Below are 258849 nucleotides of genomic sequence, written 5' to 3'. Positions count from 1 at the left end.
CCCCAAATATACACACCCTCACTGCACCCTCTCCCCAATCCAGCACAGAATGCACCCCCCAAATATACACACCTCATTGCACCCCTCAATCTCCCAAATGTACACAATACAATGCACCTTCTTCCCAATCCAGGAGAGTGTACCCCCAAATATACACAGCAATATGCCCCCCAACATACACATCACAATGCACCATTCCCCTCCCCAATCCAGCACAGTGCATCCCCAAATATACACAACACCACAATAGACCATCTTTCCTCCCCAGTCCAGCCCCTAAATATACACAGCAATGCACCCCACCCCCTGCAATCTTGCACAGAATGCACCTCCCAAATATACACAACAGAATATAGACCTCCTCCCCTTCCTAATCCAGCACAGAAGGGACCCCCATCCTCAAACCCAGCAGTCCTGAACAATGCATTTTATCTCTTCCCCTCTCACTTCATAACAGTAGAAATCCCATGAAGGAAAGAATGCACCATGGAGCCCTGCTTTAGTTGGGGGCCTTTGGACACTACTACAATATAAATAACAATATGAAAAATGCATATATCATCTAGGGCATCATGCCCCATATCTAGAACAGCATAGAAATACCACCTAGAAAAGAACTGCTAGAACATACATTCAACTTAGCAAGTGTCAAAATGGGCCAGGTCGGTGATCCACTACTCTTTTTGATACTCTCTTTTTTTTTTGGTACCATCTTATTCTCCAGAATTTCTGCTTTCATTTAAATAAAAAAGGTCTATCTTTAGCCATTTATAGTTGCAAACTAAAGTAAAGTAAGTGACCCTGTCTCCCTGAATTTGTAGTCTGAAGTAATGGCTTCAGTGCCTACAAATTGCCACTGTTCATTCATTCCCATGGGGCATCGGTTTAGATCTTAATTACAATAATTTAAATGTCAGTGTTAACTCTTTAGAGAGACAAGGTGGGTGAAGTAATAGCTGTTATTAGACCAACTTCTGCTGGTGTGAGAGACACGCTTTTGAGCTTACACAGAGCTCTTCTTCAGGTCTGGGAAAGGTACAGTGTGTCACAGCAAAATATAAGATGGAACAAATTTCCCAGATCTAAACAAGAGCTCTATCTGTGTAAGCTCAAAAGCTTGTCTCTCACCAACAGAAGTTGGTCCAATAACAGATATTGCCTCACCCACTTTGTGTCTCTAATATTCTTGGATCCACACAGCTACAACAACAGTGCATACAATAGTAATAGTATTAACTCTTTCACAGCTGATCAAAGCATGTAAGAAAGGAGAGGGAGGGTCATTTTCAGAACTGCCCTGTCTGCACTGAGTAACCCAAGCGGTTGGCACCAGGGACAGTACCACTACTTATTTTTAACCCTTCTCCAAGGGGACAGGTGGCAAGCATTGTTCCTCACAGCCCCTTGTTCCTGAAGGACAGCAAGGGCTCCCACTTTCCCCAGCACCCCAGAGGAAGCAGCAGTGCTGGCAAGGGGCCACCCAGTGGAGCTGGAAAGCCCCTTCTTCCCCCTGGATTGATGGCAGAGGTTCCATTGCCTCTACTGTGGGGTTTGGGAGACATGAGGGGACACCTAGCTCCAAGGTTAGCTACTAGTTTGACTCAGCCACATTGATATCACTACAGTATTGCCAACCCCAAATGTTCAAAAGTCATGAGTCAGGCCCCATAAAAATCATGAAATTGGCTCAGAAATCATTAGATTTTCAAAATTAGTACATTGAGGGGTTTTTCTTTACCTTTGGATTTTTGAGCCCTTAGGGTATGTCTACACTGCAATTACACACCCACAGCTAGCCCATGCCAGCTGACTCGGGCTAAGGGGCTTGAGCTAAGGAGCTGTTTATTGTGGTGTAGATGCTCCCTCTTGGGCTGCAGCCCAGGCTCTGGGACTCTCCCACCTCACAGGGTTCTTGAGCCCAGGCCTCAACCTGAGCCCAAACATCTACACTGCAATTAAACAGCCCCACAGCCCAAGCCCCGCGTGCACAAGGCAGCTGGATGTCTAATTGCCATGTAGGCATACACACAGGGTACATGTAGGTCACATTTTCAAGCTTTTCTTCACAGCCAAGAGGGCTAGAAACTTCCCATATTTTTACCTGCTTCTTCTATCACAACTTTTCAGAAATCTGGCCTTTCCTCTCCAAATGGCTTAAATGTTTGTCCACACCTTGGCCTCCAGTCTTGGTTACTGCAACCTCCTCCTCTCAAGCCTCCTTGATATCAATATCTCTTCTTTCCAATCCAGCCAAAATACAAGTTAAAAGGATTTTCCTCACCATTTTATGAGACTGCACTACTTGCCTCTTTGAATCTCTCCCCACTGCCTGTTACATCAAATTTAACCTCTTCATTCTCATCTGAAGAATCTGTACAACTTTGCCCCAGCCTACACCTCAGATCTGATTATCTGTTATGTTTCCCCTTGTTTCCTTCTCTCTCCCAATGATTTCAGCTCTGTCATCCTTTCATTTCCTTCCCATCTCCATGTTTTCTTCTCTGCCATTTTATATGTAGGGAACAACTTCCTAGTCCCTGTGCATCAGCCTCTACATTTGCATTCATATGCCTAATGTCTTGGTTACAGGGCTAACTGCACCTTTGACCCCTTCTCTGGTCTTCCTGAAGTATCCCAGTATTGCTGGCACATTATGGCATATTCTAGCGACACCATCAGAGGACCTAACCACATCAGCCACACCATCAGGGATTCATTCACCTGCACATCTACTAAATGTGATATATGCCATCATGTGCCAGCAGAGCCCCTCTGCCATGTACATTGGCCAAACCGGACAGTCTCTACATAAAAGAATAAATGGACACAAATCGGACATCAGGAATGGTAACATACAAAAGCCATTCAATCTTTCTGGACATTCTATAACAGAGGGTAAAAAAGGATTTTAAAACAACAAGAGGTCTATATGCACACGTATGTTGCCTGGGGAAGTTCTATGGCCTGTGTTATACAACAGGTCAGACTAGATGATCATAATGGTCCCATCTGGCCTTAGAACCTATGAATCTATGAAACCTAAGGCCTTCCACCCCAGGGGGGAGCCTAGGAAGGCCTAGCTTCCTCGGACACCCCAATGGGTTTCTGTGAGTGTCAATCTGTCCCTTCTCTTTCCCCCCACCCCTACAAATCCTTTGTCTATTTTGCCAGGCTTTTTGGTTCTCTTTATAAGCTGGGATCCCCTCCCTTGACAAGCTAGTCCAGTGAGCTCAGCATCAGAGGTAGGACATCAAAGTGAATGGCTCTTGCATTGTCTCTTCAGTGTTGGCAGGGCTATCTCAAGCCATTGCACTCTTCCTTGCAATCAGCCTCTTCTTGAATTAACCCTTTCTTTCATAGATTAAATTCCCTTACAACAATCATCTGAACATATAGTCGTCATACATTTTAATAGAGCAGACCCATGTCCTTCCCACCTCATAAAGCCTTGCTTCTTCTGCAAAGCCCACCTTTGCTAACGGACGTCAGCCATCTCCATCAGTTAAAAAAATGATGGTCAGAGACCAAGATAAAACTAAATAATAATAATAAAATAATTGTAATAATAATAATAATGAAAAAATAAATAAATTGCCACCTTCCTTTTAGTTTCCCAATGCGCTCAATCTTATTTGTGCCTCTTGAACTATAAATGCCTTTGGTCAAGAACTGTCTTTTTATTTATATTTTGTACAGGCCAAATACATCAACCATGCGTAAAAACAATAAACAATAATATTAATACACACAAAAACTAAGTTAAAAGACCATTATTAAGATTGCAAAGTCAATCACTCAAAAGTTAGGACATGCCAAAATTAAAGCTGACTGTACAATCTTAATTCAGCTCTCTGTGAAATTTTCAAAAAAAAGACAGTCTGAGGCATGGATAATTTCAGCCCAAATTGTTAAAGTTTGGCAAAGTTATAAGCAACTGAAAATAGAGTCTTATAATGCGCAGTGTCAGGCAATCTTAATAATAGTGTCTCTACCACCTGTAATAATTACTCACCCAATGAGATTTTGCAGGTGAAGTAGATTGGCAAAGTGTATCAAATGTCCTAAGAAAGACAGCAGAGGGAAGAATTTTGAGGCCAACAGTGCACAAGTACAGCGCTGAATCTGTTTTTATGCCCTCTGCCAGCCGTCCGGGCAATAAGCCTCCAGCCAGTATCCACTCCAGCCAGTATCCGCACACTAACTCCGTTTTCACGACCAGCATTAACTGCTAATTCTTCTGATTCACAGCCCAAGGACGAACAAGTGAGAAATATTGGGAAAGTAAACCAAAAAGAGGAGTCTTTTAAAAAAAGAGAAAGAGAAAACAATGTGCTGCACTCTTGAATAAGTGTGGGTGGAACGCAATTAGAACTTATTTGGTGCTCTGATAACACAATCACTAGCCTTAAAGCCATTGGGGGTGGGGGTAGGGTGACCAGATGTCCCGTTTTAAAGGGACAGTCCCGTTTTTTGGGACGTTTTCTTATATAGGCGCCTATTACCCCGCACCCTCTGTCCCATTTTTTTACAGTTGCTATCGGGTAACCCTAGGTGGGGGGAAGTTAGCTATTAGGATATTTTTAACTGGAATTTTGTACATTAGTTTTATAATGTTTTATCTTCAGTGGTTCATGAACACCATTTGGATGTGTTCATCCTGGTATAAGCACAGTTGTATGGTGTAATAGTACACCGTAGAACTGTGCTTATACCTGCAGATTCTGGGACTTCTGAAGCACCTATTTCATAATGCCCAGCATTGTTGCTGGAAGTGGGGTCTTTTGGGTAATTTTTAACTGCAAAGTATTGCATTTTGAGCGATGGAATTAGGAACCAGGATAGCTAACCGTCTGTGTCTTGCTACACTGTGGAGAAATTGTTGATTGCACTGGCTGTGCTAGAGATGATCTAAAGATGTTGGCTGAGTTTTTCAAAGCTGCCTAAAGAATTGCCATTAAAACTGCTGGGAATTTTGTGTCCAAATCCTTTAGGTGGCTTTGTTATAACCAGCTGAGCCAACGAATGCTGAAAAACACCTGACCGGATGTTTTGTGTGGATACTAGGAATGCATATGTGTTGCAAGCTGTGTTCTAAGCAATGCTTTGTTGCAACATGTCTTCACCTAGAGCAAACATATCCAGAGATCTGTAAGTGCAGTGGCAAAGACATATGTAATAAATTTATCTTAAAGGAACTCCTTGAACTTGAAATCTAGTCATTTAAAAAAAAAGTTAAAAGTCATTTCAGGAACACTTGGTTCTGAGCCCTCCCCTGCCTCTGGCCAATTTTTGTGGTTTTAAATTTCAACATACCCATTTTTAAAAGAACATTTCTGTATCTCATGGTGTTATGTGAAAAATCCACACAAACAAAAAAGGAAAAATAACTGAATAACTACATAGAGGATTGAGTGAAAAGTCCATAATGCACAAAATAAACTGGAAAAATAAAGAAAATAATTTCTCTAATGACTTTCATTTATAGTGAAATAGATTCAAACAGTAGTAGGGAAACATTTCAGATAAAAGTCTGATTAAGTTGGCAGAGTCGTTTAAATATGTTTTTGTGGTTTAATGATTACATTTTTTATTCTATTTGGCCAATACTTTACTTTCTACTCAATAGCTTTTACCTAAATACGTTTCTTTGTAGGTCTTGGGATTTCACATGGGAGGGACCATTCAAGTAACATCTTACCAAAGGTTTGACTCAAAGATACTAGTTGGGAATCAACTAGTGGTGGCTTAAATGACATTAATGAGAGCCTTGGAGGGAGAGGGAAATGGGAAGTTGGCAGCAGTTGTTGAGCATCATCATCTCTTCCATCTGTTATTGTAAGGGCTGGCAAAGGGAATTGGCTAAATGGTTAGATATGACTGGAACAAGGATAATTACATTGGTTTTGAGCAGAATACAAGATATGTTTCTCAAATGTAAACCTAATGGTATCTGTATATTGAACAGAGCATGAGGGAATCCCCAAATGTTCATGGTGACTTTTCACACTTGGGGTGAAATCCTGGCCCCACTGAAGTGTGGCTGGGGTTTCACGCCTAGATTTCAAGTGACTAAGTGTTAGGACCCACTGAGAGTGACACCAGCCCTATGGGGGTAACCTGGGTGCACTGATCCACTGTCAGAAATTCCACTCCGGGCAGGCAGGGGCAGCGCCAGCCTCTTCATGGTGGGTGGCTGAGGTGAGCTAGACAGAAAATTGGGGGGGCTGCAGCCCCCTCAGCAGGAGGCCCTGCCCCTCTGAATGGCCTTGCCCCCTGCTCCTCAGGTAAGTTCCAGCCCCATCTCCTTCCCTCCCACCCCCCAAGGCTCCACCCCATGGCCCGGGCTGTGGCTGACTGCTCCTCAGCTCCTCCCCACCCTTTGACTGCTCATAGCTGGTACAGCCACCAGGGTGGGGGGACCCGCCTCCAGGGCTGGCAGAGCCCTTGGGGAGCAGCGACCGTGGGTGGAGGGGATCAGAAGTCCGGGCAGGAGCAGGTCAGTCCAGGCTGCTGTGGGGAGCCCCTGGACCCTGCACCTGGGGGGCTGCTCTTGGACCTGCCAGCCCCCCACCTGGGCTTACTCCTGTGCTGCTGCTGACAGCAGCGCTGCCACCTTCAGAGCTGGGCACCCAGCCAGCAGCCACCACTCTCTCTGCTCTGCCTTCACAGCTGGGTGGCTGCTACCAGGTGGCTGGGGGCGGGGGGTAAGGCAATTTTTGGGGTGGCTATAGCCCCTGCAAGCCCCCTCCAGTGCCGCCCCTGAGGGTAGGAGACTGAACTGGAGCTAAGTGGCTGCTCTACTGGAGGAGTCTAGCTGGGTACACGACTACCTAACACAATTTGAAACCACATCTATAGTCAGTGCTGTGTGTTGTTGCAGAACATGCCAACTAGCCTGACTGAAAAATAAAGCATCACTTTTTTCCTAGACTGGCCAAGGCCTTAGAGGGAAGTGGAACCCACTACTCTGACAGGAAGGGGATGTAGCTGGAGTGGCTAAGGGACTGCTGATACTGTGTAGCCCCTAATCAGCTACTACCAGTGGGGCAGCCTGTAAAGCCCCCTGTAAAGCCCCTGAATGATGGGTGGCAAACAGGGGATAGTCTTATTCATACATGAACTGCCTTTTTCACTCCGATTTTTGGAAGAAAACAGCCATTCCTCAAGTTTTTGTGGGAACCAAAGCCCCATTGCTCAAATGTTTATGCATGGTCTGGTTTCTGTGAGCCTCATTTTCAACCCTATAAAGACTAATGTAGAAAAGGTGAGATGTTCAATAAATGTCTCTGTTTTGTATTTGGGGAAAAAAACCAAATGAGGTAGTCTCACCATATGGGCATCAGAGCACTCTTTCCATTCCACTAGTATCTCTGGAGGATGTTAAACAGAAGTTACTAAAGTTACATATTTTAAAATCAGCAGGTCCCGATAACTTGCATCTAAAAGTTTTTAAAGAGCTGGCTGAGGAACTCCCTGTTCATTTTCAATAAGTCTTGGAGCACCGGGGAAGTTCTAGAAGAAAGATAATGTTGTACCAGTTTTTAAAAAGGGTAAGTGGGATGACTCGGGTAATTATTGGCCTGTTAGCCTAACATCGATCCCAGGCAAGATAATGGAGCAGATGACACAGGACTTGATTAATAAAGAACGAAAGGAGGGTAAAGTAATTAATGCAAATCAAAATGGGTTTATGGAAAATAGATCCTGTCACACTAACTTGATATATTTTTTTGATGAGATTACAAGCTTGGTTGATGAAGGAAATAGTGGTGATATAATATACTTAAACTTCTGTAAGGCATTTGAGTTGGTACGGTACAACATTTTGATTAAAAAACTAGAACAATATAAAATTAACATGGCAAAAATTAAATGGATGAAAACTGGCTAACTGATAGGTCTCAAAATGTAATTATAAATGGGGAATGGTCATCAAGCGGGTCTGTTTCCAGTGGAGTCCCACAGAGATCAGTTCTTGGTCCTACACGTTTAACATCTTTATCAATGACTTGGAAGAAAACATAAAACCACTAATAAAGGCTGCAGATGACACAAAGATTGGGAGAGTGGTAAATAATGAAGAGGACAGGTGGCTGATTCAAAGCCATCTGCATCTCTTGTTAAACTGGACGCAAGCAAACAATATGTGTTTTAATATGATCAAATGTACATTTATACATCTGGGAACAAAAAAACATTGGTCATACTTACAGGATGTGGGACTCTATCCTGGGAAGCAGTGACTCTGAAAAACATTGAGGGTCATGGTGGCTAACCAGCTGAACGTGAGCTCCCAGCATGATGATGTGGCCAGAAGAGCTAACGTGATCCTGGGATGCATAAACGGGAATCTGGAGTAGGAACAAAGTGATCATTTTACCTTGTATTTGGCACTGGTGTGACTGCTGTGGGAATACTGTTTCCAGTTCTGGTTCCCACAATTCAAGAAGAATGGTAATAAATTGGAGAGAGTTCAAAGAAGTGCCACGGGAATGATTAAAGGATTTGAAATCTTGCCTTATAGTGATAAATTAAATAGAATGAGCTCTTTGAGTCTAACAAAGAGAAGGTTATGCAGTGACTTGATCACAGTCTGTAAGTACCTACATGAGGAACAAATATTTAATAATGGGTTCTTCAGTCTAGCAGAGAAAGGTATAATGCAATCCAATGGCTGGAAGTTGAATCTAGACAAATTCAAACTGGAAATAAGGCATACATTTATAATGGTGAGAGTAATTAATTATTGAAACAACTTACCAAGGGTCATGATGGATTCTCCATACTGTTTGTCTCAAAGATCTGCTCCAGAAATTATTTTGGGAAAGTTCTATTGCCTGCATTATACAGAAGGTCAAACAAAATGATTACACTGGTTCCTTCTGGCCTTAAAATCAATGAATCTATGAAACCCAAAGTTAATTAATAAAAATAAAGTTTCCCCTCTTCCTCATCATTGCTTTAAACCGACAATTATCTATCGAGGTGCTTATATGACCCTCACCTGACTGGTATCAGAGCACTTTAAGTAATTTTTCCTCACAACGCCGGTAAGGAAGAATTATTATATTGATTATATAGCTGGGGAAATTGAAGCATCAAGCGATTAAGTCACTTGCTCAAGGTCACATAGGAAGTCGGTGGCAGAACCAGCAACTGAACCCAGATAGCCTCAATCCAGTGTTTAACCACAACACCTCTGCAGTTTCCTGTCTCAATTCCCAATCTTCATATCCTCCTTCCAGGCTGTGTTAAGACAGATGTTAAATAGCATTAATCTAAACTTGTTTCTCTTTACTTCTGCTTCTGCCTCCTGACTTTCACATTAGTATCAACCAACAAGTTCAGTGCCAAGTATCTCACGGCATTCCCTAAATTCAGGGGTTTCTCCAAATGACAGATAACTGCACTGGAGCAGCAGAACAGGAGAAGTAAAAAATCAAAAATCAAACTAGGATTTCTAAACCAGGCATTGATACATCACTTGCGATGAATCCTAATTTAACTCAAACTCTTGGCAAACATTTGGAAGCAAAGCTCTCTTTGTTAAAGATAGGCATTGTTTATCTTTGTTTAGAAACTGAAATAAATAAATAAATAAAATATCCAGTCACTTCAGCTGAAGGTTGAGAAAGCTCACATTCCAGTTATCTAGTATTTTAGAAAGGCAGAGAAGACTATATGCTTGAATATTTTGAAGAAAAAATACAAATGAAGGGGGGGGGGAATCAAAGAGCAAAAAAGTGCATGAACTCCCCCACCCTCTCCTTTTGCAGATCACTTTTAAGGGAACCCAAATAAGAAACAAAAACCAGAAGAAAGAGAGAGAGAGAGAGAGCGCGCGCTCTGGACTGAGTGACAATAATGTTATACTGAAACTATTTGCATAATGTTTACCAGAAGTTAAAAATAGACAAAAGCAATTGTCTTGAGCATAACTCTAGGGTTAGGACATGCAAACTGACAGAAGCAGCTGGTCTACCAGCATACTGCATAAGGTCATCTACCTGCTGTAGCAATGTATTGCACGAAAGATTTAATCAACAATTAGATATTTAGATAAATTTGTGTACCTCTAATCATAAGCCATGTGCAACAGAGCTATCACTAGAGATTAAAACAACAAAGAGTCTGGTGGCACTTTAAAGACTAACAGATTTATTTGGGCATAAGCTTTCGTGGGTAAAAACCTCACTTCTTCGGATGCATAGAGTGAAAGTTACAGATGCAGGCATTATATACTGACACATGGAGAGCAGGGAGTTACTTCGCAAGTGGAGAACCAGTGTTGACAGGGTCAATTCAATCAGGGTGGATATAGTCCACTCCCAATAATAGATGAGGAGGTGTCAATTCCAGGAGAGGAAAAGCTGCTTCTGTAATGAGCCAGCCACTCCCAGTCCCTATTCAAGCCCAGATTAATGGTGTTAAATTTGCAAATGAATTTTAGTTCTGCTGTTCCTCTTTGAAGTCTGTTTCTGAAGTTTTTTTGTTCAATGATAGTGACTTTTAAATCTGTAATAGAATGACCAGGGAGATTGAAGTGTTCACTTACTGGCTTATGTATGTTACCATTCCTGATGTCCGATTTGTGTCCATTTATTCTTTTGCGGAGGGACTGTCCGGTTTGGCCAATGTACATGGCAGAGGGGCATTGCTGGCACATGATGGCATATATAACATTAGTGGATGTGCAGGTGAATGAGCCCTTGATGGTGTGGCTGATGTGGTTGGGTCCTCTGATGGTGTCACCAGAGTAGATATGGGGACAGAGTAGGCAACGAGGTTTGCTACAGGGATTGGTTCCTGGGTTGGTGTTTCTGTGGTGTGGTGTGTAGTTGCTGGTGAGTATTTGCTTCAGGTTGGGGGGTTGTCTGTAAGCGAGGACTGGCCTGCCTCTCAAGGTCTGTGAGAGTGAAGGATCATTTTCCAGGATAGCTTGTAGATCGTGGATAATGCGCTGGAGAGGTTTTAGCTGGGGGCTGTATGTGATGGCCAGTGGTGTTCTGTTATTGTCCTTGTTGGGCCTGTCCTGTAGTAGGTGATTTCTGGGTACCCGTCTTGCTCTGTCAATCTGTTTCCTCACTTCCCAACAAGGACAATAACAAAAAAAAACTTCAGAAACAGACTTCAAAGAGAAACAGCAGAACTAAAATTCAGCCATTGGATCATGTTACACCTTTGCTAGATTAAACAGCCGGTTATCAAATATTTGTTCCCTATGTAGGTACTTAATAACATACGAATGGACATACTGGGTCAGACTAATGGTACATCTAGCCCAGTATTCCAACAGTGGCCAGTGCCAGATGCTTCAGAGGGAATTAACAGAACAGGGCAATTTACTGAGTGATCCATTCCCTGTCAATCAATCCCAACTTCTGGCAATCAGCGATTTAGGGACACCCAGAGTATGGGGTGGCGTACCTTACAATAGTGGCTAATAGCTATTGATAGCTCTATCCTCCATGAATTTATCTAATTCTTTTTTTAACCCAGTTATACTTTTGGCCTTTACAACAGCCCCTGCCAACAAGTTCCACAGGTTGAATATGCATTGTGGGAAGAAGTACTTCCTTATGTTTGTTTTAAACCAACTGCCTATTAATTTCATTGTGTGACCTCTTGTTCTTGTGTTATATAATAAACTAACTTGGAAAGGTCATATAGATCGGGGGTCGGCAACCTTCAGCACATGGCCCATCAGGGTAATCCACTGGCAGGCCATGAGACATTTTGTTTACGTTGACCATCCGCAGGCATGGCACGGCCCCCCGCAGCTCCCAGTGGCTGCGGTTCACCGTGCCTGGCCAATGGGAGCTGCGGGAAGCGGTGGCCAGCATGTCCCTGCGGCCCTCACCACTTCCCTCAGCTCCCATTGGCCAGGAACGGCAAACTGCGGCAACTGGGAGCTGCGGGCGGCCGTGCCTGCGGACGGTCAATGTAAACAAAATGTCTCGCGGCCTGCCAGCGGATTACCCTGATGGGCTGTGGGCCGAAGGTTGTCGACCCCGATATAGATAATACCAAGACTAAATGTAAAGATAGGATGAATCTGCCTAAAAGTATTACTGGGAACAATTGGAGTGCAGATACAAACATGTTAATGGTGCATAGGGCATTAATAAAACCAGTTATATATTATAGATGCCAAGCCTTTAAATTAGCTTCTAAATCAATATTAAAAAAAGTAGAGCCGATCCAAGCCTAAGCTCTGTGAATCTCATGTGGAGTAAATATTATGACTGTTATGTGTGCTGCAGGTAGCAACTGGAGAAATGCCTATAAATTTAAGGATGAAATTGTTAAACTTAACCTTTTGGGCAAAGGTTAATGGAAATAATTAAGATAAGTGCACACAGGTGCACCTCTGAGTCTGAACCCTAGGTCCTCACTGACCAAGGACAACCACTGTGGGGTATTATGAGGGAGCAGAGAGAGGCACAGTAAAGGAACTTTTGGTTGCAGAACATAAGGCAGAAAACACTGCCCCACACTCTGGGGTGGATGTCCTGCTCATGGTTTTATGTTTATGAATCCTGCTTATGGCATTTTCCCTAATTAACGTTTGGTGACTTCTCTCCTTTCATTAAAAGTTTCTTTCCTTCACTCAAACTCTGTGTTTGCGAGAGGGGAAGTATTGCTTCTTAGAGGCGGCCAGAGGTGCTGTGTAATTTTCCCAGGTTACTGGGTAGGGGCTCAAACCGGTTCTTTGTTGTATTGTTGAAAAGGAACCCCTAGATATTGAACCTGGTTGCTGCCAATTCCACCTGGCAGAAAGGTTACATTTAATAGTGATGATAGCAGAAGTGAAATAACTATATTTAGAGTGCTAACAGGTTACCATGACCTGAATGGTAATTTATATATACTAAACAAACAAAAGATGGGTTGTGTGACACATTCAAAGTCCAAGAAACAGTTGAGCATCTGCTGAGGCAATGCAGGGAGCATTACACAGAAAGAAAGATTCTTTATGAAGAAGTGAGACGCTCAAGATGAAAGAATACAATCTGAAAGGATTGGTGAGAGTGCCAGAAAAGTGGGGTAGCATTAAGTAAGCATTACTGCACTTTCTTAAGGACACACGACGGGGTGAGAGGATACTGATTTTTGCTTATGCAAAAACTGTGGTAGGGTAGTCATCGCCTCAAAGAGGCTGCTGCACCATAAAACGACAGGGGGAAAAAGAAAGAAAAGAAGTATCCTGAGGGGGAAGTCTGTAGTCACTTCCTGGGAGATGGGAGGTGTGTTTGGGGCGATGGAGTCTGGCAAGAAGACAAAGAAAGAGATAGTCTATGGTTACTCCCTGGGAGGAGAGAGTTTGGGTTGTTAAACCCAGAGAAGGACGCCAGAGAATAGAGCAGGGGAATAGGAAGGAGTCCAGGGAAATAGCAGCAGGGTCTGGGAGCAAGCAGACCACAGTTGCTAGACAAAGTCCCTGGACTGGAACCCAGAGTAGTGGGTAGGCCTGGGTTCCCCTACCAGTTGCTTGGGATGTGGCATAGGACATGGCCTTGGAGCAGAAGACTGTCTGGAACTGCATGTGGACAGCTGACCCCGTGGGACTTTGATACCCCAGAGAGGGAGGACTGTACAGTGACCTGGCTGGAGGGCTGAATCACAAAGAAGGAGTTCCTGGAGGGCGAGGAGAGACGTGCTGTGAGCAACCACCAGAAGGGGAGCATCAGACCTGATTGGAGCTAGTCCCAAGACATGGTCACAAGGAGGCGCCGCAGTGGTGAGTGGACCCTGTTATACATCCCTTTCAGAAAGCAAAGGTTGAGATCGCTTTGGAAACCTTCCAATAAACTTCACCCTTGCTAGAGGGAGGGAGTCATAGAAACTGCAAGAAAGTGAGCAGTAGAGTGAAGATGGCTTTTGGGACATGGCAGCATCAGAGAAGAAAGGGAAGCTGGTCGTCGAAGAGAGTGAGAGGTGCAGGCATTAGGGCTGCAGAATGGGCTGGGTGAGAAGGCTAAGGAAGCAGCTAAGAGGATCCCAGGAGACATATCAGAGAAGACCATGGGAGTAGTTGGGAAGGCACTGGGGAGCATCCCAGTCCTCCAGGGAATAGTCAGTGTCAGAGCGGTCTCTGAATTTAAAACCAGAGCCCAAGCCACAGAGTTCTGGTCTAACTTGAAGGTAAGGGCCTGTGCGGGCACAGCTCTGAGGGTTAATAAAGATAGATCCCAAAGGACCACTGTGCCTTCCCCTGTTCCTTAAATGTTCCTGTTTATATATACTATTCCACCCAGCAACATCCCAGAGAGGGAAATGCCATAGAAGTGCTGAGAGAGATAAATGGAGCAGCTGACAATAAATAAGAGGAAAAAGGAATTCAAACAATGTACACTCCACCCTCATTGTCATGTCATTTTTTGGAGCTCTGCTGAAAGGGAGCCCTTATTTATCATTTGGGGACATCAAATAACATAGTGAATGTTTCTGAATCCCAAGTCTGGCCTCAGACCACTAAACCCTCCTCCCTCTCCCCCCGCCCCTTTGTGAGAAATATGTATGCCATTTCCTTAGGAGGAGAGTAGGGATGGACAGTGATGGATTAATCCTTTCTGTTGCCCTAGGACAAGAATGCTGTCCCTTCATCCCACCCCTCCTAAAATTAGAAAGTAAAAATATTGCCCCTCTTTTCCCTTCGCTATGGCCTCTGTCGGGTGGAAGCATTGAATTTAACAAACCGGCAAAATGGCAAGCGTAGAACAAATGAATTGAACACAGTATCCAAGTGATCAGAATACAGCCAGTGTGTCATTGTGAAATATATGTCCAAGTCTCATAAAAATTCAAAAGAGAAAAAATGTTTTTAAAAGTGACCTGTATACCCCTGCTCTAGTTTATTTTGACCACTGGATTCTAGCAAAATAAACCTGTGCCACCATTTTTTTTTCTTTTGTCCCCCCAGACATGCATGTTTCTTCTAACACCTGGAAAAGAGAGTGATTTAATTCAAAACTTTTCTGAAACCTAGTAATATCCAATGGCAATGGTCTCATTGCTCTTTACAGAGCATGGTGTATGCGCCAATGAGTTCTTTGATGGCTGCTGAGTCCGATGTGTGAGTGACAGTCCCATCCACAGGTAGGGCACACCCACAAACTAGCAGTGCTCCGTGTGACATCCTGGCACCCAATATTCACCACTGTTGTACAAAGTATGTTGTGTTGAGGCATCATTCTAGAAGTCTTGATCTGCTAGACATTAATATTTCGTTGAAATACAACATATTGTTGTATGTGAAGTTATGAAGTTTGGCTATGTATGTGTTACCGAAACATGTTGTGAGGTTGAAAACACCCACAAGCAGCCTTTCCGGTACAACAGTAAAAAGGCCAAACAATGTTAATGGCTTATTGAGGAAATGCACACAAGCACAAGGATTACCCCAGGAACTGTGTACAATAGAAACCTCTCAGAGATAGCACTACACAATGGGAACTGTTTGACCCAGGTCATGGCAAAAGAGCTTTCCAGCAGGTGGGAAGAAGATATAAAAGGGGGACAATGACATCATGAGGATACCTCACTCTCCCTGCAACAACACACCTGGAAACACCTGAGGGGCAAGGACTGAACTCTGGGAAGTGATGGTCCCAGGCTAGAAGGATCTTTAGCCTGTGTATGAAAACCTGGGAAAGCCAAGGCAGCTTGTGCCTTAAGAGTCTGCCAGCCTGTTTATCACTTAGGGTGAGAATTTGCTAGTTTATATCCTACCTCTCTAGTGTGTTAAGCTCAGTTTGCGGTTTTTGTTTATTTTCTAAGGTAATCTGCTTTGATCTGTTTGCTATCACTTAAAATCTATCTTTTGTAGTTAAATAACCTTGTTTTTGTTTTCTCTAAAACTAGTTTGTGGAATTCATAACTGAGGAGCAAAAAGCTGTGTATATCTTCCTCCACATTGAGGGAGGGGGCGGATTTCATGAGCTTACGCTGTATAGTTCTCTGTGCAGCGCAAGACGATACAATTTGGGGTTTACACTCCAGACAGGGTGTGCACTTGGGTGCTGGGCAAATCTCTAGCTGAAGCGTTCCCATGCAGTGCTGATTTCAATGTCTGTGTCTTTCTGCAGCTGGATGTGTCCCTACCTGCGTGTGTGCGCTACAGGAGGCTTGAGGGCCTGGCTCAGCGAGACAGTGTAAGGGAGCCCAGGCTGATGGAACAGGTGGGCTCACTGGTACCCCAGTACATCAGGTGGCACCCTGGGGTGGGGGGTTGTAATCCGTCATACTCTGAATCCGAGCAACAGATTCTTTCCTCCTCTGATGCTGGTCATAACAAAGCTTGATCCAGTCCACCTTACAATGCCTCGCTCCATCTACAAGCTGACTCCTCCAACAAGAGCAGTATTCTGCACTCCTTTCCCAATCATCCACAGAGTTTCCAAAGGACACTAAATCATCTTTGCACACATCCTGAAACCTGCACAGCGCTCTGCCTCTCTTTCTAGACCCTTCACGAGCTTCAGAGTACAGCACACTCTTTGGGATCCTGTAGTCCGGCATTCGATTGACATGTCCAAGCCACCTTTTCTTCCCATGAAAGTTCCCATGAATGACATACCAGCACTATTTAACACTTCCACATTTGTCACCCTGTCTTGCCATATTATTCGAAGAATTTTATGCAAGCATCGGATATGAAAACTGTTTAGTCTTGTGGTATGTTTGGCATAAGTCGTCCATGTTTCTGAGCCATATAGAAGAGTGGATAAGACACGTTTCATAAATATGGATTTTCACTTTAGTTGACAATTTGTTATTGTTCCAGGCTCTGTCTTGCAAAAGACCAAAGTTCCTGTTGCTTTACCGATTCTACTAGTAAGTTCAGCATCAGGAGCTACATTGCTGGTAACAGTAGAGCCAAGGTAGCAAAATTAGTCAACAACATGTAGACGAATACCATCTAAGGTGATATCTGGAACTGGTTTTGAAGAGTCTTGGTGCATGATAGAAGATTTCTTCAAGTGTATTGCTTGCCCAAATATTTTGCATGAATCAGAGAACTTGGTAATAAGATGTTGTAGGGCATCAATGCTATGAGCCACAAGGGCTGCATCATCTGCAAACAATAGGTCCCTTATGATGATCTCCTTCACCTTCGTCTGAGCTCTGAACCTTCCAATGTTAAACAAACCTCCAGCATGTCTAGTGCTAAAATAGACACCATCTCGAACATCATGGAACACATATTGAAGCAGGAATGAGAAGTAAATATTAATCAATGTAGGAGCCAGTACACCACCCTGCTTCACTCCATTGTTGATATTAAATGAGTCAGACTCTTGGTTTTCATACATTACAGTTGTCTTTATGCTAGCGTGTAAGCATTTCACAAGCCTTTTCAGAACAATGTAAAGCCCTGATGACTAACTGTGTCAAAGGCTTTTGTTAAGTCTATAAAAGCCATGTACAGTGGAATATGCTTCTCTCTGCATTTTTCCTGCAGTTGTCTTACAGATAAGACCATGTCTATGGTGACCTTCGAGCAGAAGCCACATTGGCTCTTGGGATATATTCTCGTCTCAGCTAAAGTTTGAAGTCTAGCTAAAGATTTTTCCCACTATGTGAAGAAGAAATATACCTCTGTGGTTATTACAATCACTTCTGTCTTTGTTTTAGTAAAGTAGGATGAAACAAGCATCCTTAAAATCTTGCAGAACAGTTTCTTCCTTCCAACAGAGTAGCAACACTTCATGCAATCTTTGCACCAAGTCTTTGAACATTTGTAGATTTCAGCAGGTAAACAGTCAGTCCTAAAGCTTTGTTGTTGGGAATCTTTTTGATGCTTTGTTCAAGTTCCTCCAGGGTAGGTTTGGCATCCAGCAAAGTCATAACTTCAAACCCAGGCAATCGTTGGTCTACTACAGACTCCCTTGAATATCTCATTCTATAGTGCTCAATCCACCTCTCCAGTTGCTTCCCTTTATCAGTTATAATATTGCCATCCAGAGCTTTCAGTGGAGCTGTTTCGTTCTTTATCGGCCCAATGGCTGTTCTGATGCCCTCACACAACCATCTACTGTTACATGCGTCAGCTGCCTGTTGGATGTTGTCACAGAGACACAGCCAAAATTCTTGAGCACACCTCCTGAAATCTATTTGAATGAACAATATTTCAAAAACAAACAACTATAGACTTTGATTTCTCTATCAGAGAGCATGTGCATCTCATTGCTCAAAGAAGGATTAGAAAACTCTAAAAGCATCCGAAGAAGTGAGGTTTTTACCCACGAAAGCTTATGCCCAAATAAATCTGTTAGTCTTTAAGGTGCCACCAGACTCCTTGTTGTTTTTGTAGATACAGACTAACACGGCTACCCCCTGATTCTAAAAGTATTGATTCATCAAGGTAAGAACCTACAGATGGGATGGACCACTGTTAGAATAGGCCACTTAGCTACAGTTAGCCCATATCTCCAAATGTTCAAAGATGGTTGTCTCTAAAAAGCAACACCTGAATATAAAGTACTTCTATCTTGTTTTGCCAGTTTGCCTGGCTCATTACACTTTAATTGTCCTTAAATGTTGACAATATAAATAGAAATCAATTCATTAGTGCAACCAGCTGTTAAATTGTTTCTTTCAAGGCAGAATTTATTATTCAGCTTCTCAGCCCAAAATGAATTTCTCTTGAAAAGTTTCCCCCACCCATACAACATATATCTATATACAGATTTAATTTTTAAGTGAATACTAGTGCGTATGAAAAACACAGTAGTGAGACTTCTGAAGGCTGAAGTTACTGTTGGCTGAAGCAGAGAAGTAACAATGTAATCTTCCATGTGCTGTCCTAACAATAGGTCTCAACCTCAGTCTGAGCATATGGTATTTCATTCTCCAAACAAATTCAGTTCTTGGCCTTTCAGGTTCCACTGCCAAAGCGGTTGTGATGCCAGAAGTTATCGGGTGGGTGTTTTTGAATGTGGACTTGTTTTCTAGGACTTGATCTGAAGCCACCAATTCATTTCACATAGTCCACCTAACAGCCACAACTATGGTAACTAGCTTCTTGGGTTGTCTTTAGAGTGACCAGATAGCAAGTGTAAAAAATCAGGATGGGGTAATAGGTGCCTATATAAGAAAAAGCCCCAAAATCAGGACTTTCCCTATAAAATCGGGACACTGTCGTCAGGGCCAGCTCTGGCTTTTTTGCCTCCCAAAGCAAAAAACGCCCGGCTGGCTGGAGTAGCAAGGGGGTGGGGAGGAGGAAAACAAACCTTCCCCCGGCCGGAGCGGCGAAGGGGGTGGGGGAGAACAAACCAGCCGGCCGGAGCAGCAAAGGGGGGGGGGCGGAAACAAACCTGCCCCCAGCCAGCGGGGTGGGGGAGACAACAAACCGGCCGGAGCGGCAAAAGGGGGAGTCAAGGGGGGCCCGGGAAACAAACCTGCCCCCGGCCGGAGTGGCGAAGGGGAAGTGGGGAGAACAAACCGGCTGGCTGGAGCAGCAAAGGGGGGGGGGGGGGACAAACCGGGCGGCCGGGGGGGCAGGGGGGGGGGACAAACCTGCCCCCGGCCGGAGCGGTAGGCGGAGGGGACGACAAACTGGCCCACCTGCCGGAGCAGCGAAGGAAAGAAAAAATAAAAACAAACAAAAAATACCTGCGGGGCGGTGGGAGCGTCGGTGCAGGAGGACTCCCAGCTCTGCAGACCCCGGGCAGCGGAGTGCGCACCCCGGTTAGCGGGGGGGGGTGGGGGAGAGAAGGGGGGCGGCCTGGGCTTCCTTAAGCAGGGCGCTTGCCATGCAGCCCCTCCCGCTGCGCCGCCTGCCGGGAGGGCTCCGCGCCACTCCGTTCGGCAGGCAGGGAAGGATGCGGGCTGCCCTACCGGGCTTGATGCAGGGTGCTCCCCTCCTCCGCCCCCTACAGGGCAGCGGGAGCAGTAAACCAAACAGAAAAAACCTGCAGGGGCGGCCAAAGCGGTGAAGAACAAAACAAAACAAAAACAAATAAAAAAAAAAGGATTAGATGGAATGCCGCCCTTTGAAATCTGCCGCCCCGAGAACAAGTTTGCTCGGCTGGTGCCTGGAGCCGGCCCTGACTGTCGTTATATTCAAACCAGTGACCTAGGAGTGAAAAACCCTGAAATCCAGTATCAATTCCTTGTGTCATCCAAGAAACTAACATTATATTTTCATATGGATGTGAACATCATACAAATATTGTGGGGGTTTTGTGTGTATGGTGCCTAGCATAATGGGGTCCAGATCTTTGGTTGGTGTTCCAGGTGCTGCCACAATACAAATAAATAATAAAATAAAATAATAATAATGAGACAAGGTGGGTGAAGAAACATCTTCTATTGGACCAACTTCTGTCATTGAGAGACAAGCTTTCGAGCTACACAGAGCTCTTCTTCAGGTCACCAACTTGCCTCTCTAATGTCTTGGGACTGCCATGGCTACAACCACACTGAATACAATAATAATAATAACAACAATCATTTAATACTTGTCTGCCCCTGCTACTTTCCCCACAGTGACTCCTTCTCTTATCTCCTGATTTAGTGACAATGGAACATGGATGCCAGTACAAACGTCTTAAAGTTTAATAAGAATAAAAATGAAACACTATTTATTTACTGTCCTGCTCAAATGCAGCTGTCTTCATCTTTTTCAGTTTCTCTGTATAGTACTGACATTACTTTTGTTTATCCTAACTAAAGCCTGAGCATATTTTACCCCATATGCTGTATTAAATCTTAAACAAACAACACTGACAGATTTCCCCTCTCTTTTTGGCTATCTCAGAACTTGCTTGGGCATGTTTCATGCTACATACAAAGACACTGATTCATCCCAATTTGTCCTTCACTGCTTACTACCAATTTTTGATGTACACTTTACCTAAAGGTGCATTGCGTAGTGTCAGAATTGTGTCCTGTATCACTGGGGCTGAGTCCTGGTACCAGGGTTGCCATTAAAACTTTACATCTGAAGTGATTCTGGTTACAGAAGCTCTTATCTGAAACATAAGAAGATACCAGTGTTACTGCAGACTGCTGCAGCAGTAAAGGTTGAGTTTTAAATGTTCCTGCTGCTCCACTACCCCTAAGTCTACCACTGTCTTTTATATCAACATTGTACCCAGTAGTTTGGACAACTTGTTGTCACTCATGGAGCCCAATGCATGCTCAGGAACATCTGAGAATATGTCTAGCTCATAGTGTACTGGAATTAGTGCTCTGCTCAGAATTCCTACCTGAAAGGAGACTGAAAGCGTAAGTCTCTGCCCCTTCCATTTTGATGTGTGGTAAATGCTCTAGGATTGATATGATGTCAGTTGCATGGTCTCTTGTAGGTTGGCTGACAGGAAATGCATTCCCAACTCCCATTTTACAGCTGCCCAGTGAGGACCTGGTTACTGTTTGAGAAATATGGCTAAAATGAGTTTGAGCTTTGTTTGAGCTGGGTTATTCAGTAAGGTAGCTGCTACAGTGTAGATGGGACTTCAACACTAGAGTTCAAACCATGTTAGTCAAAGCCATATTGAAAAATGGTTCTTGCTTGAAAGGCACTAGCACTGTTTCGAACCCTAGGATAAGATTGTGTCTACACAAAGAAATTTTATCAAATTGATTTGTATTGGTTCTACATGCCTAGTGTTTGTTGCATTTGTTTGTTGCATATTATCTCACAGTAGATTGAAAGCTATTTTAGGGCACAGATTGTCTCCTTCTGTATGTTGGTACAGCACCTAGTGCAATGAGAGCCCAAACCAGCTGAGACCTCTGGGTGTTAACAGAATACAAATAATAAGTAAAATACTAATAGAAGTATATGGAAACAATTATATGTCCATGGAAATGGCTGGTGGGGATAGGCTGGCCAGGAGATACTGTCCACAGCCATCTCATCCCTTCCTTCAACAGGAGGGCATCAGATTTATTTTAAGCAGGCCGGAATTAAATCAGTGACTCTCAACCACTTTCATGCAGTGAACTTATACTACAACAGAAACAAATTCCTTCCCCATCCACTTCTCTCCCCCAACGGACATCAACCCATAAAAAAAGGGAGGCTGTAAGAAATCATGGATTAGGTCACCTCCCCTTTCCACAGAATCCAAGTTGCAGCCATTACATTGAGGGAGGGTATGTTCTCCCTGCGAACAGAACTTCCATTCACCGTGGAGCCAGCACAACTTACAGTAGCAATAGCTAGTGAGACATTCAGGTGTGTGTCAGGGGGAGAATGAGTGTACAGGTCTGTAAAGGCCCGGACTCCCCCCTGCAGCGCCTCCTGCTGGTTACTCCGGGGAATCAGCTCAATCCAGCCTCCGGAGCACCCTCTGCAGGCCAGTGATCCGCCTGTCCTCTTCTGGCACCCGTGTCCCTCCCAGGACCCGGTGCCCCCAGTACATCAATAAAAGTGTTGTCATAGAGACTGAAGGGCTCAGAGCATTGATATATCTCGAGTGGTAGCTCAGAGCCCCCACCTAGATCAGCAGTGGCTGTAAAGAGTAACCCTCTGGTGACTGTTTGGTGGCAGCTGTGAAATGAGTTTGGAGAACTCAGTTCTCAGGGAAGCAGCCACTTCCCAAAAGCCACTACCCCAAAGCTATTGTTACTAATTGGCTACTGTGTCATCAGAAAGGATGTGGATGGCTGTGTAGGCTAACCTGCCCCAGCTCCTGGGAGAAGGGGGGACCTCTCCAGTTCAATGTTGAGTCACCCTGATGGGGCAGGGTTGCTCCTGCCAATTGTACACAGGCAATGGTTTATATGGATGCTAAGGATACACAGCTATACTTTGGTGCTTCCGCAACAGGCTCCAGGTTACTTTCTCTCTGATTTAATTTTAGTGACTGTCGTGGGATGCCAATTCAAACACCATAGGGCCAAAAACATCCTTGGTGTAAAAGGGTGCAACTCTGCCGAGGACAGTTGCTTATCGGAGGGCTGAATTTGGTCCCTCATCTTGTTTGATCTGTTTGGCTGTCACTGAGCTCACGGCTCTCTAAACCATGGGTGTGTTTGATCCCAGGTTCTTATCTGCTTTTTGTTTAGCTGTCTTTGGCCTGTTTCCTGGTCAAGGTTCATATGTGCTCAAATAGCTGGGCAATTCATCCTTCCCACATGAGTTATTGCAAGGAAACTTACACAGGCCATTTGTTTTGACACCCATTTTAGTTTGTTCAAAATCCTAGCAAGTCCTGCTCTCTCACATTACACAGAATCCTGTGGATCACTGCATGGTGGGATCAGCATCCAAACTCTGTGCACAGGTAAAAACACACAGCGTTCTCCCCACTTCCCAGTTTTTCCCACAACATTAAACAATCTCAGACGATGATAGTGAGCACACTCAGGGCAGTCTCCCCAACATCCCTCCTTAGAAATGGGCTTTTCTTGGCTGAACAAAGAGGTCTCTCAACTTGTTCCAAGAACCACGATGGAAAATTGCCTTTCTTGTTCTTTTGGGTCAGGTGTACAACACCCAGACCACTTTAAGCCTTGTGTCCCTCTCTCCATTTTTCACATCCTGTTGGGCGATGCTTGGCTACCTACTACCTCATTGGTGTTCTGATCCTGTTGTCTGCCCCTGCCACCCCACTAATGATTCCTTTCCCCTTCTCCTCCTGTCCATGTGTGACTGGGGTCCCAGTGGGGGGCAGCTGTGGTCACTCAATTAGGGTGAACTACAAAGAATGGGGCAATCCCCAAAAAGCTGGTGGATATTCCAATACTTAGATTTACCAAGCCAGCATAAATCAGCTTCTTAAATACCTTACTGGTTACTCAGAAGTCCAAATGACACAGTTCCCTTAAAGTGATCCAGCCTCAGGCCTCCATCCAGGTACCTAAGCCAAATATGATGATTTCTGAAAATCTTATTTCATCATATAAAAGAAAAGGTTCTATCAATCCCAAAGGATCACACACACAATCTCCCAGGTTATTGAATATTCCAGCTCTTACCCAAATACACGCTACAGCCAATTCTTATTAACTAAACTAAAATGTATTAAAAAACAAAAAAGAGCGAGAGTATGGTTAAAAGATCAATATATGTACAGATATGAGTTCAATTCTTAAGATTCAGATTCATAGCAGAGATCGTGAGCTTTGTAGTTGCAAAGAGTTCTTTCAGAAATAGTCCAGAGATTATAGTCCAGTGTTTATATTGCAGTTAGAACTGGGATCTCAGTCCTTGTGATTTACGCTTCTCGTGCATGAAACCTTAAGCAGATCTGAGATGAAAAGAATCAGGACTCAAGGATCTTTTATACAATTTCATGTCCTCTTTGACAAGTTGGAATTCCTCTGGGAACTAAAGGTAATTAGGATGACTTTGAAGGAGCTCCATCACCCATACTTAGCTATACGAATTAACATAAGGCAATTGACTTGTTCCTCCACCATTCACAGATTATTTGCTATACATTTCAAAGAAAGATGAATACAGAGCTATCCCATGTTTACAATTCATTTAAATGCTAGGATGTTCTTTTGATCTCTGAATTATCAGAATACAGCATAGACAGGGACTGTTGATTACATTGTTTACCGTTACCCATATACATGTAAATATGCAAAACCACAAACATTATCGCCCCACATGTCTTTAAGGGTTGAATTTGAGCCATTTATTTTGCAGGATGTTTAACCCTTTCTAGCCATGTGTCACACTGTGAATGTCCCAGCCTCCCTCCTGCATTCCGTATTCTCCCCACAAAGTCCTAGTTGTCTTGCTCTTCTCTGCTCCACTTCCCCTAGCCTTCAAGCTTCCCATCATTCTCTCTCTTTTCTGCTCTCCTAGTTCTATGGGGGTAGAGAAATTAACATCACTTTGTTCTTCCACTTCTCCCCCCAGCCCTAGGAATGTTTCCCCCTCTCGGCTTTCTTGTAGCAGAAATTTAAAGCTAAGAAGGAGCCACACCAAAAATAATCATCTTCCACTGCAGCTGAAAAGGACAATGGCAAGCATGAAGGGAGCTGAAAAACCCCAAGGAGGTACTATGCCAGGGAAGTCCCTTTGGAGAATGCGAGAGCAAAGAGGCTATGCTGAGGACAGCGGGGACAGGACAGAAAGTCTAAGAAAAACTCTGTCCTCAGAACCTCATGGAAAACGTCAACTACAACATGTGTCCTCCCACTCCATGCAGATCTCCCTTCCGTTGAGATGAGAACACATGTGTAAGATCTACAACTGTAGGGAGAGCACATTGTTGATGCTAAGATCTACCATGTGGCTCTAAAGCAGAATTTTGCTTAGTGTTTATTAAAAAGGCCTTGAGTCCATCTGAGCTTGTGTTTCTTAAGTCACCCTTGCAGTGCACAAGACAGTGGTGATTATAAGGTGATTTGGTCCCTTCCACACAGACAATACCACAAACTGTTCATTGACCGGGTGAATTTTGGCCCTTAAAATTCTATGAGCATTAACTAATCTTCAATTTCTTGTTTTAGTGACAACCAAACCTGCCTGTTAACACTGATACGTTACAGTTTAAAAATAATAAACTTTGTGACTATTTACCGCTTCTGGTGCTTGGCTGCATTAATCTTGGAGTCCCTTTGGATAGCATTGAGCCTACTCCTGCCCATACAACCTGCCCCCTGGGCACATTTACTTCATTGTTACATCTCCAATAAACAACGCTGTCAGATTTTTCTTAGGACTGCTTGTGGGGCAAAATCCAGATGTGCTCAAAAACATGTTGATTTATCCCAATTCAAACTTCACATCTACTACATCATATGATTGCAGTGCAAGCTTGCTGTGGCCATATTACTCCCCCTACCCCCACTAACAGAGGTTTCACCCAGCTTGTTCAAAACACTGGGGTTCAGATTGTAATGCTAGGGGTGGGGGGCATCACACTGCCGCATTGAAGCTGTTGGGCGTGATAGGCACCTTCCATTCTGGCTAAAATGAGGGAATAATTAAATGCTCCTTTGGTTAGGGAAAGCTAACACAATGGAAAACCACCACCAGAGCACAAGCAAGCCTGGGTAATGGCATTTCCCAGGCGTCTGATCAAATCCCCTGCACCTATGTTTTTTATTTGATTGCAGGTGTGTGAGAGTGAGCAGAAACACCACAGAAGCACACTCAGGAGGCAGCAAGGAAGCCTGACACACACCCAGAGAAGCACGTGTAATGTGACTCTGAGAAAAGGCCACGAGAGAGGGAGAGAGCTTTTGGGAAGAGTGCTGACTGGAAAGAGACGTGGAACTGTGAGCAAAGAAACTGTCTCCTGTTTAAGCCCTACTGTGTTCAGGTGAACAAGACTTTATGTACATTCTTTGTAAATAAACAGGATTGCATCAAAGACATACATAACTCCATGATCATTTTTCTCCTCTTAAAAGACATAACCCACAAGACCCCAAATTTGGTTAACAACATGGGTCAAAAGGGGTAACAATCTCTTTATACGAACCAAAAGATCCACTTCAGCTTGGTTCTCAGAAACCTCAGTGAAGAGATGGCAAAATTCTTATTGCCTGAAAGCACTGGGCCTGGATCATTTGTAGAGGGGATCAGTACATACCATAAAACCGTAAGTGGTGCTTTTTGCACTACTTTCCTGTACAGCACTATTTTTATATGCACTAACTCATGATAGAGATTCTGACAGATTTCCCAGCTTCTGATTTCACACCAGCACTCTGGCAACTGTTGGTTACAGGAAAACGTGATACGAGGACAATATTACAAAAGAACAAATTTAAAAAACAACAACAATGCAGTTTAATATGATGGGTTACCTCCACCTCACTTCCTCTCCCTGGGTACAGGACTTGACATACGTAAGCACGGTTTCTCCCTTTGTTACATGTAGTTCCCTCCACTCTAATTTCTCATGGCTCTATCTTTTTTGGGTGCTTGTGGTTCCTACCCGCACCCAATTTTAAAGTGAGAAATGTAATCATCAAACCACCCAACACATTGCCAAATGAGATGGGCAGTAACCAAGCAGGGTATTTCTTTGGTCAGAAGAGCCTCTGTAAACCATGTGGGCCAGATTTTGATACTCTTACTCATAAGTTCCTTACTTTACTAGTGTCCCATTATCAATGAGCTCACTTGTGGAGTAAGGTGCTTCTGAATGTGAGTGACATTATCAGAAGCAGGCTCTCCGAGCTCTGGACTAGGCTATAGCTAGCAAGAAGAGTCACTTTGAAGGATAAGAACTGTGACAGACAGCTCTGGATCACAGTTTGAGACTCCCTGCCGCAGGCCACACGATGTCTTTCTCCTGATGCCAATGAGAATAAGATGTAGGCACCACTGAGTGAAGTCTATGGCTTGTGTTATGCAGTTGGTCAGCCCCCATAATCAGAATGGCCCCTTCTGGCCTTCACATCCATGAAGACTGCATAGAGCAAAAGCGGTATGTGGCCTCTGAGTCACAAGATGAGCTACTATTTGACAGCCCAAAACAGCTTACAAAATAGTCCAGAAGAAACAATAAAATACAATGAACTGGGCGGAGCTCCCCTAGGGATCACCAGTGATCACGGTCAGGACTCAACATGGTTAGTGATACGCCACCAGGGCCGGCTCCAGGCACCATCATTCCAAGCAGGTGCTTGGGGCGGCAATCTGCAAGGGACGGCAGTCCGTGTGTTTTTGCCGCCCCAAGCAGAGCGCCGAATTGCCGCCGCGGACGGCGGGGGCAGTTCGTGTGCCGTTAGGGCGGCATACGCGTTTCCGCGGCGGCGGAAATTTGGCGGCAGCTTCTATGTTCAGCTGCCCGTGGCGGCAATTCGGCGGCTTCTGTCTTCCGGCTGAAGACAGAAGCTGCTGCCGAATTGCCGCCACCATGGAAACGCGCGTGCCGCCCTAACGGCACACGGACTGCCCCCGCCGTCCGGGGCGGCAATTCGGCGCTCTGCTTGGGGCGGCAAAAACAGTATAGCCGGCCCTGTATGCCACACAGCTAGTTTGCACTGTTCGCTTTTTCATACCCTTTGCTTTTTCCTCCACCTTGAAGTGGTTAACATTTTCTCCAGGATCCTCCCCTTCTCCTTGCAACCAGGGGGCATAGTAAATGCTGTGGGGAAACATGTTCTGGAAACATGGCTTCCCCTTAGTGCAGCACTGTCATCTCCATTACGTCGCACAATTGCGAGGTGCTGGGCGTCAGGATGGGATTGTTCATGACATCATCCATTCACTGACCACACAAACCTGACACCATCAAATGTGGGGGTTTTTTGCATGGTGCCTCCAGCTCTCACATCACCTCTGAAAATAAAGCACAGAAATTAATCAAGGTGGGAAGAGGTGGGGTGGGGCCGTGGGGGAAGGGGTGGAGTAGGGATGGGGCAGGGCCTGGGGCTGAGCAGAGGTTGAGCACCCCTGGGGAAAATTAGAAGCGGGCTTGAGGTCCACAAAAAATTTTAAATCAAAATGGGGGTCCTTGGGCTGCTAAAGTTTGAGAACCGCTGTTGTAATCCATTATTCTAAACAGCCTCTAGTGCAATATTTATTACCTTGGCTTCAAGTTACGTCCCAAAACCAATGAGCAGCATATTCAAGAATGATCCTACTATTTTCATAACATAGTTACAGGAAACATGGAGTGAATTACTCTGCAGGCTGAAATAGGAAAACTATACTGGCTGGCAGGTCTGTTGGATAGCTCAGGCACTCCAAGCTAAGCTTTCCAGATGCAGAGACACGAGAGAGTTACAAATAAAAGGGTCACAGGTCAAATGTGACATGTGACTCCTGTAAATGCTACCAAAGCAAATGTACTGAGTCTATAGCTTGAAAGTAGGGGAAAGGTCAAAGCAAAGAGCTGAACGGCCATGCTGTCTCAATAGCAGCCCAGTAGAAATGAACCTGAGAACAGGGAAGGCTGTGTCTTAACAAAAGGGGAGGTGGTTTTGAAGGATAACTGGCAGGCTTTGGAAGTGAAGTCAGCAGGCTCCGTGTTCTCAGCCCTGCAAATACGTGCTGTACGTTCTGTGAGGTGTTGTCTTGAAAAACGGGTCAAACATACAGCCCAGCGTCTGGATACTTAATGTAAACATAAAACGGGATACATTCTGCCTCTGCTGGGGCGGGAGTAATTTATCTCCTGCAGCACTGGGACTCGAGTGACATGAACAAAACAGGAACTTAATGTTTCCACCACCACTACTTAAAAAGGGGGTTTGGTTTCAAAAGGCCTGTTTGTTCTATCAGATTGCAGGGGTATTATTTCTGATGCAATGTAACTACTATACGCCTACCTGATGTCACCCAGGGATGGGTGCCAGAGCAGAGATTTCCTGCTGTTTAGAAACTGGAACTGCAGGCTTTTGTGGCTGATACACTAGGCCAGGGGTGGCCAACCTGTGGCTCCGGAGCCACAGGCGGCTCTTCAGAAGTTAATATGCAGCTCCTTGTACAGGCACCGACTCCGGGGCTGGAGCTACAGGCACCAACTTTCTAATGTGCCGAGGAGGGAGTGCTCACTGCTCAACCCCTAGCTCTGCTACAGGCCCTGCCCCCACTCCATCCCTTCCTGCCCCCTCCCCATAGCCTGCGGTGCCCTCGCTTTCCCCCCCCCTCATCCCCAGAGCCTCCTGCACGCCACGAAACAGATGATGGGGAGGGAAGGGAAGGCGCTGATTGGCACTGCTGGTGGATGGGAGGCGCTGGGAGTGGGGGGGGCTGCTGACGTATTACTGTGGCTCTTTGGCAATGTACATTGGTAAATTCTGGCTCCTTCTCAGGCTCAGGTTGGCCACCCCTGCACTAGGCGGTCTCTCTCCCCTACAAAAATGGTGAGTCTTGGCCCCCACCATTATATGCCTCCCATTCAGTGAATGATCTAATTCGCAGCAGAGCACAAACTGATCCCAGGCTGAGGTTTGGAATAGCTCATATGCCACTGATAGGAACTGAATGGTGGGCACTGGCTGGTACATCTTAGGCCAGTAAACTATTACAAATTGGGCCAGATCATCAGCTGATTTCAGTGGAGCAATGCTGAGGAACAACCCCATTGACTTCAGCATCACTTGCCAATTTACACCAGCTTGAGATCTGGCCCATTTATTTCAGAGGAGCTCTGCCGATTTGTGCCGGTTTGGGATCTGGCAAGTAGATTCAGCAGAGAGGCAGCACGTATTAGTGGATTGTGCATGGGACTAGGTACCACACACCCCTGCCCTTGTCACTGACTCACCGCTGGCCTAGAACAAGTCACTTGAGCCAAAATTTTCAAGCACAGGGGCCTAAAGATAGTCAACTAAATCCATGTTTATGCACCTGATTTTCTGAAGCATTGAGCACCCAAAGTCAACAGCAGCTGTGGGTGCTCAGCATGTCAAAATCAGGCAATTTATCTAGGTGCCTAAAACATGGATTTAGGACCCCACATTTGAAAAGTTTAGCCTTCCTCCCATGCAGGAAATACATCTTACTTCCCTCTCACATACGGCTGTTGCGAAGGCTTGCTTAGGTGATGCTTTTACAGGGCTTTGAAGATATAGAAGTAAACTCTCTTCTCAGGGTATGTCTACACTACAGGATTAATCCGAATTTAGATAATTCGAATTTGGGAAACAGGTTGTATAAATTCGATTGTGCGCGGCCACACTAAGCACCTTAATTCGGTTTTTAACCACATTAATTCGGTCGTGTGCGGCCACACTACCCCATTAACTTAAACACAGTAATTCGGTGGTGTGCGGCCACACTAACCCTAATTCGAATTAACAAAATCTATTTAGGCTCTACTCCGTTCGTCGAGGTGGAGTACAGAAATAGATTTAAAGGGCCCTTTAATTCGAATTAACTGGCTCTGTAGTGTGGACGGGTGAAGGGTTAATTCGGATTAACGCTGCTAAATCCGAATTAATCCCGTAGTGTAGACCAGGCCTCTGTTACACCCCTTCAGTGCCATGGAAGTGAACAGAGTTGCACTGGTGTAGTCAGGCTGTACAGTGCTATATAAATGCTAAGAGATTCTCATGGCTATCCCCAAAGGCTGGGAACCACGGTGCTAGAAGAGAAAAGGGAAAAGAGGACTATGTTATAATGCTGCTTTCTGTGATAGGCCCACTCCCCAGACTAACCAGTAACCGGAGTGAGGCATTCTCAGGGAAGGCTGAGTTTGGTCTGGGACGTGGTTTATGTTAAATTAAGTTGGTTTGATTTTACAGGTGCTACAATAAAACCTCTTGGGAGCACGTTGAAGCTTCCTGCAGCTTTTGGCAGTTTTTTTGTTTGTTGGGGAGGGGAGTGGAAATTGTGAGGGTTTGGGGTTTTTTTTGACAGCCTCAAGCACCCACCTTACAAAGTGCCTGGCATAGGCAGAGCCCCATTGGTGCCAGTGGGGCTCAATGCACCACACAAAGAGACTCCTATGTATGTACATTGCAGGTTGGGATCTAGGGCAAGTACAAAACCTCAGCAGAGTCAATAGTATAGAATTCCTCTAAAAGCCCAATTTTCTGCCATTTTGGCTTTCTTGTGGTCTGTGTTCTTCATAGCAAAATGTGACTGTTCTATTCTCATTACAAAAATAAAACTCTCAAGCCCAGCAATATGGCCAATATCCTCCTTACTATATGTTGCATGAGATGCTTTCTAATTACTTTGGTATGCAGCCAGGAGAAAAGTGCAATAGCTTGAAAGAGTTCCCAGGAGTGAAAGAAGCTGTTTTCCACCAGTTGGCTTACCCTAGTCACATACCGTTACTTAGGCTGCTTCTCACTCCCCGGTTGTTTTCTTTCCCCTCATTTGTTTGGTTTGGTTTTAATCAAATCTGTAAGTAAAACCAGTTGATATCATATAAAAAACTCACTTTCTTTCCTGGCACTTTGTGTTTCTGCCTAATACATAGACATTTGGAAGGGGAAAAAAGAAGGAACAACAGAGATCGGCCCAAATTAAAACCCTGGATCCAAACTCTCTGGGACTTTGGATCCAGACTTTGTGGCTTGGACCCATTTCTAGTTAATATCCAGGGTGATAGGAGCTGGGAATTCTTCAGAGTTCATGGGGAGCTGGCTCAGCCCTGAAAGCAGGGGAGGAAATGTGTCATATTCTCCAACAGTCAATCCTCTGGCTGAGTAAAGCCATGTTGATGGGCTCTAAAGGGAGACTTAGGCAGTCCTCCTAGGCTGCCTAGAAACTGGGAAGTGTGTTTGGATGCATCTTTATAGCTTAGCCAGGCCACCAGTTTAGTATCCGGGCATTAAAACATAACATCAATAACTCTATAATTTCAGTGCTCTGATTTAAACCTACAAATTCAGGTAAATTCAGAGCTAAACTAAGACCACCGCCCTTCCTGCAACTCCTTTCACTGTCTCTTTTTCTGCATCATGTTCAAGCTCACCATTCTCATCTTCCCGGAACCGCCACCACCCCTGTTTCGTCCTTCAGCCCATTTCCTCCAGCTCTTACTCCTTATGCTCAGACTCTCTCCTGACTGCTCTGTTTGTCTCTCTCTTTGACTCCCAGCCTTTCGTCTTCTTTAGTACCCCGCACTATGTTTGGAACAACCTCCCGACCACCCCCACCTCCTATGCAATACTGCCTTGAAACTACATTTGGCCGAGCTGCTCTCTCTCTCTCTCGTGCACACTGGGTCTTGGGTTTGGTTTTTCTGCACCAATGTAGCTGCACTGGTGCAAGGCTCTTGCGTAGTGCTGATGAGCTGCACTGGTATAAAAAGTGCCTTATGCCAGAGTAATGCATCTACTAAAAGTCTGCACCGAGTCAGCTGCACCCATGTAGCTGAAAAAGCCCCAATGTAGACAAGGGGTAATATTTCAAAAGCACCTAACCTTAATTCTGCCATTGCCTAATTTTTGAGTGCTTGATGTTGCAACCTTAATAGGTCACTTGTAACATAACTGTTTGTGTATCGAGCTATGGCCACACAACATTCTGCAGTTGTAGTGTACTGTACTGTACTTCCTCTGCCCCCTAGAACTTCTTATCTAGAGGCACAACCAGGTCCAATACAAACACAGAGATTGGTGTGCTCATTGTAGGCGGAAGCCATCATGAAACAGTTGAGCTAGCTGTGTTCAGACTGAGACTCGGGAATCTCAGGTTCCATTCCAGGCTCTAGAGGGACATGTGCTCTACGGCTCAGATTCTTCTGCCTCTTCCACCCAAGCTTGACCTCTTCTGCCCCATCCCATCCAACCTGTCCCCATTCCAGTCCTGTGTCTCCCCAATCCCTGGTTCCTCATCCCAGTTGCATTCTCCTTGCTTACTTGTCCCAATCTCCACTCCTCAAGCTTTGCAGCCCAGTCCCACTATCCTGGCCCAGCCACTCCCACTTCCCCGTACCATGAGTCCTTGTCCCCAGTCTTCTTACCCAGCCACTCCCAACTGCTCCTTCCCAGCTCCACATCTGATTGCTCTCTCCTCTGGTCACTAAGAAGTGACCACATCCTGAGAAACAACAGTTTTGCCCATCTCCTCTGAGTGGGGTGCAGTTTTCGAAGCAGTGGAAAGTTACCAAACACAGAACAAAGGAAGCAGCCAGATGACCAAGAGGGGTTTAACTAAGGAAGCACAGGAACAGAGGACTGTAGCTAGAGGGCATGGCGTCCCTCCCTGATGGACTGAGAGGGGGACCGCGACCGCCCCCTGGTGGGCAGAACCAGGATATCCGCAACCCCCGTGCAGAGGGGCGGGACAGGAACCGGAACTATAAAAGGCTGGCCTTGCAGCTCAGTTGGAGTAGAGCTGTCTCTACTCCAACTGAGTAGTGTCATCTCCCCCTTGTTGCTGGAGTCCGGACCTGACAAAGGCCGCTATACTGCCAGAAACCCGGAGGGACTGCCGGAGCTGCCAGACACCGGGGACACCGAGGAGCTGTTGGGGCTGCCACTCACTGTTTATCCCAGCGAGACCGATGACAAGCCAGGTACCCCTGGACTGGGAGGATAGGAAGGAGCCCAGGGAAGCTGAATAGGGTTCAGCTGTGTTACTCACTGCAAGCTGGTAGCGTGTTGCAGCCAGATTTCCCTGCTGACCCAGTGGCAGGTCTGCCACTGTTAGGGCCCTGGGCTGGGACACAGTGGAGCGGTGGGCCTGTGAACCCTACCTCCTCCTGCCACCCCACCATCAGGAGTGGCAGCCTCCCCACCTTTAGGCCAGGAGGCCTGCATTGCTTTGATGCCCGCCTGAGCTAGGACACCAGATGGTTTAGCTGGCTCTCTCACCAGAGACTGCCTACTGCTCTGCCTGCCTGCAAGCCAGAGCCATTAACTGATTATGCTCCTGCCCTGATTGAGGGAGTGGTACCTAGACTTGTTGCTGCCCCGCCTGACTGTGGGCCAGAAGCATTAAGTGTGCTGTCTTGCTCTGGCTGAGAGCTGGGGGGCTCTCAGACCCAATTGTTGCCTGACCTGGCCTGCAGGCTTGGACCTATTGATCATTCACTGTCAGCTAATTCCCCCCCTGAAGAGAGTCACGCTAGGAGCATTGCAGTGAGAGGGTGTGGCCTTCCTCTCTGACGGACAGGGAGGGGACCATGACTGTCTTACAAGGACGGCGAGCAGAGCTTGAGCTAGTGCTTGTATGTCTAGCCGTGTTGGGAAGCACACCCCCAGCTGCAGCAGAGACACCCTGGGAGAGGGTGTGTTTAAGGAGGGGGAGTCTAAAGGGTCCATCTAAGCAACTGGATAGTGGGCTCCAGGTGGGGTGCGCAACAACGTGTCTGCCCCCCAAGAGTGTGCCTAGGAACCCCCAAGACTGGGGCAGTGGCCGGCTGCTGTTCAGACTCTGACGACTTACAGCATCCAGGGACCAAGGCTTGGGTCCCCCCTCACAGCAGTCTGCTAAGCAACCTGCAGGAGACACCCAACCACATCTCTGACATGGGTCAGTGGAAGAGCTTGGCTCACAGATGAGCACAGGGTCACGATAAGGCACCGGCTGCACTGTAACTCCCATGAGGCACTGCAACTCCCATGAGGCACTGCAGCCGTTCAGGTGAATGCAGATGAGTGTCAAACTGAGCCAAAATAAAGTGTCCCAATGGTTCAGCAATGTCTCCACTTGGAACGTTCCACGGCACAAAACATTCACTGCTTGAACTTTTTGCCCTGATTCAGGATGAAAACAAACGTTGAAATTCCAGTTTTCAAGCCTCTCTTGTAATAAACAATTGCATTTGGCTTTGGTACATTGCCTTATCGTAAACGTATTTCAATAGTGCCAAGATTTCACCAGGCCCAGAATACCCTTTGTGGCATGCACCCTACACCTTTCATACATGTAATTAAACTGGTTCTCATTTGGCGCCCTCTCTGCCTCTTTCTCGTGAGGTTTTTTATATGGGATACTAATGCTGCATTGTATCGATCACGTCACGGTCATCCACGGATACGAGCAGTACGCATGCAAGGTTTGGGGCTCTACCAAGATCAAAAGTCCATGAGAACAGGCCCAAACTTCTGCTTTTGGAAGCCGTTCCACCCACTCCCTGCTGTGGCCTCACCTACCATGCCCTGCTGAACTTGCTCTCCCCTGACCCATTCCCTCACCATTAGGCCTCTATCTTCCTTCCTCTGGGTCTTCTTGGGGACTAGCTCCTGCAATGTCTCCCCTCCCCTCCCCCAGCACCAGGGAGCAGAGACCCTTGCAAGGGTTTCTGGGATTCATTGTGCAGAAGGCAGCAGCAGAGGCTGAAGAAGGGGAATGGCGCAGCTCACTCATGGGGCCGAGTGCTTGTGGGACTCTTGCCAGCTCTTTCCCCCCCCCACACACACACCACCTAAAGTCTCCTTAGGGAAGGAGAAGCCTTACCTGGCAACCCTAAGAAGATGGTTGTGGGAGAAATGGCCAATGAAAATCCTAGGACTAAGGGGAGATGTTGGAGATCTTAATGCATACCCTGAAGAGATTTAGGGCCAAGTGAGTGGTGGGGCCAGGCCCTAACAGTCCTGACCATTATTTATATTGCAGGACCATGCTGGGCCTGAAGTACCAGGTCCATTAGCTCCTCACAGTCTCTGTGCCAGTCTCTGGAACACTTGCTCCTGCCTGTTCTGAAAAGCTTTATCTATGCAGCCAGTTCTCCAGGCACCAGCATCTCTTCCATCCGTCATCCCCCTCCTCCTTCTCATTTGCATTTGTAAATATAGGTTGCACATTTCTCCTAACAACCTGAATAAATATAGTGTGCATGGGCTGGGCTCAGCACAACTAGACACGTACGTCCAAGTCAGGGACTCCTTAAAGCTGCACTGCTCTGCAGATAAGAGGTTTGCCTGCTTGACCCCTCTCTGACATGCCCGTGGATTAACATGCATGTGCAAGAGACACCCTCTCGGCCAACACTGAGGATGGAATCAGAGACCTCTACAGCTAAAGGCACAACTTGCTTGAGGTTAAGCTAAAGAGCTGGGCTCTACAGCTAGGAGTTGTAATTGACTCATCATCTCCTCTGTGCATCAGGCACAACGAGTCACACATGGATGTAAGCATGATCCAGTATGCCCTTGGGAACGTGGCATTTATATAGAATCATAGAAGAGTTGGGTTGGAAGAGACCTCAGGAGGTCATCTATTCCAATCCCCTGCTCAAAGCAGGACCAACCAACCCCAACTCAATCATCCCATACAGCTCATCTGTGCCTTCCCTTGCATGAACACTCCCATATCTTCTGGGAGTGCCTAGGGCCAGCCTTTGAAAAAGCTGGCCAGAACTGAGTGACATTGCAAGAGGGGTGAGGGATAAACAACCCTTTGCCTCGGAAAGGAGCTGAGAGAAAAAAAACAGCAAACACAGAGACCATTATTGTGTCTTATTTATCCATCACTGGGCGCTCTGCAGTGCCGAAGAGACGCATTCCCTGCCCTGAAGAGTTTGGAGTCTGGGTTTAGACAGAACCTCGTAAGTGACAACTGATGAAGGAAGAGCAAGGGCTGCAGTTAAGATCATAGGATTGTTTGTTTACCAATGTGTGTCTCTTGCTGGCAAAGACGGGGTTGAGGGAGTGGCCCTTGCAGTGAGCACTGGAGTTGATCCAGGGCAGGAAATCGAATCGGTAGGTTTGAGAGAAAGCAAGAGGCAAGTGCGCTCATCAGCATACAGGTCAAAGTCCCCAAGCATGAGGGGGGGTGGGGAGGAGAGCCAGCAGTGAAGGAGGAAGGAGGGGGAGCAGGGAGGAGCTGGGCAGTGGCAGACAACAGCAAGGCTAGGAGACAGGAGCGGTGACAGCAGGTAGCTCCAAGGAGATAATTAAATACACACAAGAGACTCATCATAACTGGTTATTAGATCACTTGAGTTTTTCCTTTCACCAGATCTAAGAGTCTGATCTCTGCAGTCAAAGCAGCAGAATGAATAAAGGGAACAAAGAGCCTGCATGAGAAGAGGGTGACTGGGGATAAAGCAAGGGAAGAAAACCACATTGCAGCTATGTCACACAGCCTCTCACTCCAACTTGTGGCCAAACAACACTGAATCATCAGCTTTCAACCCTAACAACGGGCAACCAGCCAGTCCATTCATGCCATCCCTACAACCCACAGGAGAACACGCACCTTCTGCATGATCAGGCAGGGTGGCAGCCAACAGCTAACTGGGCCACCTGACCCTCCCCGCAAAGCACAACAAGTACAGCCTAATGCCGGGAAAACAGAAACAGCTCAAGCCAAGAGCCAGCTCTGAATTTGCACAAAGCTCAGAAGTGTTTGGCTGAAATCACAATACATGAAATGCATTCGGCTCTTTAAATCACTCTGAACAAGGAGCCATGCTAGAGGGTGTTTCATCCCTTGGAGCTCCCCTGGGAGAAAGCGTATTGACTCAGGCCCCTCTTTGCACATTGCCTCTAAGCAGCTGGCTGTTGACAAAGCTGAACAGCAGGAACACAGATGGAGATGTCCCACAGGGGAAAATAAACCAAGCACCTGATAAATCTGGTGATAGGAGGGCTAAGGTAAAAGGCAAGAGCTTTTCAGCATTTGTTCTCATGGCTGTTTTAATGATTTACTTTTGGTCTTGGGACACTGACCTTACCTTGGTCATGGCAGGGGCTTTTGGAACAGCATGTCTAAATCAGTCCTCCTTCCCCATGGCTGATATGTACATTTCTTGTGACTTGTACGGAATGTGAACAACAGTGGAAGTGGGGTCAAATAGTTTGAGCAGGGGGCTGGGAATCAGGGCACCCAGGTTCTACGCCCAGCTCGGTCAGTTGCTCGCTGTCACGTCTATCCAATGATCCAGTCCTTTGTAAAGAGCTTTGAGACAGTGGCGTAGTTAGGAGCGGAAATTTGGGTGGGCCCCGGCTTTCGGGTGGACGGGCAATGACAGACTCTGCTAGCTCAGCTTCTCCCTCGCCGCAACGCCCTCTGCCTAGCCCTGGTGCCGCTGGACACAGGGCTTCACCTACCAAGCTGGGCACACACATGGGGCAGTGCAGAAAAGGGCAAGGCAGAGCTGCCGGAGCATAGCTTTCTGAAGGGCGGGTGCATAGCTCCCTCCTGGATTTCAGCTGCCCAAGTGATGCTAAGCTGCAGTCTACCCAGGCCCACCCGTGGCTATACCCCTGCTTTGAGAACTTTGGAGTTAAGACATCACCAAACCTGTTAGCACAAAGAATTATTACAGTGTCTTTGAAGGTAAGTTAAGCCATGGAGAGCCTAGACCCACCTGCCCCCAGGAGTGATCTACTGGACTTTATTTATTACTGTTTGCAAGGTCCATGCAATTTTTTTTTTTAAATAAAGAGTAAAATTAAAGGTGGCATATTGCTGGGAGAATCCCAACAATATCCTTGTCTGGGGCCGGCCTTTCAAGCCAGAGCCCAAGGTAGTACTCCTAGCTCTGTGGTGACAAACAGGTGAACCACCCAATTCTTGGGCACAAACTCTCCCCCATCTCCTCCCTCCCCCCACCCCAAGAGGTGACCACAATCCAAGGGCTCAAGTAACTATCCTGGGTAGCTGTGGCTGGAGATATGTATGGGCTTCATCAGTCTCTCTTCTGAGCACTCCCTTTGCCTCCATCCATTCCAGACTTGCACCTTCTTTCCCACCACCCCACCTACTTGAAACAACCTCCCAGGGAATGTACACGCAGTCCCACTACTCTCCTCGCTCAGATGCCTGAACACCTACCTTTTCCATGGAGTGGTCGAGCTGGAGGGACTGGGACCACCCTGCACTTCTTAGTGTAGCACTCGGCTTTGCATGGAGTTCTCTTGCCTTTATACATTTGGGGGTAGAATTACTACTGGCACAAGTGGATGCAACTCTGTTGAAACGACTGGAGTCAGATCCCTCGGCCAACTTGGCTTATTGTGCCAGACTGGTAGCTCCTGGGGCAGCTAACTGTTGGGCACACGGTGTTGCACCCCCCCACCCCCACCTGTGCTGACAGTGCTACAGAGTCAGTCATAGACCATGCATTACACCTGCTATTCAAAGCCAGCTCTGGCTTCCAGGTGCAAATCAAGCTGCATGAGCCCCATGTGATTTGGGTCCTGGATTCCTTTCAGATTGCCTTTCCCTTCTGTAACATCATGGCTGTTGAGATCAGCTAGGTGTGAACTCCAATTCAATCTCAGTGCAGGACCCTCTACTCTATAGTTGTTGTTTTTTTCCCCCTTCTTCAACATGTTGGTCAAACAGAAGGCTAAGTTCATTGACCTACAGGGCAGAGCACAGCTCATCTGTTGATTCAGGCGATTGCCCGAAAAGATTGAGGATAGAGGAGGAGTATTGGAGTTCAGTAGAGTGGACATTGGGCACCGGATTGTTTTCTTTGGTATATTTGTGCACACACCCGGAGACTGTGTGATGGGCATATTTTATATATTGCAAAATAAATCAAGCTTAATCTGCTGAGCATGCCATCAATTCACAAGCCGTGTGCACAGGCAAAGAAATCAATCGGACAATGGAAAGATAGCCCTGGACAAACAAGAAACCACAAAAAACACTGAAGGCAAATATTTAAATTACCAAAAATAAAATTTAAAAGACCTGAAATACCTTTCACTGCACCATAAGTGATGCATCTAATGACCAGGCCAGGGAAAGAGCTGTCACGGTGACCTTTCTGCCAGGAGCCTGACAGCCTCTGGGGCAGATTTAGAATTCAGATTTCACGTTTAAAAAAAAAAAAAAAATAGATTGAAGGCAAAGCAGCAGCCACCCCTCTGTTATAAAGCTCAAGCTCACCTCTCCGAGAGGTAACTCAGAGCCTGCTGTAGGCGGCCTGGTTGAAAAGTACACGTTCTGAATCTCTAGGCGTTGATTTACCTTCACATCAGCTCTATCAGGCCTCTCCTTTGCACATAAGAGAATTAGCCCCACAACCAAACTTTTTTTCCCCATTAGAGAGAGAGTGTGAATAAACTGCCAGACGGACATCTTTGGAGAATGAAATGACAAAAAGAGCCCAGGCAATAGCAGTGCCAGCTTTTCCACAACAATCTCACAAGAGCTGGTTTGTTAACAGTTCCAACTGTGGTTGGTTGGTTTGGGTTTTTTTAAAATGGGTCCTGAGATCAAACCTATTTCATGAAGGCCAATGCCATACGTGGTAAGTTTTGGACACCACCACCATAGGCTGAATTTGATCTAGCCACCCTAGATGAAAGGCTCTGCATCCACTAAACTGCTCAGTTCCCCCATCCATAGCAGTTGCAGTCTTCACAGACTGGGCATATCACTGCAGGCAGTGGCACTCTGCCACGGAGAGCTGGCTTGCAATGGAACCAATGCAAATTGGCTCAACCCTGGTGCATGCAGGGTTTCATGACTCTGCATCTCCCAACACACTTGTGTGTACACGTACACACACACACACACACACACACACACACACACACACACACACACACACACACACACACACACTCACTAGGGTCTTACTATGCCCCAGAATGCAGCAGGTCAGGGCCAGGGATGCTAATCCGCTGGCCCTTAAGCAGGGCCGGCTCAGGCTTTTTTGCCGCCCCAAGCGGCGAAGGAAAAACCAAAACCAAACAAACCTGTGCCACTTCATTCCTCGGCAGCAATTCGGCGGCGGGTCCTTTGGTCCGAGAGGGACCCGCCGCCGAAGACCCAGACGTGCCGCCCCTTCCCATTGGCCGCCCCAAGCACCTGCTTTGTGCGCTGGTGTCTGGAGCCGGCCCTGCCCTTAAGGGGGCAGGGATACAAGTGATACAGACACTGCTATAGCGGAGACATTCTGCCAGCTATGCTGCTCCTCCCCAACGGGAGCCCTGTGTGCCCAGGAGCCTCTTTTCCACTAGGAGAAGTGCTGAGTTCCAATTCGGCTAAGGCTGTGCTTAACCTAGTAGCCATGGGAAAGAGGGGTCCTGGCTGTCAAAAAGTAAAATGTCTTCCAAACAAGTAAACAGGTTACCAGAGAAAAGTCAGCTGCCTCCCCAAGAGCTACTGCAGCACCAGCAGCATTCCAGCTTCTCTCAAAGCTGCTGTTTATAGATTAAAAAAAATTAGTAATTTTGCAAGGCCCACCCACTACTGCACAGAGAAACAGGAGCATTCTTTACAAACAGCCTTCACTGCAGCAGCCCTGGGAGGAAACACACACAGCAAGGTCATTCTGAATCCATAGTTGCAGACAAGAGCTGGAGACACTGCTGGAGTCCAATAGAAGGAGAGGCGCATTTGGGGGAGTGGCAGTGGGTTCTAGAGCCTTTTGCCTGTGCGCTCACCTTGTCTGAAACGAGCACTGAGCAGGTTTGTATTGACCACAGCAGATTGTGATAGGAGCTTGGTGCTCTCCAGGGACAGGTCAGGTGCTCATGTCACAAAAGCCAAATCCCCCCCACCGGCACCTTCATTAGTAGAATCAGCCGAGTCACTATAGGCTGAGAAGTGTGGCAGGTCGAGGTGGGGGAGCTTGTGCTGCCATCCCCCCTACTGTACCTCTTCTGTGGCTAAGCAGAGATCTTCACGCTCCAGCCCACAGTCTGGCACTTTTCACTAGCACTAAAATAAATAAAATAAACCCCACCGCCCTGCAAAAAAACCCTTGAGTTTAATTCCCCCCCTGGACAAGATAAGGAAGGATCCACTCATTCAGCTACCGGTACTTACCTGTAGTTCTACACTGGCTTCTGACAGCTCCCTTAGGAAAGCCCATGGTACCCAGTTCCAGCTAAAAGCAGGGAGAGGTGGATCCCTTGAGAACTGGCGTGACGGGTGATGCCCAGTGTTCCATTCAGGGCTACTGTAACGTCTCCAGCTGGACAGAATTACGTTTGCAGAGGTACCAAACTGTAAACAATGAGCCGACTTTGTTTACCGAAGTGCAATCAGGCTATGCAAATTGGTGCTTATGATGCAGCAGCTCTTCCCATTTTTTTTTTTTGTAAGTACATGTTGCCTTCGCGGACAGTCTGAGAGTTTAGAAAATGCTTTCTATAGGACAAGAGGTTATACTGAAAGAAACATCTTCTGAACTTTTTTTAAACCTCTCAACCAATTAAAGAACTAGAATACTAGTGACAGCAGAACTCCACAGTCATTAGATTAGAAGAACAATGGGTGAAATCCTGACTCTATTGAAACCAATGGGAGTTTTGCCGTTAATTTCAGTGGAGCCACCCAATGATCCTTTACCTTAATAACTGTCAAAACATGCATGCGTACGCGCACACATGCATACACTCTCTCAAGTTATCTATTTGGCTTGAAACCAATTAATATTAACACAGTTTTGGTGTTTGCTATGAGGAGATAAAAACGAAGCAAAGGGTGTCTCTGTTGGTGGAGATCTGTAAGGGAAATGAGGCAAGGTTTTTTGTTTGTTTGTTTTGTTTTAAAATTGCAGAAGGGAGGCTAAAGTTTGTTAATTACATGAGAGAGTCGGAATTAGAAATGGACATATAAAATTTAATAGCTTTGGTTTAAAATACATCTTCAATTATACAATTAAAAAAACAGTAGGCAAGACCAAAAACTCCAGTTTGATAAAACATACAACGTTGCTATTATTATAAGACCCGTTTCCCGGCGTATTTTATAGTGGAAAACAATCCCTAATTTAAGTCACATACTTCATTAAGATAACAGTAATAAGAAATAACATTCATATCAAGTCTACATCTACAAATGATCTAAATCTACTTCCCTAGCCTGATTCTGTAATAAAACTTCCACTTCCAATAAAAATGAATATACATTTGTATTTCTACGTGAGTGTACAAGAATTCCCTCGCCACAGTAACATTTCCCCCCTGAATTCATAAATGGAAGCCCAAATTGCAGTAAATTCAGAGAAACTTGGAGTACAGCAGACTTCTGTTTTTTTCTTAAAACCAGGATGTGCTTAGGAGAGATTACACATTGGGTGCAGTCTCATCAATATGCCCACGGCATTACAGGCATGTTTCTCTTTCAGGGTTCAATCCTACAGGCTGTCTGCAGTCTGCAAAAGCACTGGGCACTCAATGTTTGCTGAACACCTGTACAGAGAGATTTTCACACAGCATGGAATATGGAGCGCTCAGTAGGTCAGCAGATCTCTGTCCCTGCACCAAATTGATCACTGAGGAGTAATAGAGGGGAAGCAGGCCTGGTGCTGGAAGACGGGAATAGTCAGAGTAAAGGCTACGATACAATGCATAGCAGCAATTTTAAATATTTTTTAATATTAAATATTTTAATATTTAACAGTGTTTCAGTCACAGGCAGCCACTGCTCAGTTTCTCTTCTCACAGATACAGGCTTGATGCTTCATGATGAACACTGAGCATGGTCTGCTTGCCAGCCTGCAGGACCCACTCCCCCTACACCTTCTTGGATTGCGAGCATTGTGCTACATGGCCCTACTGGTGGTTTGGGCCTTAATCTCTCAATCCTTATCTACTCACCTGCAGGATCAAGTTCGCAGAATCATAGGGACTGCCAGACTGGATCAGCGTAGTGGCCCATCTAGTCCAATATCTTGTCTCTGACAGTAGCCAGCACCAGATTCAGGAGGTGGTGGGAGAAACCCTGGAGCAGGCAGTTACAGAATAGCTGGCCATAGGGAAAACTTCTTCATAAACCCAAGAGGTTGGCTTATCCCCCGGAAGCACAAGCCCACAGCTCCTCTTAGGTTCAAGACTGAGAATACACAATCTCACTACAGGTACAGAATAGGAGTAACAGCCATTGTAGAACTTTATTTGGTAGTGTACAATACAAGCCTAACCCACCACACCTCACTGTACAGAGGGGTCTGCTGTATAGTAGGCATCATTCCTTCTGCTTAGGAAAATCCTCTTTAAACAAGTCATCTCTGTGCGTGCTATGAATATACAACGTGCGCTCAGGTTTGGCGCATACTAGGTTTTTAAATAACTGTTTGCCTGTATATAGTATCCTTTTAGGGAGGCTTCATTGCATATATTCACTGTATATACATGAACACCATATTTTTATATATATATATATTATATATGACTCATATGTACACATTTACAAACCTTCAAAAATATATTGCACTTATATACAATACAGCTTCATGTCAAATGAGTTCACACAGTAACTTAGGTAAGGTCTTCATGAGCAAGGCAGTTTTACATTCCCCAGACTATTATACAAGTGATTTCAGCAACATGCCCTGTTCAGCAGTAAACATTCTTGAGTCTAGTCTCCCATAGCCACCTGCAGCTCCCATTAGCATGAATGGGAGCTGTGCAGCTGCATCTAGCAGAGAGCAGTCCAATAAGACATCATTAGCTGACAGGCTCACATGAATATTTAATAGATAAATAGAAGTTAGAATATCACCACTATTTCAAGGCTTCTCTCCCCATCCCCATTTGCTAATGTTTTGTACATAAATATTATTTAATTCCTGATATCTATGTTCATTCATTTCAAGTGCACTGAGTTAATGAGCATTGTTTTGTCCTTTCGGAAGAACAGAAACGTGACTATATCAACTTTGCTAAACAAACACTGCTCCGATCCCTGGAAGAACTCAACCCACTGGGTTTCTTCTAGAGAAAGTGATTCGTGTTTTACCCAGAAGACTAAATTACAGAAAAATGTTCATCTGAGACCTTCATTTAAAATCCACAGAGGTTTGATGGCTTTGGTTTTAGATCTCAGTGAGAGTGAGCTTGTAAGATCCTCCAGCCTCTTCAATCTGTAGCTGGAAGGTGTCTTCATTCGAATAGTGCTTCACAATATTGTCGTCCATGTTGATCAGGATTCTAGGAAGTAAGGCTGGTAAGTATTACAGTTTAAAGTGCAGAAGTTACCAGAAATGCATTAAGTGTTGCTAATTTAAAGCTAAGAGAACACCTCTGGACTGCCCAGAAATAACTTGGGATCTCTGTTACCCCTCTGTGACCCTTCATCTCCTATTATGGTTTAACTCAATGGTTCTCAACCAGGGGTACGTGTACCACTGAGGGTATGCAGAGGTCTTCCAGGGGCTACATCAACTCGTCTACATATTTGCCTAGTTTTACAACAGGCTACAGAGAAAGCACTAGCGAAGTCAGTACAAACTAAAATTTCATACAGACAATGGCTTGTTTATACTGCTCTATATATTATACACTGAAATGTAAGTACAATATTTATATTCCTATTGATTTATTTTATTATATGGTAAAAATGAGAATGTAACCAATTTTTCAGTAACGGTGTGGCTGTGACACGATTGTATTTTTATGTCTGATTTTGTAAGCAAATAGTTTTTAAGTGAGGTGAAACTTGGGGTATGGAAGACAAATCAGACTCCTGAATGGGGTACAGTAGTCTGGAAAGGTTGAGAACCACTGGTTTAACTGATCTAATCTGCTTCAAAAGTTGCTGCTGTGACTTCAAGCCACACTTACAAACCATTGTCCACAATTTGAAAGAGCTGCAAGGGAGGGAGAATGATCTCGAAAATGACAAACAGAGCTGGGAGAGAGTCACACACACAAACAAAATAGCCTGGTTGTGACACTCACCTGAATGCAAGACACATAGACAGAGCATGGTCTTGGACCTGGTTCTCCCAATTCCACTTTGTATAAATAATTAAATATTCACTGGTGCAGGGACTTGGACCGGGGTCTCACATCCCAGGTGAATGCCCTAAACACTGGGCCAGAGAGTCAGTCTCTCGCTTTCTGTCCCAATGAATGTTTATTTATTTATACAAAATGTGGAACAACTCCAACCGGAGAGACAGAGACAGACCCCATCCCAGAACAGCCTGGTGGATAAGGCACTCACCTGGGATGCAGTTAGGGTGACCAGATGTCCCAATTTGATAGGGACAGTCCCAATTTTTGGGTCTTTTTCTTATATAGGCTCCTATTACCCCCCACTCCCGTCCCGATTTTTCACACTTGCTGTCTGGTCACCCTAGATGCAGTAGACCCAGGTACAAGTCCCTGCTCTGAATCAGGATGCTGGAGGCATCCCAGGCAAGTGCCATTACCACTGGGCTTTGGTTATTCTGGGGTGTGGCCTCTATATTTTTGCAGAAAATATCAAAAGGTCAGAGGTTTGTCCCACAGCAGAACAGGAAATTTTTTGAAATCTTGAAGGTTTTCATGGGCTGGGAAAACCTTTTTCAACACAGCACTCCTGACCCACAATCTTTGTGAAGCTAAACCAGTTTCAAGACACATGGACATTTCACAAAGCTCTGAACTGGTTCAGCTGGACACCTAACAAATATAGTGAGAAGGTGGGTGAGGCACTATCTTTTATTGGAGCAACTTCTGTTCGTGCAGCTCAAAAGCTTGTCTGCCTCACCGAGATCCTCCTCATGTCTGGGAAAGGTACTCAGCGGGTATGTCTACACTGCAACTAGACACTCATGGCTGGCCCATGTCAGCCGACTTGGGCTTGTAAGGCTGTTTCACTGATATGTGGACATCTGGGTTTGGGCTGGAGCACAGACTCTAGGACCCTGCGGGCCCAGGCCCAAGCCCAGATGTCTATATAGCAGTGAAACAGCCCCAAAGCCTGAGCCCGCGAGCCCACGTCAACTGACACAAGCCAGCGTGGGTTTTTCTTTGCTGTGTAGACATACCCAGAGTGTCACAGCTAAATACAAGAAGGAACAGGCTGTTTAGCATAAGTAGTGAACACACATTTCAAGGGACCATTCAAGGTGAAAATGGCCAGTTAAACACAGCTACAACTCTGCACACAACCTAACAATTACGGATGTGACAACAAAAAAGACAACAGGGATGGCAGTTCAATTGCTGCAATCTGGACACATCAGACCACTTCCTCTTTTCCTGAAGTGGTCTTTATGGATACAGATGCCTGCCTAAATTGAATTGCCTTTGGTTAGCAAAGCACACTTTCAATTCACAGCTTTCCCAGGCAGTCCTGCTTTAGTCCTTTGACTCACACGAGGACAGCTCTTTACAGCACATTCCAAAGGCATGCAACATTTAAGGATTGAAGACTGTGTCTAGTTCTGGTATCCACAATTCAAAAAAGATGATAAATAATTGGAGAGGGTTCAGAGAAGAGCCATGCAAATGATTAGAGGGGTGGAAAACATGCCTTAACCTTACAGTGAAAGACTCAAGGAACTCAATATATTTACCTTAACAAAGAGAAAGATAAGGAGTGAGTTGATTACAGTCTGTAAATACCTACATAGGGAACAGAAATTTGATAATAGAGGGCTCTTCAATCTAGCAGACAGAGGTATAAACAAGATCCAGTGGCTGGAAGCCGAAACTAGACAAATTCAGACTAGAAATAAAGTGCAGGGTTTTTTGGTTTTGTTTTAAACAAAGTGAGGGAATTTGAGCAGGGGGTTGGACTAGATGACCTCCTGAGGTCCCTTCCAACCCTGATATTCTCTGATTCTATGAAGTAAAGGCAGTGGTGAATTCTCCATCAATAGCAATTTTTAAATCAAGACTGGTGTTTTCCTAAAAAAGATATGCTCTAGTTCAAACAGGAATTAACTCAGGGAAGTCCTGTGGTCTGTGTTATGCATGAGGTCGGACTAGATGATCAAACTGGTCCCTACTGGTCTTGTAATCCATCTGTGAATTTTGGAACAGATTTAGCATCTGTGTTGTGTATGAAGGGAGCACATGTGCATGCAGGGGGTTTATAATGTGTATTTCTTTTCCTAAAGGCCGGACAATAACACAAGATATCACCCTTTCTTTGGAAAGCTGCGGTAGATGCTACTCAAGACATACTCACCCTTTTTTACATTTCTTGAAGATTTTTCCAATTTTATCAAAAGGAACATCATACTTGTCCGATATCTAGAACATAAAAAGAAAACACAGTCCCTAAATCAGGGAGACTGTAGGCCACTTTGTATTTCACTTTTACTCAGATGCATGATACAATGATGTAAATCAAACAAAACCCCTGCCTTGCAAGATTGACACTGACATTCCTAAAAAATAATCCAATCGACAGGACATGCCAATTTTTAATTATTATTTCCAGTTTACCAGTGGATTAATTACTAGGACAGGAATGCAATCAGTTTCAATGCTTAATTTTCTTATTTTCACTTTGAAGTTCCTGGCCAAATTTTTCAAACGTCCATATTTAAACAACTAAATAAAAGCGTTCTCATGACTGAGCAAACCCTCTGATTTCAATAAACAACTGAATCATGTTTTAACCACGACTGCTGCTATCAGGTGGTAACTGGGTTCCACACATGGTGGCTTTATGTATGGCAGAACAGGCCTTAAAGAAAACGGGCATCGCTCACCAAGGATCTTCGTTTTCGGTGATAAAAAAATAAATACAATTATCTGATAAAACCCCTAATTTTTCTGCAAGTAAAATTAAATGCTGAACTTTAGTTTCCTAGCCACAACATAGATAGGTATCAGTTGAACACAATGTTTTATTGATATATTTACACTTGTAAAATGCTGGAATGGTTCAGTCACAGTGCATTGTTTCTTGACTGTTGTCAATGGCCCTGCTGTTTCAGCCTCATTTTCGTTTTTCTGTTTATGTTTAGCGCTTCCCATGTGTTCTACAATTGTCTGCCTTTGAATGTAATCTACAGCCTGGCTGCCTACAGTACAGCACATCACCATCAATGTGAAATTTGTCCTTGCCACACTCAGTGACACGGTCTTTAGGGGTGATTTTTAAAGTTTTCGGCATCTTTTCATAACTTTAATTACTCACATTTGGAGGCTGAAGTGAAATTTGAGATGCCTTAAAACACAAACTCCTGTACTCCATTACGTAACCTGTGACGTTTCACTCCATATTCTTTATGAAAATGGACTTATGATATGAATATGACGTAACTGAGTGAGTCTTTTAAGATATCATTGGAAAGCTTATAATTTACTGAATGTGATTATCCAATTGGTATGCCTGTATCATTTCTGTATCTGAAGTTAAGAATATTGACTATGTATCTGTATTTCAACTATGCTACTTTGGGTGACGCCCACTGCTAACACTTCAGGTATAACAATAGAAAAAGCCAGAGAGGGCGGATGGCCCATCAGCGAGGACAATGGACTGTGCAAAGGCTTGGCCTTCCTGCGGACACTCCATGCTGCCACTGACTCATGGACGCTGTGATCCTACAGAGTCAGGTGGTCTTGTCACTAAACATTACCTGGAACTTCTTGTAGCTTTCCACTGGAAGGGAAGGGGTGAGAGTCAAATTTGGGAAACAGGATTCTCGCCTTATGTAAATCCTATTTAAGGGTGGGGAGGAAGGCAAACGAGGCTCCTCCTCTCCATGGCCTGTCTGCCCAAGAAAGAAACACCGCTAAAGCCACGTGAAGGGAAGGCAAGGGGGGAGTCCAGGCTGGACCCCTGTCTCAGGGTGGAAAGAAATACAACTGGAACTCTGAACCACAGAAACTTTGCAACCTGCCTAAAATAACATTTAGGGTAAGAAATTACATTTCGTAACCTGTTTAAGTATACGGAGCTTAGCTTGCGTATTTTGCTTTATTTGGTCAGTAATCTGCTTTGTTCTGTCTGTTATATTATTTAAAATTTACCTTTTGTAGTTAATAAAATTTGTTGTGTTTATTATTAAACCCAGTTTTTGTAATTTCTAACGGGGGGGGGCAAGGAGTCGTGCACATCTCTCTTCACACTGAGGAAGAGGGCAAATTTTATGAGCTTGCGCTGTACAAATATTTCTCTACAGTACAAGACAATAGTATTTTGGGTTTGTCTCCCAAAAGGGGTGGGCACGTGAGTGCTGGGGGAGACCTCTCACACAGAGCGGACTTCAGTCTGTGACTGCAGCGGGGGGGGGGGGGGGGAGAGGGAGAGGGGGCGCTGCAAGAGGCCGGAGAGCTTAATTCAGCAAAGCAGTAAGAGGGAACCCAGGCTGATTGAGTACGGGGAGACTCAGTTAAACCCCAGCACATCAAGTGGCATCCCAGAAGGGGGGGTCCAATCCGTCACAAACTGCTCCCCATATATAGAGGTTATTAGAGTATGTCTAGCTATGTAAATTTAAAGTGCATTCAAAAAAAAAATCAACCACAAGAGGGGGAGGTTTTGCGCATTGAATAGGCGACACTGGTACTTTCAGTAAAATGTAGTTACTAATTATGTACGTTTTTATTTTTTTACAAAATGTAGAAACTAAAGGTTCTCTATTAAATCGCAAATTCTGCATTTTTCCATGTCAAATGGATTTCTAGGATCCTTGTTGATCACACTTCAGGCCTCTCTGCACTCAAGATAACACACTGGTAGTTGAATTGGGTTTTACATACGTTTTGCACAAACTCTCCCAATTTCAGGAGCTACTTTACAGCCCACAGTGGAAGCCAGTGTTGCTCTTTGTCAGTGCCAGAGAAAGGGATTGGGCACCCCAATCAGGTCTCTTACTGAAGTTACACCTATGTGATTTCAGAGTGGTGGGGGTGGTCTAGAAGAGGGGCAGTATAAATGGAGAAACTCCTGGGGAGAGGGCAGGACATGCTAGCCCCCACCTCCCAGAAGCGATGAGGCGAGGAACTCACATGCTCTAAGGAAAGAAGATGACTGCAAATATCCAACAATAAACTGGCAAAATGAGCTCAGTATAAAAACAGTCACCTCATTAAGTATTTTATTACATACACCACCATAAAACCCATAACAAAGTGGTTGCTATTGTTCTACATCCAATTTTCTTTGGCAAGCTGCTTTATCTACAGTTTTGTTTTTGTTCTAATCTCACACTGATCGCAAATATCCATCTTGCATTAAGCAGTAACAGGGGGGATTCCCTGATTTAGATCTGTTCTAGTGCAGACATTCTGCTTGCTCCTACATCAGGGTCTGAGTAGAACATGCTACAATTGGGTCGATAAACTCCTCTTCTTCCCTCTTTAACCCCAAAGATTAGATGCAAGTGCAAGTCACAACAGCCATGATGGAATCTCAGATAAGGGAGTGGATTTTGGATCCCAAGGCTAAGGCTAGTAAGGTGATATAAAAGTGACAACATTCAAACCCTTCAACCTTAACAAGGCACCGGTTGGACAAAGACCAAGCAAGCAAAATCAAATGACCAAGAGTTTCAATGTTGTAAATTCAACAGGCACGTCCCAAAGTAACCTCTACACTTTCCCTGGGCTGCACCCCAGCAGGCAATTGGAGGAGTGGGTGATATTTTGCAGTCTAAGGACTTGTCGACACTGCACCACAATGCAGACTATGGGGGTGTAAATTGCAAAGTGCACCAAAATTTCATGCACTAACTGCCCTGCGTGGAGGCTGCTGGTGCAAACTAAAAAGGTATCTAGCACGTGTTAACGTAGTCCTGTTTGAAACTAGAGACCTTTTTAGTTTGTACCAGCAGCCTCCACACAGAGCAGTTAGAGCACAAACTTTTGGTGTGCTCTGCAATTCACACCCCAGTAATCTACATTGTGGCACAGCACAGACAGCTTTAAAAATCACACTATTGTAGCCAGTAGCAAGAGCTACAGTTAAGGGTGCACAGCAGTTTCCATTCCAACCTCCCTGTTTTCACATGCTCCCAACTTCCTGAAATATTCACTTTTTTAATTTTCATTTTCCAGGCTTGGTCTCAGACTTAAGAAGAATTTTATTTGAGTGCATGTGGGCATGTCTATATAAAGTTAAAGCAAAATCCCTTCAGCCATTTTTTATTATGGATAATAATAATAAAAAAAAACCAACAACACTTTTCCCATTGCAAAAATAGATATTTTGCTGTAACCCTTGTTCAAAAACACCTTCAAATTTAGCATTAAAATAGTCCCTGGGAATGAGGATACGATTTGCTAGGCTTGGAGGGAAAACAGAAAGTAATGAGAGACTGACAAAAATATAAGTCATTTGAACATGCTCCAGAAACTGTTCCAGCAGCTAATTAAAATGTTACCCCCAGCTATGAAAAACAGTCACAAAGTAGGACCCTGCGGATTAGTTTTGATACCAATGGAAAAATCTGAAAAAGCTTCTTCTGCAGCTCGGTGAAGAGAGGATCTGCATGAAAAACAAACCTAGGAGTGTATATTTTCCAATGTGACTAGTGATTTTGGGTGTCTCGAGATTTTGGACATCGAGTCTGAGACACCTAAAAGGTACCTGGTGTTCACAGAGTGCTGAGCAGCACCCACTCTTCAAAAATCAAACCCCTTTAAGATGTCTCAAAGTTGGACACCCAAAAATGGAGGCTCCCAAAAATCACTAGTTACATGAAAATTTAAGCTACATCCACTTTCTTATGTGGAGATTATTCAAACGCTGAATTCTTAAGTATAGAAAAATAGATCCCAGGCAAACGTGTTTAATATTTCTAGAATCCAGGTATTCTTGACTGAGATCACTACTTAGAATGTATCAGGAAGTACCACTAAGCTCGCTGGAGCCCACCGCAGATTTAGCTGCTCCCCTGATGAGTTAAGCCCACCCGCACCAATGAAGGATGCCAGTAAGGAACTCTTTTGCTTGCTCTATTTTTCAAAGTCAGCTTTGAGTAGAAGCTGAGGAGTTAACTGCAGTGTTCTCCCCTTTACTCAAAGGTGACTTCGGTGGAGAACCAGCACCTACTTTTTAACCGGAAGCAACAGAAATATTTAGATGACAAACTGCGGCTACGATTCAAGCTCAGTCATACTCTAAGTATTTAGGATCTAACACTAGGGAACCAGGTGTCATGCTCATGGTTTCACAGACCGGACACAAGGTTTTATGAACTGCCCTGATACTTACAGCTTCCATTAGACCTTTCAGAGATGGTGTCTTTAGCATAAGTGCATCGAAGACTTCTTCCGACTCCTTTCGGACATACAGCAACACTGAATGCAAACCAGAAAGAGTGCTTTAATATATATTTGTTCCTTGAGGACGAGGCATAAGTGAGTGTTGTGAAAGCACAGAGTAACACACATTAAAATAATGCAGCAAGGATATGCATACAAACTTAGTTAAATCTATCTCGAGAAATCATGATTACTGTCGCCCTGTCCCAGCGAATTTTGAGAAGGACCCGGTGGACCAGTGGGATAGGAGGGAAGGCATACTTCAGCCCCTCGCCCCACAGTATTAGGAACACGTCGGCAATCAAGCCCGGACTGTCGTTTTGGAATGAGCAGAACTGAGGGCACTGTGTGTTGCTCTTGGCGGCGAAGAGGTCTACTTGGGGATAACCCCACCTTTGGAAGACTGACTGTATGATGTCCGATCTGATTGACTAATCGTGCACATGGTATGACCTGCTGAGGCAATCCGCCAGCTTGTTCCGTACCCCTGGAAGGTAGAAAGCTTCCAGCTGAACGGATCAGACTATACGGAAATCCCAGAGGAGAAGAGCCTCGTGGCAGAGGGGTGAGGATCAGGCTCCGCCCTGTTTGTTTATGTAGAACATGGCGGTGGTGTTGTCTGTCAGGACTGTCACGCTGTGACCTTGCAAGTGGCGTGAAAGGTTTGGCAGGCCAGACGAACCGCCCTGAGCTCCTTCAAGTTGATATGGAGAGGTATCTCGTCCCTTGACCACAAGCCTAGTGTCCTCAGATCCCCAAAGTGTGCGCCCCAGCCCAGATCTGATGCACCTGTTACTAATGTCAGAGAAGGTTGGGGCTTGGCGAAGGGGACCCCTGCACAGACCACTGGTCAGTCCAGCCACCAACGCAGGGATTCTTGTACCTGCTCCAGGACCGTCACCACAAGGTCCAGGGGGTCTCGGGACGGACGGTGAGCCACGCTTGTATGGGCCTGAGTCTCTGTCGGGCATGCTTGACCACATATATGCATGCTGCCATATGCCCTATTAGCTGCAGGCAACACCTGACTGTCGTGGTGGGATATGGAAGCATTATTTTGACAATCTGCTCTATGGCTTGGAACCTGGGCTCTGGAAGGCTTGCTTTTGCCTGTACCGAGTCTAGCACTGCCCCTATGAACTCTATCCTTTGCGTAGGTATGAGTGACAATTTGGGTACATTGAGGAGGAGTCCCAGTCTATGAAAGGTGTCCATGACCATTATCACGTGGGATTGGACCTCGTCCTTGGAACAACCTGTCAGTAGCCAGTCGTCGAGGTACGGGTACACTCAGACTTGCCTTTTCCGCAGGAAGGCCGCCACCACCGCCATGCATTTCATGAACACTCGGGGGTGTGGACAGGCCGAATGGGAGATCCGTGAACTGGTAGTGATGTTGGTTTATGACAAAGCGGAGAAAGTGGTGGTGTGCCGGATGGATGGGGATATGGAACTAGGCGTCCTTCATATCGAGGGCAGCATACCAATCTCCCAGATCCAGTGACGGGATTATAGTGCTTAAGGAGACCATGCGGAACTGGAGTTTGACCATAAATTTGTTGAGTCTGCGAAGGCCTAAAATGGGTTGGAGACCCCCCTTTGCCTTGGGAATTAGAAAGTAAAGGGAATAAAGCCCCTTTCCCCTTAGCTCCTGTGGAACCGCCTCCACCGCCCCTATCTCGAGGAGGGGACGGACCTCCTGCATAAGGAGTTGCTCATGAGAGGGGTCCCTGAAGAGGGATGCGGAAGGTGGGTGGGAGGGAGGAAGGGAGGGAAGGAGAACTGGAGGGAGTATCCCACCTGTACTGTGCATAGGACCCAGGGGTTCGATGTTATACGGGACCACGCACGATAGAAGTGGGATAGCTGGTTTAAAAACCGAGGGGATGGATCCGGGTACTGGGTTGGTATGCTGTCCTCGAGCGCGCCTTCAAAACCCTTGCTTGTTTCCGGGCTGGGGTTTGTTCTGGCCTTGGTTAGGCGCGTTATTCTGCTGTCTACACCGGTTGTTTCTGCCCCACCTGCAATACGGCTCCTGTCTGAGGAGGAGTTGATACTGCCTCTGCTGCGGAGGCTGATGCCTAAAGGGATTTCTCTGGGTTGTCGGCGTATGCATCCCTAGCGACTTCAGGGTGGCCTTAGAGTCCTTAAGGCCGTGCACCCTGGAGTCTGTTTGCTCCGAGAAAAGGCCCCGAGCCCTCAAATGGGAGGTCTTGGAGGGTGTTTTGGACCTCTGGAGGGAGGCCCGACACCTGTAGCCACACTGAGTGTCGCATGACTACCCCCGAGGCAATGGTTCTGGCCACAGAGTCAGCTGAAATCGAGGGAGGCTTGTAGCGAAGTCTTAGCCACCGCCTTTCCTTCCTCGAATAATGCAGCAAACTCCAAGTGCGAGTCCTGGGGCAGGCGATCCTTAAACTTGGACATGGCCATCCAAGAGTTGAAGTTATGTCTATTAAGGATCGCCTGCTGGTTGGCTGTACGTAGTTGGAGGCCCCCGGATGAGTAGACCTTTCTACCGAAGAGGTCCAGACGCTTGGCCCTCCTTGGCCGTTAGGGCAGAGGCTTGTTGGCCCTGTTGTTCCTTCTCATGGACTGCTGAAACGATTAGGGAGCAGGGAGTCAGATGGCAGAACAGGAACTTGTGTCCCTTGGAAGGGGCGAAGTATTTCCTTTCTACTCCCCTGGCCGTCGGCATGATAGAGGCCGGGGTTTGCCATATAGTGTTGTAATTTGTCTGTATGATCTTTATGAGAGGGAGTGCTACTCTGGAGGGACCCTTGGGAGCCAGGATGTCCACCATCGGATCCTCCTGCTCAACTTTTTCTTCTGCCTGGAGGCCCGTACTGAGGGCGATCCTGCAGAACAGCTCCTGGTGAGCCCTGTGGTCGATTGGTGGTGGTCCTGAGACTGATGTACCTGCCACCGCCTCGTCTGGGGAAGAGAAGGATGTGAGTTGCTGCTGGTTGCCCTCATCTAGACCCTCCTGTGGGTCCCCATAAGCCTGGGTCACCTCAGGGCCTGACAGGGCTGACACCTCTCGAGGTGTTGTAGTGCTTGGTACTGCCGTGGGCAGTGGGTCTGCCATCACCAGTTGCTCTTGGGGATCTGAGGGCGGCCTGGAGAGAGTAGCCTCCCTTGCCATTGATGTGTACATGTGTGGCGACCTGGAAGCTCTGGAGATGGTGCCCTGTTGCTGATGGTAGGCCCATGGGGTCCAGAAGGGCCACTGACTCAGAGGAGGCCACTGTGGCTGCCATGCTGAGTGGGACTCTCTGCTGGCCACGGTTCGATGCTTGCTATAGCTGGAACGACCGGAGTTGGCCTCGGAGCCGGAGGATGCCGACGGAGAGGACCAGGACGGTGCTGAATGTTGAGTGGCTGTAGTGTGCCATGAGGTGCAGGCCGGGGAGTGGTGCCTGGCTGACCGGGACCGCGCACAGTACCGGGAGTCTCGGGACCGGTGCCTCTCACTCTGTGCTGGTGCCGGGCAAGCGATGGAGTCGTGGACCGGCGTGTAGTCACCACGGGTACCGCTGATAGGTTCGCCTCCGGTGCTGTAACCTCGCGCTGGGTCGCAGGTGCCGGGGAGCAGTGGGACGCCGAGCTTGAACGGGAACAGTGCCATGAGCAGTGCCGAGATGGTGATCTCGAGCAGCGCACTATTGCCGGCTTCCCTCTGGAGGGCACCCTCTTAGGCGGTGCCAGAGGCTTCTCCCTGCACGGGAGGGGATTTGGCATCGACAGCTCAATGAGGTCTTTCATTGCCTCGAAAGTGTCGGGCGTAGAGGGGTGTTCCAGGACCTCCTCCAGACATTCATCGCATTGAACTCGCTGGGTACCGGACTCAGGCTCACAACCTGTCTTTGTGTGCCAGGAGCCTCTCTGAGCGCCTGGGCAGCTCTTTGGGGAGAGTGCCCTCTTTCTCCTTTCTTGTGACGCTTAGTCGGTGCCGGATAGGTCAACCGGTGCTGAGGTTGGTCGTCCCCCTTTGGGGCTGGCGATTTACGGTGCCTGGGGGTGCCGGGTCGCACACAGATGCTGGGGCACTTCGCACCAAGGAAGCCGGGCCCGGTGCCGGTTGGTTGGGGCGGTGGTTGTAATGTGGCTTCCGTGAGCAACTGCTTTAGGCGAAAGTGTCTCTTTCTTTCTTAGTGTGCGGTTTGAAGGCCTTACAGATTTTGCAGCGCTCTACCCGATGAGCCTCTCCCAGACACTGGAGACAGGAGTCGTGGGGGACACTGTTAGGCATAGACCTGCGGCACGTGGTGCAAGCTTTGAAACCCTGGGCTTGTGGCATGCCCCGCAACCCAAGGCTGGTGCCGGAACTAGCTTCCAGACACCTGAATACAATGGCATTTAACTAACTGATAACTATCTAAGAACAACTCTAACTAGAAGACTGAAAGGCTATGGGATCACTCGCAAGCGAGCGAGAGAACGTTCCAACGCCGGCATGGACGGTAAGAAGGAACTGAAGGGGGGGTCGGGCCGGCAGGGTATTATATACACCGCCATAAGGGCGCCACTCTAGGGGGCTCCCCTGCCGTCCCGATGGGAGCTGCTAAGGGAAAAAGTTTCCGACGTCCGTGCACACGGCGCGTGCACACCTAGTTGGAATGGACGTGAACAATCACTCGAAGAAGAACTTGCTATTCCTTCTCTTTAGTTTCTTGCAACTGTCTATACTTCCCCCCCATTTTAGTCTTGTCTCTCCCCCTCTTTGCTTCCTTGCTATTGTTCAGAAATATTTATTAGCAATCATGTTGCTCCATCTAGTAGGATATGGATTTGATTCCCCACTCCAAAGATCGGACTGAAAGAATGAGAAGCCAGACAACCAGTGTCCTCCGGCTCATGGAGACGGAGCTATTACACAGAAAAACAGCCCCATTAAAAACTACATTAAGGCTGAGTAATAAGCCAATAAGAGCAGGGAAATGTGGACATGTAACAGCTTCAAAGTCCTTAATTCACGCTCTAATTACTAGGTATTGTGGCACATGTTGTTTACTATGTTTGACAGCTCACTGCTCTGACGCACCTGTGATTTGGAACAATATACTGTAACATCTAGGTCAAACAGGGTGAATTAAGCTTGGATGCTTGGAGATTTTCCTTTGGTGGAAGAGGGTTTGAAAATGAAGGCAGAAGGAGGAGGGTGGATTTAAAAGCGAACACAGCAATAACCATCTATACAAGGGAAGCAGTGTGGCTTAGTGGACAAAGCACTGACGGACTCTGGACTGCTGGGTGACTTTGGGCAAGTCACTTCACCCCCGTGCCTCAATTTCCCCACCTGTACAATGGAGACGATGATACTGGCCTCCTTTGTCAAGTGCTTTGAGGTCCACTGATGAAAAGTGCAATATAAAAGCTAGGTATTATTATAGAGCATAAATATGATGCTATGGCAGCTACCCATAGAATAAGGTCCCCGTTTTATGATTTAGTAAAGAAACCAAGCTCTCATTAATTCTCATTTTCCCTTAGCAAACATCTTCATTAGTTTATCGCAGCCGGAGGGGAAGGACAGCCATATGGATAAGGTTGTAACTGGGACTCCAGAGACAAGTCATTTAACCCTTCCGTGCTCCACTTTCTCCATCTACAAAATGGGGATGATGGCACGTCCCTACTCAACAGGGTGCATGGAGGTTACAAACCATCAGAAAAAGCCCCCGAGAAAGTGGTGCAATTCTAGATGGGGAAAAAAAGACACAGGGAAGTTAAGTGTCTTGCCAAAATTTACTCAGCAAGTCAGTGTTTGAGCTGGGAATAGAACCCAGGAGTCCTGATCACGAGACAAAAACTCCTACTGTTATTAAAACCAAAATTATGTATTTGCAAGTTTAGCTGGCTCCCCTGCTGAGGCAAAAAAGGGAATATTTTCCTCCCCAAATAAGTGCTAGCAGGAGATGCACAGATAAGAATCAGATGGGCACATCAAAAAAGAGCAGACACTGCCCTCCCCGACCCACACAAAGAAAAGCATTCCTACCCCTGACCTGGCTTTCTTTCATGACATGGCAATGCAACAGATGTGTCTTTTTAAAAAAAAAAAAAATAATAATAATAAATTACCTCGTTTTGGTTCCTCTATTCTGGTCAGTTTATTGGGAGGTGCAATAAAATCATCTTCAGTTATATAAGGCCCCCTCTTCATATTAGAGCTGCAATAAGGGGGGGGGAGGGGAAATGTATCAACAGCAGCATCAGCAGGAGCAGCCTCCTTGCCTGGAAGCAGGGAAACTGCCACATCATGGATCTTATGATGAACATAATTTCAGAACCAGGGTAATAATTACCCTAGTTACAATGGGCATTACTTTCTACACAAGTCAATACACATTATTTAAAACTGCCCAGGTGCTTTGATTCTGCTGCTCTCTCTCTCTCTCTTGGTCTCCCTCTCCAACAACAGAGTTCCCTTGTGCTGCTTAAGCACAACACCAAATCAGCTATTTACCTGGAGATTCTGGGCAAGTCCCTTTGGAATGTGAATATTTTTTGGCACACACTGGAAAGCCCAGAGCAGCAAACCCGAGTGTCAAGCTGGCTGCATGCTGATGGAGAGTGCCTGCTATGCAAGATTTTCCATTTTGGAGAAGACAGCATCACTGACAACCTGGGCCCTGTGCTGCTTACAGGTCTTACTGTGGTCTGGGGCTTATATAAGGGGAGGAGTAAAACACCTAATATTAGAGTACATGGCAAGCTCTTTGGGGCAGGGACCTCACCTTCCTAGCTGATTTTACAGCACCATGCAATTCAATAGTGTTACAGAATGAATGAAATAGCAAGTCTCTTACCCTTCACCCTCCAGTTCTTCTGGTGCAACAGGAAGGACCTTTAAAACAAAACAAGAAGAGATTTTGAGTGTACAGAGAAAGGTGCTCTAAATTAGACTATTGGATGGTATATGACATGGGACCATTAACTGGAACCTACTACAGTGTGTGTAGCTAGCTAAAAAGTGGACCTGAGAAGCCAACAATAGGAACATACAGATCAGACCAGAGCTCCTAGACCAGTATCCTGTCAGTGGTCAGCACCAAACGCTTCACAGGAAGGTGAAGAATTACCTGCCCACAAAGCAGGTTTTCCTCCTAACCCACATTTGTTAGGGCTTGGCTTATGCCATGAAGCACGAAGGTTTATATGATCACATACTTAACAGTAACTTTTTGCTCCCAGTGGTTATACATTTAAGAACCAGCCCAGTGGCTATGTACAGTATCATTACATAGGCAGACAATGCTCCTAATTTTATATTATGGGCACACAATGGCATCACATACATGAGTCCCACGCTGAAGATTGGCATGGTGAAGGTCGGGGATAAAAAGAATTGGCTGAGTGTCAAGATCTTGGGATGGCTTGAAGACAGTGACGTCTGTCCGCTTGTGGGAAGGAAGCATTGGCACTTTGACATCGGGAACTGTAAAGAAATATCAAAGATTGTAATATATGGATATTTAAAACAATGACACAGTTGTAGCCTTACTCTTTAAGAGCAATGTATTGCTGTTAAGCAGTGATGTGCCGGGGTGGGTGTGAAGGGGAGGGTCTTGGGACCCCATTGTTAAAATTTCCCAAGTTTTTGGGGGGAGAGGAGAGGAAAGTGCGAGGCTTCCCCTTCTCTGATAGAGTCACCTATTCTGGGGGCCACTAAATTACCCTGGCCAAAGATGCTTATTCCTTTTGGAATGTGTCACGTCAGGTATTTTCAGTAAAATCTTCCGAAAGGACTGCTAAAAATCGATGCAGTTCCTCCCACACACCCTAATTTCAAATGACAGAGTTTGAACACTGTACTCTTCATTACCCTCCTATTTTTTCAGGAATCTACCACCAGCCTTTCCAGTGAGTGGCAGGAAGTGTTTGCCAGGTGGCATTGCTTCCCTCCTTGGCTGGGGTTATGAGAAAAGGCTTTTGTCTAAATGGGTAAACGAATTAATAGGTTTCCCCCTGTAGCTCACTTCTCTGTAAGCTCATGCACCCTGGGATATGGGCGTGCCTTGTTTCAATATTAGTAGCATATCACCTCTTAAAAGCACAGAGCTGATCAATATTTGTTTCACATTTAAAAACATTTATGAAGGATGGTCTTAGGGGCACAGTACTGGGAGAGTCACATCTAGGTTCTAGTCCCGCCTCTGCCACAGACTTCCTGTGTAACTCACTGTACCTTTCTGCACAGGAGGGGAGACTTCAACCTCACAGGGGCTTAGTGAAGCTTCAGTCATTGAGTATTGAAAAGCATTTGGAGATCCTCAAATGGAAAGCACTACAGAAGCATTGTTACTACTGCGGAATAGAGTTCGGCAAGATACCAATATTTTGCAGAATGGAAGGTTCTGTGAAAAATTTTGGTTCACCATTCTGAATTGAAACAAAATATTTCAGTCTAGTTCAATATTAATCTGTGCCCCTGTTAGCCACTATGTGCCTCATGGGAATTGTCATTTGGCTGCTTCTGGGGTGGACCACATGTACTATAGGCACTGTGGTTACATGACTCCCATGATGCAGCACATCAGTTCAACCAGTGGGAAAACCACAGTGCATCATGGGAGATATAGTTCAGCCAGGAAGCCTAGCCTACAGAGAAAGGAATATGAGGTATCCAAACTACAGCTCCCATGAGGCACTGTAGCAACTCTGATGAACAGAGATTAATGTCAAACTGACCCAAAATGAAATATTTTAATTTGGGTTAACAAACTGAAGTGTTTTGATTTGCGTGAAGCCTGCCCAAAATGAAATATTTCATTTTGAATTTCCTATGGAAAAAAGTTGAAAAAAATTTCAAAACAATTAGTCAAAAATTGAAATTTTCTGTGGAAAAACTGATTTTCCAAAACTTCAACCAAAAATTGCCAACCAGCTCTACTATGGAGCAATCCATATAGATACAATAATTGTGTCTCTGGAAGCAACTGTAATGCTTCTAGGGTGACCAGATGTCCCGATTTTATAGGGACAGTCCCGATTTTTGGGTCTATTTCTTATACAGGCTCCTATTACCCCCCACCTCCATCCCGATTTTTCACATTTGCTGTCTGGTCACTGTACTTATAGCTCAAAAATAGCCAAACAATATGTATTCAACCTTAATGGGGAAATAAACAACACATCTGGGCTCAGCCCAAGCATGGGAAGTTTAGCCCCATAAGCAGCATTTATGAAGAAAGATATGAACTTCTACAAATGGGGGGTTTAGCATGCAATTGCCATTTCTCAGCCATTAGCTCTAGTACTGTGCACAGTGGTCTCTGGATCCTGCTTGGGCTACTGAACTTGGGATAGGAGACACCCCCCTACACACACATTTGTTAAATGCTAGCAAAGCGTTGAGCCTTCTTTTTATGATACATTTAAAAACTCTGCCCTCCCTGTAACCGCCCTTTAGCAACTGTGTCATTGCCTTCTTCTGAAGCCATACTGCCAACCCGCATTTGCTGTGTCAGGAAACCCTGTTTAAACAAGCTGTGAGGTTAATGCTTATTGAACCAGTCAGACTATTAAAAGCAGAGCTTCTGACAAGCACGTCAAAACATTATCTTCAAACAGTCCAGAGGAGAGCAAGGAACACACACTTTTCCTTGCTGCACAATGTGAAGGAGAAACAGGGATATAAACTTTACACCAAACAACTCTGTTAACCTATAACTGACCATCAAACATTGGCTCTGTAGGAGTCAACATAAAAGTATGATCTGCAGGAGAGAATTAAGAATGAAAAGCAAACACATTTGGAAGGAAAAAGCTAGAAAATCTTTTGCTCATTCCAGCATCAAGCCCCTCGGGCTTACTTTTACATGCGTAGAAACAATGTCTAACTAGACTATTAACTAAAAAGGGGCAGTTCAGCTCTAATGGGTTGAGTACAAGACTGGGAATCAGGAGATCTGGGTTTGTACTGCAGACTCTGCCAGTGACTTGCTGCATAGCCTTGAGTAAATCCCTTAAGCCTGATTTGCAGAGGTTCTGGGTATCTCCAGCTCCTACTGACTTCAGTTGGAGTTGTAGGTGCTCCACCAGTTCTCAAAACCAGGCCCTTAACATTCAGTTACCCATCTGTAAAACAGGAATAATAATGTTTACCCAACTTTAAGTGCCTTGCACAACACTTCATCTTAGATTGCAAGTGCTAAGTGTGATTTCATGCTGGTCCAAATAGCACTGCCTTCTCCCTCTACTCTCTCTGGCTGCTAAAAGGGATTGAGTGGGCTCCACTGTACATCCATAGTGCACATATAGTTTCTTTTCGAGTGAAGAAGAATGGAGGTTCCTAACTTATCCTGTGCTTTGCAAAATACAGTTCACAATCCCATATACAGTGGATTAAAGTGAAGCTATTTTATTGCTTGCCTTTTTTTTTTTCTTCCATAACTCCTTTATAGGAGAATTCCACTGTACTGAAAACAAATTGTAGTCTGTAAGTGACATGAGGCCTACCATTTAAACACTTGGTGGAATAATTTCTACTTACAGGCATTCAACTGGGAGCTGGGGTCAGTGCACTTGCCTTTTCTTTTGCTTTGTTTTCGTTCTTCATCCCTGATCTTCCTCTCTGCTCCCTGTCAGATGACAGATTGGGGAGGAAGGGAGAAAAAAAAATAGTATCCTCAGTTTGTTTTTATACCCTCAGGTCAATGACGTTGATCTTTACATAATAGAACACATGGAGGTCAGTCTCACACTAACCACTTCATCAGGTCAGCCAGAAAATCTGTCCAGTACTTATTCTGAAGTACTATCATCAAATCAAAATTTAATGAAAGTATCACAATCACCTGAATTTGTTTTAAGTATGGGACTGGGGTAAAATGGCAAGTTACCACACAGTTACTTCAGTTATTTCCATATACTTAAGAGAATAGCGGTGTCTAAGATATAAGACAGTGATCATTGAATTTTTCTCCGATTAATAATATTTACTGAACTTTTAATCAAAAATATTCCTGACGCTATAATCAAGCTAAATTCAGATCTCCTAGAGTTTTACAAGGATGGAACAAGACATACTAGCATGTCAAAGAGTCTTTGTCAGCAGTGACTGTGCCATCTTTCACAGGACTAAAAATACAAGCATCACTTTTCATCCTTCAGAACAGTGCTAGCTGCTATGGGATCAACAAACACCTAATATAGAATAGATGGAAGCAGAACTACCTCACATTTACAGAATTCCTAGTCCCTCCTCCCCCCCCCCCCCCAAAAAAAAAAGTGACCAAAAAAAAGAAACAGCTAGTCAAGTTTTCTATGACGTATAAGCATTTAGATATCTCAGGAAGGAGGATGGTCTAAGGCTCTGGGTCAGGACCCAATGAGATTTGAATTTGTTTCCAAACTCTGCCAGAGACTTCCTGTGTGATCTTGGGGCAAGTCGCTTAGTCTGTGTTTCAGTTCTGTGAAACGGGGATGACTGTAAGCTCTGTGAGGCAGAGTTTAAATGTATTTTTGTACAGGACCTAGCACAACAAGGACCTAATCTCAGTGGGGACCTGTCAGAGTGGGTAGGTGGTGCTGCAACAAGTTCTATTGCAATAATTCAAAATGAAACAGTGATGGTGTCTCCTTACATTACTCTAAAAACTAAGAGTAAGCCATATATAGGCCAGACTATTAACTTTGGATTCAGAACAATCATAACCAAAGTGGCAGCATCCCTATGCTCATCTGCATGTGCCAAACACCTAATCCCATTGCCTGCCCAGAACATAGGATGCACTGGAAAAATTTGGCATGGGGAGGAAGATTTGGTGATCTGCTTTGTAAAAGGAAAACTCAGATTGGCTTGTAAACTGGGTCTCTAACACTGGGGGAAACACGGGGCCCATTGGTACCAAGGTGCCGGCCAAAGAGCCCGGTGCCACTCCACCTGCTGTGGTGCTGGCGGAGCAGGCTGTTCAGCCTGACTAGCCTGTCCCATCGACTGACGACTACGAGGGGATTTTTAAAATTCCCGGGGAACGTAAAGGGTGGGTCACATGGTTGGTTACCTGAGGCCAGGGCAGAAGAGTTTGAACTGATGACCAGAGTGGCTAGAACAGGCATTGTGGGATACTGCCGAATACTTCTGGAGGCCAGTCACAGCGCATTGGGCGGCCACACTGGCGCCGCAGCGGCAGCGCAATACTCGCTATTCCTCTCAGGGATGTGGAGTACATGCAGCGCTGCAAATGCCTTGCCGTGTTCTTCACGCCACCCGCTGCCTCCAACACCAGTATCTTCACCACCCAGCCCTGAAAACCACAACCCTTACCCTCTGCACTCAACCCCCATCACCATGCAGTATAGCTATCCTGAAGTGCAGCACTCACTGCACAGCACACCAGACAGGACATACGCGAATCTGTGATTGTACTGTTCCCCACTCCACCCCTTGTTTCTTTTCAATAAATGGATTTCTTGGCTTTGAAAACATTCTTTATGCAATAATAAAGTAAAAGACTCCTTAGCCCAGGAAATAAACAGGCACTGCAAGTCTGCTTGTCTGCTTAGCAAACACTGATTCCTAAAGATTGGAACTACTGCACTTCGCTCTCGTGCAGGGCACCAGATATTACTGCTGGTTTTCAGCCTCAAATTGCTCCCTCAAGGCATCCATAATCCTTGCAGCCCCGGGCTATGCCCCTGTAATAGCCCTGCTCTCTGGCTGTGCAAATTCAGCCTCCAGGTGTTCAACCTCGGAGGTCCATGCCTGAGTGAAGCTTTCACCCTTCCCTTCACAAATATTATGGAGGGCACAGCACGCGGATATAACCGCGGGGATGCTGTTTTCGGCCAAGTCCAGCTTCCCATACAGAGATCGCCAGCGGCCCTTTAAACGGCCAAAGGCACACTCCACAGTCATTCAGCACCGGCTCAGCCTGTAGTTGAACCGTTCCTTGCTGCTGTCAAGGCTCCCTGTGTAGGGTTTCATGAGCCACTGTATTAACGGGTAAGCGGGATCTCCAAGGATCACAATGGGCATTTTGACTTCCCCTACCGTGATCTTCCGCTCTGGGAAAAAAGTCCCGGCCCGCATCTTCCTGAACAGCCAAGTGTTCCAAAAGATGCATGCATCATGCACGTTTCTGGGCCAGCCTGTGTTAATGTCAATGAAACACCCACGGTGATCCACAAGCGCCTGGAGAACCATAGAGAAATACCCCTTCCGATTAATGTACTCGGATCCTAGGTGGGGTGGTGCCAGAGTAGGAATGTGCGTCCCATCTATCACCCCTCCACAGTTAGGGAACCCCATTTGTGCAAAGCCATCCACTATTTCCTGCACGTTACCCAGAGTCACGGTTCTTCTGAGTAGGATGCGATTAATGGCCTTGCAAACTTGCATCAACACGATTCCAACGGTCGACTTTCCCACTCCAAATTGGTTTGCGACCGACCGGTAGCTGTCTGGAGTTGCCAGCTTCCAGATTGCAATAGCCACCCGCTTCTCCACTGGCAGGGCAGCTCTCAATCTCGTGTCCTTGCGCCGCGGGGTGGGGGCGAGCTCCTCACACAGTCCCATGAAAGTGGCTTTTCTCATCTGAAAGTTCTGCAGCCACTGCTCGTCATCCCAGACTTCCATGACGATGTGATCCCACCACTCGGTGTTTGTTTCCCGAGCCCAAAAGCGGCGTTCCACGGTGCTGAGCATGTCTGTGAATGCCACAAGCAATTTCGTGTCGTACGCGTCGGACTCCTCACTCTCACTGTCACTTTGGATCTTAAGCAATAGTTCGACAGCCAAACGTGACGTGCTGGCGAGATAAGTCAGCATATGCCTCAGCAGTTCGGACTCCATTTCCCACAGACAACAGATCGCGCTGCACAGAAACCGTTGAAAGATGGCGCCAAAGGTGGATGGAAACAAAGGGATTTCTGGGATGCGAAGCGATGCATCACGGGGCATTGGGGCAGGACCCAGAATGCCCCGCACCCACGCCCCCTTCCCACAACCCACAGCGCCAGAATGGGAAGAGGTGCTCTGTGGGATAGCTGCCCATAATGCATCGCTCCCAATGGCGCTGCAAATGCTGCAAATGTGGCCACGACAGTGCGCTGGGCAGCGGTCAGTGTGGACAGACTGCAGCACTTTCCCTACTCAGCTGTATGAAGTCAGGTTTAACTCACAGCGCTGTACATCTGCAAGTGTAGCCAAGGCCTCAGAGAGATATTCAGTTACTATGGTAATGGTGGCCACTTAAGTACCTAAGATAAGTAGATGGATCACTTAAGATTCAAGCCTTGGCCACTTCCTCTGCAGTCAGATGGAGGCACCGCTGGGGGTTGGGACACACAACTAATAGAGGCGTCCGGTCAAGTCTATTTTTATACTATTTAAACAGAGATTGAGCCAATATTTGAGTGATCTGTATTGACAGAGATGTGTTCCCCATGTGACTCCACTTCAGAATCTGGGTGAGGGACTGTCTAGGTGTAACAATCATGCTAAGGAATTTCATCCTCAACTTGACAATATTTTTTGGGTGCGAAGAGATGCCCCCAGATTAAATAGGGCAAATATATTTTACAATGTAGGTCAGGAAGGAGTCATGCAAAGAGAGAGACCAGACAAAAATCCAAAGTGAAAAATTATATAAATGGGGTAACTAACTAGATTTGCTGAAATTTATGATGCAGACAAACACTTTCCTCTGAACCAATGAGCGGAGTGTGGATGTGCCATATTATTAACAACTGGTTTATTAAAAGCGAGGGAGTTTGGAAGTCTACTTTTTTAGCTTGTGACTTATTGAGGAAACGTAGTCCAGGGGTTACGGCACTAGCCTGGGTTCAATTCTCTTCTCCACCACAGACTTCTTATGTGACAAGTCACTTCGCCTCTCTAGGTATATCTATACTGCACACTAAGCCTGGGCTCTGACTCAAGTTTGAGCCCAACCCTCCCTTCCATTTACACATAAAATAGTTTGACTTGAGTCCACAAGCACTCAGGACCTGCTATGGGGGTTGGTCAGAGCCAAGTCCTGCTGTGACTCTGGTCCAAGCCCTGTCCAGTTTGGAAACAGGTCAAGCTGCAGACCCGAGTCAGAAGATCTGCGTAGTGCAGTATGGGCGTGCTAGCCAGATTTATAATGCCGAGTAAATAGTGAGCACAAGAAACCCTCAGAAAGTCTGCAAACCCTTTGTAATTTTTAAGAACTAAAGGTAACATTTTCATAAGTGCCTAATTCCCATTTTCAAACAACTTATGTGCTTAGGAAAGTCTGTAGGATTTGGGATCTAAGTCACTTTGGATATCATTTTCACATGTGCCTAAGACACTATTCTGGCCCTGCTTATAGTATAGACCCTACGGTGGGGCAGAAGAAGGCTGGGTAAGTGTCCATCCATGCATTAGAACTGGAGTGATAGTGACAGAAATATTAAGATTAAACATGCAGTGTTAGGCAATTTTTTTATGGTAGCCAGAAGGCGGCACACAAAGAAATAAAAAATTCCATATTTAGTGATTTTGTTAAAAAAGACTTGTTCCCTGTCTCAATAGAGTTTCAAGTTTGAACTGAAAACCAAGTATACAGAGTTATTTGCTGTTGGCAACTGTGACATTCAGTGTCATCTCCCAATGACCATTCCCAAAGTCAACACTGACTGTGCCTAAAAACATTTTGCAACACTCCAGCATTCTGAAGGCAGCAAATTTTTCTGAGGTCACTTCAGCATCTCTGCACCAATTTTTTCCCTTACAAATGCCGAACACATATGGAGTTTTCAGAGATTATCCAAAATAGCATGTGTTAGAATCATAAAGGAAAAGGTCATTTATACTAAACAGAGCTGGAGGGACAGCCTTCCCCAAGCCCTCATTTGCAGGCTGGCCTGACCTTACCTTGTCACAGAAGACTTTAATCTGGCAGTAGGCCCTGTGGACGGGTTTGTTACTCCTGTTATTGTAGCTGTAGGTGTCAATCTGAATGTTCAAGGGCAGCCCTTTAACTCCTTTCTGAGAGGAGAAATCTGTGCTGAGGCAGTTTACAGAAATAAAAACCTGCAAAAGAAGGAAAAAGCTTCCATCAGCAGCGATTAATACATTCTTAGTGTTTGCTTCAGCCAGCCATACTGAGTCACAGTGTAACGACTCCACTTGGGTTGGCTGTAGGATTTGAATCCTAGACCTTCAGAACTAAAACGGTGAGTTTCTACCACATAAGCTAAACGACTATTCACATGAATCAATGGACCAGCCACTAATGGGGGGTACAAATACCCATCCTCCTAGTGTGGATTACAGCAACAAATTTCAAACCTCATGCAGACTCTAGTTAACTTCTGAATATTTTTATGCCCCGAGAAATATTTTGTCTATTGTAACCCTTTTTTAGGGGGCAGAAATCCCTTTCAGGCCCCATTTTCACTGGCCAAAAGAACAGTGTTTAAAAACCTTACTTAAAACAGGGGTCAGACATGCTTGCAGCAAGCACAATTGAAATCAGTCTGGACAGTGGCAAAACCATGTTAGCTCCATGATCAAATTCTACTCTTGAGACTGATGAGTTTTTAAATATAGTTATTTAATACAGGTCCCAATCCAGCAAAGACCTAAGGGCATACTTAACTTTAAGCATGCAAGCAATCCCATTGACTGCAGTGAGATTACTTATGGGTCTTAAAGTTAAGCACGTGCTTAAATCTTTATGGGATCAGGGTCTAGAACGCTTCCCAGCAGTGTTCCTTTTTCTGAGCGCGAGCAGGATGTTGTGAAGTGGAATATGAATCCATTTTCATTGTTCAAACTAAATGAAAAAGTTAATGGAAAAAGTAATTTTTCCAAAATAATTTCAGTTTCATAATGCAAGATCTTAGTAGTAGCAGAGGAAGGGAATTTTCTAGTTGTCCTATTTAGAGGCACACTGAATTAGTACTTCCCCCAAAAGATGCACCTATTCAAATGCCAGGTTCTTATATATGGGTAGTCCTCATTATCATGGAGTGATATCTCAGTAGTGAATGAGGGACCCCTGCTGGTATTTGACTGATACTACAATTTGCCAAGTTAAGTTTTCAACAGCTTACACACTGTTTAAAAAATAAAGGTGTTTTTATGCAGCATTGTTGTCATAGGTTGCAACACGTTTTACAAGTATTATAAAAAAGGGGGGAGGAAGTTAGGTGAGAAACATTATAGGTGAGAGACAAGTTATTCCTGTTTCCAAGGGATTTTTTATAAGAATACTGTCTGCAGCACTGAGAAGGTAGCTTAAGAAGGTGCATATCTGCACTAGATTTGAGGTTCCCTGATTAAATTGTTATTAAAGTTTGATTTTCAAAAATGCACATGCAATTAATATGAACAACTGCATGTACAATTAAGAAGCACAGCCAACGTGACTGTACGAGTCAGGAGAGTTTCATGCAAATAGCCAGTTATGAAGGTAGCTATTGGGATGCACCCTTACCAAAGTAAGGCATTATCACTCTAACCATGCACACAAATCAGTGTAGTTTTACGAATCAGTCCCTTAATGTCTGTTTGGTTGCCCACAATCTCTGGGAAAAGATCTAGTGTTAAAACATATGAACTGTTCAAACATTTTTCAATAAATATCTAAGAATCACTATGGCAGCAACTACCCCACTTTTGAGAATTTTATAAGAACGAACCAACTACTGCTACCTGACATTTTAGGCTGTGCACTGAATGGACTGTGCATGGAAGAAACAGCTAAAGCCCTATGATCCTGTCAAATTGATTCTATACACTTTTGTGAAATATTCTAAAGCAACAGTGCTTCAAGTCTTTGATTTAAAGGAGGCAAATATGTAGCTAAACACCATTAGAGCATTGCTGGAAAAAAGTATTAAGAGTTTTAAAAGTAAATCGCCGACAACAAATTGACCAGAATGGTTTGCCAGCTTCTAAGCCACCCACTCCTCCCTGATCCCCTACAAGTTGGTGTGGGCATATCAACACAGCCAATATTGAGCTATTTATAAGAGTTAGTGCAATGCAGATCTAGGGCCTGCTCGTACAGCCTGTACTCAGGTAGAATGCTCTGACTTCAAACAGATGTTTGTCTGCAGGATTGGAACACCTGAGAGCGCATTTTGCATTGCATAAGGGAGCGAGTGGAGGACTTTGAGGAGTTTCCTCTGGTTTTGGATTTGTAGAATGGATAATGTTGCCTTATGAGCAGAAGTGTTATTTCTAATTAGTACTGATTTTTATTGGTTGCATATATATAGCTTAGTCTGACCATAATAAATGTTTATTTGTGTACGTCCCTTGTGTCTGTATCACTTTAATGAAGTAGAAATCTTTAAGAGAAAGCAAGGACTGTTTTTCTCAAGAACTTGTGCAGATACAGCCATTACGACTGGTTTAATAGAGCCATGGAACTTTCAAAAATCTATGATTTAATATTATACCTCTAAGCACCAAAGTCGGGGTGGGGGGAGGGGAAAGAGGGCAGGGGCAGAATCTTTAGACTAGATAGGCATCAATTCCTTAGTCCTTAGAGCCATTTCCCTTTGGTTGTGAGGTCTTGGCATTTTCAAACTCTAGGTCTCTCTTTACAGCTTTCTTTGCATTTGCCAGGGGTGGGGGTGGGGAGAGAGGTTTATGTAAATTCTAATAGACTGACCATGCAGAGCATCCTCAGCACTGTAGTCTGAAGTTTCTGTCTAGATGCTAGACATGTACAACATTGATGGACTTCAATATACACATCCCCTATTTAATCCACTAGTTCCATGTGAATTTGCAATTATTCATCTACCAGGTGACAAGGATTTTTGTTCCATTTGAAAATAGCCTTCATTTGATTAGGTCTGGCTTTAAAGGCTGAATCTATTTCTAGGATAGAAATCATTATTCAATCTTCTGCATTCTAGAAGAGGAAGAGAGAGGCCTAAACCCCAGTCTTCTCTCTCTGGTTCCTGTTGTATCCAAAAGGGGTAGTCTAAACTTGTCCATATGCAGAAACTCAGCTTAATTCAACATGATGTGTCCAAACCTAGTGTGCGAGTTTCATCCTTTCCATGGCAATATGCTAGTCGTCTGATGCCAAACTGCGATTGCTTTAAAATCCCACCTGAATGGAGTCTACAGCTGGGTTCTTGGGAACAGTTTTTCCAATGAAGTGGAAACTTGATTTCTTTCAGTCACTTTGTTTAGGACAGATTTGAATCAAGTTCTTAAAGAAATAAGGGTGAGTGACTGACCCAGCTACATCCCCACCCCAACATTTTCAGAAGAAAAATGTAACCACAAAAGTCACTCAGCATCTTTAGCCTGTTCAGCAAGATTCCTCTTCAGCTGTCCAACCTATTTTTTTTTTCTAAGGGCAGTTCCGCATTCTTGGCTATATTAAGATTTGCTTGTTACTTTTCAAAAACATTTTCATTTTCATCTTACCTCCCAGGATTCAGCTTTAAAGAGAGATGACACTTAAAACACACAGTATCATCAGCCCCAAATGTTCAAAACCCATGGGTCAGGCCCCAAAATGCCAATGGCTTGACTTAAAAAGCATGAGATTGTTACTGAAGAGAGACATTTGGGGTTATTTTTGCCTTCTTGTTTTGAGATTTTAGGTTATACCCGAATCACAGTTTTAAGCTTGTCTCTGCAACTAAGAGGTCCAGAAACTTTCCTGTAAAAATAAAAGTAAGCTCAAATTCCCTCCTAATCACACAGCTCCTGGAGCTGGGAATTTGAGGGGGGGGGGAGGGGAAATACCAAATATTGCAAGAACTGTGAGAGTGTTGGCAATACTGCATATACAATTTAGTATCAGGGAAGATGCATGCATGTGTTAACTTTTACTTTACACTTCTATAGTCCTTTCCATCAGAGACTCTCAAAAAAACATTACCAACAGTAAGTAAATTAGCTTCCCAATGCCCCTCTGAGGTCTGTAAGTACGATTCCTATTTTACAGAGCAGAAAAGTGAAGCAACAAGATTAAAGCAACTTCTCCAAGGTCACAGAGGAAGCCTGTGGCAGAGCAGAGCATCCAGATCTCATGACGCTCAGGCTGTGCTTTAACCACAAGACCATCTCCTATCTCAAGGAAACCTAGTGTTCACCTACCTTAAAATCTACAAGAAACTCATTAATTTTAATAAATGCAGGGATCTTTCAAAAAAAAAATTAAGAGAAATCAAGTCAGAATATCTGCAATGTGCCCTCAAGGAAGAGCAGCAGATGCAGCCAAAAACTTTTCTATACAGCCGCTTTTACTAACAAGACCTGCCTTTCAAACAAACCAGGAAAAATAAAAAAGTATAATCAAAGCACAATCAAAGCACTGCAGAAGCTTCCCGGTCCCTGAGTTGAAGGATGGCTCCTTAATGAAGTCCTGTGTGCCCAAATCCCTTCTCTTCAGTTTATCTTGGCACCACACAGGTGATTCCCTCAATTTAAATTAGTCAGAAGCCTAAATAGTGGAGCTTTCAAATGAAGGTAAATTATGTTCACTGTATGCATAATAATAAAAAACAGGAATCACCAAAAAGCAACAAACAAAATGGGTTTGGAGATATTAAGATTGGCTCAATCTTAATATTAAGATTGGCTTAACGTTGGATCAGGGCCTGATCCAACGTGGCAATCAATTCCTATGCTCCTAACATTCACTGTGGTTTTATTTTTTGAAATACTGCAGGCAAATCAAATCCTATTAATTTCCATTCATGCTACATTATTCTTGTACCCAGAGGAGTAAGACATGGTCCAACAATTCAGACACATTAGGTACTCTTTTTATAGTCAGCATTCAGATGAAGTTCCAATTCTCTTCTAATATACCTGAAGGCAAAGTGCCTATAGTTTTTGATAGAAGGTTCTGCAGCCTCATTTGCATCTCTTCAGCTACATGCAAGTTTAAGCTTCCATAGATTCCAAGCCCAGAAAGGACCACTATGATAATCTAATCTGATCTTCGGTACAACACAGGCCATAGAACTTCTCTATAATAATTCCTGAAGTGTATCTTGGGGGGGGGGGGGGGGGGGGGAGAAAGATCCAATCATTGATAAAGAATCCACCACAATCCTTAATAAGGCTAATTACTCTGTTAAAAATGTGTGTCTTATTTCCAGTCTGAATGCATCTAGCTTTAACCTCCAGCCACTGGATCGTGTAATACTTTTCTCCAGTCAGATCCCAGAGACCAACCAGACCTCCACCCTCACCACCACCCCAAACTCCTGCACAGCCATTATCAAGTATTTGTTCTTCATGTAGGTACTTATATAGACTGTAATCAAATCACCACTCAACCGTCTCTTTAAGTTACTGTACCAAAGTCTTCATTAGCTCCACATGCAGAGGACACGTTCATCAACTTACTGTGCACATGTAACATACTTATTTCCCAACAGAATTGCCTCACATTTATCAGATGTGAATTGTCTTCATTGAAGACTGGCTTCTTGGCAAGTATGAGGTTTTCAGTTTAGCAGTTCTGACTTACCAAAGTTCAAAAATAAGTACTGGAACGATTTCCTGAAGGTAACACTCTCTCGGATACGTCAGCCAATTTTCAGTTTACCTTAGAGCCAACAGATATCTGGAGAACATTTAAGCCCAGTGTGCATTTAATTCATGGAGTCACATACACTGTGAACAGAACTGTGAAGTGTCGAAGGCCCCAACAAATTTTCAATTCATAGAATCATAGAATATCAGGGTTGGAAGGGACCTCAGGAGGTCATCTAGTCCAACCCCCTGCTCAAAGCAGGACCAATCCCCAACTAAAGCATCCCAGCCAGGGCTTTGTCAAGCCGGGCCTTAAAAACCTCTATGGAAGGAGATTCCACCACCTCCCTAGGTAACGCATTCCAGTGCTTCACCACCCTCCTAATGAAAAAGTTTTTCCAAATATCCAACCTAAACCTCCTCCACTGCAACTTGAGACCATTACTCCTTGTTCTGTCATCTGCTACCACTGAGAACAGTCTAGATCCATCCTCTTTGGAACCCCCCTTCAGGTAGTTGAAAGCAGCTATCAAATCCCCCCTCATTCTTCTCTTCTGCAAACTAAACAATCCCAGTTCCCTCAGCCTCTCCTCATAAGTCATGTGCTCCAGCCCCCTAATCATTTTTGTTGCCCTCCGCTGGACTCTAATTTTTCCACATCCTTCTTGTAATGTGGGGCCCAAAACTGGACACAGTACTCCACAGCAAAAATAGATATTTCAAGACATTCAGTTAGCTCCTCTTCTAATGGAACATCCCAAGGCTGTGGGTACCTGTGTTCCTGTTACCACTGGGCAGCAAAAGGTGGCAACTCCACGGAAAAAAGAAGCTTAGATCACCAAGTCCTGTGTTGTATTGCACAGGACCGGTTCTAATGCATCAGAACCTAAGTCAGAAATTTGCTTCCAGCTTGCAGTGGTTAAGAATGAGTGAAACTTGGGTTTGCGCTCTGGAATTCCACGATGATTTATTTAAAAATCTGTTCCTCAGAAATGTGTACGTTTACTATGTAATCTTCATATGCTGCACTCACTTTTGCCCCAGATATTTGTGGTTTTACAGCCTTTGCTTTAACCTGACACTTTTCTTTTATTGGATATGCAAATAGGCATTTGACTCACCATCCTCCCATTCACATTTCACAGTTTCATTCCCAACTAACCAAACCTGAACCTTCTTAATTAAACCAAAGATGGCAACACCTTATTTTATTGAGGCATATGATATATGGATGCCATTCTAATGAACCATCAAAATACATGCAATATTCACAGAGAAAGTTAAAATTGTTCCTATAGTGAATGCCAAACAAAAATTATGCTAGAACATATTAAAATAGTATCTCAGAACCACCCAGACAAAAAGAAGTCTTGTGTCAAATCACAGTAAGTGATCCACCCTCTTCAGAAAAGTAAGTTCACTGAAACAGACTCCTGCTTATTACAATACATGGGCAGGTTCCACTGTACAGCGAACACCCATGCTAGGCAGATTCCTGTTTCAAGAGATGAAACCAAACTATCTAAAAATGGTTTGGGTACGATTCTTCTCCACCTTTAGTAGAGCAATTAAACAGCTTATTGTCATTTAAGATTTCACTGAAGTCAGGTTTCCCTGCAACTTTCTTTAGGCAGGAAAAAGTGAAAAAAATACTAAAACTATCTCCAGTTTCAGGGATCACTGTAGTGCTGTAGTCATCATGAATAGGTCGGAGTATGACGAGAGGCTGCTAGACAACTCTGACACCACATTCTACAGGCTATTACCCTCTGATCCCACTGAAGGGTACTAAAAGAAACTGCACCATCTGCTCAGGAAACTCCCTGAAGAAGCACAGGAACAAATCTACAGAGACACACCCCTAAGCCCCGACCAGGGGTATTCTATCGGCTACCCAAGATCCATAAACCTGGGAATCCTGGATGCCCCATCACCTCAGGCATTGGCACCCTGACAGCATGATTGTCTGGTCCATGTGGACTCTCTCCTCAGGCCCCACGCTACCAGCACTCCCAGCTATCTTCGAGACACCACTGACTTCCTGAGGAAACTACAATCCATTGGTGATCTTCCAGAAAACACCATTCTGGCCACTATGGATGTAGAAGTTCTCTACACCAACATTCCACACAATAGACTACAAGCCATCAGGAACAGTATCCCCGATAATGTCATGGCAAACCTGGGGGCTGAGCTTTGTGACTTTGTCCTCACCCACAACTATTTCAGATTTGGGGATGATTTATACCTCCAAGTCAGCGGCACTGCTATTTTTTTATGGCTGACCTAGAACAACGCTTCCTCAGCTCCCGTCCCCTAACGCCCCTACTCTACTTGCACTACATTGATGACATCATCATCTGGACCCATGGAAAAGAAGCCCTTGAGGAATTCCACCAGAATTTCAACAATTTCCACCCCACCATCAACCTCAATCTAGACCAGTCCACATAAGAGATCCACTTCCTGGACACTATAGTGCAAATAAGCGATGGTCACATAACCACCACCCTATACCGGAAACCTACTGACCGCTATACTTACCTACATGCCTCCAGCTTTCATCCCGACCACGTCACACAATTCATTGTCTACAGCCAAGCCCTAAGGTACAATTGCATTTGCTCCAATTCCTCAGACAGAGACAAACACCTACAGGATCTTTATCAAGCGTTCTTAAAACTACAATACCCACCCGGGGAAGTGAAAAAACAGGTTGACAAAGCCAGAAGGGTACCCAGAAGTCACCTACTACAGGACAGGCCCAACAAAGAAAGTAACAGAAAGCCACTAGCCATCACCTACAGCTCACAACTAAAACCTCTCCAGCGCATCATCAAGCATCTACAACCTATTCTGAAGGATGATCCCTCACTCTCACAGACCTTGGGAGACAGGTCAGTCCTTGCTTACAGACAGCCCCCAAACCTGAAGCAAATACTCACCAGCAACTACACACCACCCAACAGAAACACTAACTCAGGGACCAATCCCTGCAACAAACGGCATTGCCAACTCTGTCCGCATATCTATTCACCATCATAGGACCTAACCACATCAGCCACACCATCGGGGGCTCGTTCACCTGCACATCTACCAATGTGATATATGCCATCATGTGCCTGCAATGCCCCCTCTGTCATGTACATTGGACAAACCAGACAGTCTCTACACAAAAGAATAAATGGACACAAATCAGACATCAAGAATTGTAACATTCAAAAACCAGTAGGAGAATGCTTCAATCTCCCTGGACACTCAATAAAAGTGGCTATTCTTCAACAAAAATACTTCAAAAACAGACTTCAACGAGAAACTGCAGAACTGGAATTAATTTGCAAACTTGACACCATCAAATTAGGCCTGAATAAAAACTGGGAGCGGCTGGGTCACTACAAAAAATAATTTTCCCTCGGTTGATACTCACCCCTTCTTGTCAATGGGCTACATCCACCCTAATTGATTTGGCCTCATTAGCACTGACCCCCCACTCGGTAAGGCAACTCCCATCTTTTCATGTACTGTGTATACCTGCCTACTGTATTTTCCACTCCATGCATCTGATGAAGTGGGTTCTAGCCCACGAAAGCTTATGCCCAAATAAATTTGTTAGTCTCTAAGGTGCCACAAGGACTCTTCGCTGTTTTTTCTGTATTGGGGAGGAAGGATAGCTCAGTGGTTTGAGCATTGGCCTGCTAAACCCAGGGTTATGAGTTCAATCCTTGAGGGGGCCACTTAGGGATCTGGGGCAAAATCAGTACTTGGTCCTGCTAGTGAAGGCAGGGGGCTGGACTCGATGACCTTTCAGGGTCCCTTCCAGTTCTATGAGATCTCTCTCTCTCTCTCTTATATATATATAAATAAATAAATAAATAAAAAAAAGGTTCTCTGGCACCAAATGCCAGAAGTGCTGTACATATTACTCCCTTCTATACCCTAGCGTTAATGAACACAAGGGAGGGAATGTCTATGCTTCAATTAAACACCCAGGGCTGGGCTGGGTCAGCTGACTCTGGCTCACAGGGCTCGGGCTATGAGACAGTAAAACTGAGGTGCAGACATTTGGCTTGGGCTGGAGCCCAGGCTCTGGGACCCTCCCCCATCCCTTCTAGGGTTTCAGAGTTGGGCTCCAGCCAGAGCCCAATCGTCGACACCTCAGTTTTACAGCCCCGCAGTCCGAGCCCTGCAAACCCAAGTCAGCCATGGGTGTTCAACTGCAGTGCAGACATAACCTGGCCGAAGGGACATCTACCTAGGAACTGCAGGAAGCTATGCTGTTGATTTAGAAGGTGTGTCTCTTTAGCCAGCACAAAATTGCATCAGGGCACTGTACTGCTAGAGATGTCATTTGTACAGGATATAAAATCTCCCAGATAAAATCACTTGTGTTCACTGAAGCATCCCATGGAATCTTTATAAGATGAGTGTTAACATCTGTATCCTTGTCAAGTTCCAAACTGGGAAAGTCCATTCTGTCTAGCTACACCTCCCCCACAGTCTGAGCTGAGCAGGCTTCCTTGCCCCAAACTACTGGCTAGTACTATTAAACTGCTATTACCTTTCACTCCAGAAGTGGCCATATTTCCATATGTGGGAAATGATTCCAGGATATTGTCAGCATTGTACAGTAGAATTTATGGATAATGGAGGATTTAAATAAACCAAGGGAGCCAGTTCAGAGCCCTTAGACTCCAGATTTCAAAGCATAGTGGCTAATTCTGATTAGACATTGGGCTCAGCTGAATTAGGGTCTTAGATACCAGCATAGCAGGGGCTCAAGCATAATTTCAGCTGGAGCACAAAGCTGAATCCTGCAGAACCAGACAGCCTTGGGGAAGCCTGACTGGCTGCATCAGCCAACTCTCACTGACTTGAAACCAGGCTATGCCCCCAAAACGTAAGTGTCAGGGAGTTCTGCAGATCTATTGTCACACCAGTAGAGGTGGTGGGACAGTGGTGCTTGTTGTGCCTGGAAAAATGGAGAGTGCTGGGACCAGGCCATAAGATTTTTATATAGACACCATATTTTTGAGAGTGAGGGCACTAGTGATGATATTCATTGTTACTAAAGTAGTACCTAGAGGTTTCACCTGAGAACAGAGCATGATTGTGCTAGGCACTGCACATATACATAGAGTAAGAGACTGTTCCTAGCCCAAACAGCTTACAGTCCAAGTAGACAAGGCAGAGGAAAGGTAGGAGCAAGGAAGTGCTATTGTCCTTATTTACAGATAGGGAATGCAGGCAAAGAGAGTAAGTGACTTCTCCAAGGGGACATGCAGTCTGGGGCAGAACAAGGACCCAGATCTGCCAAGTCCTAACCCAGTGGGTGAATCATGCTTCCCATGTGATCAATGACATCAATCATGTACATCTGATGCTCTCACCAGCACTCTGCCCCTTCACCCATCCCCCCAGCTCCAAACTTCTGAGCAGCATCAAGCAGCTGCACTGGTTAAGCCACCAGCCATAAAACGATAGTCTTTCCCCACACGTCACACTCTTCCTCACCACCTCCTTAAGTACCGGTAATTCAGAAGTGCAAGTGGGGAAATATTTAGTTAAAGATCTTACATCTATCACTGCTCATACAACTGGCAGGGTCACCTTCAGCACTCCCCACCCTTCAGGGTTTTTCCCTCCCCCCATTTCAGTATTCTCGCCCCCCCTTCAGTTTCAATGCATTTTCCAAGATATCTTTCAATCTTCCTTCATTTCACCTCTCACCCCCTCCTCCCAAATCCCTACTCCCTTTCCTGACTCCAAAAATAAACCCCTGTGTACGGATTCTCCCCTGCCCCTCAGACCAGGCTTCTTCCTACCCTTCTGGAGCACTCTCAGCTCTTCACCACCCCAGGGGAAGGCAGTGCCAGGGTCTCAGCCCTTATAGGGTTAACACTCCGCTGATCAGCCCAGTGAATTCTCTGACCCACCTACTCCACCATCATTGTGTGGCTTTCTAGAGACTCCTGTGCTGTCTCAGAGTAGCCAACAGGGGGCATTGGGGAGCTGCTGCAGGGATAGTAGTACAGTACTACAGAACAGCTTCTCTACACTATTTGATTTTGGAGTTACAAGCTCCTCCCACACGTGTTTACATACATGAGTGCACAGACTGTGCACAAACTGTCAGCTACACGGTCACTACTTGCTCAGAGCAAGCCTTGCCATCACTATATCCTGCATCAGGTCACTGATGCATCACAGTGCCAATGCACATGCGAAGCTCTGGGGTTGCAGCTGCCCAGTTGGAAGGTATTCTCCCTGCAGAATACTGCAAAGAATCAGGCAGCACTCAATGCAATGCACACGGTCCCTTAAACACCTGTTTCCAGCTACTTCATGAAAGAGGAGCTTTCTGTTTTATAAACTGGAATGCAGCAATCTTAAGGATTTTCATTTTTAAAACACAAAGAATATTTTCATGCCATAACAGTGCCATTATATTTTATCAAATCCATGATGCCTACAAACTCCATTAGAAAATGTACATTTTCATGGCCAACTTTTCTTTTCTTTTGACAAAGCATCTCCCCAGCTGTGGATTGTTACTCCCAGGAACCCCACTTCAAGGATTTGTGCTGGGAAGAAAGGCTATGTACCCACAATGCACTGTATCACAGTTGCTGGAGGCAGCGTCATGGGATGATATTTTACTTCACCCTTCTAAAAAAAGCTACATCTATAGGTGTCAGTCCAGTGCTCAGATTGCCTTTCCCATAAGTTACATCATACACATGAACGAAGACCTGAGCTTGCCAAGACAACTGATATCAGGGGTATGCACAAGGAGGGGGGGCAAGCAGCAACACGAGCCCCCCCACCCCACCCCCAATAATCGTTGGGGGCATGGAACTCCTCCGGCCTTGGGGCTGCGGGGGCCGGGGGAGGGAAGAGCGAGCTCCTCCCAGGGCCGGGGTGGGAGGCATTGAACATGCCCCCACAAAAGGACAAAGTAAAAATTCTGCGCACGCCCCTGGCAGGTATGGACGCACAGCACCCACCACTGTTTGCAACTTTCTCTAGCACAGGCAAATCTCTAACATTCAGCAACAGCCTAAGCCATTCTGACAGAAGACTAGAAACCAGAATGAGTGGGGGAGGGGGAAAAAAAGCCACACAGTATCCCAGGACGAATCCTTTGGCTGTGGGCCTACCGTTTCAGATAACAGGAGGGGATGAGTAAGCACCCTCCCAATAATCAAGGCTCCACAGTACATCAGTTTGTTAAGCACTTTATCAATGTAATATCACTGTCATCATTAAAAATAAAGCATTGTGCTTATTGCTTTGAAGGACTTCCCTGTAGCATGGGAAGCTCAACTCTTGCCTCATTCCCCACCCTCTCCATACACTGCGCCACACAAGCTTTTGTCAAAAAATGTGAGGTAAATGAACCATGCAATAAAAATTGTTGAAATTGGCTCAGTCTCCTCCTGATAAGATCACACAGTTGGGAAAGAGCTACAGCTCCGTTGACGAGTAAGCGGATCAAGATTCACTGTCAAATACATTCGCTCAAGGGAAAAAAAAAAAAAAAAAACCAACAAGGTTTAAATAGGAGACGTAGCAACCCAGTGTGCTTGCTACAAAGGCAACCCTTTGTGGATCTGTCTCATGTAAAACCTTAGGGTATGTGGCAGCTGGGAGCGAGCCTCCCAGGCAGGGCAGACAGACTCAAGCTGGTGCGCTACAAATACCTGCGTGGACGTTGCATGGGGTCTGAGCTCAGGGTGGCTAGCCCAAGACGCTGCTAGAGCCGCAATCTCTATTTTTAGAGTGCTAGCTTAAGCCTCATAGCGCGAGTGGCTCCCCAGGCTGGGAGCCTCACCCCTGGGTGCACTGTACAGATGTCTGTGCTTAGCACTCTAGCTACCACCACACTCAGGCCCACAGGTTCCCTGCTTGCTTCAGTCTAAAAAACTTCCATTCAAAATATCAGTTTTACTTGCTTTTGTAAATTTCCAACAGTCAGGACTCATGCTCAAAGGCCTGATAGCACTAATTTGGGGGTCTGTCTAACCTACAGCTCAAGCTGTGTGTGTGTGTGTGTGTGTGTGTGTGTGTGTGTGTGTGTATTTAATGCCAAACTGACACCCCTGGAAGCTGCCAGTCTCCATTTAGCCACAGAACAAGCAGCACAAGCTTCCCCACACAACTCCTCCAACATGGCACCTCAACCCCACCTGGAGGACTGGCAGTGGGGTAGGGGAGAGAGAAAAGGTACTTCACTCTCTCCACATTCAACCCCTGGGCTGACTGTCAGTAAGGATGCCAATTATCTCAGTGGTAATGTTGATGTGAACACCCATCCACTAGAAAAACGGGCCAAGACCACCTGCTTATTTCACACAGGACATCACAGACCAATGGGACAGAAATGACTTTAGTCTCTACTACCATGCACTGGATTTGAACCAGTGATTTAGAGGAGAATTGTTCCCCTCTGCCACCCAACCCTCCAAAGTTATTTCCAGACATTCAGGTCTCAATTCCACTTTCATAAAGCCAGGATGCACATCACTGTCCCAGAAAATACTGTCCCCTCTCCCTGGTCAGGCAGGTGCGCAGCAGATTTCACAGGATCTGTAATGAAGTTCACTTACGTATCCAAGATCAACACCACCTTTAGTTCATATCCTTGTCTACTCTCCTGCTTGTGCATTTACCAGCCACAGCTGTCTCAAGAACAAAACTAGCCTTTTCATAACAGTGAAACAGATGGTCTCTATTTCCCAATCTGTAAATAGTTCTTACCTACTTCTCCTGGTTGTTGAAGCTCAGTTAATTCGTGTTTGTAAAGGACTTTGAGTTCCTTGGATGGAAGTACTATTAATCTAATCTGCAGCAGTGAGAAAACATGTAGCTCTTTACTCTTGGATCCTGTACAATCTACTGATGGCAGCTATTATTCTACCCAGTTTCCTGAACAGTCCAGCACTTCCATGCCTCAAAATGCATTCAAACCTTTCAGTACATTTGCATGGGAAAGGCACCCTGCTGCCCAATTCCAGGGTAAAATGGGAAACCATCCCTTGTGACATGAACAAAGCCAGGACACTAGGTTCTAAGTTCAAGGAATTTTAAAAGACTGGCATCTGATACCAGACTCACTAGTGATGTTTAAGTGAAAACATACTGCTACAAAACCATTCAGGTTGGAGGCACAAAAGTCATCAGATCTAGGCAGTGAGGAGTAGATATTTACTTTATTTAGCAATAAATACTTGGAACAGCTTCCCACTGCCCATCTCCTAAGTGACTACCTCTCCACAACCCACTTTCATTAAGCTGCCAACACTGTTTCCTTCCCCAAGGTCTTCACACCTCTCTCTTGAACGGTCATCCAGTGCATCTCTGAGACTGACAGACTGTGCTGGGCACTGGCCTTGTCTTCTACGTGTGCTGTAAAGCACTGACATGTAGAGCTCCAGACAAACAACCCTGAAATGCTTTTCAGTGAGGAGTTCTGCCATTCTCCCATTAGTACTATTTCCAGGTGCAGCACTTCGGAGTCCTTCTGGATGACAGATGCCATATACATTCTCAGTCACCTTCACTGTGTCAGTTACTAGCTTCAAACATGATGTGCGGGATATGATCAGCTGGTCTCAAACAGGAAGGAAAACTCTGTAAACTGGAGACTAAGCCCTATACCACCAGCATAGGGATGAGCCTGGGTGAATTACATAATTGACCAGCAAGAGTCAATAAAATTACAGAAAACCCTCTAACACCACCTTGCAGCTGCAACTACATCAGCTCAACAGTGGTATAATCTGATCAAAATTGGACCCGCTTTGCTGTCTTTAGACAGGTTTTCTAGATCTTTGAAGATGCACAACTCCTCCACACGTTTACTTGGGTTATGGCTTCAAACAGCAACAGCTGCAATTAACTAAACACACCAGCTGGGAAAGTTGCTGACACAGTACATCTACCACCTAACACAGTGGCCCAAAACACTGGGTGAGGATCAGATGGTGGCTCAAATGAGTTCACCTAGAGGCCACTCAGATTAAAATGGATCATTGCATGCTAGGATCTGCAGCCTCAGTGGAATATACCTCTGCATATAAATAAGGGCAGCTGCAATCTATTCTGTTTAATGCAACTTAGGCACAGTGGTCTAGGTTCCTGGCAAATTGCCAAATTGGCCCCTCTTTTGGAGCATCCCAAAAAGTTACTGGCAACTATCACAGCACCACATATTGGTTCCCAGCTACACTAAATCATATCTCCAGCACCTCTGCAGCACTGTTTAGGAAGAAGTTTGGTGCTTCCACGTGTCAGTATTTGTCCAGCAGTACAGATTTCCCTGCTAAGAAACTTAAAGTCACTGCAAAGCTTTTAATATTTGCTCATGCAAGCCCTCTTAGCCAGCAAAATTTTGCCTATTTCTTAACACAAGACTGTAAACAAACTCATTACATGCTAATCATCAGGTCACACACACCCCTCTCTTTCCCCATATGCTGGAAGAGCAGGAAACGTAAGATGGGTCACATACCTTTGCTTCGTCATTAATGTCCCAAGTGAAGGATATGGCATTGTATGCAAGCTCTTCAATGTTACTGATTGTATTGAAGCTCTCCTTATAGTCGGCTGTCGGGAAGGAGAGGAGAGCATCTTAATCATACAAAGCCGACAAACTGAATAGCAACTGCAGCTCTTCCACAGTATCCTAAGGGTTAAAGGCTCTGAAAGGCTTTCAGAGGCAGATTGTTAAAGGTTGAAAGCAGTTCATTATAAAAAAAAAAAGAGAGAAGAATTAAAACAAAAACTAAAGTGGGAAAGGCAGCGACGCCAAGTATGGCATGTATCTGTGCCATACTCTATAGTTACATATGAGAAATGTCACACTGCATGACAAGAGTATAAGCTCTCAGTAAAGCTCCTTCAATAATAAAGCTGACGCGCATGCAAATCTTTAAGTGCCAAGTGCTTAATCCCTGCCTTTATTCACAGAAGGAAAGGGCTGGGAGCACAACCCAGCTTTCAACCAAGGAAATCTGGAAGCCAGCCAGTCACAGCCTTGTCTGTAGGCAAATGGAAATTTGCAGTGTTTTCTTTTTAACTGAACTGAGGACTCACTGCAAGAGCACCAGCAGGAAGGAGACTGAGGAGCGCTGAAGTATTTCCCCTGAAAAAAACACTGACTGTTTAGAAAGCTTGCAAAGCCCAGAGTGCAGTTTGACTATACTGGCCAAGATCTTTAAATGCAACTAGCGATTTGGGGGCACCTCCATTTTTGGATGCTCCAACTTGAGACATCTAAAAAAGGGCCAGTCTTTCAAATGGCGAGGGGAGCACTTGGCATTTTCTGAAAATCTGGCATCTTCAAGGCATCTAACATTAGCGCGCGCGCACACACACACCCCGAATTGAGGCTGCCAAAATACCTAGTCCCTTCTGAAAAAATACCTTGGCCAAGAACATCCCTTTGGTTTTGCCACAAAGCTAAGGACAGTGCTCAGCCTAGTCTGAAGGATCCCTTTAAAAATGAAGTACCAATAGAAGGTCAAACCCTGCCAAGGAAATCAGGCTTGGAGTTTGATACCAGTAATTAGAGCGTTTCTTACCAATGTCAATGCATCTTTGTTTGGCTGTATGCTGCCTTGAGTGCCAGTACTTCCAGTGCCTGATCTGATCTTCTCTTGTTTTGTCTTCGGCAAATACAACCAAGATGACGCTCTTCATGAAGAGGAAGGGGGTAGGGAAGAGAGAAAAAACTTTAAAAGCCACAGAGAAAATTTGTTTTGGAAGCTTTTACTTGGTATCAGGTTTTCTGCATTTGGCGTGCAAAACTTAGGAAAAGCCAAGTTACGCCTGGCAAAGTAGAACCCTCTTTAGAATGGGAACAAACATGCTAATGTTCTTCAGGGCCATAAAAGAACAAGGCGGTCAGAAGTTGCCCACATAAAGAGAATTGGATGCTCTCCTTCCAGGTGTCCACGTCGCATAGACCCATCACCACTACTGACTTGCTTGCTTGGCAGGCTCAGAGACACCAGTGGCCGAATAGGCCTGGAGACCAATTTAACCTCTTCTGCTCTTCATTGTCACGGCAGAAGGGGAAAGCTGGGCCTGCTGCTGCGGGCTTCAGTCTAGACTGTTGTGTGACTACAGGACTTCAACCGTAGCCCAGCACCTCCAATAAGCAATAAATATCCACAACACCTCTCCCGAGAAGCTGTAAGAATTTCCACTCACTCTGACTTTGCTGATTGGGTGGTGGACTCCTTCACTGCTGCTGACTTCTTTAAGGGTGATTGGATAAAACTGACCCTTGTTTAGGTATGTCATTGTGCTGTCCCCTGGCTTCTGACGAAGTGACTTGGAAGCTTCTAAGGTGTATTCAAAGTTATTCCTAGGAGACAAAAAGGACATTGATAGCTTCCTGGCAAACTCTTTAGCAAAGTGTTTTACATTTAATTTGGAGACGTTCCAGACTTATTAGTTGAGACACTAAACCCTCAATAGGGAAGGGAGGGGGAAGCAAGACTAGCTCTTTGTTGACAATCAATCCTCTTCATGAGAAAACATTTAGAAAAGCTCTTTGCAGAGAAAATCAACATGTAGGACTGGACGCTGCCTATTCAGGCTTACTGCAACATGTTTTATTTATGTAACAGAAGAGTTTCCATCAATGACCAAAATGCTGTTAAGAGTCATTCAAAGGCTGCTAGGTCCCTTCCTCCCCCTGCCAATGTTTCATTCCCAATTAAAAACAAACCAATCCCACATCACCCATTCCCCATCGTAGGTCTCCATACACAAAATCCACACACAGCAAACCTCCAGTGCCTGCTGTAGTTTCTCAATGTAGAGAGAGCAGACAAGCATCTCTGGGCATCTAACAGGGTGAGGCACTTGGGAGCCAGCTCCAGGAGGGTTCTGCAGTAATTATTATTCTCTTAAATGACTAGATGGATCACACCATACCAAGTTGGTTAGAAATCAACGTAAGACTCCCAGATGGCAGTACAGTGCCATTATCAACCCAACAAAGATAGTTTTCCTAAATATTGCAGACATGACTTTCCAGGTTGTTAAGCACTCAGCACCAGCTAAAACCAGGTGTGCTCAGCACCTCTGAGAATCATGCCTAAAGAAAGGCAACCCAAAAGAGAATTCATAAGTAAGTTGCACCCACTAGTCACGAACAAACTGGTTATAAGAGATCAGGCGGCTGCAGGACAACAGAAAGCTTGAAGTATTACCCAGCAATGCTGTCAAAAACGTAGTCCTCTGAACTCATGCTAGCCATCCGCAGATTTAGTTCCGCAGGAAAGAAAACCTGAAAATACAGATAATTAATTCAGCAGCACCAGAAAAAAATTCAAACAGCTGCCAGGTTACAATCCTGCTTCAGCTGGCTTTAATATCTGATAACTAGGGATTGTGGCTAGCATACAGAGTATGCTGTTTATGGGCCCCAGTCAAATAATGCTTTATATGCCAATTAAGCACAAGATCTAGCAAGCCCACTCTGGGCCAGCTTTTAAAATCAAGCCTGCCTGAAGCTTGCTAACTACTGGATGTTATGGACATCACTAATATGGACTTAGAACTTGAAGGGAAGCGATGGTGAATCCTGTAGATTTCAGAAGATGCAATAGAACAAATTAAAAACAAAGTCTGATTTTTGTATGAGCTCAGCTCCCATTCAGGCACCTAAATAAACTGGCCAGATTTTCACAAGCGCCCAGCACCCAGTAGCTCCCATTGAGGACAATGGACGCTGAGCACTTGTGAAAATCTGACCAGTTTATTTAGGTGCTTAAATGGGAGCTTCGGGTGCAGAGCTCTTGTAAACTTGACCCACTATTTATTTCACTGTTGCTGCTGACAGATTATTTCCACAAGCTATTTAGCCAAAACTTCCGTCATTTGTAAGATTAGCCATTTGTTTTTGATAATGATTTTTTGTTTTATAGATTTAATTCACTAAATTATACCTATGGACCTTTCTGGGAAAGTCTTCTATTTCTAATCCACTGGACTGAGATTTCAGGTTTACATAACTATTAGAGGTGCAACGCGATACCCATGCACTGATTGGGTTGCGCAAACACACACACACGCACAGAGAACATGATGAGCGACCCCTGTACCTCTTGCACTCCTTCTTTGAAGGTCTCTGAGAAGGTGGAGTCCGGCGTGCGCCTCTGGGAGTTCTGAGGCTGAGCACTGGAACTAAACTGATCAGGGTTGAGATTCCTGTCGAAAACCACCACCCGTTCGGGGGGCTCGGGGTGGTAGACAGTGGGAGGGATGCCCACAGTGAAGCCATGTGGCTGTGTTTCTGTTTTAATTGAATGAGTGGGCATTGTGGCAATGGAAACAGTGACAGTGGTGTCAGGGGTCGTCAGATGGCCTCTCTTGTCCATGGCCATTTGGGTAGCGTGCGGAAGAACAATATTGAAAGGCACATTTTTCAGAACCTGCACTCTGTTTTCTCCAGTAGAGATGAGCGATTGTTCCGTTGGGATGCTGTTTCTTTAAGAGAAAAAAAGGGTTCAAAACAAAACAACATTAAACAGCGGATCCAGAAACATTTATTGGGCTTTTGGCTAAGGTGAAACAGAATATCAGCTCCCTGTATTGGTGATGATCAACTATATCTAGAGGTAAGGGCTCTAGAATTTATAAAAAGCTTATCCATTTCTGACTCCTAGGACCCTAATTTTGAACTAGTATACTATACTTGACCTTAAAGCATTAACAGCCCATAAACTGAGTCACCCAAAACACAATACACTAAGGGCCCCGCTGACAAGGTATCAAGCACCGAGGGACTCACTTGATTGGCTTATATATAAGTTTACATACTATACCACCACACTGGTTTCTGTTTTCCTCAACAGACTGAATCATCTTGTTATCAGAGCTGGAGCAATTTAAACTTGTCTTGGTCAGCTCTCTCTTCAGCTTAGGGTTACAGGAAGAGGGCAGCAGGGAGTGGGACTTAAGGTTAATTTATATTCATGATATTTTATGATCCATGGTTTGTTGGTGGGTTCCGCCCCCTCCCCGAATAAAAGAAAAGACTGCAAAATTTATGCAAGTGAAACTAATGCATCAGAACCACAGGTTAACAAACCACAAATACATTGCAATGTTTTATGGCACCCCTCTCAAATTAATCCTGACTACATATTCCAAATGCATCCAGTCCTGTAGCACCTAGTAACTGATGGGGTTTATGTAAGGACCTGATCTTGAGGGTAGTTGGAAGATCAGGACCTGCCCATTAAGACTCAATCATGAGCCACCTTGTGTAAACCCTGGGGAGTAAACGCTTATCAGCCACCTCCTTACACCCCTGAAAGGGATACTGTCACTAGTTCACGCATGGGGGAAGAGAGCAGTTCCACTGCATTGCTATTCCCTCTCTTGCACAGGAGGTGGTGGGTGGGCGGGCAGGGATGAGAAGTGGATGGAGCCTTGACTTTCTGAGTCAAAATTCAATCTCTAGTTGGTCCTGGGGCACCTCAAGTACCTGCTGTCCCTGACTCCGAAGCCTGTGGTAATGCCACCATCTAACCCTTGGGTTGTTACAAGAGTTTATGGTGCAGAAGAAAGGATTGCAATCTCCATTACAAATGCAGGAGAGCTGCTGCAGGTATCGCAGCAAACTTCATTTAACCAGCCTTAGCGATATATCAGGATGTCAGTTAAAGCAAAAGTGCAACAATAGAATCCAGTACCTTTTGCCATGATCTTGGTCAGGGTGATCGACATCTGGTTTTGCTGTGGAAGTCCTTCTTTCTCTGGGAACCTGGAGGTATAAGACATGTGAGAGTTTAACTGTTCTTATCCAAACAAGGTTAGCCCATTCTTTTCCCCCCACAGTTTGGAAAGCTAAGTATCACTCTGTTATGCATCAATTATTTAAAGTACAGTTAACACCTGTAAAGTTCTTTACAATGCCAAAATGTATCATCATCACTGTTGTTTTGAAAAGTCAAGGCTATTCCATACGCTGCTAAAAGAATCCCAAACTAATACAACGGAGCGGTACTTTGGAATTAAGATTCCTGCATAGAAAAAACAAGACAAACTGCTTAAACCTTAGGACAGGGACAAGTTTCCAACCTGGCTGGAAAGATCACCATCTCTTATCAAGTGTCAGCAACTGGAATAATGGAATTGGAGGGAAAATAAAGAGTTGTCACTAGTAGCTCTGATAAAGAAAACTAACAGGCTTCAGTTTGTCTGGTGACTTTATTACTTAGCTTTATTACTTAGATCAGCTCAACAGCTGGGGAGAGTGACATCCTCAGTCTACCCACAGGGGTTGTCTAGATCAGTTTCTCATTGCCCATTCACACTTTTGCCTCTGCAGACACTTTTGGTTGTATATTTTTGGGGTCTTGGACTTTCCCTGGGAACTAGAATGAGACCACGAAGTTTAATAATGACAATACTTGGCTTTTATAGAGTCTTTTATATTCACAAAGCAGTATGCAAACATTAGCTAATTCTTACTGTGCCTCTGTTAGGTAGATGATATCCTCATTCTATACATGGGGAAGCAGAGAGAGAGAGAGGCTGATGGCCTGCTCTTCAGTGGATCTGAGCTCCCACAAACACTCACTGACTTCAATTGGAGTTAACACCTTTGAAAATTAGGCCCTGAACAATTTGTTCAAGGCCATAGAACAAAATCAACAGCAGAACTTGGATGAGTTCCTAACACCCAGTCCCATATCCTGTCCAGTCACACTTTATATTAAAGATATATTTATAGTTACAGGATTAATAGATAGCTATAAGCACATCAGCAGAAGGTAACTATAAACTATGGTTATAAGCAACCTATTGACCTTTAGGACTCTAAAAATGTATTAAAATATCTATTACTCATGTATTAACCCTTTATGTTAAGGGTATATTTATAAATAGTTTATAAAGGGTGATTTTCTATCGACTAGACTATGATGCTTCTGATGTAAGTCACTGACCAGCTTTCAGTAATGGCTTTTGTCATCTACTGACTTGGGCTAGATAAGAAAAATGTTCCATATTCCACTATTACCCATCATCTGAGCTATCTAGTTCTCCACTTTACAACATTTTACTATTTAAAGATGAAGGCTACTTAGGCCTGGTCTACACTAACACCCCAATTCGATCTAAGGTACGCAACTTCAGCTACGTGAATAACGTAGCTGAAGTCGACATACCTTAGTTCGAATTTACCGCGGTTCAGACGCGGTCCACACGCGGCAGGCAGGCTCCCCCGTCGACTCCGCGGTACTCCTCTCGCTGAGGTGGAGTACCGCAGTCGACGGCGAGCACTTCCTGGTTCGACTTATCGCGTCCAGACCAGACGCGATAAATCGAACCCGGAAGTTCGATTGCCAGCCGTCGAACTACCGCGGTAGTGTAGACCTGGCCTTACAGTCCTAACCTGCAAAACTCCAACCAGTATTTTATAAAGCTGTGGGGGAGATATGATGTACATTAGGGATTAAACTGAGATCTTCTAAAGTCAGGATACTGGTGAACAGGATCAGGGCCGGCTCCAGGGTTTTTGCCGCCCCAAGTGGCGAGAGAAAAAAAAAAAGCCACGATCGCGAATGGCAGCAGCTCCACCATGCCACTTTCTTCTTTGGCGGCAATTCGACAGCAGGTCCTTCCCTCTGAGAGAGACCGAGGGACCCGCCGCCAAAGAGCCCAACATGCCGCCCCTTCCCCTTGGCCGCCCCAAGCACCTGCTTGCTGAGCTGGTGCCTGGAGCCGGCCCTGAACAGGATATTTGCATTCAATCTCAGACTAAGGTCACAAGGGACCATAATGATCATCTAGTCTGACCTCCTGCACATTGCAGGCCACAGAACCTCACCCACACACTCTGGTAATAGACATGCCATGGGGTAGTGTACGGATACTCACTCTATACTACGGTAACAGCCTGTTAAAGAGAGATCAGATTACTATATTGTTGTATAATCTGTAAACAAAAGCTCACTTTTGTAATTATTTTGTCTCTGATAGTTACATGGCAAGGATTTGTAAGCTTGTTAAAACTTCCTAAATATATCGTTAAAAAAAAATACAAATGCAGATCTCTTACTTATTATTTCACCATTAAATTTTACTTATCTTGAGGTTCCAGGCTACTCTGATAAAACACAAAAGCTACAAGACACTGATAACACATACCATTTAAATGAACAAGAACTAATACATTCATACATTAAAAGGACATAACTCCAGACCTTCCAGCACTGAAACATACTGCGTAAGCATGATCAGATACTGCACCTTTACCTGACAAATGCAAACTATTTAAATTATATTGGAAACGCCTAATTTTTTGTAATAGTAATTATAGGCTGATGACAGAAAACCCTAGTAGAAACAGTACTTTTCTAAATAGCTTCCAATTAAAACCTTTAAAATCCAGTGGCTTTTAAGTAGCGTAGAGAATGTAAGAGAGCATCAGAAGAATGTAGGTCAAGATTTTCTGGAGTGACTAGGGATTTTAGGAACTTCCATTTTTGGGTGCCTAATTTAAGACATATTAAAGGGGCCCAATTTTCAGAGTGCATGTGCTCAGCACTTTCTGAAAATGAATCCCTTTCAAGGTGTCTCAAGTTGGGCACCCAAAAATCACTACTAACTTTTGAAACTGTTGCTGTAAAGCGTTTCAAGCCACACTGTCAGAGTTAGGCTAGTCTTGGCTCAGGGGGAAAAAAAAAAAAAATTCTACCAAAACCTTTACAGGTGGCAGTCCCACCAGGCTTCAATTTTCTGCTCCAGACCTTGGAAGCTCCCACCTGCTCCTTTAACTTAGTCTCAGAAAATGACAGATGAATTCTTCCAACATTTTATACTTTTTTCGCACGTAAGCTTGCCCTCCCCAAACCTTTCCTACAGTTTATAGACGGCATGAGTAGGGAAGGAAACCCTGAATAAAATACCAATACACAGCAAATTCTTTGTGCTTCACTAAAAGCTCTTCGCTACAGCCTCTGCCAAATTTCTCTTCACAGTTTTTCCACATTTAAAAATGGATTTAGCAGATTAAAATCCTCTGACAAGAAGGCTTTTTCAGTGGCATAACAAACAAGCACAGAGAGGAATGGCTTTTTAAGGCAGAAAACAAGCTTTCCTACAAGTGTCAGTTATAACTACCTTTACACCAATTATTTTGTCACATGCATTAAGGACTAAACTGAGCTTTGCATTAAAGATTACAAAATACTTCTATATACACATACCATGCAGTTTTATGCAACTATACTGCTTGAAAAATTGGTTAAACTCTTAATAATAGGCATGTACTTTGTATATAACAAGTGTAATAGTTCTAAAGGCTGGAAAATAGGTTTGTGATTGTCAATAATTAACAATGTTCTCAGTGCTCTTCCAGACACCAAATGAAGACCGTCCCTGCTCTGATCCTGTAAACAGATCAGTGAAAGTAAATGGGATTCAGGAACCTGGCTGTATTAGGCTCTTTAGAAAATCTCAACCTAAATCTTATTAATAAATAATAATATGAATATTGTAGTAGTGCCCATGAGGCCCAGTTGAGGTCCAGGGTATCATTGTGCTAGGCACTATACAAACTGAACACAAAGACAGTCCCTTGCCCCACAATTTTATATTCATATACACACTCTCCAGCATTTCAGCTAGTAACTATTAAAAACTGCATCCTGAAAAACATGAGTCAGTTGGCTGCACAAGTACCCTGACCTATCACAAAAAAAGATTCCAGAACGACTGGTTTCTATTTAGCTTAAAAGAAATCTATTGTCGGAAAATCAAAGTGGTTTTAATTTTTTTTAAAAAGAGTTAGAGCCACCAACTCAGAGTCCTCATTACACTATTAATAGCTACTATGCAAACAGCTACATTACATTCCCTAGCAAATTACTATTTCAGGTGCACTTGCAGGCAAAACAAGTGCACCTTTGGCTGTTAGGTGTTACTGGTGCCAACCTACCTTGTAATAGTCATACAGCAATCCCAGGGCAGCTGCACTGTCTTCGTCACCATTGATGCTCATCATGGCTTTGGTGGCTGCTGTAAGGGGATTTTCAAGGAAGGACTTCCAGGCTTCATCTTCACTGGTGTATGGACGCCTCTGGGAGTAGAGAGAGTCATTCTGAAGAACCAACACGGGCCTTTTGCTTTGGTCATAAAAATATGAATCTTTGTTACAATGCATCCAAAAAGTATATAATAAGCATGTTTCACAAACTTCGTAACACTTAAGAATTAGCTATCAGGTTTTTACTATGTTAATATTATGACAATGTGACACAATGGTTAGTCAACAGAAAGACACGGGATACAATTCTCATCTCACGTATGTCGGTGGAAATCAGGAGTAACCTCACTGAACTCAATGGAATTACATCAGTGAGATCACAAAACTACTGAAGATGATAGCTGGCCTGCTAACAAATATTTGGAATCCAACATAGAACAGTTAAAAATGTTGTGAATTTATTAGCCTAAGACCCACAATACTATTAGCATATTACTAAACAAGAGAGATATTGTACAGCAATAACTTGCTACTAATTCATTCAAGCTCTCTCTATGCACTATAGAGTCAATGATTGCATGCTTTGTCATGCAAGACTAGAGAGAGTTTGCATTAACAAATACCACTGTCATGTTATAAAACAGAGTTAACTCTACTTTCCCATGTCTGACAATTCCCTCAGAAGACAACTTACTTAATTCTTGGGGTATATTTGAAAGTTATTAAAAGCTGCTGATTACCTGTATACTATAGATGGAATGTAGCCAAAGGAGACCGTAAATCAACAAGGCAGTGCAATTTTCTGGCAATAGAAGCCAAGTTGTGTATTGTATGTTCACCTTTGAGATAATCTGTGACAATGTCTTGAGAGAGAATCCCAGTGGGCTACCAGGAAAGAAAAACCACCTACACACAATTCCTCCCCCTCCCTCCCAAAAAAGTGTGGGTATTACCTCCATGAAAAATGATTAGATTTGTTCAAAACATTTTGTTCTTATTGTGAAGGAGAAAACTCCAAGCACTCACATGGGTGGAAACGGGGGGAGATGGTGTTTGCAGCAAAACACAATTTTACCAGCCTAAACAAGTTAACATTTTAAATTCAGTTTTTAAAATATATGCTTCATCCACATTGGCCAGGCAAACAATGTTTAAACCATGTTAGCTTGAACTGGTTTCAAACCAGTTCAAACAGTTCCCCCATGCTTATTCCCACCCCTAGTGTGCACAGAGGCCTAGCTGATGTTTACTACAGGTTCTTTGTTTTTCAAAAGTTGAAACAAGAGACAGATATCAATTCTTAAAAAACCAACCACCACACAACCACCATCCCTAAGAAATAGGAACATCTTTTTTGTTGAACTTACTCCCAGGACTATTCAAAGATTGTAACATATTAGAATATTGAAGGAATAAAACACTATTGTCAACTTAATAAATATCCTGCATTTATAACTCCTTTCACCTAGGAAAATTACTAAGTGCTTTGCAAACTATGGATTTGAATCTGTAAACCCTTACTCACCCAAGCGGACTCAGTGACGTCATGGGGATCACTTGCATGATTTAAGGACAACTCATGTGAGTAAGAGTTTGCAAGTTCTGGATGCAGGGGGATTTATACATACACAGAGTGGCTGTGTGTCAGTCTGTAAAATGAGCCACCTCTGGTGTAGAGTGTAACAAATTGGCACACAGCAAACTGCGCAACAATGGGATGAGTTTGAATTTTCTCCAAGGACACAGGGCAAACACCTACTATTTTGGAAATGACTAGGAATTTTTAGATGGCCACACAGAGTGGACAGGCCCTCGAATTAAGGTCATATAAAAAAAAATTGAGCCACCTGTAGTAGCCTGCATGGAATTCATTTTATCTACCTTCTTAAAGTTGAAGGGCTGAGTCAACCTCACTTGGCATTTAAACTTGATGTTCAGACCATAATACCATTCTCTTTCAGCAATGTGAGAAGATTCATATGGAAGAAAAATTAATCTAAATGCAAAACCATTCAGAACTGAACAAGCACTAAACTGAAATCCAGTAAACTCAGAAACTACGTGTTTTTTTGGTAAGACTTGTCTCTTGTTGCAACACCCAAATAAAATGCACAATTGCCCTAAAGGTAACCTACCTCCTCTAAAAGGAGTGTAGAAAGAATTATCTTTAGAATTATCAACAAAGTGTAGGGTTTGGCAGTAACTCAATCCCTTAACAGGATTACAGGTTCTTTTAAGAAAATGAGAACATATTTATAAAAGACAGTCAAACATGTGTTTTTCTGACGATAGACCTGTGATGAGTTTTAGGTTTCGATATGTATATTGGCCGTGATCTGTGCATAAAGTACTGGATGCTATTAGCAAGTTTTAGAAATAAGTCTTCTATTGTGCATTTAAATACTTGAAAAAAGTTGATTCGTTTTCTGCTTGACCAAATTGCAAAGTAGTAGGAAAACCTTACAGAATGTGTTCTCTGCACTGTAGTGATATTGTGCCAGTACTGATCTCATGTCACACTTATTCCTGCAATTTTTTCCTACTTTTTGTGTGTGCGCGCAATTTGTTCATGCAGTAGAACCTGTTATTTCTGACTTTGCTAATCTGCAAACCCAATAATTCTCTCTCAAAAGAAAAAAAATCCCATTGTCATAATCCATTTACTAGCGCACACTCAATAGTAGAGTGCTTTTTATTGTTATTTGTCTTACACAGAGCGTGGGTTGGTGCTGTAACAAACACAGAAATAAAGACAATCTGTGCCAATGAGTTTACAGTCCAGAAGACAGAGTGAGGTTTAGACATGAGGCTGTTAGGTCTCATCTCCCTTAGGGAAACGCTCAACAAAATTCCCTATGATTGAGAGGGCCTTAATGAGGTCTCCCATTTTTAAAGACGTTTACTTTTACAAAGTAGCATACAGCCCACTTACTTGAATAATGACAATTTATAAAAGACCCAGCCTACAACTGTCCAAGTAAACAAAGCATATTGTAATACATTCAGACTTACATTTGCCAGTTTATCAAGTAAAAAAAAATAAAAATAAAAAGGTAGTCATTTGTAATGAGTCTCCAGGTCAAAATTGAGAATTAGCAAGGTTCTCTCTCTCTGTACTTATCTGGCAACCATCACCCTATTTGGCCACCTTGAACAATTTTGAATAATTATTTTTATTCATATTATTATAGCATCAAGGAGCCCTCATCATGGACCAGGACCCCATGGTGCTAGGTTCTGTATACACAAACAAGTAGTATGCGATACATACATACATACACATCTAGATAGCTAATGATAAAGGTTACCAATGTATTTGCAAATCAGTTTGAATTCAACTACTAGCATCCAACACTTTAAGCACAAATATGTTCTAATATAGTAGTTATAGTCAAAATCTAGAGCTAGCAGTAACTGAATGACTGATGGATCTCAAACCACTAACAAGGACTTCAGAATATTTCACAAAGAAACCCTGTACATATTTGATGAGTGGGTGATTAGCATTACTGGAACGTGTAACAAACCGACATACAGAGATTAAGCACCAAATTAGTTTTGGAACATCTGACATTATACATACATGCACATTTCTCTCTCAGAAAGCAGGAGCATTCCACATGTAATAAGAAGCACTGTTTTAAATATCAAGCATACATTCCAAATTTGAGGAGAGATTTAAAGCACATTCTTATATTTTAAATTTTATAACATGTTCATAACTTTTACAAACTTGAGTTTTTAAAATAGATCTTGGTGGGGAAAAAAAGCATTTTAAAAGTAATTTTTAGGTATTGCCCTGTATTCCATGTTCTTGAATGGAAAACAACCTACATTATCCATGCTGCAAATGCTACAAGAAATCATAGAACTGGAAGGGACCTTGAAAGGTCACTTAGTCCAGTCCCCTGCACTTGTGACGGGACTAAAGTATTATCTAGATCTGCCCTGACAGGTGTTTGTCTAACCTGTTCTTAAAAATCTCCAATGATGGAGATTCCACAACTTCCCTAGGCAATTTATTCCAGTGCTTAACCACTCTGACAGTTTTCCTAATGTCCAACCTAAACCTCCCTTGCTGCAATTTAAGACCATTACTTCTTGTCCTATCCTCAGAGGTTAAGAAAAATAAATTTTCTTCCTCCTCCTTGTAACAATCTTTTACATACGTGAAAACTGTTATGTCCCCTCTCAGGCTTCCCTTTTCCAGACTAAACAAACCCAATTTTTTCAATCCCAAGCAGTTCTGAAGTATTGCTTTGTAACTAAAAATTAATTATTTGTATTTAATCTATGTATTAAACAAACAGTAAGGACCAGTCCAAGTGTCTGCCTATATACAAGACTACCATTGCTCCACCACAGTACCTGCTTGTACAGAGCAAATAGTGACTGACTTTATAACATACAGGCACAAAGGCAAGGTCTCTGCTCCAAAGAGTTTACAATATAATATTTTGGACTTCTGAAAATGGTAAAGATTGTTAGATTTTCCAACTGACATTGCTAAAAACACCAGATTACCTGGGGAAGTCCATTTTTCCAGTAGCGTGGGTTTCATAAAAATCCATCAGATCTTGGTCCTACAGCATATAAGAAGCTTGTAGTATTTTAAAAGACAGTTTTTACAAATCTGTGCATCAAGGTCTAACACTGCCAAAGGCCAAGCCCAGGAAATCTCTTTAAATTAGAGCAACAATGTTCAAGTCATTAAAAAAAGCTAGGTGTGCCTCAAATAACGATGTCCCAGTTAACGCTGATCTCACTTCCCAGCCCTTGTTCTTAAATCTTCAAGAGGAGAAAAAGGCAGCACAGCGCAATTCGGTAAGATCCTGCATTAGAAAAGCCCATCGAAACAAGTGCTGTGGGCGGGGTGAATGTCTACAACCCCCTATGCACTTCTGAAGGCTGCGAGGCTCCTCCTTACAGACACGGACTGATTATTCGCCGCACTCAGCATTTAAAGAGAAGTGGAGGAGGAGGAGGAAGAAGATGGTGACCAACGCCTCAGTACAGGTGTCGAGTTTCAAAGCCGGACTGTCTTCTCGATAGTTTGATAATAACAAAGTGGGGGAAAGAAGAGAGAGAGAGATTCCAAAAACAAAGCACTAAACTAAACTTCAGACAGGGGATGATCCTGGTGACCATCTGAGCCTTACAGATTCCTCCGGCCGCAAGCGGGCCATTCGAGATCCCATCGCTGCACGCAGACAGGGAAGGGGGTGGATGGGTCCCAAAGATGTAGGCTAAAGCTCGGAGGCCACTACAGAAACCTATGGCCTAAGCCAGAAGTTCTCCTCCCGGGCGGAAGACGCGACGTGAGATTTCCCTCTGCCAGAAATCAACGCCTGACTTCGTGGTTACGGTTACCCGATCCGCGCCCGGGCGAGGGCTTTATTTAAACAGGGGGCAGAACAGGTTCGGAAAATCGACAGGGGGGGATCTCGGCAGAACTTCGATTTACACCATGCAGCTCAGAGAGGGGAGAGCCTGACCCTGGGTCCATCTGCCGGCCCCTCGCGGGACAGAGAGAAACCCGCACGCCCAGCGCCCCGCGCTGCACTGGGAAGGCGGGGTCCGTGGAAGGAGAAAGGAGGGCAGGCGCTAGGCTCTGGCTGAAGTTTCCGTACCTCGTCCCCGGCAGCCGCAGGAACAGGTGCTCCGGAGTCTGCCAACGTACAAACACACACAGCCCCGCTCGTGGGGGACACCCCAGGGATCTGCTCAGCGCCCCCCTCACTGCCTGCGTCCGGCCGGGCCGCTTGAAAGGAGCGGGGCTATTTCACCAAGGGCCGAGTAGGGTTAGGTGCCCGGCTACGGGGCACCCACCCCAAATCCATCAGCAGGGAGAGGCTGACGCTAGCCCCCGTCACACCAGCGGCTGCTGCCACCCCCTCCTAGGGATCCTGCAGTGCTACACGGACAGCCACCTTCAGCCGCTACTCCCGAGTCTCCTCCCCCAGCACCCGTCCCGCAGGAGCCCACAAGACAGGGCGAGGATCCCCAGCCGGTGGAAAGAGACGGGCAGCAGCGCTGGTCCGACCTGCCCAGACTCTCTCCTGCTCGCTCACTTACTTGTCGTAGTCTTGTGTCATGTCTGGCAGCCAGCGGGTGGCAGAACTGGCCCGGCGGGTTGGGACGGTGGCTGGCGGCGGCCCGGGCACTGGGGAGGGGGCTGGGGCTGGAGCCAGAGCAGCGCGCAGCCTGCCGCACAAACGGGTTTTGTCGGCTTTTCTGGCTAGCTTAGGTGGCTCTGGGATCCGCAGGTGGATCGCACCTGTGGGCCGCTTCCCATTGGCTTGCAGAGTTCCCTTGGGGGCGGAGCCTCAGTCGCCCAACTCCCCAGGGAGACGCCTGATTAGGCGGCTCGAGAGAAGGGCGGGGTTTGGCAACGTTGCTGGTTCTAAATAGAATCTCGGCCGCCAGAGGCTGAGACCGCGCTTGCTGGGCAGGTGCCTGTTGAGCTCCAGACGCCCTCCAACCTGCACCTCCCCGCCACGCCTCCAGCCTCCCCTCCCACCCACCATGGCAACACCCATGGGACCCTAAATCGCAGCCCGCCCCACCACACAGCCCCCAAGAGATCCTCCCTCCCCCTTTACCCCGACCTGCTTCTGCTACAGCCTCAGCAGCGACCAGACCCGAGCTGGAGAGAAGCCGATGATGCAGGTCTTGTACCCTTATGTTACAACACAGTTGAAAAGACACCTAAGTATGACAGAAATTGGGAAGTGGAAGAGTCAGTTAGGCAAGCACTGGTTGCTGCAGCATAGGCCTAGGCCTTGTTCCAGTCCCAAGTGGGAATTGGTTATATTAAACTGTAAACTGAGTTATGGTTCCTTATTGTCCATCTTTCCTCTGAACACTGGGATCACTCTTGTTATAGAGGGGAATTCTCCTGTGGGCAAGTCACTTTTCCACTGCAAAACACAACCATCTCTTAACTAGAGGCTTGCTCTAGTCCACCTTACTATCTGTATGTTACAAAGTATAGGAAGTATTTGGGCACACCCCTCTCTCTTACTTGAACAATTTCAGGAGCTTGTTGCCACAATGTTTTCTGAAAATGTCCCACTACAGCACGAGTGTAGCTCAAACCTGGTTTGAACATACTGAGTCTTCTTGTCTTCACTAGAACGTTAAATTGTGTTAACTAACACACCTCTTAGAACAGGACCTTTTAAACACAACACTAAAGACAACATTTACAGTCAGTATAGACAGGAACCTTCATGTCAACTGGTAGGGGATAAATCCTGAGAGGAGCCTGTCTACCAGTGAAGACAACTGGAGTAGTGAACACCAGCTACACTTTATCAACTCTTGCACTAGAACAAGTAGCGGTAGGTAAATTATGGAAAATATTTTGCGAAAATGCAGCGTAAGTGGATACAAAGCGAGCACTGAAACACCTTTTCTGAGAAAAAAAAAAGACAGTTATTATTCTGATCTCTACTACTGGTGTCAAATCCAGCATATTGCCTTAGCCTTCAATGCAGTAATTTCAGATTTACAGTAATGTAAATGATTTGGGACCAGAACAACCTGTTTCATGGCCTCTCACTCCCTCAAGGGGCAGCGCCCACTTAGCTTGTGTGGGGAGGTAAAATCTCCTCACCCCCTTGAGCAACCCCTTCCAGCAACCCCAGAGATGGTGTTGAAGAGCTCTGGAGTGGCAGGTTGATCCAACAGAGGAGTTTTGGAGATGGTATCACTTAATGGCATGTTCCTGGTGGATACCGGTAAGGTGCCCTTTAACATTAGACACTTTGTTGGTATGAAGTTTTGTCAAGCTATACATAAGTATGCTTGCACATACATGCATCCCCCAACCCCAGCCAAACTCATTCTTATGTCATAAAAGACAAGAGAATATATAGCTCTTTGGGACAGGGTCTGTCTCTTCTGTGTAGAATGAAGCCGCAAATACAAAGACAGTCCCTGACTGGATGAGGTTCCCAAGGCACTACTGCAATTTCTAATAAATAAATTTCTCTCATCGCACATTGGTTCCCATTCTTCCCCCTCACTCCACCTTAGCCTCATAGTCATTTATTTTTCTGCATTACTTCCATGCATAAAATAAATTAGTCTAGAGAAGATCTAAGAGACAAGAAATGTGTGTGAACCCTGCACATACTGACGAATCATATTGTAACCAAATGCAATTACACACCCACATCATAGAAGACGGCTAACAGAACTTTTTTGGCACAGAAGGGGAAAGTTTAAGACAGAACTAAAACTGCAGCAGTGATAGCTTCAAAGCCTTCTTGGGTTCCACCATTAATGCAAACAACCAAATGTATCTATACATCCAAAAAGGTACAAACATCACCTGATACTGTGTCTACACTGCACACCTTACAGCAGCACAGCCGACAAAATAAAACCACCCGTTCTGCATTTCTTTCCAAATAGAATGTTTATCGTTTTTTTTGTTTTTAAAACTTTAAATAGAAGTTCCTGCCTTTTTAAAGGAACTGCTCTTCTTTCCCGATTGATTCATTGATAGCAGTCCACTTTGGCTACATCTACACTTGGAGCCTGGGTCTGATTCCCAGCTCAAACAGACACTGGCACTATTGAGCTAGTGCACTAAAAACAGTAGTGTAGCTGCGGGAGCATGGCAGCGGTGGCATGGGCTAGCTATCCCAAGTACATATCCATGAGGTCCAGGCAGGTTATACTCGCAATGGCTAGCCCTTGCTGCCACTGCTTCTGCTACCGCAGCTACACTAATATTTTTAAGCATGCTTGTTCAGTTAGAGCTAGCACAAGTATGTCTACTGGAGCTAGGAATCACACCACTAGCTCCAAGTATAGACATAACTTTAGTGATATTGCAATAATTTCAATGGTGAGGAGACATAATGGTACAAACCTGCGAGTCACAACCTAGATTTTGTAATACCATTGTAAATACATCTCTGATGTCACTAACACGACTGCATAAATCACTGAATGCAACAGGCCCAAGGGGATGTTTGCAATGGGGTTACATTGTGGAGACATGGTCCTGATTCTCTACTATCTTGCATCTTGTAGAGTCATTTATACTTGTGCGAAGTGGAGTATAGCTGTACCACTCTGACTGCATAGCATTTTGAAAGGAGACTCCCTGCCCTGTGTTGATTGGCTGTTTGCTCCACCCCCCTCCCTCACACAGTCCCTGTACCTCAGCAGCATTCCACTCTTGCCCCTCATACCTTCTTTACTTCCTCCCCTCTCTGTTTTCCCCTGTCCTGTCCCTTTCACACACCCCCTTGCTTCACTTTTCCCTCTCTTTTCCCTTCTGTTTAGAAAATCCCCTCCTAACTGAACCCCTCCAAAAGGAAAAACATAAAAGAAAAATTGTGGAATTTACTTGCCATTTGCTGCCATCACACTGATCACCCAGTGTGTCTCTTGCCTATTTAGATTATAAGATCTTTTGGGTAGGGAATGTCTACAAATGTGTTTGTACAGTGCCTACCACAATGCGGCACTACCCTAATGAACAAAAAATAATAAAATGTTATACTAACTCTGAAAAGGTGTCAATGCCTCCACAAGGTACAAGGCAGTGGAGAATCAAGCCCAAGATGCTTTATAATATAAAATCTGTATGACGACAAAGTCCCTGCCCATAGGACAGATCCCATGTTAGGGGTTAGCAATGTAGGTGTCTACAAAAAGTGCTAAATTTCCCCCAAACTACTTTACAGAAAACAGGAAGGATTTCAGCACTCTGTACAGTCTGTCTCCCTAACTCTTTAGCAAAAGCTTCCTTCCCCTTCCTGCAACAGGATCACAAGGTTCCCTGTGGCCCCTGGAGCATGGGGCATGGGTTTGGAAAAGGGAGGAGACCCTGAGTTTGGATCCCAATTCCCCTCATAGCTAACCCCAAGACAGAGGATTAGAAAGGAGGGAGAAGTGCCCAAGAGCTGAAGTTCCTGCAAAACTGGGAAATAAGTGAGTGCAAAGAGAGAAAGGAGGAGGATTAAATGAAAAGTCAGATAAGGAGACTCAGGGAATGTGGAGAGGGCAGTTGGGATGGGAGGGAGAGAGCGCACCTGGGGTAAGAAAGAGAGAGAAGAAAATAATTAAGAGGGAAGAGATGGACAAATGTGGGTAAAAAAAGAAAATAAAGGGAAAATATAGAAAGTATGAAGAAAGAATGGGAAAGTAGTAGAATAACAAGTTTTCTTTTCACTTCATTTATATCCCTCCATGCTAAACTATGTTTTATAGGCATCCTTTAAGGAGCTGATTGGTTATTTTAAATAAGTATTTACACACCCACAGCTGAAATAGTTGCCATTTTTTTTCCAGACTGAGTCAGAGGCTAGGAGGCCAGGCTCCACCAGTCTAAATTAGACATGATACCGAAAAGGGGTATAATACAAAGTCATCTGATATTCATTTGGCTCACATTTTATATACTATTTTTTGTTAATTCAACTGAGCTCCGTATACAGGAAAGAATTTGGCACATACTGGAAAGAATCTGGCACACTAACCACTAGGCAGTCCTATTTGCAGTCCCTTTAAACACTCTTCCTATCCATGCATAAAAGTGCTCCTACCTTTGCATTGGTGTTTCAACTGAACTTAGGATGAGACTTGCTTTGTGCAAATCTAACTACCACGTGGTCCTCCACTGTGTCAGTATGGATGGAGATTGTATCATTGGGGCTGCTCCATCAGCTGTCTTTTCACAGCATCCTAGTCACTATTTAGTGTTCCTGCCTAATCACCTCCCACGGTTGAGTTGGCCAGAGGCCACTTACCTGTACAGACAGTGCTGCACACTACAGATCTCAGTTGCAAGTCATTTTCACAGTGAACAATTTTTACCACAATCTTATATTGAGATGGCTCATCTTATTAGGCTGATGCTCAGGCACTGGTGTCAATCTGGGGAGAGGAGATTTAGAGCCAGTTGAACAAAATAATGCTCAATACTCTGGAATGTGACCATTTAGCCAAGCAACAGGCAGAAATGGGCACCATCAGGAGCATCAAGCCATGCTGTAAGAAGACAAAAAGGGTCTGGATTTCATGACCTCAAGGTCCCCTCCAGTCCTACATTTCTATGATTCTATGAAAAGGACCTGAAGTCCAGCTCATGACTATAATCATCAGTCAGGACTGGAGTGGGTAATTTAGCCACTGTTTGAGATGCTGGATTAAATCCCAGGATCCACCTCTCCATTCAGCCAGATATCCTACTACAGTGGTTCTCAACCAGAGGTCCAGGGCGCCTTAGGGGGCCACGAACAGGTTTCATAGGGTTCACCAAGCAGGGCCAGCACTAGACTCACTGGGGCCCTCAGCAAAAAGCTGAAGTCCCACTACATGGGGCTGCAGCCCAGGGCCATGAGCTCGCCACATGGGGCTGAAGCCAAAGGCTGAGCAATGTAGCTTTGTGGGGGGCCCTGTGGCATGGGGCCCCAAGCAATTGCCCTGTTTACTACCCCCTAACGCTGGCCCAGGCTTTTACATGCAGAAAACCAGTTGTTGTGGCACAGGTAGGCTGTGGAGTTTTTATAGCATGCTGGGGGGTGGCGGGGGGGGCTCAGAAAGGAAAAGGTTGAGAACCCCTGTCCTACTAGATGCCATGGAAACACTTTGTGGTCTGATCAGTAGAGATGGGCAGCCCAGGTGGACGACAAGCCAGAATAGATTATGCCCCTTATACTGCTGCATTCGCAGGATTTCCAGACAGATCCAAAATTCTAGCTGCAAACTGCACAGACCCACAATCCTGCCCATGGCAGCTGAGCTGGTTTAACAGGAGAAAGAACCAGGGGCTGAGCGGTTATATAGCTTTTTGATTTCTCATATACAGCTGGGAGCTGATTTTTCATATTTGGGGGCAGGGGAAGAGTTTTCTTGGTTCTTATGAATGTTGCCATTAGCATCTGTAGCAAGGACCCACTACCGGGTCATGACAAAAGCACTGACCTATCCTCTACTCTACTAGCCTCACTCTACCTCTTATTTCTTTCTACCTCTCATTAGTGCAGTGGGAAGAGCTGGTTCCTGCACACCTGTTTCAATTTTCAGAGTCTTGCATCTCCTTCAGCTCTTCTTTCTGGCTGCATGGCCAGTGTTCCGAGTCAGGGCAGAAGTACTGAACTTAACATACAGAGTGGCTGGCTGAGCTATGTCACATGTCCAGACTCAGAATGGTGGACAAATGAGGGGTGGAGGAAAATCAGAAAATAACACAGCAGCTGAAACAGGAGAAAACAGGAGAGTTCTATTGGAAGAAATTCCCCATAGGGTACTATGGCCAAAGCACAAGTTACATTTCATCTGTTGGCCCACATACCAGCCTGCTCACCTAGATAGTACATATGACTCTTACCTACCTGAAAACACATTTCATTTGGTCTTGAAACGAAAGATGCATAAAAAGCAGTCCTAAATAAATTCCTTCTGTCTCACTAATGTTTTTAAAGCAGCACAAGACACATGTAATAATCAAGCTGATGGGTGGCTCACTCAAGCCAAGAGTAGTAGGAAAAAAGACAACAAGCCAAGTGAGATATCTAATAATTCCAGGCCTTAAATTGCCCCCGTTACTCCAGTTAGTCTATGGATCTCCACAAGTACTGCCCTCCACCAAATCACCACTACTGCTGGAGATGCCTCACAAGTACCTTTTGGGAGCTTCAGCAGAAACCTTATTTGCCAAGCAAGGAAACAACAGAGTTTATTCAGACTTTCATTTTGAGAGTGGGATTTAGGGAACTCTTCCAGGGGATTAAGGGAGTTTGATTTATTCTCAAATTATGCCAGAAGGCTTTCCAAAATCTCCCACAAGCCACTGCTTTAGGAAGCTGTGCTGCAGACTGTGGGCTACAAACAATGCCACTACCTCAACTGGTAGACAACAAACCTGAACCAGCCTGGCTTGCCTTCACACTGTTCCACTGATACATACACTGGTGCTAACCCACCAGTTAAATGCCCTACTGTAGACCACGTTAGAGGCAGAAGAGAATGGAGTCAATTTTTATATGACTATATTTGGAGAATGGTAAAAGCTTTTTTAAAGTTCAATTAATAAATTGTTTTCATGGGTTTGTGTAACTAAATGACTATTAGTTTAACATTGTCAAGTGTTTGAACTGAGAGAGGCAATTAAGTGGAGTTACGATTCAAATTTTCTTAAATTCCTTTCAGAATCATAAGGTTCCATTCAAAAAATAAAAGATTTCCTATTATATAATGTTTGCAAGTAAATCTTGATAGAGGCTCAGACAGGGTAACACTTTGTGTATTCATTTGCTCTTTCTTTCTTAGCTAAGTCAACAGAAGGGCAAGTTTAGTTCTGTGGATTCTTCTAAGTCATGAGGTTATATTTGCGTTCCTGGAGCTGGAAACATGCATTAATAGACAACAATACACAAAGCCAAGGCATACATATGTACCACAGGGGAAGAGGAAATAAGTTTTAAAGTACTCACAATCTCATGCAGATCGATAATTAATAACTTTACATTGTGAAAGACTTAAAGTTGCTAAATACTTTAGTGCATTTTAATCTATGCACTGTAAAATGATTATTCATCTTTTAATGATAAAGGTCAAAAGCAGGTATCATTATTTTCATTTGTATAATTTCCCCTTTTCAAGTACCTAAAGTAAAGGGCAGAGCAAGAAATGTTGACTTTCCTTGAATGTTGTTAGCAAATGATTATAAAAAGAAGATGTAACAAAAACAGAGAGAATAAGTAGTTAAAGCTGCTGGGCTAAGGTGGACACCCTAGCCTTGGGCTATCCAGCCCCAGTTGTCTGCTTAAGAAATGTGGCTCCACCTCAGCGCAGTGTTGACTGGACTCAAAGTAGTTGTGTCCCAAGAGAGCACAACTACACTTGAGTGAAGATTAAGTCACCCTCTGGTTCATCAGCTTGTTGTTAACTATCATTACACCAACTAAATGTTGATTGATTAAACTGGATGGTACTGACATCAAGCACATTAGAGGCACACCCTTTACTTTTAAATCTGACTCTTACCCTATGTGTCCAGGAGGCACAAACTGCTTGGTGATGAACTGCAAGCTTTATTCCTGTTTATTAAAGCACAACTTTAATTTATTCCAACATCTAAGGGCGCATTGTTACATTCGTAGATTGAGTATGCACATAGTATTTTTACCACTACAGTAGTTTTAAAAGAAAGCTGTGTCTGTAATTAAGCATATGTAGTCTTTCAAATGAAGTTAAATACAGCCTTTTGAATTACTTTAAAAACTATGACTGTATATAGTAAGGTGTCTTTTAGTAGTGAACTTGAAACAAATGATAAATACTACAGATTTCCACTAATAAAAGGATAAGTAGTTTACAATTAAGGCAGTGTATAAAAGGAGAAGGTCTTTCAAACTTTTTAAAAAAGTGACAAGGACGCTTAAATTCTTGTTAAAGAATAATGTAACTGCTGATAAAAATAGCAACTGGGGCTGCGTATCGCATAACCACATCAGATATTTCTCCCAAAAGGCCTAAAAACTCTAGGAAGGGTCAACATAGATAACAAATCTTAAAATCTAAACAAAAATTGGAGCACTAAAAACACATGCATGAGATTTATTTCTGAGACAATTTACATATAAAATCATCAGGATTGGGTCTCTCTCTTCATACCTGTCTGACGTGCCCAGTACAATTTCTATTTAGATCTTAGATATGCCTAAGGCACCTAAGCACTGTACAAGCGCTATGAATCATTGAGTATGAATGAACACAAGTTACATCTCAATCTCCTCCCTCCCCCTCAACACACACTTGTTTTTGTTATTGTTGGCACTAGATAATCTCCCTGGTATCAGAGCATGTCACAATCTCAAGCCCACTACTCTGACTCCCTGTTTGTTTTAAGACTACCCTAAATTTCAGATTTTTGTTTCCAGGTAGCAGAATCTCTCATTCACTGACCTTCTGCTCAGTTTTGAATGCATCTCCCACTTGGTGTGCAAGACTTTCCAGGTGCTTTCTGTAACCTAGCTCTGACTTCCTAACCATTTCTGGGCTCCTCTCCCTGTGATCTTCACAATTTGAGTGTTGCTTTTTCACTTGGTTCCAGACGGTTAGGGCAGTACATCTCCATTTCCAAAACCCACAAGTTCCATTCTCAGTCTTCAGATTTCAACTTTATAATTTTATTTAAACTATGACTGATCATAAAAACCCTTTCAGAAGGGACCTGATCATCATATCTAGAGAGGACCCACTGCACTGGCCACCTTCTGGGATTACCTCACCACTGCAACCTGGCTCCTTGCTCATGAGAGAAGTTGGAAGCTCTTTAAGATTATGTATATACAGTAACTAGATACCTGTGGCTGGCTCAGGCTGCAGGGCTGTTTCATTGCTGTGTAGACTTCTGGGCTCAGGTTGGCTCCCAGGCTGTAGGATCCTGTGGGGTGGGAGGATCCCAGAGCTCGGGGCTCCAGTCTACACAGCAATGAAAACAACACCGCAGCCCGAGCCCCACAAGCCCAAGTCGGCTGGCATAGGCCAGCTGCAGGTTTTTCTTTGCTGTGTAGACAAACCCTGAGAGCCCTCCCCCAGATGGGACATGCTGTCCATGGTAATCATTTTAGATGTCAGCTAATTTTAGTATAATTGAATTTGGTAACATTTGTGCTCCCTATTAGGGGTTGGAGGTACTGGTTTTTATTAATTTTAGCTGAGAGACCAAAGAATGGTGTTAGGCAACCATTTATCTGCCACAAAGATTCCAGCCTACATGGTATTTACTCCTTACTCCTGTTCAAATGTATGTAAGCCCAATAGAAGGCACAATGTGAAAACATGGGCTATGATAAGGGCCCTACCAAATTCATGACCATGAAAAACACATCACAGACCAGGAAATCTGGTCTTGTGTGCTTTTACCCTATACTATACAGATTTCCTACAGATTTCACAGAGGAGACAAGCGTTTCTCAAATTGGGGGTCCTGACCCAAAAGGAAGCAGGGGGAACGCAAGGTTATTTTAGGGGGATTGCGGTATTACTACTAGCGATGTAAAAGTTTAACAGGTTAACCGATAAAATTGATGCTTATTGGTTTCTGTTAGTGATTAAACTCCACTTGTGGTCCTGGCTGCCGGCCCCGAGTGTCCCCGGGGTCCTGGCTGCCAGCCCCGCACCCAGCATCCTGGCGTGCCCAGGGCTCTGCTGCTGCTCTGCGCAGAGCCCTGGGCATGAGGCCAGCAGTGGAAACCTGCCTAAAATGTGGGGGTACTGCAGCACCCCCTGCATCTCTGTTTAAATGTTTAACCGTGTAACAGATAGAATTTTAATCAGTTACACGGTTATTGTTTTTACATCCCTAATTACCACCCTTATTTCTGCTCTGCCTTCAGAGCTGGGTGGCCAGAGAGCAGCGGTGGGTGGCCAGATGCCCGGCTCTGAAGGCAGCACAAGCACAGAAGTAAGGCTGGCAATACCATACCATGCCACCCTTACTTCTGCGCTGCTGCCTTAGGAGCTGGGAAGCTAGAATGGTGGTTGCTGACTAAGGGCCCAGCTCTGCAGGCAGCAGCAAAGAAGGGTGTATATACCATACCATCCTTACTTCTGTGCTGTTGCTTGCGGCAGTTCTGCCTTCAGAGCTGGGTTCCCAGCTTGCAGCCACCACTCTCCAGCTGCCCAGCTCTGAAGGCAGCGCCGCCGCCAGCAGCAGCGCAGAAGTAAAGGTAGCAGTACTGCAACACCTCCCCTACAATAACCTTGCAACCCTCCCACAACTCCTGTTTGTGTCAGGACCCTTACGACACCATGACATTTACGATTTTTAAAATCCTATGATTGTGAAATTGACCAAAATGGACCATGAATTTGGTAGGGCCCTAGCTATGATGGTGTTGGCCTCCAGCTTTCTCTCCACCTTGTCTGTTCTGGCTGGTGTCGTTGAGCAACTTACTCAGTGCATGAAGAATAAAGCTAGGACTTGGACAGCTATCATATGGCTGAGGCTCAACACATCATCAGGTGACAAGTGGAATAATTTAATTATGATCACTGTCAGTAAGCCTTGCAGAAGAAAGACGGAGAGAAACCCAGCACATGGAACCCAGGAAAGGGAGGGAGGAGTTCCAGGTGTTAAAGGGGAAGCACAGAAGAAACCATGAGGCTGGAGTGGGAGAAGGATATAAAATAATAGCTAGGTAAGAAGCTTGGGCATAGCGAAGGGTGAGGAGGAGAATACGAAGAGAAGAAATGTAAAGAGGCCAAGAAAGAATATTGCAAGGTTTCTTCCAATCAATCTGATGTTTCAGAATAGTGAGTTGCAACCCAAATGTCAGATCACCGCAATAAAACCCTCTGTTAAACACCTCTTTTCCCACAGTTGTTCTTTAGCAGTTTTTTTATTTCAAATGTAAAAAAATAGTTCTTTTTAGAAATAGGTAACATTTGCTCTCATACAAGTTAAAAAACCCCAACAAGATACAGACTACTTTGAAATGCAAACCCTTCAGTAAAATGAACAATTAATATAATCTAGAGGACTATTTGCTGCACTTTGCACTCAAGACACATGCAAGTATGTATGTATGACAAAAAACTACTATAATAAACTTCCCATTACCTTTAATACAAGTGGATGTAAACTTTGGTAAGCAGTTGCTTCAGTAACTCTTCCCTCATGTAGTTTCCCATTGTTCTTTGTAATGTAGATACATTGAAACCTTGAATTGGCAGTGAGACCGGCAGTGGCAGATCCACCCATACAGCATCACGCTGAGATCAGTGGAGCTTTGTGCAGGTGTAAGGGCCTGTATGCATGGATCCAGTTGCAGGACTGGGGCCACAGTTCTTAACTTTTTCATTTACCATCTGGTAGTTCTGTGATCTTTAGGACTTTCCATTTTCTTGGACATGAATATTTTGTTTTGTGTTACTTTCTGTGGAGTTTTTTTTTAAACAGTTTGTGTTCTATTAAACACACCTCTTCATGGATGAGAGAGGCTGGTACCCTTAGGAGGAAGGAGAACAGGTTTAACACAAACTGGTAGCTCTGGGGAAAGTCTGATTCTTTATAGTGTGTCAGTTGCCCACATATCCTACAAAAAAAACACACACACACACACAAAAAAATAGGATAAGTATGTCCTAAATCACAAATTTATCTTGTTGACATTCAAACATACTCGAGTTTTCCTCTAATTTGAGTGTTTTTTATTATATCATAAGTACCATTATTGATCTATGGCTCCAATCTATGGACCCACTCAGAGTCTCAATGGAGTATTTCTTTGCAAGACTGGGGCCACAAACAGATTAGGCTAGGTCTTAGTTCTAGAGACAGGTAAGAATGGTGTGCTGTCCATGTTTCCCAAAACCAGGTACACATTGGTCTTAACTAAAACCTTGTATTTTCCATGATTCCGCCCTACAGATTGAGACAATTTGGCTGTCAAATCTAAGATGTCACTTAAGAAAATTATTCCTCTCCCTTCCCACCTCCCCCGCTTAAGAGGAGCAAAACCTTTTAAATGTGAACAGAATGTATCAGGTGCGGTCATGTTTTCCAGAGTCTGCAGACTGCCTGGAACAATAGCTCCAAGGGGTGTGACTTGCTCTTATCCATCATAACTGATGTAATTCCGAGCCTACTGATGACAATTTAAATGTCAGCATTATTAACTATTTCACTACTATTCATTTTTAGCAGAAACATTCAGCGAGAGCACTTATTCCATTGGCCATAGCTGAGGTGGTTACTATAGAGGGTACTGGACCAAGCTTTCTGCTGTCAAATGTTCCTGGAGTGGAGAACTGTGTTTCAGCCTCAAAAAAAGTCAAGCCATCTCTGTCCACATTGATTGGATCTTTACTGTACATTGCAGTTTACCTTTAAATAAATTTTCCTTAAACACTTCTTCCTGGAATCAATATTTTATAATAGCTTACTACTATATATATGGTTACTTAAAACCAATGTCAACTGATATTTTTAGCACTTCTTTTTGTTTTTAGGAAGTATTAGCCTCTTGTGTTTGAAATAGCAAGATTTTAAAATCAGGATTACATGGCGTTTGAATTTTGGGAGGTTGGTACTTTATTAAAATTAATTTTATAGTGGTGCACAATTTTATTGTAATTCAGTGTTCAAGAATAAAAATATTTGAAAGGGAGAAACCTACAAAGGACTAGAAAAGGTTGACAGTGATGATTAAAAAAAAATATCCAAATTTGCATTTAGGAACTTGTAAGAGATCAAAACATCATGTTTATGCACATCAACGGAGCTGAAAGAAAGATACTCAGGCATTTTTTATGTGGCTAACTATTGGAAACACAATGGCCCATGAGGTAACACTTCTTTTCAAAGTGTTCTGCTCTCTCAAAATATATTTTGTCAACCAAAACTAATGATCTGATACAAACAGGTTAAAGTGGCATTGAAGGGCACCTATTTGATTTTAATGGGAGTGAGGGTTTTCATACAGACATCAAATACACAGAATTTGCATTTTCTTTCTCAAAGGCATTTTTTCTTATTATCTACTCCAAGAATAGCTAAAAGACATCTGGATCTTGTGCTTTTTAAATTCCCAGACAAAAAATTACATTAAAATGAAGCGTACGTATAAAAGAAATTAGAGTAAAATTCATTAAAGGGATCTTATAATTATCTTTAAAACTACGTGTTATAAACACAAGAAACTCACAGTTAAGGTAAGCTTTAAAAGTCCAAACATTTTAACATATGGAAATTCAAAGCAACCTTAACTATGCTCTGTAGTGAGGCCATGAAATAGCCATATCCATAAAGCATTTCAGTGGTCCCAGATAAACTGATTTTTAAAGAAACATTTTTGGCGTTTGTTTTTAGCTCTATGGCATCTCCATTGCACAAAATCTCATAGCTGAGGGAATGAATGCTCTTTTCGCATTTTCAAAAGATTAAACAAATGGTCATATTTGTAACTACATTAACTACTTGCACTACAGATGATACAATGGGAAATCTAAAGGATAAGAATTTAAACTCAATTCTTGATTTCTGATGGCTATGACTATTTGCATTTCACATTATGTTCTAATGTACTACATATGTAAATACATGCTTAAATACAAAATTTGCATGGAGAGAGATTGTTCATGCAAACATACATAAAAAAACCACTTATCCAATGTATATCAGATTTATGCATATGAGTAAAGAGGATTCTTCTCTCACCCTCTGTTAAAAAGTTTCTTGTTCAAACAAGAGAATGAACCTACAGAACAAAAGCTCTTGTGATATGATACTATGTTTACATTATTCCAACCCACTTCTGTCTTGGTGAATGCATAAAAGGCAAAGTGAAAAGGAAAAAAGGTAGATGAATAATAAGCAAGTACACTGAAAAGGCGACAAAGTATGCACACACTTTAGACTCAGTCATTTTCAAAAACAGAATATTAAAGAAATTAAACTTAAAATAATATAGCTGGTATTGTAGTGTTTGTTTTCTTAAATGTGATATTTTATAGTAAATAAAATCTTAAGGCTTGGGTATACAATATATTGGCATGAAATGCAATGAGACTGAATTCAGCTATCCCAATCTTCCTTCTCACAAAAGACAGCAGAAACCCATTATTGCAGTGTGAATCCAAGATGATCTTCAATCTCAGTATCCTTTCCTCACTCCCAACCTAATCCCTGGCTGAACAGTAGCTGGGTTGGCTTTTCATGGCATGACCCAGTGGCAGAACAGTAAACTGGCCTTAGGCCAGGCCACCTTGTCTAAAAAAAAAAAAAAAAAAATCAGGATTTTGGAGGCTAGACAGACACACCATTTGAGATGTAAACTCCTCTTCCTGCCCCGCAAGAGGCAAATGCTATTGAACTCTTACATTCTCCTGAGTAGTCTTCTGCAGTAAGATGAAAGTTGGCCATCTTTTAATCCACTTAATGTGTGCCATGTTAATTTTATATTGTTCTAGTTTCTTAATCAAAATATTTTGTGATACTAAATCAAACGCCTTACAGAAGTCTAAGTATATTACATCAACACTATTATCTTTATCAACCATACTGTAATCCCATAAAAAATATATATCACGTTAGTTTGACAGCATCTATTGCATACAACAGTACGACTTTTCCAACCCAAGACCTAAATATATATATGGGCTGTCAAGTGATTAAAAAAAATTTAATTGCGATTAAACGCGCAATTAAAAAAATTAAATGTGATTAATTGCGTTGTTAAATAATAATGGAATACCATTTATTTAAATATTTTTGGATGTTTTCTACATTTTCAAATATATTGATTTCAATTACAATACAGAATACGAAGTGTATAGTGGTCACTTTATATTTATTTTTTATTACAAATATTTGCAATGTGAAAAAAATAAATAGTATTTTTCACTTCACCTCATACAAATACTGTAGTGCAATCTCTTTATCATGAAAGTTGAACTTACAGATGTAGAATTATGTACAAAAAATAACTGCATTGAAAAATAAAACAATGTAAAACTTTAGAGCCTACAAGTCCACTCTGTCTGAGCGATCGGCTGAAGTAGGACTAACAAACTTGGTTACAATTTGCAGGAGAGAATGCTGCCCGTTTCATGTTTACAATGTCACCTGAAAGTGAGAACAGGCATTTGCGTGGCAATGTTGTAGCCGGCGTCACAAGATATTTATGTGCCAGATGCGCTAAAGATTCATATGTCCCTTCAACTTCAACCACCATTCCAGAGGACATGTGTCCATGCTGATGATGTGTTCTGCTCGATAACGATCCAAAGCAGAACGGACCGATTCATGTTCATTTTCATCATCTGAGTCAGATGCTACCAGCAGAAGGTTGATTTTCTTTTTTGTTGGTATGGGTTCTGTAGTTTCCGCATCTGAGTGTTGCTCTTTTAAGACTTCTGAAAGCATGCGCCATACCTCGTACCTCTCAGATTTTAGAAGGCACTTCTGATTCTTAAACCTTGGGTCAAGTGCTGTAGCTATTTTTATAAATCTCACATTGGTATCTTCTTTGCGTTTTGTCTGCTACGAAAGTGTTCTTAAAACAAACATGTGCTGGGTCATCATCCGAGACTGCTATAACATGAAATATATGGCAGAATGCAGGTAAAACAGAGCCAAAGACATACAGTTCTCCCCCAAGGAGTTCAGTCACAAATTTAATTAACGCATTATTTTTTAACAAGCATCATCAGCATGGAAGCATGTCTTCTGGAATGGTGGCTGAAGCATGAAGGGCCATACGAATTTTTTTTGAGAGCAGTCATGTAACAAACAAACAAAAATATCTACATTTGTAAGTTGAACTTTCATGATAAAGAGATTGCACTACAGTACTTGTATGAGGTGAATTGAAAAATACTATTTCTTTTGTTTATCAATTTTACAGTGCAAATATTTGTAATAAAAATAATAATATAAAATGAGCACTATACACTTTGTATTCTGTGTTGTAATAGAAATCAATATATTTGAAAATGGAGAAAAATATCCAAAAATATTTAATAAATTTAAATTGGTTTTCTCTTAACAGTGCGATAAATTGCGATTAATTTTTTTAATCACGATTAATTTTTTTATATGTATTAAAAAAACAGCTTAGCATAGGTAAGTCACTAGTCAATGCACAGTCTCAGTCCAGAGCTCTCACAATAAATATCTTGTTTAATAAAAATAAAATACCTTCTTAAAATTAAATTTTTGTGAGAAACTTTTTCATGAACATTCAACAAATTTCCAACAAGAGTCAGATACTTACTTCTCATTACATAGTTTAACTGTACACAGCCAATACTTGGTGTTCATGGTTGTAAGTGAATTGCCTTTTTCTTGCAAAACTCCCTCTAGGATATGCCCATGAAAACAATTCCCATCTGTGTTTTCTTCAGCCCAATTTAACTGGAAACTTGAAGGGCTTTGCTTTTCAGCAACTTGCATTGAACCAGACAGTGCACCAAACTGTCTTTGTAAGTTCACTACCATTTCTGTACAAAGAGAAACAAAAACCTAAGCCACAATGTCTCATCACATTTTCCCACAAACAGAGTTTACCTTTCTACACGGAACATTAAAATTCTGTTTTAAAAAGGTAATTTGAATTTGTGCTTTTTCCTACCTCTGCATGATATATAGAGAAAGCCTGAAATGTTTATTTTTCTTCTTCTTCTTCCTTTTTACATTTGAAATTCAAGTCAGTCTATTCTAAAAACCTCCATGGTGACTGGAACTATTATTAAAGTTATGACCCCATGTAAGTATAGAGACTGAAAGTTATAGAGGACCTGAGAGGAGAAGTAATTTTAAATCAGATTGTTTAGAGGTCTTTTTAAAAAACACATTAAACTCCATTTTCTAATGAACATTTTGAAGAAAGGATGTTTTAAGAATTCAAACACCATTACCCCTCCAGCTATGCTATCAGAGCCCACAATACATATGCTCAGACTCCCAAGAGGTACTCCAGCAAAACAAGTGAAGACCAAACAGACTTTCCCAATATCTTTACAATAAAAATCCAGTAAAAAGAAAGCTTAAAAAACACAGGCTGCCTTTATACATAATAAAATAGCATAAAAAGGCAAAAGTTCAATTACTAAAAAATCCATTTCAAGTCTCTTGTAATATAAACAATGTATTCTAGTACTCTCATTCTAAATCCCTTTGATAAACAAAAACTTGAACAGGGAAAAAAGACAAGAAAATATTACTATTGTATTGCTCACATTGTTGGCTAAAGGAAATTATACTCACGTCTTTTCTTAAGAACTACAGATTTTTCCTTGGCTGAGTAGAATAGTGGTTTTTCACATTTCCACAGACACCTATCAGTGAAAGAAATACAACCTGGTGAAAAAATAAAAACCAGCACAACCATAGCCAAACAAACAAGAAAAGGCAGTCATTTCTCAGGATTGTTATTACAAGTATCCAATGTTTTAGGAATAACCTCAAGTTGGTAAGTGCCCAGTACCATTACTCCCCACCATGCATAAGAGAAGTCTCTCTTCAAACTGGTGGAGTGGGGGTAGAAGAAGTGCTCTTCATCAATTTTTCACCATTTATTGTAATCAGTTTTGATAGCTTTAGTAATGCAGTCACTGGTCACAGAGAGTTTCCATTTAATTAATGTGTCAGGCCAAAGTTCTAAGCGTGATGGGAGAAAGAGCATAAGGATTTATTAATTTGCTTTACTCCTCCAAGCTCATGCGACAGAAATAAGGGTGAAATCCTGGCCCCACTGAAGTCACTGAGGCCAGGATTTCACCCCAGATGTTCAACCTCAAAAAAAGTGAGGTACTGAACAATAGCATACCGGGCTCTTTCTTCATCTAATTTCTTCTGTTCCACATCCACAGACTTCTTTATAATCTTGTACCACTTTTTGAAATCAAACCACAGGCAGCCTGAAGTAAAATCCAAAATTTAGTTTTAGGAAAAGTGATAGAGCACAATAAAATACAGAATGTTCGAAAGGTAGCAGCAGTTAGACCCTTAGCTTTCTTTTTAAACAGGTATATTGCATATCCTAGACTCTAGATGCCTTAAAAAATAAATCATACAAAGCAGCAGGCAGTGAAGAAACCTATAGGATACCATCAGGGATGTGGAGGAGCCAAATAAGTGGGAGTGAATTGTGTGTCTTTAGCTCAGCTCATATAAACACCTTACACTTCTTTGGTTTTCACTCTTTGGCCCTTACCCTGCTGCTAAGAATAGCAGGAGTTAATAAGGCATTTTTCTCCCTAAGTTCCATGATTCATCCATAAAGAGGTGGTTTGATTTAGATTTTACCCTCCATCTCTAGAGAATAAACCTTTCACCTTTACAACATGAATTGGCCTCCATACATATGGAATGTGAACTGTTCAAAGGAATAATGAAGGTTGACAGGTCAAGAATTTTAGCTACTTTTAAAATATTCTTTTTAATTCTTTTTTTAAAGTATTCATGGGATTCTGAAAAGTTTAATCAGCTCCCAAAACAATGAAAAATAGCCTTCTCTGCTAGGCATCCTGCAAACAAAATGCCAACCATATTCCTCCTGCCTCTCCAAAACTCCAATGTCATATCATCCTTCCATATTTATGATTAAATAGAGTAATGAAACATATAGCACTAAAAAACCCAAAACCCCCTGTTCTGTGATTTGAGAATAAGTACCTCTCAATTTATGCCTGAATTGTACCACATATGCATTTAAGCAACATACCTAGCACCTACTGTCCCATGACAAGAGGCGTAAGTATGACTTTAGTAAATAAACAATAATTATAAGGATTCCAAACAGAACCAAGGTGAGGAGTATATTTCAAATAAAACATGCTTAAATAACTAATTTTTGAACATACAAGGTATTGTTTACTCCAAAAAGCAGAGATGTGTATATTCCATGAAGAACAAAATATACATGATATAGCCAGAACTTTTGAGTTGAACTCAAAGAATGCAAGAGCAGAAATAACAGAAGCTATTAAAACTTTAAATATTTTTCAGAAAATAAAGTGGAAATGTTTTAAATTTCTATCTAGTCTTGCCCAACATTACAAATTAACTAAATTGTAAATGTTAACAGTTCATACTGCAAATGTACATGCTAATACAGATCCAACAACTCTGCAAATGGGCTTCTAGATTTTTAAATTTACCCCAAAGGAGTAATTGATGCACCATAAAAAAAACTGATGAAAGCCAAAAAAAAAAAAAAAAAAAAAAAAACTCCCCCGAACCCGACATTCTTAGGGTCAATAAGTCCATGCCCTACTTAGTTTAATTACAAAATTTCATTTTAAAAATTATATTAGATTCTTTCCACTGACATATTGAGTACCTTCTTTGTTCTTTTGATTTCTTTTTCCAGCAAAGTTTGCATTTAACCTGAAAATATATATATTTATCAGATGGATTGTTTTTTGGAATCATACTTTCCACTTCTGAAACTTTCAAAAAAATGTATTTAAAACAAAACCGCTGACACCAAAAATTCCACCCATTTTATCCTTAATCCTATCTTTAAAACAATCAGATTTGGTTATCAATGTAGTCATCTGAGATGTGAACTATTGCTTACTTTTAAACTAAAATTATTAGTTAGCTAAAGGTACAGTAGCGTTAAATAATAGATCACGAGTTATAGCAAGAAACTGACATTGCCTATTATTGAATCTGCTTTCCATTCTTTGGGCCTGAGTTAGCGGTTTAAAAAAAGTTTTAGTGCAACATGTTAGAAAATTTGGGCCCTTCTGACGTGAAAGTTTGCTCATAAAACATACTTACCATTCATACTGATCATCTAGTAAAAATAGTAATTTGAGCACCACTATAATGATGGCTGCAGCAAGAACATCATATTTTACTTTCCTTGCTGATTTATTCACAGGATCAAGTGTCAGAAAGTCTGTTTCTCCAACATTGATCTTTTTTACCACTCTGCAAGTCCAATTGTGCAATTCATCTAATTAAGAAAAAAAGGTAAAGTAAAATATTGTTAAATAAGCTGTACAGACATGCTAAATATGCCGGTTAGCAATATGCCAGTTTCTAACACCTTATAAATACACAGATTTTTTAAAATACAACTTTTTACCAATATTAACTAAATTAACCCTCAGAACACTCCTATTTGGTAGGCCAGTATGATTTAAAATATATACTATGAAATAGGGAAGAAAAATTACACTTTGAATAAAATACTCATTGGACTGTTTGGATGGAATAATGATGTTGCTAGGCCACCCTGGTCATACCCTAGGTATGGCAGATCTTAAATACATGTTGTACAACCTTTAACTTGCAGGATCAGGGTCTAACTTTACTACTTCAAGTAGCCCTGTAGCTTTAAATAGGACTACTCCCAGTAATAAAATTAAATATGTGTGTAAGTGATTGCAGAAACAAGGCCTGAAGTGACACAGTTTAAAGTTTATAATGCTAATCTTAACTACTCTCTGTTTAAACCACAAAAGGAAAAATTCAGAGACATCAATATTATTCCAACATCAGTTGTACTGCATCTGAACAGTCCAATATTACTGTATACTTATTTTCACTGGTGCAAAATCCCCACATTTCTTACCTTTCCAGTTTAGCAAGAAACTCAGGAACTGATTACATCATCAGATTCCAAAAAGATTAGCACTATCTTGCTATATTCTGACTGCGTACATTAGTTCAGCTATACTTTCTATTCCCACAACAGCTATTGCTTGTAAAACGTTAAATTAGTACAAGACCTGATCCATAATTTTCCAGTTGTCACCCTCATACACAACACTAAACACACAACAGAGAATATGCATCAAACCACTACAATCCCTGAAAATAAAATGTTACCAACAATAGCATCTCTTACACAAGAAAGTTTCAATATGTTTAAATAGTGAATATTAAAAGAAAAAATGACTTCTCATAATTCCACACTGTCCCAAGGGGATATTATCAATTCACTGTAGCCTACATCACATAATATATTCCCAGCCAGCCTTTTTTTTTTTTTTTTTTTTTTTATAAAGGTTTTTATTAAGGCAAAGTGACAATAAAACGTTAACATACTACAGCATACATTACTTATTCAGGATCAGATTAATATTCGAAGAACCTGGCTAAAGCTTCTGGATTCCAGGTTGGAAAGCCCTCCCTCCTCTGAGAAAGCTAGAAATGGTAACCAAATTTTTAAATACCTATCATCTTTTTGGTGATTCTCTTGGTACAAAAGCTTTTCCATTACCAGGACAATCCATATTTTACTATACCACAATTCCAAAGGAGGAAGGATCACCTATTTCCAGTAATGTGCAACACAAAGTCTAGCTGCTAACAATAAAAATATATTTTGTCATTTTGTTTAAATGTAGATCCTTTCCTGGAGCAATAAGTAAGCAGATCAGGAGATCTCTAAGAAGTTGGTATTCTGTCATAGAATCAATGTCTTTAATAATTTCCTCCCAAAACAGTCTAATTCCTGGACACAATCACATGTGCAAGTATTTTCCCCTTTCCCTGCAACCCCTCTAACAGAACACTTTCCTAGTAACAAATACAGGATGGATCTTAATTGGAGTCAAATGCCACCTACACAGTAATTTATACAAATTTTCTTTATGAACTACACAAATTGAAGATGTATATCCCCTTTCCCTTACAGAGACACAGTCATCCAGATCAATTTCTTTGTCCAAATCCCTCTCCCATCCTGTTATTCCTTTTTCAGATAGTCATAAATTTTTTTTTATGTTAAGTTTTATTGTGGATTCCATTTATTGTTCCTTTGTAACTATTCTTCTTTTGTAATAATTTTAAAAGGTCTGACAACTCTGAATTTCTTTGTAGTAAGTCTGAAAACTGCAGACCTACAGACCATCCTCAAGTCACTTAGTTGATATTTCAAGATTATGTGATGTTATATATAGTGCAATGCTACACAGGCACAGAATGATTAAAAGATGGAATGTCCAGTCTGGAATTTTAGCTCTAAATGTGAGGTTTCTTCTTTTTACACCTTCAAATGTGACCTTAAATAAGAATTGCAAGCTCACACAGTGAGAAGAATTGTTGTATACTCATAAAATATCTGATATGTATGAAAAAAATAAATTACCATTTCTAAATTATTTGGTGAAAACAGCCATTTTGACTAACTGGGACATTTGTGATACCTGCAGCATGGAAGCCCAATATGTATAGCATATATACTAGTTTCTATAGTCATTTGTTAGACAATCTTGAATGTTTACTATTTAAACAAAAAAACATGAAATGTTTACATAGCACTAATACTGATGTTAACTCAGAAATCAAGCAAGTCAGAAACTGGTTTACAGTCCCTGACACTGTGACCCCAAAGAACTAGAATCACAAGGTACTTTTCATTTCAGTTTGTAAATACTAAGAAATCTCCAGCTGAGCTTCAGATAATTGAATAGAGAAAAATGGGATTATTTCTTTTAATTTCTGTGACCAGATTTTATATATTTTAATATAAATTCAACTGAAAACTTACTGAAATTAGTTACAGCTTGCATAGAAAATAAGAGTCTCAAAAGTCACTTTTAAAAATGAATACTAGCTATTCAAATGTATGTCAAAACATGTTTACATTGAGATTAAAGCAACAGAAGCAATTGCAATATGAACGCCATGATTTCCACTTTAAACTCTGTTTTTAGGAAGTGTCCCCTAACTACAGTGGCACTCAAGAACAACCTTATAAAAATTCATGTATACAATGAACATCAGCTCTCATGAAATTAAAAATGAGTACCACACATAGGGCTTGAACCTGCAAAGTGCTCTCCTCCAACCCAGCAAAGTACTTAAACACATGCTTAACTTTAAGAATGTGAACAGTCCTAAGGACAATTGGCAGGACTATTGACATGCTTAAAGTAAGCACATTGTTAAGCACTTTGCTGGGTCGGGGTCAGGGTGCTCAGAACCTTGCAGGATCAAGCCCATAATGTTTCAATGTTCAGCCAACTTATTAAATTATTTCTGTAGTAATTATCTTTGGGGTTCCATATTTAAATGTTAAGAAACTTAAAAGGAAGAGGGGAAGCACTGTCATAACAGTATGATAAGGCTAGTATGTGAATAGTTCATCAGTTCCTTTGCTAGAGAGCCTTAGCAGATTTATAGAATGCAAAGATCAAGATTTAATTAGACGGTAAGTTTTAGAGAGTATTTACCAGGTAAGTTGGCTTCCATCAGATATTTAATGCACAAGATGTTTGGATGAAGAAAGCAGCTATCAGTTATAGCTGGAAAACAAGGCAAATCTAAAAACGCTGCAAGTTCAGACATCTTGTTATGCACATCTTCATATACAGGCCAAGACTGAAAGACAAAATAGGTTTAAAGTTTCTTCTGTTTTGCTTTTTTATTTTACTCCAGCATCTTTAGCTATCCTTTCTTAGTTCAAATTCCACATTATTGTTATATAGAAACGTTCATGCCCTTCCTTTAGCACCTCTACAAGCATTGGTATTATGCAGGATGCTCTTTGGAGCTGGAACTATGTTCATGACATGTGTTTGTGAGGCAGCAAGCATATTTTTGGGTTCTCAAAAAAAAAAAAAAACCTAAAGCACTGCAAATGGAGCATGACATCTCAAAGGTAGACAAATAACCAAATCTGTAGCTCTGTAACATAACTTCATACAAAAATCCCTTTCAAATTTCCATACCTATTCATAGAAATAATCTTGCAACTGTCTCCTTTCAAATCTATAAACCGCATGAAGAAAGATCTCCAAGCTTCCACTGTAACATTAATTCTAGATAAAAACATTACTTATGGTGAGACTCTGTTATTTAGTCAAAATGAGCTCAACAGGATTACCTGAGGAATAAAGAACATAAAGGGCAGCAGAATTTGACCTCATTTCTCAAGAGAAACAAGGTGGGCGAGGTAATATCTTTTATTGGACCAACTTTTGTTGGTGAGAGAGACAAGTTTTTGAGCTTACATAGAGCTCTTCTTCAGGTCTGGAAAACTTACTCAAAGTGTCACAGCTAAACGCAAGGTAGAACAGATAGTTTAGTATAAGTAGTTCACATATATTTCAAGGGACCATTCAAGGTAAAGTGTCCTATTACCATCCCTCCAGTCACAAGGAGACAAGGACGGTTGTTAGTGAATGATAGATTTTTGTAATAAGCCATCAATCCAGTGTGTCTATTCAGTGTATGATTTTTAGCGTATAGCAAACTTATGAATTTAAGCTCCCAGGCTCATCTTTTGAAAGTGTGCAGGTTTCCTTGGGGGATGAGGACTGATAGGTCAGATATTGAATGATCACTTTGCGAAAAGTGGTCACCCACAGATGGGGTATTTTTGTCTTTCATCATTTTGCTGTGTGAGTTTATTCAAGAGTGTGGCAATTATGGGTGTAACCACATATAGTTGCTATTTGAGCATTTAGTGCACTGGATGAGATACAGCACGTTGTGATAGGCATGTCTTGAAAGGTGTGTTCATCATTGTAATAGTGGAGCTATGTCTGCAAGTTTTGCATCTGTTGTTCTGGCAGGGTCTGGTGCCGCTTTGAGTTGACATGTCCTGGTCTATGGGGACCTTGCTTCTGATGATGAGTATGGAGAGGTTGGTGGGGTGTTTGAAGGCCAGAAGAGGTGGTTCAGGAAAGATTTCTTTCAGGATGGTGGTCTTCATTGAGTATGGATTGTACTTGTTTGATAATACCCCATATGGGTGCCAGTGTGGGGTGCCAGGTGACAACTGGAGGTGGGCGATTGGAGAGGGCTTTATTTCTGTGTTGAAGCAGGTTCTCTTGGGTATTTGGGTGACCCGTTCCATGATGTGATCTACTTCTCTGATGGAGCATCCTTGTTTGGTGAAGGTGGTTTTGATTGTGTTACGATGTATATCCTGGACTTCCTCCTCAGAGCATATTCTCCGGATCTGAGTGTCTTGCTGTAGATAACAGATTTCTTTGTAGGTTTGGGATGGTTACTGGATGTATGAAGGTAGGTATGGTGATCAATGGGTTTCTTGCATATATTTGTCTCTAGGGTTCCATTGTTGAAGCTGCCCATGGTGTCCAGGAAGTTAATGCTGGGTGGGAGTGTTTCAGAGAGAGTTTAATGGACAAGTGGTGGTTGATAAAGTTGTGCTGAAAATCTAAGAAGGAGCTGAAGTCGTCTGTCCAGTGGATGAAAATATCTTCGATGTATCTCTGGTGCACCATTGGTTTCATGGTGCATTTGCCCAGCAATTCTTCAAGGTAGCCCATAAAGAGGTTGGCATTTTGGAGCGCCATCCTAGTACCCATGGTTGTTCCCAGGATTTGGGTAAAATGTGTTTTGTTGAATGTAAAATTGTTATGGGTGAGAATGAAATGGATGAATTTGGCGATGTGTCTGGGGTGGATATCTGAGAGTTGTCCATTGTCTTGTAAATATTAGAGCAGGCAGCTAAGCCATCATTGGAGGGATGATCGTGTACAGAGAGGTGACCTCCATGGTAGTAAAGATGGTGTTCTGAGGAAGGTTGTTAATATTGTGAAGTTTGTGGAGGAAGTTAGTTGGAAGAAGCTAACCCTTTGTGTGATGAGTGGTTTGAGGATGGTTTCTATGAGTCCCAATATTCCTTCAGTAGGAGTGCCGTGGCCAGATATTATCGGTTCCCTTGTTTGTGTATCTTGGGAAGCATACAGACGTTCGTGGAGGATGAGTATGTAGAATCTCTCGGAGTTGTTTGAGGAGGGGGGATTTGATGAGATTCTTAAATTCCTGTGTAAATTGTTGTGTGGGGTCTTCTTTGAGTTCTTTATAGTAGGTGGACTGAATAGTGACAGTGGACTTATGGCTTATTGCAACAATCTATAATCCACTAAAAACCCCGCCCCTCCCTGCAGCTGCTTCTCCCTCCCCTTTCTTTCCTCTGCTATTTAATGTTTCTGGCCCCAAATCAGCAAAGTAGTAAAGCATGTGCTTATTTCTATTCATATTTAGCAAAATATTTAAGCACATACATCACTATAGTGTCAATTTTAAGCACATGCTTAATTCAGTGCAGGCTTTACTGCTCTGCTGAATAAGAATGAACTGCTGAACTGGGACCTCTATTTTTGAAATCTTATAACCCAGGTTAAAAAAAAAGCTGAATAATTATGCTACCAACAACAACCGAAATTTAATAGTCTCTTTTTGTTCCATTATGTGATGTTTAACTCTTTTAATATAGGCAATTCAACTGTCATTCACACTTAACAGTTTTGAATGATTGCTAACAGTATTTCCATTTTTAAAAAGTGCCCCAAGCCTGCAATGAATTAAGAATGTGCTTAACTTTAAGCATGTGAATAGTTCTATTGAAGTCACTTAAAGTTACAGGAGTAACTTTTATAACTGTTTTCTAAACAAACAGTGATGAAAAGTAATCTACTCACCTGTTAGACTTATCTTGAGAAAGAAGAAATACATGTGTTACCAGAATACTACAAAAATCAAGGTTTACAGTCCCCTCCAATCATTCTAAGAGTACGTCTACACTTACTTCCTGGTTCGGCGGCAGGCAATCGATCTTCTGGGATCGATTTATCGTGTCTTGTCTAGACGCGATAAATCGATCCCGGAAGTGCTCGCCGTCGACGCCGGTACTCCAGCTCGGCGAGAGGAGTACGCGGCATCGACGGGGGAGCCTGCCTGCCGCGTCTGGACCCGCGGTAAGTTCGGACTAAGGTACTTCGAATTCAGCTACGTTATTAACGTAGCTGAATTTGCGTACCTTAGTTCGAAGTGGGGGGTTAGTGTAGACCAGGCCTAAGAAGCAATTCATCAGCTTTACAACAGAATAATCGTTGAACAAAATTTAAATAGTCAGGATTTCAAGTTTGAAATTATATACATTCTTTGATATCCCACTGATTTTGAAATTTATGCATAATTTTCCTAGTGTCCTGAAAGAGCACACTGGAAAAATCAACAAATAATGCAAATAGATACAGTGCAAAAATAATATACTTAATTAGATATAGTGGAGACAGAACTTTCCCATGAGAATAAGAAACGCAAATACCGATCTGCCTAAATATCAATCAGGCCCCGTGTTAAAGATGAAAAGTGAGGTACATAAGGAATTCATAGCAGCTTAAATGCATCATTTCTAAGTCACTAAACAAACATCACCACTGTTATTTAAGCATTCACGGTATTCCACAAAAGATTATAAATAGCTTTTGTTCAATTTTTTCAAACCAAATTCAAGGTTTAATTTTATGATAAGATGGTAAAGATCAGCTTTTTAAGTGATGTAAAATACTACTCCCTAAATAATAGTATTTTGTTTGCAGTGAAAAACAACACCACAAATAGTTCAAAAGGATACCAACAACCTAAAATGCTACAGTGTGGCCTCTTTTTAAGGATGTTTTTGAGTATAAATAGACAGGAGTGCTCTCCCCTGGGTATGTGTTCACAATGGATTTAATAGAATTGGGACATACAATACACTGGGAGGGGCACACTAATTCATGACAAGGCCTCCCCAACCAAACCCTTCTCTTGATTCCTCCTTCCTCCTGTGGTTTAAACCCCAACAGCCTGTTTACATTTACTGTAACACTCAAGTATTTTTCCTATTACAAAGGGATAGATAATTACAATGCTAGATTGAGAGACTTATGCATTGCCAAAAGCACATAGTAGTGATTCTGTTTTCTTCACGTCTGTAAATAGCAAAGTTAAAGTTAAACAACACACACGATCATTTTCTATCAGGAATCTAGTTAGTTGAGGGTGACAATGGCTGTAAAGAGCTCTATCATTCAGAAAGCACTGAAACATCTTAATCACAACAAACATTTTACACAATTTAATGTCAAAAGAGCTATTAGCTTTTGCAGTGAAGTCCCCAGGTGAAAATTTTCACTCCTACTTCTGCAGAGTCTACCACACAAAGAATGTATTCATGTTACAGCAGTAAAGGGGGGTTTATAAAATACGTTCCCATATCTGGGTACACATACATTCACTGTAGACAAATTTATAGCAAACGTCAAACTGCCCTGCCTCAAAACTCATCACCTTCCACCCATCTACTTGTGTGTCCCTCCCCAGAAAAAGCCTGATAGAACAAGTCATCCTGAAAGTCAACCAAGACAGGCTTCGATTAACCAACAAGGGAAGCAAGTTTTGGAGTCACGGCCCTCTCAACTGAGAATGCCCTGCCTCCACCACCTCATGATTAAATTCAGGGAAGGTGTGGTTGGAGATGTTAGATCATATGCCTTAGATTACCAAAGTATAATTTTTTTTTGTTACCTAATCCCAAAGTTTCTCTTCACATTACATACTTTCAGCTGTGTTTGTGCTAAATATTTACAAGGGCTCCCCATCCATCTCTTTCTGGAATTACTGTGCTTTTGTTTACTGTTCCCAGTCCTTGGGAGTCCCCCAAACAGTTTGTAACTCTCAGCTACAAGTTCATGACGGCATTTTACAATTCCAAGGATCAAAGACAGAAGAACCATTATAATATGTATGACAACCAGCTAATAGTCTTCTCATACTTTTGGCAAACTGGAGTTTTTTGAAGACTGATGTGGGAGATTCAGTGACTTGTCTGTATGTGGATGCAACTGCTCTTGGGCAACTTTTTGGTCTTTGAAAGGTCCTTTATCTCTTGTCCCCACATATTATAAAACAAGATACTTTGAATCTAGAAGGTAATAAGGGAATTTGATACTACATGAGACTATCTACTATACTTTTATCCCTCACTGTTTAATTTAACTCACAAGGCAGACTATTCTGTAGGAAAATTAGCACCTGGAATATGGTATCCAGAGTGCTACTTGTTGGATTGTTTCAGTTAGCTAATTCTTTTATCATTCAGAGCTCGCTGGGAGAATTTTTTTCCTGTAATAGAAGAGGAGGACAAACTAGTTCCCACAAAGTAGATGATCCAAATTGTTACTATGAATAATCAGAGCATAGAAACAGGTAATTGTTTTGGGTGAGCCCAGATTGCATCCTCTCATGCTTGTTATGACAGTATCAGAATGTTGCTGATCAACATGTAAAAAACTGAGAACTTATTGGCTAACTTTTCAGATGCATTTTCTTCCTGCTTCTCTTAGACTGAGGGTTCGCAAACTTTTTATTACCATTGATCACATCTCAATAGAGAAAGCCAATGGACCATTTCTCCTCTCATTTGTGATCACATAACATCCCTGTAGCGATTGTTTTGCATGTATTTGTCTTCAACTTTAATGTGATAAGGATCTATCCTTCTTGAATTTGCTATGCAGTCTTCTTTGCTGTTGATTTAATTTTCTCTTCTTCTGTTTTATTCCTCTCTCCCTGTACATTTTTGAACTGCTTATTCCTTTTCCTTTTGACCATGCTTTGCTTCCACTTGGTCCCTTCGTTCCTGGACATGCAGTCTAGATATCAGGATTTCTTCTTCCCATGCTCCTCTGGGCACATTGACTAGTTGTCTCGTTCTCTACACCTCTGAACATTCCCCTACTGATAGTGGTCAGCAGCTGCAGTCGCTGAAGGGGTCTCTTTTTTCCATCTCCTCTTTAGCAGTGAACCTGGTAGAGGCCAATCCTGCCTCCTATTTTCCAGCTACACCTCTACCCGATATAACGTGACCTGATATAACACAAATTCGGATATAACGCGGTAAAGCAGCGCTCTGTGGGGGGGCGGGACTGCGCACTCCGGCGGATCAAAGCAAGTTTGATATAACACGGTTTCACCTACAACGCAGTAAGATTTTTTGGCTCCCGAGGACAGCGTTATATCGGGGGTAGAGGTGTACTTTTACATGTGTCCAGATGCCTCTTTGAAATGAAGAGGTTCAATACTTGTGGGACTATCTGAAAAGACTCTCACCTATCTGAAGCAGCCTATGACCTCTCCCCAGACTAGTTTGGAAAAATGTGCTAGGGTGACAAGGCCCACTGACTAGGATATTGATTATTCCAATATGAAGGATTAGGAGAAGATCAAGCTATGATTTGGGGGGCAGGGGGATTTTAAAAAATTATAACTACACCCAAAAGTTGGTGCAACACATATATTCTTTATAAAGGCAAATATAAACACAAAACACAGTAAGCTATTTATTGTAAAAGAGCTAGTAAATCAAGTTTGTAAACTAGAATAACCTGCATGTGTCTAATAATCTGAAATGTGGTGCAGTGAGGAGCCATAGCTTCTGGGTGATGCAGAAGTGCTAATATAGCCACTAGCTGATTTCATAACAGAGCTGACACTAGTTCCAATAACTGTGCCAGGTGTGAAATTTACAACCAAACTGATTGTGACGGGTTGGATCACAGAACCCCCCTTGGGGGCTGCCACCCGATGTGCCAAGACTACCTCTGCTCCTGCTTTCCCTGCCAGCTCGGGACCCCAGCACCCTGTCTTGCTGAGCCAGACACACCCATCTGCTCCACAAAGACCCAGATTCTGAATTACTTGCCCCAAAGCTGCAGGTTTACCTGAAAGCAGCTAACAGAAGTGTTCCTGTCTTTAACACTCAGATGCCCAACTCCCAATTGGGTCTAAACCCAAATAAATCCGTTTTACCCTGTATAAAGCTTATACAGGGTAAACTCATAAATTGTTCGCCCTCTATAACACTTATAGAGAGATATGCACAGTTGTTTGCTCCCCCAGGTATTAATACATACTCTGAGTTCATTAATAAGTAAAAAGTGATTTTATTACCCTGTTTCCCCGAAAATAAGACAGTGTCTTATATTAATTTTTGCTCCCAAAGATGCACTAGGTCTTATTTTCAGGGGAGGTCTTATTTTTCCTGGAGCTTCGGGGCCTTATATTCTGGGGTGGCCTTATTATCGGGGAGGTCTTATTTTCGGGGGGATGCCTTATATTACAGCGAGAGGCAAAACTGGAAGTAGGTCTTATTTTCGGGGGATGTCTTACTTTCGGGGAAAGACGGTAAATACAGAAAGTAGGATTTAAGTGGTTCCAAGTAGTAACAGACAGAACAAAGTAAGTCACCAAGCAAAATAAAATAAAACGCGCAAATCTATGTCTAATCAAACTGAATACAGATAATCTCACCCTCAGAGATGCTTCAGTAAGTTTTTTCCTCAGACTGGACACCTTCCAGGCCTGGGCACAATTCTTTCCCCTGGTACAGCTCTTGTTTCAGCTCAGGTGGTAGCTAGGGGATTCTTCATGATGGCTCCCCTCCCTTTGTTCTGTTCCACCCCTTTATATATCTTTTGCATAAGGCAGGAATCCTTTGTCCCTCTCTGGGTTCCCACCTCCTCCTTCTCAATGGAAAGACACCAGGTTAAAGATGGATTCCAGTTCAGGTGACATGATCACATGTCACTGCAAGACTTCATTGCCCACTTGCCAGCACACACGTATACAGGAAGACTTACAAGTAAAACACAGCCATCTGCAGTCAACTGTCCTGGTTAATGGGAGTCATCAAGATTCCAAACCACCATTAATGGCCCACACTTTGCATAATTACAATAGGTCCTCAGAGTTATATTTCATATTTCTATTTTCAGATACAAGAGTGGTACATTTATACAAATAGGATGATCACACTCAGTAGATTATAAGCTTTGTAATGATACCTTACAAGAGACCTTTTGCATGAAGCATATTCCAGTTACATTATATTCACTCATTAGCATATTTTTATAAAATCATATAGACTGCAACGTCACACTGATATTTGAAACGGAATGAGAATGAGCTGGTGACTCAGTACTTTGTATTAGATAGATGTCCTTGGCGAGACTGTCAGCTTAAAAATTCCTACATTAAAATGGAATGTCCTTATTTGCCTTGTGTTGCTCTCAGATCAGTCACTCTCTCACCCTTCTCTACACATTTGTCAGCCTCTCAATCATCTGAACATTCTTCCATGCAGCCTCCACTGTGGTTCTAACTCCTTGAGATCATTCACCACAAGACCCTTACTTTCCCCATTTTAAGCACATCTTAAAAACCCACTTCTGCCAATGCTATCTATAGTGAGTTTTGATGACTTGTATAGGACATTTTTCCTGTTCCCCTAAACTCTATCCACCTGCCAAACTGCGAGCTCATTGGGATCATCCCCCAAGGTTGACAAAACACACGTTCAGATCAAACAGATGAAACGTCTCTTCAAAGACATGTAGCGAAGTCAGGTACCCATATGGAAAAGGAATTCACCAAAATACATTGACCAGAAGAACTTTTACAATATTTCCAGGTACTAAGGGCTCTAAAATTGTTCTGGAATGTCATCAAAGCAATTACCATATAATGTATTCCTAACACCTTAGATTATTAAAAGTGAAAGATTTTAAAAATCAAGTTTACTTTCCACCAATAATACTTTTTATTTTTTTGCACCACATTCAACTTGGGCAGTGAAAATAGCATAGTTACTTCTGTTTTATAGTTCATTTCTAATATGGCGTGCTTACATTTTCTACAGCAAAAGACTTTACTAAAAAAAATATTGGATCTGTAAGGAATGTTTAAGAAATATAGAGCAGTGATATAAGGGATGAACTAGATGACTGCATACATCTCTTCCAATCCTAATACCTATGAATCACATGTTGCTGCTGATGTAATAATGGAGGGGCGTGCCTGAGATTACTAAAGGTGAACAAATGGCAGGAAAGAATAAAGGGTGAAATTCTTACAACTCCATTTAGATAACTGTTCAATATTCCAAAGAAGAGAAAAAATTTGTGAGGACTCCTCCACTAAAAAAGAAAAGAAATACACAGATCAATGTCACATTTAAAATAAGTTTTACAAGATTCTACAGGAACAAAGCACTAGGATAATAGTAGCATTAGACTTGTCCACCTTGTAGAGCCTGGCATGTATGTTGTTGAGATGGTTTCCTAAACTCTCTAGGATATTAAAAATGCAGCCAAGATCATCCTTATCAAACCATATGAAAAGCAACATTGGCGCACTGTCCATCTCCTAGAATAACCGCACCTTTTAAACTCTCAGTTAAAGCTACCAGTGTTGCTTCAGAAGCCAAAACTTACTCTAGAGGGCTGTGCTGGGCATCAGAGGAATGTTTTTTATTCAGGAAAAGCTTTCATTTAAAAAGGTTCAACATATAGAGAATGATCAATGCACTTCTGTGAGCAAATCCTTGGTATGCTATGGAGAATGACTACCTAATGGTGCAATCATATCACATATCTATTTGAAGAATGCAGGACTGGTTGCTGTCTTGTCCACACAAGGGGAAAAAAAAAAAACAAAAAACAAACAAACAAACAGGGATCAGAGGATGAATACTGAATACAGAAGAAGCCTGCTTTGCTAGATAGCCAAATAAATTCCATTTCTCCATTCTATCTGGAAGACTTTTCAATACAATACTTCTTGGGGATGCATAACACTACTTTGGTTATTGGGTAATTTTGGATAAAAAAAAGTTCTGGTTGAATGAGTTCTACTATATTATTAAACTGGCAAAGACACATGGTTGAGTGTTGCTTTGCACATGCTCACAAGGTAAATCTGATAATGATCACCTATATTACAACACTTAAGCTTAATAAGTTTTAAAATGCTACCTAGTGTTGTGCTGAATTGTCTAACAAGTATTAAAATTTAAAGCTTGCGAACAAGTTTTATTGAATTTCACAAATATTTTATTAGGTTTGTTTTCCTTCATTAAGCAATGCTTTAAGACAGGTAGAGACAAGCTAGAGTTTCTGTTACACAACAGCAGGCTCCCATGATAAACCTGATTACAATAACCCTGTCAGAAGTGAACTTCCTCCTCAGCGCTTTTAAAAAAGCCTCACCCTTGCTTATTATCATTCTGAAGTCGTTTCAGAAGAGAAAGAAGGGCTATTGGCACCTGTTAATTGCATATCTGCAATACATTTAAAAAAAAAGGGGGGGGGGGGAATCCCACCAAATAGAAGGGTTAAAATGTACTCCAAAACCAATAGCAGGACTGTGGAGGGAACTGGTGTTTATGATTTTGAATGAAAAAAATTGAAGGCAGCAGAGTTGATTTGCACAACTTATATGCTTCTATTTATATTTTTTACTAAGCTCTAAAAACTCAACAGAGCCTTAGCTGGCTTCTGTGTCAATTCTAACATCTCTGGGGAAGGGGAACAGAGATAAGAATTTTATGAAATGACACTCAGAGGATTCCCACTGGCAAAAATCCGACCTCAGTAGCCAGAAAAATAAAAGAGGCGGCCCACTTGCTATCATTCTTAGAAACTACTACCAAGTAACCATCTCTGTTCTGTGCTTACTTTTTATGGTGTAAACCAATTTATTTGGTTCTAAAAATTTTACCTCCAAAAATAATCTAAGTCTCTTAGCCACTGCCCAATCAAGTTTGCTTCTTGTAAAACATAAGTGCTTTAAAAGATGTAATATGTGCTTTAACCACGATGTAATCTTAATTGTGGCCACAATACACGACACACTACCCTTCAAAGAAAAACAATGCATTCTTCAATAAAACATAATTTTACATATTACCTTAAAAAGTGTGTATAGCATTTTAAATTTGGGCAAACTTGCCAAGCAAAGAAGAGGATTCCTGCTCCATCAAGTTTACAAACTAAAACCCCGATCCTGATTTCAACAGAGTTCTCCTTGGAGGCAAGAATCTGCCTGCGCTGTGTGGATCCAACTATGCAATAGGGCCTAAAGACCCACAAAGGGACTGATACATGGAAGTAGAGAATGATGTACAGTTGTCACTGGAGTGGGGAAAGTTTTGTGGAAATGAACAAACATTTCAACTTAATTCCCAACAGATCAGTCTTAAAGAGTTGGTTAACAGATTTACCTACAGTCAGGAAGCTGCCTACAATAAAAATGCAAATGTACAATCCAACAAACCTGGGAGACTGGAATATTTTAAATGCTGGCAGTTTCCTATAAGGGATGTTGACAACTTGAATTATTTGAGATTGTCTAATTTCAATAGAGTGCCCTTAAATTGTATGTCTTTAAATGACTATTTCAACTTCATTAAAAAAAAAAAAAAAAGGGAGGGGGCGGAGGGGAGATTTTCAAAAAAGCCAAAGAGATTTAGGAGTACAAATCCCAATAGGAGGAGGTGGTCATCCTCAGTTCCAATCCTGCCTCTGCAGCATTCACTGTGTATCCTTGGGCAAGTCACTATCTGTCGCAGTTTACCCACCGTACAATGATCATAATAATACTCTCTTTTCACAGGAAAGATGTAAAGATAAATTCACTAATGACTGAGGCATGCTGATATTACAGTGATGAATGTCAAAGAGGAGATCATGAGGAACTGAAGCATTCTGTAGTCAGTGCAGTGGTTGGATGGCATGCAGTAAATAAGGCATGGAGCCACACATTGGAATTATGAGGATAAAAATAAATAGCAAACAGCTGCTTCATTTTCCAAGCACCATCCATGCTATGCACTAAAAATGGGTCCTATATTAAAAACAGTATGTGATCATGTAATTAAAGTATGCATCATAATGCATACACACAAGGGGACCAAATTAAGCTTATAAGAAAACCTCAATTCTGGCATTTCCTAACTTTTAAGTGCTTACCTCTGCGAACAAAAGAAATTCTAAATGTAGTTTTTTTGTATGTAAGTTATATCAGTTTAACTTATCCATGAATCAAAGCCCTGAATTTCTGTAAGAGCTGAACAAGACAATGCTCAGAAATCTGATTCAAATGGTCTGGAAATACACAGATAAATAATCTGTTTAATGTGAAAGTAGAATTGGAATATTAGAGAGAAATAAACTGAATAATTCATAAAATGTTGTTTGTCATGTCTTCTATTCCAGAGTGGCTACCACATGCTCTATCAATTTAATCTAACATTATTAAGCTTCTGCTTTTACTGCATTTTTGCCCATCATATTTTTTGTGAATTTTCCTTCCCTTCACTGGTGCTGGGCTGACAACATTATTCACCAATGTGAAAGAGACTTGGTAATCAAGATGAAAAGGTGAGCCATGCTGAAGAGATGAACATTCACTAGCAAGCTGTCCTAACAACTCCTCCAAAACAAAAATGGAGACATATTTAAGCAAAGATTTCACATACATCTATTTTTAATGGGGACACTTTTAGCCCCATTAAAGAATGGTAGCCCCATGGTAAAGAAACCTAGGCTTCCCCGCCACCCACCCACCCCCACACACACTTTTTAAAAATATACATCTGAAGAGAAGAAACGTTAAATCATAACATCCACTTGAAATCCTAAAAGGATGACATTAACCTATATCTAATTTATACAATCTGCATACCTTTTGGGGAAAAAAGATTAATGTAACCATTTTGTGGTTGTGAGAGTTTTAGATTTAAGTGTTCTCACTGTTCAATCTTTTAACACTGACAGCAAACAAATTCTGAGTCATCTTTAGTAAAATGGGGCTGCAAACAGCTATGCTAAATAACATTATGGAGGAGCAGCAGCAGCAACTATCATAGGTAAGGCCGAGCAGAGCTCTTTGTTTAAGATTGATATGTTATCATGTGTTCTCGTACAACACTGTCTTCCAAAGGACAGCACAAGTTTTAGCTAGAGGCTTGAGATAGAACAATGCTTAAATACACTTTAAATCTGAATTACACAAATGAAATATATAAATGAATAATTCAAAAGTCTCTGAATACTCCTCGTCTGCCTTTCAGAGCATAAAACACCCAATTGAGGTACTATATTTTCAGAGGAGTCCTCAGTTCTACATTCTCAAGCAAAGATACTCGGCATAAAAGGAGTAGACTAAAGAGCATGATTATTCTAATATATTGTTTACTACAGTAAATTTTTAACTGGACAAATCAAATATTTAGTGATACAAAGCCAGCCACTGATTTTACAATGACACTGTAATGACTAGGATCATTCAGTAAAGTACCTGCTTACCAAACACAATTGGTTAAAAGCTAGAAGAGCAGCAGGCAAGTAGAGCTGGTCAGGAAATTTCCACTATCATTATTTTCCAAACAGCAAATGCCTGTTTCACAAAATTAAAGTTTTCCATAGGAAAATTTCAATGTTGCTGAAAAATTGATTTTATGACAGAAAATCTGAAGTGATGGCTCCCAGGTTGCCCACCTGGACAGTTTTTTTGTCAATTTTACTTTCACCCAGAAGCTGAAAATTTTACTTTGGTTCTCCCAAAACAGAAGTTTTCTGGAAATCTTTTCCCACTAAATCTTTGGTCAGAAGGAATCTCCATTTTCTGGCCAACTCTACAGATATGATAACAGGGCATGCCAACAGAATAAAATTGAATAACTAAAAACCAAGGAACATGTAAGCAAACACCATTCAATAGTTTGTGCCTGTTCACCTATCAACATATGCACTTCTGGAGTGCACTGCGGCACAAGGCATATAACTAGCAGAAAAAAACCACACCCCTTCCCGTGTTAGAACAATTAGTTGTTTGTCAATGAATCTTCATAAAATGATTTGTTAAAAAAGAAACCAAATGAAAACCTTCTAGTGTAATAGTAATTGCCAAAAAATATTCCATATAGAAGATATAACATTGTTTGTATCTGAATTCCTGTTTAAACCCTCTTTCCCCATTCCACTCCAATTCTCCTTTCTTCCTACTCTTCCTTCTAACCCTGAAGCTGTATCAGCAAGAGCAATCTAAGTAGATGTTCAAGACAACTACAAATCTACTGTTTGGCAGGATCAGAGTTTGAAAGGGAAGCTGCTGCTGCCCTGTTCCACCCTTCTTAGGTTACTTGCGGAGCTTGGTAAGCCAAGCAGTTTAATGTGAATACAGTGGAGCAAGGAGTTTTGCAAGGGAACTGGGTGATGGGCTTCTCTTTCAAGATCCATTCCTGCTGATTGGGGCCCAGTAATTGAGCATTTCAATCTGGAAAGAAGAATGAAAAGAACAAAAGAAGAGAAGGGAGAGAGAAGAATAAGGAAAATAATTTAATTTTAATCTGCCCCTTAATCATGAGCTGGAAGAAATGATGGGTTACAGGTGCCATATTTTTAAATTACCGTTTTACCTGCAAAAGCAACTCCGTATTCAGACCTGATTTTATGTGTATATAACTTTACATCTGTTTATGCTATTTACAAATGCATATTTTTTCTGCTTTTACTTTTGATTACTTGTGCAGAGTCACCACAGCTCAGAGAATTTTAATTCTATTCCTTCTTGTGCAGCAGGCTTGTGTACTAAATTTGATCAATTACACATGTGGAAAGCCATTCAAAGCAAGGGAATTTACAGGTGTCACTTAACGCCTGTAGAACCTTTATTAGTGAAGATGATGCAAGAACAGTAAAAAACTCAGCTTGACTCTCAGATCTCAAAATAAGTCTGCACAGCTGTCAGTCTAAAAACAATTTTTTTTTTTAAACTTGCAAACGGAATACTTTAGAAATGGAATAACTGAGACGTACAGGTTACCATGACCTCAACATTTTTTGCAGTGCCACTTCTCGGAGCAGAACCACACTTTAAAGGACTTGTTTTCTTACTTCTGACCTGACAAACCAGGAAATGGAGGAAACTAAATATCATGAATACTTAAATATTTTTATGGAAATTGGATATAACAAAGATCTGGTTGATGATGAAGCTTTATGGTCTCAACATGTGCATATCTAACAGTCACCATCTTGGCCATCACTTAAGGTTTGAACTGGGGACTTCCATAGCTGAAATGCTTGAGTCTTTACAGCACAAGCTAACAAACTCACACCCCGTCTGGGAACAGAAGGTGATGGACAGACATGGACGCACATGCTCTCTGACCAATGGGTTACAAATTTACTCAGAAAAATGGGAAATTCAGATCTTCAACCCAAGCTATTTTATGAAGTAAAGTAATAGCAAATGACATATGCAAGTACTAGTAAAATACTCATTGGGTTTACAAGTCAAAATTAAAAATAGGGGAATTTCTTACATATTAAAAACTCCAAAGAGATGAGGAAATGGTTTAGCATGTTCGTGTGTTCATTTTAGGGACATATTTCAAAACCTAGACTACATCTGTGTCACTTAGCTAAATTATTTCAATCAAACTGAAGGTAAGAATTTCAACAGAGTGGCCTGATGCAAGATACAGAACACCAGAAATAAAAAGGAATTTTACTCTTCTTTAAGTAGGCGGAACAAGGTAGGTAAGTACAGTTCTAAAACTGAGTGATTCATTTCATCAGCCCCTCCTAGAAAAGTACTATAATTAGGAAGAATAAATCCACACCTATAACTAAAGAAATACTGTCTAGTTTATAAACTTTCACAGCTTACCCAAACAGTGAATGTTAAGCAGCTTCTAATTTTTCTGCTATTGAAGTTGAGGAAATAATACATTTATATAGAATCTTTGATTTCAAAAGATCCCAAATAAACTACATATACAGAAATCACAGTCAATTACTGAAATGCACTCATTTCTTAGGTGAAACATGGTAGTTGCTTAACAGCATGCAGGTACAAGCATACTGCAAAGACACAGCCAAGTTACTATGGCCTCACTGATGCTGCACTCACCCAAGTGCATCAATAGGCTTTCTGGGGGCGTATCCCATGGTTCTGTGTGCTGCACTAAGCTAAGCTGCTCTAGGATACTTTCCCCCAGTGAATTGTAGGACAATTTGCCTGTCCTTCTGGGAACAGGTGGAATTTTGGGAAGGCACTGGAGGATCATCAACATTCCTCACTGCAAGGTACATTGGTTACCAGCCCGAGTGAAAGTAGCACCCAAGTTCTAGCCTATACCCCCAGAGAAGCCAACCAGCCTGAGTTTAAAATACCACCAAAATTGGGTGAGATGGCTTTATATGTGGACAGTACAGGGGAGAGGAGAAGGGAGGGGCTAGGGGCAACAGCCAAGTAAGAGCCCAAAATAACTCTGCAGAGAGACATACCCCAAAAGACACAAACTCTAACAAATCAGTGCCAACTGACGCCTTGCTAGGGCATTGATTCAGTACTGACTCAGAGGGGGAAAAGTGACACCTTACTGAGTCACCAAGAGGAGAGGCAGTGTTCTAGTGGACTGAAGGAAGTAGGAGCTAGGAAATTTAGTCCTCTAATCCACAGAACAGGATTAGCAAACTGCCTCATAGTGCTGTCCCTGTGCCTCAAACCTGACTTAAAGGGATCATCTCAGAGCTCTATTTAATAACAGGCTTTAAGGGACTGAGGCCTGGTCTACACTACAGAGTTAGGTCAACGTAAGGCAGCTTATGTTGACATAACTCTAAGTGTCTACACTACAACATTGCTCCCACCAATGTAAGTTACCCACTACACTGACCTAATAACTCCACGTCTGCAAAAGGCGTAACGCTTAGGTCAATGTAGTTAGGTTGAGGCAGTGTCAGTGTAGACACTGCATTGACTGTTCCAGCTGTCAGCCCCTGGTGGCTGAGAGCCTGGAGCTCCGGCCTGTCACTGCCCCACAATGACAGTTAAATCGGGGAAAGTGCTCCTACTGAGGAAACGCACTGCTGACAGGACTGTAGTGTGCACACACAAAAACCTGATGTAATTACTGTGGTAGCTGTACATCGACATAACTTAAGTAGACTTAATTTTGTAGTGTAGACTTCCCTTGATACTACAAAGACTTATGCACATTAGTATCGCTAGCCACATGAACGGTTCTAATTTGTTTCAAGGAGACTACTTGCATACATATCTTTGTGGGATTGGACCTCAAAACAGTAGTTCAATATTGTTTTATAGAGCCATATAAACATAGGGCTGAAAGGGACCTCACAAGGTCATTAAGTCCAGCCCCCTGAACTGAAGCAGAACCTAGTAAACCTAGACCATCCCTGACAGGTGTTTGTCCAACCTATTCTTAAAAACCTCCAATGACAGGGATTCCACAACCTCCTTTTGAAGCCTATGCCAGAGCTTAACCACCCTTATAGTTAAATATTTTGTCACCTTAAAAAACCTTAAGTCAGCCTTACTAATGTAGTAAAGAAATTTTTCCAATTTTTTTTTTTTCAAAAAATTGGAAACATAAGTGATCATTTTCTTTTATTAGGACACAGTAATCCATTTATCTTAAATACAGACTAATCTTTGTAAGGCTAGCTAAGGAATGTGTGCTAAAGAAGTGAAAAAAAACAATAACAATGGATGATTTTTAGAAACCCAAAATGCTTTTGCATTCAAACATTTTTTAAAATCTATTTATAATAGGTGCTTATTGTAAGCATTGCGTGCGCACACACAAAAAATCCTTTAACAAAAAATCTAAAGAAAAACTAACCAGTTTAAATATAAGGCCAGAATACACTAAAAAAAATGTTCATTTTTCATTATTAGCCACATTAATGTAGTTTTCCATAAAGTAGATTCAGTGCTGTGAATGTACTGAACTATTTTTTGAAGGAGTGTGTAGTAGAGCTATTACTTCTCTTTGGATTAATTAGGTAATGTAAACCTAATCCTAAAAGGAGATTTACTGACAATCATCTAACAAATTTTATAATGAACCAGCGCAGATTATTTGAAATCCATAAGGATTTGATATAAAGTACTAATTTCTAAAACTGAGCCCTTAAGGTTAACATATAGGCCCACAAATCCAATCCTTGTTTCTGTCACGCATGGCAGGAAGTTATCAAAACTGTTGTGTAAGTCTCGCTTCATAATCCATGGGAAATTCTGATTTTATATTTTCCTTCAGGCTAACTAGCAATTGTTCTGCATCCAACACTCACAGGGAAAATAAAAGACTCCCACTGCTTTAACAACTAAAACTTGACAGATTTATAAAACAAAACGGCTTTTACCTCTTTAGCTTTGTTTGAACAATGCTGAATTGATTCTGCTGCATATTTGTGGCATCTGTTTAACTCAAGCCACTTTTATTAAGCAATCAAGATATTAGGTGGTCACAAGAAAGAAAAATATTCACAGACCATAATCACCACAGCCATCTTTCAACTGTACTTTTGACTATAAATATGTGAATTAGAGAGATGCAAAATCCAAGGGCAGACCTCTGAACACTCAACACTTTGGAAAACTCGGTGATATTTTGCAGCTCAGCCCTATTTCGAATATGAATGAGACAAGGTAGATGAGATAATATTTTGTATTGGACCAATTTCTGTTAGTGAAAGAAACAAGCTTTCGAGCTTACACAGAGCTCTTCTTCAGGCCTGGAAAAGATACTATGAGTATGTTTACATTGCAATTAGACACCCAAGGCTGGCCCGTGCAAGCTGACTCTGGCCCTTGGGGCTTGGGCTAAAGGGCTGCTCAACTGTGGTGTAGACATTCAAGGACGTCTCCGGGACCCTCCCATCTCACAGGGTCCTAGAGCAAAGGCTGCAGCCTGAGCCCAAATGTCTACACCACAATTAAACAGCCCCTTAGCCTGAGCCAGCTGGCATAAGCCAGCCACATGTATCTAATTGCAAAGTAGATATACCCTCAGAGTGTCACAGCTAAATACAAGGTAGAACAGAACATTCAAGGTGAAGTAGGCAGTTAACTCGTCTACAGTCATACAACAAAGGAGGGTTAGTGGGTTACAGATTGCTGAAATGAGCCATAAATCCAGTGTTTTTATTAAGTCCATGATTTTTAGTGTCTAGCAGAGAGATGAATTTAAGTTCCCAGACTTGTCTTTTGAAGATGCTGTGCAGATTTCCTTTGAGGATGAGGATTGAGAGGTCAGATATGGAGTTATCAAGTTGTGAAACCTGTTCGTCCACAGGTGACATGGTGTTTTTGACTTTTATCATTTTTTTGTGAGAGTTCATTTGAGAGAATAACGATATTTTGTTTTCACCCACACAGTTATTGGGGCATTTAGTGCACTGGATGAGATATACCACATGTTGTGATATGCATGTGTAGGACCCATGAATCTTGAAAGGTTTGTTGTGGGGGTATTGATCATCGTAGCTGTGGAGATATGTTTGCAGGTTTTGCATCTGTTGTTCTGGCAGGATCTGGTGCTGCTTTGAGTTGATGTGTCCTGGTCTGTAGGGAGACCTTGCTTCTCATGATGAGCTTGGCAAAGTTGGAGGGTGTTGCTTGAAAGCCAGAAGCGGGGGTTGGGAAAGATTTCTTTCAGCATGTGGTCCCCATCGTGTATGGGCTGTTAATGTTTAATGATACCCCATGGGAGTTCTAGTGTGGGGTGGTAGGTGACTCCACTTAAGAGTAAAAGTATTCCACTTAGGAAGGAGCAATCAGTTGCACACATACAAAATGGGAAATTACTTCCTAGGAAGGTATACTGTGGAACGGGATCTGGAGGTCAGAATGGATCACAAGTTAAATATGAGTCAACTGTGTAACACTGTTGTTAAAATAAAGCAAACACCATTCTGGGATGTATTAGCAGGAGTGTTGTAAGCAAGACACAATAAGTAATTCTTCTGCTCTACTCCACGCTGATTAGGCCTCAACTGGAGTATTGTGTCCAGTTCTGGGCACTACATTTCAGGAAAGATGTGGACAAATTGGAGAAATTCCAGAGAAGAGCAACAAAAACGATTAAAGGTCTAGAAAACATGATCTATTAGGGAAGATTGAAAAATTGGGTTTGTTTAGTCTGGAGAAGACTGAGGGGGGACAAAATAACAGTTTTCAAGTACTGTACATAAAAGGTTGTTACAAGGAGGAGGGAGAAGAATTGTTCTCTTGAACCTCTGAGGATAGGACAAGCAGCCATGGGCTTAAATTACAGCAAGGGCAGTTTAGATTAGACATTAGGAAAAACTTCCTAACTATCAGGGTAATTAAGCACTAGAATAAATTGCCTGGGGAGGTTATGGAATCTCTGTCATTGGAGATTTTAAAGAGCAGGTTAGACAAACACCTGTCAGGGATAGTCTAGATCAGAGGTTCTCAAACTGGAGGGGGGGAGGGAGGGCATGGAATGAAGCTTTACTCACAAGCAATGAATAACTAGCAAAGCTGATTCCTCCAGATATATCAGGTCCCCAGATGTCGCTGTGCATTTTGATAAATTTCTGTTAAGCTTGCATATCATTACACAAAGTTGTTGCCATCTGTACATTAATCCGTTTGCTACGATGCAGTGTGCACATTTAATTGTAAGCACGGACCACAATCGCAGTTTTGTTTTTGCTCTTATTACAATGGATCGTTGGCTCATCCTGCCTTGAGTGCAGGGGACTGGCCTAGAAGACCTCTTGAGGTCCCTACCAGTCCTATGAGTCTATGGACTAGGAGTGTGTGATCAAAGGGCTTTTTCCTGAGAGAACCTGCTTCAATACAGGGTATTTGGGTGGCCTGTTCAATGATGCAGTCTACTTCTCTGGTGAAGTGTTCTTGTTTGGTGACAGTGGTTTTAAGTGTGTTAAAATGTGCACCTCAGACTTTTTCCTCAGAGGATAATCTGTGCAATCTGACTGCCTGGCTAACATATTTCTTGAATCAGGCAGAGCAGGGATTTGAACCTGGGTCTTCCATGTTCCACGCAAGTGCCTTAGCCAACAGGTTATTGGACATTCTGGGGTATTCTGGTCTCTCTCCTTCCCTCCCTCGTTTTTTGGGGAAAGTCAAAAGATCGGTTTTCTTTCTAGGTGGAATGAAAATTCTGAATCCTCAAAATTTTTCATGAAACATAATTCTTGTTTCCAGTCAGCTCTTGTAATGCCTTCCTTGGTAGGGCATCAATGGTCAGGTACAGGATGTTGTCAAGTTCTCCTTCCCGGGGGAAAGGGAGGAGGAAAAGAAACCACACACACAGAAGCCACCAATTTCTCTAATCCTCATTAGGCAGAAGAGGCTCTGACTGTGCAGTGCCCTCAAAGAGAGAATCCCATAGCTAGAAGAGGTACGAGGCAGTAAGTGCTGTAGATGTTCTACAAAGTGGGCCAAAGGGAAAGGCAGCTAAGTACAAGCAGCAGGGAGACTATTTTCATATGGACAGAACATATTAACGTGATCTCTTTAGCAAAATTTACATTGTTAAACTAAACACTAAAAAAGAAAAAAAATCCAATAAATACAGCAAGAACACATCATACTATAAAAACTGATAGAACTTGCTTCCAAAGAGAGGGAGATTTCAACTGAGTATTCAAAGGATATTATGCCTTTATGGGAAAAAGAGCCTAAATTCTATTTATGTTTTCTGTATTTCCCAAGAGATAAGCAAACATAATACAAACAAACACTTGACAGTAATTAATCATTGGGACAATTTACCAAGGGTCGTGGTGGACTTTCCATCACTGACAGTTTTTAAATCAAGATCAGACATTTTTCTAAAAGATATATTCTAGGAATTATTTTGGGAGAAGTTCTATGGCCTGTGTTCTATGAGGGCAGACTAGATGATCACAATGGTCCTTCCTGGCCCTGGAATCTATGAGAAAAACCTGTTCAGTACTTATCAAGTTATCAACCTAATTATTCTAATTTAAATATGAAAGTAATCAGAATAATTTGCTCACTGGCTCCTGCATGACTACCAGGAAGCAAAATAATATCACAACAAAGGTAGATTCACTCAAATTGTCAGTACCATAACCCAGGAGTACAATATACCATAAGATATGTAGCTTATTAAATAAAAATAAAAGGATAAAAGTCACCTCTACACGAAAGATCTTGAGATCAACTCCATACAATTTCATCTCCTCTGGAAAATACTGAAAAGCATTCAAGTAAGGAATGTGACCATCTATAACAAACCTAAATAAAAAAAGAGTTTAAGTCAAATCAACATTTAGTTTAAAGCATCATGTACTTTTTTTTTTAAATGGCACTTAAGGCTGCCTGTTCTTTAACATGAGAGCTAGAATATTAAAATTCAAGCTCAAATGTGACTCTCAGATAAAGTTAGGGCACTGAGTTTACTACAGACATGTTTATATCCAGCTTTCCTTGCACATTCTTTATACAGTCAATTCTTACAAACAGGTAGAATAATTTAATTAAAATATTTTCAATATTGGGCTATGCTCTTAAGAAGACAGTAAGTACACTTTTATGATAACACTGTTATAGGGCTATAGCATTTTGCTCCCCAAATCCATTACATACTTAACTAAACATGAAAGAAGAGTTTAATATTTCCACAGCAAGTATGCAGAGCTCGTGCAATCAGGGTCATAGAACTGTTAGCTTATATGTAACTAAATCAGAAAACCATACAATTATGTATTTTATCAATATATAAAATGCATTTATTTTAGATAAATGTCTAAACACACTTCAGATTTTTAATTTTTCAAAAAATATGGTGGGGGGGGGAATGAAGGGAGGAGAGAGTGGTAATAACATGGGCTTTTTCACATAGAGATCACAGGTTCAAATCCAGCCCATCTCAATAGTGTCATCTGCTGGCTATTCAATAGCTCACATGAAATGAGTTGTGGTCTAGCTCTTAGTAGGCAGCTGTTTAAATCACAAAAAACACCATAACACTTACCAATATCTGGCACCCAGCTGGACATTATCAGCAAACAAACCAAGTTTTGAATTGAGAGGGAGACTGAATTCTCCTCACTATAAGAGGTGGCCCCTCTAGGTCGGAATTAAGGCACATTAGTGGAAACTTTACCCATGATGAGGCTAAACAACAGGCCTCAGCCTAGAAAGTTATCAAACCAACAGGTTTCATGAACGCTAAATTCACTACACTTTTTTAAAATCCCAGGATTTTTTAAATAGGATTCCTGGTAGGAAGTGATACTCTGGTTGGTATGAATGTTGCACAATGTGTTTATTACAAAGAGAAAAACAAGAAAATTAAATTTCCTGCAGGAGGTTTAAGACATACTCAGATACAGCATAGGTTTTGACTGTAGAGTTAGGGAAGATTTTTTGGTTTATTTTTAAAATACACCAGTACCAAGTACATAAGTCACAAGGATAACACGCTTAGGCTATTTCTACACTAGAGACCTTACAGCGACACAGCTGTACCGATGCAGCTGCGCCACTGCAAGACCTCCCATGTAGCTGATCTATGCCGACAGGAGAGAGTTCTCCCGTCTACATAATTAAACCTCCCCCAACAAGCAGCGGTAGCTATGTCAGCAGGAGAGCATCTCCCGCCAACATAGCACTGTCCACACCAGCGCTTCTGTCAATGTAACTTATGTTGGTCAGGCGGGGGGGGGGGGGGGGGGGGGGGGGGGCTTATACCTAGATATCTGGGCAGTTACCTTAATTCAATAAGCAAGAACAAAAACAGCAAAGAGCAGTTGTTTAAAAAAAAAAAATGAAAGAAGCCACTGTTGTAACAGAAAATGCAATGTTGATTTTAGAAAAGGACACCAGGAACTTGGATGGCCCAATATTGAGATGACATATTCCTAAAAAGTCAGTGCCTGTTTGCAAAATTTCACTGAACAAACATGCAGTACTTCTCTTTGTTTAGGCCCTGGCAGACAGTGTGAAGGCAGTAAAAGAAACACCACATACTAGAGGGCAGAGACAGAATATCCCTTCCTTCAACTCACTTTTATAAGTAAAAACAAAGTTAGAGAAATTACCAAACAGGTATTCCTTAAGAAGATTTAAGTCATAGAAAAGAAGCTACTTGTTGTATATTACTTGCTATTTATCAACATTCCATTTAAGAAGAACTACTGTAAGTGAATGTCAATCACTCCCTATGACTGCACTCTATGACCATTTCTTTGAGATCTGGAATTTAAATTCATAGTATAGTTAGAACTACAGTATAAGTTTATGCTGAATTATTCTAGAAATACTAGATTCAAAGTTATTTTAAAATGAAGATACATTAAATAAATAATAGAATTACTGCAACATTTGTAACAGTTTTAATGTGATTTTAGAAAGTTATCTTGCCTAGTACTTTTTATTCTGAAATTCTGTGCACTCTTCCATCAATTTGACATCACTGATTCAAAAATAAGGAATTAAATATATAACTGAAATGTCCACAGTCTACACTGGGATTGGAATGATGCAGTTTTCCAAACCATTATGGACAGTAAAATCCCCTCTCCCTCCCCAACCCCTGGAGAACTGTGTTAGACAACTGCACTACAGGACCAGTCTATATTTGCCTGGGGCAAGATGTATTTTGATACAGTTTAAACACAGTACTCACTAAACATGGTTCTACCTGTTACAACTGTTTTTAAAGAACCCTCATAGCCCTAGTATAAAGGACCCATTAAAAAGTTGGACACTTATCAACTAAGGCTACGATTTAGTCACAGGTATTTTTGATAAAAGTCTTGGACAGGTCACGGGCAATAAATAAAAATTCATGGCCCACGACATGTCCATGACTTTTACCAAAAATACCCCTGACTAAATCTCTACTTCTGGGGCCCCTGCTCCAGCCACCCTGGGACCACTGCTGCTTGGGCAGTCCCCAGGGCACACCCAGGACCGCTGCTTGGGCACTCCCCGAGCCAGCCACACCAGCCGCTGTTCCAGTGGTCCCTGGAGCCAGCTGCTTGGGGACCGCTGCTCGGGTGCTCCCCGGGATCTCCCCCAGGACTGCTGCTCAGGCGGTCCCTGGAGCCAGCTGGCCCCAGGCTTCCCGAGCAGCGGCCAGTGTGGCTGGCCCCAGGTACCACCGGAGCAGCTGGCCCCAGGTCGCTCCAGCAGCAGCCAGTGCAGCTGGCTGTGGGGCGTCTGAGCAGCTGGCCCTGAAGTCAGCCACATCAGCCACTGCAGAAGTCATGAAAAGTCACAGAATCCATGACTTTCGCGACCTCCGTGAAAGAATCGCAGCCTTATTTATCACTCACAGCAGTTAACCTAAGTGACATGTTCTCCATTCTAAATATAGAGAATATCACAAATACTACAATGAAGGTAAACATTGTGTGGGAAAACATCCAATTTTCGTATGACACCTACTCCAAGAGCCCACGTTCGAGAATATTTTTTAAAAGCAGTTCTAACATCTTTTGGCACGTCGACACTCATTTTAAGAAGTGTTGTTTAGAATTTAGAATAACCGATGTTTAAACACGGTTTCAAACACTTTTCTATTGCAAAAACACAGATGGGGCTTATAGTCTCTGTCCTTTTAAATATGGTAATCCAAGTGTGGATAAGCCCTAGGTCCTGTGTATAATATGAAAAAAATAATATGCCAAGGCCACAAAACAGAAGTAGAACAAACTGGTTACAATTTTGGTCTTGCCAACATAGCTAGATTTAGCCAGGTTTGGACTACATTACTGTATTATTCTACAGCCACGTGAAGTCTACAATGTTGAAACTGTAGTCTTACTTGTTGAGAGGAATACAAAAAATAAACAGCACATTGAATGTTAGTTTAATGACACTAAAAAAAAATATTGCTATTTGAAACATATGTAGGAACATTTTAAAAATGTTATTTTTAACCACAGTGTCCCTTTAAGATGAGTTAGTTGCAAGGTTATGTACTGAATGCACCAAATAGCAATAAGAATATTTTTGGTGCTGTAATATAAATCCCTTAGAAACTGTCTGGTTGCCTGATGTGGTGCCCAAGCACGTATCACAGGGGAGGAGCAGTAGTCAGCTGACTACCACTTTACGGGAAAACCACACAAAAAAAAAAGGTGGAGCATTTAGCACGACTATTATTCTATTGTTTTAAATATTCATGAACTACCTATAAAGAACTAAAATGGCAAGCCTGAATATTAGCACAATTTCTGGGCATATTTTTTTTTCTCAATTTGGTCTGTCATTGAATCTATGTCTATACTTTATTGCATACAAAAATGTGTTAAAAAGACAATTATTTAGGTCAAGCAAATGAAAGCTAGAAAATGCCAGATTTATGGTTTGTATTGCTGCTGATGTTCTGGCAGTAGCACAAACCTGGATCTTTAGAGTATTCGTTCAGTTATTAGGCAGGCTATCAACATTCTCCTCAGGAATACAAATGAGACAAGTGAAACTGCAATATTTATCTATTTACAACTCAACTAAATCTGAAAATAATTTCATGGGACAAAGAAAAGGCACTTCTCTAACACTAGGACTTTCTCCCTGACAAATTTCAAACACTTGCTGCAAACAACAGAGCTATTAGAGACTCTCAAAAAATGGTTGCAAGAATCTTCTATCATGGAAAGTGTGCGGCAAACAAAATATCGGATCACTATCAGCTCTACCTATAATTCAACTAGTTAACAAGCAAGCAACCCAAATTAAAAAAACATTACTTACAACAGCAACAAATATTTCACAGAGACTATTCATACCTTAAGAGATCTGATAATGTCACTGGCTCTCTCAGCCAGAGTAATGCAATATAGCAGAATGAAAGTGTCATTGGCATAGACATCCTCAAGTTCCCTTTTTTCCTCTTAAGTAAATACGAACCACCATCTACCGATCCGGAGCAGATAGATGTGGTTTCTCTTGCTGATAAGAAAAAAAAAGTTACATATAAAATAACTTTATAGACAAAATATGCTACACTGAACATGTAAATATGCAGAGAACAAGAGAAATTGATCATCCAACAAGCTGTGTTTAGCCATTAGTGGCGGTTTCAAATCAAAGCTTTGGCATTAGTGTTCTAAATGGCTTAACTCTCAAAGTACCTCTTACTGCAACACAAGACAACAAGCTGGCTGAGAACCAGTGCCAATGTAGCTCCACAGACTCGCTAATAAGAGATCAGGGTAAGTAACAAATATTTGAGGAGCTGGGAATGGGTTATGGAACGGATCACTTGATGATTACCTGTTCTGTTCATTCCCTTTGAAGCATCTGGCATTGGCCACTGTCAGAAGACAGAATACTGGGCTAGATTGACCTTTGGTCTGACCCAGTATGGCCATTCTCTAGGGGAAATTCCCACTGGCACACTAGAAAAACTGTGTGCGTCGCCTCAGTCTATACAAAAATGTTAAACCTGAAAGCACCATTCTAGTGATAACCATGTTTAAACTTGGCTCTCTAGAAAGGTGCTAATACTTAACTCTTATACAGCACATTACCAACATTGACTAATCCCTCACAACATCCCATGAGGTAGGTATAAGTATTATCCTAATTTTACACATGGGATATCAAGGAAGAAAGGATAAGTGATTTGCCAAAGCTGAATGTGTCAGAGTTGGGGATTAGAACTCAGCAATTCTTGGCTCTCAGAAGTGCCCTCATAAAGAGAATTACATTTTTATCTCAGGCATTAAAGATGCCGCAAAGACATTTAAAATAGAGTTATCAAGGAACTGACTCCCCAGTGCATGTCTGGTAAAAATGGCGAAGTCAACACAAAAGCTATCCTAGAACATCTATTGTGTACATGTGAGTTACAGAACAAAAGCATGAACGTCAGGTAATCCTTTCAATCATCAGTTTTATATGTATACGCTGTGTCTAAAGGAGGCCTTGTGGTTGAAACTTCATTGCTAACTTTATATATGGCTTAATTAAAAATAATCCTCTTGTTCTATTTGTAGCTGTCTTGGTGACATAGCAGCTTTCCTTTCATTTGTTCCAGGTTATAAAGGGCACATTGCTCAGTCAGCACTAAACCTGACACAACATACAATTAAACATCATAACAACAACTTAAGAATTTAATAGGCTTCTCAAACAACGACTAGACTACACCAAATGGAATGTTAGCCTATCAGCTTGCTGAATAATGAGCTATTATCCCCAGATAAACATAACAAAGATAAAATGTTTATTAATTAGAAAAGCATTTTAAAAGGGTACCAAATCCCCCTCAGCAAACCATCAGTAATTCAATGAAACAGCACAGAAAAAATTTAATTATACACAATTTATGAGTAGCCAATGCATAGAAAAAAATGCAATACTGCTCATTTGGACCAACTTTCATTATACAAATGACAGCTACTCTGTACATATGATCTCTTAGACACAGCTATCCAAAACGCACCGGTAATTTTATGTTGCTGAATTCAACAGTATTGACTTTTAAAGTACTTTTATGAAAACAGGTGCGATCACTTAAAAAAATCTGGACTCCATTTTTGTAATCCACAGTGTGAAACAATGATAAGCTAGGAATAATCCTGAGGGCATTCGGCACCAAAAAAATAAAAATTCTGCAAAATTCTGCAAATTTTATTTGTCAAATAAATGTGGAGGCTCCAGCATGGCACTGCGGAGCACAGGCCACTAGCTGCACAGAGGTGGGAGATCACTGTGCAGCTTCTCCCCGGTACACAGACTCAGTGGTAAGGCTGCACCCAACCCTGACACAGCGCAAGGACCAGGCCTGCCCCTCTGTGCCAGGTGCACCAGGTGTGGCAGGCAGGCTCAGCAAGGCAGGATCCAAGTGTGGAGAGACTCAGGGCAGGTCTTCACTACGGGGGGAGGGGGGGGGTCGATTTAAGATACGCAAATTCAGCTACGCAAATAGCGTAGCTAAATTTGACGTATCGGAGCCGACTTACCCCCCTGTAAGGACGGCGGCAAAATCGACCTCCGCGGCTTCCCGTCGACGACGCTTACTCCCACCTCCGCTGGTAGAGTAAGAGCGTCGATTCGGGGATCGAATGTCACGTCCCAAAGAGACGCGATAATTCGATCCCCGAGAGGTCGATTTCTACCCGCCGATTCAGGCGGGTAGTGTAGACCTAGCCTTAGTGTGGGGGGATCCAGGTGCGGGTTGAGACGGTTCTGTGTGGGGCAATCTGGGTGCAGGCGGCTCAGTGTGGGATCTGTGTGTGTTGGGTGGGAGGGGGTCTGGATGCATAGGTGCAATGGTAATGGGACTCTGCAGGGGGGTCCCAGATGCTGGGGGAGTGGGGATCCGGGTGGCTCGATGGCATGGTCCAGGTACAGGGGGAGTGAAGCTCATCGGGGGGAGGGGGAGTGTCCTGAGTCGATGGGGGTGAGGTTTGGCGGGAGCATCTGGGTATGAGGGGGGTCTGGATGCACGGGAAAAATCTGGGGATGAGTCTGACAGCCCCTGATGCCGTGCAGGGGAAGAGGAAGTCCCGCCCTCCCAAGCCCAGCCGGGACTAGCAGCTGAGCCCGGCACAGGGTAGGAGCCATCAGCCGGGTCTTCGCCAGTCCTGCCCCCTACCCCACAGTGATTTACCTCTTTGCCAGCTGCCCTGGGTATCCGAAACATACTGCTGGGGAGGGTCACATGACCACTCTTGTGGCTTCCCTTTGCTTCCCCACCAGAAAGTCAATTTTCTGCAGGGAACACAAATTCTGCACATGCACAGTGGTGCAGAATTCCCCCAGGAGTATAGGAAGGATCTGGTAATTATTTGCCTTCCTCAAAATTATATCTGTTACTCTACAACTGCTATAAAAGATAAATGTTACTGCAGAAAGGAACCGTCCTAAATGGAAGAAGGAACTAAGGAAGGAAGAAGCTTTACAGACAATGTGAATTGTAAAGCAACCTGTTGGAACATTTATAACAGGAAATGTTCAGTAAAAAACTTTGCCCTACATATTATTTGTATAGTGTCAGTGTGCTATGTGAATATAGAAGACGACAAAAATCCCTGCTCTGAAGACCCTGCAACTTAAGTAGAAAATGTAAAGACATAGGATGGGAAACGGGATAAAACACGTGTTGTTAATGAATGGGAAAGCTAAGCCTGTGTTTTACTGTTTCCATTATTTTTGTTTGGATTTTTTTCTTTTATAATTTTGTTATTCTTGTTGTTCTTCACTGAAGGGAAAACTATAGTTTATAGGTTTCAGAAGATCTGCATTTCAATAGAAGACCAAATGGAACAGCACAGGAAAGAATGATGAGATTCCAGGCATATGAGGCTGCGTAAAGGGAGAAAAAATGCGAACAGGAGCAAGACAAACATGGCAGTAGCATCTGACATAGGGCAAAATAGAGTTGGCACCGGGGAAGCAAAAGGAGATGCAAGCAAAGAGATTCGTGAAAATAGGTTATGGACAAGATTGAAGTTGACGTAAAAGTTCAAATCTACTTAGATGCTTTTATATCCAACATCAGATGCTGTGGTATTCCTGGCTTCTATCCAGACAGTGCCCCTGCCCCTCCAATTTTGTATTGGGTTTTAGTTAGAAGGGTTAGTACACTGGCTAGTAAGCGTCTAGTAAAATTTCCAAGTCTGTGAGTGGACAGGAGAGATCGATGGGAAGTTAAAAAACTGAATTATGGTAGAGAGGAGTTATGGGGGGAGAAAAACATACAGACAGAAAATATAGAAGAGAAACCAGAGAGCATAACGTAGGGGAAAAAATGGGAGAGAGAAAAAAAAAAAAAAAAACCGAAAAAAAACAATTTTTTGCCAAAAGGAAAGAAAAAGTTAACTACAGCCAGAAATTGAAAGAAGATAACACAGAAGTAAGACACACAATAAACTATATTTTTGAAAACTTAATAGAGATATGAGTGACAAGACTGTCACTAACTACACAAATGTTACTGCCTTAAAATTGCAGTGCTTTTGAAGGCATGGTCCTGAGGGGCATGCTGGCTCATTATTTTTCTACCCTGAGTAGCAGTCATCAGGTAAAGTTTAACCCTGTCCACAACCACCACCATCACTCCCCTAAACAAAACCAAACAACTCCCCCCGCCCTCCCCCAAGAAAAAATAGAACTTTTTTCAGCGACCCTCCTGTTTCACGTGCCTGTCTAGCCTTTAACTCCTTGGAGAGTGACCGTGACTATTTATATGACTAGTACACTGTTGATAAATAAGAAGGAAATCCTCCATCTACATTTTCTACCTCTATATAAGCAACAAATCCTTCTGATTAGTACTAAACAGTCATTTTTAAAACGCATCCTAACAATATAGAACAGTGACTTCAAATTATATCTGCTCCTACCTGAGGCATTGCCAATGGAAGAAACATGTCCAAAGCTGCTTTCTGTCTGTAAATCTCCATCACTTTCAGAGAAAGATGACAAGCCATGAATACTTATTCTCTCTGGTTCGCTATCCATATCTGTACTGATGTCAGATATCTGTTTTTTTAAATAAGTTACAGTTTTATCCCATGTTAGTTTTAATGCAATAGTTTGACTTGTAAACGCTCAATAATGTCTCAGTTAGCAAACATGTGATTGACAGTCTAGGTGTAAGCTAAAGCAAGTCATACCAAGAATGTTTTTGCTTTTAATTATGTAAATTCATATCATTAGAAACCACCCTTTCAAAAAGCTCTTCCTCATTTTAACAGTGTGTTTGTCAGAACAAAATAATTCCAATGATTAGGTAGCCATCCCAACCTGCCATACTACCCAGGAGGTATCCAATACACAGAATCATAAATATTCATGCAATATGCAATTTGAGAAGGGGGACGACTGTTAGATTTGGAGCCGATTGGAAAATTCTAGAACTAAATAATTTTTTGACTAGCTCTATAACCTGTGTGAGATCAGATAACTCCACAGGAGTGGCTCTTCCAAACACAGGTTCAAAGATAGGTCCAAAAAGAACCACTCTCCACACAAAATACTTGCATGACCACCAGGATTCACATCTGCAAATAGTCTCGCCTATGGATCACAAGCCAAGATAGCTCTTTAGGGTATGTCTACACCACAGTGTAAGCCCAGGGGTCAAACTCAGGCTCAAGCCTAACCCCCTTCCATCAACACACAAATTGTGTCAACCCAGAGCTTGGACCCATGGTCTCAGGACCCTACAGGGGTGGAGGGTCTGAGCCTGAGCCAAGCCCAGACCCAGGGTTCAAGCCCTATTGCTCTGCAGTGTAGACGCAGCACTACTGGACTCGTGCTCTGTGAGTCTGCCAAAATCACCCCACAGGATAACTTTCTCTGTCCTCTGGATAGTCAAGTGTGGTAGACAGTCAAGTTTTCCCACACTGCACCAGGAACAAAGGGTTAGAGCAGCCATTTTGACAGGGCACTAGAAATTCTGGGATATGGGTAGTTGAACTCAGACCTGCACAATGCAGTGTAGACACTGGAGCCCCAGGTGGTGACCCAGGATTCAACAATTCCAAACCTGGGGTTACAAATGAGAGTAGATGTTTAAGCCATATGTTAACAAATCCAGGGTGTGCTAATTCCCATGAGAGGGGAAGGTGCCAGAGCCTGTGCTCCACCCAGAGTCTGAATATCTACATCTCAATTAAGCAGCCCTGTAGCCCAAGCCCAAGTCAGCTGACATGGGCCAGCCTCAGGTGTTGTATTGAAGCGTAGACATACCCATAACATATTTGTTTCTATGCCATCATTTGTGGATTATGTCAGTGTCAACACAGCTCTAGAAATATAGTGCATTGTAATTTGTGCTCCATCTGCTGGTTGGCTACACAATAGCAAAGCAAGATATTAAAAATGAACAATTTTCCATCAGCACAACAGATATTTTCTTAAAATGGCAAAATATATTTAGAAAATGGGCTTCATTAAAATGAGCAAGTTGTATGCATGGCTTGAATAACAAAAACAACATTTTAAAAGATCAATGCAAAATAATTTGCTTATCAGCTATGAACTTCACTTACAGATAATGCTTTGCTAGTATAACTAGCTGGTGTGGTGCAATATGCCTGTTTGCTCTTCTGAAGGTAACGTCTCCAGAAATTGCATAGAATTTCATCCTGATAAGCATGATAATGAATGATTAGTCTATATCTTATAAAATCATATGTCTGAAAAAACAAATTGTGACTTTACAATTCAAGAATCTTGAAAAATGTTCTGAGCCTGCTTTCACGAAAACCTTGTTTATAAAATTATAAATTACTTTTACCGTTCCTGGTAAATTTTATTTTCAGAGGTTCTCTTTCTCAGCCCCTCATCTATAGGCCCATTTCCTGTCAGTTTTTAAGAGGAAATTATTCTGTCTACCTTAAAATAATTATATTCTTTAAGTAAAAATCATAAAGACTATATGTACTAATACAAAACCTTATGCTCAGATCAACATACCTTCATCTGTGGACACACTCCTAAAGTTTGCAGAGCTTCTGCTTGCTTCTTGAGTATGTACTGAAAACCTTCACAAACATACCATTCCCAGCCTTTATCTAAAGAGCAACAAATAAAAAATTGTTGGGATCGTTCTGGTTTTACATATCTGCACTTTAATATTTAATATATTAATCTCTTGGTGCAGGGACTAGGTACCTCTTTTAAATAAGAAAATCCCAAATGCTGGAGCAAAGGGCCAAAAACATACTAAGTGATTAAAGTACCTCAATAAGTAAGTGAAGTTTAGAATCTTAAATTAAGAAAAACCAAAACCAGCCAAACTACAACAGTTTCCCCAAACATTTCTCAAGAACCAAAACAGTTGTAGCAAAGTGAGAGTTATCAATATGGTGTTTGTAATGTATGTTATGACTATTAGGTGACCTGAATTTTAAAATAAAACACAAGATACTAGTCATGAAGGAAAGAATAGGTGTGCTTATTCCTCTTCCTTTCCCTGCACAAAAAACTGGAACCCACTGCAGGAGTGAATGGGGGAGAAAAAAGTATTAGTTCTTTATATGTTCTGTATGATTGTCTCCTATGTTATCCCCCTTTGTATGTTTCTCCACAGTTTCTCCCTTCATTATCTCCTGAATTCAAGTCTTACGTATTTTAATTGTGCCTTTACTTTTGTGTGCACTCATTCCTCCTACACTGGGTTTTAGTCTTCTGAATTTTCTCTGTGTTTATCCACTCTCTCATTTCCCCTATGCCGTTCACCATATGTGTTATGTAAATGTCCTTCTTTCCTCTATATGTCAACTGTCTGCCTCAGTTTCCTCTTCCCTCTTCATGATCTACTTCATCTACAAATGCTTCTCCCTTCCAACAGCTTCCCTTCTCCTCGACCCACACTTAGGGCTTGTCTAAACATAATTTTTATCCTGCTTTAACTATGCCAGTTTTATACCAGGATTGTACCACTAACTATCGTGGTTTCAATGTGCTTATAGTGGTATGGCTAACTCCTGTAAATTTAGGAGAATAAACTGTATCAGCATAAGGCACCTTTATAATGGTATATAACTGCATCCACATTAGGGGCTATAACAATCTAACTTTATTTTTTACCATATCCCTAACAGAAATACTTGAAAATCAGTACAAAAATTGTGTGTCTATCAGGTCATAGGAGCCAGAAAAGGCTGAAGGGAGCAGAGCCACAAGGATTGTTACCTTTCCTAATCTTCAGCACTTAATTCTGAACACAGCGTTCTACCACCACTTTCACTGTGGCACAGCAGTTAGTATAGCAGTACTAAGATTCTTTTTAAAATCAGCCTATTTTTTAGGTGTTTCAATGTAAGTGGCCAAGACAACAGAACAAATGACTACCACAACCTTCACAGTACGCTTATCCAGTTTCAGCAATGGCTTTACAATAGGTATAACAGCATATGATCATAGGACTGGTAGAGACCTTGAGAGCACAATTTAAAGACACACAATTACTATTTTAGAGGATTGGACCAAAAGAAATCTGATGAGGTTCAACAAGGACAAGTGCAGAGTCCTGCACTTAGGACGGAAGAATCTCATGCACAGCTACAGACTAGGGACTGAGTGGCTAGGCAGCAGTTCTGCAGAAAAGGACCTTGGGGTTACAGTGGACGAGAAGCTGGCTATAAATCAACAGTGTTGCCAAGAAGGCTAACGGCATTTTGGGCTAAGTAGGAACATTGCCAGCAGATTGAGGAACGTGTTCATTCCCCTCTATTTGGCATTGGTGAGGCCTCATCTGGAATATGTATCCAGTTTTGGGCCCCCCACTACAAGAAGGATGTGGAAAAATTGGAAAGAGTTCAGCGGAGGGCAACAAAAATGATTAGGGGGCTGGAGCACATGATTTATGAGGAGAGGTTGAGGGAACCGGGATTATTTAATCTGCAGAAGAGAAGAATGAGGGGAGATTTGCTGGCTACTTTCAACTACCTGAAAGGGCGTTCCAAAGAGGATGGATCTAGACTGTTCTCAGTGGTAGCAGATGACAGAACAAAGAGTAATGGTCTCAAGTTGCAGTGGGGGAGGTTTAGGTTGGATATTAGGAAAAACTTTTTCACTAGGAGGGTGATGAAGCACTGGAATGGGTTACCTAGGGAAGTGGTGGAATCTCCTTCCTTAGAGGTTTTTAAGGTCAGGCTTGATAAAGCCCTGGCTGGGATGATTTAGTTGGGGATTGGTCGTGCTTTGAGCAGGGGGTTGGACTAGATGACTTCCTGAGGTCCCTTCCAAACCTGATATTCTATGATTTCTACATCTCCTGTTGAAAGCACTTTTCAGCAAGAGAACAGAGACTTAACACACAGAAGTTGCACCAGTTTAACTAAGTCAGTTTAACTGGTACAACTTTGTGCATGGAAACTCTTTTACACTGGCTTAAACCTGGTTTACATTAGTGCATCACTGTTAAATTACAGAGTCAAGCAAATATAATGTAAACCAAATTTTAACCCATATAAGAATGTATAAACAAAAAATTGGACCTGTTTAATATCACACCTTTAATTAAACCAATGCAGCTTGTGTCTAGAGCAGGCCCAGCAAGAACAAAAGGGTCATTTTCAGCTCAATTCAGTTTGTATGGTCCTGTAGAAAAACCCATTTGCTCACACTAACCAAGTTGGTAAGTACTACCAGAAAATTAGTAATTACACACAACTAGAAAGATATGTTACACAAAATGTAGAAGTAATTTATAGACAAAAGTAAACATACCAATTTTTTTTCTCTTTCTAAATCCTCTGGAGATGGACTGGATCTTTGTGTTAGGAACAACATCAGAAGTTAAAACCTCTTTAGTCCTCTGCAAGATAATTGATAAAAGTGTAATGTTAGCAAGAAAAGAGCAATCCCTACTCGCATGGCCTGCCTCTGCTGTATAACTTAATTGGAGAATTCCTTCTAATCATTACACCTAACTGAGAAAAGACTAAGTCTCAAAAAATTGTGAATCTTAAATTTAAGAATGATAAGCAAACAGGAACATCTGGATGATGCAGTGAAAAATTAAACAGGCTTCACTGTTAGAAAATATTGGAAATCGAAGTGTCAAAGTTATTGTAAGATAAATACTTAAATTTAACTGTACATTGAAAAAAAATTAGAGACAAAAGATCCATGCACTAAATCAAGATACTGAAGTAACTATGAGTATGCTTGAAAAATTTTTGAAAAAGTGTTTATATACTGAAATTATCTACATACAACTAGACATCACATATGTAATCAGATATGTAGTAAATATTTAACTAAGCTTCAACAAAACACTGACATTTTCCATTACCTTTTTTAGATCACCAAAATGTATATGCATTAAAGTTAAAAGTAGACACTTTTAACCAAAGTTTAAGATTGTGAATAAAATATAAATAAAAGTTTGTTTGACAAACCATAGCAGTATCATTGAACAAAGACACTTATGTTTGGATTTAAACTTGGCAACTTTGCTCTCACATGAGAACGAGAGCAAAACTGACTAGTCTGTTTTCATTCTCCAAAATAAGTGAAATGCAAGAAGAAAACAAGCATAAATGAAAGAAAAGAAATAATTCTTTAAATTCATTCAGTTAAAAAAAAACCCTAAAGAATATTTATCAGCACAGTTAAGGAAAGAAGGATTTTCTTTAAATTTAAATACAGTGCAACCTCAACTGTCTGAAGGGCATCTGAAACATCTCAATGCACCTCTGCAGACCCAGCATGCCTAATTATTTAAGAAGCTACCTTACCTAATCCTAATGTTGACCTGTTCAGCAGGCAGGTAGACAGGAAAGGACACGCTCTGACGCAAGGTTTGAGGGGCCCGAGGGAATAAAAAACATTTGTGGAGGAGATTTTCAAAGGCACAAATGGCAATAAGGCACCTAAATCAATTGACTTTCAGGAGTTAGGCATCTAACAGCCATTTGTCCCTTTTAAAATCTGTTCATGTCATTAGGTTAGAGGAATAACTACGCAGCTCGTGCTTGAAACCACTACTCTGTTTAAGTAAGCTTTTCACATAGCGAGGTCTGAATAATGCAGGTTGCACTGCACTTTCTATAACCACCTGATCAACAGTGTGGCTCGTGGGTGAATGTGGCATGCGTCTGATGAAGTGGGTATTCACCCACGAAAGCTTATGCTCCAATACATCTGTTAGTCTTAAAGGTGCCACAGGACTCTCTGTTGCTTTTTACAGATCCAGACTAACACGGCTACCCCTCTGATACTTGACTCCATGCAAGGCATTGCATTTAGTCGTATGGAATGGAAATCTATCAACCTCATGAATAAACTTGCACAAGTACAGACAGAGATCATCTTCCTTTCCAAATGCAAATGGATGGACATCATACCAAATGGACTGAAGGTGAAAAATCCATTGCTATCTACATACTGCACAGACCACAGTGAAAGATTATGCCATACACTATCAAAGAAACTGAGGAACGACTTGATCAGCATCCTATACAGCAAACAGGAAAACATCAAAAAAGAGCTCTCCAACCTGGAGACTTTCATAAGTAACCAACCCTCCACACAAATGGACTTTACTAAAATAAGACAGGAAATCTACATTACACACTTCACCTCTCTACAAAGGAAAATGGACCGTAAGCTGTCTAAAATCCTACCTGCCACATGGGGCCACAACAGTGGTAACCCTAACTCACCCAGCAATATCGTCAATTTATCCAGCTACACACTCAACCCAGCAGAAGAGTCTGTCCTATCTCGGGGACTCTCTTTTTGCCTCAGCACCTCCACGAACATGATACAGTTCTGCGGTGATCTGGAAGCCTACTTTCGCAGCCTCCGACTCAAAGAATACTTTCAAGATAACACTGAACAGTGCACTGATACACAGATACCCTCCCACCAACAACACAGGAAGAAGAACTCCACATGGACTCCTCCTGAGGGTCGAAATGACATTCTGGACCTATACATAGAATGCTTCCGCCTACGTGCACAGGCAGAAATAGTGGAAAAACAACATCGCTTGCCTCATAATCTAAGTCGTGCGGAACGCAATGCCATCCACAGCCTCAGAAACAACCCTGACATTATAATCAAAAAGGCTGATAAAGGAGGTGCTATTTTCATCATGAACGGGTCTGACTACCAGAAGGAGGCTGCCAGACAACTCTCCAATACCAAATTCTACAGGCCACTTTCCTCAGATCCCACTGTGGAATATACTAAGAAACTGCACCATCTACTCAGGACACTCCCTACACTAACACAGGAACAAATCAACATACGCTTAGAGCCCCAACCGGGGTTATTCTATCTACTACCCAAGATCCACAAACCTGGAAATCCTGGACACCCCATCATCTCTGGAATTGGCACACTCATTGAAGGACTGTCTGGATATGTGGACTCCCTACTCAGACCCTACGCCACCAGCACTCCCAGCTATCTCCGTGACACCACTGATTTCCTGAGAAAACTAGAATGCATTGGTGACCTCCCAGAAAACACCATCCTAGCCACCATGGATGTAGCGGCTCTCTACACAAACATCCCACACACAGAAGGAATACAAGCTGTCAGGAACAGTATCCCTGATGATGACACAGCACAACTTGTTGCTGAGCTCTGTGACTTTATCCTCACGCACAATTATTTCAAATTTGGTGACAATATATACCTCCAGACCAGTGCTACCGCCACGGGCACCCGCATGGCCCCACAATATGCCAACATTTTTATGGCTGACCTGGAACAACGCTTCCTCAGCTCTCGTCCACTCATGCCCCTTCTCTACCTACGCTATATTGATGACATCTTCATCATCTGGACCCATGGGAAGGAGACTCTGGAAGAATTCCACCACGATTTCAACAGCTTCCACCGCACCATCAACCTCAGCCTGAACCAATCTACACGGGAGGTCCATTTCCTAGACACCACAGTACAAATAAGTGATGGTCATGTTAATACCACCCTATACCGAAAACCCACCGAACGCTATGTCTACCTTCATGCCTCCAGCTTCCACCCCGGACACACCACACGATCCATTGTCTACAGCCAAGCGCTGAGGTACAACCGCATCTGCTCCAACCCCTCAGACAGAGACCAACACCTACAAGATCTTCACCAAGCATTCTCAAAACTACGATATCCGCACAAGGAAATAAGGAAACAAATCAACAGAGCCAGACCTAAACCCAGAAGCCTCCTGCTACAAGACAAGCCCAAGAAAGAAACCAACAGAACTCCACTGGCCATCACCTACAGTCCTCAGCTTAAACCTCTCCAACGCATCATCAGTGATCTACAACCCATCCTGGACAACGATCCCTCGCTTTCACAGACCTTGGGAGGCAGGCCAGTCCTCGCCTACAGACAACCTGCCAACCTTAAGCATATTCTCACCAGCAACCACACACTGCACCATAACAACTCTAACTCAGAAACCAATCCATGCAACAAACCTTGATGCCAACTCTGCCCACATATCTACACCAACAACACCATCACAGGACCTAACCAGATCAGCTACAACATCACCGGTTCATTCACCTGCACATCCACCAATGTTATATATGCCATCATGTGCCAGCAATGCCCCTCTGCTATGTACATTGGCCAAACTGGACAGTCACTACATAAAAGGATAAATGGACACAAGTCAGATATCAGGAATGGCAATATACAAAAACCTGTAGGAGAACACTTCAACCTCCCTGGCCACACAATAGCAGATGTAAAGGTAGCCCTCTTACAGCAAAAAACTTCAGGACCAGACTCCAAAGAGAAACTGCTGAGCTTCAGTTCATTTGCAAATTTGACACCATCAGATCAGGATTAAACAAAGACTGGGAATGGCTAGCCAACTACAAAAACAGTTTCTCCTCCCTTGGTGTTCACACCTCAACTGCTAGCAGAGGACCTCACCCTCCCTGATTGAACTAACCTTGTTATCTCCAGACTGATTCTTGCCTGCATATTTATACCTGCCTCTGGAAATTTCCATTACCTGCGTCTGACGAAGTGGGTATTCACCCATGAAAGCTTATGCTCCAATACATCTGTTAGTCTTAAAGGTGCCACAGGACTCTCTGTTGCTTTTTACAGATCCAGACTAACACGGCTACCCCTCTGATACTTAAAAATACATACTTACCTCTATGACGTTGTGACAAGACTTGCAATAAAATCTGCCTTCATCAGTAAGACCCCAGTTTACGACAGAACACTGTACACAAGGTTCGCCGTAATCTCTCTAAGGGGAACAAAAGTAAAGGTTGTTTTAGTATTACACTTACAATAAATGAGACCAAATTAATTTTTCTTACCAGGCAAACTATTGGGATTGAAATATTTACAAAACAAAATGTGGTTAACAAAACATTTTAGTATATGGCAGAGTGATCATACCACTTACAGGATCAATAGTTACATAAGATTTAGGACGACTCAATCCCTTCTTCAGTTCATCAATTATAAAGTCAGAAAGGACCACTATAATAATCTAATCTTATATCCTGTATGACACAGGCCATGGGCCTCCCCGAATTAATTTTTGTTTGAACTAGGGCACATCTTTTAGAAAAACTTCCAGCCTCGATTTAAAAGTTTCCAGTGATGAAGAATCCACCAAAACCTCTGGAAAATTGTTTCAATGGTTAGCTACACTCACGGATAAAAAATTGTACCTCATTTCCAGCCTGACTTTGTCTAGCTTCAACTTCCAGATATGGGATCTTTTTCTATAACTTTGTCTGCTAGACTGAGGAGCCCATTAGCACATTTTTTGTCCCCCCCATAGGCACTTATAAACTGTGATCAAGTCACCCCTTAACGTTCTCTTTGTTAAACTAAATAGAGTTGAGATTCTTGGGTCTAGCACTGTAATGTATGTTTTCCAATTCTTTACCTGACCTGTGTTAACTTTTGTACATGGCAATACTATCACAGGGGAAAACCCATGTATCCTACGCCTAGGATACATGACACCACAGGGCATTAATGAAAACATTAGAAAGGGAAGAGAATAGTAGAGGACAGTCATAAAAGGAAGCAAAGGGAAACTTTGGTAAGCTTTTTGAATACTGGAAAAAGTTAGAGAACACAAGGAATGGAAGAAAGCCTGCAAGAATAAAAGGTGACCAGAGAGACCCAAGAAAAGAGGAGATTATTAAAAAAATTAAGGTCTCATTAAGGAAGGTCTGAGGAGATGGGAGAGAATCAATGGAGGAAATAGTTTTTGAAAAACATCCTAAAATTCTGTTTGAAAAATGTTAGTTTACTCAAGAGTCATCTGCATGATTTGCAGGGTTTAACGAGAGATTATATCAGGTTGTCTAATCCAGCTAGCAGAAGAAAGACAAGCTAACCCCAAAAGTCACTTGCGCTGATTTGCCCACAGTGGATCCTAAATCTATGCCAGTGTCCTTTCATCATGCAAACCGCAAAGTTATTTCAATGAACCATGTGAAGCATTACATTTTCTTAAATCAGAGATTTTCCGCCAATCCTTAGAAACAGCCCTCTTAACTATTTCGTTCTCCACCTTATGTTTCCAAAACTCTAGCTAAACTGGGACTGAAACTACACCTCTACCCCGATATAACGCGACCCGATATAACATGAATTCGGATATAACACGGTAAAGCAGCGCTCTGGGCGGGCGGGGCTGCGCGCTCCGGCGGATCAAAGCAAGTTCGATATAAAGTGGTTTCACCTATAACGCGATAAGATTTTTTGGCTCCCGAGGACAGTGTTATATCGGGGTAGAGGTGTAGTTAATGCTCAGTAGATTCCAGTATTTCTGAATTTCAGTCATGCTCAGGATTATTTTGCACTGGATCTAATAAGAAGATACAAACCTGCTACATACAAATAAACACTGCTACCTCCTGAAAAACCACCATCCCCTTAAACCAAGCCTCCCAGTCTCTAAGCCCCCAGCACCAACCCTGAGACCAACAGGCCCTGAAAAAGACCACAGACCATGCCCGTTTCCTGCACTCTTCCCGCAAGCTCCCCTTCCTCACCCACCCCAACCCATGACCTCAAAAACAGCTCATGCCAAACCACCCCATTACCTACAAGCCCCACCCCACCGCTCCACATCCTCACCCCCCACAACTCACGCCCTCAAAAATGCGTTACCCCACAACCACCACCCCATTACCTACAGCCACACCTCAACCCAACCTGCTCCATTCTCACCTCCCAACCCAGACCTTCAAAAACTCCTCACCCGAAAACTGCCCCCACCACCTATACCCCACCACCTCAACCCCACCCCCGCCCACAACCACCCCATTACCTACCTCAATCCTCACTCCCCACACACACAGCCCATGTCCTCGCACTCCTCCCACCACAGCTACCCCATTACCTACCCCCACCTCAACCTTCCCCCCACCCACCCCCCTGGCCTCCCCCCCCCATTACCTCCTCGCTCCCGGTCCTCCCCCCTCCGCCTCCCCGAGGGGTGCAAACCCGGCACGGGGCGGCTCCGGACCACCACTCACCGTGTCCTCTTCCTCCATGCCTGGGACCCGCACGCCTCACCGCCCGCGCTGCCTCGGGCCCCGAGCCATAGCAACGGCCTGCGGAGCGCTGGGGAAGGCAACCGGCCGGGAACCGGGGCCGCGCGCTTGGGTTCCGGTAGCAATGGATGGTGCCGCCTGACGCGCGGCACGTGCTGCTACGGGGGCTTGCGCCCTGGGGCCGCTTCTGTGTTGGCCTCTCAGCTCCGCTGGGACTGGCCGCCAGCGGGCCGGGGCGCAGCGCTGGCTAGCCCGGTCCCGACCCGACCCCCTCTTTCCATCATCATCCCCCCCCTCCGACTCCCCTAGGCAGTGCTTCTATATCGTGAGACCTTTTCCCAACTTAGTGGTAAAAATTTCCCAAATCTGGTGAAAAATTCCCAGATAAAGTTGTTTACAGTGCTTCTCTATCCTGGGAAATTTCCCCAAACCTGGGAATTTGTGAGTAAAATGTTTCAACCTGGGAAACTGGGAATTTTCATTCAAAACATTTTTACTCAGAAATTCCCAGATTTTGGGAAATTTCCCAGGCAAGGGCGGCTCTCTGTTTGTTGCCGCCCCAAGCACGGCAGTCTTGCAGATTCGGCGGCGTTTCTGCGGGTGATCTGCCAGTCCCACGCCTTTGGCGTACCCATCACCGAATTACCGCCGAAGCCGCAGGACCGGTGGACATCCCGCAGGCATGCTGCTGAAGGCTGCCTGACTACCGCCCTCACAGCGACCGGCAGGCCGCCCCAGGCATGCGCTTGCTGCGCTGGTGCCTGGAGCCGCCCCTGTTCCCAGGATATAGAAGCACTGCCCCTAGGCCCTGGGGAGGTGGAGCCAATTTTCATTCCCTGTGCACAGTCTGGGTGGGAAGGGAATCTGCCCTACAGAATTGATTATCAGCCACACGCTAAAGGGGCCCGAGGAAGAAGTTACATTCAATATTTTAACCCCCATTTAGACGATTAATGACTGAGCCCGAGATTTGTAGCGCAAAAAGCAGGTGGCCCTTGCTGCTTGAGTTACAGGAGGATCACCTAGCAGCTGTAAACCCAAGTTTACAGGACACACTAGTGGAACTCAGATCCATTCTTTCCTAATGTGGGTTGCACTTCATTTTTTTATAATAAACCATCATTGCAATGATATTTCAAACAAATCAATCTTTTAAATGTAAAGAGTTAAGATTGTACCAAACTGGAGAAATGGTCTGAAGTAAATAGGACGAAATTCAATAAGGACTGGGGGGGTCATAGTGGATCACAAGCTAAATATGGCTTTGTTTACACTACGCAGCTTTTAGTGGCACGGCTGTGCTGTTGCAGCCATGCCGCTAAAAGATGCGCAGCGTAGCCACTGTTTGTCGGCAGGAAAGAGTTCTCCCGAGGACAAAAAACTTCCGCCCCCAACAATCAGCGGGAGGGCACTCTTGCCAACAAAGCGCTGTTCATACTGTCGCTTTTCCTCAACAAAACTTTTGTCTTTTGGGGGGGGGTGTTTTTTTAGCACCTCTGAATGACAAAAGTTTTGTCGTTCACTTGCCAGTGTAAATTATGAGTCAACAGTGTAACGCTGTTGCAAAAAAAGCGAACATCATTCTGGGATGTATTAGCAGGAGTGTTGTAAGCAAGACACGAGAAGTAATTCTTCCACTCTACTCCGCTCTGATTAGGTCTCTGTTGGAGTATTGTGTCCAGTTCTGGGCGCCACATTTCAGGAAAGATATAGACAAATTGGAGAAAGTCCAAAGAGCAACAAAAATGATTAAGGGTCTAGAAAACAAGACCTATGAGGGAAGATTGAAAAAAATGGGTTTGTTTAGCCTAGAAAAGAGAAGACTGAGAGGGGACAGGATAACAGTTTTCAAGTACATAAAAGGTTGTTACAAGGAGGAGGGAGAAAAATTGTTCTTCCTAACCTCTGAGGATAGGACAAGAAGCAATGGGCATATATTGCAGCAAGGGAGGTTTAAGTTGGACATTAGGAAAAACTTCCTAACTGTTATGGTGGTTAAGCACTGGAATAAATTGCCTTGGGACATTGTGGAATCTCCAGCATTGGTGATTTTTAAAAGCAGGTTAGACAAACACGTGTCAGGGATGGTCTAGATAATACTTACTCCAGCCATGAGTGCAGGGGACTGGATTAGATGACCTCTCGAGGTCCCTTCCAGTCCTATGATTCTATAAAATACATCAGAAGAAAATGCAAGAAATCACATAATGGACAAATATGATATAACCTACCTACCTGAAGGAGAAATTTCTTCCTAATCTTTGTCAGTTAGTAGTTAGTTTATATCCTAAACCATTACAGTTTGTAGTCCTTCTTCTATGCAATGTAACTGAATGTTGTCCCTATGCATGTAAATGTCTAATTTTTTTTTAAAAATCCTACTAAGATCTTGGCCTCAGTGATACATTGTGGCAATGAGTTCCATAGGTTAATTATGCATTGTGTAAAAAAGATTTTCCTTTTCTGAGTTTTAAAACTGTTGCTTTTTAATTGTCAAGGGCTCAGTTTTATGTCATGTCCATAAACAGGGCACTATTCTGAAACATTCTATTAATGTTTGTTTGTTTAATATCTGAGCAATACCACACTAGACAATGAACTGTTCTACCATAATCACATGCCTTTGCAGGGCCATGTGGCACAAGGCCAAAGGATTGGTGTCTACAGCCACTTGAGAAATGCTTCTGTCATTCTGTTCAACAGTCCATGCCATGGAGTTCCTTTTACAATTATCATAGAACCATATTAGCTATGGAAAAGTCTTACTACTCTTACTAATTATTTCACAGCACCCAAAAATGTACTAGGTTCAAGAGAGAAACCAGGAATAGTGGCATAAAGATCTTCTCTCTCATCAGATCACAGAAGGTAGCAGCAGCAGCCCAAGCAGGTCCCAGAGGAGGGAGGTCAGAAGTGATGGAAAGTGGGAAGGAGGGAGGAATTCCTAAGTACTAAAGTGGGAAAGAAGGGGAGATGTTTGGAGTGTGTTTGGGGAGGAGTTCCTGTAGACAATGAGTGCAGGGAAATGAAGCCGAAATGTGAGCTTTATGGGATGCTTCTGGGGCATAAGAAGTCCTGGACCTCCCAGAAGCTGAGACTGAAGGGAAGAAGGGAGAGATTTGGGCAAGAGATGTGGTTCTTGAGGGATGTAAATTGCTATTTCATTTGTCCTGGGAAGAAATCCCAGAGCCTCCTCCCTTTTAATTTTGTTCTTCCTGATCCCTGGTTTGGTTTGGTTTGTTTTTTTGTGGTTGCACCTCTGTACAGAGAGGCCAGAAGAAGAAGGGAAGAAGTTATAACAATAGGATTAAGTAGATACTTAGCAAGGCTAACACACAACATGGTGATCAATGGGGGTTTTGTTGGGAAGGTGAAGGTGTGTCAGGAGATCACAATCCTGACCTGACCTTGAGTTAAAATCCTGTATCTGCCAGTGCTTTGCTGTCTCAGTTTTCTTATTTGTACCTGGGGACAGTAATACAAAATGCAATTGGTCTGTGGAGTTAATTAGCACAAAATATCACTGAGGCCAAATACTTGGCAGAATTAAAATAAATGGGACATTTATACAATGAGGAAAACATCCAGAGTTACAACAATTAGGATTTAAAAAACCAAAGTTTGGAAGAGCTATAAACCCTTATGCTTTAGGGCATAAGACAGCCTGTAACTACTGGGGGTTATAAAGAAACTCTCTTTATGGACAGGTTATCCAATATGTTTCTTCTGCAGAGTTTCTTGCGCCTGTCCCTAAAGCTCTGGTACTGGCCACTGTCAAAGACAGGCCACTGTTTAAATCTCACATGGCAATTTCTGTGTTCCTACAGCATAAGGGTCTTGTCAGGATTAATTTAGTTAATCTCTGTACAATGCTTTGAACATGTATAGCGATATATAAATGCTAAGTATATTTTTTTCAGTTGAGGCAATTGAACATGGGGGTGGTAGAAGCCTGGTGTTGTGGCTCATGATGGGTATTCCATGCATAGTGGTTCCATGCTATAAAATCATAGAAATGTAGAGCTGGAAGGGGCCTCAACAGGTCATCTAGTCCATCCCCCTGCTTTGAGGCTGGTTTAAGTGCACCTACACTATCCCTGACAGGCGTTGGTCTAACCTAGTTTTAAAAACCTCCAATGACACAGATTCCACAGCCTCTCTTGGAAGCCTATTCCTACTATCCTTATAGTTTGAAAGTTTTTCCTAATATCTAATTGTGACATTGCACTCCATATGTTTTATGGAAATATGCTTATGAGTGTGAATATGATGTAACTGGAATATGCTTTATGCAAAAGGTCTCTTATAAGGTATCATAACAAAGGTTATAACCTACTGAATATATTCCTCCTATTTGTATGTATGTATCATTCTTGTATCTGAAGCTAAAAATATGAAGTATATCTCTGAGGTCCTATTGTAATTATGCAAAGTGTGGGCCATTAATGGTGGTTTAGAATCTTGATGGCCCCCATTGATTAGGACATTGGTTGTAAATGGCTCTGCTTACTTGCAAACCTTCCTGTGTACGTGTGGGCCAGCTCAGGAAGAATGGAGGCTGGGGTCTCACAGGACATGTGATCATATCACTTGATACTGGAATCCATCTTAATCCTTGTCCTTTTCCATTCAGAAGGAGGGATGGGGGCCAAGCACAGACAAAGGACTCCTGCCTTGTGCAAAACCTATAAAAAGGGGGTGGAGCAGGACAAAGAGGCTGCCGGTCATGAGAAAACCCCTAGTTAACACCTAAGATGGCTGCTGGAACTAACAAGGACTGTACCAGGGGAAAAGATTGGGCCTAGACTAGGAAGGAGTCTAGTCTGTGAAAGAAGCTTATTAGAACATCTCTGAGGGTGAGATTTTACCTGTAATCAGTTTCATAATGTATTAGGCTTAGACTTGTGTGTTTTTGCTTTATTTTGCTTGGTGACCTACTTTGTTCTGTCTGTTATTACTTGAAATCACTTAAATCCTACTTTTTATACTTAATAAAATGACTGTTGTTTATTAATTAACCCAGAGTAAGTGATTAATACCTGAGGCAGTAAACAGCTGTGCATATCTCTCTATCAGTGTTATAGAGGGTGGACAATTTATGAGTTTACCCTGTATAAGCTTTCTACAAAGTAAAATGGATTTATTTGGGGTTTGGATCCCATTGGGTTCTGGGTGTTGGAGATAGGTGACCCGCTGAACAGTTTTTGGTTAAAGTCTGCAGTTTTGGGGGCGTGGACCAGACCTGGGTCTGTGTTGCAGCAGGCTAGCGTGTCTGGCTCAACAAGTGTGTCTGGCTCCCCGGGGTTCTGGGGAGTCCCAAGCTAGCAGGGAAAACGGGCTCAAAGGTAATTCCAGCACGTCAGGTTACAGTCCCAAGGGGGTCTCTGTGACCAAACCCATCACACTAATCTAAATCTCCCTCACTGCAGATTAAGCTGACTACTTCTTGTTCTACCGACATGGAGAACAATTGATCACCATCCTCTTTATAACAGCCCTTAATGTATTTGAAGATTGCTATCAAGTCTCCCTTCAGTCTTCTTTTTTCAAGACTAAACATCCCCAGTTTTTTTTAGTCTTTCCTCACAGGTCAGGTTTTCTAAACCTTTTATCATTTCTGTTGCTCTCCCCTGGACTCTCTCCAATTTGTCCACATCTTCCTTAAAGTGTAGCATCCAAATCTGGACACAATATTCCAAATGAGGCCTCACCAGTGCTGAGTAGAGCAGGGCAATTACTTCATATATGTGAAGAGCTTTGAGATCCTTGAATGAAAGGAGCTATATAAGTATAAAGTATTAATATTACATTGCTTTTAAAATTCACTTTTAATTAAAAAACATTAGAGCCAGATGTTTGAAAATGGTCTCCAATACTGTGTTTACCAATGATAATGTTTAGATGTCTAAATGCTAGGGTCTTTGCTGCGATTAATTGTCCCCACAAAACAGGAAACCTGGTTTAAGTCCCTTTAAAAAAATGGCCCATAAAGTGAAAACATGTGAAAAAATGAAAACATTTATGCAGAAACAGGTGAAGGTCACTTGACAGCTGTGGTGTCACTGATTTTGGGGGATGGGCTGGGAGCTAGAGGGGAACAATTTATGTTCAAGAAAAAAAGCTATTACTTGTACCAGCTCTCAGGATGTCATCTTTTTCTCAATGTGTGTGGGATGAACACTTGTAATGCCCATTAATGGGAATTGTAATGCCCATAAATTCCTTGCATATTAAAAAGATGATTATCACCCCTGTAGAAATGTAACAAATATTTAATTAAATAGATCCCACTTGTTGTTTTAATTTCCATATTTTTAGCATGTGTAAATCCTAGTCTGGGACAGTGAGGTCTTATCATTTGCCTGAAATAGGTGCTAATTTTCCAATGAATTTGTAAGATGAAATACCATCTCAGAAAAATCAGATGGAAATAATGTACAGAAATATGATTAAATGTGAAGACTTCTTAAAATAGAATCTAAGGGCTTGATCCTGCAAAGACTTACACACATGCTTTACTTTGCACACTGTAAATAGTCAATGGTACTGCTCAATGTACATAAAGTTAATGAAACATGTGCTTGATTTTAAGCACCTGCTTAACTCAGGACTCTTGAGTTCTAATTAGAGCTATCAGAAAACTTCCACAAAATATTTTTATATCAGAATTTTCCAAACACATCGAAATAGAAATGTTTCATGGAGACAGTTCAATTTCAGCAAAGTTCTGACAGAACCCAGGCAGGGTTTGCCTTTTTTTCTGGTTGAGCATGTGTGACTTTGGAAGCAATATATGCTAAACCAGGAACAGGAACTTTTATTCCAAAATAAGAGTGTCTCCACAGTAAGCCCATATGCTAGTAAATTTCTCCATATAGACAAGACTTTACTCTGTGACCTGTAACAAGTCATTTAACTTTCCAGTGGTTCACTTCCTCTGTCAGCAAAATAGGGATATTAATGCTTGCCAAATTTTGGAAAATCATCTGTGATCTACAGATGAAAAGTTATACATGCACTATTATTATATTATATAATAAAGGATGCAACTCTTATTATTATTCATTATTTATTAAGCTCATCCACTAATTAGTGCAGCCTGCTAGCTGAGTTACAAAATTTCAGGCATACTGCAGAAATCAAATCCTGTAACTTGTCTTTAAATCATTTCAAAAATATATGTATAAAACCAGTTATTCAACATGTAAAATTATGTATAACCTTTGTCCCTAATTACAAGTTATCCAAGCATACTGAAATACTGATAGGGGTATGATAATTTCAAAGCTAGGAGACAGACTGTCTTCATGCTTCAGTTCACTTTTCTAATTAAGATCATTATGCAGAGCAGTCAGATTGATGCATGACTCAGATAAATACTATGCCCTGTTGTTTGCATCAGTTTGAATTTTTAATGATCTGGGTTCCATTGCTAGCATCACAATTCTGGTTCTTAACTCCAGATATCATGCAGCTGAACAAACAAATATACATATTTTGAAATGAAGCAAATTTACCTCAGCCTTTCCTTAAGGTACAGGTAATGTATGACATTGATTTCAGGATGTAAAAGCTTTCCAGAAACTTTTAACAGAGCTTCTCCAACTGGTCTAAACTCTTCATGAATATAATTCCTCGGACCTCCTGTGAAGGGTTTGAGCCGATGTTTGACCTCAATGAGTCTACAAAGTATAAAGAGACTGGCCAACCTTTAGAGCTGCCACTGCTTGGTCTCTCAAAAAAATGTATTATTATCACTGTTGCTTGTTTTGTTTATGGTAGCACACATACTGTGATAGGTGCTTTTCAGACATTCAGCAATGGACAGTCCCTATCCAGAACAGCTCACATTCTAAGGGCATAAAGACAAGTAGGCAGAGGTTAAGATCAGGGGAACAAGAAACAGGTATTTTTATCCAGGTCTGCTAGCTTCACTGTAAGCAGCATTGTAGGAGCTCAGTGGTCTGATGGTGGATGAACTCAGGGAGCATGTATCATGCAGATGGGGCTCCATGGAAGAAACAACAGAGAGGCAATTGTGCAAGAAGCTGACAGGTGAGTGGACAAAGGTGGAAACACTGGTGAAGTGTAAGGGGTGGGGGCAAGTTCAACAATGTGTCAGGAGTAAGGATCTGCAACTAGATTGCTTGTCTGCTAGCTTACCCTGCAGGCAGACTAATGAGCACAGCTGGGCCCCATCTGAGGTGCCTGATTGGCCAAACCATTTGATTGGCTGAGGGGATCAGCAGACCAGCTCTTAAGACCAGCAGCAGCAGGGCACTGGTTGCTTGAAGCACTTACCCTTGGCTCTAATAGCTCCTGCTCCATCCTTATTCAGGCTGTACTCCTGCCTTGCTGTACTCCAGGTAACCTGGCTCTGACTCTCAGCTCTGATTCTTGACTTCCTATTTTGGCTCTGCTCTGATATCTGAATCCAGGTCTGATCCTTGGCTCCAATTTCTGGCTACTAGCTCCTGTTCTAACCACTAGGCCTGACTCTAACCACTAGGCACAATCATGCATGTCCTGGTCACTAACCCAAGAGAGGCGAGGATAAGAAGGGAGGGGGCAGAGTTGACTAGAGCTCTGAAAGTAGTGGCAAAAAGCTTGAATTTGATGCTATAGCCAAGAATGTATTATGGCAATCCAGGATTTTAGGCACCCCCAGTGTTGCTTTGTGAGTTCTTCCCTCTGCCCCTGCCACCCTAGGGATTGTGTGATAGTTGCTGTTTTTCTTAAGGCCCCCATATGTGACAATCCTAGATTTTTATTAAACAATGAGTAGGTGTCTAGCTCTTCTGGTATGGAAAAGCTTGATAACATGAATGCTAATTGCTCAAAGGCAAGTAACAAGCCTCACATTTATTATTTTTTAAAAAATCATTATTTTTCTGCTTAAACTTTTGATGGGGAGGGGAGAGAGAAATCTGATCTATGATTTTTGAATGCTTGGGCTTGGCAATACTGCATACTACAACATGGGGGCCCTAATACCCTGGCAGGCCCTTTGCTTGGAGTGGTGGTGTGCCAGAAGGTTACCCCTTACAGAGAGAAAGGGGCAGCTTCTTGGGGACACAACCCAAGAATGGCAGCAAGGCCCCTTTCCTAGGGAAAAGCAAGCCCACCTCCCAGTATCAGGCCAACAATTGAGATATGTTTTTGTGTGGGTGGGTTGGGAGTACTACACTCTTCTCTTCCTGCCACACACGCTGTTCTCTGCTGGGGTTGCATTGGTGAGGTCCCACTCTGCTTCTGTACATTGTCAATGCCCTGTTGAATTGGAATTGTACTCTCTTTACATATTTGGATGAGCAGTAATGCTAAGTGTAGCTTCATAAGTGGGGGATTGGTCCTGCTTTGAGCAGGGGGTTGGACTAGATGACCTCCTGAGGTCCCTTCCAACCCTGATATTCTATGATAACTGATTCTAGTTGTCAGACTCTGGCTTTAGTGTAAGAAAACTGAATCAAACAAGTTCTACTGAAGAGGATTTTCACTTCAAACACCACATTGTGTTAGTGCATTGTCTTGAAGTCTCCTACAGTTCTGGTTGTCAAACCTTTTTGAGCTGAGGCCCCTCCCTCCCCCCTTTGAGTTACAATTTTTGGTTCCCCCAACCCAGACAAAATTACATATGCAAAAGTATGCTTGATAGCCTACTCAGAGACCTTAACAGAACTTTAAGTTACTTATACCTGTAAATTTCAAATACACAGATACTTAGCGTGAATCATAGAATATCAGGGTTGGGAGGGACCTCGGGAGGTCATCTAGTCCAACCCCCTGCTCAAAGAAGGCCCAATCCCCAGACAAATTTTTGCCCCAGATCCCTAAATGGCTCCCTCAAGGATTGAGCTCTCAACCCTGGGTTTAGCAGGCCCATGCTCAAACCACTGAGCTATCCCTCCCCCAGGGTGTGCCTGTTTCTCTGTGGACAGTGTATCAATTTGTGGGGAGATTTTTTTGAAATCAGCACTCTGAGGTCGTCCTCCATTTCCAGTCTCGAACAGTATTCTGGCTTTAGCACAGCCATCACAGTGAATCCGATCTCTCACAAATAAGATGAACCAAAAGCTAAAAGAGCTTTGATCGCATACTTTGACAAAGCTGGATATTCTGAGCCACCTTTTAACCAAAATTTCCCCAAAGGTTGTTTTTACTTGAATTTCCAGGATCCTATCACTCAGCTTCTCCAGAATCCTATTTGAGAGATGGGACAAGGTCTCTGTCTCAGCTACAAAAGGTTGGATAATCCAGTCATTCAGTGATGCATTTCCTTCAGGAAAATATTTATCCAAACTGGCTCTGAGAGAAATCAAGTGATTCTTGATTGGCTCAACAACACTCAATAGTTCAGATTCTGTTTCTTAGATAGCGTCAGTTAAGGGGAATGGAACACTTAAACCAGTTTCAATCTTTGTTTTCCAGAGATCTATCTTTCTCTTTAATGCTAATATCTTGTCATGCAAGTCAAAAATAGTACTTTCTACTCCTTGCAATGAGACATTTAGAGAATTCAGTTTGTCAAAAATATCAGCAAGGTAAGCCAAAAGCACAAGCCAGCAAGGATGTCCGTGTTGCTGAAATTCAAAACCACTAGAAAAAGACAAACTTCATTTCTCAGTTCATAAATATGCTGCAATATTTTCCCCCTGGATAGCCACCTGACTTCCGTGTGAAACAACAAAGCATTGTGCTCCACTCCCATTTCTGCACAAAGCATTGCAAAGAGACGTGCCTTTGTGGGCTGTACCTTGTTAAGTTCATGATTTTAATAACTGAACTCAGAACATCAGTAAGTCCCCCAGTTACAAGGGCTTTGTGGTGTCATACGAGTCAACAATGTATGTGGAGCAATTTCAAACATGTTGGCTTTCAAGCCTGCCCTACCTCCAGACATAGAAGGGGCTCCATCAGTGCAGATTCAGACATAGCCTTCCCACTTCAGCTCATGAGAAGTTATGAAGTTTTTAAAATGTTACAGTTCAGATCCAGTTGCATGCATCTTAATTGGCTTGCAGAACAAAAAAATCTTCCAATATTGATGGTTTCATGAGTACCAAATGTAAGCAATTAAATGAGCTTCTTTTGATATCCTGTTTGTTTCATCCAACTGGATTGCAAATAAACTGGATTGCTATTGAGAGATCAGATGTACCTTGATATTTTTCTGACCTGTCAGATTCAGCGGCTGACTGCACTGCTTGACAGCGGGATCACTTTTAACTTCTCTGCTGCACTGTCACCAAGCATCATCCTGCAAATGTCAATTGCAGCTAAGAGAATCTGTTTTTCCCCAGTTGTATAAGGCTCTTTATTCTTGGTATGGAACTTGATATGATGCTTTTAAAGCACTTGCAGGGGTGAATATCACATTTTTCATTGTGGCTTTTTGTTTAATTTCTTATAGCTTCCATTTTAAAAAAAAAATCTGTTTTCTATCAGATCGCCATGTTTTGTTTCTAAATGTCATCTTAATTTTGTTGGCTTCAGGCTATCATTTGCTAAAGTTACTGCACACACTAAACATTGCAGTTAATGGAGAAATTAGACCTTAATGGAAATGAAATCCAAATATGCATCATATTTTCTTGGTTTTTTGCAGATTTAATTCTCTGTATCAACTTTAGCCATTTCAGGTTCTGGCTTTCGTTTCTTGGAACACTACCATCTTTTGTACCAATCCATTTTTCACCACAGAATGATATGGGGGAAAAAAATCTAACTCCCCAGCAGAATAAGCACTGCACAACTCCTTGCTGTAAGGACAGCATATGATCCTAAATTGGAAGACAGGAAAGGTAGTAGTTTGGAAATGATTGACTGTGGGGGAGGGCCCTCTGCTAGCCCCAGGATGGCAGGTGACCCCACAGCCCACTAGAATGTTCCTCTATGCCCGCCTGGGGAGGAGCACGCCCCACACTTTAAAAACCTGACCTACAGTATGTGATCATTGCAGAGTAGATCAGGAGTACAGTGCCCTTTTTAAAAAGGGATAAGGAGCCACCTTGTACTATCTAGTAACTCCCTACTCCACAACATATCCGGTGGAACACTTAAACTTTGGTGTGAATTCCTGTCCTAGCTATTCTGTATACAGTTCATCTTGTACATAAGCACATACTTGGATCCAGCTCTCACAGTTCCTCCCCTGATTAAAACTAGTCAACAAGGAAATGTAGCTGTGATGGTGAGCAGGAGCCTGACACTGAGGACCAATGCAGAAAGTAGCAGATTGAGGGAGGCACGGTGATGAAATAACTATATCCTGAAATGTCATGGCAATTCAGTGTTTTGTGAGACTAGAGGCCAGAAACAGCTGCCACTGCATAAATAAATGAAATTGTCTTAAATTCAGTGGTGGATTTAATATATAAAATTCATCGTATGTAGACTTCCATTACCTTACCAAATGCAGTTACCATTTAAAATATAATGTAAAGTATAGAAATTCCTAGGGGCTACATGCTAGGATGCTCTGCAGCTGCAGTGAATCCTGAAGCTGTTCCTCAGTGTGAAGGGTAGGCACAGAATTTGTGGAGCTCACACAGCAGGTCTGCATTCTTTACATGCCACAGCTCTTCTGCCCTTACTCCTTGTGCCCCAGCACACAGGGATAGATGCAATGAGATCTGTGCATCCATGATTGTAGGGACCCACCAGTCATTCTGCCCTTCACAAGGAAAGTGAACTAGTCACAGGGGCTGATATAATCTTTAGGATACCATAGCAGTTCCATAATGATTCTTCTCCCATCATTCCCCATGGAGCTCCCCAGCCACTTGAACTATATGATGCTTCCAAGGTCCAAAACCTGGTGTTATAGCTAGCTACTGGATATTAAGACTTGCCACTCCATGTGTCAGAATCAAGGTTGGTCAAGAAGTGTTTCCTGACCAGGACTACACCAATGATGCTGTCTTGCTTGTGGAGAAGTTGGAGAATTTCAGCCCTGCTGTCCCAGGGCTCCAAGATGCTGCCTGCACTAGGGGGTTGAATGTCTCATGCCAGAACATCAAGGTCCAGAACTTTGGAGCTGGGCCACCAGAATCCCCAGTGTAGGTGGGGGTCGAGTATTGTATTGTGGGGAGTGTTGACAGGTTCATCCACCTAGGCTGCAGTTCTAATGGTCACCTAGGCTGCGAGCAGAGTTCTAATGGTCACAGCAAACCAGACATTCTTCAACAAACGTCTCCTGCTTTCTAATGTTTGCATTGGGGAAAAAATTCAGGATCTATCAAACCTGTGTACTGTCTGCATTGCTAGTGGGTCAGAAACCTGGACCCTCTTAAAGCCAATGTGGAGGTGCTAGAGGCATTTCATATGCACTGTAAGTGCCAAATCCTGACCATAAAGTCATTTGACTTTGTAGGAGATGTCACAATCTCACAGAGATCTAGCCTTCCTTCAATCATTCATTATATTCAAAAGCAGCATTGCATGCTCTTGGCCATGGTGCTAGGCTGGACAAAAACACTCCTGCACACTGTGCTCTTAAACTCTCCATCAATGCACAAAATGGATGCATAGCCGGACCCTACATGGTGCTGCCCCTAGGGCCACCCATGAGACTTGTGGATTTGCAGGAGTGAGCCAGATCTAGGAACTTCACTAGATGATGTCTACTGTGACTCCATCAATCATGGCCATTCTGACTGCCACAATAGTCCTTAGTAGACTGTGCATTTGATATATAGCCTCCTTGCAAATAGATATTTCAGTTTCTTTAGTACCTTAAAGCAGAATCTACTTTACCTTCAGCACCCAAGGTTGTCCTGTTATGTCTTAAAATGAACTTTGCATATAATACTCATTAAAATGCCTTTATAAAGGGGTGACCCTTAGGCAGCAAGAGATTCATGGCAAAGCCATGCTTAAGTCTGATACAAGCACCCAGGTGCAGGCATTATATTTGCTAATGTTGAGATAAATGGGCCCAGTGTAATTTGGCAGGAACTCAGTCTGCTTACTCACACAAGCCTGTTCTCCATAGGATGATTATCTTCACTTAGCTTCCCGTGAGCTAAACTTCAGCCCCAGGAGCTTCCTTAACTAACTATATGTCAGCAGAGTTCTCTATTAAATTGCATTTCAGACGGTGCACTTGCTGAAGAAAGTTCCCACATTCTAAATCACTGGTAACAAAACAATAATAACCTTTATATGTTGAGAACTATATATAGTGAAACCTGTACACTAGCTCACACTTATTGAGAGGGTTTGGCTTAAGAGCCTACCTCAAAGCATCTCCAACATATTGAGTACAGTTGGTTTGGTTTGGTTTTTTGTTTTTAAAACCTCTTAGAAGGCTACCTCATGAAGCAACCTCTATTTGTCAGTGCCTTGAATGGTCACATCAGACAGGTTTCATTGTATACAAGAATTACTTACCACCTCTGAAATTTAGTACCTGTAAGACGGAATGTGGCAACAGTTGAATAGCATAGAGCAGGAGTGGCAAAACTTACTGACCCTCCAAGCCTCATACAATAATCTTCAGAAGTTCAAGAGCCGCAAGACATGCACAACCTGCCCCATGGAGCAGCACCTGCCAGGGTGTGGGGCTTCTGCCCTGGTGCTGACCCGCAGGGCTAAAGTACTTAGACTCCTCTCCCTGCAGGGCAGAAGCCCCAAGCTATCACCTACACACAGACATTGCACTATGAGCAAGATCTCAACATTAGTTTAAAAAGGCAGATAAATGAGAGCCAAATGTACCAAAAAAGGGTAGAAAAACATATAATTTCATTTGACACAATAAAAGGGGGGTTTAGAAGATAAGAATCCAATTCCAAAGGAGAAGACTGCAAGGCTTACTTTATGAGGGTGCCTTACACCTCAGAATTGTTCCTCCAGCTGTCCTTTGCCCCTGTTTCTTACTAGTCCGCTTTTGGAAAAGATGAGCCCATAGGTAATTTTAAAAGGTTACCTTGTAAAGGAGCCAGAAAATCAGTCAGCACAGCCATGAAATAATTTCAAAGTATATTTAGGTCAGATTTGGAATGTAGTATGCATTGCAAAGTCATCCAGTGCAATGAATCCTGCAGCACTGGGCCCAGCTTGGAAAATGAAGCAGCAGTCGAGGAAGGAACAAAACAGCCTGAGTGGGCTACTTGCAAGATGCCACTAGGCAGCAGGTCCGTCTTCACCTCATTTCAATTGGCTCAATAGCTAATATCATTATCCTGAGTATCTGGGGACTAGGAATGGGTTTGAAACAAAACCCTGTATCAGAACGCTTCTAGACTTTGGATTCAGATCTGATCTCCACGACTCAGACCTATCACCAGGGAGACCCCAATAGAATCAGCTTTCACAAGATAGTGACCCCTCCCACCCAAAACACACCTACACTTAGGACTTAGGCTATGACTATACTACAGACCTTGCAGCTGTACTGTTGCAGCTGTGCTGCTGTAAGGTCTCCTGTGCAGCTGCTCTATGCTGGCATAATTAAACCACCCCCAACGAGTAGCAGTAGCTATGTTGGCAGAAGAGCATCCACGCCCGCACTTTTGTCAGTGAAACTTATGTCAATCAGGGGTATGCTGTTGTTTTTTCCACACCCTTCACTGACAAGTTTTACTGACAAAAATGCTAGTGTAGACATAGCCTAAAGTTTACAAAGTACATGAGCAAACTTTATTCTAAACCAGGAGCATCCTTGGAAAGATAAAAGCAATGAAAAGAAAACAGACTGACTTCCTAGCTGCTAGCTCTGTGCTGATAAATAAGTAAATCCAAAATTAGGGCATCTTTCTTGCTGCCTTTCAGAAAAGAAAGCAAAGTAACAGACACCCTTTTCTTGAATTATGCTGTCCACCCACTTCACAATAGCTTCTCAATTTTCTCATCAGTACTCTTTAGGCTCCAAAGTCCTACCAAGAGAAGGAGTTCATATTATTCCTGTTTTAATAACAGGATTCAGAAATGTGAAGACAAATAATTTAGTTTCTAGAAGCCGTGAAGTCCATGGATATTTTTAGAAGGGAGCAATAAAAGGGGTTTTTCAATTAAAATACAGTGAAATAGAGAACATAGAAATATTTCTATTTAATCACATTTCACGTCTGATTCATGTCACAGAAGTAATAGAAAGTTCGAGGCTTATGAACTTTCTACTTTTATTCTCATCCTAACCATCTATTTTTTCAGGGCCTTCCTGCTGGAAAAATCAAGCATTTTTTACTGCACTATTGGCTCCAGACCATCCCCAAACCAGACTGTGCCTTACAGGCACAATCACTCCCTGAGCCTATCTATGCATTAGGGTGATGACCATGTTGAACCAACCTTCAGGATGGTGCAGCATAATCATGTTGTCCTGAGGCAGGATTAGGTATACCTTTCCCACCCCGGAATTTAGTCTCACATCACCCATGAAACAGAAGTACACCTTTATCTCATATAACGCTGTCCTCGGGAGCCAAAAAATCTTACCGTGTTATAGGTGAAACCGTGTTATATCGAACTTGCTTTGATCTGCCGGAGTGCGAAGCCCCGCCCCCCGGAGCACTGCTTTACCGCGTTATATCCAAATTCATGTTATATCAGGTCGCGTTATATCGGGGTAGAGGTGTACCATTAAAACAACGAGGAATCCGGTGGCACCTTAAAAACTAACAGATTTATTCGGACATAAGCTTTTGTGGGTAAAAACCCCACTTCTTCAAATGGCATCTGAAGAAGTGGGGTTTTTACCCATGAAAACTTATGCCCAAATAAATATGTTAGTCTTTAAGGTGCCACCAGACTCCTTGTTGTTTTTGTGGATACAGTCTAACACAGCTACCCCTGATAGAAGTATCATTGTCCTTATTTACAGATGGATCAATTGCATTGCCACGCTTGCAGAATTAGAGGCCAGGAGTTGTCTCTCAGATCAATATAAAATCATGCTGCTGGTGTGTTGCATGTAATAGCTTATTATTGCTACAGGTATCTCATTTCCCCCAGTTTCTTGCTTCATCTTTTACAATTCTGCACTATGAAAAATATATCTGTAACAGTCTTTTACATTTCCCATCTCATGTGCTAGTTGTTGCACAGTATAATTCTGAACAGTGGGAGATGATCACCTTTTGTGAATGTAAATGATGCTGGAAGGTGCAGTAATTCCACTTCCTCAGTAGTGATCCTACTTGGATCTCTTTCTCACATGAGTTGCTTCAGAGAAAAGATGTTTGAACCAGATACAGTGTATAAATCTGTGGCACATAGTGTACTCAGATGAGCATTCAATTGTAGCCTCAAGGAAAGAGCCAGTATGTGCTTGTAAAAAGACATTCTAAGTTCTTGAGCATCTGAGGGCCTGAGCCTACTCTGGTTGAAGTCAGTGGGTGAAATCATGGCTCCATTGAAGTCAACGGGCTGTCTTCTGTTGACTTCAGTGGAGCAAGGGTTTCACCCAGGAAATCTTATTATTGATGACTGTGCCCTAAATTGTTTTCCTACAATGAAAGTCATGTGTGGTGAAAGGACAAACACAGATATATATATACACACAACCAAATTATGGTCATCATTATCTACATGTCATTCCTTAGTCCCATACAAGTATGGCACTGTATGTTCATTCAAAAAGTACCATTTATGCAGGGAAAGCATAATTTCATTGATTCCACTGACTTATTTTCTGAAATCCCAGTTAACTGTAGTAATCTTTGCCAGTCACCAGAGAGAAAAATAAAGAGGGTCTGAAAGTCAGGTCAAAAATCTCTTCCATGTACATAGGACAAGGGCAAACAAACACAAGCAAAGGCATAAACAGTATATGCGGTATCACCAGAGTAGTTAATGCCTTTTAAGCACTTTAGAACATTAAACAAAGACAAGATCATGCACAGAAGCAGCATTAGGTAACCACAAATGGGTACAGCTGTTTTTTTCAATCCACTCACACACCCCTGAACAAGTTTGTGTTCTCAGCACTGTTTACTTGTATGGGTAATGTCTTAAATATTCCATCCTTCTTTCTTCCCCAAATTGTCTGTTCCCAGGCTCTGAAAATTCAGTGTTTTCCCAGCCTAGTCATATGCTTCTCCCCCCTCATCTATATATTTTACTGTCATGTGCTAAGTCTATTACAACATGCTGGTTGATGTGTATCACTCAGCAGCTTTGAGACTGTTGTGTGTTTTTTCTATTATGAATTTTACAAATAAATTGTTAGTTCTCACTTCCCAGTAGTATAAATATGCTGAAGCATTGTGCCCACAAAACTCTGTCCTCATTACATGCATGTATCCCACATTTTAACATGCTGAAGGGAAATTGCCTGCAGATGCCTGTTTTGAATGATCATATGGATTATGTTATAATGCCAGGGTCTACACACTAGTGCTTAAAGTGGTCTGAAAAAAATGGTGGTTGTGGTGGTAATGGTGGGTCTATCATCACACCCACATCTGCCTGGGCCCTGCCCAACAACTAATTTTGCTCCCCAACTCTCAAATCAGTCCAGTCCCCAGTTCATCATGAGTTCTTCCCCCACCCAGCCTCATCTCTGCTCCTCCTGCAGCTCTGGGGGTTCTTCACCCCACTCCCTGGCCTGGGGGGAGGATGCAAAGGGGTCCCAACTCCCCCTTCCCAGGTTAAAAAAAAAAAAAAAAAAAAAGGTACTGCAGTGGAGGAGGGATGAGAGCAGCTCCAAGCAGCAGGGCTCTTTCTGCTCCCTCTTTCCCATTTCCCCCCACTCCCTTTCTGTGAGAATGGTGTTGGCTCCTGAGGGGACAGGGGAAAGCTCTGCCTGCTTCCTGCAGCAGCTCTGAATGGGCATGTGGGGAAAGCAGTCAACCAGAGGGGTTTTTTCCCCAGGACATACTAAAAACATACACCCCTCGATGACATGGCTAGGTCTTTAGAAATCTTATTTCCAGGGTCTGTGACCTGTTGCAATCCTGCATACATTAAGCACTGAGGCACACACAAACCATGTCTAGGCAGCCATTTTAAAAAATGTGCCCACAAAGCACTATTGTTTGTGCAATACCCTGTAAGACACCCAAATGAGATGGTTAACATAAATTAAAATTTTCCTGAGTGATTTTAGACTTGTGGGGTGGTTTCTTCTAACAAGATTTATATAAAGTATGTTTGAAAAATCCCACCCACAAATCAAGTCTAAAATTACTGTGAAACTTTTAACAACAACTATAAATATTCATGCACATCCCTTCACTTCGAAAGGTTTAAGAAGGTGTTTGTGGAAGGCATAGAGATTACCTCCACCCACATAAGTAAACAGACATAGCCAAGTAGCTATATAACAGCAATTGAGGGAAAAAACACCATCCAGCATAATTATCCCTACAAAAGAAAATGTACATTCTGCTGGGTAATAATGGTTCCTCCAACATGGGTAGAGTAGGACTGGAATCTGAAACAGGTGAAGAGGATCAGTTTGCTAGCTACCCAACAGATTTTTTTTGGAATATTTGTCCTTCCACTCTCATCTCATCTCTCCGCAGGACACAACAATCAAGAGAGAAATTAAAAAGCTTAATGTTGCTACAAAAAATCAGGTGTATATGATCCTGCTTTTCATCCATGGTAAGAGTCCTGCTTCCATTGATTTTAAAGGGAGTTGCTTGGGGAGTGTTGTCCTTTAGGGGTAAATTCTCCAGTCAGATGCACATGGCAGAGCTTGATGGAGTGTATTACACAACATACATTGGCATCAATGGAATATCTGTGCTGTAGCATCCCATGTTATATTTTATTTTGATTACATCCAAATATGCTAGGTGATTTCCCAACAAATGATATGATGCAATCCTTGCCTCATAAAGCGCATAGTGTAAGACGATAAACAACTTATGAATAGTCCAAGATGGGTAAATAGTAAACTGATTTTATCATTTTAAATGTGTAGCAGCATTCCCCACCGGTCCTCTATTTAGTCATTATTAATTGGGAATTTTTTGTAAGTATCACAGTAGAAGCAGGACTTGAGGAGGAACTGATATCCTTACTTAACAGTATTTCCTTTGACTTTTTTATAGTCAAACAAATGTCCCTGCAGAACCTATTTTTTATAAAGATTGGCAAATGCAGAACATTTTTCTAAGTGTTTAATCTGGGGATAAAAGACATGAAAGAGCAATTATCCTACTTGCTTGTAACTGATTATTCATGAGTGATTGAAAGATCTTGTCAGTGTCTTCAAAGAACCCCTGTGAGCCTTTTTTGCTATTCTGAGATGGACAGAGGCCATCGCTAAGGAAAGAGGAACTAGCACTCATTCCCATGTACACAGTGTGCCAGAAATGTGGCTCCAGTGTATCCATGGTCCCAAGTGTGTTCTGGGAGGAAACCATGTTAATATCTCCATAATTTCAAATGTATGTATATCAAACTGACTCCATCTCTTCTCCTCAGTTTCCCTCTTCTCCTCACTGTACTCAGTACTGCTCCTTCTCCTTCTCCTCTTATCTTTAGTCTCTTCCTCTGCCTTTCTTCTCCTTTCTATGATGGCCTCCTCCTACCAAAGAGACAAAGCCATTGAAGGAAATAGAGTTTCTGATCTCCCAGGCATTCCAATCTAAGAATTTGTTTTTTAAGGCAGCTGAGCATACATTGAGTGGCTTCCTATTTAGCCCCCCTCTTTTCTTCTTTTCTAGGGTTTTGCTCCCTGGACCTTGGTGGTGGTAGTATTGTTTATTTGTTTATTAATATAATACAGGATATCACCATGACACCAATTTGACCATAACTTCCTTTATTAAATCCAATGGGCTGAATGGTATTTATACAGATGCTCCAAATGTGCCTTAAATGCCTAAGCAATCATCCCACCCATACAGTTGCATGTAGTTATAAGCATTGATCAGGTACTTACAACAGGACTAGCTCCAAGATGCTCAAATCCACGTGGGCTGGCTCCAACTGGACAGGCAGGTTCTAGCAAGAAACAGTCTTAAGAGTTTACCCTTTTATACCTTATCCATCAGAACCTACATGACTGTAGTCACTGCCTCTTGGATTCCTTTCTTTGCTAAAACTGGCTAGAACCATCCCTGATAATTGGGGCTTTTTCTTCAAAGATATTCCTCCTATCTTATCAGCCACATTCCAAGCCCAGTCTTTCCAATTAAGGATACCATCTTTTAAGGCTCTTCCACAATGCTAAGCACCTGCACTTTCCACAAACTGCAAAGCATATATATATAATATAAGCCAAGGTAATTTAACCCTTTATGTACCTATCTAATCCTACAGACCTGCTCTTAGAGACGATCTTGGAAAGAATACTTGAGAACACTAGCTACAGTGTATATTTAGAACTGCCACCTGCAGGCCTAAGGGAGAAGTTGCAACAGTAGTTTGGGGTGCACTGCCTACTTGCGTTAGCTTGGGAGTGACTCATTGGCACTCTCCAAGGAGGGCAGCAGTAGATAACCTAGCTTGAGACTGCAAACACTCTGATGGGCAGCTGGGACCTCATTGCCAAGCAAACACAAACACCTTGATGTTAAAAGCACTTTGAAAAAGGAAATAGAGGAAACATTTTCAGATCTAGCTCCTTTTCCCTTTTTAAGCATGCTCAATAATGGCTAAAGGAAAATCTTTTTTTCCCTTTCAATACAAAACTTATTCCTCCACCAATACCCATTTCCCCCTTCCCCAGTAGCTCACATCTCCTGCCACACTCAAGCCTTCTCCAGTGGCACGCTTTCCTTTCTTCCTGCACCCCCTGCTATACAGAGTAGCTTTCCTTTTGTTGCCTCTCCTCTCTTCCACAGGGCATTAAATACTACACACACACAAGAGTGGAGAGCACTGCTCCATGCCACCACTCCTTTACTCTATGCTTCCAAGTCTCTTGCCCTTCTCCATTCCTCTCCCCTGGCCTCCATATCCCCTCTTGAACCTCTACTCTCCATAGCCCCCACTGGTCTTCTGTTCCTCCATATGGTCCCTGGCCTCCACTGATTTATCCACAAGTTGTTCAGTTTTGTTTTTGTATGAAGATTATTGGCTTTGCAAACCATCACTTCAAAAGGTTCTTCTTTGTAACCATATGCTATTGTAAAATATACCGAAACCATGTATGTATGAAACCAATCAGAGTTGTTCATGGTCTCTCAGGTACAGGCCTTATATTATCACTGCAAGGCTTTGGAAACTTTGTATACAGCTTACGCAGACTTGGTTTAGCAACAGTAATATAGTGACGTACTTATATGGTATCCAGAGTTCCTTCTAGCAAAACATAAATGCAGAGTTTGAAATATTAGTACGGCTAACTTTGGAACAAATAGATGCCTGTGCGTGCGCGCACACACACACACACACTCACAATGTGAAATGGAACTTTAAATGGACAGCCTTATCATGCCCTAAGCATCCTGCTCTGCCCAACAGCTTCTGTCATGGTATGGAGTTCTGAGGATAGTGTTTGTTAGCCAGCTGCTGCTTCAGTGCCAGACATGATCCTGTAACTTGTGGTTTCTACATCCTATTAAGTAGCAGCTATTTGGGTTTTTTGGTTTTGTGATGGTGGGTGACTTTTTTAAAAAGAGGTTTTTAGAAGTTGGAAGGCTTTCCTTTGAGAAAACAGAATGTGACTAATTACATATCAGCCAGAGGATCACGAGGAGTTAGGAAGTATGTGTGTGGGCGCATTAATATATACATTCACTTAGGCCTTGTCTACATTGTACACTAGAAAAAATGATATATAATTCATCACTAGTGCAGCTCAACTGGTGATAGCGGTGGAAGCTGCAGCGTAGAAAGGGCCCAGGCATTTGCATCATGATACGGAATGACCCTGTTCTGACAAAATGCTAAAAGTAATGCCTGAGTCCCGTCTACACTACATCTTCCACAGCTAGTACCCCTGGCAGAGCTGCATCATTGTAGACCAGTCTGTACACTGCCTGAGACTTTCCAGCCCCTTCAGTATCCTGACTGGAGTTAGCAAGATTAACCTGTCAACCGGCATTACTGTGTGTCTAAGTATGCATGGTTCTAGCACTTCAGCTGAAGATGGCTGTAGGCCAGTGAACAGAACCACCAGTTCTTTCCAGCAGTGGCAGAGTTCCAGTCCCTTTCCTCAGGGCTTTCTTTTATTGATTCAGAAACAAAGGATTTCAAACAAAAACAAGTCACTCACAACAGTGGCTCCCAGTTGCCAGAGATCTTTCTAGCTTGTTAGCAAGCTAGGAGGGGAAAGGACTCACTCTTCCCCCTAGATAACCATCACCACAGCAGCCACTTCTGCACTGAGATTGAGATAATGTCTTTTGGGGGGATGGTGATGCACTTTTGGGGCTTAAATGTGAATCAGCTCTCTACCACAGTAGTCTGTCCACCTCACCAGCAAACCCCTTGAGACTCTGCCGTCTTAACCTTTCCTTGCAGGTAACGTTCAGTGAATCCAAGTTCCCCAGACACATCTATCCGCAGTGTCCAGTCCCTGTCACTGGACACTTCTTAGAGATTACCAAGAGACAGAATACAGACCAGCCCATTGGTTCAGCTGAGGATGCACACCTTACTTTAGTACAACAGCACTGAGATAAACTTATTCTTGTTTTATTAATCAATTCATTAATAAAGAACATAGATTTAAGTGATACTAAGCACAAGAGATGTGTAACGTTAAAAACAAAATAAAATAGGCTTTCTAGTGCCTAATACTTTAGCAAGCTTCAATCTTTGCCTAAACAGATTTTTCACTTACATCAAGCTATCAGCATCCTCAGACAAGAGGATCCACAGCTCAGAGTCAGAGGGTTCTGAGTCCTTTCTCCCCTAAGGGATGGAAAACAAAGGAGTCTCCTTTTATAGTCCAGAAGAGTTTTGAAATGTATCTTTTGAAAAGCGAAACCAGAAAAAGTTCCCCTCCCCTGTTGCTTCTTTTTTGGAGTGCAGGCCAAGCTCCTTCTTCGTTCTCTGGTCAGTTTGCTTTCTCCATTGGCTTGATCACTTTGTTTACCTTAGAAGCAAATGTACTTTCATTGTCCTTGTTTGTAATCAGAGCCAGTGCTAGCCCTCTGGGGGCCCTGAGCAGGAATATTCCCTCCCCCCAATGCTAAAACAGACAAGTTCTTATAATAAGCAAATAGGGGGCCCCCTTGAGCTGCTCGGAGCCCGAAGTAATTGTTTAGTCTGCTTATGCCTAGCACTGGCTCTGTTTGTAATCAAGACCTGCTGTTTTCTCATTCATCTGTTAGGCTGATGACAGGTAAATCCATATTTCTTTGTCTAAGGCAGGCTTGTTTATCAACATTTTAAGAACATATTTCCAGCACGCCTACCTAACTTTTTACACTATCTGTACACGCATCACTTGTAAGGCTAAGATTTTGGCATAGGTATTTTTATTAAAAGTCACAGATAGGACGCAGTCAATAAACAATAAATCGCAGTAATCCCAGCTCTGCTGCCCAGGGCAGAAACCCAGAGCCCCAGCCCCACCCCCCGAGGGCTGAATTATTGGAAATTACAGGAAGTCACAGAGGTCTCATAAAATCAAGGAATCCATGACAGATTTGTAGCTTTAATCACACAATATTCATGATCAATGTGTCACCTATTTTCATGTGATACCTTACAACAGTGGTTTTCAAACTTTTTTCCTGGTGACCCTGTTAAAGAAAATTGTTGATGCCCACGACCCAACAGAGCTGGGGATGAGGGGTTTTGGGTGTGGGAGGGACTCAGGGCTGGGACAGAGGGTTAGGGTGCGGGAAGGGGTCAGGGCTCTGGGCTGGGGGTGCAGGCTCTGGGGTGGGACCAGGGATGAGGGGTTTGGGGTACAGGAGGGAGCTCAAGGTTTGGGGCGGCTCAGACCTGGGCCAGAGGGTTGGGGCACAGAGTTGGGGTATGCGCTTACCTTGGGCGGCTCCCAGTCAGCGGGGGTGCTAAGGCAGGCTTCCTGCCTGTCCTGGTACCACGGACCGCGCTGCGCCCCGGAAGCGGCCAGCAACAGGTCTGGCTCCTAGGTGGAGATATGCAAGTGGCTCCGCGTGGCTTTCACTTGCAGACACCGCCCCCCCCTCAACTCCCATTGGCTGGTTCTGGGCCAATGGGAGTGCGAAGCCAGTGCTAGAGGCAGGGTGGAGCCCTGTGGCCCCCCCGCCTAGGAGCCGGACCTGCTGCTGGCTGCTTCCGGGGTGCAGCGCGGTGTCAGAACAGATAGGGACTAGCCTGCCTTAGCCGGGTAGCACTGCCAGTGGGATTTTTAACAGCTCGGTCGGCGGAGCGGATCAGAGCCGCCGCAACCCAGTGCCTTACATTCCGCGACCCTGTACTGGGTCACAACCCACAGTTTGAAAACCATTGTCTTACAAGACACTGTTTGGCTAAATAGTCTGACAACAGTGAGTTGGGTGCATCCTTTGCCAGCTGGCATAAAGGGGCTTGTAGGGTCCCAGTGGGTAGTCTAAAAAATAAAATAAAAGTAAGTGCACTTGCTGGTACTGGAAGCTGTGTGCAACTGTGAGGAGAGAATGCTGAGCCAGCCTATTTGCAGGTGTAGGTGGCTTCTGGTCAGGAAAGAGGGATAGGTAGATGGCAAGAAAAGGCCTTGGGCTGACGGAATTGTGGGAAGGCATTGGAAAATTAGCAATGCTCAGCTGTAATGTTGCAGCACTATCCTGCATCTAGTCTATAGATAGATAGTGGCTCTCAAAGGAAGCTCAGTCGAAGTCTGCCCTATTCCCCCAGCCAACACAAGATGGGTTTTTGTGCATGGATGAGTGTTGACTTAATGGGAACACTCGAGCTATATCTCATGTTAACTTGCTAGTGATGACAAGCCCTAAAATCTTGATCTGCATGCCCCATCTCCATTTCCCATGTGAAAGGCAGAAATCTGGTTAACCCCTTGTGCTCTGGGGCTTGTGGAGTGACTTTCTACATTGTCAAGGTGGCTCAACAAAACAGTCTTGCATTTCTTTGTTGCGTGCTAGAACCGGACACCCTGTTACAGTCCCAGACTCGGATACCTTCATGATAGTATGATGCATCAGTACTGAAATCCATTACAATATTCCTCAATATACCAAAAATTGCATCTCATCTAAAGAAAGAGGCACAGCATCGGTTTGTTTCCGCACATACACTTTTGCCTTCTTTTACACCCACAAGGCACTAATGTACTCTGCAACTTTTTTTATATAACACACCAATTTTTTGAGACTTTGTTAAATACAAATTAGTAAATAGAGCTCACATTTTCAGTAAATTTATGCATCTGGATGCTGCCCAATAAACTAGTAGGCATCCATGTATTATTTATATATATACAACTTCTATGTATTGCCTTGAATATACAATTTTAAAAGATTGTGCTCACATTGTTCAAAGCACACCAATGTTCTGCTAATAAACCATGTGTAGTATCAACAGCTGCTTAAATGTTATTTTTATTAATTGAGCCTTTAAGCAAAAAGCTACAGGTAATAAGTCACTTATTACCTGTCCGAATTAATTTAATTTCCAGCCAGAACTCAAAGGGAGCTCAGGTAGGCACTACCTGCTGGGGATGAATTCAACACTATAAAATAAAAGTGTTACGCTCCGATTTGATCTACACTATAAACTTTTACTTTCTGAACACAGTTGTTAACAATCACATTAGCTGACCCAGGGCTGAATGTGACTTAGCAGTCAGTGGAAGGTAGAGCAAGCCATGTTTAGCATCATGTCTTGTCAGTTAGCCATGCTAAAACCCTTGAGATGGTTTAGCTGACCGTGTTGAACATGGTCTGTCCTGATCTACACTGACCACTAAACTATGGTCAGCCCCTGTTGACAGCCATGTTATTTTATTATTATTATTATAATGGAGATATCCTATCTCCTAGAACGGACCTTGAAAGGTCATCGAGTCTAGCCCCCTGCCTTCACTAGCAGGACCAAGTACTGATTTTGCCCCAGAGCCTTAAGTGGCCCCCTTAAGGATTGAACTCATAACCCTGGGTTTAGCAGGTCAATGCTCAAACCACTGAGCTATCCCTCCCCCATATGTTGATCAGTCACAATAACATTTCTAGGCCCTAGAGGGGAGAGTTGTGCTGATCAGAAGCCAGGACAGGGAGGTCTGGGGACTCGTACAAAGCTGCCATGCATAGTTTGTTTTGGGATGGTTGTTTTTTTTAGTTTAGTGCTTGTAAAACTACATGGAAAGAGTCTAGCTAGGGACTTCTGTTAAATTGGTGTCAATTTGGTTAAACGCAGAACCCTGCAATAAAACCGTGCCTGGAGAGGGTGTTCTTGTGTTTAAAGCTGAGCCTCTGGTGAACTTTTCTCCCTCTGTCATTTTGCCTTTTGCCCTTGGCAGGTGGCATCACCAGGGCCGCCCAGAGGGGGGAGCAAGTAGGGCAATTTGCCCCAGGCCCCGGGCCCCGCAGGGGCCCCCATGAGTATGTTGGAGGCTCCCCCCGCCTCCGTCTTCCCCCATCCCCCAGCGTCTCAGCTGGTAAGGGGGCGGGGCTGCAAGCTGTGGCCGAGCGGCGGGAGCTCTGGATGCGGCGCACTGAGGCTCCGGGAGAGGGGTAAGCGGCATGGTAAGGGGCCGGGGCCGGGCACCCCCCCCGACCCCATCCCCCACAGCCCTGACCCCCAGCCCCTCTGAGCCGGGCACCCGCCCGACCCCATCCCCCCCACAGCCCAGACCCCCAGCTCCGAGTCCAGCCTCTCTGAGCCAGGCACCCCCCTGACCCCATCCCCCCACAGCCCTGACCCCCAGCTCCAAGCCCAGCCCCTCTGAGCCGGACACCCCCCTAACCCCATCTCCCCACAGCCCTGAGCCCAGCCCCTGTGAGCTGGGCACCCCCTAACCCAGAGCCCAGCTCCCCACCCAGCCCTGGGCAACAGCAGCACCCCACCCCTCAGGCAGCAACAGCCCATTGGCACCAACCATCACCATCACTCAGCAACAGCCCATTATGTAATTGCAAGTGTATACATACCATTAAAGCATTTAATGTTTTTAAATAATGTATTTAGTGTATTTTCAAATTATTACAAATTAATTTTTGAATGTATTTCACTAGTTATTTTTTACATTTCCAAATACATGTTACTATAGTGTTGCAACTTTTTTTTATGGAAGGGGCCCCTGAAATTGCTTTGCCCCAGGCCCCCTGAATCCTCTGGGCGGCCCTGGGCATCACCCTAAATAACTTGCATGATCGATGGAAAGGGCTCAGTGCTCAGGCTTTCTGTCGCAGTAATGTCATTCTCCAGGCTTCCTGTTGGATTGAAATGGTTTATTTATTGATTCATTATTGCACACATTCCCAGCTATTTTTCTCATTTGTCTGCATTTGAAATGTGCTGTGTGGCAAATGTCAGTCTCCAGCTCTGCCTTCTTTGCCAAACAGCAATAATATGAAGTCATCATAGAGTTTAATTTTTTTTTTTCTTTTTTGGCAGCTTTGTAGACTCTGCTATTCCAGTAGCTGCAGGGAGCTGTGCTTGATCTATTACTGGCACTTCTCAGCTTTAAAATGATGAATGTAAAGACATTTTTGGCTCAGATGAAGTAAATTGCGAATCAGACCTTTTACTGCAGGTGAAAGATATAAATTGTCACAAACGGCTTGATTTTAAAAAATGGAATTTGTTTTCTTTTACTGAAGCAATTTAATTTCCTGAATGTTAGATGTCTGGGATGAGTCTTGTTTGAGCTTCTTATTGCTTGGAGAGCACTGGGGGGTTTCTCCTTTTTTTAAAAAAAGCTTATATTTAAGGTCTGGGTCACAACAGGGTTTCCTTAGTGAGATTTATCACAGCAGGTTGAATCGGGCAACACAAAGGTGAAGATTCTTTTAGAACGATAGAAAATGGCCACATAGAATTTGGATTTATCAAGTTTGCTTTGTGGATTTTTATTTAGAACTGCTGGGAATAAAAAATTCTTGTTCTATTACACATACTGCTGTCTAGATAGCACTTCTGTAATTAATAAAATTTTGGACACGTGTTATGCAAAGAAATAAAGAATTATTTTTATTCCATTGCTGCACCTATTATGTTGATTTAATGTGATATGCAGGATTAGCTTTACGTACAATTCAATGAATTGTACTGTGTTTCATTCTTTGAATATGATTCCTAGTTTCCTCTTAGAAATAACAGTTCACCACATATATATGTATGTCAGGATTTAACAGCATAATAGGTCATATGTTATACTGTCTGCACCTAATATATTTATTGTCTGTGTATGGTGTCTTGAGACAATGGGATGTGGAAGGTGATTTTATTTGGGGTTTTCAGTGCTCCTGCTCTTGGATGCATTTGAGCAATTAGCTATCTGTATTCATTATGCTTTAGTGATTTTGTTAAGACAACTAGAGGCCTTCAGATTGCCACCCCAGTCAGGAACTGGTCAAAGAATTTCTTTCAACACAACCAGCCTCAACCCAGCACACCTGTAAGGCTTGTCAAGCCTGAAGATTGGCAGGTCCTTAAAAGGGAGAATCCCAGCTCAGTGAAGAGGGGCACTCCTGAAGCAGCAAGGCTGTAACTTGGACCTCCCTGGAAACAGAGGCTGCAGATTGGGGAAACAGCTTGAGCGCCTTGGCTGCCCTGGCCCTCTCAGAAAGGAGACTTTTCTTTTTTTTTCCTCTTTGGCTTCCCTAAGGCCTAGGACTCTGCTTTTTGTGTGCTGCAGAAGCATAAAAATTCTTTTGTTTGGACTACTGTAACTCACCCTGAAAAGGGGCAGACACCCTGAAGAGCACAGCCGGAGGGCTGTGCCCTGGACTGGACTCTGAGGCAGGAACAGTGCCTAGCTTCTCCCCACAGGAGGGCTAGAAAGGGATAGCCTACTACAATTGTGTACTGTGTTTGTGACAGGTTCCCCCTGGGAGGTCACCCAGAACTGGGGTACCACTGAGCCCCCCGACACACCAGCCTGGACTCCCTTCTACATTGTACTGCTGTAACAAGCTGCCAAGCCCTCCAGGCTTCAGCCTGCACTTTCACCAGCATACATACACACCCAAGGTATGTCTACACTACGAGAGTAGTTCGATTTTAGTTAAATCGAATATGTGCAATCGATATTAGAAAGTCGAACGTGTGTGTCCACACTAAGGACAGTAATTCGACTTTGTCAGTCCACACTACCAGGGAAAGCATCGACATTGGAAGCAGTGCACTGTGGGCAGCTATCCCACAGTTCCCGCAGTCCCCGCTGCCCATTGGAATTCTGGGTCGAGCCCCCAAGGCCTTCTGGGTAAAAAAATGTGGCGAGGGTGCTTTTGGGTAACTGTCGTCATCCATCAGTCACTACCGCCCTCCCTCCCTCCCTGAAAGCGCCGGCGGGAAATCAGTTCGCGCACTTTTAGATCAGTGACAGCGCGGACGCCACAGCACTGCGATCATGGATCCCGCTGCGACCATCGCTGCAGTTGTGGCCGTTCTCAACGCCTCGCAGCTTATCATACACCTTTCCCTGAGGCAGATGCAGAGAAATCAGGCGAGGAGGCTACGGCACCGCCGTGAGGGCCTGAAGTCGGAGAGTAGCACAGAGCTGTCAGAAACCACGAGCCCCAGCGCCCAGGACATCACGGTGGCAATGGGGCATGTGGATTTTGTTGAACGGCGATTCTGGGCCCGGGAAACAAGCACGGAATGGTGGGACCGCATAGTGCTTCAGGTCTGGGATGAATCCCAGTGGCTGCGAAACTTTCGCATGCGGAAGGGGACTTTCCTCGAACTTTGTGAGTTGCTGTCCCCTGCCCTGAAGCGCAAGGACACCCGCATGCGAGCAGCCCTGACTGTCCAGAAGCGAGTGGCCATAGCCCTCTGGAAGCTTGCAACGCCGGACAGCTACCGGTCAGTCGCGAACCACTTTGGCGTGGGCAAATCTACCGTGGGGGTTGTTGTCCTGCAAGTAGCCAAGGCAATCGTCAAGGTACTGCTGTCAAAGGTAGTGACCCTGGGAAACGCGCAGGCCATCATAGATGGCTTCGCCGCGATGGGATTCCCAAACTGCGGTGGGGCTATAGATGGGACTCACATCCCTATCCTGGGACCGGGCCACCAGGCCAGCCAGTACATCAACCGAAAGGGCTACTTTTCAATGGTGCTGCAAGCACTGGTGGACCATCGGGGACGGTTTACAAACATCTACGTCGGATGGCCGGGCAAGGTTCATGACGCTCGCGTGTTCAGGAACTCTGGTCTGTTTAGACGGCTGCAGGAAGGTATTTACTTCCCGGACCACAAGATAACTGTTGGGGATGTGGAGATGCCTACAGTGATCCTCGGGGACCCAGCCTACCCGCTAATGCCCTGGCTCATGAAGCCCTATACTGGCGCCCTGGACACTGAAAAAGAACTCTTCAACTACCGGCTGAGCAAGTGCAGAATGGTGGTGGAGTGTGATTTGGCCGTCTCAAGGGGAGATGGAGAAGCTTACTCACTCGCTGTGATCTCAGCGAAACCAATATCCCCATCGTTATTGCAGCTTGCTGTGTGCTCCACAATCTGTGTGAGAGCAAGGGGGAGACCTTTATGGCGGGGTGGGAGGTTGAGGCAAATAGCCTGGCTGCTGATTACGCCCAGCCAGACAGCCGGGCGATTAGAAGAGCCCAGCGGGACGCGCTGTGCATCCGGGAGGCTTTGAAAGCCAGTTTCAAGGCTGAGCAGGGTACCCAGTGACTTTTAAGTTTGTGGACACAGAAGCAGAACTTGCCCCCGTTTCTTTACCCAGTTGCCGTCGACTATCCTCTCCAATCACATACCCCCTTCACCCCCTTCCCAAAAAATAAAATCTGTTCTGTTTTGTTAATGGACACCATTGTCTTTATTACTGTTTTCGCGGGAATGTTTTAAACTTGGGACGCAGACTGTGGCGGGGGGCGGGTTTAGTGTTGTGATGCAAATGATGCTTCTAAACTCCAGGAATGACAGGCTCCGCGGTGGTGGACTGGTTGTTTCAACGGAGCCTGCCAGCCCTCCTGGCCGGGACTGCGTGTATGTGTCGGCTATGTGACTGTCTTGCAGGGGGAGGAGGGTTACAGATCCCCTGCTGCGCGGCTCTGTGATCCAGGGTAAGGACCGCTGCATAAGATCTGTAACTGCCCTCCCCCGCCACCAAGTCACAGAGCAACACCACCACCCCCACCACACAGAACATGAAAACCACCTCCCAGACTGACCAGGATAACTAGTCACTGCACTGTATATGTGCCCTGCTGCTGCACCTGCCCCCTGCTAAAGGTGACTGTCCTGTCCAATTACCAAGCCCCTTCCCCCCCCTTCAGACAGACTCCCCTCCAAAAGAAGAGGATGGAAACAGAAATGAACAGAAACGTATTCTTTATTAACAACCGCACATGGAACGGGGGGGTGAAACTTGGACGGGGTCTTGTGTGAGGCGGGTAGGAAAGGACTTTTCAAATTTTGGGGAATGAGAGCCTTCTAGTGGTAGAGCAGTCCGCAGGGGTGGAGTGAAATTTTTCATGGCCCCTTCCACCCCTCCGTGTTTGGACTTTGGGTGAGGGGGGTATGGGACTTGGTGGCGGGGCAGGGCAGTTACAGAGAGACTGCAGCGGGGCTCTCTCCTCCTGCCTCCGGTCCTGCAGAACATCCACAAGGCGGCGGAGCGTGTCCGTTTGCTCCCTCATTAGTCCAAGCAGCGTTTGAGTAGCCTGCCTGTCCTCCTGTCGCCACCTCTCCTCCCGTTCAATGTTTGCCCGGTGCATTTGGGACAAGTTCTCCCTCCACTGTGTCTGCTGGGCTGCCTGTGCTCGGGAGCATCCCATTAGTTCAGCAAACATGTCTTCCCGTGTCCTCTTCTTCCTCCTCCTAATGTGCGCTAGCCTCTGGGCAGATGTGGCTGTGGGAATTGGAAAAAGGGAGTGAATTCCTGAGACAGAGCAATGTATCTGTGAACAGAGAACATAGTCTTTCTCTGTGAACAAGACCATGCAGAGCACCTATCACACGCGCACTGAGGACAAGGTCGAATTTTCGGCCCTCGCCTACCGTGCCTGCGGTCTTGCTGTGGCGAGCTGAGGAGCAGGGCTGGACACCGGACTTTGTCTAGCTGGCAAACATGGTAAGCTGTAGACTTGTGGCCGCTTAAAACTTTAAGAGTGGCACTGGCCTCCTTTCACATAGAAAGCAATGCGAGTCTCTGCTGGCAGCAATCCTGCAAGCATGAACTCTGGCCCTGTCCCACCCCCTCGCGGCTGTAAACCGCGTGGCTGTAAACCGGCGGTTGCAGTTCTGTAAAGGGACGGGCAAGCAGTCCCAATACTAACTTTCCCCTACCTAATTCACAGCAGGGAGTCATGCCAGACATCACCCTCCTGAAGGTCTCGGAGAGCCAGAAGGAGAAGGTGCTCCGGGACAGCCTGCAGAAACCGGGGCCATTTGCTGCGCTGCTCTGCAAGGCCATGATCCCGGAGTACCTGCTGGCGTTGTGGCAGGGAAACGTGTCCTACCACGGGGGGCCTAATAAGCTCTCCCTGCCCAGGAACCTGCTGATGAGGCTGGAAAAACACCTGCAGGAGGTGTATGAGGAGTTCTCCCCGGAGGATGTCGCCTCTATCCCCGGTTACATTGACCAGTTCTTGGCTTAGGTGCCCTTGGAGGGACAAATGACTGCAGGGTTTTGGGCACTATAATCATGAAGCGGACATTGTGCAATTTTTTGAAAATGGTTCGGACTATATATTGAGGCGCCCAAAGACAGACTAATCATGACACACTTTGCACTGATTCCCCTTTTGTTTGACTTTCCTGTTTACATGTTTTGAAGCACTTTACCCACTGTTAATATTTTAAATATGCCAGTTATGTTGTAAATAAATGTTTAGATATTTAAAACACTTACTGCTTGATCCTTCCCCTGAATCTGTGTCTGGGGTAACGGTGGGGGACGGTTGGTAGGGGATCTCTGTCAGGGTGATGAAGAGCTCCTGGCTGTCGGGGAAATCAGCGGTGCCAGCGCTGTCGACTGCCTCGTCCTCCTCATCTCCTTCTTCATCTTCCCCGTCTGCTAACATGTCGGAGGAACCGGCCGCGGACAATATCCCATCCTCAGAGTCCACGGTCAGGGGTGGGGTAGTGGTGGCGGCCGCACCTAGGATGGAATGCAGTGCCTCGTAGAAACGGGATGTGTGGGGCTGGGATCCAGAGCGTCCGTTTGCCTCTTTGGTCTTCTGGTAGCCTTGTCTCAGCTCCTTGATTTTCACGCGGCACTGCGTTGCATCCCGGCTGTAGCCTCTCTCTGCCATGGCTTTAGAGATCTTCTCATAGGTCTTTGCATTCCGTCTTTTGGAGCGCAGCTCGGAAAGCACGGACTCATCTCCCCACACAGCGATGAGATCCAAGACTTCCCGATCCGTCCATGCTGGGGCCCTCTTTCTATTGGATTGCACGGCCATCTCTGCTGGAGAGCTCTGCATCGTTGCCACTGCTGCTGAGCTCGCCACGGTGTCCAAACAGAAACTGCGCTTCAAACTGCCCAGACAGGAAAAGGAATTCAAATTTTCCCGGGTGTGGCTGGTCAGAGCATCCGAGCTCGGACTGCTGTCCAGAGCGTCAACAGAGTGGTGCACTGTGGGATAGCTCCCGGAGCTATTAGCGTCGATTTCCATCCACACCTAGCCTAATTCGATATGGCCATTTCGAATTTAGCGCTACTCCTCTCGTTGGGGAGGATTACAGAAATCGATTTAAAGAGAGCTCTATGTCGAACTAAATGGCTTCCTGGTGTGGACGGGTGCAGGGTTAATTCGATATAACGGCGCTAAATTCGACATAAAAGCCTAGTGTAGACCAGGCCCCAGCTGCAGTACATGCAGACAGGCTTTTTGACTAGCACCTTCATGGGAAGGCTTCAGCTAGGGCAGCTCCCAGTCCCTAAGGCACGCAACCCCTCTAGAGGATAAACCCAAAATTATACCGTCTTGTGTTGCATAGGGAACTGTACAGCGTAAGCTCATAAAATTCGCCCTCTCCTTCAATGTGAAGAGGAATATGCGACATCTTTCTGCCCCAAGTTATGACTCCCACACACTGGTTTAAGATAAAGCAAAAACAAGTTTATTAACTACAAAAGATAGATTTTAAGTGATTATAAGAGATAGCAAACAGTTCAAAGCAGATTATCTGGCAAATAAAAAATACAAACTAAGCTTAATATACTACATAGACTGGATATGAATAGCAGATCCTTACCTGGCCTAAGTGCTGATACAAGCAGGCTGCAGATTCTTAAGGGGAAAGCTACACTTGCTTACAACTTGAAAACTCCAGGTGTTCCATTCACAGGCTAAAAATCCCTTTAGCCTGGGTCCAGCACTTCCCCCAATTCAGTCTTTGTTCCTCAGGTGTTTCCAGGAATCTTCTGGGGTGGGGGAGTCAGTAAAAGAATCAAGATGATGTCACTCCCCTGCCTTAGATAGCTTTTGCATACGGTGGGAACTCCTTGTTTCAAAGCTTGGTTCCCACGCCAGTCAGTGGAAAAATACTGACATCCCAAGATGGAGTCAGGCACCAGGTGATGTGGTCACATGCCCTATAGTGTCACAGCAGTTATTATGCAGAGGCTGTCTGTAGTGTCCTCCGGAAGGCTCCCCAGGTGGAAAATAAGCTTCTCCTAAGGCCTATTGTTCTCTCTAATGGCTCATTACATCTATACAAATTGGAGAAAGTCCAGAGAAGAGCAACAAAAATGATTAAAGGTCTAGAAAACATGACCTCTTAGGAAAGATTGAAAAATTGGGTTTGTTTAGTCTGGAGAAGAGAAGACAGAGAGGGGACATAACAGTTTTCAAGTACATAAAAGGTTGTTACAAGGAGGAGGGAGAAAAATTGTTCCTCTTAACCTTTGAGCATAGGACAAGAAGCAATGGGCTTAAATTGCAGCAAGTGCAGTTTAGGTTGGACATTAGGAAAAACTTCCCAACTGTCAGAGTGGTTAAGCACTGGAATACATTGCCTAGGGAGGTTGTGTAATCTCCATCAGTGGGGATTTTTAAGAGCAGGTTGGACAAATACCTGTCAGGGATTGTCTAGATAATACTTAGTCCTGCCTTGAGTGCAGGGGACTGGACTAGATGACCTCTCAAGGTCCCTTCCAGTTCTATGATTCTATGATTCACTTGACTGGACCCTTCCTAGCCAGCCAGCCAACCTTTTGCCTAGTGGGTGTTGCCCAGGAATAGCTACATGTGAAATAGATACATAACTTCGGATACAAAAATGATACATCTATACAAATGGGATAATCATATTCAGCAAATCATAACCTTTCCAATGACCTCTCACATGACATATCTTGCATAAAATACATAATAACTATGTCATAATCATATAATAAGAATATGGGGTGCAATGTTACTGTCCTCTTTAGCCCTACTATTCAAAGTAACTCTTGTTTCATCCTTGCTCGTTCAGTTGGATGGCCGGAGGGCCTAATTCTGTGAGGTGCGGAGCTCTCTCTCAACTCCCATTCACTTCAGTACTTTGTAGAAGGTACTCAGCACCTCGTTTGATCAGGACCTAAGTGTCTAAAGAATCCACTAGCGTCTGTTTCATTCTGTCTCTATGGGATAGAGTCTCAGTAGCGTACAGAAAGTTGGCCAGTGATATCAGTAATATCAATGGGAGTTGTACTGCTAAATCTCTACTAGTATTACATCTAAAAATGCTATATTCAAATAAAGTTATGAACCATGAAAAGTTTTGCATGCATAAGTTGGGAAATGCCAGAATTAAGGTTGCCTGTGCAACCTTAAATTGTCCACATTGTGCATATGCATTATGATAATACTCATACTGTTTGTTCTGCAGGGTCCTGCCTCATTCAATGCACAGGGTATATGGTGCTCAGTACCCTAGTGTATTAGCCTCACAAACATTATTTATCTTCACAACACCTCTGTGAGATAGCAGAGTAGTAGTATTACCATTTTATAGACAAGGAATTGAGGCACCGGGTCACTAAGAGCAAAATCTCTATTCATTTTCAATACCTCTGTAATTGCACCCCAACTTGAGACAGCTAGCATCTGATTTTTCAGACTTCCAACTTTTAGAGCAAAGGAGGCGGAAGTCCTGCTCAACCATCTCCCTCACTACGCTCCCCTGATTTTTTTCCCCTGAACACCATCCATCCTGTGCACTGAGTGAAGCAGAGGTCCTGAGGAAATAATCGTATGAGATCATAAAATTAAAAATTGTTTGCTTGTGCAACCTTAAATCTACTGTTTCATAAAGTTGTAGTAACTAATTTGCAACCTAAATATTTTCCCGCTCGCCTCCTCAGCCCCCCACTGCCCCGGCTCACCTACTCAGCCCTCCTCCCCTGCCGCTGGCTCACCTGCCCCCCCACGCCACTGCCTGCCCGCTCGCCTCCCCTGCCGCCGGTTCGCCTACTCACCCCCCGCCACTGCCCGCCCGCTCACCTCCTCAGTCCCGCCCCTGCTGCCTCACCTGCCCCCCCGCCACTGTCTGCCCACTTGCCTCCTCAGCCCCCCCACCCCTCCAGCTTGCCTACTCACCCCCCCACCTCCTCAGCCCCCCTCCCTCACCTGCCACTTGCCTACTCACCCCCCGCGGGCCGCACAGTGAGCCCACCTACTCACCCCCCGCGGGCCGCATAGTGAGCCCACGCAGGCCGCATGCGACCCCCGGGCCGCATGTTGTGCAGGCCTGATGTAAACAGTGGCGTCGGCCTGCAAAAAGCTGAATCATTCATGGGCATGTGACTTGCCCAGGTGGCTACAAACTCCATCTTGTTGCTGTGATTTTGCACAGGAGAACAAAGGAGTTTCTGCCCACAAGCGAAAGAATATAAAAAGCCCTGGAAGCCCGTCCATTTTATCTTCAGCTGGCTCAAGAGTTGGCCTCTCCACCCCCAAGAGATGCCTGAAAGAAACTGGAACCAAGGACAGTAACTACGGAGGTGTGAGTGATTGCTGGACCCAGACTAGGAAGGAGTCCAGTCTGTGAAAGAAGCTTATTGGAACATCTCTGGGGGGTGAGATTTCATCTGTAATCAGTTTCTTAATGTATTAAGTTTAGACTTGCGTGTTTTCTTTTATTTTGCTTCGTAACTTACTTTGTTCTGTCTGTTATTACTTGGAACCACTTAAATCCTACTTTTTATACTTAATAAGATCACTTTTTGCTTATTAATTAACCCAGACTAAGTAAGTAATACCTGGGGGAGCAAACAGCTGTGCATATCTCTCTACCAGTGTTATAGAGAGCGGAAATTTATGAGTTTACCCTGTACAATCTTTCTACAGAGTAAAATGGATTTATTTGGGGTTTGGATCCCATTCAGAGGTGGGTGTCTGGGTGCTAGGGACAGCAGCACTTTTTAAGCCATTTTCAGTTAAGTCTGCAGCTTTTGGGGGACGTGGGTCAGACCTGGGTCTGTGTTTGCAGCAGGCTAGCATGTCTGCTCAACAAGGCAGGGTTCTGAAGTCCCAACCTGGCAGGGAAAATGGGCTCAGAGGTAGTCTCAGCACAGCAGGTGATAGTCCCAAGGGGGTCTCTGTGACCGAACCTGTCACAGTGGCGTAGTCGGCAGGATCTGTGCACCGCTGATTGCTTTGAGATGCTGGTAGTGATTTTAAGTGAATTTTAAGTGTGCTGGCTGGAGAACAGACAAAGTGGTTACTAGTTTGTTATTTTCTATTTGCTTATTTGGGGTAAGGGAAATAGAGGCAGGAAAATCAGCAACATGAGTGAGTGTGAGTCTCAAAAGAAGCTAGAACTACACAGGTTGCAAATTGCTGAGGGGGAAAAAAAAGATACATACAGACAGCATAATCATAACCAGCAAACTACAACCTTTCCATAGATACCCCACTTGACCTCCTCTGTACAAGACCTGGTGCAACCATAAGACCCTGGTTGCAACAATTGTCTATACGGTCACAGTTCATGTCAATAACGTAACAGTAATATCTTTTAGTGGACCAACAGAAGTTTAGTGAACAGACGTTGGTCCACTAAAAGATATTACCTCACCCACCTTGTCTCTCTATCCTGGGACCGATACAGCTACAGCTATACTGCATGTAACAATTTCTTTGTCATCTTCTCAGGCTAGTAATTGTGGACTGATGCTGATTTATAATCCAGTCTTTTACTTTCTATTTCCGCCTTTCCATTTTTATCTGTTTGCTTCTATCAGTTAGGACAGCTTCTAATAAACTGTCTCTCTTTACTGCAATACCAGTGCTATCTGTTGCTATATCAATCTCAGGACTAATTATCAAGAATTCTTTTAAACCCACAATTACTCATTTAGCCAAGTGATTTAATATACTGGCTAGCTCATCTTTGTTTCCTGGGTTTCCAATCAGATTTTCTCTGCTAGTTTACCATGATTGCACTGCTGCTGACTGTGTTTGCTGTACATAGCAAAACCCTATAACTTTAGACAACAGATTTGCCCCAAATGTTAAATACAGGAAAGAAAATTCAGAGCAAAAATTTCAGTATCATTCACCTGGAACATGGAAAGTCCTCGCCCCAGAGTGTCATCTCAGCTAAAACTGGCGTGAAACTGGAGTAACATCTTATACTTTATTGGAATTACTCTGCATTTACACCCGTATGCTGAAATGAGAATTTGGCCTCTAGACATGAGCTAAATTCATCCTTCAAACTCCATCAACTTCTGGTAAGCCACACTAGAAATTAATTTGATCCTACATTTTAAACATGATTTAAAATGTAATTTTACTCTGTTAAAATTGCATTTATATCATTACATATACATTAAGTTCTTTCTGAAAACAAGATCTGCCCACCTTAACAAGTCACCATGGGGCTGATTGTACTTGGTGCGGGACTGTAGGGAGTAAAAGGCAGGCATGTGAGGAGGAAGAGGCAATAGTGGCGTGAAGCCACCATTGCACTCCCTCTCTTCTGGGCTTTCTCAGGGGCCTGCTGAGGATAAGGTAGAGCAGGGGTTCTCAACCTTTTTCTTTCTGAGGCCCCCCCAAAGTGCTATAAAAACTCCATGGCCCACCTGTGCCACAACAACTGGTTTTCTGCACATAAAAGCCAGGGCCAGCATTAGGGGGTAGCAAGCAGGACAACTGCCTGGGTCCCCATGCCACTGGGGCCCCTGCAAAGCTACTTTGCTCAGGCTTTGGCTTCAGCCCCAGGTGGCAGGGTTCAGGGCCCAGGCTTCAACCCCAGGCAGTGGGGCTTCAGCTTTCTGTCCTGGGTCCCAGTGAGTCTAATGCTGACCATGCTTGAAGGACCCCCTGAAACTTGCTCACGGCCTCCCAGGGGTCCCGGACCCCTGGTTGAGAACCACTGAGGTAGAGCAGGCTCAGAGCTTCCGTAACTTACTCTGCTTCCCATAGACCAGCGGTTCTCAAACTTTAGGAACCCGAGGACCCCCATTTTGATTTAAAAATTTTCCGCAGACTCCCAAGCGCCCTGCTCAGCCCCAGGCCATGCCCCCATTCCACCCCTTCCTCCAAGGCCCCACTCCACCTGTTCCCGCCCCTGTTCCAACCCGTCCCTCCTCTTCCCCGCCTCTTTCAGCCCCCTCCCCTGAGCATGCCCCATCCCTGCTCCGCCCCTTCCCTCCCAGCACCTTCTGCATGCCGGGTAACAGCTGTTCCGCAGCGTGCAGGAGGCACTGGGAGGGAGGGGGAGAAGTTGATCAGAGGGGCAGGCGGCCTTGGACATGATTCCACCCTCTTCCCCTAGCACACTCTGTCCCCGCTCCTCCTCCTCTCTCCCAGAGCCTCCTGCATGCTGCTGAACAGCTGTTCCCTGGCATGCAGGAGGTGCTGGGAGGGGGAGGAGTTGATCAGTGGGGGCCATGGACCCCCTGGAGTACCCTCGCGGACCCCAGTTTGAGAAACGCTGGCAAAGACTATTGGGAGTGCAGAATAGCTAAAGACCACAGCACTGTGGCCACACTACCTCCTTCTCATCCCTGGTGGGCCACTTACATTGGGGGCTCTGGAATAGGAGCCCCTTCCTTCAAGGGGTATTCCCTAGGCAACATTTCTGCTCTCGTTTCCTGTCAGAGCTCTATGCTTAATGGAGAATCACCCCCTATGTAGTCCATTGTAAAATAACGAAACCCATACCATGTGTATGTGTTTTATGTTTACACACAGTTTTTGCAGACAGATGGCTAGGTTCTGTTAATTACTGCAGACACAGTTAAATGATATGTTTTACTTAAACTCTCTAACTAAATAAGGGAAAGACAACCACACAATCAAATACTTGGGCAGTGTTACTGAAATACATTTTGTTTCCTAGCAACAATGCAGGGCTTGAGTTAGAGATATAGTCCTGTTGTGTGTGGTGTAAAAAGATAAAACCAAGAGGAAAGAAAATTGCTTTGATTCTTGCTGGAATTTGATGTCCTTATGAATTCTGTACGCACATCTGAAGGCAAAATTTGACCTGTTTTACTTTTTTATTAATAGTTCTAATTCCACTAGCTCCCATAAGCCTCAATTCAGAATTGTTTGGGAATTTGGTCTTTACATTTTTATGCTCTGTACTGTACCGGTTTTTAAAATGCATGAAAATCATTTTGCCTTTGCAACAGGCTGCTGTCAAGAACCTGCAATTGCGGAAAGAAAGTGTTGCATAAACATAAATGCAAATGTGAATGAAAAAAATCTCTCTTTTCACAAACTAACATGTTACCCACGTAGAGAGAAAAAAGACCAGGCAAGATCATTACCATCCCTGGATAACTAAAGAAATAAAACAAAATATAAATAAATGGAGATATACCTATCTCATAGAGCTGGAAGGGACCCTGAAAGGTCATTGAGTCCAGCCTCCTACCTTCACTAGCAGGACCAAGTACTGATTTTGCCCCAGATCCCTAAGTGGCCCCCTCAAGGATTGAACTCATAATCCTGGGTTTAGTAGGCCAATGCTCAAACCACTGAGCTATCCTTCCCCCCCAAGAAATTAGCAAATATCTGCTCTGGTTAATCAGAGGCTAAATACCCTTTTGTGGTATCTAAGGGTATACTTACCTCCGGGTTCAGCGGTAAGCAATCGATCTTCTGGGATCGATTTATCGCGTCTTGTCTAGACGCGATAAATCGATCCCGGAAGTGCTCGCCGTTAACGCCGGTACTCCTGCTCCGCGAGAGGAGTACGCGGAGTCAACGGGGGAGCCTGCCTGCCGCGTGTGGACCCGCGGTAAGTACTTTGTAGTTCGAACTAAGGTACTTCGACTTCAGCTACGTTATTCACGTAGCTGAAGTTGCGTATCTTAGTTCGAACTGGGGGGCTAGTGTGGACCAGCCCTAAGTAAGGCCTTGTCTACCAGTATGTTTAGCTATGCAGTACAGTGAAAAGCAGGCTGCGTCCACACTGCACTGTGTGTTCACATATGGCAGTGAAAGGCTCTGGTGGGGGGAAGCAGCGGGACACTACACTACTAAAAATAGCAGTGTTGATGTGCGTAGGCATGTAGAGAGCCATGTAGGGTACGTACCGTAAGGTTCTGGCATGTCTTTACTCTACTCACCTAAGCAGTGCCTCACTGTCTATACTGCTATTTATATCCAGGCCAGGGGGGCCTGCAGTGTATGTACTCTAAACACCACCATTAAATGCAGAAATAGACAAAAAGAGAAATTCTAGACTCCCTGGGTTATCGAATTACAAGGGTTCAATAATTGTTTTTCTACAGAATTCATTGTGAGCACCTGGGTATCGTTATCAATTTAAAAGAAACATGACCAAGTATCCTTATAACCTTATAACTCTTACTGAGGATGCTTGTCAGTGGGAGTTTGGATTGAGTGACTATAGTGGGAGCTTTGGGCACCAAGAATCTTCTACAGCACAGTATGAAGGAGTCTCCTGGAAAGTGGATTGGGAGGCTGCAGGGAGAGGGCAAGCAGTGTACGCCAGCATTCATTCACAAAAGTGCCTGCACTCCCTCCTAGGCTGTGGTGCTAGACAGAGTCAGGGAACACTTGCTCTATGCACTATGTTCCCCTCTTAGAGTACCATCGTTTACAAAGCAGTATGATCAGAAGTTATTGCTGTGGTGAGCAACTTTCCCTCTGAAGCTTTGATACTCCACAGAAGGTTCTGAGCACTGGAGAGTTTCCAGGGCCTGCCATGCTATCAGTGACTGAGCGCGAAAGAGATGCAAAGCGGGCTGAAATCCACAGGCCTTTTTCCTGCTCGTCTCCTGGATCCTCAGGCTTCATGTGATCTTCAGCCCATGCCCCCTTTCAGATCTACAATTTACCCCAGGCTCCACATCTCAAGAAGGACAATACAGCAGAATGGAGGGGACCCACATCTCTAATTAATAATTTGCATTACTGTAGTCAGGGCCGGCTCCAGGCACCAGCTTTGCAAGCAGGTGCTTGGGGCAGCCACTCTGGAGAGGGACGGCAGGTCCAGCTATTCGGCGGCAATTCGGCGGACGGTCCCTCACTTCCGCTCGGAGCGAAGGACCTCCCGCCGAATTGCCGCAACAGATCGCAATCGCGGCGCTTTTTTTTATTTGGCTGCTCGGGGCGGCCAAAACCCTGGAGCCGGCCCTGACTGTAGTGCCTAGTAGGTCCTTTCTTTTCACCCCTTTTTTCACACAGTGCGGGATATCAGCCTAACTGAATAAATAACCAACACCACATTTAAGATTAAATTTCAACCATCAGTAATAGAGTGCAGTCACTGTTGCTGAGTTAATACTGCTTGTATTCTTGCATTTGAAGTCACTATAGTATGTTATTTCATTTCAAATCTCACAAGCTTTTTTTTTTTTTTTTTTAAATGGCTTTTTTCCTTATTCTGGGCAGCAACTTAATCAGGATGATTGGCAGTCTGCAGAGGTGTCCTAGCTAACAGGATTTAACTGTCTCAAATTGTCAGTTTTACATTTCTCCTCGTTGTTATAACTACGATGTATTCTTCTTTTTATAACTGGGCACATTTCCATTTTTTATCCTTCCTCCATGAATACTCCTTGAATGTGATTTCACAAGAATGAAATACAAAATTTAAATGACACTTCCTTACATGAAACTTCCCTTACCCAATAACTGTATTCCCTTAGCACCCTCATAATGGAATGAAATGGACTTCTTCAGTATTTTGTAAACCCCTGAGTGATACACACAGCTCACATGACTTATGGAGAACTATTCTCCAGCTCAAGTCAATTCTCTGTATGTCTTAGGAAATACTTGGCAGCTTGGGGGACTGGACTCTAAAAGCTCAGATCTACCCTCTTTTCCCAGTGACTCACTTGTAAAATCAGTTTCTACATTTGAATATCCAGCTTCTACAATGTACTAGACTTCTGGTTTGTTGTGAGATTGCATGGATTGCAAGTAAGGGAAAGAGATCCCATAAAGAGAAGTGATGCTCAACTTTTACCTGATTCTCACTTTGCAGAAGAGTAAGTTAAGATAAAAGCAACACTTGAAGGGAAGAAGTCTATGTATTTGCATTTGCATTTCTTCATTTTGGTTGTGGATGCTGCACAGTACCATGAAGTCAATCTGGAAGGCAATTTTTAGTCACTGCAATCAGTCTGTCAACAGGGGTCACTGATTACATAAGAATACAGTAGTCTGGATGTTCAACTGACTTCTAGAATTACATCACCAAAAAGCTGTTTGCACAGAACTAAAAAGTTATTTATGCTGTGAATCAGCAGAATAACATTTACCTAATAGCATTCTTGTAGGAAGGCCTCCACCTACAGCAATAGTTTTCTGTATTTATGTGAGATCACAGTGAACAACTAGGTTACACAGTACATACAGAAAAGTATTTCAAATGCAAGGATTGAGACATCATCCCTTTGAAAATAATTGTAACTTTAGTTGTCTTGATTGTGGAGTCTCATGTTCCTTTCATGGCTTCCAACAAAAACAAATAGAACTAAATAGAATAGAACACCTTCATTTGGGGCTTTCCTACGAACTGTATCCCACATACATACAAAGTACAAAGTTAAATAAAATAATAGTTGAGGAAGATTAGTGAGCAGGCAAGTTTATGTCATATCACTTTAATTATACCAGTATAACTATAGCAGTACCATCCCCCTAGTGTTGATACAATTATATCTGTATAACTTATTCTTGTATGGAAAGGGGAATAAGCTATAAAAATGCTTATACCGGTGTCACACTGTCTGGAGTGGCTCACAACCGTGAGTGCCTAGCTGAGGACAATGTCAAAAACAGTGTGCGGAGATATAGGAAGAAGGGGACACATATCAGGGCCCAAATGTGGCTCTGGGTGATCAGTACTTCCCACCACCCAAAACAGATGTAATGAGGTTAAGTGGTGTCCGTATAAAGAAATTAAAACTACTGATTATTCCTCAAGACAGGCTTTTAATGACTTACAGCTATAAATGCAACACAGAAGACAAGCACAAGTACAAGTAAACTTTTACTACTATTTTTAATACTGCAGCATTAATATAATCTGAGATCAAATTATCCCGACACTACCATTTTTAATAGTATAGTGTCAGTACAACTTGAGATCAAATCAGCTCAGCAATCCAGACTTTTTTACTCCGTTACCTTATTCTGCATGCAACCAGACTATTTTATTTTAAAACCTTACCCTACCGAGAATATGTTACCTTTTAGTCAACCGCTCTTTGCACTGGCCAGGTTAGGGTGACCAGATGTCCCGATTTTATAGGGATAGTCCCGATTTTTGGGTCTTTTTCTTATATAGGCTCCTATTACCCCCCACTCCCATCCCGATTTTTCACACTCGCTATTTGGTCACCCTAGGCCAGGTACAGATAGTCGGTGTGATTCAGGTTTCCTTGGTTCAGGGGGTGTGGGTCAGACCGATCAAAGAGAATAACCTCTTAGACCAAGACACACACACACGCCCACCTGAGGCTCTACACATTTAATCTCATCTGCCCGCCATGTTTTGAACCAGGTCAACCAATCAGGTTAGGCCAATTCTTTAATGTGGTTAGTGTTGTTGCTTTGGCTGTATAATTTATGCTTACTTATTTTCTTGCAGCCAATTGTCGTTTTAGTTTTATAAGTTATGCACAAGGAGATAACTTGTGTCCATATAGCCCATTGTCTCAACAGTGGTTTGTCTAATAGCCAAATGTTCTAAATATGGTCAATGTGGACTAGACAAGCTGTGCCTGGGGGGGGCGGGGTACAACTTATCTCACTTTATAGGAGTTAGCATAATGTGATAACTGGTAGCAGAGCATTTTGACCACAAGTCTGTTTCCTTTTGCAAAGCTTGCTTCTTAAAGCTAATTCTACAAGGTTTGCGTTGTGAAGCTTCCAGAAGTTTTAGGCCTAATACTGACAATACTATTGTTCTTTTTAAGCTTGACAACACTCTTGTTCAAATTAATCACACAAGGCAGACACCCCGAACTGGTGGTGTATTCTACAATTAGATTTCACCAAGCCAGTAACAAAGGTGAACTTCTGGATTACTATAACAGCCTTACCATGGAGTCACAAACAGTCCCCTTGGACTCTCCAGTCTATCTTGCCACACACAAACAAACTGGACTTAATGATAAATTGTCACTTGCACCAAAAATCACACCACATTCAGGTTGCTTCCAGTCCCAAGAGACCAGTCACTTAGCCCCAGATCAGTTGGTTCTCTGGATCTTACACCAAAGACAATGCCTGGAGCCCAGTGGTGAGTTGGAGCTGGTTCGCGCGAACCGGTTGTTAAATGTAGAAGCCGGTTTAGAACCAGTTGTTAAAGGGGTGGGCAAACTCCGGTCCGCGGGCCATATCCGGGCCACAGGACCGTCCTGCCCGGCCCGCCTGAGCTACTGGCTGGGGAGGCTCCCCCGGCCCCTCCCCTGCCTCCCCCCCGCCTCTCTCAGAGCCTTAGCGTGCCGCGCCACCGGCGCCAGCGCTGTGGACCACTCCTGGGCAGCTCTGCAGTTCCTGCTGCTTTGAGCGGCATGGTAAGGGGGTGGGGCTGCGAGCTCCAGCGGGCCGCGTGGCATCCATACATGCTGCCCTGAGCAACATGGTAAGGGGACCAGGGCTGGGAGGAGGGGTTGGATAAGGGGCAGGGAGTGGTTGGAGGGGGCGGAGGTTCTGGGGTGGTGGTCAGGGGATGGGGAATGGCGGGGTTGGGTAGGCGTGGGAGTTCCAGGGGTCTGTCGGGGTGGTGGTGGATGGGGTCGGGGCTGTTGGGACAGAGAGCGGGGTGAGTTGGGTAGGGAGTGGGGTTCTGGGGGGCAGTTAGGGTGGGGGTGGTCAGGGGACAAGGAGCAGGGGGGAGTTGATGGGTTGCAGGTTCTGAGGGAGGCAGTTGGGGGTAGGACATGGGTGGGGGTCGGATGGGGGGGCAGGCTGTTTTGGGAGGCACAGCCTTCCCTACCCGGCCCCCGATACAATTTTGCAACCCCGATGTGCAGAGCTGGCTTTAGGAAGTGCGGGGCCCGATTCGAACAGTTTCGACAGGGCCCTGGCAGGGATGACTAAAAAAAACCACGTAAAAAACCATGTGGGGCTTGTACTCACCAGGCGGCGCTCTGAGTCTTCGGCAGCACTTCGGCAGCAGGTCCTTCACTCGCTCCGGGTCTTCGGTGGCACTGAAGGACCCACCGCCGAAGTGCCGCCGAAGACCTGGTAGGGAACCAGTTGTTAGGATTTTGGCAGCGCATCACTACTGTAGCCAATCCTGTAGTAAACTATCTATCTAAAGGTTTATTAACTAGGGAAAAGAAATCAGAGTTATTTACAGGTTAAAGGAAGCAAACATATAGACACCAATGAGTTACCATCTAAAGCCTAAGGGTGACTGAGTTGTAGTGATCTGTCAATTCAAAGTGTCTTTCAGGGCAGACCCAGGAGGCTGTCCCTGGGGATCTCTGGCTTCAGTTTAGAATCTCTGGCCCTTCAGAGTTTGAACAGCCAAAAGATGCAGTTTCTTCTTGTCTGGGGTTTTTATTCCCTTGCCTGGGAGTTCAAGATGATGGGATGAGTTCACTTGCAGGTCTCCTCTTCATGGGTGGTGGGTGAGCAACCAACAAAGTCCTTTTGTCCTCTGATGTTCCACAATGGTTTGTCTGGTGTCTATGGGCCTTCTTTTGTTGGACAAGAGAACACTTCTTATGGTGAACTAGTATTTCACATTTGGTAGTGTTTCTCTCCTGACTGTGGGGGTTTACAGTTTCAGAGCAAATGCTTAAATATTACTATATAACATGGGTAGCCGTGTTAATCTGGATCTGTAAAAAGCAACAGAGAGTCCTGTGGCACCTTTAAGACTAACAGATGTATTGGAGCATAAGCTTTCATGGGTGAATACCCACTTCGTCAGACGTCTGACGAAGTGGGTATTCACCCACGAAAGCTTATGCTCCAATACATCTGTTAGTCTTAAAGGTGCCACAGGACTCTCTGTTGCTTTTTACATATAACATGGGATATAGATTAATGGGAGATTAATGCATGCAGCAACATACAAGCATTTCATAGAGTCTAAATACAAAATATATTCTTATAAGATCAATTCCTATTTTGAGGAAAACTAACATACAGGTGACCTGATCTGGTCTCCAGCTATGAGTTTGTCAGTTCTTAGCTAATGCCTGCAGCCTGGGCAAGAGCTGGCCTGCCAGCATCACAACTGGTATAACTGTGCCATAATAGGGGTTGTACCAATATTTCAGTAAAATAAAATCACACCTCTAGCCAAAATAGTTATACCAGTACAAAAGAGTAGTACCAGTAGAGCAGGCCTGAGGGCTTGCTTACATGACTCCGCACTCTGGACTGTGGGGGTGTGATTTGTAGAATGCAACACACTGGTGCACTCTTATTTCCTGATGTGGACCCTGCTGGTGCCCACTAAATGTTCCTTAGTGTGCACTGACGTAGGCAAACTGTCATAGGCAAGGGAGTCAAGATACATATTCACGTGGGTTTTGAAAACAGATGGAGAGACAATGAAGTAGGAAGATTACAGAGAGTTGATCAGGAGAAGGTTCTAGCACGAGCAGTGGTCAGATTGACTAAAGGGGTAGAAGAGCCTGGGCACAAGAATGGAGATTGAGACAAAAGGCCAGATTCTGCTCTCAGTTACAGAGAGGGTTGTCTACACAGGGATGCTCTGGAATATTAATCCAAATTAATTTGTACATTGGATTAGCTAAACCTCATTAAATCCCTGAGTGGGTGCTGATATCCAGAATTAAAGTGGCCTTAATTTGGTTTATCTTAATTCCCTTTGGAAGTGAATTAAACTAAACTGAGGCTATTTTAATTCTGAATGAAAGACTTCCTTTAAAAAGTGGAAGTCAAATCCTAGTGAGGTAAATAGAAAGGAGCATAAACACTGCCAGATTAAGTGTAAAAATGTAATAAGAAAAGCTAAAGAGGAGTTTGAAGAACGGCTAGCCAAAAACTCAAAAGGTAATTACAAAATGTTTTTTAAGTACATCAGAAGCAGAAAGCCTGCTAAACAACCAGTGGGGCCCCTCGATGATCGAGATACAAACGGAGCGCTTAAAGACGATAAAGTCATTGCGGAGAAACTAAACAAATTCTTTGCTTCAGTCTTCATGGCTGAGGATGTTAGGGAGATTCCCAAACCTGAGCCGGCTTTTGTAGGTGACAAATCTGAGGAACTGTCACAGATTGAAGTGTCACTAGAGGAGGTTTTGGAATTAATTGATAAATTTAACATTAACAAGTCACCGGGACCAGATGGCATTCACCCAAGAGTTCTGAAAGAACTCAAATGTGAAATTGCGGAACTATTAACTAGGGTTTGTAACCTGTCCTTTAAATCGGCTTCTGTACCCAATGATTGGAAGATAGCTAATGCAACGCCAATATTTAAAAAGGGCTCTAGAGGTGGTCCCGGCAATTACAGACCGGTAAGTCTAACGTCGGTACTGGGCAAATTAGTCGAAACAATAGTAAAGAATAAAATTGTCAGACACATAGAAGAACATAAATTGTTGGGCAAAAGTCAACATGGTTTCTCTAAAGGGAAATCGTGCCTTACTAATCTATTAGAGTTCTTTGAAGGGGTCAACAAACATGTGGACAAGGGGGATCCAGTGGACATAGTGTACTTAGATTTCCAGAAAGCCTTTGACAAGGTCCCTCACCAAAGGTTCGTAGGTAAATTAAGTTGTCATGGGATAAAAGGGAAGGTCCTTTCATGGATTGAGAACTGGTTAAAAGACAGGGAACAAAGGGTAGGAATTAATGGTAAATTCTCAGAATGGAGAGGGGTAACTAGTGGTGTTCCCCAAGGGTCAGTCCTAGGATCCTATTCAACTTATTCATAAATGATCTGGAGAAAGGGGTAAAAAGTGAGGTGGCAAAGTTTGCAGATGGTACTAAACTGCTCAAGATAGTTAAGACCAAAGCAGACTGTGAAGAACTTCAAAAAGGTCTCACAAAACTAAGTGATTGGGCAACAAAATGGCAAATTAAATTTAATGTGGATAAATGTAAAGTAATGCACATTGGAAAAAATAACTCCAACTATACATACAATATGATGGGGGCTAATTTAGCTACAACAAATCAGGAAAAAGATCTTGGAGTCATCGTGGATAGTTCTCTGAAGATGTCCACGCAGTGTGCAGAGGCGGTCAAAAAAGCAAACAGGATGTTAGGAATCATTAAAAAGGGGATAGAGAATAAGACAGAGAACATATTATTGCCCTTATATAAATCGATGGTACGCCCACATCTCGAATACTGCGTATAGATGTGGTATCCTCATCTCAAAAAAGATATACTGGCACTAGAAAAGGTTCAGAGAAGGGCAACTAAAATGATTAGGGGTTTGGAAAGGGTCCCATACGAGGAGAGATTAAAGAGGCTAGGACTTTTCAGCTTGGAAAAGAGGAGACTAAGGGGGGATATGATAGAGGTATATAAAATTATGAGTGATGTGGAGAAAGTAGATAAGGAAAAGTTGTTTACTTATTCCCATAATACAAGAACTAGGGGTCACCAAATGAAATTAATAGGCAGCAGGTTTAAAACAAATAAAAGGAAGTTCTTCACACAGTGCACAGTCAACTTGTGGAATGCCTTACCTGAGGAGGTTGTGAAGGCTAGAACTATAACAGCATTTAAAAGAGAACTGGATAAATTCATGGAGGCTAAGTCCATTAATGGCTATTAGCCACGATAGGTAAGGAATGGTGTCCCTAGACTCTGTTTGTCAGAGGGTGGAGATGGATGGCAGGAGAGAGATCACTTGATCATTACCTGTTAGGTTCACTCCCTCTGGGGCACCTGGCATTGGCCACTGTCGGTAGACAGGATACTGGGCTAGATGGACCTTTTGTCTGACCCAGTACGGCCGTTCTTATGTTCTAAGGTGTTCACACAGGGATTGAAAGCAGTTTAACTAACCCATTGCAGATTCACACCTTTTAGTTAATCTAGATGGATTTTCCTGGATGTCTCAGTGTAGACAAGGCCTGAGATAAATTACTGAACCAAAGACACCACCATGTATTGAGTGAAATACTGACAATATAACCCATGGTTTTACAATCCAGACCCATTTGGGCCATTTAGAACAAAGCTGGGCAAAAATATTGGTAAATGTAGAAATATTTATGTCTGCAATATAGAACAATCTTTCACTGGCAGGGAGATGGACTACATAACATAAGACTCTTCCACTATCTCTAACTTCTGTGATTCTATGTTGCATTAAAACATAACAGAATTACCTTTTATTTTAATTCCTCGTATTATATGCCCATAGAGGTCTTCTATATTCCTATGGGCCATTTATGCTCAGCTCTTACAGTGTGTTTATATTTTCAGAGTGCTGCTCAAATCTTAACTAATTAATACTCAAAGCATCCCAGTGGGACAGGTAATGATTATCCCAGTTTTACAGTGTGGAAAACAGAGTCACAGAAAGGTTAAGTGACTTGCTTGAGGCCACACAGACGCAGCCAAATCAGCAGTCAAGCTGCATTTAAAGTTCAGGAATCCCCGACTCTCAGTCCTTTGTCCATTTTTTCAGAATATATTATTGTGTTGTCAAATACCACCTATCTGGAGTTTATGGTACCTGAGAGCCTCCTGCATGAGCAGCATGAAGTCATCCTCTTTCTGAGGGTGGAATAAGAAAGAGGTGGGATATGGAGGATACACACACCCCCGGACAAAAAAACTCAGAGGCCCTGATTCTAATTTACACTCTGCTCTGGAAGTGTAAAAGGATCTTAAAATGCATGTAAATGTAGCTAACACCAAGCAGTGAATAAATGTAAATGAGAATCAGTCCCTATATATGTTGTTTTGTTTTCTACCCCGTTTTCTAAAGTCCCCACAACTGCCATCCTGTCCTGCTTGGCTTTGTGTTGGTAATAACTGTTCACTGACGTGGTACATCAAAGGAGTTGCTCACTTGCACAATGTGGCCAATGTGACAAATAGAATTCTCTTAAAATATTAAAGATATGAAGCTTTTGTTTCCAATGACTGCTTAAAATGGTAAATGAGCATCATTAAATATATATTTCAAAAAGATGAAGTTGCTTTGAATATTTCTTGTCAAATGTTTGACAGAATGTTTTGCTATATTGATTCTCACTATAGTTTATATTTAAATAATAAAAAAACAAATGAACAGTTTGTTCTATAACTTCTTTAACAAATCTTTCCAAAAGTCAGCATTTAGAGCCTTCTTTGATATGTGCATATTAATGAAATGTGTTCACTTTGCCCAAGAACATGAAAAAGTAATTCCTTTATTAAGTGTTTTCATTTGCATGTTTAATGCAAGTATGGGAATCAGTCAGATATGAATTTAATACATACTTACCCTAGTTGATACTCATTATGTCATATTGTGGCCTATACAACAGTGCTAGAAAAAAGTAATCTTGATGGAACAAGGGTTGAGGGAAGGTAGGTCAAATTGACTCATGAATTTGAGCAAGAAGTAGTTAGGTCAAATGTCTGAGGGAGCCAGTATTTTTTTACTATTATATAAAATATATTTTAATATTTATATCAACATTAACATATTCAATACCAATAAAAACCCATAAATATTCATACACTTAATTTCTGTTAAAATTGCCCATTCCATGTCCCACTAGTGGGCCCAATCCTGTAGTTCTGATGCAGTTAAAACTCCCAGTGAAGTCAATATTGCAGGACCTGTTCCTGCTCCCATTGAAGTCAATAGGAGTTATGCCATTTGTTTCAGTGGGAGTAGGACTGGGCCCTTTGTGAACTTTCCTTTACTTGTCCTGCAGGAGTTTGACTCAGAAGTTTAGGAAGAGCTGGTTACAGTCCTCAGGGACTAAATCTTGTTTTTAGCACCAACCCCAAGTAGCTAGTCCCCCATGGAGGCTGTAGAACAGGAATGGAACCATGCCAAGGATGCCATTGCAGCCCAGAAACTAAAGTAGCCCTCATCCCTTCTGCTCCCCGTTTGGTTGGGGACAATGGTCAGTGGCTCCAAATTGAAGCAGGTGGAAATCCCTCCCCAAAATCCCACTGAGTTAGGAAATGCAGGGAGCCCTTGCCGGGCTGGGCGCGGTGGCCTAGAAGCTGGGAATCCAGTTTTTCAAACCTTCTCTCTCTCTCTCTGCATGGTGGAACTACCCCATTTCTGTATCCTCTGAAGAAGGGACAAGATTTGGCCCCAAAAGGGCCCATTCAGGGCTAAACACTAGAAGAGATTTGCCAGTCCATGTACATTTTCTTTTTATGAAAAAAATCAAGCAAGGCCTATCTTTGCAATATATATCTCCCTCAGGCAAGTAGCGTTTTAGTGGGACTACTCATGTGAATAAGGTGAGCAGCGTTCGACCTGTCACAGGGCACATCTTGAATTTTAGCCTAGGTAGCATGACACAGGAAACTAGGACACGCCAGCCAAATTTTATAATCAGTGAGCACAACCAAACAGACTGTATAAAAATGCTTATGGGAAAATTATATTTAATGTGGGCATTTAAAGGTTGCATCCCAACCTTAAAATACCTCTCAATTCCCCTGGTGTATCCTTCTGATCTTAAAGTAATTCCAAGTATGGATGTGCAAGAAATCCTAATTAGGCCTTGTAAATGTAACACATATTAATATGTATGGGTCTTTGTTCCCTTCTAGTGGCTGGTCCTCATAAGAAGTTATGAGTCTACTGCTTCTAGTTCAGTGTCAGTCCTTTTGCTCAGGCAGTATGGGTAGTGGTTGTAGATTGAAAGGTCCTAGGTTCAATCCTGCTGATGACCCATCCAGGTGGTTGTTATGTTATATATAATTTTCTTCTGTCAATGGTGAACTGGATGGCTCAAGTGATTAGTAAAAGCCAAAAGGATATACCCACAACAACATTTTGAAAAATTAGTCAAAAAATTGAGATAGTCTAAATGTGTCCCTTTTCAGGATTTGCAATACTGCCACAAAAATTCTGCTTTTGTTGAATTTCTTTGCATCTGCTGCTGATGGATTTGGAAAAGATTATTCTGATGCCAGTTTACTGGAAATAGATGAATGTGCGGTCACAGAGCCCAGGAGTGATAACAATAGGAAGGAGCGGTACTGATGAGGATTTAGAGACTTGAGTTAGTGGCCAGGAGGGGGCACTACAGGAATAGGGGAGCTGCATAGGCAGCCCAGTGTAGTGTCATGTAAATCAGAAACAAAAATAATACCAATTGAATTAAATGCCCCCAAAAGTACCACCAGGGATGGAGATGGATCATTTGATAAATTCCCTAGTTATTAGAATATAAAAATGGCCATGCTGGGTCAAACCAATGGTCCATCTGTGATGTTGCACTCCATAATGTTTTATGGAAATATGCTTATAAGTACAGTATGAATATGATGTAACTGGAATATGCTTTATGCAAAAGGTCTCTTGTAAGGTATCATTACAAAGCTTATAATCTACTGAGTGTGTTCATCCTATTTGTATGCATGTATCATTCTTGTATCTAAAGCTAGTAATATGAAGTATAACTCAGGTCCTATTGTAACTATGCAAAGTGTGGGCCACTAATGGTGGTTTAGAATCTTGATGGCTCCCATTGACTAGGACAATTGGTTGTAAATGGCTCTGTTTACTTGCAAACCTTCCGGTGTATGTGCAGGCCAGCCTTGGAAGAATGGAGGCTGGGGTCTCACAGGACATGTGAACATTTCACCTGATACTGCAATCCATCTTAAACCTGGTGCTTTTCCATTTAGAAGGAGGGTTGGGGACCCACAGAGACAAAAGATTCCCACCTTGTGCCAAAGATATAAAAGGGGGTGGAACAGAACAAAGGGGGCTGCCAGTCATGAGAACACCCCTGTTTTCCACCTAAGATGGCTGCTGTAACTAACAAGAACAGTACCAGGGAAAGGATTGGGCCCAGACTAGGAAGGAGTCTAGTCTGTGAAAGAAGTTTATTGGAACATCTCTGAGGGTGAGATTTTACCTGTAAACAGTTTCTTAATGTATTAAGCTTAGACTTGTTTGTTTTTGCTTTATTTTGCTTGATGACTTACTTTGTTCTGTCTATTATTACTTGAAACCACTTAAATCCTACTTGTTATACTTAATAAAATCACTTTTGTTTATTAGTAAACCCAGAGTAAGTGATTAATACCTGGGGGAGCAAACAGCTGTGCATATCTCACTATCAGTGTTATAGAGGACAGACAATTCATGAGTTTACCCTGTATAAGCTTTATACAGAGTAAAACGTATTTATTTGGGGTTTGTATCCCATTGGGATCTGGGTATCTCCAGCACCCAGACAGGTGACCTGCTGAGCAGTTTTTGGTTAAAGTCTGCAGCTTTGGGGGTGTGGACCAGTCCTGGGTCTGTGTTGCAGCAGGCTAGCATGTCTGGCTCAACAGGGCAGGGTTCTGGAGTCCCAAGCTGGCCGGGAAATCGGGCTCAGAGGTAATTCTAGCACATCAGGTGACCGAGGGGGTCTCTGTGACCGAACCCATCACACCGTCTAGCCCAGTATCCTATCTTCCAACAATAGCCAGTGCCAGAGGCTTCAGAGGGAGTGAACAGAATAGGGCAAATACTGTTAGTTATTACTGATAGGAACCAATAATGAAAGCCTGGAAAAAGACCTCACTTAAGGGCATAAATAACCCCAAACCCAAGCGCTTTGGAGGACAGGATTAAAATTCAAAATGATCTTGACAAACTGGAGAAATGGTCTGAATTAAATAGGATGAAATTCAATAATGACAAATGTAAAGTACTAATCTTACAAAAGGAATAATCAATTGCACAAATACAAAATGGGAAATGACTGCCTCAGAAGGAGTACTGCAGAAAAGGGGGTTATAGTGGATCCCAAACAAAATATGAGTCAACAATGTAATACTTTTGCAAAAATAGCTAATATCATTCTGGAATTTATTTGCAGGAGTGTTGTAACCAAGACACAAGAAGTAATTCTTCCTCTCTACTCAGCACTAATAAGGCCTCAGCTAGAGTATTGTGTCCGGTTCTAAGCACCACACTTTGGTAAAGATGTGGACAATTTGGAGAAAGTCCAGAGGACAGCAACAAAAATGATTAGAGGTCTAGAAAACATGACCTATGGGGAAAGATTGAAAAAATTGTGTTTGTTTAATCTGGAGAAGAGAAAACTGGGGGGGGGGGGACATGATAACAGTTTTCAAGTACATAAAAGGTTGTTATAAAGAAGTTGATAAATTGTTCTACTTAACCACTGAGGACAGGACAAGATGTAATGGGTTTAAATTGCAGCAAGGGAGACTTAGGTTAGACATTAGGAAAAACTTCTAATTATAAGGGTAGTTAAGCACTGGAACAAATTATCTAGGGAGGATGGCGAATCTCCGTCACTGGAAGTTTTTAAGAACAGATTAGACAAACACCTGTCGGTGATGGTCTAGATAATACTTAGTCCTGGCTCAGTGCATGTGACTAGAGTAGATGACCTATCAAGGTCCCTTCCAGTCCTATATTTCTATGATTCTATATGTAAGCATATCAAAGGATTGCTTTTAATTGCCTTTTGGTGGCTGGCTCCACCCTCATGTACAATTTTTTAAAGGAGGGAGCCCATGAAAATGATGTTCCATGCATAGCTAACCCCTCCCCACCATCTAATTTAAAAAGACAGCCAACTGTACAATGTTTCTGACAAACAACACAGTACAACGTCACAATCGGAAAAGAGATTATTGGACAACAAGGGACTAACTGCATATTTTTAAACATTAACAAGCACATTTTTACCAGCCCTTAAAAATCAGAGCACAAAAGAATTCATTATCTTATCATCTTTAACTAAAGAATTATCAGCAACCTCTGTAATAACTAGCATCAGCATTTTTGCAAAATATATTCCACCAACCAGAGGAAGTGACCAAGACCAACAATGGGAAACATTCATACTCAACAATCAGCCAAGAGATTCAGTTTAGGAGTTTGGTGATGATATATAATGCCTATGTGGTCCTTGACAGTTCTGTCTTCCTCTATATTACTCCAAATCTGAGGTTGGCTGGGTTATCCTTGTTTTCTGTCCCATGGCTTTATCTGGGCCTTTTTGGTTCAGAGATCCTATATATATATATATAGAGAGAGAGAGAGAGAGAGCTACTTCTCTGACTATATCTGCTAAAGTACCCCAGTAACTGTCTTCAGAGGCAAGGTGTAAGGTCTCCTGGTTTGGGGCAATTCATCTTCAGACATTTAATCCTCACTTCCCCCACAAGCTCTCTTGTTTTTGGGTGGGGTTTTTTCCCCTCTTTGTCCTAGCAGATAAGCTGCTTCTCTTTGTGACATTGAGCCCAGCTTCATTTTTATAGAATCATAGAATATCAGGGTTGGAAGGGACCTCAGGAGGTCATCTAGTCCAACCTCCTACTCAAAGGGGGACCAATCCCCAGACAGATTTTTGCCCCAGATCCCTAAATGGCCCCCTCAAGGATTGAACTCACAACCCTGAGTTCAGCAGGCCAATGCTCAAACCACTGAGCTATCCCTGCTTTTATTTAAGCATTCTGAAAAGGTTTTGTACAGCTGCCAGAATCATGGGGATGGGATGGCCTAGGTATGTGAACAAACAAATAAATGTTGAGGAAAATGTTAGGACCAGGATTACAAGACCCCTTGAATTAAATTACCCCACTATTTTCTTCCAACTTTTAGTGAGGTTTTGAATAAACTAAGTGTGCATATAACATGATGAAAACAAATGGGGATGTTTATTTGGACATACACTACTATAAATCGCATGAATATTCATCTCTATTCCATAAATCCAAAGTGCTAAACCATGTGTTTCACACTCTGACTTCACTGGGAGCTTTCTTTAAGTAAGCACTAAAGTTCAGATCATAGTGGATCCCAAAACTGAGCAAATGCAGGGCAAAAGCAGCTGTTGCATGGTGAAGGGTAGGAATGGTACAGAAGCAGAATTATCCCCTTAAACCTCATGGAAGCACCTATGTGCCCTTATGGAAGTGTCCTATATAGTTTAACTCTTTAGGAGTGTATAGACATTAATCTAAAAGTGAGGGAATTTCATAGAGAATTTTAAGCTTTTTTTTCCAAAATGAGCCTGTAGAATTATATCAAGGATATTATTTTGTATTAAATTCTATAAAATGGATCAAAACACCTACAATAAACCTATTCTTTTCTATTGAACTCTATAAGAAAAGGTGCGTGAATCTGCAGTTTCAGGGGCAGAAAGGGGCTAATAGGGCTAGTATTATTGATATAACAGGAGCACATACTCTCTACTAGGTGTCCCTCAGAAGTTTCAGGGATTTTCTACACATGATATAATACCATTAGCTTGCAAAGAGCCTCTTTCTTCATATGAGAAATCCCCAATGAAGGATTTCAGCCAAGCAAAGGCAGGGTTCTCCCGAGCATTCGATGATGTCATGAGGTCCTTCAAGGTGTCAAGTCTGTCTCTCCTCTTCCTTTCTTCTAACCCAGGGGTGGCCAACCTGAGCCTGAGAAGGAGCCAGAATTTACCAATGTACATTGCCAGAGAGCCACAGTAATACGTCAGCAGCCCCTGATCAGCACCCCTCCCCCGCTCCCAGCGCCTCCCACCCACCAGCAGCCCCACCAATCAGCATGTCCCTTCCCTCCTCATCAGCTGTTTTGTGGTGTGCCGGAGGCTCTGGGGGGGAGGGGAAGGAGCGAGGGCATGGCAGGGGAGGGGGCGGGAAGGGGTGGAGTGTGGGCAGGGCCTGTGGCAGAGCCAGGGGTTGAGCAGTGAGCACCCCCCAGCACATTGGAAAGTTGGTGCCTGTAGCTCCACCCATGGAGTCCATGCCTATACAAGGAGCCGCATATTAACTTCTGAAGAGCCGCATGTGGCTCCGGAGCCACAGGTTGGCCACCCCTGTCCTAACCCAACCAGAAACCATTTTACCAGTAACTGGACCTTTTGAGGCTGCCCATGCCAATCATTTTGCAGGGATTTAACTGCTTTGCCTGGAAGATAACATCTTCCCAATTCATGGTCCCATTCATATTTACCTGAAGTCCTTTGAAGTTGCCTATCCCAGGTGTCTTATCCTTACCATTTCCTCTTTGCTTCTACCCCCTAACAGTCTCCTCTGATTTAATTCCTGGCAATCCTGCAGAATAATATCACACAGGTAAACTGAGGCACATGTTATATTTTTAAAAATTCAGCTATTTCCCTCATTCTCTACATCATCACTCAAATCTTCTGTCTTTCTCACATTAGGAGTAAGTCAAGCAATAAATTATACGTTCTAGGCAGAGTGATTATATATCAACAAATTTTTGGGTCTGGGATTTTAAAATATCTCAGCCTCATTATAAAAGTAGTCAAAAATACTTGTAATTTCTATACTACCCTATATAGTGCAACTTACCTACTGCTGAGGTTCTGGAATTCTAATAATGGTCCTGTTCCTCTGTGCCTTGGACACTCAGATCCTGATCATTACAATGTAGAGGATACAAATATTGAATGATTTACTGCATAAGTTTCTGGACTGAATGCACCTGCCAATGAGTGAGGGAGAGCAAAGTAGCTCAGAAGAGAACTGCGGAACTTCAGCTCTCCTGTCTTTTGATACTCTTCAAAAAACACTTCAGACTAATGTAGATATCTGATTGGGTCTTGACTTTTTTGCCTAAGTAAATATTTTTTGGGAAACCACAAAAGTAAAGCAAAAAACCAAACTTTTCCAAAATTAAAAACCATAACTTAAAATATTGCATAACAATATAACTTGGGTATAATGAATGTCAAAGTGCTTGAAATGTAACTCCATTTAAACTGAGTTGCAGGTCATCATATGACATTGAAAAGGTTAGCATTACCCCAAGATTTACAACATGGTCTCATATTTGAGATCAATGCTACAAGGGATTAATGATCTCCATATACAGACAAATGTCTATTTTTGGGGGGTGGGGGGTATTTGTATTGTAGATTTGCTAAAACTTTATTAATTTGCAAGAATAAATTCAATGTAAGAACTGATCAATTTAACATTTTAATTATTTGCAATTAATAGCCTATACCAGTTCTCTGGGTTTCTAGCTCACATTGGTAAAGTGATAACATGATCATATCATGAATTATTATTTATCTATATAGCAGCCAAGTAATCAGAGTACATATAATCTGACTGATCACATGACTAATGAGTGACAGCACCAAAAAAGTGGAGGAATATGAGAAATATAATAACATAACACTAACAAGTATAGTTCACTTGATAAATACTGTCTAGACTGTGACCGTAAGACCATATCATGAAATGGCTGCATCTAAACAGTGTTTTCCCCCTCCAGAAACTAAGACTGAAGCAATGTCTGAATCTGAGAAGTGTTAATTTGTTTTCATTTCAAGACTCAAATATTCAGCATGGGAGACAGATTTTTCATAGTAGGCACTGCACCAGTAACAGATAACTGAGACTCCTGTGGCCCTTGTTTTAGTTTCTGTAGAGGGAGATAGGATTATTAGTTACAACAGCTGCATAACACAACTGATTATATGCCAAGTCCATTTCAGGCCCTTGACTCGAGGAACAATTTATTGTACAGAACACAGAACTAACAAATAACAAAAAACAAAGCCATTCTCCTGACCAGCACAGGCTGCAGCCCGCAGGGGCTTTCCTCTTGCCTCACTCAGCCCTCAGAAAGGGGGGGGGACACATCCTTCCCTTACATCCCCCGCTGAGTCATGTGACAGGCAGGTTGCCCATCACCCTTTCCTGGCTGTTTTACCCTGTCACAGGATACGAGGAGCCATTTCTCACATGGACACACACACACACTTGTATCCCTGTGCAGAGGCCAGTGTTGATTCTTACACTCCTAATGCACAAAAGCTGGTGGACTCTCTAGTCTGCAGCAACACTAGTCCACAGTCCACGGATAGGGAGTGGTGGGGTGAGGGCAAGAACTTGCCTCTTCTCTCCTCTGTGCTGGCCAGTGGACTAGGGAGGGGCATTGCACAATGCACTCTATTGCAGGCTGTCACAGATGATCAGTAAGGCTCTACCAAATTCACAGTCCATTTTTGTCAATTTCATGGATTTTAAAAATGGTAAATTTCATGATTTCAGCTATTTAAATCTGAAATTTCAAGGTGTTGTACATGTAGGGATTCTGAACCAAAAAGGAGTTGTGAGGAGGGGGGAGGAGTTGCAAGGTTATTGTACAGGGGGTTGCGGTACTGCTACCCTTACTTCTGCACTGCAGCTGGTGGCGCTGCTGCCTTCAGAGCTGGGCAGATGGAAAGCGGTGACTGCTGTCTGGGAGCCCAGCTCTGAAGACAGAGCCGCTGCCAGAGCAGCGCAGAAGTAAAGATGGCGTGATATAGTATTATCAGCTTTATTTCTGCACTGCTGCCTGCAGAGCTGGGCCCTCAGTCAGCAGCTACCACTCTCTGGCCACCCAGCTCTGAAGGCAGCAGCGCAGAAATAAGGGTGGCATGCTAAGTTCCCTCTAAGCTGCATGGCCACAGGGCCACACAGCAGCCTATTAAGCGCTGTGCAAGTGCTCAGGGCTGTGGTGGGGAGAGATTCCTCTCCCGCAGCCACGGACCCAACCCAGCCCAGCCACGGACCTGCCACGGCCGGGGGAGAGGCGCCTAGCCTGCAGCCCCAGCCCTGAAGCTGCCGCAGTGGGGAGTGGCGCCCCTCCCCTGCAGGCCAGGTGCTGCTGCGGGAAGAGAGAGAGCTGGGGGGAGTCCTCTCCCCATTGCAGCTCTGGGGCAGCCTGCACCCCAAATCCCTCATCCCTGGCCCCACCCCAGAGCCTGCACCCCCAGCTGGAGCCTTCACCCCCCACACACACTCCAACCCTCTGCCCCAGCCCTGAGCCCCCTCCCACACTCCAAACCCCTCGACCCCACCTGAGCCACATGAATTTTGTTACGTGCACCAATATGGAGGTGATGTGTCAGACATCGCCTCCATATTGGTGCACATAACAAAATTCATTCCACACATGGGTGGGAAAATTTAGAGGGAACACTGGTGGCATGGTATGGTATTGCCACCCTTACTTCTGTGCCTGCTGAGAGCGGGGCGCTGCCTTCAGAGCTGAGCACCTGGCCAACAGCTGCTGCTCTCCAGTTGCCCAGCTCTGAAGGCAGTGCAGAAGTAAGGGTGGCAATACCGTGACCCCCCCTAAAATAACCTTGCGACCCTCCTGAAAATTCCTTTTTGGTCAGGACCCCCAACTTGGGAAGCGCTGATTTCCCCCATGAAGTCTATGTAGTATAGGGTAAAAGCACACAAAAGACCAGATTTCACGGTCTGTGATGCGTTTTTCATGGCCATGAATTTGGTAGGGTCCTAATTATCAGACACCACCGCTGTGTATGTTCCACAAGGTTTGTGCATATCAGACGTAAGGCTCCATTTTAGAACTTAAAGTTCAGTGGAACTATATGTAATACTAAGAGATACCCAGGGCTGTATCAGACAACAGCTCAAGAGGCACATTCCATTCACTGGTCAAATCCCTGCTTCGGCACGTATAGGAGACAAAGAGGGCCTATGTTTTAAAAGATGGCTGCCGTTTGTGTGTGCATGAATACACACATCTGTGTATACAATATTTATGCACTAACACCTGTGTACATTCTGTCATGCGCAATGGGTATTGCATAGGAATAGTCTATCACCTGCATGCCTGTGTTAATACACAGAAAGTGTAACCCAGGTGTGTGTGTGCTGAGGTCAAACTTGCTTATGGGTATACAAGTAGAGGTCGTTTGAGGCCTCACTTAAAACCAGGCCAACTATTGGACCAAATTTGGTTGAGGTAATTTTGGATACACGGTTCTGTGTTGAGGCATGCCATAAAGGTTATTAGCGCATCAGTAGCGTTTATAGTTATATCCATATGGCCCGACAGCAGCCAGTACAGCATATATTGTGCATCAAGGATGTTGCCTGAGATATAAAAGATAAAACGACACTAACAAATCCAGAACTTAAAGATGAAAAGAGAAACAGAAACAAGATGAAAATATTCGTTCTCACCCTATACTGCTCCCTCAAATGCTTTTCAAAATATTTTATTTTCTGCTTCTTGTTGTTTTGGATTGGGTTAGTTTGGGATTTTTTTTTCAAATTAAATTAAAAATTATGAATATTGGGTCCTCACTTCGCTCTTTTGTTTTTTCCCTGGAAGACTATGGCATGGTCCTTCGTGTACTTGAATGGTGATATTGCATGAGGTTATAAGCTGAGCTGCAATTCTCTCTCTTCCTAACTGCTGTCAAGAGCTTAGCATCCCATTCTGCTTCAGCTGGGAGGATGGAGAGCAGCAGTTCATGCCCTATCACTAGTCAGATCATTCCAAGATGTTGTCGTGGTCTTCCAGCAAAACAGGAAAGTGAGATGTTATATGGATCTCAAATATAAAAAAGAAAAGAAGAAAACTTTGTCCCCCTCCCAGAAACAAGAAGGGTAAGACATTTGTGTGAGACTGTCTTTCAGTTCACCTGAAGTCACCATTGGGTGTAGTGTTGTGCAAGGGGAAAACCTTTTCCCTGACATGAATGGTAGAGGAAAGCTCTTCTGAGTGACTAAGGGTAAAGCATTACAGAGAGGATGGTGCATATTCATTTTTTATAGACTCTTTTTTATCAGCGAGATGGTAAAGCACTAGAAAGGGTTACCTAGGGAGGTGGTGGAATCTCCTTCCTTAGAGGTTTTTAAGGTCAGGCTTGACAAAGCCCTGGCTGGGATGATTTAGTTGGGGATTGGTCCTGCTTTGAGCAGGGGGTTGGACTAGATGACCTCCTGAGGTCCCTTCCAATCAGATTCTATGATGTCCACTCTTCAGTTACTGTGACTGATCTTGCCTTATCTGTGCTATTTTTCATTCTGTGTATAGCTGTCCGCCTTCAACAGTCTGTCACCCACAGTGCCTCATTACTACTGTCTGACTGAGATAGTGGGACAAAAATGTAGGCTGAATTTATTATTTGAAGACAGAAAACTTTAGATCGGTAGGAGAATTCACAGTAGGTATTTGTCGAACTTTAGGTCCTACTAGCCTTTCATCAGCCTTGCTGAGATGGCAAGAGTATTTGATTATTCATAGTGGATTTCTGTGTCTCTCTCCATTTTAGACATTGTAGAGATGTGTCAAAGTAGTCACTTGCACAGAGGTATGCAACAACTTGAAAGTCTGTAAAATACCTTAAGAAAGGCAAATCATCTTCAGAGCACAGATATTTCCCTCACCAACTCAAACTAAATAGCTCCCTGGTATGAATAAGATGAGCAGGATTTGGCTCTCTATTGAAATATAATTGAAAATGTACAAAGCACTTTACAAACCCCACAGAAATGCAGTGTTCCTTCTCCAAAGAATCCTTAATCTAACTCATGTACCCTGAATAATTGTTTAAGCCCAAGAAGTTACAATCTGAGGTATCATCTCTGAATAAACGTGGGAAAGTTTGGTGAAAGAAGTGGTTTTAAGGCATGATTTGAAGGAGACGACTCTGGGCCTGATTCTCAGATATGGTCAAGCTATGTGTGGCACAGGACCTGAAGGAGTCAGGACTAGGAGGGAGGAAAGGTTGGGTTTTTTTGCCAATATTGTAATTTCCCAGTTCTGAAGCCAGCTGGGAGACAGTTCCGTACTCTGCACAATTTAAAGCATCCTCAGCATGTCTAACTTATTCCTACCTGCGTATGGCACCATTCCATCAGCTGAGAATAGAAGTTTCGGCCATGCTTCCTTTCTCCCTGACCACACTTCTTATGGCTTATGCAAGGAGAATTTCCATTTGGCAAAATCTCCCAGGTTTCTGGCCTCTCCATACCAGCAGATCAGATCCACTGAGATAGTCCACTGGCCGAACCCCAATGTAGAGGAGGTGTATAAGATGGCATCTATCATTCCTTCTCACCCCACCACCATCCCTTTACCCAGAAGTCCTAGTCACCAGGTTTGTGGGGGGTACATGTAGTGTTGCTTTTTATACAACAAACTTATTATGAGTGAACTACATGGACTTGGTGGAGTCCAAATAACTGTGTTTACTAACTATATACAACATGCAAGACCTAGCTACATATACACACTGCTACTCTGGTATGGTTCTGGTGGCTTCTGAAACAAAGAACACAGTGCATTCCAATACAGGGCTTTTAACTTATTGAAAGGGATGCTGTAATTTACAATTTCTGTAAACTATGGTGAGGGCTGAGGATTGTGTTCCTTGTGGCACTCTGAATACGCAGCCTGGTTAATAAGAGGAAAGGATGGCGGAATAGGAGACAAAGTAGATAGAAGATGAAATCATTTTTACTTGTTTTTATTTTTGCACTGCTGCAGCTGGTGCTGCATTTATGTTCTTATTTTCACTTTGAACAGCGGAGGCCAGGAAGCCCAATTCTCATGGGACTTAACTCCGTCTTTTTTTTTAAAAAGTATGTTTCTTTGTTATTCCCAAGGTAAGAACATTTGACAGTAGGTGAGTTTGTCTATTTACAGCCAGGACTGGAGTTTCTATGGTGAAACCTGCCAACATGAGTTTCCTTTGCAAAGCAGAGCATATCCTTTACTGGCAAAAACCTCTTACTGTATTTGCAGTGAGGAAGTGTCATTGTCCCAGATCCGGAATGTTTGGGAAGGGTTTTGTATCCTTAAAGAAATATTTTTAACCAGAAAGGGAGTATTTATACTGTCCAATGAGAATATGTCACTGTATTTTTTTTCTAATCGCCTTAACAGCTTCTGAGGATGTTATTCAAGATATTGGGTCAAGTTTATCTGAACTGATTTTCCTGGAGTTACACCAAGGATGGATACATTGTATAATGTTTAATACAAAAGGAATGTTATAGGTCAGTATTTTCTGAAAGTTTCCAATATCCTTTTATTATACATACAGCATCATAGGACTGGACCAGGAAGCTGGTGTCTATTCTGATTGTAGGAACTCTATTACTGGTGATAATGCACACAAATAGAAAAACACAAGCTGTCGTAGACTCATAGACTTCAAGGTCAGAAGGCACCATCGTGATCGTCTAGTCAGATACTAGGTTTGCAGGGCTGGCACTAAGAACAACCACCTTGCTTTAAACTGAATATATTTGATCAGGAATCAATAAGAGACAACGAACACGGAACATGACACTTACATGTAGTGTATTACTTCACTTTAAAGGCCTGATTCTGATCTCGCACTATGGATTAGGAGTATGTGATTAAAGTCAATATAGTTGCATCAGTGTAAAATTGGTGGGGGATCAGAGTCAAACCCAAAATGCAGCAGGTGTTTGTTTATTAGTAACTAAAAAGGTTACGAAGGTTTTTTCCACTGGGCTTGGTTATTTAATCATCTGGCAGTTTGCTTATGCCAGGTTCTATAAGGCTCTGATTCAGCAAGGAATTTAAACACAGGCCTAACTTTAAGCACAGAAATGGTCTCATTGAGGTTAATATGGCTGACATGCTTAAAATTAGGCACATGCTTAATTACTCTGCTGAACTGTGGCCTAGGATATTATAATAGCCATTTATAACTTTCTTGGCTTGGTTACCTTGACGCCTCCCTCCGGGATTTAAGTGACTGATTTTTTTTACATAGTTAACAGTAGTTAATAGCTACTTTTTCCCCCTTCACTGAGCAGCTTTGATGCTGCCATGAAGGAATGAGAATTTTATGACTCATCCACTAATTATTAATTTGTTTATACATTTGTGCTCTTATTTTCAAAGTGAGCTGAGTGCCATTGAAGGCAAGGTATTCAGCATCTTTGAAAATCAGACCACTGATACATAAGCACAGACATGACAACATGCCAAAGATATGACAGACTTATATAATCTACACAGGCGAAGAGGCAAGGACAGATCTGTCTCCTGCAAGTGAAGTTACAATATATTCTGTACATATGTGTATAGGGATGCATCTGTACCTGGTGCAAAACCCATTCTCGCCAAATTCTGGGAAAGTTCAAATTTGAATCTGAACTTCCAAGCTCATGCCTATCTTTATAAACAGATTAAACCCATAACACCAGATCCAAACCACCACCTCAGATTCGGATTCAGACTTTGAGGCCTGCTGTTATTTCCCATATACACAGTATTATGTGAGGATATGTGCTAGTGTCATGGTTTCATTGGCATGAGTTTGGCATAACCACGTCACTCACAGAGGGCTAAAGAATGAGCTGAAATCTTTTCATTAGTTTCACATACAAGTTTGTATCCCTGGCCCGTGAGAAAATGGTCTAGTGAAATAAAGGGCCTGGGACTGAAAGTTACTAACTCCTGAGTTCTAAATCCTCCTCCACCACTGACTTTCTGTCTGGCCTAAGGTAAGTTGCTTAACATTTCCTCGTCCATAAAATGAGAATAATTATGCTTAGCCCACACGGGTGTTGAACAGATTAATTAGCTGAAGTTTGTACAGCGCTTTGAAGATGTAAAGCACTGTAAGTGCTAATTATTATTCATGGATATTAGCTCCCAGTTTCTGTGCAGCACTTGTGGCTAAGCCACATCTCCTTTAAACCTCATTTTTGGTGGAACTTTCAGCATTGATCAAGCTTCTTAAGTACATAGAAGATTCTACTTGTTCTGTGACTTCACCGCTGCTTCATTTCAACATTTTCTCTATTGTCCCTTTTCCAAGATGCAACCACATTGTCTTTTTGGCATTTATTGCAAGTTCAAGTCAACTACACCTGGGATGGGACGCTCACCCCCACACAGGCCCTGGAAGGGTGAATAAAAGCAAGAGAGGCCAATTAGCCATAGGCTGCACCTGGAGGGGAGCTAGGATTCAATGAGATTTAATTGGGGATGATGCTTACCTGGGGAGAAACAGGCAAGGCTTCCATAAAGTCAGGGAGCTGGCCACACAGAAGAAGGCTGCAGCAGGGAAGCCTGCAGTCTCACTCCCTGATACAAGGTGGGAGAGTAGGAGCCTGTAATAGGAGAGTAAGCAGCAGTCCAGGGAAGGAGCAGTGAGGGCTGAGAGAATAGACCTGAACTGCTGGTTCAAAGGCCCCTGGGTTGGAACCCAATGTAGAAGGTAGGTCTGGGGTCCCTTGTAAGCCATGGTGGGAGTGGCACCGTCAGCACAGTGGATATGGAGGCTGCCTGAGAGAAGCTCTGGTGAGCTCCCGGAAGGGGAGGATGATTGACTTGGCTGGAGGGCTAAGCCACGAAGCAGAGGCACTGCAGCTCCTGCCAGCAAGAGAGGGGCTGCAGAGCCAGTGACTGAGGCAATGGGCCGAGCGACCGCTGGACAGCGTGTGGACAGTGGTGAGCTAATTCCCCAGATGAGCCACCAGGAGGTGTCACTGAGTGATGAGTAGCACGTTCCTGTTACAACACCACTTTTCCAAAGTAGCAAAGAGTATCCTCATTAATTCAAAGGGGTCTGCCAGTTGTACAAGGTGAGCTGCATAAACTAAGGAGATTAACTCTTGATGGATTGACTACATTATGGACTGAGAAAAACCTTATTTGATACCAAAGTGAAAATTTATCAAACCAGTGTACTAACCATATTAGTCTGCCTTCTGGAAGCACCTGCATTAAATGACAGACATCAGAAGGCTGGAGGTAGTAGAGATTAAACTTATTTGAAAGTCTTCCAGTCTAAAGTGGAATGATTTTAAGATGAATCAAGATGTTAAAAAGAAGCTATTATTTCACACTATATACAGTACAGGATTGTGTGCCATCATTCAATATTGTGTTTTTTGGAGAGAAAAGCAAAAGAGGAACATCCCAAGGAAAACTGAACGTATTTTCAAACATAATCCCTGTCCCATCCAAATAATTACTGCTTGTAAATGCTCTTCTGAAGGCCCTCACACTTAGCTGTGGCGTTATCAGACATCTAGATACAAACAAATGTCAATATATATTTTACTAAGTCTGTTAGTTTCTATCCCATTCAGTACAATTTGCAAAAAAAAAAATTAATAAGTGTAAATAAACAAAGTGCAAATTAACCCCAGGCCATCATTAACTGGCTGATTTCCTCTAGGTGTTGCAGCGGAGTCTCCGGGCTGGGACCAGTCTGTGGACCATTGCTCAGCGTCTGGCACAATGGGCTGCCAGTCCTGCTGCAGTATCAATATTAAATCAGAATCACAAGGCCCTCTCCACCTCCATGCTGTCGCACAAGGACCAAGGGCAATGTGGCCCACATTCTTTCACTGCACTATTTAACTCTTCCACCCAGCCTTTATTCAGATCTCTCCAAGAGAATCATTTCTTCTGGGTCTGGGGTGGCCAACCAGTGGCTCTGGAGCCACATGCGGCTCTTCAGAAGTTAATATGCGGCTCCTTGCATAGGCACCAACTCTGGGGCTGGAGCTACAGGCACCAACTTTCCAATGTGCCGGGGGGTGCTCACTGCTCAACCCCTGATTCTGCCACAGGCCCCGTCTCCACTCCGCCCCTTCCCCCCCCCATCCCTGAGCCTGCTATTCCCTTGCTGCTCCTCCCCCTCCGAGCCTCCTGCATGCCATGAAACAGCTGATCGGGAGGTGCAGGGAGGGAGGGGGAGGCGCTGATCGGTGGGGCTGCCAGTGGACAGGAGGCACTGGGAACTGATGGGGGGCGGGGGCTGCTGACGTATTACTGTGGCTCTTTGGCAATCTACATTGGTAAATTCTGGCTCCTTTTTAGTCTTAGGTTGGCCACCCCTGTTCTGGGTGATCAGCAAGTGAGTCAAACATATAATTGTATTTTTTTTAAACTTATTCCCTCCCCAGAGTATTCCAGGGTGCCCTGTCTACTCCAGTTGTTTTTCCTCCAGGGATTGTGTGTTTTTTTGTGTGTGTCTTATAGCACCAAGCCTATTGTCAGTACATAAAAACTAACTAAGCCTCTGATGGTTATTTGGTTGCATGGTGGCTGATTCCCCCCTCCCCCCATGTTCTCTTCCCCTTGCCAACTGATTGCTTCAGAATGGGAAGCCTCCCTAGAGAAACTACTTTTTTTTAAACACTTCTCCAATGTGTCATATTTTCATCCCCTACATTAGCACCCATCTTATCTTGACGACAAGCCAGGGTGATGGAACCATTTGATCAGATAAAATGATTGGTCGGGTGCTCAGAATACATAGGAAGGAGAAATGTGCAATTGGCACTTTCTTTCACCTGAATCTTCTGAAATAATGGGATGCAATTAGCAATCAGAATGCATGTAAGTAGCATAGCCTGTCAGTGAAATAGTGTATTGTGAATAGAATTTGGATTGAGACAGACAACTTAATCCTGCTGAGGACCCTTCATTTCCATCTACTACACTAAAGGCATCAACAGGAGTTGAGGGTTGCTCTGAACCTCATAGGAGGTGCTCATCACCTGGCAGGATCAGTGCCTATACAAGTACTGTAGATGCCTCTTTATTAATTAAAACTGAAACAGGGTAGCTAGCTACTAGCTAATTAAAGAAAAATAAGAGCATGGAAGTTCACACACCATTAAGGGGGGTAAAATTTTCTGCTTGGCTGAGGATGGTATTCTGTGCATCTTCAATAAGCTTTCCGCTCGATTCAGCTTTCTTCCTCCTGCCTTGCTGTACCAGGTAGTGCACAAACTTAAGTGGATTGTAATGTCCAGCCCATAAAGAGGAAGGAACTCCTGCTCCAACAAGTAAACTATTATTCACACTAAAACAAGTTAACAAATCTGAAATATTCCAATTTGCTGATGTATTATAAGCCTCAAATACCACACAGGAAGATATTTGTGATCTACGATCTATGAGCCATATCAGGGATGGGGGAAACAGAGGAATACAAGAATGCATTGTTCTCTAAGATGCAGTTTACTAAAACCTACATTTACTCTTACTGTCACTCTTCAATTCATTTTCATTTTAACTCCCTGGGGGGAAAATATGTATATTTCCTGAATGTAATTTTACTTATCAAAGCCAGAAAATTATTCATGAAGTAAAAATATAAATAATTCTAGTATCCCTTTCTTCCTCAGTTGTGGATCTCAACCTCTAAGGGAGTCACTTTCATGAGATTCACTTTTTCTGGTCATCTCAAGTGGAGGTGGTAACATGAAATAAATAAATCACCATCAAGATCACAGACATAATAGAAGTTAGAGAGAAAGACCAAGTACATCATCCAGTCTGCCTCCTTTCCAGTGCAGGATTGTTCCCAAGAGTGTATTTTCTAGTGCTGTCCAGTCCGGTTTTAAATATCCCAAGTGCTGGAACTTCTACTCCTTTCCTTGGGAGATTATTATATAAAAGACGACTCATGTCCCCACTACAGAATTAATCAAACCCACTGCCCAAAAGTGTCTGATTAAAATATTAATATGTGATTCTGATGAAAATATTTTTCTTTACTGGAGTCACACAGCTAGATTTAATATCTTGCTTAAAGATGTGATTGGTGGGGATGCCCTTCTAAAATATTTTGCTGTTAATTCTCCAGTTTTGGTCAAACCGTAAACAAATTAGTAATGAGTGATCTAAATTCATCCTTAGTCTAACTCCACAGTCTTCAGTACAGGTACCCCCAAAAATGTATTTGGCCCTGTAAGAGGTCTGGACTCACCCCTGCAGCACCTCCTGCTGGTCATCCAGGGAATTAGCTCACCAGCCTCTGGAGCACCCTCTGCAGGCCAGTGATCCGCCTTGTCCTCTGCACTGGCCCTGTGTCCCTCCCAGGACCCTGGTGCCCCTTGCTCTGGGTGCTGCCCCCTGGCAATACCCACACACGCTAGGTCTCCCCTCCCAGGGGAACCCTCACCCACTAACCCCACCTCACCTCAGGATAAGGCCACTGCCAGTCCCCATCTAGCCCCCACTCTCTGGGGCAGACTGCAGTATAGGCCACTCATCATCAGCAAGGTTGGGTTTGGACCTGCTGCCTTGGCCTAGCCCTGGGCTGCCCTCTGCAACCCCCAGTACCCCTTGGCCTCCTACTAGGCCACAGCCTGGGGCTATCCAGGCTGGAGCTCCCCAGCCCTGCTCCACCCAGGTACTCTAGCTCCCTGCAGCCAGGCCCTTCTCTCTCCAAAGGTAGAGAGAGACTGTTGGGCTCCTGGCTCCCAGCCTCTTTATACCGGCCATCTGGGCTCTGATTAGGGTGTGGCCCAGCTGCAGCCACTTCCCCCAATCAGCCAGGGTTTTACCTTGCCCAGACCCATCCCTCTGCAGGGCTTTTCCAACCCCTCAGGGCAGGAGTGGGTGTCCATCCTGCTACAGGCCCAATTTGCTTCCAGCTTGGTAAAAGGCCTTTAATAAAGAACATAACCCCAACTTATTCCAGTGATAGGACCTATCCTATGGCAATGTGTCTGACCAAGGAGGGACGTTCTCTGCTCTAGTATAAAATGTTTCCTACAAGTGGAAACATTTGTTCTTGAAGCCTATTGCTCCTCCCTTTTCTCCAAGCTAAGTAACACCGAGGGGAAAGCACAAGTAGGAGAGCAAGAAATGAAGAACGGGTTTTGGAGGGGAAAGTGAGCGAAGCTCAGAGGGAGCTCTCTGCAGCTCTTCACTTTTATCCTGTTGGCTTGCTAACCATGGGGGAGAGAAGAGAAGGCAAACTCTGAGAAGGGTCCCACAGCCCAAGCTGGGTACTTTGTATTGAATCTGATTTGTGTTCCAGCAACCTTTCCCCCGTGGAATTGAGAACTGGAATAAACAAGCACCAACAATGCAAGATATCATTAGTCACCCTTTAACATAAGGCTGCAAAAAACTACAACCCTAAATTTTAGTCAGCCATGCAACACTTGCATTTTTTAATTAACTTTTGATCTGGACTATTGTATTGCAATCTGCTAAAGAGATAGTGTTACCTCAGGGTTAGCACTGAGGGATAATCATAAACATAGGGCCAACACCTGAAGTCCTTGCTTAGGCAAAACACTTATTGAAACCAGTGGGAATTTGAACTCTACACAACAAAGTTATAGCACAAAAATCTGTTTGGACACTTTTATTTCAGTTAAAGAATGACTTTTTACAGTTTACCTTAAGCCTGTTCCCAATCAACATAAACCAAATGAAAATAAGCTGAAATAGGAGTGTCTACACAGCCTTTTGCACTGGTTTAACTAAATGCATTTAAATTCACATTGAATTTAATCAGGTGAAACTTCCCTGTTGTGTAGATGTGCTCTCAGTCAAGATCTCAGTGATTATTAAAACTGTATAACCACTAGAAGTTAAACTGAAAGGGCCCTTTTGACTGAGAAACAATTATACAAAAGAATAGAAGCATGGGAATTCCCAGTTAAGGGAGAAGCCACGATATCAAATCTCCAGCTCTGTTTAAAATTAATCTGAAACGTATCTTGTTCTCTTGCCTGTACCTGATTTCTCTCTCCCTCTGCTATACATTTACATAGTTCAATACATCATTCTACCTCTGAATACTGTGTAGGGATACAGAGCCCTCATGCTGCAGTCTGTACAAGAGCCAATTTCCCATTGAAATCCAGCCCATCATTTGTATTAAGAAAACATCAAGGGTCCAATCCTGAGAGCTGCTGAGCATTTCTAAGGGACTGAGAAATCTCACTTCAAGGAGCATGGTTGACAGGTGCCATGTCACAAAATCAGGCCCCTGTTGCTTCCCTGATGTGTCTATGCATTAAAGAACACGTCATTACTAAAATCTTAATTTCAGCTTTCAGTAATAATGCTCCATTCTGCCTATCAATGAGAGTTGGGCCCATGTATCTGAAGACAGAATTTGGGCCTATGATGTCTCAGTATTTCCTTTGTAGAAGATGATTAGCATTGACCACTCAAGTCATGTGATATGCGAGAAGGACTCTTTATATGTTTTACACTTTAAAAAGCAGCCTCTGCTGAGCATGTGTGGCTGTGAAAGCTCATTTTGATGTCTCGGAGATCTGGGTTTAGACGCAACTTCAGGCCTCTAGTCATCCAGGGTAGCAGAAAACCATCTTCTTCCTCTGTGTGGGTTAAGGATGCTTGAGCTCCATACTGTAGATGGAGCAACAGATCCTATATGTTAGTGATATATTTGCAAGTCTTCCATTCTGTCCTTCCAATATCTCACCTAATCTAGTGGACACCTATTTTTTTTCTTCCAAAATGCCTCTGTTTATAGCTTCTCACTGAAGAATAGGTCTTGGCCTAGATCTTTAATCCATCAGGCTCAAAGTACAGTCCACAGCCTTTAAATTCTGGGAATTTTTAATATAAATTTCTGTTACTAGCAAAAATCACAGGGAAGACCTGTCTGTACAGTGCTGCTATGGTGACCTTAATTTTGTTTCCTTTAGCTTATTTGTAGCCCCTGAAGTCTGTATAAACTGAGACAGAATCCCATTTGACTCTCTGATGGAACAATAATTGTTCAATTTCACAGAAATGCGTTGATTCAAAATACAGCAGTGTGCAATCTATTTTTAGAGTGCTATTTACATTTTTATAGCACATTCCTACAAGTGATGTACATGGAGTCATTTAAAGTGAATAATATATTCTTAAGTCTTAGGCAAAAGACAAAATTTTGTCTAGTTAGTAGATACTACCTATTAGTTCAAAGCTTAATTATATTCTGAGTCAACTCTGATTTACATTTAAATTACAAATTAGATTTTTCTAGCATTAATCGACAATGCTGCTTAAAAAAATACATATTCTATGTCCATGAATAATAATTCAAAACAGACAGTTCTTGTTGGATTATATGACATCCTGATAGTGCATGTTTAATATTAATATCTCCAGAAAGTTTTCTCCATTAGAATATCTAATGTCTTGTACATTAAGACATACATTTTAATCCATCATGTGCCTAACTAAGCACATAAATAATCCAACGGAAGTGAATAGAACTACTTGCATACTTAAAGTTAGACATGTAAGTAACTTGTTGAATCAGGACCTAAATGATCTTCTCTTCCTGCAGCCTCTAGATTTTCCTTGAAGAACTCCCAACCAACTACTGATGTGACTCAACCCTACATAACTTGTGAGATTTAACAGGATAAGAAGATAAAGTGACCTAATTGTCATAGTTCATAGAAAGCTCCTTGTCATGACAGTCAGGTCACTTTATCTTCTTATCCTGTTAAATCTCACAAGTTATGTAGGGCTGAGTCATATCAGTAGTTGGTTGGAAGTTCTTCAAGCAACAACTAGAGGCTGCGGGAAGAGAAGATCATTCAGGTCCTGATTCAACAAGTTACTTACATGTCTAACTTTAAGCATGCAAGTAGTTCCATTCACTTCTGTTGGATTATTTATGTGATTAGTTAGGCACATGCTTAGTAACATTCTGAATCAGGGCTTCAATTGGTGGCACTAAGTCTCAGAATCAGTTATTAGTTCACATCCCCATGTGTCCTGCAGGAATAAGGTTACTGTAATTTCTACTTTAGTGAGTAATTGCTTTCATAAATCAGTAAAACTAATTTTTAAAAGTTGCCTTTATCTCCACCCCAGCATGGTGGTAGTGAGCATTATGCTCTTGGAGACACCTTCCTTTGGATGAGAAGAATGAAGTACTTGCCACCGGTGGCACCTGCCACCTAATGATGTCATGGTACTTCCCACAAGAGTAGATATGTTTTTAAGTCAGCTGTCATGCCCCGACCAAATGCCAGTTCTGGCACGTACAGTCTGCTTACCTAGAATTCTCCCTACAGTTTCAGTTCTATATGACATTCTTCGCCTTATGCTCACTTGGGTGAGATTCAGAGCTTTTGAAATCAATACAAGTTGAGGGTGGTCACTTCCAACCCTATGTTTCTATGATTCCATGATATGCTAAAAAGAAGAGATACTTTAAGACAATCTGTCTGGATGGCTCATCAAAAGTTCACATGATCTACCACTTAGACTACCTCTAAGAGAGAGAGCGAAATGGGGCTGTGTTTGTGAAACTAAAAGGCAAAATAAAGGGGAGAGATGCAGTCCCTCTCAATCACTCACAAACAGTGGTGGATTGTTGATTCATGAGAAAGAGTAAACTAACAGAGTCTGACATGGATGTTCAATAATAAATTAACTTTTATTTTTCTGTCTAACAAAAGCTTTCTAATAGCATAAGCAATATCTTTTATTTCCGATTTCTTTTGCAGTATGGAGTCTCTTTTTTGAGCAGGGGTTTGCTTTATAAATGTTTTAACTAATTCTCTTTGATAGCATCATATTTAAGGTTATAGCCTTTCATTCCCTGGAGACACAAGTGTTTGTAAAAAGAATCCATCCATTATGAACAGAGTTGTCTGTTTTTTTTAAGTGAGCAGACAGGAGAGCATTTGAAACATAGAAGCCAGGAAATAGCAAAATTCTTTTTTTCACTCCAATACAAACTAGGGAGAATAATAATTGTTAGCATTTGTATAGCACTTGACAGAGATTAACTACTTACTCCTCACAATAACCCTATGAGGTAGTTAACTAAGAAACTGAACTGAAGAAGCAAACTGATCTACCCAAAATTATGGAGAAGGTTTCTGGCAGAGCCAGGATTAGAATTTAGGACAGCCTGACTCCCAACCCTAAGCTCCATCCTCCACACAATGCTGCTTCCATGGAGAGTCAGTCTATGTCATAGTGGCCAATACTTAGCTGACACAGTGTCCGACTGCCTGCATGAGAGGTCTCTGATAACCAGGGATCCTAGAAATTCATTTGACATGGGAAAACATGAAATTTGCATTTTTACAGAGAATCTTTAGTTTTTATATTTTGTGAAAAAATAAAAACATATATTAACTACATGTTACTGAAATTACCAGTGTCACTTATTCAATGCGCACAACCTCCCACATTGTGGTTGATTTTTAAAATGCACTTTAAATTTACATAGCTAGCTATACTTCAATACATTGCTTCCAGTGGATAGAGGTTACTCAATGGCGTACAGGGGTTCGTGTTTTAATGCATCTCAAATTTCACTTCAGCCTCCAGACAAGAGTAATTAAAGTTCTGAAAAGATGCTGAAAACTTTAAAAATCACCCCTAAAGACCGTGTCACTGAGTTTGGCAAGGACAAATTTGACGTTGATGGTGATGTGCTATTCTGTACTGTAGGCAGCAAGGCTGTAGATTACGTTCAAAGGCAGACAATTGTCGAACACATGGAAAGCGCTAAATATAAACTGAAAAGAAACGAAAAACAAGAGGCTGAAACAGAAGGACCATCAACGACAGTAAGGAAACAATGCACTGCGACTGGATCATTCTATTCATTTTATTTTATTATAATGATGGCAATGGTAGGCTTTGAACTTGCTTAAAAATTGTAACTATATCAATAAAACATTGTGTTCACCTGATACCTATATATATTGTGGCTAGGAAACTAAAGTTCAGCATTTCATTTTAATTGTGGAAAAATGCTGATGTTTATGTTTTTTTATCAGAGAAGTTTGCGGGGGGTTTTATCAAAGAAAACTAGGATCCCTGTTGATAACGACAAGTGCTATTCAATGAAAAATATCTAGTATAGTATTGGAATAGAATGATTCAGACTACAAAACAAGAAAGCAATCATTTTAAAAAGAAAACATCTCACCTGAGTGACATCCTTTGGAAAGCTTCCAAGATAAAGCTTTTTGTTGTTGTTGTTCACTGATTGCTGTCATTAGTCTGCCTAGTGAACGTAACCCTCCAGTGTCCATGGGGACTGCTCACTGGGATGGGCCAGCACACAAGTTCAATGTGTTTTGTGGGAGTAATATTCCTTTTAATGAAAATAGTATCGGTCAATTTAATTATATAATTCAAGAATCAGTGTATCAGACCTCAGCATGTACAGTGCACTTTGCTACCCGGTTACCAGAGTTCATAAAATCAATTAAAAGAGACAAGGTGAGTGAGGTGATATCTTTTATTGGACCAAGATATTACCTCTGCCTCCGGGCTCTCTAATATTCTGGGACTGACACATCTATAACTACACTGCACACCATTATTTACGTCAGATATCCACCTTTTTCTTTCTAATAAGCAATCTAGGGGAAAATCATAATTTTTTAACTCTCCCACTTGGTGGAGGTGTTTTGACTTTCAAAAGACCTGATTGTCATTCATATATGCACAGTAACCTGTTTGCAGATGAGGTTCCTTTTGTAGAATCATTTGTTAAGGTCTCTTTGATTATGCAGCCTATGGTTTATGCAGGGTTAGTGGAAGGGAGCTCGGAATCTGGCCCTCCACCCCGTCTCGGGGACTGTATGTCAGGCAATTGGAGACTTATGGTATGTCTACATTGCAATCAGAGGTGTGACTGCAGCTCGGGAAAGTATACCTGTGCTAGCTTTAATGTAGTTAGTGCAGCTAGAAATAGCAGTGAACACACAGTGACACAGGCTTCTGCTCTTGCCCTGCCAGGTATGCCAGGTGTTGCAGTTCATTTCTGTACAGTAGAAAATTAACCCTGTCTGCCACTTTGACCTGACACAGAGCATTCTACCCCACTCCACCTAAGGGCAGGGAGCAAACCTGTACTCCACAAATCAAAATGAAATGTTTGACCACGGCGCTGAAAGTGAGGAACTCCTGAGTTCCTGGCTTTGCCAAGTGACTTGCTGTATGTGTGGTCATGGGCAAGTCACGTGGCCATGGGCTAGTCACCTTCTGCCTCAGTTTATTAAAAGTTACTACAGAGAACTTTTTCCGGAGGGTCTGGCTGGAGAATCTTGCCCGCATGCTCGGGGTTCAGCTGATCGCCATATTTGGGATCGGGAAGGAATTTTCCTCCAGGGTAGATTGGCAGAGGCCCTGGAGGTTTTTCGCCTTCCTCCACAGCATGGGGCAGGGGTCGCTTGCTGGAGGATTCTCTGCGACTTGAAGTCTTTAAATCACGATTTGGGGACTTCAACAGCTGAGTCAAGGGAGAGAATTATTCCAGGAGTGGGTGGGTCAGCTTTTGTGGCCTGCATCATGCAGGAGGTCAGACTAGATGATCATAATGGTCCCTTCTGACCTTAAAGTCTATGAGTCTATGAGTTTCCCCGGTTTGTAAGCTGGGAATGATGGTACTTACTGCTTGTGTTGTAAGGATCAACTAGATGGGGTCTGAAGTGCCATATTGTGCCTTCCTGGATCTGGGCACGGACGGTCATCAACACGTGGATCTCCCCGCTTCTGTGTGAAAGTAGGACTCAGCTACCCCCACAGCACTATTCCCCATCACCAGACCTAGCAGAGCACTTGCTCCATGGGATGAGATCTGAGCTGAGGCAGGAGGCACAGACAAAGTAGGCTGACTTGACGTGTGGGTACATGGGGAGAGTCCATTGTTTTCCTTCCTCCACATCCCTATTTTTCAAGTAAAGGGATAGGTTCAGCCTCAGGTAGATGATTTCAGCAGACTCTTTAATACCCTTACCCCCAAAAGACCTGGCGGAAGTAGGAAGGCCTTGGGATATTCAGCCAAACCAGGTACACCCAAATTATTAATTACATTATTTTATACACCATGTATACTTTAAACATTGCTGCTGGAGTCTTGCTTCTTTAGATGAGGCCCTGGGATGGTGAAATGCTAAGTTAAATATCCGCTTAAGCGCTTTGCTGGATTAGGGTCTTTTGGGAGGGGGGGGAGCAGTAAATGGATTGACATTAAAACTCTAGCAGAGTCCATCTTAACTCATGACAACCTATCTGCCTCTGTTTTTCAAAGTGTGTGAGTCAAGGGAGGAGAATCTGCCTTTGACATAAATTTCCTGACTTTCATCAAGTTATGGTATACATCTGTCTGATTTCAGTTCTGGGGTTTAGCACAGAACAGGATTCAACTACCTTTATAATCACCAAAATACATCACATTTGACATTATCTCATTTGTTATCTACTCCCTAGCTCACTTAAAGCATATCTCATATCCAATGATCCTTCCATCTCCGTCTTATATTTCTTATAAGAAGTGCTCTAGTGCGCAGACTGAAAAATCACCAAAGCAACTAACCACTTTTGCATGGAGCTAATCTGGCTTTCACTGCCACCTACTCACCATACCTCCCATAACTGCTGCTGTTCATCACCATAGAAACCACCCTCTTTCTGTGGCCTAATCAAGTCTGACCTGATATTTGCTGTATCAGTCTGAACAGTTTATCCTCGGCACCCATGCCATCATCCAAGCATAGAAACATCTGTGTGATACATCTTATGCCAAGACCAACTTACTTTTTTTGCGTGTGTGTGGGGGCGAGGGGGAGGTTCAGGGATGACTACTCATTGTAGCAACAAGATGAACCTCTTACTACCACTTGAACAAAAGAATATTTAATGGTATGCAGAGGCTGAAATATATGATTCACATTCAGTCTTAACAGCTTAATCCCCTAGGTGGAAACAATTAATAGAGATGAGAACTCTCAATTACCGTATATTGCTTTTTTCTTATTCTTCTGTAATTTCCTTCAAAGAAAGTTAGTTCCTTGTCCAGGGTAATGTTACTTTTTAAAAACATTTTATTTTCTTTCCCTTCTAAAGGCCTTTAGGAATTTCAGAATTATCACATTTAGAGTTTCCCATCAGTCTCCCTGCCTGAGAGGTGCAAGTTCTTTTTGTCTGCTGGAAATCCAGAAGACCATATCACTCTGATGTTAAAGACAGGCCTGAACCAAAACAATAGCTAGTGACCCGCTCCTTGAACTTTTTTGGAACTAAAGCCAGCTATGAACTGTCGGGCCAGATTCTCATTTACATTAGGATGATATTATGTCCAAGTGATGTGTAAAGGGGCATTAAATATAAATGAGAATCTGGCCCTGCATGTCTCAGACCCATCTAGTTCTAAACTGGAACACCAGACCCTTCAAAACATGAACAGGAGCAGTCCTCTTATTTTGACTCTTCCATTTGAGCACGTTACAGAGGTTTTGTCCTTTTAAGTGGCACTTATCTAATGTGTGTTAAATTGTAGATACAATTGTATATTTAGCACATATGAGTCTGGTGCCTCTCTGAAAATGTAGCCCCACGTGACCCATCTTTTTATTTCACTTAATTATTTATAGGATGAAAAAAAAAATTCTGCAGAGGAGGGAAGCTTTTACGGTTACAGGCTGGGCCTGAGGATGTGTGGCTTCTCTTCCTGGTTCTGCCACTCACTTCTAGTGTTATCTCAGGCTGACAGGTCACTTCGCATTTCTGCATCGCAGTCTTTGGGTCCATTGGGATGCTTAGGACACGGTGACACTTGCTGAGGTGTTGCAAGAGGTAATGCTTAGGGCTGCACCAAGATAATCTCAGCAAAATGCTTTTTCATTTAAATATTATGTTTCTGTACCACACTCTACATGGGACCACAGCTAGCGCAAAACATCGCAGACTACATACTCATTGCTGATTCATGCAGAGAGTACATTACATTTGTGCCCCAGAATCTGTACTAGCACCAGTTGATTTCAAGGAGAAGGTTTAGGTAGTGATTTGATCTTTAAGGCCATAAATGGTTTGGGACCTGGCTTCTTGTGATACTGCAGCAGCTGACTCTGAGATCATCTGAGCCATGGGAGCTAACATCCTCTTCCTGGTATAAATGGCATGAGGCCAGTGACAGGGCAGTCAGAGATTTTTGAAGCCAGAAAGAAACATTAGATCATGTAGTCTGATCTCATGTATAACACAAGCCATAGCTACCTGTTTATTGAGCACAATAACTTGTGTTTGACTAAAGCATATCTTACAGAAAGGCATCCAGTCTTGAGTTGAAGATTTCAAGATAGGGAGAATCCATCATTTCCTTTGGTAGTTTGTTCCCATGGATAATCACCCTCACTGTTAATATGAGTGCCTTATTTGTCATTTGAATTTGTCGGGCTTTAACTTCCAGCCAATGGTTCTTGCTAGGCCTTTCACCACTAAGGGAAAAAAGAGGGCTACTAAAAGACTACCTTGCCCCAGGCAAATAGGGAGGATCTTCTTTTTGTTCCATGTTCTTTTGACGTGGTTTGGATTGACTTGGTGTTTAACTGCATCTAGGCATTACTGTAGATAGAACAAAAATGTAAATCAATAGGAATAATATGAACCAAACAAGAGGTTTTAGGAACGCTGTTCTTTGCTGTGTGGAGCAGTGTCCCATCCCATATAAAATACACCCTTTCCCACGTGAATAGTCACACATGAATTTATATCCACTTTCTACAAGCATTAGGTCACTTGCTCTAACATTCATGCAAAATGGGAGGGAGCCTGGCCAAAGTTAAGTCCCTTTTTAATTCCAGCAAATACACAGAGAAATGTATTGCAGTATTCCTCCAGTATATTTTAATCAGATGCTCCTCTGATGCTTTATTCTGCTTATACCACTCAGCTTTCCACACTGACAGGAAGAGCAAGCCAGCAATCTGAACAGTGATCACCCCCAGAAGAGACATGACTTTGCTGTGAGAGATGTGAGAAACTGCAAGTATTTGTTAGGGGTAAGTGTAGGCTGAACCCAAACAGGGAGGGCCCGTATTTTGTAGCCCTTGTTCAGGCAAATCTCCCATTGATTTCTAACTGATTTGGGCCAGCGTAGTCAACAGCAGCAATACGTGGTGCCGTAAGAGCCAGCTCAGCTAGCCTCCCCTCTCAGATATGTTCAGTTCTGTACCAATCTCTTCAGTCATATTCTTGCCAGGAAATGCCGCCGTAACTTGCAGGCACAGTCCCAAGCTTTCCAAATGACTGCAGTAAAAACTTCCTTAAAACTGCTGCAGAAAATTGAACACAAGTGACAGTCAATACCCGCAAGGCCCTTTGCAGAATAAACTTTATGTTAAACGGTAGCAACTGCAGAATTAAATTGGGGTCAGTACCACCATGGGCATCTGCTGCAAAAACACCTTATAAAAGAGTACCACCAAACGTCACTTGAATTATTATCCCAAATTATGGTTAATGAAGAAAAGCAATTCTGAACCTCTTGATAAAGACACTTATTTGGTGTTCTTGCTCGTTAACTTTGTAATAAATCCTTGGCCTCCTTGAACTCTATGGTTGTCGCTGTGCTACAAACCATGGCCACTTGGAAATTCATGGTAATAGTGAAGATAGCACTGTGATCTTCCTGCTCCAAAGCATAAAGCCCTATCTGTTTACATAAAGCAGAATCTCATTAGCTTTTGAAAGTATAAGAAGGCCTATGAACAAAATCTGATCAATACTAATTCTAGTCAGTTGAGGGCGTAACAGTCACACGTACTAACCAATACATTAAAATATTAACTACCAATCCAAATGGGCAAAATTTTCAAGAGACATCTATTTTGTTCTAACTCTTATTATCAATGAATATCCACTCCCAGGCTGCTATATCCTATAGTAGCCTAAACTTTTAAAGTTAAAACAAGTTTTACTCTTTGGATGGGCATCCATCTTTATGTATTATTAACCTACATTCAATTTTCCATTGCAGTTGTGCTCAAAGTGAGTAGGAGTTGACTAGACCTAACGGCCAGCATCTTTCTTTTCACTGCAAGAGCAAAGTCCCAGTGGAGAGTATACTCCTAAAATCTGTGGATGAACCAAGATGAGAAGAGTTACAAACACTTTGCAGGCCAGGATTAGAATTCAGAATGACCTTGACAAATTGGAGAATGGTCTAAAATCACCAAGGTGAAATTCAATAAAGACAAGCGCAAAGTACTTCACTTAGGAAGGAAAAATGACACGCACAACTACAAATTAGGGACTAATTGGCTAGGCAGCTGTACTGCTGAAAAGGATCTGGGGGAACAGTGGATCACAAACTGAATGAGTCAACAGTGTGATGCAGTTGTGAAAAAGGCTAATATCATTTGGGTAGGTATTAACAGGAGTGTTGTACATAAGACAGTGTAGGTAATTGGATCACTCTACTCAGCGCTGGTGAGGCCTCAGCTGGAGTACTGTGTCCAATTCTGAGTGCCACACTTTAGGAAAGATGTGGACAAATTAGAGTCCAGAGGACAGCAATGAAAATTATAAAAGGTTTAGAAAACCTGAGCTGTGAGGAAAGGTTGAAAAACAGGGCACATTTAGCCTTGAGAAAAGAAGACTGAGGAACCTGATAAGTCTTCAAATATGTTAAGGGCTGTTATAAAGAGGACAGTGATCAGTTGTTCTCCATGTCACCTGAAAACAGGACAAGAACTGGGCTTAATCTGCAGCAAGGGGATTTAGATTAGATATTAGGAAAAACTTTCTAATTATAAGGGTATTAAGCTCTGGAATAGGCTTCCAAGGGAAGTTGTGGAATCCCATGATTAGAGGTTTTTAAAAACAAACCTGTTAGCAATGGTATGAGTTTATTTGGTCCTGCCTTAGTGCAGGGGGGGCTGGACTTGATGCCTTCTTGAGGTTCCTTCCAGCCCTGCATTTCTATGATTCTATTGAATTACAAAATGTTTCTTGCTCAACTGGAATAATATGATGGCAAAGCTTAAGGAGTGGAATGGAAATCACAGGATTGTCAGTTCTTTAGGGGCAGGGATCATCTCTGTGTTGTGTTGTGCAATGATTAGCAGAGTGGAGCCCTGGCCTGTAGGCACTACTGCAATACAAATAATAACAGAAATAACTCAATGACCACATGCCATTCTGTTTACCTAGATGCTATTTACCCATCGTATTCTGCCCACTTCTGTTGTTAGGACATAGTTTCTTCAAAATATAATCCCTTCAAGGAAGGCTACCATTTTCTTTAGTGGGTTCAGCCTGTTGTAAAGCGCAGGGTATATCTATAGTACTATTTTAAATAATCAGCAGTCTGATCTGACCAGTGCTGCTGTGCAAAGCCCTATTTCATCATCACGTGTTGGCTGATGGAGTAGATTAGACTATTGGCATCTGTTCTATATTGGCCATAAAAGGCCAGGTTGTGAGCCCCTTATACCCATTGGTGAGCAGTTGCTCTCACAAGTAGACCCATTAAAGTCAATGGGACTGCTCATGTGAGTAATTGCCCGTCAAGAGAAGTAAGGGGTTCACAATCTGGCCCAAAGATGACATATAGCTCCTGTTAAATTATTGTTCTTGAACACTTTCAAGGAGTGGTCCTTCCAGAATTTGTCCCAAAATGTCAGCTACCTGGCTATCTTGCTGACCTGTGACTTTATAAATATGATAGCAGACAAGCTTTGTTCCCTTGTTGCTAAACTACTGAAGAGCATTTTGATATGGACTAAGATGTAATTACTGCCTGTGGCAGGGTGCAGAAAATGAAAAGGGCAATTACCCACTATTTAATTATACTTTATATTAGTTATGCTCCTTTTTCCCATGTGCAAACATACCCCACCCCAAATGAGAATCTGCTACAAACCTCTGTGGGTGGGAAAGCAGCCAAGAATTAGATCAACTCCAGCTACAAGTGCAGACATCTCCAGTGAACTCTACCAAACAAACCTTGAGCTATGTTACCTGATAGACAGTACTGCTATGGTGCCTCCTCTGGTTCTCAGCTGGTCACCAGTGAGGCCCTCAGCATGGGTCAAGCTGAACAGGGTAATGGTGAAATGGACAGAAGTTTGCAAGGGTGAATGCAGACAGAAAATGAAGTCAATTGCCAGACCCAGATGCTGTGCTTGATACCCAGGCAAATAAGTGATTTTACCTTGGAAAAAAGTTAGTGGTGCTTCACTTAGCATGCTGCCTGTTCAGCAGGGCCGGCTCCAGCTTTTTTGCCGCCCCAAGTGGCGAAGGGGAAAAAAAACAAAAAAAAAACCCCGATTGAGCTGCCGCCGAAGTGCCACCGAAGAAGAAGAGACAGAGTGAAGGACCCACCGCCGAATTGTCGCTGAAGACTAAAGCAGAGCGCTTGAAGTGCCGCCGAAGACCTGGACGTGCCGCCCCAATAACGGACGGAATGCCGTCCCTTTCTATTGGCCACCCCAGGCACCTGCTTCCTTCGCTGGTGCCTGGAGCCAGCTCTGCTGTTCAGACAGCCCCAGAAAAGCTTGCACCATCAGCACTGAAATTGAGTATTTTAAGTGTTCCTCACTGGAAAAGATCTTGTATCAAATATGGCAGCAGCCTTGGAAAGGTGGCAAGTGACTCCAAGAATAACACTCTCCTCCCAAAATTCAGAACAAAAATGAGAGCAGTAACTAGATTACATTTTTTAATGAATAACAAGGAAATAGCACGGTGCAGTCAATAGGGAACAGGAGTAGGAGGCAAGAGACCTGGGCCTGGATTCTCTGATTGGCCAAACTGGACTCAGGAGGGTAACAGTTTGAGGGATGACTTTGTTTGTTCATTCATTTACATTAAAAGTTTGAAAAGAAAAACCTAGCTTAGCTCTTACAGTACATATTCCTAGGGCCAGATTTTGCTACCCTTACTTTGCTCAGTAGAACTTTACCATTCAAACAGTCTCATTCAACTCAGTGGGCCTACTTGTTATAAGGTTAGTACAACTCAGCGTGAGTAAGGGCTTTAAGAAATGCTCATTCCATAAAGATAGAGACAAGAAATCCTCCGAACTAAGAGCAATGGAGAGGTATCACTGGCAGTCCAGTGGGAGATCCTAGGGTATGTCTACACCCAGCCGCTAGTTCGGCGGCTGGCAATCGAAGTTCTGGGTTCGACTTATCGCGTCTTGTCTGGACGCGATAAGTCGAACCAGGAAGTGCTCGCCGTCGACTGCGGTACTCCAGCTAGACGAGAGGAGTACCGCGGAGTCGACGAGGGAGCCTGCCTGCCGCGTGTGGACCGAGGTAAGATCGAACTAAGGTACTTCGAACTTCAGCTACGTTATTCACGTAGCTGAAGTTGCGTACCTTAGTTCGATTTGGGGGGTGAGTGTAGACCAAGCCTTAGAAGTAGCCTTGAGGAGTAAAAGCAGCAGAACGAAACACTTAAATCCCTGACGCCCACAATGACCCACCCTTAGAAATATAACCCCCAAAGACCTAACCCTCTAAAACACAGCTGAATTGAATTAAATAGAATAACCTATTGCCCAATTTTGGTATGGACCAATTGGCTTTTTTTCATTTTCTACTGTTATTTTGGATTACTAAATGTTAATTGTATTTTACATTGCTATGAAATATGCCACGTCCTTAAATTGGGGTGGGATCATTATAATTAACTACTGTACACAGTGATAAGAACTGTTCATAGTAATATGAATCCCTCTTCAGCCTAGTACATGTAATATGTAATTTAGGAACAATTCACAATAGTATTGGTAATATAAACTATTCTGACAATGGGACTAGAACAAGCAGATTGTTCGCATACCAAATGAGGAAGCAGAAGAGTGCTCCTGAGCATACCTCCAGATTTTCTACCCAGGGTACAATGAAACTGCCAACAAAGCAAAAGAAATGACCCTCGCTGGCTATCCGACTGCCAAAACCTTTGCTGTGAGCAAGAGCAATACCCTGATCTCACCACCAAAGTATAGAATTTCCTGATAGCAGCCAAATTCACTGATCTGCTCAGCAGCTCTCCTGGAAGGACCAGAAAAAGAGAAACAGGAAGAGTTCACTACATCTCTGAGATCAAAGGTTCTCAAACTGGTCTATGCCTGGAGTCATCCATATGGAGATCCCACAGGGCCTGGTTGTGAACCCTTTCTTTTTGATGGTGAGCAGTCATTTGCACAAGTAGTCACACTGAAGTCAATGGGACTGCTTATGCAAGCAACTGACTTTCAATGAGATTTAGGAGCCTAAATACCCAAGACACTTTTGAAAATGGGACTTAGGCACTTTTGAAAATTCTACCCAACATGATTAATTTTTCTCCAAAAAAAAGACAAACACGTACTATTCTATGCTGCATTGCTTTTATACCACCCTAATCACTGTAATGTCTGGGCATCCAGCAGTAGTACACTAAGCAACATCACTAACATCTGTCAGGTGTAGTGCATTTTCTGTCTCATCTTCTCAGGGGGAGGTTGGGTGTAGTCTTTTGGTAGGTTTTTAAAATACAAATAATCAAATTGCTATGTGTTTATGGTACAGAAGGCAAAGTAAAAAAAAGTACCCCTTGCAGTGAGAGCCGAAGGTGGTGTGGTTTGTGAGTGTGCTTCATTTTTATGGGAGTTTGTTCTGCAGTCTGGGGCCAGCCCTGAGAAAATTCTGTCTTACCGCAAGGTGGGCCACACAATGCTCCCTATATTAAGATGTTGTCCACGGTATGAAAACACGCAAAATTCCAGGCCCAAAGGTTTATAAGGCAGATTTCTACAAGCTCTAACTGAAGCATAACCCTGCCCACTTACCGGAAGCATTCCAGAGTTCAGGACAACCCTTCTAAGCTGGTAGACAGCAACTAGCACAGTATCATAAAAGACAACAAGGACTGAATACAATGTAACAAGCAAGAACAAACAAGCTCAAGCTAAGACTACATGGTCCTATACTGCTTATTTAACTACTGAATAAATAGTACTTGAATATTTACTCAAGTATAACCAAATATCCATAGCCCTGTTGCTGTATACCTATAACAATTATGTGTGGATTTACCTATGTATAATAACATCAGTGCATATACTTACGCAATAGTGCACCAGTTATGTTTGTTCTTATCTGCCCCACCCTGAAAACCTTTATACCTACCTGTGTATTTTGTTTGAACATACATCTGTATATTACCGGTAACCACCCCTATGAAACAGCAAATAAGCAAGTTTTTTAAAACAAAATTCATTACTTTTATATTTGATCAGTCTCCTCCAGAGCTGGAACCACAACCATTGCAGGACTGTGAACCAAGGCAGGAGTTTGCAAACCAAAAACTGAAACTGATCAGAAAATGGGAGTAATAATTCTTGTAAAGCTCTTTGAGAGCTACGGGGGGAAAGGGCTATAGAAGCAAATGTAGTCTAGTGGGGTCGTTGCCCAACCTGACAGAGGTGCAGATAGATTTATTTAAATGATTTAAGTTATTATTAGTAACACTGATAATAAATAGTTTCAAATGTAAGATTTGTAGTTGGATCATGTCCCTTTACAATCCTAGGGCAGCTCACATTTGCCATGGTCAGTGATCTGGAGAAATTTACAGCGAGGTAGGAACTGCGTGGAGCTTTGTAGCTTCCAGCTGTGTAGGGCTTGGTGACAGTTTTTAGTGGTTCTGACTTGCAGGGGTTTGCACCCAGTGAGTTTCACGTCAAGTGAACCCCAGCCTCAAATCACAACTGCTATGCTTTACAATGTGGAGATGAGGGGGAGGATTCCTGCAGGAAAGCAGTGGCAGCCTGCTAGAGTTCTTCCTCTGACCCATCTTGGGGTCAGGCGACTCAGAGCTGACAACTTGCCTGCTCTTTGCGGACATCACCTATACAGGTTCAGATCAGGCTGCTTGTAGAAGGTGTTTCCTCACTGTGTTTTGGCTGCAGGCCAATGCAAACACTGAGCAGCATTCAATGGGTCTAAGTGCCATTTAGTATTTGCATTGGCCTGCAGCCAAGATGATGCTGAGAAAGGGTGTGCTGAGGGGGGCAGGGAAGCTGTGCAAAGCAGAGAGGCAGGACTGGGGGAAATCCTGCAGCAGCCTCTGTAACCATGGTTCTGCATTGCTAGAGGGCACATGGAGGCTCAGGCAGGGCAAGAGGACCTGCTGCTATGTGGAACCTCACAAGAGGGCCCCATAAGGAACTGCAGAGGCTAGTTGAGCTACTGAACTGAAATAGCCTTCACAGAACTGATCTGCAGAGGCTCTGCGGCTACATCAAAACAACCTTCTCCATTTAAACAAACAAAAAAAAGTACAACCATGCTGGGCTCATTACATAGCAATGTTCTAATCTATGCAAAACAGTGACACGCCCTTCACCTTCATCAGTATCTGGTGCATCCATCATCAGCACTGGACTTTGCACCAGGACAGTTAAACTCACAGTGTACACAGGTTGTTTCCATGGGCAATAAGGAAATTGTATTACAATGTCCTTTTTCTTTCCGTGTATTTGACTGCAGCAACGTGTAACTGAGTTTAGAAAAGATTATGTGTATTTCATGTTAAAGTTCCACCTGGTTTGCAGTGAATATGAGTAGGAGGCTCTAATCATGCCATACTCAGTACTCAGTCACCTCTGTGACTCTGCTGTTCTTAACTCAGTGGATCTTGTGTCTTAAAGCACAGAAACTAAAAAATTCCTCTTTCTACACACAGCTGGCCAAATTAGGCCACATCCTATCAGGGACAGCTCCAGCTACAGTGATCCATGCAGGCTCAGTTACTGAAACCTACTGTACTTGGTAATGAATTCAAAGACACTTAAAAATCTCTCCTACTAGTGCAAAATGCAGCTCCTCGCCTGATTACAAACACAGGATCTGCAATAGAGCGTTTTTGTCTACTGACCTTCAGTTGTGGATCTCCCTTCCACAAGAGATGAAGATGGCCACAAACCTGAATGCCGTCAAGACACAGTGCAAGACCCACTTCTTTCCAAAGCCAGCCCAGTAAATTATTGGCCACTGCATTTAATAGAAAAAAATAAAATCCATTCCTCTGCCTGTCTTTGGGATGGGGCAGAGAAACTAAACGAATAAGAAATTAAAGAATGAGATTAGAGGGATGAGAGGAGTGAAATGAAGTCCTAGGCAACCCCACCTGATTCAGAAGTGGGAGTGGGAAAACTCAGGTATAGGTGTAGAGCAGTAAAATTCCATTGGTGGGTTTTGGATCAATTAGATTGAAGAGGAATTTGAATTCATTTTTTAAAAGACACTGTCAATGTGTAGTACTCATTTTTAAATCAGAGAGAGGTATTCTCCCTCATATTGTGGCCCCGAATGCCACTGTGGTGGCAGACAGGGAGAGTAAAAGCCCTTTAGCTAGCTGGAGGAGAATTCCCCCAGTTCAGGAACTGCATAAGATGACCATTAACTGCCCTACACAGCCCTCTGGGAACAGGGCCGGCTCTGGCTTTTTTGCCGCCCAAGGCAAAAAAGCCTCCAGCCGCCGCCCCCCCCCCCCACCGCGGGAGCCCCGGGGCGAGGGCGGGGAGCCCCGGCGGGGGCTCCGCTCTCCCCCCGGCCGCCGGGGGCAGGGCGCCGGGGGGGAGGGCGGCCGG

The 258849-nt window shown here is 43.1% G+C and overlaps 2 protein-coding genes across 5 annotated transcripts; both read right to left on the bottom strand.

Annotated features, from left to right (window-relative positions):
* Positions 1-43059: 43059 nt before the first annotated feature.
* On the bottom strand, positions 43060-112230 carry GRHL1 (grainyhead like transcription factor 1). Its single transcript, XM_024199133.3, has 16 exons — positions 112192-112230; positions 94548-94734; positions 90295-90365; positions 88699-89083; positions 87805-87881; positions 86795-86951; positions 86164-86275; positions 85092-85186; positions 68990-69148; positions 63638-63725; positions 60441-60580; positions 59952-59989; positions 59224-59312; positions 53090-53175; positions 48104-48168; positions 43060-45129 (listed from the first exon to the last, which is right to left on the bottom strand). The coding sequence occupies exons 2-16, from the start codon at positions 94611-94613 to the stop codon at positions 45015-45017; spliced, it is 1743 nt and encodes a 580-aa protein (XP_024054901.2). The 5' UTR covers positions 94614-94734; positions 112192-112230; the 3' UTR covers positions 43060-45014.
* On the bottom strand, positions 111909-167501 carry TAF1B (TATA-box binding protein associated factor, RNA polymerase I subunit B). 4 transcript variants are annotated; one of them, XM_024199134.3, is made up of 15 exons: positions 167424-167501; positions 165065-165163; positions 160660-160747; positions 157900-157997; positions 157473-157568; positions 155820-155958; positions 151254-151416; positions 146649-146748; positions 124269-124416; positions 120862-121039; positions 120416-120462; positions 118901-118991; positions 118339-118409; positions 117347-117572; positions 111909-112666 (listed from the first exon to the last, which is right to left on the bottom strand). In XM_024199134.3, exons 1-15 carry the CDS (start codon positions 167439-167441, stop codon positions 112501-112503), a joined length of 1728 nt encoding a protein of 575 aa, XP_024054902.2. In that variant the 5' UTR covers positions 167442-167501; the 3' UTR covers positions 111909-112500. The 4 variants fall into 4 exon arrangements, with proteins under 4 accessions (XP_024054902.2, XP_024054903.2, XP_024054905.1 ...); XM_024199135.3 differs by having other exon boundaries at positions 111909-112579; XM_024199136.3 differs by lacking the exon at positions 111909-112666 and adding an exon at positions 113387-115341.
* Between the last annotated feature and the right edge of the window lie 91348 nt (positions 167502-258849).

The sequence above is a fragment of the Terrapene carolina genome, unplaced genomic scaffold, assembly GCF_002925995.2.
Source record: "Terrapene carolina triunguis isolate 2854851 unplaced genomic scaffold, T_m_triunguis-2.0 Scaffold42, whole genome shotgun sequence".
Taxonomy (NCBI): Eukaryota; Metazoa; Chordata; order Testudines; family Emydidae; genus Terrapene; species Terrapene triunguis.
Note: the sequence above shows the minus strand (reverse complement) of the source record. Positions and strands in the feature narration are given on the sequence as shown.

Excerpts from the sequence above, each read along its gene's own strand:
- GRHL1 (XM_024199133.3), bottom strand. The coding sequence starts at position 94,613 with ATGATGAGCATCAATGGTGACGAAGACAGTGCAGCTGCCCTGGGATTG. Across the intron at positions 90,366-94,547 it reads TGCTGTATGACTATTACAAG|GTTCCCAGAGAAAGAAGGAC; the intron begins GTAGGTTGGCAC and ends TTATACCTCCAG. Across the intron at positions 89,084-90,294 it reads GACCAAGATCATGGCAAAAG|AAACAGCATCCCAACGGAAC; the intron begins GTACTGGATTCT and ends TTTCTCTTAAAG.
- TAF1B (XM_024199134.3), bottom strand. Across the intron at positions 120,463-120,861 it reads CTAGATGATCAGTATGAATG|GTTAAATGCAAACTTTGCTG; the intron begins GTAAGTATGTTT and ends ATATATTTTCAG. Across the intron at positions 118,992-120,415 it reads AAATCAAAAGAACAAAGAAG|GCTGCCTGTGGTTTGATTTC; the intron begins GTACTCAATATG and ends ATTTTACTTCAG.